Consider the following 230,543-nt stretch of genomic DNA (forward strand, 5'->3'; position numbering starts at 1 on the left):
TGGCTAATGATGGCCTAATATGAATAGGTCAAAACTAGTACCATGGTTACAAGAAATTGAAGTACTATTTTTATATTGTATTGATTAGGTGGATTACCTCATCTGTCTACAATAATGAAAATTCATCTTGCCTCATCCCTGACCCCATATCAAGAAACAGAACTAAGGAGTAAACATGCATATACATACTTTACCGTATTATTATTATTATTATTATTATTATTATTATTATTATTATTATTATTATTATTATTATTATTATTATTATTATTATTATTATTATTATTATTATTATTATTATTATTATTATGCCTTTGCTGGCAAGATGTAGTGTTTACAGTGCACTATGTCTTCTGGTATGGGCTATATCAAATTTGTTACTTTCATTGACCTGTCTCAGTCTCATCCTTGGCTTTGACAATATGAAAGTGACTGAGGTACGAGTGATGCTAGTAATACCATTCCATATGCAGCCAGTCCCTGTTATGAATGGTGTGAAAATATCACTCATAGGGTTGGTTGGTGCATGCATTTCAGTGGGCTTGGCAGACTGATATGTAATAGCAACGGCTGGCTCGGTGAGGAAAGCAACGGGAAACTACCTCGCTCCTTATTTCCCTAGTACGCCTCTTCAGTGACGCCTAGGCTGTTTATGACAGCTGTTGGCGGAGCTACAGAGGATCAAACCAGCCTTTGGGCTGAATACCCAACATACACATACATATTATTATTATTATTGTTGTTTGTCCTTCCATATATCATCATTCATGCATGGCCAATGCTGTCATTTACTGATTTATTCATTCTTGAAAGGGTTGACCCTCTTCCTTTTTTTTCAGTGACTACTGATAAGAGAGGATAATTATCTCACTGTGTATCTCCTCAAAACAATAATCACAACCATCATCACCTTCAGAAAATAAATTTTCATTATCTAGAGTCAGTTGTTCTTAATGATTGAAGCAGGATTGACAAGGTAAGTCTTCCTGGTGTTCCACTGTGATTCCATTCAATGTTTGTATGCAGATAGATGACCTAGTGTAGATTCCAAAAATGAAAAATGTATGTGCCCAGATAAATATTTAATGCTGTTTTTAGTGATGAAAATGGTTAAGATGCATGTGGAGATGCGCCCTGTAGTTGCTTTTGGCTTTGGTAAGATTGAGAGAATGAGTCACAGTCATACACTTGACTGTCAGCTGATCATTTAGGAGTAGCATGGACAAAACAATGTAAACAAAAGCATCCACTCACACAGTAGGGTTACAGTGAAAATCAATTATTAATTGTTTTACATTTGGCAATTACCCCTATGGGTGGGGGAGGTAGAATAACACCCACAGTATCCCCTGCCTGTCATATGAGGTGACTAAAAGGGACCCCAGGGGCTCTCAACTTGGCAGCATGGGTTGGCGACCACAGGCCCTTAGCTGAGTCCTGGCATTGCTTCCACTTACTTGTGTCAGGCTTCTCACTTTCATCTATCCTATCAGACCTCCCTTGGTCAACTCTTGTTCTTTTCCGACTGCAGATATCGAGGCCTAGGGAGTCTTTCATTTTCACACCCTTCATGGCCCTTGTAATTTTTTGGCCGATAACTTCATTTTAGTAGTGTTAATAGAGGATGGTTGCTTAGTTGTGCTTAATCTTAAAAAAGTAATCACCACCACCTATATTTGACAACATTGCCTTTGCTGGTGAGATGTAGTGTTTACAGTGCACTATGTCTTCTGGTACAGGTTAGAGCAATTTTGTTACTTTCATTAACCTGTCTCTGTCTTATCCTTGGCTTTAACAATATGAAAGTGACTGAGGTATGAATAATACTAGTAATGCCATTTCTTATGCAGCCAGTCCCTGCTATGAACGGTGTGAAAATGTTGCTCATAGGGTCAGTTGAGGCAAGCATTTCAGTGGGTTTGGCAGACTGATATGTAATAGCAACTTCTGGCTCAGCGAGGAAAGCAACGGGAAACTACCTCACTATTAATTTCCCTGGTACAGCTCTTCACTAATGCCTAGGCCATCTATGACAGCTAATGTAGAGCTCTTGAGGATCCAACCAGCCTTCAAGCTGAGGATTGAACATACATACATACATACATACATACATACATACATACATACATACATACATACATACATACATACATACATACATACATACATACATACATACATACATACATACATGCATACATGCATATATTTGGCAACACAGCACATGTGGTTACCTTTGCAGATGTGATGTCCTCGACTACGACTAGCAGTTAGGACGTGAAACCTACACATTTGGCAATATATTTTCAATCTTTGTTTGGTTAATAAGACATTGTATGATGTTGCTTGTGTTATTCATAACATTGAAGTGCCCATATGCTACAGGTGCAAGTGGAAGATACTCAACAGTTGACACTGCCACAAGTCAAACCCTACTGTATATATGAGTGGATGTATTTTGTCTTCATTGTGTCTTCCATGCTACTCCTAAACTATCAGCCCATCATGGTCAGCCCACTGTATGACTGTTACTTATCCCACTGAACATTACCTCTCCCTGTGGTTGGGGCTGATATCCACTGTCTGTCATAAAAGGTGACTGAGAGAATGACCAGAGGTCTCAACTTGGGAATGTGAATGACAATCGCTGTTCCCCTAGTTGAGTTTGTCATTGCTTCCTCCTACTTGTGTCATGCTCCTCTTTTTCATCTTTCCTCTCAGATCTCCCTTGGTAACTCTTGTTATCTTCTGACCTCAACTATATTAGGTTGCAAGGACTGGGGAGTATTTCATTTGCATGCCCTTCTTGGCCCTCCCCTTTCTTATGCTGATACCTTCATTCTTCGGAGGGTCAGACCTCCACAATTTTCTCCTCTCGTTAGTGTTACGAAGGTCGATCAAATATAAATGGGATTCTTGTTCCTGAACATCAACATCTGGTAGGACTGGCCCTGCGCATCTGCTATGCTTAGGCGGGACTGTTAGGAATTGGGAGAGCATGCTATTATATATTTCCCGCTGTTTCATCAGTAACGCTCATGATGTTGGAGCAACAGATGCAACCCTCCACTGAGCAATGCTTAATAATAAAATTTCTTGCTTGTTAAGGAGTTACAGCAACAAAAATTTGCCAGAGATTGACTGCACAGTTTGGTGATCAAACATTGTCAAGGACGCCTGTGTTTGCCTGGCATAAAAAGTTCAAGGAAGGACAAGAACGTGTGAAAAATCAGCAACACAATCGCCGTCCTCGGACCAGCATTACAGATGAAAACATTTGTGCGGTTAAAGTCATTATTGACAACAATCGATGAGTGAGAGTATCAGAAATTGCAGAACAAGTCGTAATTAGTTATGGGACCTATCAAGCAATCATCACAAATGACCTACAGTTCCATAAAGTGTGTTCCAGATGGGACCCTCACCTTTTGACCAAAAATCTGAAGTTGAGACGATTGGAGGTCTGCCAGAGGCACTGGACTACACTGGATCATCTTCCTTACAGCCCGGACTTATCGCCCTGCAATTTCCATTTGTTTAGCCTACTTAAAGAAGCTCTAGGAGGACAACAATTTGAAGATGATGAGTGTGTGGAAGACCGTCCGCAACTGGCTGGTAACACAACCCTGTTCTTTTTACGATGAGGGCATCAAAAAGCTACGCTGAGATAAATGCATTTCCAAAGCAGGAAACTATGTGGAAAAATAAATTGTAATTGCCTTGTATTTTTCAATAAATTAAATAAAAAATAAAATCCTGTTTATATTTGACCCCCTCTTAAAAGGAGAGGGTTGCCCACCATCACCACTCTCAACCTTACCTCAAACGTGAGTTACTGGACGGTACACCTCTGTGCATATTTTCACAACTTTCATCATTAAAAAACACCAATATATATTATTAATCTGGGCATGGAATGTATGCTGGCTCATCTACCACTATGCAATACTGAATGAAATTGGAGTGTAACACCTGCAAACTTCCCTTGTGAGTATCTAAAAGTGAATAAATTTGAACCTACTGACAAAAGAGAAGATTGAGGAACACTTAGACCAATCTACCTTGGACAATTTGTTTAATGTTTCAGAAAATACTCAGTAATAATCTAACGTCTACTTTTACTTGTAGCTGTGGTGGGTTTGGAGAAGCTTTAGTGTGCCCTGTATTTAAACATGATTGAAGAGACTTGGGTATGTGGTATGGGTTGTAAAGCTGTAACCATACATTCGGCAAATGGTGGGTTCCCAATTTCACCGCTGACAACCCTGAAGATATTTCTCTGTAGTTTCCTGTTTTCAAGCTGGACAAATTCTGAGGCTGTATCATTAAGGACATGGTTGTTACTTTCCCAGTCCTAGTCCTTTCCCATTCCACCATTGCCAAAATCATGAAAATGTTGGTGCAACATTAACAGAAATGAAATTGTTTTCTTTATGCTAGCTGTGCTGTAAATGAAGTAGCATTATATCATCATACCGGTGTTTATGCTTCCCTGTATTTAAATATCAGCATTAATTGGTAAATGTTTCAGGAAATTATTGATGCTGGTCCAGGGCTTGTTACTCTTGCTGCTAGGGATGGCAGTTGCTGAGTTGAAGAAACCCTTCTCCTTAGAAAACTCCTCCAGTCTGGTGGCAGATCTTCGACGGCAGTTAACAGCATCCTCCATCAACCTTTTGTATGATCCAATGGAAAATTTAACTGGCAGTAAGTAATGTGAAGTTTAGCACACTTTGTGATACAGATTACTTTTTTTTTTAACTGAGTCGACAGGAAAAGAGATAGCTTCAGATAAAAATAGAAAAGGTTCCATCACCATAAGACCTATCTGTGTCGGTGCGACGTAAAGCCACTTGTAAAAATAAAACAAGGGCCCATCGCCATATGACCTTTCAGTGTCGGTGCGACGTAAAGCCTCTTATAAAAAAAAAAAATAACAAAAAATACAGATGTACATCAATTATAACATTAAAAATATTTTAAATCATCCTAAACTACTGTAAGTTTGCATCATTTCTGTTATATCATTCAATGTCAGCATGTGAAGGCATGAGAATTGAATGCATTTGGTATGCTGATGATGTGACAATAATAACTGAGAACACTAAAGCCCTCGACACCGGGGGAGTTCGCCATGCAGTTATGGGTGATCAGCTGTGAGCTTGCATCCGGGAGATAGTGGGTTCGAACTCCACTGTCGGCAGCCCTGAAGATGGTTTTCCATGGCTTCCCATTTTCACACCAGGCAAATGCTGCGGCTGTACCTTAATTAAGGCTGCAGACGCTTCCTTCCCACTCCTTGGCCTTTCCTATCCCATTGTCACCATAAGACCTATCTATGTTGGTGCAACGTAAAACAGATTGTAACAACAACAAAAAGAAGCCTTTGACAAAGTGCATAGAGAACTAAACAAGTGCAAGGAGTATGGAATGAGCCTAAACAAAAAGAAAACAAAATTCATGAAACTCAGAGGCAAACGAGAACAAAGGACAATCAAGATAGAGAGAGACTATCAAACAGATGAATAAGTTAAATACCTTGGAAAAGTTACAACTGAAGACCTCGACTCCAACAGATGTAAAAGCCTGAATTGCCATAGCTAAGAAAAGCTTCGACAAGAAGAGAAACCTGTTTTGTGACCGGCTAGAGAAAGATCTAAGGCAGAGACTAGTGTGGTTGTTATGTGAGGAGTATAGCTCTATACCAGAGCCTCTCACATGCATGCGTTGGTGCATTGCGTACATTGAACAATGCAAGGTGCATAAGACAACTTCGCTAGGTTGACCAGAGTGCAGATCCCCCACCCCCCCACTCCTTGAGTTTGAGCAATAGTGCTGTCTCTTTCCTTCCCTATATCTGTCTCGCTTGCTCCGCCTGTTTTCCCCTTCCTCACTCGCCCTGCAGGGCTCACCATCCGAGCTGGGTTGAGCCGAGCTTAGGTGAGTCACCCCGAGACAGAATGCTGGTCCGAACATACCCGAGGAGGATCAATGCACAGTGCACAAAACCTCTGCATCTCGTTTTGCACGCATTTGATTTTGGACGTTTGAGAGGCCCTGCTCTATACAGTGCAGAAGCATGGACGGTGAGGAAGGAAGAAGAAAGAACAGAGAAGATTAGAGGCTTGTTAGAGGAGAATTGGAGTAAGCTGGAAGGATAGAATAATTAACACGGAAGTGCTGAAGAGAGTGGGAGAAGAGAGAAGCATGCTAGCTGTGGTTCGAAAAAGAAAGCAACATTGGATAAACCATAATCTACAACATGACTCCTTCAACCCATCAATCAGTCACTACTGATCTGCATTTAGAGCAGTCGCCCACGTGGCATATTCCCTATCTGTTGTTTTTCTAGCCTTTTATTAAATGATTTAAAAAATTGGAAATTTATTTTATGATCATTATAAACTATCAAAGCCATCTTAGTAAACAGTGCTGATGACAGTATTTATTATTGTTCACAAACCATCATATCAGCACACTATTTTAATCCATAACTGGTTTTTGGAATCTAAGGTCCATTAGGTCATATTTACAACATTTAAATTATTTAAAATTTTTTTTTTTGACCACACACTCATGTGGACTTAAATGTTGTAAATATTTTAACACGATTGAGGCACTGGCTTTCTGACCCCAACTTGGCAGATTCGATCCAGGCTCAGTCCTGTGGTATTTGAAGGTGCTCAAATAGGTCAGCCTCATTTAATGGCGTATAAAAGAACTCCTGCGGGACTAATTCCAGCACATCGGCATCTCCAAAAGCCATAAAATTAAGTGGGACTTAAAGCCAAAAATATTATTATTATTATTATTATTATTATTATTATTATTATTATTATTATTATTATTATTATTATTATTATTATTATTATTATATCTGCATATATTAGCATACACCAGGCATGTCCAACATGTCAATCATGTATGCTGGATAGAGTTAGGAATCAACACTTTTTTATGAGTGTGTATTTTCTCTTTAACTCAACAAGAAAAATTGTATTCAATATGTCCTTGGAACTTCTACTCCAGTTGTGTGATGAGTATGTGGTTACGTATTGTCAAGGAATGTTATATTTTTTTTGTATTTTGCTTATTGTCCTGAGCAAAAAGTAATTTGAATCAAAAATCATAAAAACAATACGTTAAGTGCTTTAGCATGGCTCTGTTTGCGTTACTTGAGGCTACAGATTTTAGTGTGCTATAGTGCATGTTTTCAAAATTAATTATAAAAATAATTTTTAAGTTGTTTTCAATTTTTTAGTCATTTAGTTCATGTTGCATCAACACAGAGAGGTCTTACAACGATGACGGGATACGAAAGGGCTATGAGTGGGCAGGAATCAACCATGGCCTTCATTAAGGTACAGCCCCAGCATTAACCTGGTGTGAAAATGGGAAACTGTGGAAAACCATCTTCAGGGGTTCAAACCCACTATCTCCCGAATGCAAGCTGATAGGTGCCTGACCCAAACTGCACAGCCACTCGGTCAGTTTTTTTACAATTTGCTTTACATCGCAGTGAGACAGATAAGTCTTATAGTGATGATGGGATAGGAAAGGGCTAGGAGTGAGAAAGAAGGGACTGTAGTCTTAATTAAAGTACAGCCCCAGCATTTGCCTGGTGTGAAAATGAGAATCCATGAAAAACCATCTTCAGGGCTGCCAAGAGTGGGATTTGAACCCACTATCTCCCTAATGGAAGCTCAGAGCCGCACTCCACTAACCGGACAGCTAACTCACTCGGGCGCTCAGTTTTAATTGTTTTAATACAGTGAATATAAGTGCAAAACAAAAGATCAAAACTCATCATTTTCACAACAGATTGGAAGGTGAGTTTTTCTCTGACAAAGACAAATGTTAAACTTGTAGTGCTTCGGTACACTTGTCGAAAACAAAAAAGGTAATTTGGAACATCATTATAGCACTCTTCATCGTAGTAGTAGTAGTAATAATAATCATCATCATCACTCAACCATCTCCAGTTTACAGGGTGTGGTGTAAGAGTGCTCTTCATTTCTGTCTGCACTGGTAAATTCCTTCCTCTTCAACTCTACACCATTCTAAACCTCTTCCTTGCAGATCTTCTTTTATCTTGTCCTTGACCTGCCTCTAGGTCACTTGCCCTCCAAGTCCCTTTCAAACCACTCCCATGCTACTTTCTTTGGATCCATTCTCTTCAAGTGACCAAAGCATTTCAATCTTGATATTGCTAGAGTTGCTCAAAGTGGTTCTATTTGGACATCTTTTTCGATCATTTCATTTCTAATCTTATCTTACCGAGCTCGATAGCTGCAGTCGCTTTAAGTGCGGCCAGTATCCAGTAATCGGAGATAGTGGGTTCGAGCCCCACTGTCGGCAGCCCTGAAGATGGTTTTCCATGGTTTCCCATTTTCACACTAGGCAAATGCCAGGGCTGTATCTTAATTCAGGCCATGGCTGCTTCCTTCCAATTCCTAGGCCTTTCCTGTCCCATCATCGCCATAAGACATATCTGTGTCGGTGCGACGTAAAGCAAATAGCAATCTTATCTTGTCTTGTTTCCTGAAGCATTGACCTCAGGAATTTCATCAGTCAGTCAATCAATCAATCAATCAATCAATCAATCAATCAATCAGTCAGTCAGTCAATCAATGATCTACATTTAGTGCTGTCGCCCAGGAGGAAGATTCCCTTTCAATATTTTACCTCATATTTACCTAGTTTTTCTTAAATATTTTCAACAAACTTGGAAATTTCTTCAGCCTGGTGTCTGCTATTATCCCTTCTGTTGATTGTGCAAGTTTCCAGTCCCTATGTTGTTATGGGTACGAAGTAGGCCTGATACAGAGTCTTCTTAGGTATCAAAGGTACTTGATTATCGCAAAGGAGATTCCTGATTTGGTGATAAAATTGGGCTTTGGTCGTCTTGATTTACAATGCTGCTAAGGTATTGGAAATGATCGACTTCTTCTAATTTCTTCCCATCCAGCGTAATGTTTATATGTCCTTTGTGCCTGCTCACTTTCATTGCTACTGTTCTTGTAGGACTGATTTTTAGGTAAAACTCCTCAAACTGGTAGTTCCGGGTGGTTAATTTCTGCTGAACTACATTGTCTTCAAAAGCAAATGCCTGAAAATCATTTCTGGATTTCTGTTGTTTCACTTTCTTTATGATTTCATCCATTACATTGATGAATAATAATGGGGAAAATGTACTGCCCTGTTGCACTACCTTAGTTGTGACAAACCAAGCTGCATATCCACTCCCTATTTGGACACAGATCTGACAATGGTTATAGAGTATGTTCACTTTACTGATAAGAGATTCTGGTAATAATATGATGTTGAATTTCCACCCAGAAGTGATATTCATAAACTCTGTTTATATTAGCAACTTAGCAACACACGCTGTGTAAAACAAAGCTGTCATTCTAACAATGCGACAATTTCATCAAAGCAAGTAATCTTTATTTCATAGTTAAAAAATGTAAGTTGCTCATTGAAGGGGAGTTTGTTAAAGAGTGCTTTCTTGAACTAACTGATAAGCTTTTTGAAGGATATAAAAATAAAAGAGAAATCAAGGCCACTATCCAATATCTTCAACTATCCAGAAATGTGGTTGTGCAACAAATGCAAAAATGTGAGTAAAAATATAATTGAACAGTTTTTTAAAAATGTGTTCAGTTACATTGCTTTCTAACTCCAGTTGGATGAATCGACTGATATTGATTGATATCCCTGGGCTGGCAGTGTATTGAACCCGGGGCCTCTGGGTAAGTGGGAGGTATGCTACCCCTTCACCATGGGGTCAGTTTGTAAGCAGAACTACTTCCCTCAATGTGAAAAATACAGTAGATATCTGTTGGGAATGCTGCTTTGACCGCCCATCAAATTTACCATGTCATTACATACACTGTAGGTGACTGATTCAGGCTTGATTGAAAACCTGGAAGTTGTAGAAAGAATAATACTCAGAAAGATCCTGAGTCTTGTAACTTTTCAACCAGAGCCAATAAAAGTTCTTAAATATCTAAATGATATGCTCAGAACATTGGTCCTTTTGGAATCAGGTACTTTTACTTCTCTTAACACATTGTGTATAAAGCAATGTGATGCCCTTTATATGCTCATTCCCTTAATACAAATTATCTATGGCAGTGTTTATTTTCTCAGATTTCAGCACTATATCCTTTTTGGTCAAGATGGAGAAGCTTCTAATGGAGTCCTATGCACTAGTCATCTCTATGAAGTATCCCGAGAATAATCTGAGTAATTACCAAAACAATTCTGTACAAGTGTTCCTTACCAGTGATTCAGTGGCTCAAAATGCATTGAGGAAGGTAAGTTGATACTTAATTTTCTCCTCCATTATTTCAGCTGTTCCCTTTGTTGTTTCCTTTCTGGTATTTACTCACTTTGAATATTGCTAAATTTGTCAAGTACTTCCATTTTCCAAATACTTTTTACAATTTGCTTAATGTCGCACCAGTACAGTTAGGTCTTATGGCGATGATGGGATAGAAAAGAGCTAGGAGTGGGAAGGAAGCGACCATGACCTTATTTAAGCTACAGCCCTGGCATTTGCTTGCTGTGAAAATGGGAAACCACAGAATTTCCAGATACTCTCGAGTGTTGTAAATTATGAAAAATATCTAAGTGCACTTCAGAAATTGAGAACACAAATGAAAAGATAGGGTCATCATTTTATTTGAGCCTGTGTGTGTGTGCGCGTGCGTGTGTGTGTGTGCGCGCGCGCGCGCGCGCGCTAAATAATGTTACTGAGACAGCCTTGTCCATCACTGGACACTTGCATGCTTCATGAATGGCTCACTGGACTCAGGGTACAACCCTGTCAGCACAGCTCAAACCATCCTGCAGCAGATCTGAGAGAACCAAATTTGGGACTTTCTTTTTAAATCTTGTTATGCTGTAATTTTCAACTCAAGCTCCAAAAACTGCTGAATCCAATGTTTAAGTGTAAGGGGACTTAACATCTAAACTATTTCCAACAAAAGAATAAAGTAGACATAAACAAACATTTTGTATCACTCGGCAAGTTCCTCATGGCTCATTGCTTGCTCTTTACGTCAATATGAACATAAATTAAAATTGACGGATGTAGACATATTAACATATTTGAGATACGGTAACAAAAATACATCATAGCAAAGCAAAGCAAAGCAAAGTCTTCTCCGTACAGGCCATGAAGGCCCTTGGATGGGTGGAAGGTAAAGGCTTCCACTATCCGTAACCTCGGCACTTGATGGGGTAGAGTGGTTAGCTCTACGCCCGGCCACCTTTGCCCCCAGGAATTAACCTGGTACTCATTTTTGGTGTAGGCTGAGTGAACCTCGGGGCCATATGCACCTCCGGAAGTGAAAATCTCGTTTCTTAAATGTTACGACTTCCTGACGAGGATTTGAACCCACGTCCTTTCGGGCAAACTGAGCACGCCTTTACCGCCTCAGTCAGGCAGCCCCTAAAAATACATCATCACTGCTATAAAATATATTTGCCATGAAAATTAATAAGTATGCTTACTTATGTGACATTTCATTAATTTGAACTTAGGTGAATAATTATTTTGGGGAGGGGGGAATGCTTCTCTGCCCACCCAAGATTACTGGGGGGCTAGGGGCAGAAAACGCCGTGCCCACACAAAGTCAGCATCACTGTATCATACAGTGGTCATAAGTCCTGGAAAGTATGATACTCATAGTAAATGGACACAGCATGAGGTGGTAGTGCGTTGGACAGGTATGACACACAAGACAATGGAACTGCAGTAGTGAGTCAGGCTCTCTGCAGAATGGATGTGACGAGCCAAGAACAGATTGCGTACATCAAACTGGCTGGTTAATACAACAAACGCCTGAAAAGCCTTACATCTGATATGTTTTTGACATGGGGTTGCAATGCCAAAGAATGTTATAGAGAGCTTGTGGAAGCTGTGGGGAATCATGCTGTTCTATACCAAACCGTTATGAGATGGGGAGCAGTATCTTTTCAGCATGGACGTGAAACAAGCAGCGACATCCAATGATCCGGAAGACCTGTTAGTGTCCTGACTGGTGTGTCATGTGCAGTAATTATCCAGTACATGAACATGGATGGAAGATGGAGACTACTTGAGTTACAAGTTGAAACAGGCTTGGAAAAATGAATCATCTGCAGAAATGTACAGGAAGATCTTCATTTGCCTAAAATTGCATCATGGTGCGTGCCATGTGCACTCACATGCAAAAGTGGATGTGGTATGAATATGTTCTGAACTTCTGGTACAGTGCTAGCAGGAAAGGTGAGCAAATTCTGGACAGAATAATGATGACCGATGAATTTTGGGCCAGGGCATATGAATCAAGAGCTGAAATGCCAGTCTGCAGAATGGCAACATGCAGAATCAACATGAAGACAGCAGTTCCAAGAAAACCCTGCCCCTGGGAAGCTGATAGCCATTGTGACATACAATGTCAGAGGTGTGATAGCGTGTCACTTCATTTCACATGCCACAATAGTGGCAGCAGCAACGTACTATAGAACCTTCCTGCATAGACAGTTATGTCATACCATTAGAGACAAACACTTGGATCTTGGCAACACATGTAGCAGAGAGTGTATGGTGGCAACCTCAGTGCTGGGGGTGGGAAGTACTCGAAATCTTGCCATACTGATCTGACCTGTCTTCGGGCAATTTTGACCTCATCCCCAGATTGAAAGAACCGTTTATGGGAGACTGTTTGGGATGTGAGGGGACATTGCCAGCACTGTGAAACATGAGGCTGTAAAAGTCACACATGTTGACTGGCAGTGCTTTTTTTCTAAAGAATTTTTTAAGGGTACTCTCAGTTGTACTAGACAAAACATACTCATTACACCTATTTTCAAGTTCCAAGATATTATACTGCAGGCTTTCAGCACAACCTGCCATTAAGACCAAGTCATCAGCATATAGCCAGACTGCCAAATACAGTAGAGACAATACGCAACACTGAGCGAGATATCGAGGGACAGCTATTGGAGCTCACCCTAGCGGATAGACCTGAACGGTACTGATTCTGTCATAAGAGCACGTGTATTTTTGTGTGAAGTTTTTGGTGTTATTTATGCGTTTTCAGTGAGTTGGCATAATTAAATAGTAGCGTGTGTCATTCCTTGATATCTCCTCTCAACATGAGGGGAAAGGTATGTGCTGTGTTTGCCTGCAGTAATTACGAAGTAGAAAAAAATGCGCGGTCGTTCTTCAGGTTCCCTTGTGACAAGAACATGTAAGTAATATTGTGTTTGCATATATATTCTTCCAGTGACAGAGATGTTTATAGTACATCATAATCTTCTGACCTGCTCGACCGATGTTTTAACGGGCTTAAAATATAATACGCATATTTTATTGTATAGTGCAGCAGTTAACCTTCAATACCGATGTGTTGTTGTAGGTGTGATCTGTGGGTTTTGAAATGTCACAGAAGGGATTTGGATAAAGTGTACAAGAAAGAAGGGACGTTACGCTTATATAAGAATTATAAGATCTGTTCAGATCATTTCCAGACCAGCGACTTTAAAAATCCTCGACTATACAGCCAAGGGTATGTTACATTTTTACTCTAATTGTATGTAAATATTTCTCAAAGCATCACTATCGACAACATTTTCAAACTTTTCTTTCTTTTATCCCTCTTCTCAGATTAAAGCTGGGATTTTATAGATTTTCTTTCTGTTAGTAGGCTTCATGTTAAGAGGAAAATTGTCCAGCTTTTAAATGTTAATTCATTGCATCATATGTGTAAGGAATGTACCAATATTTTTATTGACAAATGTCTTAATGTGATGATACAATGTTTTTAAATGAGGAAAAAAGACAAATCCAACCGTAAGATTTCAGGCAGGTATACTAAAGCTAAAAAAGTAATGCATAAATGAAAGATCAAGCCATTTCACAACAGCCCATTTCATATCTTGTTTCTGTGTCTAATTTCAGTCTTTGAATAATAATGATTCTTCATTCATTTATCCAGAATTGCTTTAGCAACTTCGAAGTTAATATCTCAATACCACTTTCTTTCTAGACGTAATTTATTTATCCTTTTCCGTATATACATTTCCATTGATATTTGAATTTAGCGCGATTTGTTCAGGTCAAGTCACTAGAAGCGCCACCGTCGAATTGTCTTCCATTTTAGCAAGGCAAAATCCGTAAGTGTCGTGTATTGTCTCTACTGTATTTCAGACTGCTTATTATATTTCCACTTAACTGAATCCCTCCCTGCCATTTTATACCTTTCAGCAGTTTTTGGCAATTATGCACAGTATACTACAATTTGTTTATTGACAACCACCTATTCAATACCATACAATCCTTATGATTAGGATATAATTTGTTTTACATTAATTATTGTGGGGCATGTTTCACTTGTGTTACAAGCATCACCAGCCACTTAACTTACCAAGCTAGATCAGGATCCTGAATTGGTTGTTATATATATATGAGATTATCCCATCAAAGTCTATTACTTACATATATTTTGTATGAATATCACAGTTTTTATACTTAAACAATTCAGAAACAGTGGATGTTAATATAAGTTAAAACATTTTTTAAAGCATTTTGCTAACCAGAACTTCTATATAATGTTCTTAATATGTTAACCTCTTTAAGAGATAAAAGTTGTAAACTTCGCATCATGAAAACATAGCTGTAATATAATTGTTAAAAATCATATTACTTAAAAGCTTAATAATACATACAATTGTTCTGTGCAATTATTACTTAGTTATTGTTTATATATTCCACATTTAGATTGTGATGTGTGGATTAATTGAAAACACTTTTAGTGCTAAAAATAACTTCTTAATATCACTTAGACTGTAAGATATAAAACAATATAAATCAGTATGTCAAAAAACTACTATTACCACACTTAAGTTGGTAGACTGTCAACCTTTATCAAAATTCACTCAGAGAAAATCAAAACCCTATATATCTCTTTTATCCGTCAGACCTGGATATTTTTTGTTGCATATCTAATTTTGTGTCCCCTCTCCCCCACTTCCAATCTGGCCAGGAATCGAACCTACTTCTGTGTAAGAGGCAAGCTCATTACCCGTAGACTGCAAGACTGATTGCTTTATCAACATAACTGATAGATTAAAGAATTCTGAGTATTTTATATCTTCCTGCAACACCAGGTGACACATATCTTGAAATATTTTAACTGATACATGTTCACTGGTGATCTAATGAAGAAAATTTGTTAGTCTTCGGTTATAAATTTTTGAGTCATCCAGCAAACATCTGTCATAGATCTACAAGAAAACTGTGTAAATCCATTACCAAAGTGTTCTACTAGCTACATCAAATCATTTGATTTATATTTCTAAGAAAACATGGTTGAAAATAGAGTCTGGTACAACCAGATGAGAACAGTGATGGTAGAGTATTAGCAATGAAGAAGTAAAGGCTATATTTGGAATGAATATATTGTATGAAGTTGTGTATCGGTAGCAAGGTCATGTTAGGCAAATGAAAGAGGTTAGGTTAGGTCTCTAGAAAGCTAATTGTCAATGTAACGTAAGGTAAAATTAATAAGCGGAAACCTAGGAGATGATGGTTAGACTAGAGTTTTAATTATTTCAAGTTAAGAGGCCTACAAGCAAGTACAGCCAGTAAAATGCAATATTACAGAAACTATTAAATCATAAAGGTTTCTGGATTTAAGGCTGAAATACCACTCACTATTGAAAACACATGTAGAAAGGTATGTAAATTTAAAAATAAATAACTAAGCAAGTAGGCTGTGTGATTTGGGTCATGTAGCTGTGAGTTGGCATTTGTGAGATGGTGGATTTGAATCCCACAGTCGGCAGCCTTGAAAATGGTTTTGCATGGTCTCTTATTTTCACACGATGAGTAAGGGCACATTCATTGCCTTTCTAGTCCTACTCCTGTCCTATCCCACCATTGTCAGAACAGTTTCAGAATCGGTGCAACATAAAGCCAACACCAAATATTAATTCATTACAATACAGTATGTAAGAAACTACAGATCTATAGACAGAAACTAGACATAATTGTCATCATTACTCTTTACTTTTTTTTCTTGTTGCACAGCTCTCCATGTCGAATGAGCTGCTGTCCAAGTTCATCTGGCTGCTGTTCTTGCCATTAACCTCTCTGGAGGACTTCTTCAGTGAGACTTACATTCCTCTCAACTGCAGATTTGTGGTGGTCCAGCCCTCAGGAGATGACATGACCCTATCCTATGTTCACCATATTGCCAGAAAGTCTCCCCTGAAAGTGCAGAATCTAGGCAACTGGACTAACATCAATTGGACGACCAGTTCTTTATATGGCGGCAGAGATAACCTTGAAGGACATACTATGACAGTCACAACCTTGGACGTGAGTTGCCATGAGCTAATCTTCTTAATTTAAATTCTTCTTTTTCTTATTCTTCTGGCTTTTTCCCAATTACTGTACTTGGAGTCAGCACTTTGTATGGATTTAGCTCAGTTTTACAGGTGGATGCCTTTTTTGACATGAACCCTTTATGGCGGGATATATTCACTGTTGTATGCTTCTGTGGTAGTTTGTAGTGTAATGTATCGTATGTATATGAAGATCTGTATTAAGGCAAATAGAAACATCCAGTTACCGTGCTGGAGGAATTGACCAGATGTGGTTAAAATCCCTGGCCTGGTTAGAAATCAAACATGGGGCCCTCAGAACTGAAGGCCGCTATGCAGACTGTTCGACCAAGAAGCTAGACTTAAAAATCATTATTACAAAAATTATTCTCTGTTCGATACTTCCACCACATAATTGTCGCACTTTGTATACCAAAATTTTTTAAAAATGTAGGGTGCGACCATTATACAAATAATTTTTTTATATCAGTATTTGTATTACTCAAAAAATTGAACTGTCCATAATTTTTCAGTATTACTGTATTCATAAATAAAATATTTCTACAAACACGGATTTAGAATGTTAAACTAGTAGTATTTCTTGTAATATTTTCTTTCCATGGAATTGCTTGTTGTACTCTTGTTGTTGTAGTTGTTGGGTAATTATATTTTAACTTTACTTTATTATCACACTACTCTAAGTGACCATTGCCATCAGGATATTTCCCAATTGCAACGTATATAATAATAATAATAATAATAATAATAATAACAAAAAATATTAAAAAAATAAAAAACTTAAAATTAACATGCTCACATGTCTACAGTGATCACGTCACTCACAAACAAACACATGCATCTGTACATTCCAGAGCAGTCGATACCTCTGCAAGAGTATGCAATAAACACGAAACAGGAAAAACTTACATACCCCCAGGACATTGAAAGGCCCACTTGAGGTGAAGTACAAGGGTTGCATGCAGGGGTGTTCCTACTCATAAATTTCCCAATACTGGAATGTTCAATTATATACTATAGCAGACAACAATAATTTGGTCTCTGGTCACAGGTGGCTGATTACATGACAATATTGTGAAGAAAAGAACACATTCTTTTCAATGTTTTTTGTTCTTAAGGATCAATATTAATGTTTTTTCTTGAATTAGATTCCCAGTGACTCATTTTGTCACCATTAGCCTGTGCATTCTGATACCAGTGCACCCCTGGTTGCAAGGCTTTAAAATCCATACTAGAAAGTAAGTGTGTGCAGTGCTGGTATTTCTCGGCAGCATTGCCAACAAGCAATAACTTACAGCCTTGTGTATTTCAAATGAGATCGGTCGGTCGGTCATTCAAACGCTGTGCAACATCTTGCAAGCATGAGTGTGTTGCTGAACTGCCCATAAGACATATATTTATTTAAATTGCACATTCATATGCAATTTACATTGCTGTTCCATTTACATTTTAAGCAGCATGATGAATAATATTTGAACATGCAATGATTATGCAATGAAATTTTGAAATCCAATTTTTGTACTGAAAATAAAGGATGTGACGATTATGCACTGGTGATGATTATGCGGTGAAACATGGTACTCTTGGTGTGTCAGAAGTCGGCAAATTAAATATTGAAAATGGCATTGGATGTGGTAGAAGGAACAAATCTTGTCATGGTACTTCGTATTGGTACCATATTGTTATCCAGTAGCCGTCGTCAAAGTTGGGAATGATGTATCACAAAGATATATTTTGAGAATTGAAGAGGATGTCAAAATGATCACAACTGACTTGTAAACATTACTCATACTGATGAAACAATGACTATCCATCAGACACCCTCATAGATACTAGGGATAGCACATACCAAGTCCACAAGCCCTCATCATTACTTACACTAATATCATACAGTTTAAACACATCTTAAAAAACTCCAGTTGTTGTTATTTATTAGTCAGCAGGTAAGTGATATTCCAAATGACATATATTTTAAATCAAAGTACAAACACAAGTACCCATTATACTCAAACTGACACACCATAAAGATATTTATGCTTAAAATATTGGAACACAATGCCTTTTAGAGCTACACTGATCAAACTCTGTGCTCGTCTGTGTGTTCCCTTTTTGCTCTGATTACTGCTTGACAAATATGTGACTTTCTTCTGGTTAGTTTTTCCAATATCTCTGTGGTTGTAGTTTCCCTTGACTGCAAAAGGCATTGCCAGAGACTTCCACAACTGTCGACAGGAGGTTGTTTTGCCTTACAGTCAAGTTCATTCCACAACAACTTGATGGTGATAAATCAAGTAACTGAGGGGGCCAGGGCATTACTTTAGAACTCCTGATGATTCTTTGTTTATTACATGCTTCTTGCAAAGCTTTGGCATGTATTTTTGGTCGCTGTCCTGCTGTAGAACAAATTCTCTTCCAATAAGTTGAGTTCCAGATGATACAGCATTGCTCAATAGAATACGATAGTACTGCCCCTTACTCCAGATACTGTAACTTCCAGTCTCACCAAGTAACAATAAGTAACCATAACGTTTTTCACAGTTGGTGGTAGGCAGCCTTCTAGCATTCTTTCTCCTGAACAACTGTGGATATACTGACGATGATTTGACCCAAACTTCTCAAATTTTGATTCATCAGACTATAGCACATCTTTTCACCAGTCCTTGTGTTGTCTGGCCCACTGAATTCTCAGATTTATTTCCATAATATGTTAAAAGAGGCTTTTTATCAGATACACATCCACACAACCCAACATAACATCACGTAAATTATATTTCACTGACGCTGGTTGCTCGCTAGTTCTGTTGATTTCAGTGCAGATGTCCACAGCCATGAATCTGTTCTTAAGAGAAAATTCATTAAGAAAAAGCTTTTACTGTACATACTTATACTGCATTCTGTTACCATAATGATATTTGAATCCAGTTGCTATTATGGATATTTAAATTAGCTCTAACTAACTTAATACCTGTCCTTATTATAGGATACTGATACTTCACCGTCTGATGTGCCATTTAAAAAGTTGCTCTAATTATTGCTCATTCTTGTATGTTAGTAGTGATGGTGAATTAGTGAAGCCATGTTTGTTAGCAGTGATGGATGATTTTTTGCCTGAGTATGACTCAGACAGTAATCTTTCTCGATATACAATCACATGGCACATTGAATATCTTGCAGGCAATTTCGCAGAGCTACTAGAAAGTGTCGTGAAAAGGTTTATAACATTTTCATTTACCCTCAATAAGAGCAATGATATCTCAGATTTTGTATAATGTGCAATTTTTATTTCATACTATATAAGTTTAGGGGCTGACTGGCAGGGGAGGTAAAGGCATGCTCGGTCTGCTCAGAAAGACATGGGTTTGAATTTCTGTCAGGAAGTTGTAAAATTTAAGAAACGAAATTTCCACTTCCGGAGGCGCACATGGCCCTGAGGTTCACTCAACCTACACCAAAAATGAGTACCAGGTTAATTGCTGGGGGAAAAGGCAGCCGGGCATAGAGCTAACCACTCTACCCAACCAAGTGCCGAGGTTACGGGTAGTGGAAGCCTTTACCTTCCACCCCTCCAAGGGCCTTCATGGCCTGTATGGAGATGACTTTGCTCTGCTTTATTATATAAGTTTCATATTGTCCATACTGATAATTCCTTAATTCAGTCTATAATTCAAGGGAGGGGATGTTCCACCTGATCAATACTAAATACTAGTACTAGTTTTAAACCTTTAATTCGGTCATCTTCTGCTAGATACATAAATTCTTATACATTAAAGATAGCACTTGTTGATGTAAAAATTGTTAAAGAATTATCTTTAAAATATATCACAGTTGGTGTCCATAAAATATTTGCTATAGTTGTTAAAAGTATCTCATGTGCACCATCTGTTGCGAACTATCCTTCACAAATAGTATGAACATTTGTGCTTAAACTGTGTAGAAATATAGTATATACAGTGCTGTGGAACTTATCTTAATGCAGGTATAGTTTGTTACATTATAGTATGAACATGACCTGAGAGAACATCCTAGGTTGCTATGAAGATAGTGGTAGAATTGAGAACTGTTGCCGGTTAAGGAATCGTCAATATGTGTATCTATTGCAAGTATGGATTGGTTCTCTGCAAACACAGCCTCTGGAAACAGGCTCACATGGAACTGAAGGAACATCTACCCATTCACTCCAATCTGGAGTAGAATCCAGATCAGGCTGAGTGGCTCAGGTTATAAAGGACTGGTTTTCTGAGTCCAAGATTGTGGATTCAATCCCAACTCAGTCCTGTGGTATTTGAAGGTGCTGAAATCCACCAACCTAATGTCAGTAAATTTATCAGCATGTAAAAGAACTCTTGTTGGGCTAAATTCCTCCATCATGTTTCTAAAAATTTTAAATATAGTTAGTGGGATATAAATAATTGTACTTTGTATGTATCAAGGTTAACCAATGAAGATTAAAATCTCTGAACGCCATGAAGAGTATATCATGTAGTAGTCAAAGTATGTGTTCGAGAATTATCCTGCTGAAACCGTGCATTGCCTTCGTGTTGTAGGAATGGCACACAAATTATAGACAAAAGTGTCTCTCATTAAGCTCAGTAGCCACATACGGGGCCGCAGTGATGACCGCCATGAATGCTGGATTTCTAGGATGCTTTAAACTAAACTGGCAGCTTAATTGTTTAATATGATAGATTGCATGTTGGATCAACAAAATCTTTGTGCAAACATTGTGCAGTTGGATGAAGTAATGAAGGTTGTAACTGTTACCGTGGTTTGGTGGATTAGCAGAGGTGAAAGAAGGTGCAGGGGTGAACAGGTCTCAGAATACGAAATTAAAATTAAGATAAAATTTAACAAGGTTATATTTTCTTTTCAAGATTAAGAAATAACAAATAGAACAGGTACCCAGTAGCCGAAACACAAATCGATAATGTACAATTACAGTGATTATAGGATTTGGGCTCCGAGAGCCAGACACACACTTCTTGAGCTATAAGCCCAACTTTACGATATACACAATTCAACAAAGGGGCAGAAGACCCCAATCATGCCCAGGAGCACTTGCTCCCAATTACACCGTAAAGCCTCCTCGAGGCACGCAGAAAACAAAATTTAAGAAAGAGCGACCTGCTCTTAAGTTCGAGCCTATCAAAGGCCACACCAAACTCCACTTTCAAGTTGTCCTCCAAGGACATGAAAACAGGGGTAAAAATACCCAACCTACTGAGGCCTATTAAGTAAAGAAACAGGTCAATTACATGGCCTCTAAAATACCAACTTGAGAGGAGGCGTTCTTGCACTCCTAATACACTTTATATAAAACCTACTTGGCACTAGGCCGTTACTGCAAGGGGTAATCCCATACTAGAGAGGTGACTGTTAGAAGAAGACAATTTACATTACATTAAGGAAGAAACGGTTGAGAAAATAAGTTCACCTCAACGCAATATGAGTGGGAGCTCGAGAGGGTTAAGCACTCTCTATTCCAATATGTAGTTTAAAAGATAGAATTGATACTAGGTGTCTTTACATTTTAGGGGAAAAGTTACATGGTAGAAAGGCTTCGGACCTGCCCCGAGAGTTAAACTGCTGAGCTAGCAAGAAAAGAAGTTATTAAACGGCCATTACCTGGTGGCTGAACTGCTGCCCGAAGAAAGAGGTGCTTCCCGCCCCCTGCTACGTACTTTACACATTGATAGATGTTACTGAAGTGGCGCGGAGACCCGAAAATCAGCAGTTTATATACCCTCGTGGAAAGTTCGAGGCGTTTCAGGAATGAGAACACCCTCCCACAAGAATTTTATTGGCTAACAACGAAAACCCCTACACTAGATGAAGAAGAAACACATTATTGGTGGAAAATTAATTACAGAAATTACTCATTGGTCGAATTCAAAGCTGGCGGAAAGAAAGGGTTAATATTGCCAACTTAAACAATAACTGAAAGAAATTCAACAAAGAACGAACTCATGAATTCCAAATTTCTCCAAAAAACACAGTTCTTTCACTTCGCACTAGGGTGCATAATTGTAGTTCTTCAGTAGTGCCATCTGGAAGAGAATGTCCACACTTCTTACTACAGGCAAAACAAAAATACATCGAAAACGACCCAGTTCAGAAACTTCAAAATTTACCAGTAGGGACATCTTCTGAGAAACTTGAGAATTAACACAGTAGATAAAGTTCAGACTTCCTCCAGTAGAGAAGTTTCAACTGGCGCAAAGTTTGAATTAGCGGTGTGGAGGTGTACCACCCGGTACAGTAACAAAGACTGTTAACTTAATTAAGAATCACGCTCTGAACCACAGGCAGTTAACAACTTTTCTCAGTGATCTGGCTTGTGAATATGGTGACATTCCATATTTCATGGGATTTGATTGGCATGTTTCTGCTGTTAATAATAATTTTATTTGGACTACTTTTACACTTTTCGGAGTGTTTTTATTGTGGATGCTAGTATGGTGTGTTGTGTTGCATGCGAATGAAGGGTTGTGTATTCGGACAAAGACAAAGACCCAGTCTCTGAGGCTGATGGATTAACCAGTAGTGGCTAAAATCCCCAACCTGGCTGGGAATTACGAGGCCACCAAGCTGATCATTCAGTCAAGGAGCTGCACATGCTAAACCTTTGCATGAGATAACCAATTAAAAAATTTAATATTAATACTGTAGTTTATGTACCATTTTTCATTCCTTGTCTCCCCTCTTACCATGGTTGAGCTAGTTGCTTTATATTTAAAAAGAGTAACATTATTGTTATTGTTATTATTTTCATATTTTAATTGTTTTGAAAATTATTTAGGGGTTGTTTAATGAGCATTTAATGAGCTGGCTAGTTTATCAGTAACTTTTTGTTACATTGTACTCATTAAACAACCCCTAAATAATTTCCAAAACAATTAAAATAAAATTTTGATGGTGATGATGATGATGATGATGATAGTAATAATACAAGCGGGGATCAAATATAAATGGGATTTTATTTTTTATTTAATTTCATTTATTGAAAAAACACAAGGATATTACAATTTATTTCCCCACATAGTTTCCTGCTTTGGAAATGCATTTGTCCCAGCATATGGGCAGCATTTTGATGCCCTCATCGTAAAAAGAACAGGGTCGTGCCACCAGCCAGTGGTGCACGAAGACTTTCACACTCTCGTCATTTTCAAATCATTGCCCTCCTTGAGCTTCTTTAAGCGGTCCGAATAAATGGAAATTGCAGGGCGATAAGTCCAGGCTGTAAGGAGGATGATCAAGTGTAGCCCAGTGCATTTCCTGTAGCTTGGAGACAGTTAGAGCTGCAGTATGGGGCCGCACATTGTTGTGGAGGAGGATGACCTGTCAAATCTGTTGGTCTCATCTTTTACGGTGATATGCAACCCTCGCCTTGTTCAACAGCTTGCAGTAGTAAGCAGCATTGATTGTACATCACTCATGCAAAAAATCCATCAGAAAAATTCCTCACCGATCGAAAGAAACGGTTGCAAGAACCCTGCCAGCTGACAGTCGAGTCTTGGCATTCACTGGTGCTGCCTCCCCTTTCCTCCGCCACTCCTTACTGGCTTATTTGGATTCAGGGGCGTAGTGGTGGACACATGTTTTGTCACAGGTGATGATCCGACTCAAAAATGCATCACCTTCTTCCACAAACTTTGCTGTAAGCCTCTGACAGACCTCCAAACGTCTCAACTTCCGATTTTCGGTCAAAAGGCGAGGGACCCACCTGGAACATACTTTATGGAACTGTAGGTCATTTGTGATGATTGCTTGATAGCTCCCATAACTGATTCTGACTTGTTCTGCAATTTCTGATACTGTCATTCGTCAATGGTCATCAATAATATCTTTAACTACACAAATGTTTTCGTCTGTAATGCTGGTCCGAGGACGGCAATTGTGTTGCTGGTTTTCCACACGCTCTCATCCTTACTTGAACTTTTTATGCCAGGCAAACACACACATCCTTGACCGTGTTTGATCACTAAACTGTACGGTCAATCTTCAGCGAATTTCCGCCGCTGTAACTCCTTCACGAGCAAGAAATTTATAATTATGCGTTGCACCTGTTGCTCTGACATCATGAGTGTTACTGACGAAACGGCAGGAAATATCTAACAGGCATGCTCTCCCCACTCCTAACGGTCCCGCCTAAGCATAGCAGAAGCATGGGGCCAGTCCTACCAACTGTTGATGTTCAGGAACAAAAATCCTATTTATATTTGATCGACCTTAATAATAATAATAATAATAATAATAATAATAATAATAATAATAATAATAATTTTTTTTTTTTTTTTTTTGCGAGGGAGTGTGGAAAATCTTTCATAAGACGCTTGTGAGGGTCCGCACTCAACAAGTGTGTGGAGATTCTTACCCACTAAAAACCACACTCCCTTTTCCCACGACGTTTATCTCCGCCCCGGAACCGCTCTCGCATTACTTCAGGGCGGATGTCGTGCTTAATGCATCTTGTGCTTCATCTTCCTTCTTCTGCTTTACTATCTGTCGTAATCGTCCAGGTCCTTCTTCTTCTGACGCAGAATATTTTCTACGATAATAATAATAATAATAATAATAATAATAATAATAATAATAATAATAATAATAATAATAATAATAATAATAATAATAATAATAATAATAATAATAATAATAATAATAATAATAATAATAATAATAATAATAATAATAATAATAATAATAATAATAATAATAATAATAATAATAATAATAATAATAATAATAATAATAATAATAATAATAATAATAATAATAATAATAATAATAATAATAATAATAATAATAATAATAATAATAATAATAATAATAATAATAATAATAATAATAATAATAATAATAATAATAATAATAATAAAGCATCAAGTACGGTTCCACATAAGCCGTTAATGACACCAGAGCATGACGTAACAGAAAGTTACAGACAAACCAACCAGCAGGCCTCACGCCAATGATGGAGTATCGTACCACCTTGCTCTCTTTGATGGTCTAGTAAAGACAGAGGAGGCACTGCTAGAGCACTTCATTATGATAAGTTCTAACTTTCAAGTATTAAAGGATATAAACAGAATTTAAACAATTTTTTTTTTTTTTTAAATTTCTCAATAATACTCATCAATTTATAATATTTTCTTCAATGAAATAAATAATAAAATTGTGATCTAATAGAATCTGATGATGTTCTTTCAAGTATGAAACATGTCATTCTCTCTTTAATTAATGGTATCTTCTTCAAGTGTAATCTAATTAATGTTTTCTTTTTTAGGTATTTTCTAAATTTATGTTATACTGAATTAGTTTTGAGAGTGAAGAACCTCACAGTTATAAATTAACTACAGTAAGTTGAAACTGAAGAAAAATAGCTTCTCTTACAACAACAACAACAACAAAAAATGCTCTTTTACAAGTGTAATGGGTAGATAAGGGTTGGGTTAATCTTATGATTCAGTCCTTGTCAGTTAACCTAAAAGATATATTAACTAGAGTACCTCTAAAAAATTCTGACTGTATGAGATTATTAAGAGCTGACATTTCGTTCCAGTACTCTCCAATGCTGATATTCAATGAGTCAACTAATCCAACCACAGTCGATGGTTTCTTTGGTCAAGTATGGAAGAATCTAGAGACAAGAATGAACTTCAAGTGAGTAGTTACACATAAGAATTGAATGAAAATTGTAGAAAGGTTATATGATAGAAGAAAAAATATTTGAAAGACAACAAATAGGCTACAGCAGAAGTCACCAAGTGGGCAGTGAAAGTGACCTGCTCTTGGACAAAGGTATGAGGAATGACCTAGCTGCTGCCAACCCCGGAAGCCCGGGTTCGATTTCTGGCTTTTCCATGAAATTTGAAAAGTAGTACGAGGGCTGGAACGGGGTCCACTCAGCCTCGTGAGGTCAACTGTGGGTTCGATTCCCACCACAGCCATCCTCAAAGTGGTTTTCCGTAGTTTCCCACTTCTTCCCCAGGAAAATGCCAGGATGGTACCTAACTTAAGGCCACGGCCACTTCCTTCCCTCTTCTTTGTCTATCCCTTCCAGTCTTCCCATACTCCCACAATGCCCCTGTTCAGCATAGCAGGTGAGACTGGCTGGGTGAGGTATTGGTCTTCCTCTCCAGTTTGAGACGATAGAGATGTGATCCCTCGCTGAGTCCGAGGGAGAAAACCAACGCTGGATGGTAAGTAGATTAAGAAAGAAATTATTATCATCATCATCATCATTAGTATTCTTCTTTGTTTGTATCAGCCTACTAAGGACCACGTTCTTCTCTGGGCTTTGGTCTTTGCCCAGTGCTCCTTTATTCGTTGCTGGTGTTGCTCTTTTCTTTCCTCCGTCCATGTCTTTCTCATCTTCAACTTTGGCCTTTCTTGAAAAGCCTGCTGGTCTTTTAGTTTCCTCCTGAGTGGGTTGCGTTCTTGCATATCTTCATAAGTGATCCCCATCTCCTGTAGGTCCCTTTCCACCTCCTGAGTGAAATTTCTGCCACCTAGTTTCCACATTTTGGTTATACTGTCTTTACCTGGAACTTCAATGTTTTTTAACTCATGTGTTACTTGTTCAACTTCTTCTATTGTTGGAGGTTCTGAATCTGAATTTGGTTCTGATGTTTCAAAAGTGAGTTGGTCAGTAAGAGGTTTGTAATTTACAAGGTCTTTGAAATGATCTGCCAAAAGTTTACATTTTTCTTCATTATTTGGGTCGTTTAAAACAGAGAGTGGGTGCCCTATAACTCGTCAATTTTTCTTTAAAAGTTCTGTAAAAGCTGCTAGTATTGTTTCTCTTGTACTCTTGCTCAATTTCTACCAGTCTAATCTGACTATGGTGATGTTTTTGGAATCTTATAATCGATGCCTCCTTCTGGATTTTAATGAAGGCATGCCCCTTCTCTGTGGTTTTCTGGAAATTCCGGCCTTACCATGCTTTCATGTGGAGTTTTAATGCCTTATCACAGGTATTGTCCCACCACTTATGCTTAAGTTACCTCGGTGGCATGTTAGTGCACTTGGCTGCTTTTACAAGTTCATCTTTTAGTTCTGACTAAGTACCGTATTCAAATCAGCAACAAATGTGTTGAAATATTTTACTTACTTACCTGTATCTTATAGGGGCTGTCTTTTGTGCTAACCTGTGAGTGAGAAATGTGTTTTTGTCAGCATATGAAGGAACAGTAACAACACTCTACCACTTTCATATCTTTGTGTACATGTCAGAAGAATGAAACTAATGTAAATCCTGCATAGTCCAGCGTAACCCTCAAGTTTGAAACCTCTAAGTTAAAGTTTCATAAATAATGTTGTGTGGTTTAGACAAGGTCATATTTTTGACTGTACAAAATACATCTCCTACAACAACTCATGAGATGATGACTTGTGTATTAGCTAAGAGACAGTGAAGACACTGCGAGACAACCATCAACAGGTAGTTAATTGCTGACATATTTCTGTGCTTAAACTCACAGTTGTTTTTTTGTCTTACAGGAGTGTGTACATTAAGCCTTTGGATATGGCATGGGGATCGTACAAGAATGGAGCTTGGAATGGTATGGTAAGCTTACTTCTCAATGGCTCTGCTGAAGTAGCTGTGAATGCATTCACCGTCACTAGTGTACGCCTCTCGGCAATTGATTTCAGTAACACCGTCATCGATACCAGGTAACTAAACAACTGAGACAATAGTCACCTTGTAGACAATTATAAAATCCTGAATATGATATATCTGTGATCATTTAGAAATGAAAATCAACAGCCTATTTCCAGTCATTCGACTGGGTCAGGAATGGAATGAGGATAGGAATTGTGCCAGCTTCCAAAGCCTGTCGCACTTCTCTGGAACAATGACAGATGAAATGAAATGATATTGGAGAGTGTTGCTGGAATGAAATATGACAGAGAAAACTGGAGTACCCGGAGAAAAACCTGTCCTGCCTCCACTTTGTCCAGCATAAATCTCACATGGAGTGACCAGGATTTGAACCACGGTACCCACAGTACCCAATGGTGAGAGGGCGGCGTGCTGCATGGCTAGTGTATACCGTGGAGGCTACTAATACTAAAATGTTTTCATTCCTCCCCTGAAGAGGGTGGCGGGTCTCTTAGATGGTGACGCCATCTCTCAGGCCGGAAGTTTTGTTGCGGTGAAGGAGATGCTCCGAGAAGGTGAGGTGGTTGGTGGCCGTGGCCTATGTTAGGAACAGTCCCAGGATTCGCCTTAGTGCAGGAGAAAGGAAAACCATAGAAAACCATCCTCAGGATAGCCGACGGTTGGGGCCAGCCGTGAGGTCCAACCCTCTCCTGTCTCCCGAATGCAGAGGCTTAGAGCCATGGCCACCTCTCCTCCGCTTGGTTGGCCAGTCAGAGTGCAGAGCTATCGGACCAAGGACCAGCTATGGCCACCTATGGGCTGAGACCCACTCTGCATCTACCAACCTTCCCGTGGAGGCCACTGTGAAGGCTACTTGGAGCCACTGGCAGTGCCAATGCAATATGAGAGACTTTATCCCATTTTCAAAAACTGATGCCTGCCTGACCCTCAGATGATACAGATGTTGATTTTCTTTGGAAATCAACATCTGTATCATTGTGAAAAATAAAATTTAGAAAATAATGACTGAACATAGAACAAAATTGATATCAGATATCAAAATTGCATTGGATGAATGCCATATCAGCAACAAGATCTCTCGAGTGAAAGAATTCAAATATTTAGGTGAACGGATAACAGCGAATTATTATGAAAAGAAATCTATTGAACCAAGAATTCAGAAAATAGAGACTGCTTTTCAGTTAACAAAAAATATTTACAACATAAAAGTCTCTCCTGGAATGGCAAAATCTGACACTATACACGGGTAATTAAACCTGGAGCTCTCTACGCATCCGAAACACTTACCTTCCAACATAAAACACTAATGCCCGGTTTCTGGAATGTGTGATATCGAACCTATAGAGGTATCGAATGGTTAACTTGTGTTTTGGTGTTGCACGAAGGTAAGATACATCCATCAGTTCAATAAATCACTTGCTAACTTAGAGGGCCCTGAGCATGAGATATCTATTTGTTAACTTGGTGGGCGCGTGTGCAGTACTTCAGTATCAGCAGCTAACATTGTGTTTGTTAAAATTTTCTACGGCTTTCTCATCTTCTTCCAACAAAGAAATTGTAGAAATGGTCAACCATCTAGAATGACCATGATTATATCGTCAGCCCAATGTTCTAATAAAGTATAGTGAAATTTAATTCAAAGAGAGATTGAGGCTAAACAAATATACTGTCATAGGTTTGGTAAAGTTTACAGACGACTATTTGCGTCCTGTGACAAATAATTTTCCATTGCCCCTGTTGATGAAATATTAATTATGATACCCTTTAAGACTCAGTACTACCGAGTCTTATCATATTTGTATCTCTGACTGCATTCGTGTCCATGAAAGCACTAGTTCCAGTAACTGAGTATAACACATTTATCGTAGTATGCCTGCTACAGGCCTACTTGCATTGGCATTGAGCATATACTTTTATCATGGGATTGTTTTTAATTAACAATATTACATTACAAGGAACTAACATGTTATATCATTATGTTAATTACCTGATATATATCATTATACTGTGGTCAAACAATATTCATATTTTGGAATAACAGGATAGAGATACGGTATACTTACAAGGCTCAGTGCAAACTGGATCGCTACTGGTGTGCATATTTCATTAGAAATCCCCAAACAATGTCAAATTCTTCTGACAGTCCTTTAACACTACAAAAGTGACATCCACGGCTGCAAGGACTAGTCGAATACCAATTTCTTACTGCATGGCACAGAGGAGATAATAGGAGCTGCACAGAAAGCTCAAATGCGATTCATTACTTGTGTGCGTACACCTGACAATCTAGGAAACACATCTAATGCACAAAAACAATGCAGTACAAGGGGTAGCATCTAGTGTCTATTTATGAAACTTGATCAACGAGCCAGTAGCTGACAGTTCGATAAGTTAGCTGCTATTCCACTGTGCAACACAGCAAAGATTTTTCAAGTCGACAGCTGTAACAGAGCTATAGCTATCGGAAAGATATCTCACCATTCCTGAAACCGGGCATAAAAGGGAAAATAAAATTGAAGGAATATAAAATAATAAGAAAAATCCTAGGACCAAGGACAAAAGATGGAGTATGTTATCCAAAGGCTAATGTGGAATATATATAAACATTTCCAAAATCACGCACACAGTGCTTATGCAAGGAATCAAATTCATTCAATGGACTCAGACTAACTCACAAAATCCACACATTTTTTACAAACAAGACTACCTGGCTGACTTGGTATAAACAGACAGGAAAAGTATCGCCAAATTTACATCACCAAAATGAACTCAGAATGATCACTCACATGCGAGGTTTTGAAGAAGAAGAGAAGAAGACATTCACTCGTTGCATACGTAGGAATATTGGGCTAAAAGAAAGGCTAGAAAAGGTTGATTCCATGTGGTCCTATGTTACCCATTCGTGAAGAAGAAAAAGAAGGTAGAAATTAATGAAGGTGCTTGTGTACGCACGCAAGAATGCCATTATAAGGACCCTAACACCTTAAGTGCCACGTATGCAGTAAAAAAAATTCCATCCAGGCCATTCTTTCTTTTTTTACTATAGAGTATAAAATGGTGTACCTTATGACAGAAATGTACCTTTTAGTCACCTTGGGCCAAAATTGTAGTCATAATATTGTGTTGAAATTGTGGTGACACATTGGTCTCACGCGGACACTGACACTACCTTCCAGCTGTATAGGCCGCGTGAGACCAATGTGTCACCACGTATCCTAGCACAGTTCTCACCTTCCTGACACACTGGTATACGTCTGTCTCATTAGCTCATGAATTACTAAAGAATAAAACTCTTATCTTTCGAACACTCAAATCTAATCGGAAGTATAATCCAACCGATGTTACTAAAAGGAAGTTAGCAAGAGGAAAGACAAGAGCCCGGGAAAGTAACACTGATGTGGTTGTTCAGAAATGGCACGATAAAAGAGACGTCTTAATTTTGACAACTAAACACACTGGTGAGTTGGTCACTATTCACAGGAGGGATGGTGAAGAGCAAAAACCACGGAGTGTTATAGAGTATAACAAATACAAATCGTACATTGATTTATCAGATCATAAAAAGAGCTATAGTACTCCCCCGAGACGGAGTAAAATGGTACAAAAAATAGGTATAGAGATATTGATCGACACAAGTATAGTAAATGCCATCTATATTTCCAGTCAACTTGGGAATGAGAGTATATCTGTTACCCAGTTCAAAGAGGACATTGTTGAACAGTTAACAGGTACCGGTATCAACAATTTTCACATTCCCCCACAAGCACCAAAGCAACAGGTATTACCCCACCGACTGGAGGATGTAGGCCAGCAGGGAAGACAGAGATGCAGTAAATATTATGAAGAGATCCATCAGGAATCAAGAAGGCCATATGCCATGAGGAAGACTCTACAGTCTAAGTTCAAACGACCAACCTGTGAAAATTTCTTCTGTTTGGACTGTTTCTTCAAAGTTCACAGATTTGTAGTGTGATTGTGATTGTAAAACTCAGTTTGAATCATATTTCTTCAGAAAGTCTCATTTCTTATACTTTGAATTCATATGCAAAAAGTGTACCAATTTTGTGATGTGATTGCGAATGAGACAAAGTTACAAATATTTTCTCTAGAAAGTTCATGTATTTTTTTGTCCTATGTTTTCAATTTGTCTATAGGCCTAGACCCTGATATGAGATAATGAACAATGAGTACACTATACAGTACAATATTTTGTTATTTGTACACATGACACGATCAGAAAACAATAAATAATGTCATAATTTATTTATTGTGGGTGATATATTACAGTGACGTACAGGCTACGTGGTGCCACATCGGACTCGCAAATGGATAGGCCAAGAATAGATTCATGACGTACTGGTCACCTATTTTCATTTAACATACGTTTACATGTCAAATGTGATGACAGTATGGCACCACGGGGCCTGAAACTTTGAGGGTGCGCGTGAGTCCACAGCGGACTCATGCGGCCCGAATGGCATTAAGCTCTGTGAGTCAATGTTGGTCTCACGTGGCACTCAAGGTGCTAATAAAGGAGAATGTTGTTGATATTCATGTAATGTACAAATTGGTACACACTACACAATTTTACATTAAAATGTAGATCAAGATACAGGCTGAAAGGTGACAACATGGCTCAACACCAATCAGTCAGTACACCGATGATGCAGACCATACCGATTTCCCATATTGCAACAGTTATAGACTCATTGACAAACGGAATTATCTAATTTAAGAGATGTTTATTTAGTTTATTGTTAATATCAGTTTCGGTTTCTTTTCTTTTATAAAATAACTGAGGGGAGAGGAGGGGTATGATCCCCCAGTAAACCACCCTGGCTATACTTACGGTGTGTACTAACAAAAAGAGGTAGACTGAATCGGGACACGGCCATTTTTTTTTATTTTTTGCTTTACGTTGCATAGGAGTGGGTAGGAAGTGGCCGTGGCCTTAATTAAGGTACATCCCCAGCGTTTTGTCTGGTGTGAAAATGGGAAACCACGGAAAACCATCTTAAACCATCTTCAGGGCTGCTGATAGTGGAGTGCAAACCCACTATCTCCCGGATGCAAGTTCACAGCTGCGTGCTCCTAACCGCACAGCCAACTCGCCCGTTGCCATTTTCTTTAACACATTGTGTAAATAGGGTAGAAGTTCAATTTTTTTTTTTTTTTGCTTTACGTCGCACCGACACAGATAGGTCTTATGGCGACGATGGGATAGGAAAGGCCTAGGAATGGAAAGGAAGTGGCTGTGGCCTTAATTAAGGTACAGCCCTGCCTGGTGTGAAAATGAGAAACCACAGAAAGTCATTATCAGGACTGCCGACAGTGGGGTTCGAACCCACTATCTTCCGATTACTGGATACTGGCCGCACTTAAGCGACTGCAGCTATCGAGCTTGTTAGAAGTTCAAATAAAGACAGTAGTTTCAATCAACTGTGTATAATTTCACTATCATAGTATTTATTCCAGGTTATTTTTAAATTTTTTTTGCTAGGGGCTTTACATTGCACCGACACAGATAGGTCTTATGACGACAATGGGATAGGAAAGGCCTAGGAGTTGGAAGGAAGCGGCCGTGGCCTTAATTAAGGTACAGCCCCAGCATTTGCCTGGTGTGAACATGGGAAACCACGGAAAACCATCTTCAGGGCTGCCGATAGTGGGACTCAACCTACTATCTCCCGTATGCAAGCTCACAGCCACACGCCTCTACGCGCACGGCCATATTCCAGTTTTAATGCATATTTGTTACAATATATAAGAGAAATACCATAGTTTTATATCACATAGTACGTGGCTGATATGAGGCTGGCCAGCGTCCTTGCACTTACGCCTCTCCTCCTAGAGTCTTAGAATCTTGTTCCATTCAACACTGATAAGTGGCACCTTTTTTGGAATCACCACGAGCTGCTCTTTCTTCTAATTATAATTTCCTGAAATTCTGCTTGTATAAATTCACCACCTAAAAATTATCAAATATTTGCACAATCTTTTAAATTCTGACTCGCAGTTATTAAACAGTGTTAACACTGGCTCCGTGGCTAAATGGTTAGTGTGCTGGCCTTTGGTCTGAGGGATCCTGAGTTTGATTCTCAGTCGGGTGGGGATTTTAACTTTCATAAGTTAATTCCTATGGCTCGGAGGCTGCGTGTTTGTACCATTTTCAGCATTATAATTCATCATAAGTATGGCCCCATCCTCACAGATGCACAGGTCGCCTGTACGGCGTCCACAATTAAAATTAATAAAATTATTTAATGGTTCCACCTTTTCAATACATGTAAACTTAGTAATGTAAGGTTACATCACTAGCTGATCATAAATGGTACCGGTTTCGACCCCAAGTTCCGGGTCATCATCAGCCGATCACTTAAAAACAGAAAAAACAATGCACAGATAAATAACCAGTAATGTAGAAGATAAACCAGACGTTAGTTTGTGTGGAGCAGTATAACACTGTGTTTTTAAAGTTTTTATAATCTTGAATAGAAGAATAAATAGCTCGAGGATCAGTATTGTATGCTTGATGTATGAAGATGCAGTTGATTAGTCCTGTAATGCAGAACAGTCAACATTAAAAAACAAATGTGAAGAGAAATAAGTAAAAAAGTGCCATATTAGAACAACTGATAATCACAATTGACAAACAAAGTTTCTTGAAGATGAATGTTTAGGCAGTTCTTGAGGTGGTGAAGAGAATAAATTAGAACGTCATATTGATCTCAACCAAAAATGAATTTTTAATTCCCAGTTAAATGTGGGGGAAAAAAAGAAAAAAAGAAATTAACAGGTTAATAGAAGCTAACATAGGTGGGGTTGGGCTTTAAAAGGCACAGTCGCATGTGTTATACTGTTCCACATGAACTTACATCTGGTGAAGAAACTATACCTTCTACATTACTGGTTTTTTTATCTGTGTATTGTTTTTTTCTGTTTTTAAGTGATCGGTTGATGATGGCCCAGAACTTGGGGTCGAAACCGGTACCCTTTATGATCAACTAGTAATGTAACCGTACATTACTAAGTTTACATGTATTGAAAAGGTGAAACCATTAGATAATTTTATTAATTTTATTTGTGATCTCAGTTCAGTATGGACCATAATTAAATTCTTATCTTTCAATATATGGCGTCCAATCGAAAGACCTGCACCAGGCCTCTCCGGAGGCCACACACCATTAGCTCACTATGATCTGCACAAAATGACTTTTATTTCATTAAAATTGGTTCATGCATCCATTCACTATGGACTTTCAAAATAGACTAGATGCCCAGAACCGAACACTCGAGAAGTGCACTAATTCCATATCGTAACCTAAACATCCTTGTGAACCATTCATTTGACAAATTGACTCTCCTGTGTGTCGTTAATATTTTATAATGTTTTAAAATCTTCCCTCTTTTGGTCTTGCTTAACTTTTCAAACTGGCATCCCAATTTATAAGAATTTAAAATATATTTATATTTAAGAATATGAATCTATCTATCTATCTTATATATCAGAATGTCTGTGCATTCCTTTTACAAATCTATACCCTTTCACCAATCTGAGCTAATGTTAATATACTTACCTTTTAGCACCCTGCAGGTAACCCTTTCTACAAGAAATATCAACAGCCCTTTTCATTCTCTAAATTTAGGTCCTTTGGCACATTAGCATCAAATTTGTCATATAAGGATGAGACAAAGCTTGTTTTAATCCACACAACACAAAGAACAAAACTCAGGATATTAAAAACCACGTTTTAAGGCTCTAAGACTAACCGTTTTCGAGATATTGGCTGCAGGGATCGGATGAAGAAATAACCTGCTGTAACCATGACAACTTCAGCTGAAGCATTCTATATCAGAATACAGTCCTGGTGTTCAAAATAGGCACGTTTGTGTGAATAGGCAATACCAGATTCTGCTTAAACATTTTAAACTCATAGCTAGCATTAATCTGCTGAGATGCTGTTTCTGGAATCATATTTCCACATTCTTATCAGCATAATTGTTGTGAAGAACACCAAACTACTTTCACTATTTACAAGGCTGATTTTTAACTATCATTAATCTGTCGAGATACTTACAGTTACTGGATCCACATTTTCGTACTTTGATCATGATAATGATTGTGAATAGCACCAAAGTGTTGCTTTCAATATTTATAAGGCAAACAAATAGAAGGAATTAGTTATAACATATTAATGTATGAATAAGAATTCTAGTCTGTGTTGTCACAGTCTGATCTTCCTCTCTCTCTTGTTAGATCATTCCTACTTTAATTATTTCCATATGAACCTGTGACATAACGTTTGAAGTCTATACAGTATAATTTGACAAGATATGTGCTATGTTACAAGGCAAGGCACTTCAGAAAATTTGGAGCCTTCATAATCATTAGACCGGGCGAGTTGCCCATGTGGTCAGGGGCACGCGGCTGTGAGTTTGCATCCGGAAGATAGTGAGTTCAAATCCCACTGTCGGCAGCCCTGAAGATGGTTTTCAGTTGTTTCCCATTTTTTTTGCAAGTTGCTTTACATCGCACCGACACAGTTAGGTCTTATGACGATGATGGGACAGGAAAGGGCTAGGAGTTGGAAGTAAGCGGCCGTGGCCTTAATTAGGGAACAGTCCCAGCATTTTCCTGGTGTGAAAATGGGAAACCATCTTCAGGGTTGCCGACAGTGGGGTTCGAACCTACTATCTTCCGAATACTGGATAATGGCCGCACTTAAGCAACTGCAGCTATCGAGCTCGGTAGTTTCCCATTTTCACACCAGGCAAATGCTGGGGCTGTACCTTAATTAAGGCCGCTTCCTTCCAACTCCTAGGCCAGGGTCTCTCAAACACCCAAAATCTCACGCGTGCAAACAGCAGCGCAGAGTTCCTGTGCACAATGCATCAGTCCCGCTTGGCTTGGACCAACACTTCATCTCTGGGCTACTCAGCTAAGCTCAGCTCAACTCGGCTCAGATTTGGAGCGCTACGGAGCAAGTGAGGAAGAGGGAGACAGGGGGAGCAAGTAAGACAGGCGTGGGGAAAAAGAGAGACAGCAACCAAGCAAAGTCATCTTTTGCACCATCCACAGTGCATGCACCCTGAGAGACCCTGTCCTAGGCCTTTCCTATCCTGTCGTCACCATAAGACCTATCTCTGTGTTGGTGAAATGTAAAGCCCCTAGCGTAATCGTTATACCGAGCTAAGCCGGTTACGACACCTAGTAATTGATATATTTAAAAAGTTAACACCCTACAGATATTAAAGACGCTTCAGTTCTATTTACACCTGCAAGGGTGAATGTTAAAACAGCAGGAATACACAGAGGATGTGTGCTAGTGTCTATAAGCTCTTAGTTTCCTGCAGTTAGGAATTTCGCCCTTGCTCCCTTTAGAACAGTATTAACCATATTGACACTCATTGGTGCCAATTACAGAGGCAGAAAGTAATAATTATCAAATATTCGTAAAAACTTTATTCTCTTAAAGACTCTTGCTGCAAACTGTACCTATGTGGTTATTCATGATTGACTCATAAACTATTATAGAAACATGTTCTATTAATTTGCAATTTATGTTATAAATATCTCAGACAAAAATTTCCTTCCGTTTGTTGTCACAGTACAGGTGTGTATGTGGCTCTTCGTAAAGAAGATCGCGGCAGTTTAGACTGGAGTGATTACCTGAAGCCATTCAGCAATGGTCTCTGGATTGCTGTATTGGCATGCATTGTCTCCATTGCATGCTACATGTCTCTGCTGTATCACGTGGCTCTCCGAACAGTCGTTGCTGACCCTGAACCTCAATGTGCGAACCCCTTTGTATCTGTCTTTTATGTGTTTGGCATCTTCTGCCAACAAGGTAAGCAAAGTATAGATTATTTCTTTATTACTTTTACTAATATGTGTGTAAAAGAAGAATGAGAGTATGAAAAAGAAATTCCTGTCATTCAAGCACAATTTGAAAAGGAAAACACACAAATTGTGTTCAGCTGATTGGATTATTTTCACATTCATACTGTTACCATGTCAACACTGAAAATGACCTCTAATCAAACAGAACTAAAGGCAGACTAACACTGTAATGAATATACACAGTTTATATAATCAGCCTAGACTAGTTTTGGAAAAAGGAAATGGTGAGATATGGCATGCTCATAAAGAAGCTCATCTCAGAGAGCATGAAAACCTTATTTCAAACACAATCCCACCACCACATGTCCTTGAAATATTGGTATTTTATTGTTTTAAACTCACACGGTGATGGCTTACTCAGTGAAAATGAAAATCCACACCCTGTTTCCAGTCATTCGACTGGGTCAGGAATGGAATGAACGAAGCCCCCATCTAGTGGCGAGCATAGGAATTGTGCCAGCTGCCAAAGCATGTCACACTCCTCTGGGACAACGATTAATGAATGACTGATGAAATTAAATGATATTGGAGAGTGTTGCTAGAATGAAATATGACAGGAAAAACCGGAGTACCCGGAGAAAAACCGGTCCCACCTCCGCTTTGTGCAGCACAAATCTCACAAAGAGTGACCGGGATTTGTCATGCCCTGCTGTACTATGTTGTGTAAGTTGTGGTCCTGGTATGCTTGTGTGTTAGTTAGATAATACATTTTAAAAGTTAAGTGTTATCAGTGGTAATCTTAATTTATCTACCCCACCAACACATAACAGTATATTTCATTTCCCTTTCATATTCACTGTCTGATCAAACCATCATTTTCCAAACTACTTGGTATAGTTTCTACAACTATAACCACAGCAAGATGAGATGTTCTTTTCTTATTTCCAGGCCATGACATCACTCCTTCCTTGGTATCATGTCGTATCGTCTACTTCACTGCATATGTCACGGCTGTTATCCTACTCGCTGCCTACTCCGCAGGCCTTATCGCCTTTCTCACAGTGGTGGACATCAAATTACCATTCACTAACTTCAAGGAGATGTTGGACAGAGGAGACTATCGACTCGGAATGGCACCCACGTCAGGTGTTCTCAACGACTTTGATGTATGTAGGATACTGTACTAATTCTTATCCAGAATGTAATGTAATCAGAGAAATGTATTATTAGACAGTATAATATCGTTGCTTCACCGGTAAAACGTATTCCACAAAGCTCTTCTTATCGATTATTCTCCTTAAGACTGGTCACGCCTCCCAGCCACGTATGTACATGCAGTGCATCAGAACAGGTTTCGTTGAGTTCATTTTCCTATGCCCATGTGTAAGGGAAAATTAACCTTATTTTACCGTACTGTAGGAATGTAAGTTTGCACTACATGTTTACGCACTCCTAGTGTATAATGCATGTAAGGTTCATTTTCGTTTACTCATCAGCATAGGAAAACGAACACAATGAACATTGTTCTGATGGCCTGCGTATCCATATGTGGCTGGGAGGCATGACCAGTCTTAAGGAGAATAATGGATAGGAAGAGCTTTGTGGAATACAACATTTTACCGGTGGAACGACAATATGTTTCTCAGTTCAGATGTAAGGCTTTTCAGACGTTTGCTCTATTAATCAGCGTTTCGTCTTAGGTCTGACACTAGACTCATCAGAGTGGGATGTGTCAGACCCTACCCACTGATGCTGGGGTGCATGCAGGTGAATTTATTAGAAGCCCATATAAGCGGCACAGTCTGATAACTGCATACGGGAGATAAATCTCCACAATGGAATTATTGCCCGCCTAGCAATTCCATGTTACTCAGTTAGCACGGTTCAGGATAAAGAACTCAAACTCACTGACTAGTTACCATATAGTGAACTCAGAACTACAACTTTATTCTTTAAGTACACACTATCTCATGAATTTCCATATGAATTTGATGTTTAATAATCTTTAAAAAAATATTCTATTATTATTATTATTATTATTAGTATGGACCCCACTTTGCCGCAGGATCTGCTGTTTTGCATGCGAGTGAGTCCTCACTTCTGTCTATCAAGGGCATCATGAAAAGAGATGTTGGCGCATTGCATGTCTTCTTTTAGTCAATCAAGCCACTGCTTCTTAGGTCACCCACGGGGCCGATGTACATTTGGGTTGAAGCACAGGACGGTCTTGGCAACCGATAGCTCATCACAAGATATGACATGACTGTACCAACCTAAATGAGCATCTTGCATTTTTACCATTATGAGCACAACTTCCATCATGGATTGGGTATCACTGTTCTTGATATGATCAAGTCACATGAGTCTGAAAGCCCATCAAAACATGTGCATCTCCATGACTTGTAGGGCTTGTTCATGTTAAACCTTTCAAATGGTAATGCCGCATGGCTTCCTAGGTGGCCATGATGGAATATTCTGTCATCACATTGTAAATGTCTTTCAGCGATGGGTATGACAACTTATTCCGTCATAGGATCCAACATCGCTTTCCTTTGTGCATGTATGGTAGTTTTGAGCTTTGCCTGCAGCAGCACTCTCCTAAAACGACGTGACTGGGCGAAATACTTTTGTTCCGCGCCCAGCTGGCAGCCAGCCAGTACCGGCCGCGATACTGCTGAGAGAGGTAGATAGTACATTACAGCAGGTGCAAGTGGAGCTTGGAAATACCTGCGAGAAGAAGAACTGTTTGATCTATTACACTGTGACAATTCCGAGAGTGATGAACCATCTGATAGTGAGACTGATGTTGAAATGTCAGGAGATAACAAGTGCAATGGTGAAAGCGACTCAAGTGAACGTGACGGTAGCACTAGCAGTGATATTCAGCTCAGTGTATGGACAAAGATAGGATCTGAACGGCCAAGATTTATATTTGCAGCACAACCTGGACTAAATGACAAATTGAAGACATAAATAATCCGCTAGAATATTTTCAATTGTTTTTCACTCCTGAATTAGCGGAACTAATAAGTAGGGAAACCAACCGGCATGCTCAACAGTTTTTAGAAAGCACACCAACCCTGAAACTATATTCGAGAGTGAATCAGTGGACTGACACAAATAAGGATAAAATTATGACTTTACTTGCATTCTTTCTCTTGCAAGGCATTTATCAGCTACATGACAACAAGAGCTACTTTTCTCATAGACAGATATTAGAGGCCCCAGTATTTCTAGAGCTGTTCTCTGAAAGAAGATTTCATCTCCTTCTCAAATTCTTACACTTTGTCAATAATGAAGCATACGATGAAGCCACACGTGGTCCAAAGAAACTCTACAAATTGAAACCTATTCTAGACCACTTGAATAGCAGATTCTGAAGTGTGTACACACCCAAAAGTGATGTGTCTGTAGATGAGTCTCTTTATATTATTGTAGGTTTCCTGTTGCTTTCCTCACTGAGCCAGATTCTCTTTCCTTGCCCTTGACACCGTAATAATTTTAATAGCTTGAAAGCTAGACTTTGTTTTTTTAAATAGCTCTTGGTAAACTGTCAAAGTGTAGTAAATAAACAATTAAAATTCGGTACATTGATGGAATCTTATGAGACTGATGTGGTGATAGGAGTGGAATCGTGGTTGAAAGAAGGGCTGGGTAATAGAGAAGTATTTCCAGAAGGGTACACAGTCTATCGTAGAGACCGAGGAGATAAAAAGGGAGGGGGGTGTTTATTCTGGTGAAGGAAACTTACTGTTCACATGAATGGTTTACCGATGAAAGGGATGAAATATTAGGGATAAAATTAGTTTGTGATAATATGAAGGAGGTGGGAATTATAGGAACATACAGGCCTGGAAGAGAGGAAAGAGACATGGAAATCTTTGAGAAAATAATAGATTATACTCGTAAAAGCAATAATAATGATATGGTAATAATTGGGGGAGATCTGAATGTGCCTGAAGTTGAATGGAAAGGAGCTGCAAGTGAAGCCCATGAACAGAAACTGGCAAATAAGTTAATTTGGGAGGGAGGATTTACACAAGTAGTACAAGAACCGACTCGTCTCAATAACTTACTAGATGTATTCTTGGTTAAACCATGGGAAATTGTTGATAAAACTGAGGTAATTGAAGGAATAGGAGACCATAAGGCTGTAATAATGGATGTAGGACTCGTACCAAAAAGGCTTAATAAGAGGGTTACACAAGACAAGAAATTGTACAGAAAACATAAGTTGATGAATTTGGGACTTACCTTAAAACACAATTCAGTTGTTGGATAAGTGAAGGGAGTAATGTGGATACACTTTGGGCTAAATTTAAAGGAATCATTTGGGAAGGAGAGAAGAGATTTGTACCTGTTAAGAAGGGTAAAATGACCTCAGACCCTGTTTATTATACAAGGGAAATAAGAAAATTAAAAAGAAAATGTAGAATAGTAAACAGGAAAATCAAAGAGGGTAGGGAGAGTAGAGAAACTAGAAAACAGCTAATGAGGGAACTGAATAGAGTGAAAAAGGAAGCAAAAGAGAATTACAGTGAAACCTCGATTCTCCGTTTTTCGAGGGACCATGAAAATAAAACGTACAATACGGGAAAACGGAAAATCCGGGAATGAATGAAAACCATCAACAATTTGGCTAAACATCACAAAAATGAAATATGTATAATTATAATCTTACAAAACTCCTAAACCAAACCAAACTACAGCCCCAGTGGGACTTTGCTTGCCAAGCGACCGCTGCTCAGCCCGAAGGACTCCAGATTACGAGGTGCGCATGGTCAGTGCGACGAATCCTCTCGGCCGATATTCCTGGCTCTGTAGATCGGGGTCGCCATCTCACCATTAGATAGCTCCACAATTAAAGGTAATCACATAGGCTGAGTGGACCTGGAACCAGACTTATATCAAATACAGTAGAGACAATACACGACACTGAGCGAGATATCGAGGGACAGCTATTGGAGCTCACTCTAGCGGATAGACCTGAACGGTACTGATTCTGTCATAAGAACACGTGTATTTTTGTGTGAAGTTTTTGGTGTTATTTATGCGTTTTCAGTGAGTTGACATAATTAAATAATAGCGTGTGTCATTCCTTGATATCTCCTCTCAACCTGAGGGGAAAGGTATGTGCTGTGTTTGGCTGCAGTAATTACGAAGTAGAGAAAAATGCGCGCTCGTTCTTCAGGTTCCCTCGTGACAAGAACATGTATAAGTAAGTAATATTGTGTTTGCAAATATATTCTTCCAGTGACGGAGATTTTTATAGTACTTCATAATCTTCTGACCTGCTCGACCCATGTTTTAACGGGCTTAAAATATAATACGCATATTTTATTGTATAGTGCAGCAGTTAACCTTCAATACCGATGTGTTGTTGTAGGTGTGATCTGTGGGTTTTGAAATGTCACAGAAGCGATTTGGATAAAGTGTACAAGAAAGAAGGGACGTTACGCTTGTATAAGAATTATAAGACCTGTTCAGATCATTTGCAGCCCAGCGACTTTAAAAATCCTCGACTATACAGCCAAGGGTATGTTACATTTTTACCCTAATTGTACGTAAATATTCCTCAAAGCATCACTATCGACATTTTCAAACTTTTCTTTCTTTTATCCCTCTTCTCAGATTAAAGCCGGGATTTTATAGATTTTCTTTCTGTTAGTAGGCTTCATGTTAAGAGGTCCAGCTTTTAAATGTTAATTCATTGCATCATGTGTGTAAGGAATGTGCCGATATTTTTATTGATAAGTGTCTTAATGTGATGATCCGTTTTTAAATGAGAAAAAAGACAAATCTAACCGTAAAAGTTCAGGCAGGAATGCTAAAGCAAAAAAAGTAATGCATAAATGAAAGATCAAGCCATTTTACAGCAGTCCATTTCACACCTTGTTTATATGTCTAATTTCAGTCTTTGAATAATAACCTTTTAAATAATTCTTCATTCATTTATCCAGAATTGCTTTAGCAACTTCGAAGTTAATATCTCAATACCACTGTCTTTCTAGACGTAATTTATTTATCCATTTCCGTATATACATTTCCATTGATATTTGAATTTAGCGCGATTTGTTCAGGTCAAGTCACTAGGAGCGCCACCGTCGAATTGTCTCCAATTTTAGCAAGGCGAAATCCGTAAGTGTCGTGTATTGTCTCTACTGTATTTGCTTATATCCAGGTAAAATTGTCTGACCTGGTCGCAATCGAACCCGGGCCTCTGGATGAGAGGCGGGCATGTTAGACCACGAAACCGCATTAATTACCGGTACGCGAGTTCAAAATCTCGATACTTTATATTCAGTTTTACAGGGGAATCTTCGTCAGTTTCCCGTGAAAACTTCTTTCAGTTCAGCGACTTTGGTTAGGCTAGCCAAACTCTTCGAAAAATCTAATAACGCCAAGCCAAACGACAATCGACCACAAGTAGTTTTTAATTCTCTCATCTAATAAAATAAAGCACATTAGATACGAAAGCACCCAAAATGAATGCGAAATCCGTTCATTTCTTAATCTTTCATTGTAATTTGGTCTCCGGTATACTGTTTGTAGTCAGTTTCTGGAAATCTCGTACCGCGCAAATTAGGCCTACGTCGACTTTTAAAGGTTATGTTGAACTCGAAAATATGGTTTCGAATGTAAGTATCGATTCTTAAAAGTTCTCGAATGCATTATATTCAATTCTGCGCGTCACAAATCCAATCAAATTGGAAAGATAAAAGAAATATCAAAACTTCAGAAATTACGGTTATTCGTGACCTTGAGGTCATCTGGAAAGCGCGCTCGCTGCACATGTCAGTACGAGTTTGAAATTATACCAACCATTTAAAATGTAACGTGCGCAAATAAAACGACTGCGGTTTTTGGTATTTTAACACGAAAACGTAAAATTCCCAGTCTTACATTAGGACCTAAACAGTACCGGTAATAGGCAATTCCAAGACCTCCCATGGCTTTCTTTTTTTTAAAATTACATTTAGGTGCAACATGTGTTTTTGTCTCGCTAACATAATCATGTACGATAATATCAAAAATACTGAATTTGTGTTAAGAAGCAGTTTCGATTCCTGCCTGAAAGCCCAGTTACTCTGCAGTGCCCTGAGCAAAGTGCCAAAAACCTCTTCGGCAGTACGATCGAAAAATGTAAAAATATAAACATCTAACCCTGGACATAATGTGGACGTTTTATAAGTGCGAACATTTGACGAAACTCGTTCCGTCTTCAAGCAGAGCTGTCGAAATGCGCCGTGTCTCCTTGCAATTGTTGTCGCCACTCTCTGCTTTATGATTTTCCGAGATTCTCTAAACAATACCACCCGAATGCGATGCTAAGATGGTCCCTTATGCAAGTTCACCGCCGATCGCTTTTCCAGTACCGGTACAGTACTTGCTTTAATTATCGCAGTGACGGGGCGTTAACGCCAAGATCCATAAATATGCCATAGCCGTCCTTTTGTGAGATACAGTTTATTAAAAAACGATTGATCGAGGATTTAGCGTTGATGGGACTGGAATTTCTGGACGGTTGATCCGGGAAATCGTTTCTTCGAGGAACGGATAATGCGGGACTTTTACAACGTGATTTAATTACGATGCTCGCGGGACCACGTAATTTGAACGCATATTCCGGGAAAACGTATTTTCCGGGAACGGATAATTGAGGTTCCACTGTATATGAATGGCATACTTCAAGAGGGTAATGACCACAAAGGGAAATGGAAAAAGCTGTATTCATATATCAGGAATCAAAAAGGAAAAGGAATCCAAATTCCTACAATGGTGGGAGAAGGGGGTGAACACTATTTAACAGATACTGAGAAAGCAAACCTATTTAGTAGGGAATTTAGAGATTCAGTAGATGATTGTCAAGAGTTGGAAACCGAAACAGAAGATAGAGAGGGAGAGAGACAGAGGGAAACAAGAAGCTTCTCATTCACAAACGAAGATATTTTCAGAGAAATCCAACTGCTTCAGCAAGGAAAAGCAGCAGGAAGTGATCAAATTACTGGGGAAGTATTAAAGACAATGGGGTGGTACATAGTGCCTTATTTAAAATTTCTCTTTGACTATGTCATAAATAATAGTGTAATACCAAAGGAATGGAAGGAATCTACAATAATACCAATTTATAAAGGAAAGGGTGATAAAAGGAAACCAGAGAACTACAGACCAATCAGCCTGACCAGTATAGTTTGTAAAATACTGGAGAGTTTAATATCAAAGTACATCAGAGGGATATGTGATGATAAAAATTGGTTCATGAGGAGCCAGTATGGATTTAGAAAGAAATTTTCTTGTGAGGCACAACTGGTGGGATTTCAGCAGGACATATCAGATCAATTAGATTCAGGAGGCCAGTTAGATTGCATAGCCATAGATCTTTCCAAAGCCTTTGATAGAGTGGAACATGGAATATTATTAAAGAAATTGGAGGGAATAGGATTGGACGTAAGGGTTACACGTTGGATAAAAACATTTCTAAATTCAAGGGTTCAGAAAGTCAAAGTAGGAAATAATGTATCTCAGGAAGAGAAAGTTTGGAAGGGAATTGCACAGGGTAGTATAATCGGTCCGTTACTTTTCTTAATATACGCAAATGATTTAGGGAACAATATAACATCAAAAATAAGATTGTATACAGATGACATAATTGTTTATAGGGAAATAAACAACATTGAGGATTGTTCAGAATTACAAAGGGACCTTGAAAGTATCCAACAATGGGTTGAAGAAAATAATATGAAGGTTAATGGAGGCAAATCAACTGTTACAACTTTTACAAACAGGAGCTTTAAAACTGAATTTGAATATACTTTGGATGAGGTAGTTATCCCAAAAGATGGCAAGTGCAAATACTTAGGTGTGAGATTTGAAAGTAATTTGCACTGGAAGGGTCATATTGGTGACATTGTTGGAAAAGCATACAGATTGTTACATGCCGTAATGAGGCTACTTAAAGGATGCAACAAAGAATTAAAAGAAAAAAGTTACTTTAGTATGGTTCGTCCATTATTGGAATATGCAAACAGTGTTTGGGATCCTCACCAAGAATACCTAATAAAAGAAATAGATAGTGTGCAGAGGAAAGCAGCAACATTTGTAACAGGGGATTTCAGGAGAAAGAGTAGTGTATCAGAAATGTTAAAGGAACTTGGGTGGGAAACTTCAAGTAAGAAAAGGGAGAAAACTAGACTTATAGGATTATATAGAGCCTATACAGGAGAAGAAGCATGGGGAGATATCCGTGAGAGGCTTCAGTTGGAAAATAATTATATCGGCAGGACTGACCACAAATATAAAATTAGAAGGAATTTTAGCAGAAGCGATTGGGGTAAATTTTCATTCATTGGGAAGGGTGTGAAGGAGTGGAACAGTTTACCAGGGGTAGTGTTTGATCCTTTTCCAAAATCTGTACAGATATTCAAGAAGAGTATAAACAGCAACAGAGAAAATAAATGAAGTGTTAGAGGGCATTCGACCAGTGCAGGTAATTGTAAATTTAAAAAAAATGTGTGTGAATAAATTAATTCCATCCCCTGGTCTAAGGAGTTTGGACAGCCAAAGTAGGAGACTGCCTGGAAGGGTGAAGTACAGTGGGGACTTCGAGGGCCCTGGGACCGCTACGGTAGCTGTGAAGGCCCTTCAGGAACTCTGAAAAGTGGTGGCAAAAGGGGCTCTGGTTAAGACGCGGCAGGTCGTTATGCTACTTAGGATCCAGAATGGGTAAAAAAAAAAAAAAAAAAAAAAGTAAATAAATAGGGCCTAAATGCAATGTAAACATTAATCTTATACCAGTTGTATAGTATCATTTGAAGTAATTCCACATACTGTATATCAGTTGACTATATTTGTAAGTAGTACAGGAGATATTATAAGTAGAATTTTGTAAACATTATAAATTTATTAAGGATGAGCTGTGTGTTTAATAGAAAACATTGTTAGCGTAAATTGTATAATATTGTATTATAGGAAAATTTTCTTCTCTTGTTAATTTAATATTAGTGCTAGACAATAATGTATTTTAGTGCACCATTTGCCACCGAGGTAGACACCTCATTTGCAAATAAAGAGATTTTGATCTCACCGTAAGTTCCTGTTGCTTTCTGCAGCGGGCCAGATGCATTGCTCTTCGTACTATGATCATTTTTGACAGCTTGATACATATTCTGTACTTTTGAACCTGATAAAAATACTATACTACACAAGAGTAACACTATATGTTACTTCCCAGTACCTAATGGAAAATTTTCCACTATGTTAGTAGCTATTAGTGAAGTACAAGGGTGGTTTTTTTTCAACCTCCGGAGGGTCATAAATGAAAGAAAAGTGTACGCATCCAAATGAATTTATTACCAAATGTTACGTACAAATGTGGTTACTTTTCAATATAATCACCATGAAGGTTGAGACATTTGTCACACCTGTAGACAAACTTTTCGATCCCCTCTGCACAGTATGTTGCCGCCAGTGAGTTCAGATAGGCTCGAACATTGGTTTGAAGATCTTTGTCCTCCTGGAACTTCTGCCCTCCCAGCCACTTTTTCAGTCTCGGGAAGAGGTGGAAGTCACTCGGCGCTAAATCGGGACTTTGCGGTGGGTGGTCAAAAACGTCCCACCGAAATTCCTCCTGCAGAAGTTGTTGGGTGACACGAGCACTGTGAGGGCGTGCGTTGTTATGAATGAAGAGGATTCCAGATGTTAGCATGCGTTGTCGTTTGTTCTGTATGGCCCTCCACAGTCGTCGTAAAGTCTGGCAATAAACAGCTGCATTGATCGTAGACCCCCATTCCATGAACTCAACAAGCAACACACCTTTTTGGTCCCAAAAGACTGTAGCCATCATCTTCCTTTCGTTGAAGGTTTGCTTAAACTTCTTCAGTTTGTTTGGTGAGTGCGTGTGCATCCATTGAGGTGATTGTTGTTTTGCTTTAATGGTGACGTACGAAACCCAAGTCTCATCGCCAATCACAATTTTCTTCAACAAATCGCCACCTGCAGCCTCATAACGGGTAAGAAACGTCAACGCTGCCGCCATCTGGCGACTTTTGTGGTCATCAGACAACATCTTCGGAATCCATCGGGCGCACAATTTCCCATAGCGCAGATGTTCTGTTAGGATCTTGTAAACAGATGACCTTGAAACTGCAGAAAATTTCTCACACATCTCGTTTATGGTAAACCTTCGGTTCTTACGAACCTCTTGGTCAATTTTGTGAACAATGTCATCTGTAGCGACAGACTTGCGTCCTTGCCCCCCTTCATCATGAACATCGGTGCGGCCTTCTTTGAACTTCCTGCACCATTCACGCACAACATTATCACTCATAACTCATTCGTCGATGAATGTCAGCTGCACTATTCCCTTCTGCTTGAAGGAAATGTATCACACTACGCACCTCATATTTGGCGGAAGCGTCAATGGTAGCGGCCATGTTTCGGTGCCAATACCTCGGCTCACACTGGTGTGAGGAAGTTGGCTGTGACCACAGGTAGAGGGGAGGACTTGCGCAGTCACCTTCCATACGCGAACAGTTCCCACAGCTTGTGTGGTTCTTTACCTGCACGATTGGAGGTTGAAAAAAAAAACCTGCCTTCGTATATGTCATACAAAGAAATAATAAGGGGTTTTAGAGAAAGAATTATAAATTACAGTTTATACACTAAAAACCATTTAGTAATCAGTGAAGGACCTGATAGAGAATGCTTATTTTATGTTATGACAGCAAGCTAAGGATCCACTACTAAAGCAGATCTACTGGAAGTTAATCTACCCTGGAGTGAACAACCTGCCGTCTACCAAGACTGAAGTTGTTCGACGTCTGTGCTCTTCCAAGTATGCATATATGCGCTCTCTCATCCTGGGCGTTGGAGCACCTACGCCCGAGGGATGTAACATAATGTCTCTTCCCCGGGCATCCTTTCCTGAGTCGCTCAGCATCATGTTCCCCAAGCACAGTCCATATCGGGAGATTATTAACAGACAGTAAGTAGACTCTAGTTTGAAATTATATTCTCCATCTGAATCAAGTTAGATCTTTCTTTTTCAGGCATGATCGACATTTACCTGGCATTAGGATTTGACTCCTGTACTTATCTGCAATATTATACACTGTCTTCTCATTTCTATTACTAACCTTACCTGTCCATTCCATGGCTTTGGAGAGCTTAGTAATTCAGAATACAGATAACACACTTATCAATCAGTCACTACTGATCTGCATTTAGGGCAATCGCCCAGGTGGCAGATTCCCTATCTGTTGTTTTCCCTAGCCTTTTCTTAAAAGATTGCAAAGAAATTGGAAATTTATTGAACATCTCCCTTGGTTAGTTATTTCAATCCCTAACTCCCCTTCTCTAAACGAATATTTTCCCCAATTTGCCCTCTTGAATTCCAACTTTATCTTCATATTGTGATCTTTTCTACTTTTAAAAACACCACTCAAACTTATTCGTCTACTAATGTCATCCCACACCATCTCTCCACTGACAGCTCTTAACATACCACTTAGTCAAGCAGCCCGTCTCCTCTCTCCTAAGTCTTCCCAGCACAAACTTTGCAACATTTTTGTAACGCTACTCTTTTGTCAGAGATCACCCAGAACAAATCAATCTGCTTTTCTTTGGATATTTTCCCAGTTCTTGAATCAAGTAATCCTGGTGAGACTTATATGCCCTCTCCTTTACATCCTTACTACAACCTCTAAATATCCTCATAATCATGTGCAGAGATCTGTACCCTTTACTTACAATCCCATTTATGTGATTACCGCAATGAAGATCTTTCCTTATACTGTATTAACACTAGATACTTACAATGATCCCCAAAAGGAACTTTTTCCCCATCAATGTAGTAATTAAAACTGAGAGGACTTTTCCTATTTGTAAAACTCACAACCTGACTTTTAACACCGTTTATCATCATATCATTGCCTGCTATCCATCTCACAACGTTATCGAGGTCATTTTGCAGTTGCTCACAATCTTTATTACTCTATACATAATAACATCATCCGCAAAAAGCCTTATCTGTGATTCCACTTCCTTACTTAACCACATGTACAGTAAAACATCTGATATCTAGATTAATTTGGGTAGTCAGAATAACGCAAAATCTGGATATCAAGGGTATCATGAAAATACATCCGAATTCACACAAAGACTCTATAAAGTTTTATTTGTAAGTAATTAGACCTATAACAACTTCACACACTATTAAATTCAAACATAGTACTGTGTTTAAATACAGTCTAAAACATGAGTAAAATGTAAAAATCACAAAAAGTTCAAACTTAAGTTTAAGTTTCTTTTACTCATTTTCCTTTTTAAGATGGTTGTTATCATAGCCTGTTTAACTCATTGCAGTCTTTTTTCCTTCTTCTGGCCATGCTTTGATTGTAATACTAATTAAAATGACACAAACTCTGTACCTTATCTTTAGCTATAAAATCACCACAACAGTAAAAATTAATATTGTACTGTAACACTCATGACTAACACAAACCAAGGCAGTACAGTAGATGCATGATATTGCTGAGTGCGTGAGTCTACAATCTCCCCATCCCTCACAATCCCAGTGTGCACTTCCTTGTTGCATTCCTTCTTATAAGCTACAGTAGAACTCAGTAATGTAGTTCACTACATCCTGGCCCAAAAATATTAACATGTTATATGCATTTAAAGAAGTAATCTCCAGAAACCAGGCCGGATATCAGAGAGTTTAGTTATCAGAGGGCCAGATAGGGGAGGTTGTACTGTACTTATATGGAATGGTCTTTATTTTTATTAGGACTTCTATTATTCGTTTGGTCAGTCATTACTGCTAACGAGTGAGCATACTGGCATTTATGAACATCTGTAGCACAGCTGCAGGAGGAGCTGCTTGGGAAGGCAGAAAGCTAGCATACACTCACTCAGCAATTCTATACACTCACTTCAAAGCACTGCTAGTGACTGTTAGCAGCTGGGAATGCAAAATACAGATCACATGCTGTTATGTTGCTGTTACAAATATTACAATCTTTAACATATGGACATACATGCTATAGTACTCAATCATTGTACAGTATCTGAAGCATCAAAATCTTCATCTGCTGCATTGGCTGACTCGTCGTTTGTGTCTGTTGAGCTATTGTCAAATTCACTTACACACACACTCTCTCTCTCTCACACACACACACACGTGCGCACACACACACACACACACACACAATGTTTGTTTTCTCATTACTTCAATGAGTATTTTCCAAACCATCTTCTAACCCAATCCTTTCAAGTTCTTATTACATTACACTATCAAAGGGAACGTCTTTCTATTTGATAATACATCAGGAAAGTGAGATGTACAACATTTTTATAAAAATTACCCACTTCTATCTTCTTCAGATGTGGTTGGTATTTACCTGAAGTTAGGATTTGACTCCCATCCATATCTGCTTTTTTCCATACCTCCTAGCAATATTATGCACTGTCTTCTCACTTCTACTTACAGTTATCAGTCCTTTTCACACCTTTGTTGTAATTTCCTCTTTTCTTCTTTATAGAATTTTAAAAATTGGTATACAATCATTCTGCTCTGAGAATGGATCACTTTCCATGATTTCTTTCTAGGCATTTCTTTTCCATAAATGGCTATAGTTATGGTAACTAACACAGAAGTAATCCAAGAAACAAACTGATATCTGATAGCAATTCACTCCTAATGAACAACAGCAAAACTATTGCTAAGACAGTTCTGCAAAAACATGACTTTGCTGCTAGCACTGTGGTAACAGCTAATGTCACTCTGTCACTGTTCACACTAAGTACTTCCCTCTCACTGGTAATTTCTCATCAGACATCTTATATGAGGTAAAGTCTAGCCGCAATCCTCTTCCCCATTTTTGAGCTAGTTTGATGTGTTACATCAGCGACAAGTTCATTTAGATCCAGTAACACCAGACAATCGAATACTTTTACTACAACCAGAAACTATTTAGTGTGAAAGACCCAGTGAAAAGCAAAACACCTTGCAATTTTCCATGTGGTGCAAAAGTTCATCATGGATTTTCTTTTAAGTACTAACCGTAGTTTCTACAGTTGTTTGCAGAACCCCACTCATAGGTTTCCCATGCCAAGTGCATGCTTATGTTGTATTGCTGTGCAGGAATGAGAATGCAGACTGTTTGGGCTTTATTCTATGTTGACCTTCACGCTGCCCAAGTCCTGCAACTCTCAAACTACTCAATCAATCAATAGATAGTATAACTGAGGCTATCAACATGTATTGTCCGGCTCCATGGCTAAGTGGTTAGCATACTGGCCCTTGGTTCAAGGTGTCATGGGTTTGATTCCCGATCAGGCCGGTGATTTTAACTTTCACTGGTTAATTACTCCAGCTTAGGAGCTGGGTGTTTGTGCTGTCTTTGCCATTAGAATGTGCTTCTTAGATAGGGCCTTGTCCTCACAGACACGCAGGGCAGGTCACCTATAGGGTATCAACTCGAAAGACCTGCACCAGGCCTCTCCTGAGGCCACATGCCATTATTATTGTTGTTCCTGGGATATACCGTGGAACACAGAGGTGAAAGAAGTTGCGGGCATGAATGGGTGGATATGTAAAAGTCGGAAGATTAATTTAAAACTTTAAAATTGATTTTCTTCCTTATATTTTTTGTTCCTTTTGACATTTTAAACAGGGTTAGATAATAACAATTAAACAGGTACAAGAGTTTAGCTCGTAAGCTTGAGTAACAATTTTAGAGAGGTCTAGAATAATCAGATAACAATAATTTAACAATATGAGCTTGAAGCTCCCTAATTACCAATTTGGATTTGGAAAAAGCTTATGATACAGTTAAGAGAAAACATGTAAGGGAATGCCCACTGAAAAGGAATGTACCAAAATCATTAATTAATAAGATAAAAATATTGTGTCATGAGTGTAAAAGCAGTGTACAAGTGCGGAGTGGTGACTGAAACATTTTATACAAAAAAAAATCTCAAGCAAGGAAGTGCACTGTCACCATTATTGTTTATTATATTGATGGATGAAATCATAAAACATGTAAAACAGAGTATCAGTAGTGATGAAGTGAATGCTTCGGTATTTGCAGATGATATGGTGATTTGGAGAAAGGGAGAAAAGGGAGTACAAAGAAGACTGGACATTTGGAATGAAAATCTGAAAGAGTTTGGAATGATAATTCGTAAAAAGAAAACTGTAGTCATACACTGTGGAAAAGAGAAAAAGAGAAGCCAAGTGAACATGACGGAGAACGGTTAGAGAATGTAGAACAGTTTATATATCTGGGCAGCAGTATTAATGGAAGTAATGAAATCAATCCTGAAATTAATAACAGACTAAATAAAGGAAAAACATTTTATCATCAAGTCAGAGAGCTTTTATGGGATGACAAAGTACCGAAGAGAACAAAATTAACATTATATAAACAGTATTTCATAACAATTGTAACATACGGACTAGAAACACTGGTAACTAATAAGAGACAAGATAGTAAGATCCAAGCAGTAGAAATGACATTTTTAAGAATGTCAGTTAAAAAGACAAGAAGAGATAAAATTCAAAATATTAAAATCAGAGAAGAGCTAAATATAGAACCGTTAGTACAGAAGATACAGACAGCAAGACTGAGATGGTTCAGACATGTAAAAAGAATGGGAAAGGAATGGGTAGCAAGAAGGGAATTGGAAAGAGAAGTTAAGGGAAAAAGACTAGTTAGAAGACTGAGAAGAAGGTGGATGGATCAGATTTGGAAGGACATTAGAGAAGTTGGATTGGATGTGGCAGAAGTAATGAAGCAGGAAAAATGGAAGGGCGGAAAGGAGTGGAGGAGGCTTGTTAACCACACCCGGGCAACTGGAGTGGGACACTGATGATGAGGATGATGACAAATTTTCTCATTGGTTAACATATTAAGTTGGCAGGAAGAGATAGAAGTGTTGATAACTTTAGAACACCAAAAACAATCAATACACAATTCAGTTTAGGAAACCTTGACACACAAAATTACTTTGAAAATTAATAGTTCATCTTCACCCCAGAGGGCACAACATAAGTTGATACTGTGTAGAGATGAGAAGAATGCAAGAATGAGGAATGTGGCCTGCAAGCACAAACTTCCTGTTCTGTCCAGGCAGATCGGCTCTTATCTGCTACACGAAAACATTGACTCACACTTTACAGTTTGCTGGATTACAACTGACAAGAGCGAAGAGCTGCCAGTAGAAGATAATATAAAATCGCCTGGGTAGTAGCGGAGTTGCTATGGTAACCATTGCGTCACTGGCTCTGCTGGTGAAACCCCCTTCGCCCCGTGCCTCACCGGGCATGTGCATTCTTCTGATCTCCCAACAATAGTAGTGACATCTGTCAAGAAATGTTCAAACTATTTCTGAAATGAATTTCAGATTTCCTGTTCTAGATGGCCTTCTACAATAATAATAATAATAATAATAATAATAATAATAATAATAATAATAATAATAGTCATACACTGTGGAAAAGGAAAAAAGAGAAGCCAAGTGAACATACACAGAGAACGGTTAGAGAATGTAGAACAGTTTACATATCTGGGCAGCATTATTAATGGAAGTAATGAAATCGATCCTGAAATTAATAACAGATTTTTATCATCAAATCAGAGAGCTTTTATGGGATGACAAAGTACCGAAGAGAACGAAATTAACATTATACCATATAAACAGCTCAAATGCAAATGCACAGAGCTTTCAGGTGTGCAGCATGATCTTTCAAATAATGTAGGATATGCATTGTTTAATGTGAAATTGTTTGATATGTAATACAGTTGATTATATACTGTTATATATTTTATACAGTTAATATTGTTCAATATTGCTTCAATATTATTTGTAATGGGAGTGGTGGGGAGAGAGCCAGTGAGCAAGTAATGGGGATGCCAAGAAATACCACTGCCTTGCGTGCAGCTCTATTTAGTAATAATGCACAATCATTGCCTGCTTTGTTCAACCAGTTAGGAATATTATCGAGCCAACTGTGGTGATTTTAATATTTTGTCAGTGTGTTTATAAGTATTTTGGTGTACATTTTCAGTACCATAAATGTATAATTGTCTCCTCATGAATCCTCTACTCTTGACAGGGCATGGTGGCATTCATGTTTTTACAGTCATGATCTTCTGTCTCCAAGTCTTGCGATTTGCCACTATAAGCGTTGCCTCATGGAGAGATTTCCCCACAAGAGGATGCAGCTGGTCCACCCACTTGATTGAATGTCTTCCTTGTGATCTCTTGCCATTAATCTTTCCCTCCACCACAAGCTTCTCCATAGTGTCTGTTCTTCTGGCGATGTATCCGAAGTACCAGAGGTAAGCCTGGTTGATTCGTTCGAGAAGCCTAATCTGGATGCCTAGTTCTTCCAGCATGGAGGCGTTAGTTCAATGTTCAGTCCCAGAAATTTGAAGAATGCGTTAGTAAACCCACATCTTGAAGCTCTCCGTTTTCCTCTTATCATCTGCCTGTTTGATTGACCAGATCTCAGCTGCATAGGGGGCAATGGAGAATATAAGGAAGTGTGCTAGTTGCAGTTTTGTGTTCTTTGTAACAGTACGGTCCTTCCACATCCTGCTCAGCTTTGCGGTGACTGCCCCAGGCAATGGCCATTCTTCTCTTGATTTCATCAGAACATCCTCCTGTATTAGAAATCATGGAGCACAAGAAGACAAATTTCTGGATGATCTCAAAACCAGATATTTGTACCAACATCGATTACACTGCCTAGCATGATTTTTGCGGCAAAACATCTGATGAGTGATTTTAACTAAATGGATTTCTGCCATTTTCATTTTCAACTTTAGGAGAAGGCTCAAATGCAAATGTATACAGCCTTAAGGTGTGATGCATGCAGCACGCTCCTTCAAATAATGTAGGAAATGCATTGTTTAATGTGAAATTGTTTTCTACTCACCACAGTAGATTATACTGATTTTACATTGTTATTTATTTTATACAATTATTAATATTATGAACCACAGTATCCATCGGTGAGAGACCGGCGTGGTGCCACCTGAGTCACGGTCACTCCATGTAAGATTTGCGCTGGACAAAGTGGAGGCAGGACAGGGTTTTCTTTGGGTACTCTGGTTTTCCCTGTCGTCTTCCATTCCAGCAGCCAGCACATTTCCTATCCTCGCCACTAGATGGGGGCTTCATTCATTCCATTCCTGACCTGGTTGAATGACTGGAAACAGGCTGTGGATTTTTTATTTTTTTCATTAATATTAATATTATAAATAAAATATAATTTTAACAAATTGGTTGTGTTTCTTCACTGGGCCAGAAAGTGCTGTTGCAGCACAACTGACCCTATGAGCCTTCTAAAGGCCCCTAGCAGCACATCTCATTATCAGGATTAGGGTACACCACTGCTCAAATGGTAAACCATTATGAAGAGTCTCAATGTTTCTTCTCTCTCGAACCCTTGCCAATTCCATCCTCATTTCTACGGTATTCAACACAAAATTTTTCAAAATTAAGTACAGTTAAATAAATAAATAAATAAATAAATAAATAAATAAATAAATAAATTTCAGCTTTTATTGAGTTCTCGCCAAAAAAAGGAATTACAGGTAGGCTCAATATAAACAGCAATTACATATCTGTTTATACAATGCATAATTTGGTCTAGTTATAAGTTATTTATCCATTTTGTGCTATTCAGTAACAAAATTCAAGGTTCCTACATTTCAATTTGTGCTATTCAGTAACAAAATTCAAGGTTCCTACATTCACTTTAACTTAGTGAACAACCGAGCTTAAGTGCAGCCAGTATCCAGCATTCGTGAAATAGTGGGTTCGAACCCCACTGTCAGCAGCCCTGAAGATGGCTTTCCATGGTTTCCCATTTTCACACCAGACAAATGCTGGGTCTGTACCTTAATTAAGGCCATGGCCGCTTCCTCCCCATTCCTAGCCCTCTCCTGTCCAATCGTCACCATAAGACCTATCTGTGTCAGTGTGACGTAAAGCAACTTGCAAAAAAAAGAAAACTTAGTGAACAGGCAGAATTTAGAGGAAGCCTTAAACAGTCTTTTGCATGTGTGTTTTGAAGAATAGTCTCTGCTCAAAAAATAAGAAAAACTTGTTGCAGAAACCATTCAAATATTCTGTTACCGGTATTAGAATATTTTTTTTATCGAGGTGATGATCTTTCATGATGCAGTTTATATTTTCCTTACATCATTATTAATATTTATTTTCCCAACGTCTTTTTTGTGTGTGTTTAATTTCCAACAACTATACCTTGAAAACAGCAGTCTTTTTTATAGTAGTTCTTTAACTGTTGTATTTGAAAGGGTAACTACAAATATTTCAAATGTTCTCTAATATTTTTCAGCCTTCAAGATATGAAGGAACTAGGAGTTCTCCAGAGGATTGCTCTTACCATTTGGCCTAAAGAAGTGAATTTGGAGAATGAGGAGTTTACTAATGTGGGTTTGGAGAATGTGATCCCTCTTCTTTTCATGCTTGCGCTTGGCATAGTTGCCTCCATTGTTCTCCTTTGCATGGAACGATTTGGTTGTAAGGCTGTGAAGAATGTTAGACGTCGATGCCTGGGCGAAATGCTTCACGAAACTACAGAGCCAGAGGCACCTCAACCATTTCTTGATGATGAGGAGCAAGCTTCGACTGTCATCTTGGGAGCTTCAATGGACTCTAGAACTTTGAGGAGATTATCTGAAGCTCCTGAAGACTTATTAGAAAGAGGTTCAGCAAGCAAAGTTGCTTCAGATCTGTATGCTGCAAGGGGCTTTGGTCAAACAAGGTACCTGACCGATGAGGAAGTAGGACTTAAAAGAACATCTCCTGTTGTGGAAGAGACAAATTTTTCTGCTCCACAAAATTATCATCCATAAATCCTTCACAGGAGCAGCCATAACAAGTGTCTTGTGACTTTCAAATACCCTACTGTTACATGAGATCTGTAGCTTATGGCACAAAACCATATCTAGGTTTTTTTAATTTTGAAATTTAACTCTTTCACTAGACAAGCATTCCAGTATTATGCTTCCTGTGTAGTGCATTGGGTAACTCTATCAGCACGTATGAACTATCAAACTCAAACAACAAATATACTCATTCAGTTTATGATGATAAGGCAACAAATTGCCAACAATGCGATCAGATCTTCAAGTTTCAGATTATAACATACACTGATCTTCATAAATATCCCAGCATTAAGAGGCAGTTGTGCAGCTGCCGGGTATTTCTCAGAATATGTTTATTATGCAACACTGAAGAAATTATTAACATTTGACTATCATATTTACAAGCTGTGTCAGTAAGTGCTGTTTGAAAAATAGTAAGCCTACCTGGGAAGGAATAGTTGAAATGTATTATAAAGTTTTCCAGTATTTTGCAGTGCAACTCTTGAAATATTTCTCACCAATTACAGCAGCGTAGCCTCGATGGCACAGGCGGTAGCAAGATACCTCACACCACTGGGTTCTGTGGTTCAAATCCCGATCACTCCATGTGAGATTTGTGCTGGATAAAGTGGAAGTAGGGCAGGTTTTTCTCTGGGCACTCTGTTTTTCCCTGTCATCTTTCATTCCAGCAACACTCTCCAATATAATTTCATTTCATATGTCAGCAATTAATCATTGCCCCAGAGGAGTGCGACAGGCTTCGGCAGCTGGCACAATTCCTATCCTCGCCGCTAGGTGGGGGCTTCATTCATTTCATTCCTGACCTGGTTCAATGACTGGAAACAGGCTGTGGATTTTCATTATTTTCACTTAAGGTGACACTCCAGGGATAAAAATATATTTTTTACCTAATGCATGGATTTTCACGAAACTTTATGGGAATGTCACCTACATAAAAGTAGAGATATCATGAACATCATTTCTTTCATATACAATGAAAAGTTTTTCCAAAAAAAATTTCAATTTTATTTTGAAATTTTTAATTCCATTTTTTCATGAAATTTAATTAACATGTTAATGTAAATTTGTAATTAGGTACATAATACTTCTTTTAAAAATACTACATATCAATTTTTCTGTACATAATTTATATAAGGAGATATATCGTACTAAAGTTTGTGTAATTTTTACATTCTAAAATTTTGGACTTAAAAATTCCTACTACTTGAAAAAATTCTGTAATCAAAAATTCCATACCCAGGTTTCTTAATATAGCTGTGATACATATACCATACAAATTTTGTTACATTTGGCAAAATATTATGGGAGAAAATGGGATTTAAACATAAAATTACAATTGGCAGGAAAATTAAAGCAAAGTTCTAGTGACATTTTCTTTCTGATCCATTACCTCAAAGTCACCAGAACTGCATGTTTTCCCTTCCTTATCTTTCTTGGCAGATTTTGCATGAATATTAGGAACTCTGGATTTTTATCTCCGAAGTGTCGCCTTAAAGCAGCATAATTTGTTCTGGATGAATTCTGACAAAAGAGTAGTGTTACCAAAGATGTTGCAAACTTTGGGCTGGGAAGATTTGAGAGTAAGGAGACGAGCTGCCAGCTAAGCAGCATATTATGAGCTGTCAGTGGAGAGATGATGTGGATTGACTTTAGTAGACAAACAAGCTTGAGTGGAGATTTTAGAAGTAGAGAAGACCATAATATGAAGATAAAGTTGAAGTTCAAGAGGACAAATTCGGGCAAAGATTCATTTATAGAATGAGTTATAAGGGACTGGAATAGTTTATCAAGGGAATTGTTTGATAAATTTCCAAGTTCTTTGGAAACACTTCAGAAAAGTCTAGATATACACAGTATAATTGATAGGGAATGCCACCTGGACGACAGCCCTAAATGCAGATCTTCGGTCGGTCGGTCGGTCGGTCGGTCGGTCGGTCAGAATAAGGAAGATCCACACAAAAGAGAACCACACGAGTGATCATGCAATAATTTGTGATCTGATCTGTTTTTGAAGAGCATATCAGCAAAGGGTCCACCTCCATAGTGTAATGGTTAAAGCTTTTAGCTGCTGTCCTCAGAAGCCCAGATTTGACTTTAATCAGCAATGTCCTTTATTTCCATAAAATGTCCCATATTTCCAATTACATATCCCTTATTTAAACTCTGCCAGAACTGCAGGGTATGTTATACTTCTTTAAAAAGCACTGTATATCAATTTTTCTATACATAATGTATGTAAGAAGATATATCGTACTAAAGTTTGTGTAATTTTTACGTTCTAAAATTTTGGATTTAAAAATCCGTACTATTTGAAAAAATTCTGCAATCAAAACTTTCATACGCAGGTTTCTTTCTAGCTGTGATACATATACCACACAAATTTTGTTACATTTGGCAGAACATCATGGGAGAAAAAAAGGATTTAATTGTAAAATTACAATTGGCAAACAAAGCATTATTACAGTGATAAATTGTTTGAATTCAGCGGAACAACTTCGTGACAAGAAAAAAGAAACTCAGTCCTTTCAATTTCAATCATTTAAAAAAAATTCACCAAAATCACCAAAATATCGATTCTTACCTCCAGAGTGTTGCCTTAAGGTTTGATGTCCACTAAATCAACTATTGAAAAGGGATAACCTATGTCTAGTTGTAACCCACATCTTGATCCCAGCATATGCCACTGATGTATTATTGAAAGAAAAAAAAGTTTACTTATAATGCACTAAGTATTTGTATATCACTCATACTTCTCAGAGACAAGAACAGAAGAAAAGAACTTGGTTTGATCTCGAGTAAACTTATGAAACTCACTACAACTTACATGTTTCATGTTATATTGTACTAACAGCATTGCATTTAGAAATGGTAGTGATAACCTACTCCTTTCTTCTGGCTATTGGACAGACATAAGAGAAAACATCCTTGGAACATTTGCATTATGCCCAGGAACAGAGAAATAATACCCTGCAATTATGAGCAGTTCAGAATACTGTTTTCCAGAAACAGACATGGAGAAAGAGCTAGGTACCCATTTCAACCTTTGTGTCTGACAAAAATAAATTTTACAAGACTTTTATCGAATTTGCAAGTTACATTATTGTGCATTTGTTGCTGTTTTGTTTTTTATTTTGTTTTTGATGAAGATGCATTTTTTAACAATATCCCATCAATGTCGGGCAGCAGATTTAAATTACCCAAAGTTGACTTTCAGTATTTCTACCAGCTAGAGGAAATCGACATAATGGTTCTGATGATTGGAGCGAGGGGAACAATTCCCATTTTTGCTGCCAATTTTTGGAAGCAGATGTCTCTGCCAATCACAACGTTAGTGGAGATTGCCATCATAGCCTTAAGGGGTTCATTGATAATTCTAAGAAACCATTGTTACATTAGGTTACCATAAAAATTTCTCAAGAATATATTTTTATCTTCTAAAAATGTATATAAAATAATACTTTATCACAAGGCAGCCTCTGCATGAGAGGAAGTATTTTATAAAATAAAATAAAAAATAAAATAACTACAATATTATATTGCAAACATGTCTTTACAGCCCAAATGTTCTTCTTACTCTATAAAATCGTGGATTGACCATGAAATCCGTGGCATAAGATATGGCTTTCATGTAGGAAAGCTATAAGTAAAAATTCAGTTGTGACTTTCAATTGCAAGATCATGAAATATAGTTTATATAAAATTATATATTATTATACAAAATGTCATGGAAAAAACAGCTAGAATGACCAATTGGACACCCCTATGTTAGTTCAGTGTGGCAAGTTGGGTATTTGGTTGTTTGTATGCTATGTGATCCAAACATCAGCTCAGGCCAGCAGGTAACCATTGGAAAATAGGTATTGTTCAGAAATCAATCCTTGGTTGCATAAGCAAAGGGAACTGAACTATCAAAATGTTATTTATTATATGAAAATAATTTTTTAAAATTAAGTCTATTCTGCTCATATCTCATTTAAAAATTAGATGGTACTGAGCTATCCAGAATCCCATAGACTGTATAATACCATTCTCATTTTCATAAAAACACTGCCCATTTGTAATAAAATTGCAGAATACATCAATTGATACAGAAGTGGAATCAAGCCTAGGAACATAAAACAATATATTACAGTATGTGAAATATATCTTAATTTATAGATATTAATTTATAGATTAATCTTTCAACTAGACAATAATAATAATTATAAGTAATATGCCAAACAAATTATTGTATTTATAAGGTAACAGACCCTGTTTTATCTTTGAAATATACTGTTAAAATATCATCAGTATCTTTCATTTGGCAGCATTCAAGTACCAGTCCCTCCCCTGGCTAATTACATGTCTTCATTCTACGAGTGTGTCTAACTTAATTATGCTCTGTGTAGTAATGGTACTGATCATGAGAAGCTCTAGCAAGACAATCCTTTCATTGTGCCCACAAATCTGTGATACTCCAAGAATATTGTCTAGGGGTTAATAACATCACGTTCCAAGTATACTTTAATGCTTAGAGGTCAGAATTTAATATATTAAATCCCATAATGGGTTGTCTGCGTGCGGAATTTAATATATTAAATGTTCAGAGATCCAGCATCACTGGCAGACATAGTAATAAAAAAATCAACAGATGGCAGTAAACGACACTTATAGGTCTGGCTGAAAGGAGAATCCTCAAAGAGAGTTGTGTTATCTCCCTGCTAGCTTTTCACAAGTTGTGAGAAGCTATCGTCTTCAGTCAAGCGAGCATCATGAGTTTTGAGACCAGCTTTTTGTAATTTATATAGCTGTTTTGTAAGAAGACAGTCAGTGAGAAATAGATTGCTTCAATTTTGGACTCTACGGATGTAGATGAAAGTGATTTTTCATTTGAAGAGTCCGAGATGGAAATTCAAGTAGTGAGAGTTCTCAGTGCATGAGCGAATCAAGTGCCCCAGAGAACAAAACAGCTGAAGAAAGGATTGACATGAGTAACTTGGACCCAGAAACTTCAAGTACCATTCCAATAAATAATATTAATTGAAGACCAATTTTACATTCCTATTCCTATTCTGACATGGCGACTGAGCGTACAGAGTACTTTTCACTTTTTTTGGTACCGAAATTTTTATATAATTTTATATAACCATAATTCAGGGAAACAAATGGAAACAACAGACAACATCTACATCTAGAATATGTAGAATCAAAGACTGGTCATGTCCAACACTATCTGATATAAGGGCTTTGATTGGCATAATAACTTATTTATGGAATGACTCTTATGCCCTTTTTTTGTGCGCTAACATGCTGCTGCAAAAAAATATATATATATATATATAATATCCTATTGACCTCTGCGTTGGAGTATATCCAATATTCTAGTATGATTAATTAATACTAGCGGACCTGTGCTGCACCGCAGCATTCCTTATATATAGGTCAGATAACTCGTCTTTATATGCCTGCCTCAGTCATATTGTTTTGCCTGGCCTTTCAATAGTTTAATGAACATTCAATACTGGTAAATAATAATTTACCTATTTATAATGTTTATTATTACACTTCTTTCCATACTATGTTCTCTGTGCTTCGACCATTCGGCCGTATCTGGATCTTAAAATTTTCAAAAGCCTTGCCCGAGATTGTGCAACATAAAATTGGTTGTGGCTGAATACTTGTTCGGGTAAGTAGACACCCACGTTTTCAAGCGTTTTTCCCTGCACTTTATTAATGGTCATGCAGAAGGCTAGTCAACTTGATAGCTTCCTGTCTGTGCATACAGCAGCATGTAAGTTATTAGGAACGTTCTGCCATCTGTTGAGTATATTCAGAAACTGGGAAAGGTTGAAGAATCAAAGAGTATCTAGCAGAGAATAGTATTCTTCCATCATCAGAGGAAGTGTTTACTCTCTGGCTTGACAGATGGTAATCAAACATGGCTGCTCGCAATGGCATTACTAAGGATGAAAATCACATACCGGTATAATCAGAATATTACGGTAATTAAAGTTACACAATATTAGAATCATTCCATATTGACTGTTTTCACTTTACAAAGGAAGAATTAAGTGTGTCCTCCTAATTCAATACATCATATAATTCCATCATTAGATGGAGTAATCAAATTCAAACATGTTTTGAGTCGTTTGAGCCATCTTCAGAGAAAAAGGGGTGGTTGAAATAATTTACATATTACAAGCAAAAAATGTGCCAAAATACATAATGAAGGAACAAATGAAAAAAATAAAAGGGAGACATGACGGAAATAAAAACAGCACAATATACAATATTTACATCATCACATGGAGCAATAAACAACTTGCTGTGATAAAATTCAGTGAAAACAAGGGTTAATACAAAACATAATTGAATCTAAAAACTGTGTTAACCTAAGAAGAAAAGAAATGAAAACAAATGATACAGATGAAAATGAACAATACGTGCATATAGTGAGGTTACAGACCTCTTAGTCTAAAAAATTTTGGTTTTATAACAATTCAAAACAGGATGAAATCACTGTGTCGAAAATTCAGGCCAAAAGTCTGCCTTTGTAGAAACACCATCACATCGAATGGCTAGGAGGGGAGCAGGAGTGAATTAAGTGTTAGTTGCTTAGCAACCTGCTAAGTACAGAATGTATTGCGGGTTAGGGTAAGCCTCCGCCTGCAATTATTGGAGTGATCATTTAGTGTGTTGATTTTATGATTACTCAAAGTTGGCTGAACTTAAGAGACCTATCAGAGTCGCATGATTCACCGGCTGGTAATTCCGGAGAGAATAAAACAAAAATTAAGTAAATCGATCCAGCAGGACAGACGGATGGATTTGCCAAAGCCGTGTTTAGTAAACTCTTTTAATATGTAGATTACGTACATATTTTTGGTCCACATACAGACATAAAATGCTTCCACCTGTGTAGGGTTAATGCAAGATTGTTCTATGAAATTACAAAGCAACACCTAAAAAGAGAAATACCTTTCTTTATACTGGTTGGATATTAGCTATACACAAACTGGCTTATGTAATACAGATGTTTTAGTGGGAATGGTAAATATTTCAGTTGGTAGTAGTACGGACTATTTAAAGCACAAAAGATCACATAAATACAGGGTGGTCGGAAACAATGTGAACCAAGTATATGGTAATGCTGATAAATAATTTGAAAGAAATAATTCAATATCTCTCACCGGTGTAATTTTATCAGCTGCTGAAGTTAGCCAATCAGATCACTTCGCAGGTGAATTGAAATGGGCTGAGTGCAGTACTGCTGCTAAATCTGCATATGACTTAACAACAGTTTGAGAACCTTGCTGAGAAGTCAGCGTCAAACACAAACGCACCGTTGGTTTAAACCCGTGTCACCACAGCGCACTTTTTCTGGTGCGATTCTGTCAGCTCAGAGCCCTGCATTCAAACCCCTCCCCTGGCAAAGTTTTACTCTCTGACTGGTGCTCTCATACCGGTCTTAAGTCACGTACAGGTATAAAAACACCGCCTCACAAAGCTCATTTGAATTTGTCTGCTAAGTGATCTGATTGGTTAACTTCAGCAGCTGATAAAATGAAAACGGTGGGAAATACTGAATTATTCCTTTCAAATTATTTATTGGCATGACCAACCCTCTAACACTAATATACCTGGTTCACATTGATTTTGACTGTGTGTGACAGTTGTTTGTATGGCAGCTGTATGCATAAGAGCAACCTTAAAATTATTAATGATCAGGTTTGGGAAATAATTAAAAGTAATCAAATTACTGATCACTATTTCTAGCCAGGTACAGCCCTTGTAAGGCATACCCTCCGATGAGGGTGGGCGGCATCTGCCATGTGTAGGTAACTGCGTGTTATTGTCGTGGAGGATAGTGTTATGTGTGGTGTGTGAGTTGCAAGGATGTTGGAGACAGCACAAACACCCAGCTCCCGAGCCATTGGAATTAACCAATGAAGGTTAAAATCCTTGACCCGGCCGGGAATCGAACCTGGGTCCCTCTGAACCTAAGGCCAGTACACTGACCATTCAGCCAATGAGTCAGACATGATGATGATGATGATGATGCTTGTTGTTTAAAGGGGCCTAACATCTAAGTCATCGGCCCCATTCAAATTACTTGTAACAATTACACTTTATTATTTGTATTTTTTTTTAATGTAATCATTCCTTTCTACAAAATATGATTTTTATTCATAATTTAATTCTTGAAACCAAATTGTAATCTTTACATTCCAGTAACTGATACACTGCATGGAAGCTGAAATGGGAGAACATTATGATGAAATTTTTTTTTACCATTACTACTAAAGCAGAACCAGTAGCTTTGCCAGTGCTAGATGAAGTACAGGGTTATTCTAAATTAGTTACCTAAAAATATCACTACTGATCAAATTTTATTCAGATGTTTGTCAAACCTCATGTCATACCATGAAATTTTAGGCCTAGCCGATGGACTTCACTCCATTCACTCTCCTCGCTCGTCTGGTGGGAAATGTGACGCAGTCACCATGGAGGTGTACAACAGTGTGAAGCAATGTTGTGTTCTCTCTGGGTTAATGAAACTAAATTACAAATTACCTTACAAAGAAATTTCAGACCAGAGTATCAGAAAGCTCTGCCACAGATAAAAACCATCAAGGCATAGTATGATCAGTTTGTGGAAACAGATTGTGTGGCACACTCAGAGAAAGGGCAGGGATGCCCTCACGTAGCAGACCATGTTTTAGAAGCCGTGAGAGGAATGTATGCATGAAGTTTACACCTAAAGCACGTTTGGTGCTGGCCATTGCACAAACTTACAGTACGGAGAATTTTACGATGACGACTGCAGTGTAAGGGATAGAATTTGAAACTGGATCAGTCATTGAGTGCTTGTAATAAGATGAAATGGTATGAGTTGTGTGTGGACATGAGGAACAGGATGGAAGACTGGCATCACATATCTAGATATGTTGCAAAACTACCTGATGCCACAGATGCAAGAGGATATGGGAGAAAATTGTATTTTTCAACAAGATAGGGTGTCCCCTCATTACCATCACTCCTGTTTGGATTGGACATGGTGTAAACATGGCTTGGCTTCCACATCTTCCGATTTAACGCTGCTGGATTTTCCTCTGTGGGTTTACGTTAAAAATAACTTCTATGGCAGCCCTTCCAGTCTGATGATGAGCAGCAGTCACTTTCTTTTGTACAGTCATTCAGAAAAAAGTGAGGACATGGTAATTTATCTTCCTTGCATTTAATATTCATCAGACTTCATTTTAATGATTATTAAAATATAATTTACCTCTCCGCCTATTGCCATTTCTTGATGGATACAGTACTTTTGTATCTGTCACGTGGCACAGGCCAGAGCAAAGTGTAGCTTCCATCCATGGCTGTGACAATATGGAAGCTGCTGAGGTATGGATGGTACTGAGTAATGACATACGGAGCACAACTAGTGTCTGAGTGTTATGAAAGGTGTTGCTCATAGGATCAGTCGTGCTGAAGTAGCACATTCTGGTCCCGTGAGGAAAGCAATGGCAAACTACCTCACTCCTCATCTTGCCTAGTATGCCTCATTTGGGCTCTGCCATTGGTTTTTGTGATTGCCCTATAACTGCATAGCCTTTGGTGGTGCTATCTGAGGATCCAACCAGCCTCTGGGCTGATGACCTAACAGACAGACAGACAGACAGACAGACAGACAGACAGACAGACAGACAGACAGACAGACAGACAGACAGACAGACAGACAGACAATTTACCTCTGATGTAGATACAAATCTTGTGAATACGCATAGCAAACAAATACATAGATTGAATAGTTTCTGACAAAAGTGTACCTGCGAGAAACTTACAGAATACCACGCGTTCATTCTTTCTTTGTGCAACAGTACAAGTGAGACTATACTTTGTACATTTGTTTCCAGAGAGGAAAGCTGAGGAACACAAAGTATTGTATCTAGCAAGTCCTCTTTTTCTACTACAGTTATTTTTCTTTTTTGTAAATTGAATCAATACTGAGTACAGATCGCTAAATCTACATTGTCCCTTCCACTAAAAAGAGAGCAAGTATCTTATTCAAATCAATAACATCAACCGAGCGAGTTGGCAGTGCGGTTAGAGCTGTATTGCTGTGAGCTTGCATTCGAGAGATAGTGGGTTTGAACCCCACTGTCGGCAATCCTGAAGATGTTCGTAGTTTCCCATTTTCACACCAGGCAGATGCTGTCAGTAATCTTAATGAACAAGGGGATGTGTGTACGCGAGGATCTTCAAAAGTATTACATGTAACTAATCTCATGAAATTTGTAACAACAATCCAAATATGACAAACCTTGAGGCAATTGTATAGGCTGATGATGCTTGTGAATAAAAGCGAAACATGTCCCGGTAAATTAGTGTTGTAACATTACAACTTAGCAACACAAACTGTAATTTGTATTGAAAAGGTGGATCAAAATAACCAAAAAATTGTTAGTATACCTTCAAAAGTATTCGGTCGCCAGTATGTAATGATTGTTTTATACAAGGATAATGTCCAGATAGAGGAGGTGATTAATACTAAAGAAGTACCGGTATTCAAATTTACCTATGACAACAATGACATTAACAGTAAGATACGAAAGTTGAAAACTAGAAAAGCAGCTGGAATTGATAAGATTTTGAGGATATACCGGTACTAAAGACAATGGGTTGGGATATAGTACCATATCTGAAGTACTTATTTGATTATTGTTTGCATGAAGGAGCTATACCAAATGAATGGAAAGTTGCTATAGTAGCCCCTATGTATAAAGGAAAGAGTAATAGACATAAAGCTGAAAATTACTGACCAGTCAGTTTGACATGCATTGCATGTAAGCTTTGAGAAAATTCTTTCTGATTATATAAGACATGTTTACAAAATTAATAACTGGTTCGATAGAACTAGGATTCCAGCAAGGTACAGCAGATATTCTGGATTCACGAGGTCAAATAGACTGAATCACGATTAACCTATCTAAGGGATTTGATAGGGTATATCATGGGAGACTACTGGCAAAAATGATTGCAATTGGACTAGACAAAATAGTTAGTGAATGGGTGGCTATATTTCTAGAAAATAGATCTCAGAGAATTAGAGTAGGCGAAGCTTTATCTGATCCTGTAATAATTAAGAGGGGAATTCCTCAAGGCCGTATTATTAGACCTTTATGTTTTCTTATATATATGAATGATTTATGAGTAAAGAAGTGGAATCAGAGATTTTTTTGCAGATGATGTTATTCTGTGCAGAGTAATAAATAAGTTACAAGAATGTGAGCAACTGCAAAATGACCTCAGTAATGTTGTGAGATGGACAGTAGGCAATGGTATGATGATAAACAGGGTTAAAAGTCAGGTTGTGAGTTTCACAAGTAGGAAAAGATCTCTCAGTTTTAATTACTGCATTGATGGGGTGAAACTTCCTTCAGGGGATCATTGTAAGTACCCAGGTACTAATATAAGAAAAGATCTTCATTGGGGTAATCACATAAATATGATTGCAAATAAAGGGTACAGATCTCTGCACATGGTTATGAGGGTATTTAGGGGTTGTAGTAAGGATGTAACTTATGTAACTTACGCAGCTGGATCGTGGACTACAACAAAAACAAGAGGAGAGTAGAATACAGGCAGCAGAGATGAAATTACTAAGGGGTAGCGAGGGCAAGATCAGAAAGTATAGAATTAGAAATGAAGAGATAAGGAAAAGGACAGGAATCTTGAAACTTCAAGACAAGATAGAAACAACAAAGCTAAAGTGGTATGGGCACATGATGAGAATGGGAGAAGAGAGATTGCCAAAAAAAGTTTTATGGAGAAGTTAACAGAAAAGAGACCACGAGAAAACCCCAAAAGAGATGGACAGATTCAGTGTGGAAGTGCATAGAGAAAGGGGTGGAAAACCAGAAGATGTACTTATAAAAGGAGAAGAGTGGTGGAGAACAGGCAGTGATGGAGGTCCTTGATTCACAACCCGACCCAGGAAGCTGGAAATGGGAAATGAAGATGATAATGAGTAAGGATGTAAAGGAGAGAGCATACAAGTCTCTGCTAAGACCCCAACTAGAGTATGGTTCCAGTGTATGGGACCCTTCCCACGATTACTTGATTCAAGAATTCGAAAAAATCCTAAGAGAGGCAGCTTGATTTGTTGTTCTGGGTGATTTCCAAAAAAAAAAAAAAAAAAAAAAAAAAGAGTAGCGTTACAAAGCTGTTACAAAGTTTGGGCTGGGAAGACTTGGGAGAAAGGAGACAAGCTGCTCGACTAAGTGGTATGTGTGATACAAGCGGTATGTTCCGAGCTGTCAGTGGAGAGATGGTGTGGAATGACATCAGTAGACGAATAAGTTTGAGTCGTGTATTTTTAAGAGTAGGAAAGATCACAATATGAAGTTAAAGTTGGAGTTTAAGAGGACAAATTGGGGTAAATATTCATTTTCAGGAAGGGGAGTTAGGGACTGGAATAACTTACCAAAGCAGATGTTCAATAAATTTCCAATTTCTTTGCAATCATGTAAGAAAAGGCTAGGAAAACAACAGATAGGGAATCTGCCACCTGGGCGACTGCCCTAAATTCAGACCAGTAGTGATTGATTGATTGATTGATTGATTGATTGATCGATTGATTGATTGATTGATTGACTGATTGATTGATTGATTGATTGATTGATTGATTGATTGATTGATTGATTGATTGATGCCACACCTGCTCCTTCTTACTCCTATCCCTTTCCTATTCCATCATCGCCATAAGATCTATCCGTGTTGGTGCAACATAGATGATGATGATGATGATGATGATGATGATGATGATGATGATGGTTGTTTAAAGGGGCCTAACATCGAAGGTCATCGGCCCCACACAACGTAAATCAAATGGTTATAACCTCCGCACATTAGACATGATCGTTCTCATTATACCATCACATTATCAATGAGATTATTTTTCTTCTAGCATTTTTCCCACACTGATAAGGTTGCTGTGTCACACATGAGGATTTGGCCTAGTTGTACGGCCGGATGCCCTTCCTGACGCCCTCTCCCATATAGGGATGTGATCACTACTGCGAGTTTCTTTGGTGATTAAAAGTGTGATTTGTTGTGTAAATATGGAGAGGAATGTGTTGGGACGAGCACAAACATCATAAATCTCCGCCCGTCCGGGAATCGAACACGAGGCCCTCTGAACCGAAGGCAAGTATGCTGACCATTCATTCAAGTAGTCGGACATTATCAAGGAGATTATTATCATTATATTATATTTTATGTTTTCTGACCGAATTGGCATAGTTTTGTAACTTATAAAGTTCTTTCAATATCTTATTTAAAAGACAAACCCGAGGAAGTAATTATTTCTGTGGTCTCTACATACCTGACAGGATTTCCTTGTTCTACCGCAATCAGCGTAGTCACCGATTACCTAACTGATAACAACCCTATCATCTTCCCACTCATCTTGTGGCCATGTGGGAGTTTCCCTCTCCGGTACAGGCCAACATTTGCCTGATTATGCACGGTACGAGAAAAGGAATACGACCGGGCGAGTTGGCCGTGCGCGTAGAGGCGCGCGGCTGTGAGCTTGCATCCGGGAGATAGTAGGTTCGAATCCCACTATTGGCAGCCATTGGTTTCCCATTTTCACACCAGGCAAATGCTGGGGCTGTACCTTAATTAAGGCCACGGCCGCTTCCTTCCAACTCCTAGGCCTTGCCTATCCCGTCGTCGCCATAAGACCTATCTGTGTCGGTGCGACGTAAAGCCCCTAGCAAAAAAAAAAAAGAGAGAGAGAGAATACGTGTGCTGAACATCTCAGTTGTCTGACAGCAAGTCACGTTTGCTGATGCCCAGCTCAATGGGTAAATGGTTAGCGTGCTGGCCTTCGGTCACAGAAGTCCCGGGTTCGATTCCCGGCAGGGTCGGAAATTTTAACCATAATTGGTTAATTCCGCTGGCATGTGGGCTGGGTGTATGTGTCGTCTTCATCATCATTTCATTTTCATCCTTATCATGACGCGCTGGTCGCCTACGGGCGTCAAATCAAAAGATCTGCATCTGATGTCCTCGGACACTCCCAGCACTAAAAAAGGCACATGCCATTTTCCCCTTTGCTAATTGTAAATCATCTCTGGTAGTTCCGCCTAGGCTGTTCTCACACCACCGTTTAATACAGAACAGCGTGCGCACAAATTTAATTTAATTAAATTTAATTGAAATTGACACGATATAAAAGTACATATACCGGTACTCATTATTTATTTATATATTTATTTCTACTTGAATCTTATGTCTTAGGAATGGTGGTGGTGGGGGTGATTATTGTTTTAAGAGGAAGTACAACTAGGCAACCATCCTCTATATATCACTAATCAGAGAGAATAAATGGAAGGGATCCGACACTTCGAAAAATGAAGGTATCGGCCAAAGGAAGACAAGGGCCACGAAGGGCGTGAAAATGAAACACTCCCTAGGCCTCCATACGTAGTACCGTCGGGGTCTGAAAAGATTAAGTGTTGACCAAGGGAGGTCGGATAGGATAGATGAAAGTGAGGAGCCTGGCACAAGTAAGTGGAAGTAATGCCAGGACTCAGCTAAGGTCCCCGTGGTCGCAAACGCACGCTCCAAAGTTCAGAGCCCTTGGGGCCCCTATTAGTCGCCTCTTACGGTGGGCAGGGGATGCCGTGGGTGTTATTCTACCGCCCCCACCCCCAGGGGAACTTAGGAATTTAAAACATGGTTGATTCCGGTATCCCCAACTCTGGCGACATTTCCGTATGGATTTGACAAGAGATTGTTCGATAGATGTTTCCACGTCAGCACAAACGAAATCGTGCCTCACATTTGTAATTGATCTGCCAATAATTTTACACTCTTGAATCCAGACAGCGGTTCAAACGTTCCTCAATCGTATAATCACTAATATCAGCCATTCGTCCAATATCTTGGCACCAACCGCTGTCAACAATCGAAATCGATAACAATGGCTATCTGACAATAGAAAAAATGAGTACCTGGAGGAATACCGACTTTGTGCGCACCCTGACTGAATTAGCATAGGCTAGTTTTGTAACTTCTAAAGTTCTTTCAATAACTTATTTAAAAGACAAACCCAGGGGAGTAATTATTTATTTGGTCTCAACTTATCTGACAGGATTTCCTTGTTCTACCGCAATCAGCGTAGTCAGCGATTACCTAACTGATAACGACCCATCTTCCCAATCATCTTGCGCTGTTTATGAAAGCAGCACCGACAAAGAAAATTGTTAGCGTGGGAAAAGGAAGCCTTTTTAACGGACAGTGTTCGCGACGCGCCTAGAATTGGAAGACCATCCACCAGACTTGAACTTTGTGCTGACGTGGAAAAATCTATCAAACAATCTCTGGTCAAATCCATACGGAAACGTCGTCAGAGTTGGGGATACCGGAATCAATCATGTTTTACATTCCTAAAATGTAAGATGTAAGTAGAAATAAATAAATAAATAAATAAATAAATAAATAAATAAATAAATAAATGAAAATCCACAGCCTGTTTCCAGTCATTCGACTGGGTCAGGAATGGAATAGATGAAGCCCCCATCTAGCGGCGAGGATAGGAATTGTGCCGGCTGCCGAAGACTGTCGCACTCCTCTGGGGCAATGATTAATGCCTGAAAGATGAAATGAAATGATATTGGAGAGTGTTGCTGGAATGAAAGATGGCAGGGAAACCCGGAGTACCCGGAGAAAAACCTGTCCCGCCTCCGCTTTGTCCAGCACAAATCTCACATGGAGTGATCGGGATTTGAACCACGGAACCCAGCGGTGAGAGGCCGGCGCGATGCCACCTGAGTCACGGAGGCTTAAATAAATAAATAAATAAATGAAGGTCTGACCTATTTTTGTGGCCGGATGCCCTTCTTGACGCCCCCTTCCTGTCTAGGGATGTAATCACTACTGCGTGTTTCTGTGGTGGTTAGTAGTGTGATTTGCTGTGTAAATATGGAGAGGAATGTGTTGGGACAAGCACAAATCGCATGGCTACGGGGTAAGAGGTGAGAGGGGTAAACATGGCTGCCGTGCATGCCCTTATCTCGAGTCTCAAGGCCTGACAATAAACATCTGTTCCGACTGCGGTTATTCTTGCGAAATAAGGTGCTATTCTGAAGCCTCAAAGTGGTAGTGTAATATTGCTTCACTTACACATTTACTGTAAGTAGTGCATATGAACAAGTTCACAGAGTTCGCACTGTCTGTCACGACAAATGTACTACACGCGAACTTTTTCTTGAGCCCGATTTTTACGGGGTGAGGAGTAAGGAGGGAGCGCTGCCGGTTGCGCAGGGAGATGCCCTGGAGCTTGGAGAATGAAGCCCAGTGACAGTGGTCTACATAGGGGGCGTGGTCGTGAATAGGCGCGAGAACGCATGTTATGTTTTAATAGTCAATCGATCACAGCTCATTGAAGTGAATACGGTGTACGCAAATTGTAATTGCGGGAATTTTCAGATGCAAACACTGTACGACACGCTAAAATGTAAAAGAGCTAATATTTAGTTGTAGCTCTTAGCCTACAATGTCGTGTTGTGCATACGGTTGCAAGAATCGGAAATCCAAAAATATTCCTGGAATAACATCTCACAGATAAGATTCTAAGTATGGCTTGTAATATGTAGTACAGTGCATTATATTACCTCCATTATATTTCGGAGTCTCAGAAGCACCGTCCACATTTTGTAAGAATTTTTAGGTTAGACTTGTTGTTTATCGTCAATTTTTCCTGAGGTTTCCTGTTCGTGAAGAAAGGAGAGCGGATTGGATTAAGGCCATTAGAAGGGAAAATCGGATACCTTCTCCTTACACCAGAATATGTTCAGCACATTTCAAACCGGAATTATTTGATCGGTCCATGAAAAAAGTTGTTCTGAAGGAGAACTCGTTACCTACTATTTTCTAAGCATTCCCTTCTTACCTACAGAATTAGAGCACTCGAGGCCTAGAGAGTTTTTCATTTTCACGCCCCTCGTGGCTCTTGTCTTCTTTGGCCGATACCTTCATTTTTCGAATTGTCGGATCTCTTCCATTTTTCCTCCTAATTAGTGTTAATAGAGGATGATTGCCCAGTTGTACTTCCTTTACGGTCGAATAAGACCCACGGTATCTCCTGCCTGTCGTAAAAATTCCTGGGGAGGTGGGTGTAGTAGGACAACACCCACGGTATCCCCTGCTTTTCGTAAGAGGCGACTTAAAGGGGCTTCAGGAGCTCTCAGTTTGTGAGCATGGGTTGGCAACCACGGGGCCCTTAACTGAGTCGTGGCATTCCTTCCTCTTACTTTTGCCAGGCTAATTTTAATCTATCAAGTCCAACTTCCGATGGTCAACTCTTGTTCTTTTCCGACCCTGAGGCTGTACGAGGATTCGAGGGTAGGGTGTCTTTCATTTTCTCGCCTTTCATGGCCCTTGTTTTTCTTTGGCCGATATCTTAATTTTTCTCTTATTAGTATTAATAGAGGATGGTTGCCTAGTTGTACACCCTCTTAAAACAATAATCACCACCACATGTCGTAAAAGGCGATTAAGAGCCTAAGGGGCTCTTAAATTCGGAGTGTGGGTTGGCGTCCAAGGGGCCCTTAGCTGAGTCCTGCATTGTTTCCACTTGTGTCAGAGGATGGTTCGCTTGATGGTTTTACTTCCTATTGAAGCAATAATCACCACCACTAGTCAAAAATATGTAGAAAGCAATGTTGCTAAGCCCAGTTTGGTGATTTATTCCCCTAAAGCATTCAGATTGCGGTATGCCATTATTAACAGCCTACTCCTTATCTTTACTGATATATGGTGAAGATTTGCATCTATTTTTTTAATATAATCGGTTTATAGTACCGATAGTCAACTGGCGAGAGGGTAGATTTAAGACTGCGGGTCATAAGAAACGCTTCCTTTGAGCTCTGTAAAAATGCATTAATAGGTCTGTTTGCCAGATAATTTTGTTACAGTTAATGGCCGTGTTATTTTGAAAACGATTGTACTTCATTGAGCGATTCGAAGTTTCCCTACTCCCGAGAAAATGTCTTAGTTTGTATATATCCACAACGTAAGAATTGCCATGTTTTGGTAACCATGGGGGGCGTGGCCGCTGGCTTCAAGCGATAGCCACAAAGAGTAGTGTAGCGGGCAGCTCCCTGTATTCTTTACTCCCTGCGGTTACGATTATACTGCCAACTGAATGGAAATGAAATCTGAATTGAATCGATAATATGATCGATCGATATGAATTTTCTAAACATTTATTATCTTACGTCAACAACTGTCTCACACATACATTATTTAACATTATATAACATTTCTGGATGCGAATCTTGTTACTAGCATGAATGATATAGTTTTTGCTTTGCTGTTTAAACAACAACAGTGCTAGTTCGTAAAGTGTACGCCAGATGTCGCACAGCGATGAATAAGCGATTCATAGTTTGTGTTTCAAAGGTTGTCAATATGGATGTCGAAGATAACCGAGGTCTACCGACTCAGCACTAGAAAGCTCAGGGCTCAAGAAAAGGTTCACGTGTTATAGCTTACCCGTGCCGTACCTACAAGCTGCCGCGACTTCCCGTGAGACGCAGATTAGTATTATTACCCGGCTCAATTCATTGCACCTTCAGATTTTTTCCGTATTTCCAGATAAAAACTTGAACTCTTTCTCTAATATCCGTACCTTCGTTTACTTTAATATCCTGAACTATTTTACTAGATGGCTCGCGCTCCATAATCTGCTACAGTTTCGGTTTCAATTTTACCTTCACACAAACATGATCTTCTTTCAACTGCTACTTGTATTTCATAATGCGCTCTTTATCGACTGCACTTTTTGAATTTCTAGTTCCACATTACGAATTTCCGCGCTTTTCACGACCTGTCCGGTCCTGACTATTTGTTTGTTTAGTGTTTACGGTAAACCTGATTGTTACTATTTTTGCTTTCAGTCAGGACTCCTTCTTAATTACTATTCTCTGTTTGGGCTGATTCGACATTTAACATTAACATAGCAATCACCTTGTTCATAAGGGCTGCATCCGACTAGAAATAGCCAGACGAAATTAAACTAAATTAAACCTTGTTCATCGTACTCTTAATCTTCTTGTTCGTCTGTTTTATCCGAATATTTCCGTCCTTTCAATGGTCCAACTCTTCCATTTACTTGGTTAATCCCCCCCCCCCCCTCCATGGCACTGCAGCCCTTGAAGGGCCTTGGCCTACCAAGCAACCGCTGTGCAGATTACGAGGTGTCGTGTAGTCAGTACGACGAATTCTCTCAGCCATTATTCTTGGTTTTCTAGACCGGGGCCGCTATCTCACCGTCAGATAGCTCCTCAATTCTAATCCCGTAGACTGAGTGGACCTCGAACTAGCCCTCACGTGCAGGTAAAAATCCCTGATCTGCTCGGGAATCGAACCCGGGGCCTCCGGCTAAGAGGCAGGCACGCTACCCCTACATCACGGGGCTGGCTACTTGGTTAATCATGGTTTAGTAAAGCAAAACAAAGTCACCTCCGTACAGGCCATGAAGGCCCTTGGAGGAGTGGAAGGTAAAGGCTTCCACCATTGTTAACCTCGGCACGTGATGGGGTAGAGTGGTTAGCTCTACGCCCGGCCGCCTTTGCCCCCAGGAATTAACCTGGTACTCATTTTTGGTGTAGGCTGAGTGAACCTCAGGGCCATATGCACCAATCACGGTTTAGTAATTCGTCATACAGTTAGCCTTCTCTAGTATGATTACATATCGAACGGTTGACAATGGTAATAGAATATTATTATCTTAAACTTAAGAAATCTATAACGTAAGTTAATACCACTAATACTAATAATGATTTACGTAGAAATCCGAGTATATAGCAGAATACCGTAGCGAAGCACGGGTACATTTGCTAGTAAGAAAATATATTTTTGTGTAGATCTGTGAGTTCTGTCTAAAATATTTGTACTGTCAATGGGTGAGAAAAGACAAAACTTACTTCTTTTTTTTTTTTTTTTTTACAATTCACTGCTTGAATCAATTTTTGCTGCATTTCTGCCTCCTATTAGAAAAAATAGAATATCATATAAGTAGTATTTCTGTACCTATTGGAACATCCTATAACACAACACAGAACTTCCCCTTCCTTTTCCTTTATGCATTTTTTACACCCTACATTTATGATTCCATTTAACTAATGAAGCGTCAAGTCCACATTTAACCGGGCAAGTTGGCCGTGCCGTTAGGGGCGCGCAGCTATGAGCTTGCATGCGGGAGATAGTACGTTCGAACCCCACTGTCAGCAGCCATGAAGATGGTTTTCCGTGGTTTCCCATTTTCACACCAGGCAAATACTGGGGCTGTACCTTACCTAATTAAGGCCACGGCCACTTTCTTTCCAATCCTATGCCTTTCCTATCTCATCGTCGCCATAAGACCTATCTGTGTCGGTGCGACGTAAAGCAAATTGTTGGTGTTATTCTTGTAGACCATTATGGTCAAGATTATTAATAATTCTTGTAGTCCCACGGCCGACTTGATGCGTCGCTCTAGCTAGCTCCTTACCGGCCTTGACAATCGGATCCACGCACTGTAATCGGAGTAGTTACACAGCTCGACACGTGGCGCTGGCAGCCGACCTATTTGCGGTAGAAATGCATACTTCTTTATGGAAAATATATTGGCTTTGGTTGCCGATTTATCGTAATTTAGAGTTATGGAGAATATTACATGGGTTAATACTGTTAAAATTATTAATCCTAAAGGTTACTTTCGTTGATATTTGCCAAAATAACGTCGTGAAATGAAACTGCGGGGAGATGACTTAGTCCAGCTGACTTTCAGATATTGACTCTGATTGCCGATGTATCTTAATTTAGGGAATACAATAGTATGTTACATTGACTAATAGTGTTAAAATGATTAGTCCTAAAGGCTACTTTCATTGATATGTGCCAAAATAACGTCGTGAAATGAAACTGCGGAGGATGGAGTAGTCCAACTGACGTTCCGTTCCTTAATTGTGAGGAATAATAGTAATCGTTTTTATTATCATGGCATTTAGATACATAGCAGAACTTACCACAATACTTTTGTCTTCTGATGTTAATATTGAGATTAAGAGTCATTGTCCAATTAGAGTTTTAAAATTCTTCAAGCGCAGCTCTCAGGAAGGAGGCTGGACAAAACATAAAAGTCTTACTTTTTCCATATTATTTGTATGCATAACGTAAGTATTTTGACTCAAACGTGTTTAAATTTTAATTTCAAAATATATAGTTTCAGATTACCGGTACATTTCATACACACCTTTCACTAGAATATTAAACACCTGGCAAGTTGGCCGTGCTAAATTCAGACAATAAATTTTACTTGAAATGCAGTAGGGTGGAACAAGTTGGCCGCGCGGCGTGCAGCTGTGAGCTGTAAGCTTGCATCCGGGAGATAGTGGGTTCGAACCCCACTTCCGGCAGCCCTGGAGATAGTTTTCCGTGGTTTCCCATTTTCACATCAGGCTGTACCTTAATAAATGCCACGGCCGGTTCCTTCCCACTGCTAGCCCTTTCCTATTCCACCGGCATCATAAGACCAATCTGTGTCGGTGCGACGTAAAACAAATAGCGAAAAAAGAAGAAGAAGAATTTAAATAAAAAATTCCGTGAGAGAAAAGTATTTTGAGTAAATAAATTGTAAATTGTTCTCTGCTCGATGATGATGCTTGTTGTCTAAAGGGGCCTAACATCTAGGTCATCGGCCCCATTGTTCAGGTAACAACACTTCATACGTTGGCCTTACCGTCATAGCAGTAGTGATTCTTACTTGTCAATGTCTAATGTTAAAGTTCAGATTATCTTGGATAAAAATGTGTTGTGTTGCTGTAATATGGCAAATACGACACCGCCTAAAGGATTATTCTATGAAAGAAAATTCATGGGTAAAAATACCTTATTAGCGTGATTAGCTGCCACTCCCGGAGGCCCGGGTTCGATTCCTGGCCCTGGCACGAAATTTCAAAAGTGGTACGAAGGCTGGAACAGGGTCCACTCAGCCTTGGGAGGTCAACTGTATAGAGGGGGGTATCGATTCCCACCTCAGACATCCTCGAAGTGATTTCCCATAGTTTCTCACTCTCCTCCAAGCAAAGTGCCGGGATGTTAACTATCTTAAGGCCACGGCTGCTTCCTTCCCTCTTCCTTGTCTATGCCTTCCAATCTTCCCATCCCCAACACAAGGCCCCTGTTCAGCATAGAAGTTGCGGCTGCCTGGGCGAGGTACTGGTCATCCTTCCCAGTTGTATCCCCGACCCACAGTCTCACGCTCCAGGACACTACCCTTGAGGTGGTAGAGGTGAGATCTCTCACTGAGTCCGAGAGAAAAGCCAACCCTGGAGGGGTAAACAGAGTAGGAAAGAAAGAAAGAAAGAAAGAAAGAAAGAACGAAGGTAAATACCCGAAATATAAACGGAAAGCTAAGAGTGAGAGTGCTACCTGCTTTTAGCCACTCCGTAGTTTTGTCCTGGTCTACAGAGAATTCATGAAATGATAGTGTCCCTTTGCTCTTTTTTTTCTGTTCGGAATACAAAACAGGCACACAGCAATATATATTCGATTATTTCCTAACACAGTTAAAGAAAAGCAAATCACCACACCATTAAAAAACGAATTAGCGCATAAATTAAAATCCTTGTTCAGGACGAAGTTACAGCGAGAAATCACTTTGTTCTTGTTTCCATAAAATTTCTGCTCGAAGTACGAAAAGGTGCACAAGAATATCACAAATACCAAGATTTGTAAACACAATTTAAAAAATATTATCACCACACTATACAATAAAAAACTAACTCACTAGCGCATAACTATCAGATCCCAATATCAAGCCAACAAGCACCTCATTGCGAACACATTGCCAACATTTACGACAGCAAAACCATACAAATAAAACTGGAAATGCGGCAAATTGCGGTATACAGCTTCCTCTCAATGGGTAGTAGGCCAGCGCTCCAGCGGCATTACGGTGAAACTTTCCAATTACAGCTTTATGCTGGGCTTCACAAGCGATTGTCAAGGCCGGTATAAGGAGCGCAGCGAGGGATCCAGTCTGCCGTGTGTAGTCCATATTTAATTCATCTGGTGGTCGCTAGAGTGGCACGCATGCAGCGTTCCTGTGAGAATTTTGGGAATACAGCGCTGCCTACAGGCTGCCACATAATTGAGTATACTGCACACATGCCTGTTATAATGCGATTCAGCGAAAATCGTAGCACTAAAATCGTCTTGATAGCACTGCGGGATTGCGTATATTCTTTGGTCTTGCTGTGTGAAGCACAGGCAGACAATTAGACAATTCGTTAGCTATCATTCGCGGCCAGCGATAACATGATTACTTGGCTGACGTCAGGAGTCGCTTTTCAGGAAATGACGAACCGTACCGTACTTCCGAGAGTTGGGTGGTGCTTCAAGTACTTACTAGTGTGTGTTTGTGTGTGTACAGTGTCAGTCAATTCGAGTGCAGAGGTTAGGAGTGAAGAAGGAAATATGTGCCAAGCGAGATGTTGAATACTGTAAGTAGTTTAGACACAATTCTAATTATTTAGTCGTTTCATTTCAGCTGTCTTATCTAAGTGCGTTTAGTCATACTCGTGGTGATTGTTTTAAGAGGAAGTACAACTAGGCAAACATCAGAGGGAAAAAATGGAAGAGGGCCGAAAGTTCGAAAAATGAAGGTATCAGCCAAAGGAAGACAAGATCCACGAAGGACTTGAAAATGAAAGACTCCCTAGGCCTCCATATGTAATACCGTTGGGGTCGAAAAAGAACCAGAATTGACCAAGGATGGTGGGATAGGATAGGATAGGATAGGATAGGATAGGATAGGATAGGATAGGATAGGATAGGATAGGATAGATAAAAGTGAAGAGCCTGACACAAGTAACTGGAAGCAATCCAGGACTCAGCTAAGGGCCGCTTGGTTTTTCTACCGCCCCCACCCACACGGTGATTAGTCATAATGTACAGTAAGGCTAGTAATAAAGTTACTCATTTTACACCCCACTATCTACTTTGACTATTTTCGGAGACGCCGAGTTGCCAAAGATATTGTTTTACAATGAAATGAAATGGCGTATGGCTTTTAGTGTTAAACTGTAGAAGTATTGCAAAGAAAGGAATAAAATTAAGTAACGTAATAGATATACGCTGACTGAGCAAATCTCATGGGATAGCGGAGCACTGATGCGCAGGTGTGTTGTCTGCGCACCACACGCCCCCTGTGCCAGCGGCAGTTGTATAGGAAACCTTGTGAGCAGTGGCTGTGCATGTGACAGGTGTAACATGGAACGTCGTCGTGAGCTGACACCGTTCGAACGGGGTGTGGTGGTCGGTGCCCAACGGATGGGAAGTGCGATTTCGGAAGTGGTGCGGGAATTCGGCTTCACACGGTCAACCGTGTCCAGGGTGTATCGTGAGTGGTTGAATGCGGGTGTCACCGTCCACAACAGACGAACGACCGGCCGTCCAGCCACCCTCGATGACCGTGACCAGCGACATCTGAGACGGATTGTCAATAGTGACAGACGAGTAACCGTGCAACAAATCACGGCTCAATTCAACACAGGCCGTGCTAGACACGTCTCCCAGTGGACAATCCGTAGGAACATGGGTTCTATGGGGTACGGGAACCGGCGCCGCACATAGGTGCCACTGTTAACCCAACGTCATCGGGCACAACGACGCGCATTTGTCGCCAGTCACCAGGGATTGACACTGGAACAATGGCGTAATGTGATATGGTCGGACGAATCACGATTTCAACTGCACCATGCCGATGGGAGGCACCGTGTATGGCGCAGACCACATGAAGCGATGGATCCCGCCTGCCTCCAAGGTGTAGTCGAGGGTGCTGGTGTCTGTTATGGTCTGGGGTGCATTTTCCTGGTATGGAATGGGCCCCCTAGTTGTTCTGGAAGAGACTTTGAATGGTACACGGTATGTTGAGCTGCTCGGAGACCATCTCCACCCATTTTTGGCCTTCCAGCGCCCAGACGGTTCTGCGGTGTTTCAAGATGATAACGCGCCGCCACATCGCTCCCACGTCGCCCGGGAATGGTTCCAGGAACATGCAGCGGAGGTCCAACGACTGCCATGGCCACCCAGGAGCCCCGATATGAACCCTATCGAGCATATCTGGGATGTCCTGGAACGCAGGCTCCGTGCCATGGATCCTGCACCCACGAACAGACCAGCATTGGCGGCCGCTCTGCAAACGATTTGGTGTAAGCTGCGTCCAGAGGACTACCAGGGACTTGTCGACTCACTTCCACGGCGTCTCACTGCAGTTCGCAGGGCCAGCGGAGGCTCCACACGCTATTAGATGACTATCCCATGATATTTGCTAAGTCTGTGTATATTAGATTTGAGGGGCCTAGAGGCTGTTCAGTTTGTTATACTTCCCCTTAAAACAATAATCTCCATCATCACTGGATTCGATCTACCTTTTCTGAACTGTATTTCCTAGTTCTCTCTGTCGGGCTGAGTGGCTCAGACGGTGGAGCGTTGATTTTCTGAGCCTAAGTTAACGGGTTCGACCCTGGCTCAGCCCAGTTGTGATCCAAGCTCACGACAACAGATGAACCGGTATGTAAAAGAATCACTGTAAAACAATGTCAGGCTCCATGGCTAAATAGTTAGCGTGCTGGCCTTTGGTTCAAGGGGCCCCGGGTTCGATTCCCGGCCGGGTCGGGGATGTCCGGTTAATTTCTCCGGCTCGGGGGCTGGGTGTTTGTGTTCGTCTTAAATGTGTAAGTTCATTTCATCAAGTCAATTCATAATTAATAAGAAACATACACAATTGTAGCTGGCTAAATGATCGATCGGTCCGACAGCCAACTTTCATTTTTAAAAGCCCTTCGATGTGTTAGTGCGACGTTAAACAAGTAACAAAAAATGAGTTTATTTTTGTTTTTCAGGCGAATGAATTTTGGTAATATTTTTTTTGTTTTTATTTGTTTCTTTCAGGAGACGACAGATGGCAGACATACTTCGCGCTGAGGCAGTCAGGCATTCACGTGGAATCATCTCCATAGTTTCAAGAATTGTGAAATATGGGGAATGTATTATTATCTGCTGCATACTTACTCATTATCTTATCCTGTGTTAGGGTTAGCTGTAAGGAAGGCGTGGATTGTGAAAATGTTCTCAACATGCAACCTGAAGACTTAGTTGAAACGCGAGTTAAGGGAAATAAAACTGACGAGGGCCTAACTTTAGAGCTGACAGGATATAGCGGGATATACGTGAGGTCTGTTAGGTTTATATTCTACACAACACTTATAAGTACATACAAGAACTTATCTTACATTTGCCTCCACATTCAGGCATCAGAAATTAGAATGCTGTTGAACGAAACGCTCCAAACATCAATAAGTTTGGGGACAAACAGAAATGTGCCAATAGGAGTGTTCTTGTTAAATACGACGTGCTATTACGGAGGGTAAGTAACATACTTACTGTATATTTAAATGCATGAAGAATGCCATTTTTCATACAGTTTTAATTAACTGTTCTTTATGAGGTCCTCACACTTTTCTTCCGCTCTACAGCTGAATATTTTCATTTATCTGTTTTTCCTTGCTATGTCTTTGTGGACCGAGTTGTGCTGTTGTTATTGTTGCTGTTGTTTCATGTTCGAGATTGGGACGTCCTTGTCTCGCGTTATGTGTTTGTTAGGCACCATTCCGGCATTAGCCAAGAGTTGGAAACTACGGAAAAGCCACTTCTAATATTGCCGAGTTTAATAGCTGGGTATGCGGTCAGATGTTCACTATAGTTATCTCCCGAACCGGCAAGTAAACTGTATTTCAGATGGGTCCCGGGTCGAAAGTGGAGCAGTACTGGTTGGGTACGATACACATAATATATTGTGTGTACTGCAATCTATATCAGGGCCTCTCAGGGTGCATGCGCCTGGTGCATGCACTGTGCACTGTGCAAAAGACGACTTCGCTTGGCTGCCCAAAGTGGAGACCCCCACTCCTCGATTTGGAGAAATAGCGCTGTCTCTCTCTTTCCCCAAGCCTGTCTCGCTCGCTACCCCTGTCTCCGTCTTCCTCAGTTGCTCTGTAGCGCTCCAAATTCGAGCCGAGTTGAGCCGAGCTTAGCCGAGTAGCCCAGAGACGAAGCGTTGGTCCGAGCCGAGCCGAGTGGAACCGATGCACAGTGCACGGAGTTCTTTCGCCTCGATTTGCACGCGTGAGATTTTGGGCGTTTGAGAGGCCCTGATCTACATTATACCAGGCGGTCCGCCAGCGTCGCACTTTCTACTTCTAAGAGTCCCGCATTTACTAATGATGAATGGGATGCCTAATAACTGATTTTCAAGGGGTATTACTGCCTAAAGGTTATTTACGACAGAATATGAAGAGTTAACAACCGGACGGCCGCTCGCTGCATGTTCCTCAGCACTACCCGTCAAATGCGCCTCCTTGCGTTAGTAAGCTTCGTTTTTGAACCCGCAGTAGTAAACTAGTATTTGGTACAGTAGCACTACGATGGCTGGTGTGGCAACGACGAATACACAGATATAATTTTAATACGTGGAGAATCTGGTCAGCCGAAGCTCACAATAGACATGCGCAGGAGTTTCCGAATAGCCACATGCCTTCTAAACACGTTTTTCGGCGAACAAAGTTGCAGTCAAGATCTTATGAATCGTTCAAGGCACAAACCACATACGAGCAACTTTTTTGGTAGAGTGGAATGTCTGTACGTGTATAAATTAATGAGTTATTAAACTTTATTTTCTGCATCTTTGGCGTGTTTACAAGTGCAGAAATAATTCAGCGTACATCTTCGCATCTGTGCGAGAATTCTGTGATACTTCGCTGTAAAAATCGTAACCAAATATTCCCTCCATGTGAACTATGCCATAGTTCAGCGGCATGTGTTCACTAGCTGCACACTAGTAGTGTCATTACTTCACAGATCGCTTCTCCCCTCCCAATGAGGCTGCCGATCTTGTCCGTTACTCGCTTCTTCGGGCTGCGGTGCCACATGTTCTTTGTTACCATTCAAGTCATAACTTCTTAATTCTTTACCGCTAAACGCATCGAGATACAGGACAAACTAATAAGAGTTTTTTTCTGATTCCTATGTGTTCGTACACTCCATCCCCTTGCGTTTCCAGCTATTAACCTTTTGCATAACTGATTTCTGGTGATATTGTAAAGTAACGGTGCAAGCTACAAACCTGAAACTTGCGACATTGTGATTCTCTCCCGAAGATCTATTACTCGTGTTAATTTGGTGCATGAGTTACCTTCCATCCTGTATACTGATACGTTTCATAGCTCGTCATGATGATCTCTGTGAAACACCGGTTTATCGTCCAAGTTATCGTAGGGATTTTGTAGGCGTACGCTCTAATTTGTCTGCGATTTCGTTTACTTTCTCCTCATTAAGCAAACATTTTCTTACCTTTCACTTCCTTATAAGTAAAGGACCCGTTCCTCACAATTTGTTTACGAGTTTCCACACAGTATAATCTCTAACATTGGATGGTTACAATGAAATTGCATCTGTAACTCCTGCAGAGACAATCCGCTACCTCGGAGTAAACCATCACAATGCTACCATATTTGATGCTAAATTAACGATGGAGAAACTTAAGAGTAAACTAGATGCATTAGCATCAACTCCACTATTGCAACCACACCAGAAATTTAATGTGCTATCAACCTACATATGCCCATCTTTGATCTACAAATTCCACACTACACCTTTACATCGTATACCTGCGAGTTTCCTAATTGATACTGACAAACTTATCAAAAGCACTTTGAAAGAAATTCTTCAACTTCCAATAGATACACCAGACAGCATGTTATACTCCGACAAAAGGTATAAAGGACTCGGTCTTTTCAAGTGTGGTTGGGAGGCTTATCTACAGCACATAAATGCATGCCAAGTTCTCCATCGATCCAACAATATACACATCAATCATACCAGAGGCCTCCATACAGAAACAAAGAAGTGCTTCGAAAAACTTGGGCTACTCCTGAATGCTGAACGCGAATCAGTCGAAGTCTCGCTCCTGCGACAACAATTCCGTGAGAAAGAATTCGGTGCCTGGTGTGTCTTACCACAAAAAGGTAAGAGTGTTATACTGTATAAAGAATACACTCCAGCCAATCAGTGGGTAAGAAAGCCCGAAGGTTTAACCATCAGCGACTGGAGAAATACCATAAAACTGACAGCAAATGTAGTTCCAGTTCGTGCATTACCTGGCAGGTCCCAAGACAATAACCACTGTCGGCGTTGCCACAGTGAGACTGAAACACTTGGTCACGTCTTGGGTTCCTGACCATTTAGGGACGCCCTGCGGAATTCACGACATCATCGAATAAGATCTATGATTGCTGAAGCCCTGAGAGAAAAGCACTATACAGTCTACGAGGAGGTACATGGATTGTCTCAGACAGGGTCAAACCGGCGGATTGACATGATAGCTATATTACATAAAATCAGCTTCATGGTCCGTATCGCACTTCAATAGATTCACAATGAAGTATTTATTTATTTTCCACCTAGTCGATACAATGATTGCCTAAGGCAATTTTTATTGGTCAAAAGTGGTACATGTTTCGTATATTATCAACATCTTCAGCCACATAACACAGTTTAGATGAAAAATATAAAATTGACAAAGTAATGCTTTAGAGGAAGTGTCCTTGAAATTAACATAAGATTGACAATCTTATGTTATCTTATCTTATGTTAATTTCAAGGACACTTCCTCTAAAGCATTACTTTGTCAATTTTATATTTTTCATCTAAACTGTGTTATGTGGCTGAAGATGTTGATAATATACGAAACATGTACCACTTTTGACCAATAAAAATTGCCTTAGGCAATCATTGTATCGACTAGGTGGAAAATAAATAAATACTTCATTGTGAATGATAGCTATATCACCGGGCTCAAGTAAAGGGTTCATAATAAACCCCACAATTAGAACCGAAGCATCATCCACTCAACCAGGGCCGGAACTTGGAGATTTTTCAGGGGGGCAAAGATCAGTTTGCCGCCCCCATCCCCCAATTCACCTCCCTCCCTCTCCCCCTACCACTAAAATATAATACCTCCGTAAGCTATTTTTTTAGATGCGGCAGTTGAAATTACACAAGCCAAGAATAACGACCGAGAGGATCCGTCGTGGTGACCACACGACACCTCGTAATCTGCAGGCATTCGGGCTGAGCAGCGGTCGCTTGGTAGGCCAAGGCCCTTCAAGGGCTGTAGTGCCACGGGGTTTGGTTTGGTTTTAGTTGAAATTACACATCATATGTATATTATTAAGAAGTTTTATTTATGAAAAACACTTGTTTTAATACACCTATACATGACTAATACAAATAATTTGTTTGTAGTGTAACTTAATTGTAACTATGCAAAAATTTGTTGCGTATTGTACCTCAAAATTGAATTCTTCGAGCCTTCTTAGCTTCAAATGTACTGATTATATCGTCAAAGTTGATAAGGGGTGCTCGTTTCTGTTCAATTGATATTATACTTAGATTAGAGAGTCTCTCCTGTCCCATTGTACGTCTCATGTAGTTTTTGATGATTTTGAATTTGCTAAAACTTCGTTCTCCAGATGTCACTGTAACTGTCAACGTGAGAAACATTCTCAGTGCAGTAGTAATGTTAGGGTAGCCTTCATCTAGTTTATTTTTGTAAATAAGATGCGGCTTCCTTTACATTTTCGTCAACTGATAAAGCCTGGTGCTTGAAACTTTCTATTTCAAATTTAAATTCTTCAATGTTGAGATCAGCAGTGTAGATATTTGTCAATTATTCTGCTTCCATTTTTAAATCCTTTGTTTGCATTTCTTTAATTCGAACTCCATTCAAAAATCCAAACTTGCTGTTTATGATGTCCAAAGCCTTCAACCTATTACTGTGTTCCTTAATCATCTGGTCAATAACCTCTAACATAGCTACTTGGTACACATTCTCAGTACTTGTCGGAGCTTCATCGCTACACAGCTCATCAGACATTTTTCTTTTTTTCTTTGTCTTTTTTCTGAGAACTTAGATGGTAGATCACTCATGCTTGCTAAGAATTTACCCTCAGTAATGGCCTCAGATGGAGCAAACTCTCTACAAGACTTCAAGAGTGTTGAAAGTCCTTGAAGGTTCCGGGCAGCCAAATCTACTGTAACATATTTTCTTTGCAAAAACTCATTGACATGATCGATCTTTTTGAACAAAGCGTGCCAAAAACATGTGAACACTATGAATTCAAGTTTCCCAATATTTTTCAAAAGGGATCTGGCCTCACTCTTAGTTTGAGGTGTTGAGAGATCATGGTTTTTAAGATCCTCTCGAGTCTGCACAACTTTACCGCAACGTTTATACACAGCTTCGACCGCATCTAATCTTGCAGACCATCTTGCATTACTTACAGGTTTCAATGTCAGTGGCACATATTTTCGGAGAACTTCCCAGCGTGAAGTTGAAACCGCAAAGAAAGAATGCGTACTGTTCAAAGTTCCGAAAAAATTCTGAGCCTCTATAGTAGCACTGGCCGCGTTAGCACCAACTAAATTGAGGGAGTGAGCAGCGCATGGGACGAACTATGCTAGATCGTTCTCCTGAAGTAGTTTGGACTGAACTCTTTTATACTTCCCGGCCATATTTGCCCCATTGTCGTAGGATTGGCCTCTACAGTCCATCTTTGTCTTTGTCTAATTTGTCTACTTTTTTAGAATTTCTTGGCTGAGACCTTCACCTGATTTGTCACTAACTGGGAAAAAATCAATAAAACTTTCTTCTACCTCCGATGTATTTGTTTTGACGTAACGAACTACAGTACTTGAGTCATTTGCTCACTGTGGCTGATATCCGAAGTGCAGTCAAATATGAAGGAATAATATTCCGCATCCAAAATGTCTTGTATTATCTTCTGCCTTATGTTATTAGCAATAATTTCAAGGAACTCATCTTATACTTTATGTGAGAAATACGAGATTTGCCCTTTCTTATGCCGCTCAATATGTTGTAGAAGAGAGACATCGTAATGCGATATAAGTTGTACTGTGTTGAAGAACTTTCCTTTGGATGGGTCGCTGAAATCACAGTCTTCTTTAGTTCCTCGGAATGAACTCCCTTCCTTTGCTAGGAATAGAATAGCATCGACAATGCAGCGCAATACCGCCTTCCAGTGAGACTCTTCTTGATGGATCTGGTTTTGGAGTTCTGCATCAATACCTCCATTTCCTAAACAAGATTCTAAAGCTTTCCACGAACAAAAGCAAAGTTTGTGGTTGGATGAATTTTCATGTTCAGGCAATTTTTCACTGAGTTTTCTCCAATTAGTAAGTCCTTTTTCTTTAGCTAAGGAAGGCACTTGATGCGATGCTAAGTGTGAAAACAGCCTGCACGGAACACAATATAGAGCTTTCTTACTTTCACCATATCCTAACCATGATCTCTTTACTTTTTCTCAATTTTTGAGAACTTTATAAAACCAATCTTTGGTTAAGTTACGTCCTTCTCTGCTGCTATTAATTAAATTTGGCTCAATCATATTTTCAAAGGTCATTTTTGTTATGTAACACCTTCCAGAATCTGAAAAACTCTGTGGCCATAAACGAGGATCTCTAAAATCAAAGGAAAACTTTGACGTTTCTTGAAGACCAGTTGTAGGGTCTGGACGAGATAATAATTCATCTTCATTCGCTTCACCAGTAGAACTGAGTTTCTTGCAAAGTTCGACATGTTGCGTGCCTTTCTCTCCAGCTTCAACGCCATCTAAAATATTAAAAGCCGGGATTAAAATTCAATCAGTAATATAATATATTACAAAATGAAGTATTAAAATAATGTCGTAAAATCCGATATGGCACAATTAATTCATCTCTTCCCTCATGTGCGATAATTTAATTATTGAAATAAAAATTAATATTTATTTACCTGATTTTTTCTTTTGAGCCTTCATCTTCATTAACATTAGGTTTTTAAGAAAATGCTTATAATTTTGGTGTTTTTGACAGCACATCGCTTTCTTTCTTCCTTTTTTTCTCTGGCAAGTTTTCTATACTCAGCTCCACTGAGTCGTTTTCTGCATCCATAATTTGGAAACTGATAAAAACGCAGCTTAAAGTGTACTAAACAATTCCATTTTCCAAACGCTGAGAAACGGCAGTACGAATAACTAACCAACAGTCCTAACACTAATAACTAAATATTAAATGCAATTAAATAAAACAAATGTCGGTTCGTATCAACACACGCAGACAACAGTGTACGCAGGCTGCACGTGTAGACGTCGATAACGACAACGATGACTGCAGGTGTCTGTTTAGCATGGGGAGAAAGGGGGTGAGGCAGACGAGATGCTCGCGCATCGCGTCAAGGTCAGACTGTTTTCGAGCCCGACCCCGCTGCCGAGGGCTCAGGGTACTAATTACTCATATCAGTAGTGGGCATAACAGTCTGACTCACTCCAGATCCTTGAATTACGTTAATTCTTGTGTTGTGTCTTATAATGAAGAAAATAACTTGGTATACAGTGAAATTAAACAATATTAATTGTGGTAACGTATTATTATTTTGAAAAAAAAATGTTTTTAATAAACTTTTCAAATTTTGCCGCCCGGGGCACGTGCTCCCCCTGCCCCGCCCTAGTTCCGGGAATGCACTCAACCACATGATGTACACAAGGAGAAATATGATATATATGAACCTGCAATTCCATACTATGCCGAGAAATATCATCTGGACTCCATAGATGTGTTAGGATTGATGATAGGAGCAAGAGGCACCATCACTCACACATTCCACAGCTTTTGTAAGAAATCTGATTTGCATTACCAATTCATTAAGGACATTGGGTTAGCAGCCCTGAAAGGATCGTTAACAATAGTAAAACATCATTTATACTCATAGCTATATCTTTGTCCTATGAGGAATTTCTCGTGGATTTCATAACTATTGACTGATACAATTTGTTATTATTTAGGCTTTACTGTAGTATACCTATTTATAGACACATTTACCGGGCGAGTTGGCCGTGCGCGTAGAGGCGCGCGGCTGTGAGCTTGCATCCGGGAGATAGTAGGTTCGAATCCCACTATCGGCAGCCCTGAAGATGGTTTTCCGTGGTTTCCCATTTTCACACCAGGCAAATGCTGGGGCTGTACCTTAATTAAGGCCACGGCCGCTTCCTTCCAAATCCTAGGCCTTTCCTATCCCATCGTCGCCATAAGACCTATCTGTGTCGGTGCGACTTAAAGCCCCTAGCAAAAAAAAAATTAAAAAAAATAGACACATTTTAAACGGCCCTTGCAATTACTAATCAAAAATTTTATGTAAGCTTTGTCTTTTTGGCAGCCTCCAAATGGGGGAAGCAGAAATAAATGCATTTTTTTGTGTGTATGCGGAGCAAGTACACCTGGAAATTTGTGTTATAAATCGTCTAACGACTTCTCTGCAAGACTCTTGCGTATCGTACATAAATAATAGACCCCACAATTAGAACCGAAGCATCATCCACTCAACCACATGATGTACACAAGGAGAAACGAGAGATCGACACTTGTTCAACGTTCTAAGCACGGAGCACAACTGAGAAAGCGAGGGAACACAACTGAGAAAGCGAGGGAATTGGCGTGCTTGTTGCTATGTCGCGGAGAGGAGAGTGATGAGTCAACGACAGGCAAGCAGGCCCCGTGCGCCCGCCGGCCGACCGATTAGAGAAACTCACTGTCTTAGTCACATCAGAAAAAGAAAACAAAGGTCTACAAACAATATTTAAAATTTAATTTCATATGATAATATCCGTATAGAGTTTTTTCGTTATTCTAACGGTTTGCCAGATAATTACCGTTTTAAGCGTCAAAAGAGCATTTCGAGCATACGACCAGAATGGCTCACACGTTGAGCGTGGTACAGATGGGTGGATTAGGCTGGTTATCCTTATTGGTATCCCTTACTGGTGCAATTTTAACAATTTCGCTCTGTGAGAGAAATTTACTTAAGGCGGGAGACAGTGAAGAAAAATGTGTAGCAAACCAAAGAAACTGCACGCCAGGGACCCTTTGAAGAGAATACACTACTTAATCTGTTAAAAGTATTGTACAGGTAATGTTCCCTCGCTACGGGATTTGACATGCTTATGCTGATGTAGAGGCTGAGGAGGGGGATAAACTGTGACCTAAATGTTAATCATATATAAGTTATTAGTAGAATTTTCACTATTGCTAACAGCAGTGTTCCAATCCGATGACTGATTCTGACTCAATGCAGGTGGATCCACTGGTACGGCTAGTTTTGCACAATGCTACAGCAACATGAACGACGTGCAAGGCAGCTTCGAAAGTAGAATAACAAGCGCTCGTACGGAGAAACTTGATTTTACGGAGAAAATTTTTCTGTGAATAGCTACCTACAAACGCTCATGTGTGTCACAATAAGTGGCAGCATTCGCTGTCTCTGCCTTGGTGACGAAATTAACCATCTGGACCATCCTCCCCACTGCCCTGACCTGGCACCCATTGACATCCATCTCTTCGGATCGTTGAAGAAGCATCTGGTTTGTAAGTGATCCAATGACGATACGGTCGTTCAGCATGCCGTCATGGCATGGCTTGAGGGACTGAACGCAAATTTCTTCCATACCGCCATCATGACATGGTGTACCGTTGGAACAAGTACTTGGACAAGAGTGATTACTGTGTTTAAACATCTCCTGACACATAAAACAAAATGCTTGAAAATAACCTAATAACCTTCAGATAGGAATGAATAAATTTTCTATGTACAAATACATACAATTGAATCATGACTTGTTAAAAGGGTTTAAGTCCAGTTTTTAACAATTTTGAGTTAAGTATCAATACAAGATCTACAGACCTCAATACAAAATGTTATGTTAAAATAACTTTAGTCCTGGAATCCTGCAGCATAATACTGAAGATGCTTTTCTGAGATTAAGTGTTAATAAGATTTAAGAAAATAACAATATCACTGGAAACCATGAAACGTTATGTCCCACATTCTAAGCTTCAAACCTGCAGAGTACATACTTTGCAGATGTGAAAGATTGTGTAGTTACTTCTCCATACATCAGCAGTCCTGTTTGTCATACTTTCAGACTTGCACAGCCAGGAGTACAGGCAAAGACTTTAGCATACCCACAGGGTAGTGTTTCGATAAACACAAAAAACTAGCTGATATTCACCAGGTGCTACCGTACATATCTTGTGGTACAGAAGAAGACACATTTTACCTGGAGATTCTGTGGTGAAACAATGAAGACAGAAGAGGTGATGTCAGTGATGAAGACTAGTGAAATAACATTGTCACTCTCATGACTTCTCAAGTAGTTAGCCTTTGATGTCTTAATACCTTGCAGATGTCAACATATTATACGAACCTAATAAGCATTTTTTTTCCATTTGTCACATGTCTGTAAAAAGTGTGTCTGCCAGTTCAGTGGTATTAATATTAAAAAACAGGGGTAATGAAACTATTTACATGTGTATGGTTTCAAACTATGTCATATACTAACAATATTCAAGAATGAATTGTTAAAAGGACTTAAGTCCATGTACTTTAAACACATTAATCTGTATGTAAAATTGCATTAAAGTTAAAGAACTTATATCCTACATGTTATACATTACAGGATGAGAACAGTGCAATTTACAAGAACAAAACTAACCGGTTGATAAATAATGTTTTATTATGTATCTTAAAACTAGGTTCAATTGTAGGGAAAATAAGCAAAATAGAACAGTGATTCGAACTGGAATCATTGGGGAATATGAATTACATTAAAACTCCCAGAAAACATGAAGGTTTGCGATTCCAATCGGAATCATTGGGCTGGAGAGGGTTAATAGTAATGCGTATCATTGCCCTCCTATTGTGTAGCCTTATATCTTTATTATTATTATTATTATTATTATTATTATTATTATTATTATTATTATTATTATTATTATTATTATTTAATATCCAAAAACAATACAGGAACCCTATTTTACCAGAGGTTTACAAAAATTTTGTTAATGAATGTGAGAAACTGCACATAACAACATTGTCTCTTGAGTACATGATACAATGGTTTAGAAAATTCCAGGTTACGACCATTCAGGTGGCACTGTAAAAGATATCTTCTCATTTCAAACACTGGTCACTCAAATATCAAATGATGCACTGTCTGAACTGTTCGACAAAAGCAAACTAGCCGTCTGTAACATTAGGTTTAAAGCGTTCTAAATAAGATTTAAATTTTCCATGACCAGTTAAAAATTGAGTTAAAACAAAGTTCGGCAATAATGATTTACACAATATTCGATTTTGTACTTTCGGAAAAAATATTTCTCACGTAACAGATCCTTTCAAACCGCACGTCCAAAAATATTCCAGTGATGTAAAATATATTGCCTGATTTGTCTTTGAACATAACACAACATAAATTAAAGTTTCTCCGTGCAAGCTCTTGTTACCTTATTAATATGGGTGTGGTTTTGGGCTGCGGATTTATCTGGAAATAGCATTATTATTTAGCGTACACAACTTTGCGTGGACAGAAAACTGAGACTGCGGTAACCAATGTTCGTCTTCTATCTATACTAAGTCTTCGTCATTTTCTTCCTCGCGTTATTACCGTGTGCCAGAATTCTGCCTTCGATATACAGTAGGTGCAAATGGCGCCGTGTTTTCAACGAGTTTCCACTGTCCTTGACTGGCGTTTCATCTAGGTGTTGCCTACGTAATATACAAGGCCTGGAAATGCAGGCCAGGTGCGCGGCGAATTTCAAAATACGCCGCTAGATGTCATCTTTATCAGCTGGCCTACACAATGCTCTTAAATGGGAAAGAACACATGCATATTGATATTCACCTGATAAACTCATACAAATGCTATAAGGCAAGGAAAAATTTACCAAAAATAAATCGGTTTAAATCACGCAATACTTATTTCGCACCTGTCGGTCTACAATATTTTGGAGGATCATTTAAATTTTCAAGTTGTTCCAGTCTCTTCATTAGTGTATCCAAGGTAAATTTTAATGTATTCCTGTGTGAGAGTTTTAAGCACCATCTTATTAAAATGTAACCATTAGGTGCTTTTCCATCCCACAAAACGTTTTTTTTTTTAAGTAGTCTCACCAAATTTGACTTTTTCTTGCCGCACAGGTCTAGCTGATCAACTTTCTCTTGTATTTTGTTGTCTTCGCCTTCTTCTCAGATTTAAATTATTTCGATTTTATCGAAGCTTATAAATGACTTTCTTATATCTATCAATTGACTTCCTCAGCAAGATAGATTTCGTTCTGCTCCTACTGTATTTAGCTCGTCGGGGTGCTTTTGGAGTTGAGGTGGATAGCAGAATTGCTACTTTTGAAGCTGCCATTGATTGAATTCTGTCTGGTTTAGATGAATCTAATCTGGGTTAGAATCACTTCTGCATTTGGCACATCTTTTTATATGAGTGGAGTAACCACTAAATATGGATTATATTTTATTTGGAGGAAGACTCTTCTTTGTGAGGCAAACACTAAAATCAGATTGAAGAAAATGCTTGCTATACAGTACACTTTCGACGGTTTTGTTGGTAACCATAAAAACCTAATTCTTTGCCTCACCTCGAAACAGCAATTTTCCACTTCTCTTGTAAGAATGGATCAGTAAGAATCAATCAATCAATCAATCAATACTGATCTGCATTTAGGGCAGTCGCCCAGGTGGCAGATTCCCTATTTGTTGTCTTCCTAGCCTTTTCCTAAATGATTTCAAAGAAATTGGAAATTTATTGAACATCTCTCTTGGTAAGTTATTCCAATCCCTAACTCCCCTTCCTATAAATGAATATTTGCCCCAGTTTGTCCTCTTGAATTCCAACTTTATCTTCATATTGTGATCTTTCCTACTTTTATAAACGCCATTCAAACTTATTCGTCTACTAATGTCATTCCACGCCATCTCTCCGCTGACAGCTCGGAACATACCACTTAGTCGAGCAGCTCTTCTTCTTTCTCTCAATTCTTCCCAACCCAAACTTTGCAACATTTTTGTAACGCTACTCTTTTGTCGGAAATCGCCCAGAACAAATCGAGCTGCTTTTCTTTGGATTTTTTCCAGTTCTTGAATCAGGTAATCCTGGTGAGGGTCCCATACACTGGAACCATACTCTAGTTGGGGTCTTACCAGAGACTTATATGCCCTCTCCTTTACATCCTTACTACAACCCCTAAACACCCTCATAACCATGTGCAGAGATCTGTACCCTTTATTAACAATCCCATTTATGTGATTACCCCAATGAAGATCTTTCCTTATATTAACACCTAGATACTTACAATGATCCCCAAAAGGAACTTTCACCGCATCAACGCAGTAATTAAAAATGAGAGGACTTTTCCTACTTGTAAAACTCACAACCTGACTTTTAACCCCGTTTATCAACATACCATTGCCTGCTGTCCATCTCACAACATTTTCGAGGTCACGTTGCAGTTGCTCACAATCTTGTAACTTATTTATCACTCTATAGAGAATAACATCATCCGCAAAAAGCCTTACCTCCGATTCCACTCCCTTACTCATATCATTTATATATATAAGAAAACATAAAGGTCCGATAATACTGCCTTGAGGAATTCCCCTCTTAATTATTACAGGGTCAGATAAAGCTTCACCTACTCTAATTTTCTGAGATCTATTTTCTAGAAATATAGCAACCCATTCAGTCACTCTTTTGTCTAGTCCAATTGCACTCATTTTTGCCAGTAGTCTCCCATGATCCACCCTATCAAATGCTTTAGACAGGTCAATCGCGATACAGTCCATTTGACCTCCTGAATCCAAGATATCTGCTATATCTTGCTGGAATCCTACAAGTTGAGCTTAAGTGGAATAACCTTTCCTAAAACCGAATTGCCTTCTATCGAACCAGTTATTAATTTCACAAACATGTCTAATATAATCAGAAAGAATGCCTTCCCAAAGCTTACATACAATGCATGTCAAACTTACTGGCCTGTAATTTTCAGCTTTATGTCTATCACCCTTTCCTTTATACACAGGGGCTACTATAGCAACTCTCCATTCTTCTGGTATAGCTCCTCCGACCAAACAATAATCAAATAAGTACTTCAGATATGGTACTATATCCCAACCCATTGTCTTTAGTATATCCCCAGAAATCTGATCAATTCCAGTCGCTTTTCTAGTTTTTAACTTTTGTATCTTATTGTAAATGTCATTGTTATCATATGTAAATTTTATTACTTCTTTGGCCTTAGTCTCCTCCTCTATCTCGACATTATCCTTGTAACCAACACTCTTTACATACTGCTGACTGAATACTTCTGCCTTTTGAAGATCCTCACATACACACTCCCCTTGTTCATTAATTATTCCTGGAATGTCCTTCTTGGAACCTGTTTCTGCCTTAAAATACGTATACATACCCTTCCATTTTTCACTAAAATTCGTATGACTGCCAATTATGCTTGCCATCATTTTATCCTTAGCTGCCTTCTTTGCTAGATTCAATTTTCTAGTAAGTTCCTTCAATTTCTCCTTACTTCCACAGCCATTTCTAACTCTATTTCTTTCCAGTCTGCACCTCCTTCTTAGTCTCTTTATTTCTCTATTATAATAAGGTGGGTCTTTACGATTCCTTACCACCCTTAATGGTACAAACCTGTTTTCGCATTCCTCAACAATTTCTTTAAACCCATCCCAGAGTCCGTTTACATTTATATTTACCGTTTTCCACCGATCATAGCTACTTTTTAGAAACTGCCTCATGCCTGCTTTATCAGCCATGTGGTACTGCCTAACAGTCCTACTTTTAAGACCTTCCTTTCTATCACATTTATTTTTAACTACCACAAAAACAGCTTCATGATCACTAATGCCATCTATTACTTCAGTTTCCCTATAGAGCTCATCTGGTTTTATCAGCACCACATCCAGGATATTTTTCCCTCTGGTTGGTTCCATCACTTTCTGAATCAGCTGTCCTTCCCATATTAACTTATTTGCCATTTGTTGGTCATGCTTTCTGTCGTTCGCATTTCCTTCCCAATTGACATCTGGCAAATTCAGATCTCCCGCTACAATCACATTTCTTTCCATGTCGTTTCCCACATAGCTGACTATTCTATCAAATAATTCTGAATCCGCGTCAGTGCTACCCTTTCCCGATCTGTACACTCCAAATATATCAAGTTGCCTATTATCTTTAGAAATGAGCCTTACACCTAGAATTTCATGTGTCTCATCTTTAACTTTTTCGTAGCTTACAAATTCTTCTTTCACCAGAATGAACACTCCGCCTCCCACCCTTCCTATCCTATCTCTACGATACACACTCCAGTGCCGTGAGAAAATTTCTGCATCCATTATATCATTTCTCAGCCATGATTCAACTCCTATTACAATATCTGGTGAATATATATCTATTAAATTACTTAATTCTATTCCTTTCCTTACAATACTTCTACAGTTCAACACTAACAATTTTATGTCATCCCTACTTGATTTCCAGTTCCCTGTTCCCTTATCACCGCTCCCTAGGCCATCCCGTTTCCCTGAATGTACCTCCCTATTACCCTTCCAAACAAATTTCCTAACTTATACGTACCACTGCGGTTTAAATGAAGGCCATCTGAGCGCAGATCCCTATCTCCTACCCACCCATTTGGATCTAGAAATTTCACTCCCAGTTTCCCACATACCCACTCCATAGTCTCATTTAAATCCCCAATCACCCTCCAGTCAGTATCCCTTCTACACAGTATTCCACTAATAACAATCTCCGCTTTCTTAAACTTCACCCGTGCTGCATTTACCAGATCCCACACATCTCCAACTATGTTGGTACTTATATCAGCTTGCCTTACGTTGTTGGTACCAACGTAAAACACTACCACCTTCTCCTTCCCCTCCTCCCTCTCTTCTACTTTCCTCAACATCTGCCTCAACCTAATTCCTGGATAACACTCTACCCTGGTACCCTTTCCTCCACACACTTTCCCCACGTGTCTAACGATGGAATCTCCCATGACCAGAGCCTCAACCCTACCCACCTCGTTTGATCCCCTCCCCTCCTGGTCAGCCCTATCTTTCCTGATAACTGCAGAAGCTACTTCCTCCTCCCTTTTCTCCTTCCCATGACCCTGTTCCACCTGTCTTTTCCTATCATCTACTCTACATTTTCCTTTCCTACCTTTTCCCTTCCTCCTACTCCCACACATCTCAGCAACAGTTCCCTGTCCCTCATCTTCCCTCTGTTGTTCTACCTGGAGTGACTCGTACCGATTTTGCACAGACACCTGTCCTGAATTCTGATCCTGAATAGAGCTCTTAGCCTGCAATCTCCTTCCCCTTAGAACATTAGACCACCTGTCTTCTACAACTCCTCCCTTTCCTTCCCCTCCCTCTTGTACACCTACTGTAACCTGTACGTTGTTTGAGGGAGTCCTATCTTCCTTCCTGTCTTCTGTGAGAATCCTAATTATCTCCCTCAAACTTTCCAACTCCTCCCTCATACCTCTCAATGCCTCGCCACACCCACAGAAACTACACTCGCGCTCCTTAGCCATTCTTTACGGGGGGGGAAAATGAAATTAAAAACAAAATAACTTATTTGCAAAAAATAAATGAACGGAGGGATATATTGTCTGGGATAGTACACAACAATAAGGTAATTAATATACGACTACACTACAATACTACTTAGTCGTGCTCTATTTTTTTATCCTACAACCCCTGACAGGATAAAAACTGCTGTTAATTACTGAATATCGAAAGTAATAGCCTACACAAGAACTACACAATTCCAAACTGCAATTAAGCCTATTCTAATTACAACAACAACAACAGTATTTAGTACGAGTTTCTACGGATACCTCTACTACACCAGTACTACACAAATATTTTACAATAATAAAATAATCACACTAAATTCTAATAGGATATTACTCGTATACTACTGTACAGTACACTACAGTAATGTTAAACTACTTTCAGACGTATCCTAATTACGGAACCGTACCGTATGTCACTAAACTAAGCACAACAGAAATGAAATTTGCAAGAACTACTGTACTCAAAGATTACCAACGAAGCTAAATGCTTAGACAAATTATTATTAGTATTACGGTCTAATAGATACACACGAAAAATAACACACGAATATAGCAGGCAAGATACGGCACTATCTAAATGTACTGTAGGCCTATCTATACTACAATGTATCTACACTACACTACCCTGCGTTTGGTTAAATGCTTAAGTATCGAAAAGATTGCCGTACACGAAGAAAAACACGAATATAACTGGCAAGATGCTATCTAATATATTATACCTTATCTTCACTACAATTCTACTGAAATGTGGTTATGTGATTATTACAGCTGGTGGATTACTATTATTTTCCCTACTCCACAGGACGGAGAATAAAAGTGTCCTTAATTAGGCCTACTGAAAAATACGAGGTTGTCTACAGTAATTTCTCAAATATTTCTATCAAAACTACTACTACTACTATTACTACTACTACTCCAGGGACTTGAACTGCAATTACTGGGATATATGAACTTTATTATTATTAGCTAACCGCTCATAAATACTGAAAGATCGAGGGAGCGAAATATAAATTACGGATACTTTAATTACCTACTTAGAAGTTACCAATGAATGGAATACAAGATCAGCTGATTTTTATTTATATTTACTTGACTACACTACACCCTTTGTTCACAACTTAGCCAACAATGCAATATTTGAATATGAGGAGCGACAATAATCAATAACAATACAACGACTGTTAACTATTACCGTGTAATCTCTTTAACTTCTTTTTAAATGGAGGTTTACAGGCGTATCGTGTTTTTTTTTTTTTTATGTAGTAAATTATTACCTTCGCGATAGTTTGAACGGATATCTATACGAAATACCGGAGAAGTTGCTGCAGAAGTTACGGTACTATTCCTTATGGTAACCTACCTTTGTAAGTATAAGCAACGAACCTACAGATATTTACAAATATTTTTAAAGTTAATATTATTACCTAAAGTATTTCCTAAACCTAAAATCGAAACAAGGTACACCTAGCTAGCCTACTTAACCTAGAAAACGTAATTTACTGAAGACCAACTGAATTACTTGTTACAAAATTTAAATAAATGTCACTACTCCCAATTTCTACCAACAAGCTCTAAACACCACTATATAAACAGCACTAAATGAATCAGATATACACAAAATTTAGCTATTTCAATAGGTTTTCACTACTTTATCACTACAATAAAGCAAGAGCTCTCTCAACAGCCAACCGTTCTCAAGCGCATCCAACAATGCAACAGTTGGAATGTCACATTCTTTATTTCATTGCACTGTTTGAAGTACGTCTTGAAACAAAGCAGTGCACCATTTTTAATACTTGACTCACATTCCCATATTGTGCTTGAAATGTACATTACATGACTTGGTCCTGCAATTATTATCACAATATTGGCACTATCCGTGGCTGTCATAAAAAGACTAAAGGTATTATTAGTACAGAAGTAGACGAAGAAACAACCTATACATTTTTACTACCATTAAACGTTTTCTTATTGTGCCCTGATGGAGTAAGGCGGGCCTCCTAGAGGACTACGCACTTTCTCAGGTCAAGGAAATTTGAAGCCGTGATTTTAGGTGCGGACACAGTGATGGGGTGGAGCCCGTGTGCTATAAAGAGATATGTCCCAAAATTTGCCCTACTGCACGAGAATGGAAAACCACGGAAAACCATTCTCAGGTTACAAGGCTATCTAAACTAGCCGCTGAAGGCCACTCGGCTCAGTCTATATAAACTATATGAATAAATTACAAATAAATAGGAGCCGATGACCTTGAAACACAATCATCATCATCATCATCATCAAACTACAAAAGAACCAAGCGGATCGAAACCAACTTATAGACCAACGGGACTCGAACCAGCTAACCACAGTGTCAGACGCCTTAACGATCATGGCAACCAGGCGGGCTTGTTGGACGTAGATCTTGATGCTACGTATTTCTGTCGATTTATCGGAAAACTATCTCCCCTGTGGTAAAGAAATTTGAAAGTTGCGGGAGGAGCCTGGAAGAACGATGTGGGCTTGTCAGGAAAAGAAAGAGTGGAGGTGGGTGTATGGTCTGTCCGGCAGAGCCCTCAGTAAGTCCCAAGAATTAACAGGTATATATATAGTCGCGGTTCGCGCATGAAGGCCTCTTGGGCCCCGCCCGGCCGCCTTTTCAAAAACATTTAACGTTATTTCACTCTGTAATTGATTACATAAAGAGATGTACAAATGTAGCGAAGTCGAACTTATGTGGTGTGATATTCAGTTATACAATGTTATCTTTATTATTTCGGCTGTAAACATTTTGCTTTTCTATTCTCAAGAAAATGGCAAAGACTTTCAGACTGTGGCTGCTGTCCGGCAACCACGATGTTTTCTCTTTAGTCGTGAGGCGCTCGGACTGTGGCAGCAGAGCCCTGAGTAGGTCACAGACTTTGCAAGTGTGCGAGGTGTGGGAGGAGCCTGAAAGAACGATGTGGGCTTGTAAGGAGAAGGAAGAGTGCAGGCGGGTGTATGGTCTGTCCGGCAGAGCTCTCAGTTGGTCCCAAGAATTAACAAGTGTGCGGGGTGCGGGAGGGGCCTAGAAAGACAGGACTAAAGAGTGTAGGCGGGTGTAAGCGCTGAACGGCGGAGCCTTGAGCAACATCGTCAGCCGCTTTACAATGTACCTAGGCTTCCCTCAACCCCCCAACCTCTAATATTAATTGTTGTTAGAGATTCCACTATACTGACTATTTAAAATATTCAGTTCTATAACACGAAATTTTCATTTTCAACATTCCGTCGGGAGCAACCGATCTAATAGGCACAGGTCACACATTTCATCCCCTCTCTCGCTTTCTATTGGGTATCGCTACTGGCACTGTTGTGAGGAAAGCAACGGGAAACTACCTCACCCCTCATTTCCCTAGTACGCCACTTCAGTGATGCCTAGGTCATCTATGACAGCTGATGGCAGAGCTGTTGAGGATCCCACCAGCGGCATCGCTGACGGACTGAACATACATGCATACATACATACATACATACATACATACATACATACATACATACATACATACATACATACATTCATACATACATACATACATACATACATACATACATACATACTGGCACTGTTGAGTAGCTGCGTCTTGTTTATCGTTGTTTTAAAGCGTAACGGCTGGTTTACCCGCATCCTTCTCTAGTGTATGATGTGACCATAGTGATCTCCCAGGCACATTGCGCCCGATTTCGCAATATTATGTAAGGTACGTTTTTTCCAGGATTCATTGATTAAAATAGGTCATCTTACTCATTTTATAATTAAGCAATGTTAGAATATATCAATAATTATAAAAACAAGTACGTTTTGTAAGCTGGCCTAGCAAGCACATTGCGCCCGATCATGAAATTAATGCTACTGTTTTCAATTTGTTCCCAGGTTTTATGTGAACATGTCCAAGAAAGTTTACTATTTGAACAATTCTGTGGATCTTTCCGAAATAACGGGTTATTTAGAAAATAATGACGATGAAGACTTCTTGAATGAGGAATTTGGAGAAGAAAGTGACACCGCTTCAGAGGATGAAGTAGAAGAGCGCTTTGGTGGTTCTGAAACAGAGCAGGAGTGTGAGGAGACTGATGATGAAGATGTGCATGGGGTTACCAATTACTTTCTGGGAAAAGATCGAATTACCAAGTGGAGTGATAATCTACCAGTGAGAAGTGTATGAACATTCATAACATTCCTACTCACCTCTCTGGGGTTACTGGAAACCCTAAGTTGGCGAAAACTGTTGTAGATTGTTGGAAAAATGTTATTTCCGGTGAAAGTTTAGAAAATATGGTGAAATACGCAAATCAGTATATAGAAAGCATCAAAGATCGTTTTTTCCAGATTAAGGACATAAAAACCACGGATGTTATAAAAATTAAGGCTTTCATCGGATTACTGTACCTAGCAGGGTCCTACAGAGGAAAAAGACAGTCTCTCTTAAGAACTCTGGGGGAGTAATGGTGATGTAATCGACAAATTCGGCCTTGTGATGAGTATTCAAATCTTTAAGACTCTGATGCGTTGCTGTGTTTTAATGATCGTGATACTAGAGCAGCAAGAAAAGTAGAAGATCGGCTTGCTCCAGTACGTGATATTTTCACCACTGTTGTGCGCAACTGTCAGAACTCTTATATTCTAGTGAAAAACACAACAATTGACGAAATGCTTCCCGGTTTTCGTGGTAGATGCCCTTTTCGACAGTTCATACCGTCGAAACCAAACAAATATGGAATAAAAATTTACGCTCTCGTTGATTCAGGAATGTTTTATTCCTACAATTTGAAAATTTACTGTGGGGAAACAATCTCAAGGGGCTTTCCTGTTTGGTAACAAGCCAGCTGAAGTACTTGAACGACTGACTGAACCTTTACTTGGTTCGGGTCGTAACATATCTGCGGACAATTGGTTCAGTGACCTGGATCTTTTCGAGGTACTAAAACAGAAAAATTGTTGGTACTCTGAAAAAATAAAAGACAGCTACCACCACAGTTTGTTGCTACGAAAAGTAGACAACAGTATACTAGCATGTTTGGCTTCAATAAAGGAACTAAGTGACATACATCCCAAGACAACATACGAATGTCATTATTGTGTCCACACTTCATGATGATCCATCAATCGATCCTGATTCTGGAGAGAAAAAGAAGCCAAACATAATTACATTCTATAAATCAACAATTGGGGGGAGTAGATATTGTAGACGAAATGTCTGCTACATTCGATGTAGCTCGAAACATCAAGCGATGGCCAATGGTCACATTTTTTTACAATGTTGAACATAAGCGGTATCAATGCCCAGGTTTTCTACCTCGGTAATGAATTACAAACAATGCAGAGAAGACTGTTCCTAAAACAACTGTCCCATGAACTGATGATTGAAGAAATTATCTGAAGAAGTACGAAAACTGTTGCAATGCCCACAGACCTCCAGAAGAGGCTGAAAAGATTCGTCCTTGCACAGAAGAAGAAAAGCTGATGAGTCAACATTAGGGCCATCCAAAATACGCCGATGCACAAAACGCGCCAGTTGCAGACTGGGCTCAGACGACTGTCAAAATATGAATGCAAGAAATGTAAGCCGTGGCGTGCGGTGAACATATTCGTTACCCAAGCTGGAAAAATGTTTTCTTTTAATATAAGCAATCGTAGCCCACTACACTCTCTGAAGCCAACATTTTATGAACTCACTTGATAATTAAGTGGAAATACAACAAGAAAACAGACCAAACAATAAATATATTTTAGGTATTAAATAACTTTTGAAATGATAACTCACATGAATGATTTTTGGAGGTGAACTCAGCTGCGTACTTGCCCAGTAGCTGGTACTCTGCAGTCGGGAAGGGGGATTCAAATCCAGTCGAAATTTTTAATGTGAAAGAGTGTTTGGAGCACCTTCAAGAATTCCTCCGAGGTGATATTTTGCTTGTTTTTACTTGTTTCGTTAAGCCTGGTAAATCTGGAGTTGGACTACCTTATTTTATAAGCCTTCATTTTTCGTGGAAAGAATATTTTCCACTACACACTCGCACATATTTCCAAATTGATATTCACGGCAGTGACGACATCGTCATACCTTAATCTACAGTGTCACGACGCATAGCACACGTTATATTCATGAATAATGGCACAGAACTCACGAAAACTTATCCTGTAATCCAAGAGGAACACTAGAAAAATTCACTATATCCCACCATTACAGACAACCAAATTCAACATTCGCTTAGCTCTGTGTTCATGCTGGGCAACCTAAATATTTTTCTACGACTATCGGAAAACATACTGTACACATGCCATCAATGAATTGCTCGAAAAAACTTTATACATGCCGAAATCCAAAAATAAAATATGTTCTTTTATATTACAATTGATTTCATAAACAGGCTCTATTTTTATTAGCAAGACGATGTGTAAGTGGCTATACTGTTAACTTGTTGATATTTTAATTGTAGTCTCCAGTGTGTAGCGCTGAACACTTCGATTGTCAAGTATTAAAACTAACAGCCCCTACCTAAGGTAGCTGGCCTGTCACCGTAAATTGCTGTCGGGGGAGGGGTGACAGCCATGCTCCCCACCCAAGACAAGAAAGCTTCAAGTGCATGTGTCATTCCTCAAGCGTCAAGCGACTAAAATTTCGCTTGGGTAGTCTCTCTTTCGCGCCGGCGCCTAGGAAGCCCAGCTCGTTGGACAAACTGAATTGCGGTAGTGCGAGCGGATTGTCGAGACAGCTGCACTTGGCTTAGATATTAGCAGTTTTTAAACTTTATAAAAAGCGTTCTAGGTAATAATATGAAAATATAAATACAAAGTTATTTACCCAAGCAGCGCTGAGGTAGATTGGGTTCAGTGCACGCCACTGAATGTAAGAATGTAAATTTTGTGTGTAATTTGTGCTATAGCGATCCTTCCTAGTGCTATTGAGAAGGAGAATCAAATCAAGTGGCGTTTGATTGTTTCTACTCCAGCATCCCTGTATAACACCTATTCTCTTTCCATAACCTCAGCCTGCATTCTATCTATTGTGGAACTTTCCTCTAATCATATCCGTGTACTTCTGTCTAATGTTTTATCAATTATTTTACAGTTAATTTACAGTTAATTTGAATACTTTTTAGGCAGACTATAAATTTTAGTATTATTATTAGCTGTTGTGTATATAAATTACGCCTAAGTTTCAGAAATATTATTTTGCAAATAAAATGTGATTATTTTCAATAAAATATAACCGAGCTCGATAGCTGCAGTCGCTTAAGTGCGGCCAGTATCCAGTAATCGGGAGATAGTGGGTTCGAGCCCCACTGTTGGCAGCCCTGAAGATGGTTTTCCGTGGTTTCCCATTTTCACACCAGGCAAATGCCGGGGCTGTACCTTAATTAAGGCCACGGCCGCTTCCTTCCACTTCCTAGGCCTTTCCTATCCCATCGTCGCAATAAGACCTATCTGTGTCGGTGCGACGTACAGCAAATAGCAATATATATAATACGGTAAAATATATATTTTATTTTTGAAACGTCTAAAAATATTGTTTCTTGGTTAGAAGAATGATTTAAATAAACTTACATATCTTAGCTCTACAAGTACCTATTGGGCTCATTGCGCCCATTGATGTGACCCAGCATTGGGCCCGATGGAAGGATAAAGAAATTAAAATAAAGATTCAAAATGTAACCATAACGTTACGGCACTACGAGGATCGAGTAATAAGTCATGGCAACTATTATTTTTCTCTCGAACAGGAGACAACACGGAAAATCTAAGATATGCATTTGGAAATATAGGGCATGTACCTATGCACAGCGCCTGAAGACAAATTCTGACTTCATGAGATTATCGTAGGAAAGTGACAGAGCACAGGCCATTGATAAACATTGTTTTATTATGGTACAAGGAGCAAATACACAAGACTACGTACAAAGGACAGGTCTCCACTGGTCACAGACCTGCGAAATAATCACCCAAGGTTTCCACTGTGCGTTGCCAGCGGTGAGGCAGGCACTGAATACCATTAGCAGCATGTGTATCGCTAACGTGTGACACCTCTCTCCGAAATGCTGTTACGATGTCCTCTTTGTTAGCAAACCATTGTCCACGTAATGGCTTCTTGACTTTGGGGATTATATCATAGTCACACGCCTAATGCTTCCCGCAGCTCTGCATGGCATTGACGTGCATTTCTGCCGCATACTTGCAAAGTCTGGGAACGTACTCCGAGCGCCTCGCGACTAAAGAGAAATGGGGTTATCAAATCGTTAAATACGTTGTCAAGCTTTGCAATTTGAGCAAGGAGAGAGAAATTGGGGAGTGCTATATATATATTTTTTCATGAGTGTTGTCATTATCACGTGCGATTGTGATCAGTGAAACAGTGCAGTGCCATAGTAGTCGGGATTGCATTAGCTGTTAGCTTGTTAATGTGTGCATAAATGCCATTGTAGTGTGATTAATTAATGTTGTAGTGCAAGCAGATTTCTATTCAGCCAGTGTCATCGGATTATTATTATTATTATTATTATTATTATTATTATTATTATTATTATTATTATTATTATTATATTCTTCTTCTTATTATTATTATTATTTATTTTATTTATTCCTGGCTTACATTTGTGGCGAAGTTGGGGCTCACGGCCCCCTCTTACGCTTAACCACTATAAACAATAACATTTAAAAATGTAAACATGAAAGTAAGACATAGAAATTCTAAAAGGACATAATACTACGGACAGATAATTCTAAGACTAAGTTAGGCCTACATATCAGTACGGCAATTAGTGTGACAATAATAATAATAATAATAATAATAATAATAATAATAATAATAATAATAATAATAAAAAGAAAACCCATTCACACAACAAACACACATAATTCACACAACACAGTTTTATGTTCCCAGGAAAAACTTTCGGCAGGCAGATTTGAATTTATGAGAGGAAGTAAGGAGCCGAATGTCCGTTGGGTGTGTATTCCAGAGTTTCGATGCAGTAGCTAAAAAGGAATGATTGTAGGAATTCGTTCGACTTAGTGGAATTTCAAGTAGGGAACCAGAACGGGTAGTTATTATTATTATTATTATTATTATTATTATTATTATTATTATTATTATTATTATTATTATTATTATTATTATTATTATTATTCATCTAGAAGTATCGTGGCGCTAGTCAGTGAAAACTGAGGGGAGGGGAGGGGAGGGGAAAGGAAAGAAATGGCGGCATAGCCCTGACAGAGTAAAATGTCACTAACCGCCACTTATATATTTATATTTATATATACAATTATTTCAAGCGCCTTTGTGTTCTCTGTAAGATGATGATAAAGACAGGTCACCAACGGAAATGTTGACTGCTCTAAAAAAACTATATGTATGACTGTAATTTGAAAGGGACTCATAAAGTAACCTGTGCTATTATAACTGTTTGTTCTTTCAGAAAAGGAATGGTCGATTGTGGACATTTCATGTTTTTGAAAGACATGATATTTTCGCCGCTATTTATGTCTTTCCCGCTACAAGAAGAATTCTGGCTTTACTTGAATGATGAAAGTATTTTCCGACAAGACTGGATCCGGGAACTAGTTGTTTGGAGTAACATGGTCTCCATTCCTTCATCTTGGATATCTCACCTGAGATTATCAAACTTGGAGGAGCTTGCTCTAGTTGGAAACACTTGGGAACATCCAGAGAATTTGTTGGGATGCCTGCCAAGGCTTAGAAAGTTATATCTGCTGAGTAATGGCATAGTAACGCTCCCAAACGGTAAGATAATTTACTTTAATATTTTGAGGTACAGTAAGAGCATTCGCGGCCCAGACTGCCCAATCACATAAATGGGATTATAAATAAAGGATACAGATCTCTGCACATGGTTATGAGGGTGTTTAGCGATTGTAGTAAGGATGTGAAGGAGAGGGCTTATAAGTCTCTGGTAAGACCCCAAATAGAGTATGGTTCCAGTGTATGGGACCCTCACCAGGATTACTTGATCCAAAAACTGGAAAAAAAATCCAAAGAAAAGCAGCTCGATTTGTTCTGGGTGATTTCCGACAAAAAGTAGCTTTACAAAAATGTTGCAAAAATTGGGCTCAGAAGACTTGGGAGAAAGGAGACGAGCTGCTCGACTAAGTGGTATGTTCCGAGCTGTTGAGTTGAGAGATAGCGTCAAATGACATTACTAGACGAATAAGTTTGAGTGGTGTTTTTAAAAGTAGGAAAGATAACAATCTATATATATAAAATAAGAGTTTTGTCTGTACATTGCTCAAAATTTGATAAGAATGGTATTTCTGTATTGGTCATGTCCACAGTAACAAGAAAATGCATTTTTTACTTTTCCGTAATGTCTGTCTGTCTGTCTGTCTGTACACGCATCACGAGAAAACAGCTGAAGAGATTTTAATGAAAATCGGAATGTAAAGTCGGGTGATGAACCGCTACAATCTAGGCTATAAATTATTTTAATCACGCTGAGTGAAATGGTAGTTTAGGGAAAGGCCTGAAATTTAATTCTCAAATATTTATGTTATTAGTGGTCGTGTCCTAATGAAAATCGCTAGACAAAGATGGGAAGTAACTCGCTACAATATAGGCTATACACCCTGAGAAAAATGGTAGTTTAGGGGAAGGCCTAAAATTTAATTGTCAAATATTTATTTTATTAGTGGTCGTATCTTCACGAAAATTTGTATGCAAAGTCGGAGAATAGGTCGCTATAATCTAGGCTATCAATAATGTTATTCACACTGCGTGAAATGGTAGTTTAGGGGAAGGCCTGAAATGTAATCTATGTATAAAATAAGTGTTTTGCCCGAGCATTGCTCAGAATTTGAAATGAATGATATTTCTGTATCTGTCATGTCCACAGTAACAAGGAAATGCATTTTTTACTTTTCCGTAATGTCTGTCTGTCTGTCTGTCTGTCTGTCTGTCTGTCTGTCTGTCTGTCTGTCTGTCTGTCTGTCTGTCTGTCTGTCTGTCTGTCTGTCTGTCTGTCTGTCTGTCTGTCTGTCTGTCTGTCTGTCTGTCTGTCTGTCTGTCTGTCTGTGCACGCATCAATAGAAAACGGCTGAAGAGAATTTAATGAAAATCGGTATGTAATGTCGGGTGATGAACCACAAAAATCTAGGCTACAAATAATTTTATTCACGTTGAGTGAAATGATAGTTTAGGGGATGGCCTGAAATGTAATTCTAAAATAAGTTACTTATGTTATTAGTGGTCGTATCGATAAATACTACATAACTAACATAACTTTAGTTATGTCGTAAGTTAGTAGTAGTTATGTAAGAAGTTATTAAATTTCCGATCACTTAGGTCTTATACATTTTTACCGTACCACATATAATCAGAGATATTCATGAATTTGGATTTTTCTTACTAAGTCCATATCAGCGCCGAGTCACGAGAAAATGGGTAAACAGAATTTAGTGAAAATCGGTATGTAAAGTCTGAGAATAAGGAACTACAGTCTACGATATAAATAATTTTGTAAGACACCCTAATATCACAGAGTCGAAAGAAAACTAATGTGAAGGCCTGCAATATAGAAAGCTCATAAACTTTAACAACAATAACATTACATTGACCATTGTTTGTTGTGATGCGCTTTTTGTCTTCTGTTTCCTCTCATCCCCGATAGATAGGATTACTGCAGCGTACCGAGGTTTTTTAAATTTGCTTGACGTCGCACCGACACAGGTAGGTCTTATGGCGACGATGGGATAGGAAATGAATAGTGGTGTGAAGGAAGCGGCCTTGGCTTTAAGATACAGCCTGGAGTGACTGGTGTGAAAATGGGAAACCACGGAATACCATCTTCAGGGTTGCCGGCAGTGGGGTTCGAATCCGCTATCTCCCGGATGCAAGCTCACAGCTGCGCGCCCCTAACCACACGGTCAACTCGCCTGGTCGTACCGACTGGAACAGCCTGCCTGTATATTGGCGGGAAGTAGCTGGGGAGTAAGATAACTTTCTTCTTTAGCATGCCATTCCTCTGGTTTATACATTTTTTGATATATCTGGTACGTAACACACTGGTTCATCATAGTATTCGAGCTATTCAATCCCTACTCTGAGGCACTGATTGGAATGAGTAGTGTGCATATTTAAGAGACAGAGGAGTGTTCATGGCAGTCTGGTTATTCCAGCTCTGGAACTTTGGGGTCTTAGATCGGCACCGTAGTAATGTTCATTGAAAGTGAGAAAGTGTGCGGTTTTTCATTTGATCGAGTATTTTATATGATAACATTGCTTTCAATCGCTACATTCCTACTGACGTTTTTATAATGACCTATGTTGAATTCAGTTAGGAAAACCACCAAGTCAGTCTTTCTGAGAATCCCGTAGCGAAGCACGGGTACATCAGCTAGTATGAAGATAAAGTTGGAATTCAAGAGGTCAAATTGTGGCAAATATTCGCTTGTAGGAAGGGGATTGATTGATTGATTGATTGATTGATTGATTGATTGATTGATTGATTGATTGATTGATTGATTGATTGATTGATTGATTGTAGCACGCCGGCCTCTCACCGCTGGGTTTCGTGGTTCAAATCCCGTTCACTCCATGTGAGATTTGTGCTGGACAAAGCGGAGGCGGGACAGGTTTTTCTGCGGGTACTCCGGTTTTCGTTGTCACCTTTCATTCCAACAACATTCTCCAATATAATAGAATAGGGGTAGGATAGAATAAAACAGAATATTGCCATCCCCCAGGTTCGGATCATCTGAAACTGAGGAGGAAGTAATGATTATTGTAATCTAAAATGAGTTCTGATACCTGCATTCTTTTCCTTATTACTTTTTATCTATTACTACATTAAACATTACAATTAAACGTATTAACTATTTCAACCCAATTGCTAAATTGTTGTTTCTTAAGTTTATTTATTTATTTATTTATTTATTTATTTATTTATTTATTTATTTATTTATTTATTTATTTATTTATTTATTTATTTATTTATTTATTAGTTCCGTTTGGGCCTGCTATGGACCACGTGGTTCTTATCTCTAGCAGCTTTCTTCTTTGACCAGTACTCCTTCATCCTTGCACTGTGAAAGTCTTTTCGCTCCTGGGTCCATTTCACACCTCCTCCCGGACGTACTGTTTTTCTGTTAGTGACTGGAGAGAGTTTGATGTTCTGATCAACGTTCTGTACGTATTCCTGTCATAAAATTTCACCGGGAGCAATGTCCAATTCTTGAAGGTCTTTTCTGACGAGTCTCGTCCACTTGGCATTAGTCGCTTTCCCTCTAGAGATGGTGTGGAAGATTCTCGAGGTGAGCCTCTGATTGTCCATTCTCATGACATGACCATAGAAGGTCAATCTCCTCTTCCTCATAGATATTGTAATGCTCCCCAATTGTTGGTACAGTTCGTTGTAGTGCCTGATTATGTAGTTGCCTTCTTCTTTAATAGGGCCCATGATTTTCCTCAAGATCTTCCGTTCCTTTATTTATTTATTTATTTATTTATTTATTTATTTATTTATTTATTTATTGTCCTACCGTCTTACTAATAAACGGTGTATAACTTTTATACAAGGTTTATACACCGTTTACGCGAAATTCGTTACTAATAAACCGTGTATAAGCCTCCTGTGTATACATCTGTTATAGTTATTCACTGAATTGCTTATACAGTCCAGGACCCTAGTATAAGCGTTGTATAGCAGCGTGTAGCGGAAAAAAAGAAACGAGCGAGCAGTTTATTTTCGTGGTATTTATTGTCGACAGTAATATGATCGTTGTAAAATATTCGACTTATCCATTTAACATTGAACACACGTTGAAAGAATGACGATAACGTTGATGATCTTCACGATATTTTAAACATAGAAGACATACGGTACCGTACACGATTCAGAGGTTATGGAAGCTAGACATCTTCGTAAAGTAAAACACTTTAAAGAGACGGAATGACAATGAATAACTATAAAATAAATGATGGTTGGGCGTATTTTTGTGTAAAAATATGTTACAGCTTAATAGACCTTTGATATTGCGAGTTTATTATACACTATCGGCCCCTACAAAGATCTTTCTTAATTGAGTAGCCTACCTACCGTATACAAGGGGACGTATTCCTCGAGATAAAAAGTGGCATAACTTGAAAACCATACGTAATATGATTTCCATACTTTGTAGTTGAATACGTAGAAATGTGATGTATAAATGCCTAATAGAAACTTTTTTGATCTAACCTTTCGTTTAGCTACAAAACAGGTTTGCCTTTCTTCTGAAAAGTAAGGATTTTGGAATGTGTACCCTTTTCAACTCGCCGATTCAATTGCAATTGCTTACGTTTTCCGAACTACCCCAGTTAGGAGCTTTTGATATTTTCTTAAGCTTTTCCATTTCTTTTTTTAGCGTCCATTACACAAGCAAGCTGAAGAAATGTTGATATCAATATAAGTCAATTTCCAGCTGTCTCACGGAATGACAATGAATAACTATAAAAGAAATTATGGTTGGGCGTATGTTTGTGTAATAAGGTGTTACTGCTTAATAGACTTTAAATTGCGAGTTTATTATACATTATCTGCCTCTACAAAGATCTTAGATCTTTCTCAAATTTGAGTATAAAAAAGGGACATATTCCTTGACATAAAAAATGGTATAACTTGAAAACCGTACGTAATATGATTTCCATACTTTGTAGTTGAATACGTAGAAATGTGATGTATAAATGCCTAATAGAAACTTTTTTGATCTAACCTTTCGTTTAGCTACAAAACAGGTTTTCCTTTCTCCTGAAAAGTAAGGATTTTGGAATGTGTACCCTTTTCAACTCGCCGATTCAATTGCAATTGCTTACGTTTTCCGAACTACCCCAGTTAGGAGCTTTTGATATTTTCTTAAGCTTTTCCATTTCTTTTTTTAGCGTCCATTACACAAGCAAGCTGAAGAAATGTTGATATCAATATAAGTCAATTTCCAGCTGTCTCACGGAATGACAATGAATAACTATAAAAGAAATTATGGTTGGGCGTATGTTTGTGTAATAAGGTGTTACTGCTTAATAGACTTTAAATTGCGAGTTTATTATACATTATCTGCCTCTACAAAGATCTTAGATCTTTCTCAAATTTGAGTATAAAAAAGGGACATATTCCTTGACATAAAAAATGGTATAACTTGAAAACCGTACGTAATATGATTTCCATACTTTGTAGTTGAATACGTAGAAATGTGCTGTATAAATGCCTAATAGAAACTTTTTTGATCTAACCTTTCATTTAGCTACAAAACAGGTTTTCCTTTCCCCTGAAAAGTAAGGATTTTGGAATGTGTAGCCTACCCTTTTCAACCCGCCGATTGAATTACAATTGCTTACGTTTTCCGTACTATCCCAGTTAAGAGCTATTGATTTTTTCTTAAGCCATTCCATTTCTTTTTTTGGCGATCATTACACAAGCAAGCTGAAGAAATGTTGATATCAATATAAGCGAATTTCCAGCTGTCTCACTTAGTGTTGCCACTGCCTTTTCGATATGCCGTGCTACTGTGCGACTTTCCGGAAAGTTTTGCTCGTAGATAACCAGCAGAAGCGATCATAAAGGCGGTGAACGTGCGAAATACGTCAGTGAACTACAGGAAGAGATTCCTACTCCTTGGAACGAGTGTATACGTGCTGTGTAGTAATACAATGCGTATACCTCGTTTATTAGTAAGAAAAATGTAAAACGCTTATACAGGGTTTATTCACTGTATAACTAAACAAGAGTTAAACAACGGTATAAGGACTTTTTATTAGTAAGACCCCTAGACGTTAACAGAGTTATAAAGTTGACGACAAACATGTATCTTACCCTTCCTAAGTTGTATTAGTGCTTACTTTCGTGTCAGAAGCCTTTATAGACTTATCCTACAATTACAACATAAATTTTGAATGAATTGAATGAATGAATGAGTAAATGAATTGTGAATGAATGATTTCATAATTGACTGTGTTCGTGCATAAATGAATGAATATACACTCTTCTCAACCAGTCACGGATAGCCACCAACTGCGGACAGAGCATTCATTAATGATTGATTGATTGATTGATTGATTGATTGATTGATTGATTGATTGATTGATTGATTGATTGATTGATTGATTGATTGATTGATTGAATTAAGTAATTAATGAATGAAATGACCTTAATACATGCTCTCAGCCTACTGCTGCGGAACCCGGCCATTAAGGAGAGCAGATTCCATTTTGTATGACTGACTGACTGACTGACTGACTGACTGACTGACTGAATGAGTGGATGAATGAATGGACTGAGTCCCTGTAAAAAAAAAAAAAAAAAAATACTTGGGAGAGAGTTTCATGAGCGAATGAACAGGTTGATGAATGAATTCAATGAAACACTGCATGGACTGTATAAAAAAGAAGTCTTCTCTCCAAGTCACGGATAATCACCAATATCATTTTATTTCATCTGTCAGTCATTAAATCATTGTCCCAGAGGAGTGCGGCAGGCTTTGACAACCGGCGCAGTTCCTATCCCCACCGCTATTCCTGACCCGGTCGAATGACTGGAAACAGGCTGTGGAATATTTCAATTTTTTTTACATTTTGAGATATAATATGTCTATAATTTTGGAACTGTGCTTGGGCCTGTGAGTGTTACAAAAACATGACATCTTAAAAATCGAAATTCTAGATAGCATGTGCGACAACAGTGTTCATATATCACTGTAAAGAGGAAGGGCCAATGTACAGCTCGTCCGGCGAGTGGTGAAGCTTCAAGATCACGCTGGCCAGATCTGGCCAGGCAGGTTCCCAACCACGTTTCAATGGTAGGGCAACGGCCCTCGCAGTGGATTACCGTTCGCCATGCTCTCGACATCGCTTATAATAGCTTTGATGTCCGGCTCCATGGCTAAATGGTTAGCGTGCTGGCCTTTGGTCACAGTGTCCTGTGCTCGATTCCCGGCAGGGTCGGAAAATTTAACCATAATTTGTTAATTTTTCTGGCACGGGGGCTGGCTGTATGTGTCGTCATCGTCATCATTTTATCCTCATCAAGACGCGCAGGTCGCCTACGGGAGACAAATCAAAAGACCTCCATGTGGCGATCCGAACTTGTCCTCGGACACTCCCGCAACTAAAAGCCATACGCCATTTCATTTTCATAGTTTTGACATTTTCGAGGGGTGTGGGGGGACCCCAAAGATCCTCCCTACATCAGCTCCGACGGGCTGTTATTTCTAAGAGAAAGGGACAGCAGGGGGGATTGGAAAAAAGTGATACGGTACTATGGAAGTATCGGTCTGTGATCATGCCAAACATGCTTCCAGGCAGATCAGATATAAGGTTTCGTGGTAGTGGAGTTTGGTAATAAGGAACAGGAAAAACCCATAGTCAAAAATAGAAAGATGCCTACAGGTAAAACCTAGTAAGTTCTACATAGCACATGCAAAGGATGTGGGCTGAAAAAAGTCCAAGTAATGTTAGTTGCGAACATGTTTCATGCGCAAAACATTAGCCAGTCCCATGCCAGTGCAGTTATTCGGGGGTTCAGTCCTGCTAGGCACTGTTGTGGTTAGCGAAGGCCTTGCCGGTTACCAAGCCATGCGGCGAGAAATCCTAGCACCTGCCACACAGCCTGGCTCCAATGGGGATCCTGGTGCATAGTCCCCAATCCCGAGAACGCGGCCATGCCCGCCGAGGCGGAGACCTGCTGGATGATGGTGGCACATGGCACCGGGCCTTCTTCCTGTCCGCTCGGGCCATGGCCCTGTATACCGGGCAACTGCAATGGGAGACCGGTTGCCCTCCCTCGCCCCCCGGGTAGTTGGCGCATACCGGCGCCTGTCTAGACACGGAGCAGGTTGTCTGCTGCGATTGCAGCGCACCTGGAGCCCGCAGCTAACCTGACAGTGTACCCATCTCATACAGCGGAAACACTGCAAGAACTGCTGAGGGAGCCGTTCTGATCTCGACTGATTACTGCTCTCTGCTGGTGGCATCTCGTGGTTGCGCATCGCAGCACTCGAAACAGCCACGTGAGGAGTCGTTCCTCCAGCGCTACAGCGCCCCGCTGCTGATACTGATGAGAAGAAAGGGTCGTGACGGAAGGTGGAAATAAAATACTCAACGAGCTCGATAGCTGCAGTCGCTTAACTGCGGCTAATATCCAGTATTCGGGAAACAGTGGGTTCGAGCCCCACTGTCGGTAAACCTGAAGATGGTTTTCCGTGGTTTCCTAGCTTAATTAAGGCCACGGTCAATTCCTTCCCACTCTTAGCCCTTTCCTATCCCATGGTCGCCATAAGACTATCTGTGTCGGTGCGACATAAAGAAACTGGTAAGAAAAATACTCCCTTCACTTCAGAGGCCTTAATATCGCTGAGGTGGAGGAATACTTAAGTGCGGTGGACTACAATGTCCTAAGCTCATAAAACTGACCACCGTTGTTGTTTGGGATGTGTTCTCTCTCTTCGGCTACCACTCACCTCCACTAGACAGGATTTCCGTTACAACTGCACCAAGACGTCAACGATGGGTTCGCCAGCTATTTTATTATAAGAATAGATCGGGTTTTAATGTGTTCCACATGCCAACGACAGTATCCTTTCCTTGTCAGTAACGACTTCCGGGACAGGACACTTGAGGTCGTGTGGTTTTGTGGTTAGAGAGATTGTGTAATATGTGTTTCTGATATTGTTCTAAATCTAAAGTGTTACTTACGTCTTTGTCACTGTGTATGTGACCAACCCTATTTTCCCGTTTCCATATCTGTTAAATGCATGATCTTCCTTTTCTGAAACAACCTTGATATTCACCAAGTTGGTGATCTATTTGTTCCGCTAGTCTGGTCTGAAGGGCTTTTGAGAGTACCTTATATACAATAGGTAAACTAGAGATGCCACGATAATAATATTGTTGACATCTGCTTTTTTAAAACTTGTTTTTGTAATGGGTGAATCAGTGCCTCTTTCCATTCATCAGGAATCTTTTCAGTCTCCCAAATCTTTACCAATCCATGGACTAATGCCTGGATAGTTATTTCTCCACCTCTTTTCAGTATCTCCGCTGTGACTGAATCATCCCCTGCAGCTTTGTTGTTCTCCAGTTCAATGACTATCTTCCGAATTTCATCTTTGCTTGGTGGGACTGAATATTTGTTTCTTTGTTCTGGAAGAAGTTTTAGCCATTTATCCCTGGGTTCACCACAGTTCAAGAGTTCATCAAATAGCTTGCTAGGATCTCACAGTTTTCTTTATTGCTTACAGCCAATTCCCCATCCTTTCTCCGAAAGTTTAAGCTTTGTGCATGATAAACTGTCTTTGAAGGTCTTATAAAAGTATTTTTTTGCTATTTGCTTTACGTCGCACCGACACAGATATGTCTTGCGGCGACGATGGGATAGGAAAGGCCTAGGAATTGGAAGGAAGCGGCCGTGGCCTTAATTAAGGTACAGCCCCGGCATTTGCCTGGTGTGAAAATGGGAAACCACGGAAAACCATCTTCAGGGCTGCCGACAGTGGGGCTCGAACCCACTATCTCCCGATTACTGGATACTGGCCGCACTTAAGCGACTGCAGCTATCGAGCTCGGTATATAAAAGTTCTGACTGTTGTTTTTCCTAAATTCCGGTTCAATGTATGGTATTTCCTTCATTAATTTTGGCTTGTCGGAGGGTTTTAACCGTCCGTTTCCGCACTTCTCTGCAAGTATCAAATTTATCCTTTGTTTTATCAGCATAGCATCCTTTGAAGGCCACTGCTCTTTGATATATTGTCTTAGCACAACCTTCATTCCACCATCTGTGTTTGCGTGTTCGTCGTAAAGGTGGTATTTCCTTTGCAGCATTAACCACATTCTCCCGGATTTCCTCCCAGGTTCCCATTTTTCTTTCTTGTAAAGTTTCTTGAAAACCACGTTCATTTTGTAACAGCTTTTCATGGTCACTCATTTTTAACGGAAAGAGGCCTAATCTTTATGCGAATTAAGAAGTGGTCTGAGTTAAGGTTGGCTCCTTTCCGTACTACTACATTCATAATTTCTCTAATATTTCTTGGTTGACTCTGTGGATCAGTGGTAGTGTGTCGGCCTACGGATCCCAAGATAGCGGGTTCAAACCCAGCAGAGGTAGTCGGATTTTTGAAGGGCGGAAAAAAGTCCATATCGGCATGTAAAAGATCTCTGGTGACACATTTAGTGTTTACCCGACAAAATTCATTAGGCCGATTGCAGAAACGATGACTAGATTTAAGCTTTAGACAACGTCTATCTAAACAACATCTAAATCAAGCACGATCTTCCATTGCATAAACAAAGTTCAGCCGGTGTTTAGCTAGATGTTTAAAGTTTCAATATTGGTTCGAAAATGGAAGAAGTATCTTCCACGTGACTCTTTGCTTGTCGAAACCAATGAAATTCGTCAGTGCGTGCGCCAAATGTTAGTCAGCTGTCACCTTCCTACACATTACTCAAATATGGCTGAGCATGAGCATGACTTTCCCACAGATAAGAACATCGCTTTTGATGGAAATAAAATCTGAATATTTCACTAAACGACACGCCACCGTACTAGTAAGTGTAGCTTTGATTCAGGCCATAACATTATTATTATTATTATTATTATTATTATTATTATTATTATTATTATTATTATTATTATTATTATTATTATTATTATTATTATTATTGTCACTCTGTATTACCTTCTGTCGGTTCAGTCGTCTCCGATTTAACGGAAGAGGTCTAAATTGTAATCGAATTAAGAAGTGGTCCGAGTCAAGGTTAGCTCCTTTCCGTACTACTACATCCATAATTTCTCTAACATTGCTCTGTGAGACTGCAACATGATCTAGTTGAAATTCACGGAGGTTATCCGAGGAGAGCGCCATGTTTTCTTTTTATTGGGAAGTCTTTTGAAGGATGTAGACATAAGTTTAAGATCAAAGGTTCTGCACAATTCGACAAGTCTTTTACCATTTGTGTTTGTTATGTTCTGGGCAGGATGACGCAGGTGTAATAGACTGATATAACTTGAAAACAATACCCTTTAACCCATGGGTAAATAATGCATGTATCGAACACGAATTATTATTATTATTATTATTATTATTATTATTATTATTATTATTATTATTATTATTATTATTATTATTATTATTATCATTATTATTATTATTATTATTATTATTATTATTATTATTATTATTATTATTATTATTATTATTATTATTATTATTATTATTATTATTATTATTATGACTTGTGAAGTACATCCATTTATTTAGTACTAGCAAGATACCCGTGCTTCGCTACGGTATTACACTGAAATTTATAATTGAATGCGTATTGTTTTAGATATATAATCCGCCGGCATTCGCGATCTGACTCGTTTTCTGCGAGAATCCGCCAAAATTCGCGATCTGACTCGTTTGCTAATAGATTACGGCAAGTTTCCTCCCATTTTTCAATCTTTCTTTCCAGCAATCGATTTCGTACTTCCCGGCCTAGGTCCATGTATTCCACCCGGTCACTTGGGTCCCTAAATCTTTGCCATCTTTTCCTATAAACATTTTTAATATGTATCAAATCCTTCGGGAGATCCGGCGTGGTGTCGTCTTGGTTGCCTTGGCGGTACTGAACCCGCGGCCGGACAGCATTCTTAGTCATTACCCGTCCAGGACCCGTTTCCAGCGCGGTCCGCACAATTTGACGACGGTCCAGAACATTATTATTATTATTATTATTATTATTATTATTATTATTATTATTATTTATTATTATTATTATTATTATTATTATTATTATTATTATTATTATTATTATTATTATTATTATTATTATTAGATGTTCTGGACCTCACCGCAAGATGCAAGACCGCTACTTGGCGGTAAATTACATCTGCTGCCATTGTCATTGTTGACAATGTGACCAGCACTATTGTCGCGGGTGGGCAATTGTGCGGGATTTCTGACGATACGAATGACTGACTTACGTGCATTATTGACCTTATTATAGAGGTGTACAATTGCACGGTCAATCTCATTCCTATCGTTTATTTCAAATTTGTTTAAATTTTTATTTATATGCCAGGAGAATCTACTGTAATCTAAGAACGTTCTCCGGAGGAAAAGATGGCTGTTGAAAACGAACCCAGGAAATATTAAAAATGATCGATTTATGATCAGAATAAGTACATCGAAAATCTACAGCCTGTTTCCAGTCATTCGACAGGGTCAGGAATGGAATGAATAAAGCCCCATCTAGCGGCGACAACAGGAACTGTGCCGGCTGCCGAAGCAATCCTCTGGGGCAATGATCGATGAATGACAAATGAAATGAAATATCGGACAGTATTGCTGGAATGAATGATGACAGGGAAAATCGGAGTAAACGGAGAAAAACCTGTCCCGCCTCCGTTTTTTCCAGCACGAATGTCACATGGAGTGACCGGGATTTGAACCACGGAAACCAGCTGTGAGAGGCCGGCGCGCTGCCGCCTGAGCAACGGAGACTCCTTATAAGTACATTATGAACAGTAAAATCAATTGGTCTCACCTCTTTTTACACCCCACCACCGTTAAGTTTATTAACACACACACACCCCCCCCCCACCACCACCACCACCACCAAAAAATTAAAGGAAAGCGTGTTTCTTTATGTTTAAAGGAGATTCCAAACACCAATGTTCACGTCTATTACCTTCAGTTTTGAGATATAAGTATCCCCATAAAAATAATTCACTTTCTTTCACTTCCTTTCACACTCCTCCCCCCCCCCCCTCCAAGTGAATTATCCGGCAAAAAATACTTGTTCCTTTAATAGTAAAGGATATTCTAAATACCAATTATCACGACTCTAACTTCTTCAGTTTTTTATTTATGTGTCCTCGTGAAATCAATTCAACTCCTTTTCACTCCCGCCCCCCCCCCCCCCCCCAAGATGGGTTCCCACCAAAACGCGTTTTTCTTTGTTTTTAAAAAGGAGATCAAAAATAACAATTTTCACATCTGTAACAACTTCAGTATTAATTAGATGTATGTATTCTCATACAATTAAGTCAATTAATTTTTCAATTCTTTCACCCCCCACCCCCCTTCATTGGTATTTTCCGAGAATACGTGTTTCTTTACATTTAAGGCAGATTCCAAATATCAAATTTCACGTCTGTAACATCTTCATTTTTGAGATATCAATAGTATAATTAAAACAATTCAACGCCATTTTCAGTCACTTTTAACCTCCCCCTCCCCACTCTAACCCAAGTGTTATTTCCGAAAACTAAAAATACAAGTTTCTTTATTTTTAATAGAGATTTAAAAATACCATTTTTACTTCTGTAACGCGTTGAGTTTTTTGAGATACTGTAGAAATTCTCATTTTAAAATTTCACCCCTTTTTAGTTCCCCTTAAATGGAGTTTCCAAAAACAAATCATCTATGTTTCTTTACATTTACAGGAGATTCCAAATACACACTTTTTACGTCTGTAACATTTTACGTTTCTCAGATATTCTGTATATATAGTCTTTCAAAAAATTCACCCCAATTTGTCACTCCTGTTTAACCGCCATTAATTGGATTCCAAAAACAAAAAAATACGTGTTTCTTTATTTTTAAAGGAGATCCCATATACAAATTTTCAGTTCTGTAATATCCTCCGTTTCTGAGATATATGTATCCTCATTAAAGGCATTCAACCCATTATTCACACTTTTACACCCCTCCTATTGGGATTTAGGGAAAACAAAAAAAAAATGCGTGTTCCTTTATTTTTAAAGTAGATTCTAAATACCAATTTTTTTACATCTATAAACTTGTAAAATTTTAAGATGTAGACACACTCATTTTAAAAATTCACACCCCTTTTCACCCCCCATTATTTGGATTTTCCAAAACGAAAAAATACTTGTTTCTTTGTTTTTAAAGCAGATCCCAAATACCAATTTTCTGGTCTGTAATATCTTCAGGTTCTGAAATATAAGTAGCCTCATTAAAATTATTCAACCCATTTTTCACCCTTTTCCACCCTTCCTATTGGGATTTCCTGAAAACAAAAAAAAATACGTGTTGCTTTCTTTTTAAAGGAGATTCTAAATACCAATTTTTACATCTATAATCTTTATAAGTTTTGAGATATAGATACACACATTTTAAAATTTCATCCCCTTTTCACCCCCCCCCCCATTAATTGGATTTTCCGAAAACAAAAAATATGTGTTTCTTTATTTTTAAAGGAGATCTAAAACACCTATTTTCAGGTCTGTAATATCTTCAGTTTCTGATATATAAGTATCCTCATTAAAGTCATTCAACCCTTTTTTCACCCCTTTTCACCCCTCCTATTGGGATTTTCCGAAAACAAAAAATACGTGTTTCTTAATTTTTATTGAAGATTCAAGATACCAATTTTTACATCTGTAAACTTTAAAAGTTTTGAGATATAGATGCACTCATTTTAAAATTTCACCCCCCTTTTCACCCTCCCATTAATTGGTTTTCCAAAAACAAAAAAATACGTGTTTTTTTTTAAAGAGATCAAAAGTACCAATTTTCAGGTCTGTAATATCTTCAGTTTCTGAGATAAAAGAACCAGAATCCTGATTAAAGGCATTCAACCAATTTTTCACCTTTTCACCCCTCCTGTTGGGATTTTCTGAAAACAAAAAAATACGTGTTTCCTTATTTTTAAAGATGATTCTAAATACCAATTTTTACATCTGTAAACTTTTAAAGTTTTGAGATATAGATACACTCATTTTAAAATTTCACCCCCTTTTTCACCCCCTTAGCGACGGAATATCCAAAAAACCCTCTCTTAGCGAGCACCTGCACCTTAATATGAATATATCCTCAAAACTTCATTTCTTTATGTCCAGTAGTTTTGGCTTGGTGATGATGAACCAGTCAGTCAGTCAGTCAGGACAAGCTATTTTATATATATATATAGCTTAGTATTATTATTTACGTAGTCGGATGATCGCATTGTTTGTGAGGTTATGTCATGAAACATGTGCCGTACATAGACATTTATATGAGTTCTTTACATAAGAATTGGAGACATCAGAGGGAAATTCCAGGCTAAGATTGGAATGATAAAAGATAAAAATGGAAAAGATCTTACTGAAGCAGAGGAGATTAAAGAAAGGTGGAGGGAATATGTAGGCAATTTGTATAGGAAAGATGGGAATACTCCTGATGATGAAGTTACTCTGTTGTCAGAGCCAGAACCAGATATCTTAGAAAGTGAGGTCAAGTGGGCCCTAGAGAGTATTGCAAACAATAAGGCAAGTGGTTATGATGGAATCCCTGCAGAACTGTTCAAAATCCTAGGAGAGGATGCTGTGAAAGTGCTACATTCAATATGTCAGCAAATATGGAAAACCCAGCAGTGGCCAAAAGATTGGAAAAACTCAGTGTTCATCCCAATTCCAAAGAAGGGCAGCGCTAAAGAATGTTCAAACTACCGAACAATCGCACTTATATCGCATGCTAGTAAGGTTATGCTCAAGATCCTGCAAAATAGGCTTCGGCAGTATGTAGATCGAGAACTACCTGAAGAACAAGCCGGTTTTCGCAAAGGCAGAGGAACCAGAGATCAAATTGCTAATATTCGCTGGATTATGGAGAAAGCAAGAGAATTCCAGAAAGACCTATACTTATGCTTTATTGACTATGCTAAAGCCTTTGACTGTGTCGACCACAATAAATTGTGGCAAGTACTCAAGACTATGGGAGTACCAGATCATCTTATTTGCCTTATGAGAAATCTCTACTCTGATCAGGAAGCTACGGTGAGAACCCTATATGGAACAACTGAATGGGTCAAGATTGAGAAAGGTGTACGTCAAGGCTGCATATTGTCACCTTACTTATTCAACTTATATGCAGAGTATGTGATGAGGAATGCCAAATTAGATGAAACAGAAACTGGAGCTAAAATTGGTGGGATACATATAAATAACCTTAGATATGCTGATGACACCACCCTGTTGGCAGAAAGTGAAGAACAACTTAAGTATCTACTAATGAAGGTGAAAGAAGAAAGTGCAAAAGCTGGACTAAGGTTGAATGTCAAGAAAACAAAGATCATGGCAACTAAACCTATCACCTCCTGGCATATAAATGGTGAAACAATGGAGGTTGTTCCTAGTTTCATCTACTTGGGCTCCAAAATAACTGCTGATGGCGATTGCAGCCATGAAATTAAGAGACGCTTGCTCCTTGGGAGGAAGGCAATGGCCAACCTTGATAACGTTTTCAAGAGTAGAGACGTAACTTTAAGAACGAAGATTCGTATAGTGAAGGCTATGGTCTTCCCAGTAGCAATGTACGGAAGCGAAACCTGGACAGTAAGAAAGGCTGAGCGCCGAAGAATAGATGCATTTGAACTATGGTGTTGGAGAAAACTCCTTAGAGTTCCGTGGACTGCGAAGAGATCTAATAAGTCCATATTACAGGAAATCAACCCAGGCTGTTCACTGGAAGGTCAAATACTCAGGCAAAAACTAAAGTACTTCGGCAATATCATGAGAAAACATGATTCACTGGAAAAGACCTTAATGCTGGGGAAGACTGATGGTAACAGGAGAAGAGGGCGACAACGGATGAGGTGGATTGATGACATCAAGGAAGCCACGGCTCTCAATTTAGAAAGACTTCGGAAAATTGTATACGACAGGAAGAAATGGCGCACTTTGGTCTATGGGGTCACGGAGAGTCGAAAGCGACTAAACGACTAACAACAACAACAACAACAATGTAAGAGCCTGTAGTTAATAGTATATAATTTATTATTACCAGTATATATGGTTTGTAATCCACTACAGTATTGTGAAACACACTGTAACATCCAGAATGACGTATCTTTGACACTAGATGATGGTAGAATATTCTGTACATTATATCTATGTATTAAGCACTCTAGAATTTGCGAGAAGGTATTTGGTGGCATATCCTTCTAGGAGCCTGGCCAGGTAACTTATATAAAGAGACAGTCTCAATGGTGAGAGGAGTTTTCATTAGTTGGAATTATGGTTTAACAGGAGTATACTTGTGACCTCGTGTTGTGTTTAGGCAGACATGTTTGTTGGCAGTCAGCAGTCAACTGTTTCAAGGTTGCAGTCTCCATGTGCTTAGTGATAGGCAGTTGTTAAGAATGGTGGTTTGTTGATATGGTGTTTTTTGTGACGGCAGTTAATTAGCTTATGTATGATTAATGTGAAAATCAGTTCTAAATAAATAAGTGTAGCAACTGACAGCTTATTGTGTGCGTCTTTGTGGATGCATGAAGGATAATAGCCCACTATCTTCCGAAACTGTCGTCCCTTTCCGACTTGAGGATGATTACCTCGTTGTACTTCCTCTTAAAACAAAAATCACCACCAGCACCAATCTTTCCGACTTGAGCCTTGAAATCACCCATTAAAAGTTTGTCATTGTTATATGGGGTTTTATGCAATTCGTTCTCAAATTGGGCCCAAAACAATTCTACCTTTTCAGGATGTTTTCGGTTGTCTTCACTTATGGGAGCAAGTGCATTGAATAGTGTGTATCGTTTGTTAGCTCACTTCAGAGTTAGTGTGGATATCTGTCAGAGGGGGAGCTGAAATCTGTTGTCGAGTCAATTATTCGCTTCTTCACACAGAAAGCTGTACCGAGCTGTTGCAGATTTCTATAATTCCCTGAATCAAAAGTATCTGAGTCTTTTAATCGTGTCCCTTGTAGTGCAGTATCAAAACGTTCTGCTTCTCCATTTCATCTAACGTTTGTTTTCGTTTCCCTCTCTGGAGCAATAGTATTGTTATTGCACCAGGGATCCACCTTCCCCGACTATTTAAACCGTGCACCTGCTCCACTATGGCCATCTCTGATAGTGATTAAAAACTCTTAAGACATTGTAAAACTTGTTTCTCCGATGGTTAGATGTCTCTGGCATCTATTTTCTAGCGATCTCTGGTGGGCTAAGCACCAGTTAATCTACGGAGAAATTTAATTTTTTGTAGTGGTAAACCTTTTTACTTGTTTTCTTTAATGTGCCGAAGTTGTCAGCTCTAATCCTGGTTCCTCCTCTAATGTAATCTGCCTATCACATGCCAGTAATGAAGTTATCTAACCAATCAGAACTCAAGTTAGTAAATGGGAATTTAGCCTAACGGCGCCCTGACTTATAATATAGTCTAGCACTTTCCCCTGGGTATCTATTTAAGCTGAGCGCATTATGACCGTCTTGCCTGATATTACTCCGGTGATTGCGTGGCATGGGGCGGCCGGCTTGAAGAAGATCCAGAGCTAACAGGTAATAGCAGAATAAACCTAAATATATGTGTACCGGAGGTACACCCGCCCCACGCATTTAAATTAAACACCTTGGAGAATGCCACCTGAAATATAAACCTTGCAACAACTAGTGCAAGTAGTTTGAACATTTCTCAACAGATGTCGCTACTATAAAACTTTGTTGTGCCCTCTGGGGTGAAGATGAACCATTAAAGTTCAAGATAAATTTTGTATCTTAAGGTTTCCTGAACTGAATTCTTTATGCTTTGTTTTCAGTGTGCTTAAGTTTACAACACTTATATTTCTTCCCGCCAACTTAAAATGTTGGTAAATGAAAATTTTTGTACATTCATATTTCTGCCAATCAAAACTTTGTGGCAATTATTTGATTGTCCAATGAGAATTGGGGGTGTGTCAGGGCCTTAGCCCAGAGTTTTCTGGAACTTTCCTCTCCGCTATAAAAGCCGAGAGTTGGTAGGCCATGATGTCTTTGTGATCGCTTCAGTCTACAGTCTAGTGTGTGTTTGTAACGGAGGTAAGGGCCGACTCATCCATCTTCGGGAGGTCCACCAGCTCAAGGTAATGACAGATCCAGTTTAAAATCTGATAGTCTTTCAAAGCTCGAGAGGAATGTTTCAAATCTTTAGTAATGTAACTTTATTTTCTAAAATGTAAATTTCGAACTCTAAATGTAAACCTCAAACAAGTCGAAAGAACTTAACCAAAATCAGGGAATAGAGAGTGGGGTACCCTCCCATATTCCCTCTCAACTTCATATTGAAGTGTCTATGGTTTTGTAACCTTTGAAAACTATCTAGTAAATTCTGTAACCTCCGTAGTATAGGTTTAGCCTCTGTAACGTCGGGCCAAAATAGTGTTGTGTTTTATGCATTTAATGTAAATTTCTAGGAGTGCAAGAGTTCGCCTCCTTACCATGTTTATTTTCGACCAGTAACTTTTAACCTTTTATTTTCACCAAGGGCCATTGTAGTATGGGTACTTGTTACAGCTGTTAAACTCTGTTTCATTCATTTCATGTTTAAGATATCAGACTGCTGAGTGTATAAGACAGTGAACAATGTTTCATTTTGTTAAATGTAGGTTGTGCCCTTGATAGGCCTGGAAAGTGTGAATTTTTTAAAATAGATTCTTAAGTGTAAATTCATAGAGCAAAGGCTCTCTTCCTATTAATGTAAAGGTTGAATAGTACCCTTGGAAGGCTGGAATGGTATAATGTTTGGAGAGTAATCCCCTAGATAAATTGTGTGGACCAAAGGTGCTCTTGTAAGATAGCACATTTTTCAGTCTCCTAGTGCCGTAAAAGAAATTGGGAGATCTGTCTCCTTCACTATTGATTTAAAGGAGCAGTAGTGCTCAGGTAAAAATTGTAATTGGGAGTTTCAAGTTCAGCCTGGAAAATTGTTATCTGATTATCTTAGACTTCTCTAAAAGTGTTTTTCTACTTTACGAGCTAACTTTTGTAATTACTTGGCAAAGCATTAAGGTTTGAAAAGAAAAAATGGGAAAGGTTAAGAAAAGAAATGAAACTGCCAATTCTAAAGTTTTAAATCAATCTTTCAATTTTCTTATATCCACCCATTCATACCCGCAACTTCTTTCAACTCTGCCTTCCCCAGAATCCCCGCAACAATGTGATTGTGCCGGCGTGTGTTCTGAGAGGAAGATTTCAGCGTTTTTCTTTAAAATACAATATGTAAGCTTTTCACTTTTTGCTGTAATATAGGTCCTTTTGCGCAGTCTTCGAACTCAATTTATATTCCCTACTGGCAAAATTATTTAATGTAATGGAGCACGAGTGGTTACACTCGGAACTCTCCCCTTCCAGTTTTGAGCTAGGTGACCAACATTTTTCAGCCTCTAAATTTGGAAATTAATCTTGGCCTTTAATGTTCCCCTTTCTAGTCAACCTTTTAGAATGGGATTAGCCTCTGTTTCATTGGGCGTTTCTCTTACGGAGTGCTGGTTTTTCGCCTCCTTGCCTTTTGTTAACGACTTGTACTTGTTGTAACCGTTTTCTAACACTATGGAATGGTGTCACCAAAATTGTTACCAGTATAATTTAAAAAGTAGCAAGCGACATATCGCTTTATTTAGGCTAACCTCAATGTAATTAGAGTTCAGATTGTATAATGCTGTACCGGTTGGGAGGAATTATGCTCTTCGATATGTAGTTTAATAACCGGGAGTTTCTTCCCATTAAACTTGTACCTGATTAAGGACTTCTGAGTCCCCTGTGTTGTGGGAGCTTATGAGCTCTGTGTTGTCAAGGAATTTTTAACTCATATGTGTTTCTGATTTTTGTTAAATTGTTCATTTACTCTATATGGGTATTAAGAGATGAAATACATACAATTTCCATTTTTTTTGTTAGAGGAATTTTTACTCGTAAGTTGTACATTGTCCTGCCATTTACCCCAGGCTCTTCCTTACCTCTGCGGTCCACGATAAAGACCCCTGTATCAATTATTATTATTATTACTAATATTAATTCAAATATTGTGCATCAGAGTGTCAATCATTAAATTTACAACTTTGGCTGTTGCCTCCTGAGATGGTGAAGTTACGGAGTTCACTGATCTGATTTATATTCACATGTGTTCTTTTGTGTAGTCTACTGTAGTCTTTTGATGTAAGTAGTCGATGATAGTGGTGGATATTGTTCTTTTAAGGAGGGAATCGTGATTATAACCTCTTGAGCAGGGCCATTTCTACCATTAGGTGGCCACCTGGGGGGGAGCAGTATTTTAGGGAATTCAAAACATGTTTTAACATGTACAGGAAAGTGAAACAACAACAACAACGGTAGAGGGGTCGTCCTTAACAAGAATGGTGATATCTTACTGAGCACAGAAGAAATATGGAAAGAATGAAAAGAATGTGTACAAAATGTTTTCATGGATTGCAGAAATGCGGACCATGGTGCTTGGGCAAATGACGGTATGGATATCACACGTGCAAAAGTGGAGAACCGGTATGCCAAGAGAACAGCGAAGAAGTCGCCAGACCCTGATGAGATAGATGTATACTGAAATACTGAAACTGATGAGAAAGAAAAATCCCTTTCATTATCGGATGACTTATTCAATACTATTCATTGAAATGGAACCATTCCTCGCGACTGGCTCGAAACAAATTTCGTAACGTTGTCTAAGAAAGAAAATGCAAAACTCTGCAATGAACATAGAACAGTTTATTAGTTTGATAAGTCATGTTCTGAAAATATTCCTAAACGGTCTGCATTCGAGAATGTATTATAAATGTGAGGAGAATATCGGAACCTCGCAGTTCGGCTTCAGAAATAGCTTTGCTCCTAGAAAAGCATTATTTAGTTTGCAGGTGTAAATCCAACGGTGCCGGAATATCAGTGTCGATGTTTTTGCTTGTTTCATAGACTACGAAAAAGCTTTCGATACGGTCCGCCATGACGAACCCATGAACATTCTTCGAGAATTAGGGCGTGATGGGCGGGACATCCGTATTATTGTAAATCTCTATTGGAACCGGAGTGCTGACATAAGAGTTGATGGTCATGTCTCGGAAGAAGTGTCAATAATGAAAGGAGTTCGCCAAGGCTGTATTATTACACCAAAGCTTTTCAACATCTATGAGGGCGAATCAAAAAGTTACACTAGCTCGCCGCGAAAGCACGACAATCAACTCGGCTTCGTATTGTGAACCGTTGAACCGGTTGCGTAAGGCAATTAAAGAAAAGCGGCGTGGAAAATTGAGCACCGGTGTGATTTCGTTGCACGATAACGCAACACCTCACACGGACCACCAAACGTCCGAAATGCTGCAGCGATTCAAGTGGGAGGTATGGCAACATCATCCATACAGTTCAGACCTAGCGCCATGCGATTATCATGTATTCGGTAAGCTGAAAAAGGATCTCGGTGGACGACGATTCCGAAATAATGAGGAGGTGAAAGCAGCTGTCTCCATGTGGTTACAATGCGGATCACGCTACAGTAACTGCTGACACTTCCTATAGAAAGTTTGGTGTTGTGTGCTGTGCAGAGCGAGCTGGGCTGAATGGCGCGTCAACTGGATGATCACTCCAAATTGAAGGTGCGTGCAACGATCAGATTTCTATGGTCTAAACAGCTCAATTGCATGGACATTCATCGTGAAATCAGTGTTGTATATGGCGAGCGTGCAATTTCTCGCCCAGGTATTGTAAAGTCTTATAAGCAATTTGACGCCAGACGCACGGATCTCACGGACGAATATCGCAAAAGCAGGTCCGCAACGTCCAGTGCCGTTACAGATGTTGACCGTGTGGATGGAATCATTAGAGAGAATCGGCGCATAACACTGCAGGAAATTGCCAGCATGCTGAACATTTCGCATGGCAGTATGTTCTCCATTGTACACCAGCACCTTGGATTTCGTAACTGTGTCAAAGATGGGTCCCACTTCTGCTCAGCGATGTTCACAAGGGACAACGTTTCCAATCGTCACTGGCATTTTTGCAATGGTATTATGTGGAGGGCAACGAGTTTCTGCGGCGGATCATCACAGCGGATGAAACGTGTGTCCACCACTTCACCCCCGAAACAAAGAGTACATCAATGGAATGTGTGCACACTACACCACCGCCACGAAAGAACGCCAAGGTATAAACTTCAGCAGAAAAGGTAATGGGGACAGTATTCTTTGACATGGAGGGTGTGGTACACGTGGAATTTATGCCGAAAGGTACACCAAAGTCCTAAATGCTGCAGTGCTTCAAGTGGGAGGTATGGCAACATCATCCACACAGTCCAGACTTAGCACCATGCGTTTATCATGTGTTCGGTAAGTGATTACATAGCGCAGGAGGTTATTTCTACATATCCGGAATCGAAAAGTTGGTTGACCGTTCCGAGAAATGCTTACAGTCTCTTGGGGACTATGTTTAAATGTGAACTTTAATTGTATGTTGTCATATCCGTGTTGCCCATGTGTAGGTGGTTTCATGAATGGCCATTACTTTGAAGTGTAACTTACTTTTTGATTCTCCCTCCTATTCATAAAAGAGTTTTCGGGAAGTTCAAGGAGTTGTGGTTAACGAAGTCATCATAAATAATATCAGGCATACCGGTACCACTGTGCTACTTGTAACCAATCTCCAGGATCCACAGGAACTACCGATACTTAATGTTATCATTGAAGCCAGCAACGCCATGAGCTTGAGGATGAATGTACACAAGACCAAGTGGATGGCTGTGAGTAGGAAAGAAGACGGTATTCTGGATAGTCCCAAAGCAGGAAAGAACCGGATCGCGAGGGTGGCATCATTTAAATACCTGGAATGTCACATTAATTATGACTGCGGCCTTGCTCCTGAGATCTGTTGCAGAATTCAATCAATCAATACTGATCTGCATTTAGGGCAGTCGCCCAGGTGGCAGATTCCCTATCTGTTGCTTTCCCAGCCTTTTCCGAAATGATTTCAAAGAAATTGGAAATTTATTGAACATCTCCCTTGGTAAGTTATTCCAATCCCTAACTCCCCTTCCTATAAATGAATATTTGCCCCAGTTTGTCCTCTTGAATTCCAACTTTATCTTCATATTGTGATCTTTCCTACTTTTATAAACGCCTTTCAAACTTATTCGTCTACTAATGTCATTCCACGCCATCTCTCCGCTGACAGCTCGGAACATACCACTTAGTCGAGCAGCTCTTCTTCTTTCTCTCAATTCTTCCCAACCCAAACATTGCAACATTTTCGTAACGCTACTCTTTTGTCGGAAATCATTCAGAACAAATCGAGCTGCTTTTCTTTGGATTTTTTCCAGTTCTTGAATCAGGTAATCCTGGTGAGGGTCCCATACACTGGAACCATACTCTAGTTGGGGTCTTACCAGAGACTTATATGCCCTCTCCTTTACATCCTTACTACAACCCCTAAACACCCTCATAACCATGTGCAGAGATCGGTACCCTTTATTTACAATCCCATTTATGTGATTACCCCAATGAAGATCTTTCCTTATGTTAACACCTAGATACAATGATCCCCAAAAGGAACTTTCACCCCATCAACGCAGTAATTAAAACTGAGAGGACTTTTCCTATTTGTGAAACTCACAACCTAGAACGGGCCAGAACTTCTTTTCAGAAACTTAGAAAACTTTTGACAAGCCGTGACCTTCCAGTTATACTACGAACATGACTACTCCGGTGTTTCGTTTTCAGCACCCTACTATACGGCGTTCAAGTATGGACAATGAGACCATGTGCAAGAGAATGCAAGCGTTTGAAATTTGAACGTACCGAAGAATGCTGCAGATACCTTGGACAGCTAAAGTGACCAATATACAGTAGAAGTTTTGCACCGTACGAACAAACAACGAATAAACACTATCAACAATGTTCGACTTATGACGATATTCGCATATTATTATTATTATTATTATTATTATTATTATTATTATTATTATTATTATTATTATTATTATTATTATTATTATTATTATTAGGCCTATTTCTTTCTTTCTTTCTTTCTTTCTTTCTTTCTTTCTTTCTTAATCTGTTTACTCTCCAGGGTTGGTTTTTCCCTCGGACTCAACGAGGGATCCCATCTCTACCACCTCAAGGGCAGTGTCCTGGAGCGTAAAACTTTGAGTCGGGGGATACAACTGGGGAGGAGGATCAGAATCTCGCCCAGGCTGCCTCATCTGCTATGCTGAACGTTGTGGAGGATGGGAGGATTGGAAGTGAATGACAAGGAAGAGGGAAGGAAGCGGCCGTGGTCTTAAGTTAGGTATCATCCCGACTTTTGCCTGGAAGAGAAGTGGGAAACCGCGAAAAACCACTTCTAGGATGGCTGATGTAGGAATCGAACTCGCCTCGACTCAGTTGACCCCCCGAGTCTGAGTGGACCACGTTCCAGCCCTCGTACCACTTTTCAAAATTCGTGACAGAGCCGGAAATCGAACCCGGGCGGCCTCCGGGGGTGGCAGCTAATCATGCTAACCACTACACCACAGAGGCTGACTGATTATTATTATTATTATTATTATCATTATTATTATTATTATTATTATTATTATTATTATTATTATTATTATTATTATTATTATTATTATTATTATTATTATTATTATTATTATTATTATTATTGAATTCCTAATATGTTTTCATGTGATAAGATATAAATTTCTATTGTATTGCTATCACTTTTATTCAATTAATGTACCAGCCGAGTTGGCCGTGTGGTTAGGGGCACGCAGCTGTGAGCTTGCATGCGGGAGATAGTGGGTTCGAGTTCCACTGACGGCAGCCCTGAAGATAGTTTTCCGTGGTTTCCTATTTTCACTCCAGGTAAATGCTGGGGGCTGTACCTAATTTAAGGTCACGGGCTCTTCCTTCCCACTCCTAGGCCTTACCTCTCCCATCGTTGCCATAAGATCTATCTGTATTGGTGCGATGTAAAACAAATTATAAGCAAAAAATATTAATCTAAGTAAATGCAACATAACAGAATCTCTGCAAATGATGTTATGGCAATAATGCATTGCAAAAATCATGTTGAAGACAATCACATTAATATTTTCCCCGTGTAAATGATGGTTTATTGCCCGTTTCTATCTCTCACTCTCTCTTTTTTTTTTTTTAATATAGCCCACTGCTAGTCGAAGATTAACTGCTGTTTGTCTTTCCTCCATGTTAAGAAAATGTTATCAAACCTTGTCAAATCTTTTCAAATCTTCAGCAATGTTAAACAATCTTTGACAAGATCTGATAATTTTCTTGTGAAGCACTAAATTGAAAGAAAATTTGAGGTGTACAACAGGTATTACGGAAATTTTAATCTTCCTTCATGGAGAATAAATTATAGACGCCTTCAGTTCTTTGTCATTTTCACACTGCTCCCCTCCTTCATACACAATACCACAAAGGATTCCCCTCAAGTTTTCCATAGGGTTAAGGTCTGGAAAATGGCAAAGCATTCCATTACATATGATGACTGCAGTGACTGTAGTGTGTAATGATTGATGTAAAGGCGCTAAATCATTTTAATTTTCTCTTTCAGATCTATTCAAGAACATCCCATCTATTAAAGTCGTCAATTTAATGAAGAACAAATTGGAGAGTCTACCTCATGGAATGTCGAATGTGAAAAAGCTCGACCTGTCATATCAGTCTTCCGTGTTATCAATATCTGATGAAGTAGTATCATCCTTGCAGAACATCACGAGCTTAGTCATCAATACACACATTAAGGCGAATATTACAAATATTTTCAGGCTGCCACATTTACACTCACTCTCTTGTCGGGGATGCTGGATACATGAGCTTGAGATACCGAACAGTCACCCTTGGAACAACGATCAATTGCTTGTGCTTGATTTAGGTTCTAATAATCTGTCATCCTTACCAAGACTTGTGTTTGAAAAATTGACTACTCTATCCACGCTTTCATTGGATAATAATCTATTTGTGGACTGCCCCTGTAGTCTCCTCAATTCAATCAATAGTCTCCAACATCTTAATTTCTCCAAAAATTCCTTGAGCGAAATTCAACCGTATTGTTTTTCAGGACTCAGAAACTTAACTACCCTAGATTTATCATGGAATAAGCTAGACGTGCTGAAGAATTCAACGTTTGAAAATGTTAAGAACCTGCAATACCTCAATTTATCACACAATTTTCTATCATCCATCCAAGAGTACGCTCTATCAAGTATGAATAAATTGATGTTTCTCGATCTATCGTACAATAAATTGATAGAAGCACCGTGCATTAAAATAAATCGTTTGGACAAATTAGATTTGTCAAATAACATTCTCAAGAAGGCCAACAATTTAGTATCAATAAAATATATTTCCTATCTCGATCTTAGCCGAAATAACATAACGGAGCTTAAACTGGGAAGAATCAAAGTTCTGAATTTAACGTACAATGCCATGGAATTCATTCCCGACGACATGTGGAAACACCTAGAAAGTGTGAAGGTATTAGATTTAGGTATGAACCACTTTCTGTGCTGCCATGACAATTTTACGGTTCTTCAACATAGACTTAACACTTCACTGGAGATCGTTCGTAATCTGAATACGACTGGACCACTTGATTGTTTCCCAGATACTCAGTCTGCAAGAGTTCTACTGCCAACCTTCAAAGATCGGGACACTCTATGTTTCATTGAGATAATCAGTGTAACTTTACTCGTCGCAGCGCCCCTTGGAGCATTGTCCTTCATCATAATCTTCTTCACTGCCTACATTTATTATTACAGGTTCGAGTTCAATTACATAAGGTTTCTGCTAAATAAAAAGGAGAGCGAACAGATAAAAGATGACGTCGAGGCCATCGGCTGTGTTTATGACGCCTTTGTTTGTTTCAGGTAAGTTGGATTAACACTGGTATCAATCCTTCTTCTTCTTCTTCTTCTTCTTCTTCTTCTTCTTCTCATACTAACGTGGTCTTAAGCCAAGTGCAAATTCAGCAACACCGGCTCGTAAAGCCGATTTGAATTCACCCGCGAGCAACTGATAAAATGAAAACGCCGCAAGATTTCGAATTATGTTTTTTTTTAATTATGTATTAGTATGACCAACCCTCTAACGCCAAAGGAGTAACGTTAGAGCCTGCAGGGCCTGCAATGCAGGTTGGCTCGGGCCTTTAAGTGGCGCCGCACACATTCATTCTTCATTCATTCATATCCTAAAGGCAAGGCCTTGTCGCTGCAACCACATGTCTCTCCTCTGCTGAGCGTTTCAGGTTAACATATTTCTATCAAATTCAATCTGTCCATCACGGAATCCAGATACTTCTTCCTCGGCCTTCCTCTTTCCTTCTTACCCAGAAGTTTTCCTTCCAGCATAGTTGTGAGGAATGTGTTACGTCGAAGTGTGTGGTCAAGGAATTTGGTTTTCCTCTTTTCTACAGTATTGATCAATTCCCTTGTTTCATCTATTTCCTTAAGGACCCTATTGTTTGACTTTTTCTGTCCGACTTATTTTCAGCACCCTCCTCCATATCCACATTTCCATTGCTTCCAGGCGTTTTATATCCTGATTTTCTAAGCCACATGTTTCGACCCGTACAACAAAACACTCCACACATAATTTTTGGCAAATGATTTCCTAATTTTAATGTTCCTACTTGTCAGAAGCTGTTTCTTGTTACTGAAGGCTTGTCTAGCTAGAGCAATCCTCCTCCTGATTTCTATGGTGCACTTGTTGTCCTGAGTGATAATCCTTCCCAAGTAGTAAAATTGACTTGTTGCACAGTTTGATCACAGTTGATTTCTTGACAACTAATACTACATTACCCGGAAATAAATAAAAATAATATATATCTAGCCTAATATCACCCTGCACAGAAATGATCAGGGTGGTTATGTAGAATCAGTCGAATTTAAAATTAAAAAATTGTACGTAGAGGAATTGTCACTTGATTGCATCTACCAGCAGTTTATTGTGTCGAGTGTAACACAATACAGCTATAAACAATGCTTGCCCTCGCAATACTGCGACAAGTTCCTCAGAAAAGTCCCGCACCAAATTATTGAAAAATGATTACAGCAATAAAAATCGATACCAAAATATCCTTCAGAAGAAATGTAGGAACACGTGAAGCAATCCTGACTTTACGTCTGATCTTAAAGAATCGAATCAAGAAGGGCAAGCCCACGTACATGGCATTCGTAGATCTAGAAAAGGCATTCGATAATTTTGATTGGACCAAGCTATTTAATATTCTGAAGGTGATTGGGATCAGATACCGTAAACGAAGAATTATCTACAATCTGTATAAAAATCAGTCTGCAGTGATAAGAATCGAGGGCTTTGAAAAAGAAGCAGCAATCCAGAAAGGAGTGAGGCAAGGCTGCAGTTTGTCCCCCTCCTTTTCAATGTTTACATAGAACAGGCAATAAAGGAAATCAAAGAGGAATTTGGAAAGGAAATCACAATCCAAGGAGAGGAAATCAAAACCTTCAGATTTGCCGATGATATTGTTATTTTATCTAAGACTGCAGAAGATCTCGAGAAGCTGCTGAATGGTATGGACGAAGTCTTAAGTAAGGAGTACAAGATGAAAATAAATAAGTCCAAAACAAAAGTAATGGACTGCAGTCGAACGAAGGCAGGTGATGCAGGAAATATTAAATTGGGAAATGAAGTCTTAAAGGAAGTAGAAAAGGTAGTAGAATAACTAACGATGGCAGAAGTAAGGAGGACATAAAATGCAGATTAGCACAAGCTAGGAAGAGCTTTCTTAAGAAAAGAAATTTGCTCACTTCAAACATTGATATAGGAATTCGAAAGATGTTTTTGAAGAATTTCGTATGGAGCGTGGCATTGTATGGAAGTGAAACATGGACGATAACTAGCTGAGATAGAAGCTTTTGAAATGTAGTGTTACAGAAGAATGCTGAAGGTGAGATGGATAGATCGAATCACAAATGAAGAGATACGGAATCGAATTGGCGAGAGGAGATCGATTTGGCTAAATTTGACGAGAAGAAGGGATAGAATGATAGGACACACCTTAAGACACCCAGGACCTGTTCAGTTGACTTTTTTTTTTTTTTTTTTTTTTTTGCTAGGGGCTTTACGTCGCACCGACACAGAAAGGTCTTATGGCGACGATGGGATAGGAAAGGCCTAGGATTTGGAAGGAAGCGGCCGTGGCCTTAATTAAGGTACAGCCCCAACATTTGCCTGGTGTGAAAATGGGAAACCACGGAAAACCATCTTCAGGGTTGCCGATAGTGGGATTCGAACCTACTATCTCCCGGATGCAAGCTCACAGCCGCGCGCCTCTACGCGCACGGCCAACTCGCCCGGTCAGTTGGCTTTTGAAGGAAGTGTAGGTGGTAAGAACGGTAGGGGTAGACCAAGGTATGAATATGACAAGCAGATTAGAGCAGATGTAGGATGCAATAGTTACGTAGGAATGAAAACGTTAGCACAAGATAGGGTGGCATGGAGAGGAGTTGCATCAAACCAGTCTATGGACTGATGACTTAAACAACAACAAACAACAACAACAACCAAAATATCATATTTCAGTTAGAAAATGATACTTTGATGATGTGTAGTGCACCTGAGATCGTATTATGCACAAATTTTGCTTAACATTTAACCTTTGACCCACATTTATTGGACAACAATGTGTAACGCCAACAAGAAACTGGTGTAGTAGTAGCAATCAACTAACTGAGTTTCGAACGAGCTGAACGAAGTTAATAATAAATTAGGGGCTTATCTGCTGTGCTGTTCGATATTTTTCAAACTTCATTTGAACGGGTTTTGATTTAATTTCGTTCTTTTTTTTTTTTTTTTTTTTTTTTTTTTTTGTAATAGAATAAATTATAACCGAGACTTCGGTATCAGTTGCAGAGTTACTGAAAAATGGAACCAATTAAAATTAAGTTCGAGCATCTAAGTGGTGCCTGGTTGGCATTTCTGTAGCTCACCTGTTAAACTACGGAAGTAGCCAAATAAAACCTATTAAATATTGCTACGTGCCAGCCCCGTGGTAGCTCCCTACGGTACTTCCAGGGAGGGGCTGATGGCTCAAACGACCTGAGATCTTCCAGCCGGCCTTTCCGTGTATTATTCTCGTCGGCCGGCTTACCTTTGAGTTTCTTGGAGATTCAGCGGGAATGTTCTGCCCACCGCCGTCTCAATCTCTATATACTGCCTGCTCTGCGTTGCGAGAATTGCGTTCACAGCTACATTACAGATGTAGCACCCAGCACCCAGTACATATGTTAAATGAATGAGAGTTCGTCCGTAAGATCAATATAAAATGAGAAATAATCCTCAACATGCAAGTAATTGAGAAGATAATACAAATACTGAAGCTAAAATTTCACTTTTGAGTCTGATTTAAGATGTAGAAACGTAAAAATTATGAAAAATCTTACTAGTTACAGTAGGTGTATAAGCATCACCCCACTGGAAGTAAACAGCAGGAATAGTGAACTTTTTTTTGGAAGTCCCTTTACAACAAAACACAACTGTTTATTCGCGACAGCAGGAGATTTTCCAATATCTACGCCGTATACACCCTCAACATTGACCACGCCTACGAATTTGTTACTGGTCCGGTCGTAGAGGAGCCGTTCTTTAACAGTAATATCATCGGCAAACACTGTTACAATCCTCTCTGTTGGTTGGAAAGTTCAGATTTTTACAACCAGATTTTAGTCTTTCCTTCACTAATTGGGAAATCTCGACATCACACTGAACATTTCCCATGTACCTGTCCAGAGTACTTTGCGATGGAGCTGACACTAGACTGGAAGTCCTCCCATATTTGTAAGCTTTTGTGGATACTATTCTCCACACCACACAGAACCTTATGGTTTGTTCTGACCACGCGGGTATTGGCTTGCGAAAATTGATTATCATTCTGGGTTGTCTTCGAATTTCTTCTGCAGTCTTTTAAGTTCATTGTCCTTCTTCATTACCTTTTCTAGCAACCTCAGAATTCTCGATCGGAGCCTCTTATGATCTTCTGATGACTGCTATCATTATTACTCGTTGGGATATCGACTAGGATTGAGACATCATTTTTCACATGGATTTCGTGCTCGATACACTGCTCAATGTATTTCTTGTGGTTGAAAAGCTTGTTCCCTCAAGGATTTGTTCTGAAGAAATCGCTCTCTGGTCTTTCGTGGAGTTATTTTTCTGGTTTGGAGGTAAAGGGAATAATTCGAAAACTGGCTATGTACAACATCTGGCTTCAGTACCTTCCTCTTACAGTTTTCTCGGTAATCCCCATCACTAAAATGCAGGCTAAAAACACGAGAAAAATCGGGTAGAATACATTCAATACCCTTGTTTGATCCTTGCCTTGATATAGCGTTAAGCCAAGCCATTTTCTCTGAAGTTCTTTTTTTTTTTTTTTGCTTTACGTCGCACCGACACAGATAGGTCTTATGGTGACGATGGGATAGGAAAGGCCTAGGAGTTGGAAGGAAGCGGCCATAGCCCCAGCATTTGCCTGGCGTGAAAATGGGAAACCACGGAAAACCATCTTCAGGGCTGCCGACAGTGGGATTCGAACCCACTATCTCCCGGATGCAGGCTCACAGCCGCCTGCCCCCTACCGCACTGCCAACTTGCCCGGTATCGAAGTTCTTTACTTGAGGAGACTTCATGAAAGCTCACACCTGAAGAATTTGGATTCCCTTGGTTTTATTTACGGAGAGGAACACAACAATTCACCATTTTACAGCCAGAAGCACATACATAAATATTCCAAGTACACGCGCGGGAACCCAATAACGTTTGTACGGAGATAAGCTGGGTATGTTAGCTGGCGCCCCTAGCGGAGGTTTGCGATACTGAGCGCTCACGCTAAGGTGCATGTTAACCGCATAGCATAGAGCAGGCAGTATATAGAGAATGAGACGGCGGTGGTTCTGCCTCTAGTGACACGTGATATGAGCCAGAAATTTCTGGCTCATATCACGCGAGCTATAAAAAGGGAGGCTAGCCACCGACAGTCAGTCAGTACTGGACCCATAGTGACAGTTGGGCACCGGGGTGGAGTCAGTGGGTTGGAGTTCAGTGGCTGTGCTGAGGGCGAGAGAGGTGTTGGCTGTCGCTAGTGACCCACCGAGGTCCTAACGAACAATCTGTTGTCCTGGTGTCGGAGAGACCAGTGAGTGCGTGAATTGGAGACGACAGAACGGAAGACTGTACTGTATGTTCGTGTATTTCTGTGGACTGAGCCAGAGCGAGGGAAGCCAATATCACGAGTGTGAAGGTAAATGGACCTGTGTTAATGTTCGCTGTTGTGAGTATCGTCCTGCTGTTGAATACTGTTGAACTGTTTAGTTGTTCATTGCAAGTGACTGTGTGAATTACTGGACTGTCTGTGGAAGCGAAGCAACGAACAGTCATTGTGTGTTGTGTAGCCAGTGGCACTGTGTTCAAATCCAGCTGTCTACGCACAGCGTTTGTAGGAGGTGACTGGACTTGGGAAAAGTGAAAGTAAGGCTTAAGTGTCCGCAGGTAGGACCTGCTACTGCGCCATAAGGATTAGCAATTGATGAATAGACTTGTAATTAGTAAGTGTGGCCATTCATAACTGGTTAGAATTTTCTGTGTTTAAATATGTGTGTGTGTGCATTTATTAGGTCATCGTTAAATAAATTAGAGTAATGAAACATATGGAATTTTATTCGTAACAATATTATCCTTTTAATATTCTTAAGATAACGAATAATCCCTTTGTTTATATAACTTCACAATATATTGCGTTACTTCTACCTGCTGTAATTAAATTTATATTAGTTATTTATAGGTTTTTACATTTTTTAGGGGGGCACGAGTTTTTTTTTTTTTGTTTTTGGCAGGAAGGTCCGTATCGCATTCGTTACACGCCTGTTTAACGTTCATATACCCGGTTCACTTGTTTCGGACCACTCTGTATACAGTTTGAGAAGTATGAGTAAAGAACTGGTATCACAGATCAAACTCTCTCCACCGGGCGAGTTGGCCGTGCGGTTAGAGGCGCGCGACTGTAATTTTGCATCCGGGAGATAGTGGGTTTGAATCCCACTGTCGGCAGCCCTGAAGATGGTTTTCCGTGGTTTTCCATTTTCACATCAGGCAAATGCTGGGGATGTACCTTGATTAAGGCCATGGCCGCTTCCTTCCAACCCCTAGACTTTCCATTAGAGATATCTGTCGGCGCGATGTAAAGCCACTAGCAGAAAAAAAATACTTTATCCAGACGATGTTATACAGTACAGAGTATCAAATAAGTTACAAGATTGTGAGTAACTAGAAAAAGACGTCGATAACTTAGTGAGATGGAAAGACAGGGTGAAAAGTCAGATTGTACGGTTCATCAGGAGGACAAGTCCTCTTGGTTTTAGTTACTGTGTAGATGAGGTGATAGTACGTCATGGAGATCACAGAGTACAAGAACAATGTAACTGGGCTGAATTACAGTTACCTGACAAATATTTTAATTGCAATTACAGTTACTTCATTGAAGTAAGAATAATTGAGGAGCTATCTGACTGTGAGACAGCAGCTCCGGTCTAGAAAGCCAAGCATAACGGCCGAGAGGACTCGTCGTGCTAACCACACGACACCTCGGACTAAGCAGCGGTCGCTTGATAGGCCATGGCCCTTCGGGACTGTTGCGCAATGGGGTTTGGTTTGGTTTTTGAAAGACCTGGTGCGTATTTTCAATCAATTCCGATCTCTTTTAGTAATAATAAATAATAATGATAATAACAGACTAACAAAGAGAATCTTTGAATTCTTCAGAGAGAGGAAGAAAGGGCTGAAATGGTTTCGAGAAGTGAGATTGGACTTGACGAAGATGGGGGTTCCGGAATATGATATCAGGGACAGAAATCAATTTAGACAGCTCATGAAAACGTTCCGTGGTTTCCAGGAGACTGGGGAAACGTTAGTGAGAAAAGGGAGGTCTTATAGATAAGAGCAGAAGAAGGAAGTAGGAAAAAGGATGAACAGATACCAGCAGAGAGCGAAGACAGAGAAGGCTAAAAATACTGCAGAGCTTGTCAAACATGGACCATAGATGGCCGAAACGAAAATTTAAAAAGAATAACAATTCTCTTTTTGAATAAACTGAGCAAATTGGCTGTGTAGTTCAAGTCAAGTAGCTGTGAGCTTCAGTGGCGTATGCTGGTATCAAGATGGGGGCTACCACTACAGTAGACTTAAGTTACCCCTTTCGATAGTTGAGCTGCAGCCAATAACCACCGGAGAAGCCTGCTGTGTTGTCAAGGCTCCTTCGCAAGCTACTGCCCAAGCCTACGCAACTGCCAGCACTCAACAACTGATCAGTGGAGATGGTAGCCTAAGGTTTAGCAAATTAAAGTCCGGCTTTCTGGCTAAATGGTCTGATAAGCCCGGTTCAATTTTCAGAATCAACCCCTTTACACTGTTAATTCCCCTGGCTTGGGGATTGGGTGTTTATGATGTCTTCACCATTCATTCTAGCCTCATTAGGTCACCCCAAGCCTATACAGATGCCATACATTATTATTATTATTATTATTATTATTATTATTATTATTATTATTATTATTATTATTATTATTATTATTATTATTATTATTATTATTATTATTATTGTTACGGAGATTTCCGTGGTAGTTAGAGGTGAAAGAAGGTGCGGGGGTGAACAGGTCTCAGGCTACGAAATTAAAGTTAATTTAAAATTTAACAAGGTTATATTTTCTTTGTAAAATCAAGAAATAACAAGCATGGCAGGTACAGAGTAGCAAAGCCACTATTCGAGAATGTACAATTACAGAGTTACAGGATGGGCTCCGAGAGCCAAACCCACAATACTTGAACAATTAGCCCAATCTTACGATATACAGAAATTCAACAAAGGGGCAGAAGACCCCAATCATGCCCAGGAGCACTTGCTCCCAATTACACAGTAAAGCCTCCTCGAACCATACAACACTCAATTTTCGAGAAAGAGCCACTCGCTCTCAACTTTAAGCCTATCAAAGGCCACACCAAACTCCACCTTCAAGTTGTCCTCTAAGGACATAGACACAGGGGTAAAATACCCAACCTACTGAGGCCTATTAGGTGAGAAAAAGGTTAATTACATGAACTCTAAAATAACCATTTGAGAGGAGGCGATCTGCACTCCTAATACACTTGTTTAAAAACCTAATCTGGCACTAGGCCGCTAATGCAAGGGCTAATCCCATACTATAGAGGTGACTTAAGAAAGAAACAATTTACATTACTGTTACGGAAGAATCGGTTGAGAAAAATAAGTTCACCTCAAAACAAAATGAGTGGGAGCTCGAGAGGGTTAAGCACTCTCTATCCCAATATGTAGTTTAAAAGATAGAATAAATACAAAGTGTCTTTACATTTTAGGGAAAGTTACATGGTGGAAACGCTTCGGACCCGCCCCGAGAGTTAAACTGCTGAGCTAGCAAGAAAAGAAGTTATTAAACGGCCATTACCTTGTTGTTGAACTGCTGCCCGAAGAAAGAGGCGCTTCCCGCCCCCTGCTACGTACTTTACACACCAAAAGCTGTTACTGGAGTGGCCCGGAGACCCGAAAATCAGCAGTTTATATACTCTCGCGGAAAGTTCGAGGCGTTTTTGGAATGAGAACACCCGCCCACAAAAACTTTATTGGCTAGGGTTAAGCAAGATATTCAAGTTGGGGAAGACACATCAGATTTGTCAGAAATTAATTAAAGAAATTCGGGATTGGCTAAATACAAAACAAGGGGAAAGAAAGGGGTATACAGCCAACTTAAACAATAACAGAAAGAAATTTAACAAGAAACAAACTTTTGAAATAAAAATTTCTCCAAAAAACAGTTCTTTCACTTCGCACTAGGGTGCACCATTGTAGTTTTTCAGTAGTGTCCTCTAGAAGAGAAAGTTCACACTTCTTACTACAGGTAAAACAAAAATACATCAAAAATGACCCAGTTCAAAAACTCCAAAATTTCCAAGTAGTGACATCTTCTGAGAAACTTGAAAATTAATCCAGTAGATAAAGTTCAGACTTCCTCCAGCAGAGGAGTTTCAACTGGCGCAAATTTTAAATTAGCGGTGTGGAGGTGTACCGCCCGGTACAATTATTATTATTATTATTATTATTCGTTTCGGCCGGCTGTGGACCACGTTAATTCAACCGTTTGCATCCCTGAGCTTTAATTCTTTGCCAGTATTCCCGCAGTCGCTATCTGTGAGCCCCCTTTCTTTCATCAGTCCACTTCTTGCCTGTCTTCAACTTCGGCTTTTCCCGGAAGCGCTGGTACGCTCGAACCTTCTTCCGGAGAGGAACACGCTCCTGGATGTCTTCATGTGTGATTCCTATATCTTGAAGGTCTTTTTCAACTTCGATGAATCAGGGTCCCTTGGTTTTCTTGTTTACAAAGTAGGATAAGATCTGGTTGGTCAATCTCTGCGAGCTCACCAAGTATTATTATTATTATTATTATTATTATTATTATTATTATTATTATTATTATTATTATTATTATTATTATTATTATTATTATATTAAATAAAAATGTTGAATGTTACAGCGGTCGTACCCATCGTTCACTGGTTAATTAGCTTCCTGGAGATCAGTGGTGGTGTCCGACCTATGATAACGTGTTCGCTTGCAACCAACAAAAGAGAACACTAAACCTGAAAGACTGCATTTCATTTTAGCAGATCTACCTATAAAAATAAAACTATATTGCCCCTCTTACAACAGCCCTGTAGTGTCTTCCTACAAGGATGTAGAAGTAAACGGGAGTGAAATACCAGCGCTCTGTTATCTATATAACTAGCAAGATATCCGTGCTTCGCTACGGTAACTAGCAAGATATCCGTGCTTCGCTACGGTATTATACTGAAATTTATAATTGAATGCTTAACGTTTTATATACACTGACTGACAGAGCAAATGCAACACCAAGAAGGAGTGGTTCGAAAGGGATGAAAGTTGGGGGAAAAACAGAGACGGCACGGACGAATAATTGATGTTTATTTCAAACCGATATGCAGGTTACACAATGCGCACGGCATCGACTCAGTAGGATGTAGGACCACCGCGAGCGGCGTTGCACGCAGAAACACGTCGAGGTACAGAGTCAATAAGAGTGCGGATGGTGTCCTGAGGAATGGTTCTCCATTCTCTGTCAACCATTTGCCACAGTTGGTCGTCCGTACGAGGCTGGGGCAGAGTTTGCAAACGGCGTCCAATGAGATCCCACACGTGTTCGATTGGTGAGAGATCCGGAGATTACGCTGGCCACGGAAGCATCTGTACACCTCGTAGAGCCTGTTGGGAGATGCGAGCAGTGTGTGGGCGGGCATTATCCTGCTGAAACAGAGCACTGGGCAGCCGCTGAAGGTACGGGTGTGCCACCGGCCGCAGCACATGCTGCACGTAGCGGCGGGCATTTAACGTGCCTTGAATACGCACTAGAGGTGACGTGGAATCATACGCAATAGCGCCCCAAACCATGATGCCGCGTTGTCTAGCGGTAGGGCGCTCCACAGTTACTGCCGGATTTGACCTTTCTCCACGCCGACGCCACACTCGTCTGCGGTGACTATCACTGACAGAACAGAAGCGTGACTCATCGGAGAACACGACGTTCCGCCACTCCCTCATCCAAGTCGCTCTAGCCCGGCACCATGCCAGGTGTGCACGTCTATGCTGTGGAGTCAATGGTAGTCTTCTGAGCGGACGCCTGGAGTGCAGGCCTCCTTCAACCAATCGACGGGAAATTGTTCTGGTCGATATTGGAACAGCCAGGGTGTCTTGCACATGCTGAAGAATGGCGGTTGACGTGGCGTGCGGGGCTGCCACCGCTTGGCGGCGGATGCCCCGATCCTCGCTTGCTGACGTCACTCGGGCTGCGCCTGGACCCCTCGCACGTGCCACATGTCCCTGCGCCAACCATCTTCGCCACAGGCGCTGCACCGTGGACACATCCCTATGGGTATCGGCTGCGATTTGACGAAGCGACCAACCTGCCCTTCTCAGCCCGATCACCATACCCCTCGTAAAGTCGTCTGTCTGCTGGAAATGCCTCCGTTGACGGCGGCCTGGCATTCTTAGCTATACACGTGTCCTGTGGCACACGACAACACGTTCTACAATGACTGTCGGCTGAGAAATCACGGTACGAAGTGGGCCATTCGGCAACGCCGTGTCCCATTTATCGTTCGCTACGTGCGCAGCACAGCGGCGCATTTCACATCATGAGCATACCTCAGTGACGTCAGTCTACCCTGCAATTGGCATAAAGTTCTGACCACTCCTTCTTGGTGTTGCATTTGCTCTGTCAGTCAGTGTATAATCCACCGAAATTTGCGATCTGACTCGTTTTCTGAGAGATTACGGCAAAGTTCCTCCCATTTTTCAATCTTTCTTTCCAGCAATCGATTTCGTACTTCCCGGGCTAAGTCCGGGTATTCTGCCCGGTTAGTTGGGTCCCTAAATCTTTGCCATTTTTCCTATAAGTATTTTTAATATGGATCAAATCCTTGAGGAAATTCGGCGTGGTGTCGTCTTGGGTGCCTTGACGGTACTGAACCCGCGTAATTTAGACATTTAAAAGTCCCCCCCCCCCCTCCCGTCGGGAAGAAAGGTTTGGTTACGGTTGCTGGTACCGGTGCAATTTAATGCTCCTCACCCAGCCGTTTAGTGGAATTTTGTATTTAGTTGGAAAAAGTATAATAGTATAGTGAGTTATTAGAGATTGGTTGTATAATTATTAATGAATTTGCAAAATTGTGATCAGTAAAAGTGCGGATGTTGGCCGCCCATCCAATGAGTGATCGGACTGCATTCGTAGTCATTATCCGGCCAGGATCCGTCGATTGCATTATTATTATTATTATTATTATTATTATTATTATTATTATTATTATTATTATTATTATTATTATTATTAGGGTGGAGTGAATTTTCCGAAAAAATACTTGTTTATTTATTAGTAACGGAATCAGTAACTATCGTGACTGTAACATCTTCAGTTTTTGAGATATGTGCCATAAAAGTAATTCAACTCATTTACACCCCCACCCCCAACATGATTTCCCCCAAAAATGCGTTTTTCTTTGTTTGTAAAGGAGATCCAAATACCAATTTTCACGACTGCAACATCTTTCGTTTTTGAGATAATAGTATCTTCATACAATTAATTCAACTAATTTTTCGGTTCTTCCCCCCCCCCCCCCCCCTAAGTGGATTTCTGAAAGCAAAAAATGCATTTTTTTAAGGAGATTTCAAATCCTAATGTTCACGTCTGTAACGTCTTCAGTTTTTGAGATATCAGTATCCTAATGAAAAGAATTCAACTTCATTTTCAGCCATTTTTACCCCACCTGAGTGATTTTTCCAAAAACAAAAAGTACATGTTTCTTTATTTTAATAGAGATTAAAAATACCACTTTTTACTTCTGTAACATGTTAAATTTTTGAGATATACTGTAGACATGCTCATTTTAAAATTTCACCCCCTTTTCAGTTTCCCTTAAGTGGAGCTTCCGAAAATAAATCACCTGTGTTTCTTTACTTTTACAGGAGATTCCAAATACCAATTGTTACGTCTGTAACATTTTACGTTTCTGAGATATACTGTAGATATAGTCTTTCTTAAAATTCACCTCATTTTTCACTCCTGTTTAACCCCCATTAATTGGATTTTCCAAACAAAATATGTGTTTCTTTATTTTATAAGGAGTTTCTAAATACTAATTTTCAGGTCTGTAATGATCTTCAGTTTCTGAGATATAAGTATCCTCATTAAAGGCATTCAACCCCATTTTCACCCCTCTTAGTGGGGTTTTCCAAAAACAATACAATATGTGTTTCTTTATTTTAAAAAGAGATTCTAAATACTTTTACATCTGTAAACTTTTAAAGGATTGGGATATAGATCCACTCGTTTTAAAAATTCACCCCCTTCTTTTCACCCACATTATTTGGATTTACCAAAAATATACGTGTTTCTTTATTTTTAAAGGAGATCCCAAATACGAAATTTCAGGTCTGTGATATCTTCAGTTTCTGAGATATAAGTATCCTCATTAAAGGCATTCAACCCCTTTTTCACCTATTTTCACCCCTCCTATTGGGATTTTCCGAAAACAAAAGAATACGTGTTTCTTTATTTTTAAAGTAGATTCTAAATACCAATTTTTACATCTGTAAACTTTTAAAGTTTGGAGATATAGATACACTCATTTTAAAAATTCACCCCCTTTTCACCCTCTTAGCGATGGAATATCCAAAAATCCTCCCTTGACGAGCACCTACATTGTAATATAAATGCATCCTCAAAATTTCATTTCTTTATGTCCAGTAGTTTTGGCTCGGCGATGATGAATCAGTCAGTCAGTCATCAGGACATGTTCTTTTATATAACTGTATAGATGTCACAAGTATGAGATGAGGAAGTATGTACGATGAGTAACGCATGGTTGATAGCAGTGGCGATCTGACGGAACGAAGCGTAGCACAGCTATCAGCGCGGTCTCAGCACTTAAGGGACATACGTCAGCAAGCCGCACAAGATGGGTCGAGGGGAGAGGGGCAAGAGTCTGGGCTTCAATATCAGTCTCGGATGCCTTGCTCTCAGAAATACGTGCGACGTTTTTTCTCATTGCTTTCAAGTTTTGTAAATGGAACAATGTGGCAGATGCTTACATTATAATGTTTCAGGTTTGGGCTTCATCGATAGTCTTGGTAGCGCTCAGTATACGCCACTGGTGAGCTTGCATTTGGAGATAAAGGGTTAGAATCCGAATGCTAGCAGCCCTGAAGAGGTTTTCCATGGTTTCGCTTTTTTTTTTTTTTTTTTTTTTTTTTTTTTTTACACCAGGTTAATGCTTGGGCTGTACCTTAATGAAGGGCATGGTCAGTTTTCCCTCGCCTATCCCTGTCCTATCCCGTCACTGTCATGAGTCTGTGCGACGTAACAAAAAAGTAGGATAAAATTGTATTTTTCAATACAGACATACAAATATCTTAAATAATTTCTAATTATTTCTGTTTCAAGTCAGAATAACTACGCTTGGGTTGCTGGCCAACTTCTTCCTAATTTAGAGAAGGAACCTTATAGATATCGACTATGTCTACATACTCGAGACTTTACACTTGGGGCTGCAATCGATAAAAATGTGACGGAAGCCCTGAAAAAAAGTCGGAAATTCATCTGCGTCCTGACGAAGCCCTTTCTTAAAAGTAAGGTGAGTTCACAGAAATTATTTATTTACTTATTTATGTATGTATTTATTTATTTATTTAAACACAATAATGTTATTGGCTTTATGTCCCGCTAACGACTTTTACGGTTTTCGGAGAGGTCGAGGTGCCGTAATTTAGTCCCGCAGTAGTTCTTTTATGTGCCAGTAAATCTAACGACACGAAGCTGGCGTATTTGAGCACCTTCAAATACCACCGGACTGAACCAGGATCGAACCTGCCAAGTTGGGGTCAGAAGGCAAGCGTCTCAAACGTCTAAGCCACTCAGCCCGGCTATTTATTTATTTATTTATTTATTTATTTATTTATTTATTTATTTATTTATTTATTTATTTATTTATTTATTTATTTATTTATTTATTTATTTATTTATTCCACCGACAGAGTGTAACCCCAATTATAGGTAGCTTAAATAAGATACAGTTTACAAGCACTTTATGAAATGAAATTTAAATAATATATAGAAAAAAATAGAAGAGTAAATGTAACTTTAAATTCTCCAGTCTGTGGAACACTGAATACAGTAACTACAACCCTATAATATACCCCTTAATATTTGAAAGTTTCTATCTTTGTCAAGTGCCAAGTAGTACATCCTTTCTAGCTGCTGTTTTAACAAGGAGTGCCTTATTGCTTTGAGTTTTTGGCTTCGTAATTTGCCATGATTTAATAATAAAGACTAAAAAATGTCCAGTCTGAGCAGAGTGGCTGCGCGTGCTAACACCCCACGGCTATGGAACCAAGCTCTGCATTCGGGATACGCTTGGGTTCGAACCCCACCGTCGGATGTCTTGAGAATGTTCTCTGGTTTCCCATTTTCACTTCCAGGCAAATGTCGGGACAGTTCCTATTCATAGGCCACAGCCGATTACTTCTACTATTTCCTTTCACAATCATTCCATGTGTCTTCATTAGCTCAATTGAGGTTGGTGTCAGGAAGGGCATCCGGCCGTGAAAACTTGCCATATAAATTCATCTCACCTCATCCCTAACCCTGTATCAGGGCCTCTTAAACGCCCAAAATCTCACGCGTGCAAATTGAGGCGCGGAGTTCCTGTGCACAGTGCATCGGTCCCATTCGGCTCGGCTCGACTCGGCTCGGCTCGGACGAACGCTTCGTCTCTGGTCTACTCGGCTCAACTCGGCTCGGATTTGGAGCGCTACGGAGCAAGTGAGGAAGAGGAAGACAGGCGGAGCGAGCGAGACAGGCGTGGGGAAAGAGAGAGACAGCCCTATTGCTCCAAATCGAGGAGTAGGGGTCTGCACTCTGGTCAACCAAGCGAAGTCGTATTTTGCACCGTGCACTCTGAGAGGCCCTGGTATAAATGAAGAAACGGTACTAAGGGGTGGACAAACATATTCAAAAATGTCCAAGTATCTGCGAAACAAATAAAGTCTGTCCCCGTTTCAAATCGGGCGAGTTGGCCGTGCGGTTAGGGGCGCGCAGCTTTGAGCTCTCATCCGGGAGATAGTGAGTTCAGCCCTGAAGATGGTTTTCCGTGGTTTTCCATTTTCACACCAGGCAAATACTGGGCCTGTACCTTAATTAAGGCCACGGCCGCTTCCTTCCCATTCCTAGCCCTTTCCTGTCCCATCGTCGCCGTAAGACCTATCTGTATCGGTGCGTCGTAAAGCAAGTAGCAAAAAAATCGGGAAAAATTATTAAAACTTTATATTAAGCCTACTTGTGGACCAATAGCTCGCCTGGCGACCATGAGATCATAAGTCTACATTGTCTGATACCATAATATTCAGGAACAAAATAAAATAAGTATAACTTTAAATTCTTCAGTCTATGGAACACTTACAGTAACTACAACCCTATAATATTCTTCTTCTTCTTTCTTAATCTGTTTACCCTCCAGGGTTGGCTTTTCCCTCGGACTCAGTGAGGGATCCCACCTCTACCACCTCAAGGACAGTGTCCTGGAGTGTGAGACTCTGAGTCTGGGAATACAACTGGGGAGAAAGACCAGTACCTCGCCCAGGCTGCCTCACCTGCTTTGTTGAACAGGGGCCTTGGTGGGGGATAGGAAGATTGGAACGGATAGACAAGGAAGAGGAAGGAAGTTAGGTACCATCCCGGCATTTGCCTGGAGGAGAAGTGGTAAACCACGGAAAACCACTTCCAGGATGGCTGAAGTGGGAATCGAACCCACCTCTATTCAGTTGACCTCCCGAGCCTGAGTGGAGCCCGTTCCAGCCCTCATACCACTTTTCAAATTTCGTGGCAGAGCCAGGAATCGAACCCGGGCCTCCGGGGATGGCAGCCAATCACACTAACCACTACACCACAGAGGCGGTCAACCCTATAATATACCCGTTAAAGTTGTCGGTAGTACTGTACGTCTGATACCATGGTTAGTTGGTTCGAGCTCCGTTGGTTGGAAATGTTTTCACCAGCAGGTTAGGGAAGGTGGTGATAGATATACAATTTCTAATCAGACTGCGTGCCAAAAGTCTAGATTCAATTCCGAACCTCTCTGCAATGATCGTATGGAGTGAGGACATTTGACGCTGTCTTCCGTTGGATGGAGAAGTTAAGCCTTGAGCAGACCCCTTGGTTCTATTTGAATGGAGTAGGCTATGTGCTGGAATATGGTTTCATCCTCTCCCTTCCTACTATCATACATCACGCCATTCATTTCATCTCATTATCTCCTCTAAGTAGTTTGAGGTCAGGAAAGGCATCCGATTGTAAAAACTCGCTACGAAGATTCGTTCTCGCTTGATAACCGACCCCATAGATAAACGGGACAACATGGGTTGAACACATACACTTATAAACTAATCCATATATTTAAAAAAATTATGGAAACTAAAGTCAGTCAGTTCGGCCTTTCTATCCGGTCGATTTCCTTAATTCTTTTTTTCTTTTTTAACTGAAAGGTATTCATGCACAGATTTGTCATCAGGTACTATAAATTACTTAACTTCCGCCTTCCTCAAATTATTTGATTTTTTCAATTTTTTGTCTCTGAAGCAATCATATCTTTGGTTCTAATTGAGGCACGGAGTTCGTTTTAGCCTAAGAACACTCAGTGGATCAAGCTCTTTCATTTCAGCTCTTAACTATTCGAATTGGTTGATTCTGATGAAAGTTATGGGTGCACATTTAATTTGACGTCTCATTTCTTCTACATTTTTTCTCATTGAAGCAATCATATCTTTCGTTCTAATTGAGGTACGCAGTTCGTTTTGGTCTAAAAAACACTCAGTGGATCAAGAGCTTTCTTTTGAGGTGATAACAACTTAAATTCGTAGATTCTGAGGAAAATTATGAGTACATTTGTCTCCATGACGAAGATCTTTGAAGGACTTTTTAACAGTTCGGCGCGTAGTGTTGTTCCAAGGAACGTTTAATTCAATTTCTTTGTGTGATGCATTTTCAAGTGTTTTGTTGACATAATATTACATTCTATTACCGCAGCAGATAATGCGCTTTATTTCATTAACTCGAAACTTTGCAAATACATCCGTGAGGATAGTAACGAACAACACCATACTCTGTACATTGCGGGCGGAGCCAGCGGGAAACTGCTAGTAATGTTATTAATTTTTACGTCCCACTAACGACTTTTACGGTTTTCGGAGACGCCGAAGTGTCGAAATTTAGTCCCGCAGGAGTTCTTTTACGCGCCAGTAAATCTACCAACATGAGGCTGACGTATTTGGGCACCTTCAAATACCACCGGACTAAGCCAAGATAGAACCTGCCATGTTGGGTTCAGAAGGCCAGTGTCCCAACCGTCTGAGCCACTCAGCCAGGCCCCAATAATTAGTTTCAGATATTATAGATGAATTTATCTTAAAGCTTTTGAAAATTTTTGTTTAAAATTTGGGACTGTCCCGCGAGTGTCAAACAACAGTCCTTATGACTTTCCAGCATTTTAATTGATATTTTTGTTTGAGATGTTTGAAGAAACAGTAGAACACACAATGTTAGGAATGTGTGTATTTGTCCAAACTTCTACAGTTTTCTTTCTGAATCAGAATTGACTTTGCATAGGATAGTTCCTCTAATCAGTAGATAATGATCCAAAAAGGTCATTTTTATAAATAAAATCAGAATTGTGCCTGTTCTTCGGTCAGAACTTAAAAAGGCAGTATTTATGTGTCAACCACATCCAGAATAAGAAAATGCATTTTTTTAAATTTCCATTATGTATGTATGTATGTATGTACGCCCATCACAAGAAAATGGTAGGTACGTGTGCTAGTATTCCATTAAAATAAACATGTTCCACGTATCAAAGACACTTTGGATCGTTACTGGGAAGATAAGATGTAGAATAGCCATCGTTCGTGCGAAGTAACTCGAGGTAGTGTGCACAGAAATGTCCAAATTTTCCCGCAAATAGAAGTACGATAGACAGTCGAAAAATTAGATTTCCTAGTCTTCCATCTGTAGGAAATGTTATTGATGAGACAAAAAATTATGTGGGCAGAAATGGGCGTTAGAAGTTCGTATTTCTATTTGCCCCACTGTTTCACGAGTTTGATGAATCCCTAGTAGTAAAAGCACAGTCTAATATTAGACTGTGGTAAAAGTCCATGTTCTGGGTATGGATGAATGTCACTGTCGTCATTAGTGGTAAAGAGGCATCCTTCTAGCGATCCCTTCAATGTAGAGAAAAAGTGAAGTTGCTGGGTAGCAGACTGGGACTATAAAGGACGTGGTACAGGCACTCCACAGTATAGTTTTCAGTTGTTGGTGTCGTATGGGGTTCTCGCGTTGTCGTGCAAAAGGATGGCTCGTGCTGTGAGGATGAGAGATCTCTTCCATTGAATGGAACTCGTCCATTCTCCATTGTGTGTGTCTATGATGGGAATAAATTAATAGTTACCAATATATAAGTTTCATTTGAAAGACATATACCGGTATATGATAATTTGATTTACCCAAAGGGAAGTTTCACACCATTTTCTTTAAAAATAATTTATATTTGAAGTGTCGGAGAAAAAAACAACAGGTAAGTCTACTTCTGAATGAACTCGGAAAAATTGAAATTTTAATTTCAAACCGTTACCAGTTAAACAAATAAGGTATAACTCCCGAGAAGGCTCGCCAGGATAAATAACATAGTAATCATAACTGACGGTGGGCAAATAGACTCTGCCATTAGTTGAAGATTACGCCAATGAAATGTCGTTCCCGTAATTCAAGACAGCGAGAAGTTATGACCAACTTACGGGGGATAAAAAGACCGAAGAGAATGAGGCAATGTGAAAGAATAAGCATATGAAATAATTAAAAAAAACAATATCTCGCTGTCTTGAATTATGGGAGTGACTTATATATGAACACCAAAGAGAAATACGAACATGTTGAAACAGTTCAGACGTAGCGATGCAGTAATTACGTAATTCTGAACACTGGAAAGCATAGATTGCGCCACTTATGCTTTAATATGAATAGAAAATAGAGGCCTAAAGCCGCGCGACTTATGATTGAATATTAATAAGAAATAGAAGCCTAAAGTCGCCAGCGGCTTCTAATGTTTGCTTGTTCACAGACCAATGGTTTTGTCACTAGTCGGACCTAACGAATCCAGCCCAGATTTTGTCAGTAGCCGGACCTAACCTACTCAGACCAATCGCTTTGTCACTAGGCATGCAATAATTACGGATCTGAACACTGTAAAGCTTAGGTTACGACACTTATGATTTAATATTAATAAGAAATAGAGGCCTAAAGCCGTTTCGCGGCTTCTAACGTTTGCTTGTTCAGAGACCAATCGCTTTGAATAATGACATGTTTAAATGGTTCAGAGGTAGAGGTGCACACTGGTCCAGGGAAAAGAAATGCTGAAAAATGATTTCATACACACACATAAAGAAGAATACAGAAAACAGGAACATTTATGCCGACACTGAACGTACCTTAATGGAGATCAGCAGCTGCCAGAAAGAGATTGTGGTATAACTTGCACTAACAGCGACATCCATTTTGAACAATAACTTGTTGTTTACCATAGCAACGAAAAGAATAATTAAACATCGCGTGCAATCAGTGTCCTCCCCTTCATCGCCCAAGTTAGTACCTGGAGGAACTAATTTTAGTTGTTGGTACGTCATACTAGAAACTAATTAAAGTTGGTACCGGTACCAGGAAGTAATTGAACTGACTTACATCCTAAATGACAAATGAACATTAAACAGCGGTTCTGCGCTGGTCAGCCTTTATGGGAGTTGTACCACAAATAAAAATGTACAGAATCATATGCTTTGAATGTGGTAAACTGAATTAAGCTTAGTCCAGTGCCCAGTATATCACCGTTAATCTATTATGACAAAAAGCTGAGTTAGGTTACCCGTTTTTTTTCTTTCTTTTTTTTCTGGCCCTTCATTTTACCTCCAATGTTACTCACAGTCAGCTCCATCATTCAATGAAATTGTTATTTATTTCACGTCATGGAAGGAGGAACATGGAGGAAATCTTCACCCCTTCGGGAAGTGTTCGCCTCCTAACGAAACCTCTATTTCTTTCAGTGGTGTCAGTGGGAGCTAAGCAAGGCCATATACAAGATGTTCACAGAAGGGCGAGATTACATCATACTGATTGAGCTGGAGCAATTCGAGCGTACCAATCTGCCCACGGACTTGGAGTATCTAATGGACTCAAGAACTTACTTGAAGTGGCCTCTAGACACCAAGAATCAGCGTGGAATTGAGAGGTGTTGGCAGCGTCTTAGACATGCCTTAGGAGATAGCCTGGTGAAGCGGACAGGAAAGGAGGGTCCTGAGGGATCAGTTCTGGACCTGTGAAATACACAATCTTCTTTTGTATTCAAAGCAAACAGTAAGTGAATAGTGAATATTGAATTTTCACAACCGCATTGCAATCGAAATCGACTTTCAACCTATTACATCGTGTTACATGGGTTCGGATCCCACTGGTGTCCGGTTGGCCATTTTTGTTCTGTACTTAACATCTCTTCAACACGTACTACATGTTTGTAACACGACCTAATAGGTTGAAAGTTGATTTTGAGTAAATGAATAACTTACAAAAGAATCTGAGGTTCCAGCTAACCTAAAAATGTAATATGGCTTATAGAGTAGGTAACTCTGTTCTAAGAGTTCATGAAAGCATTATGCGACCCCAGCTTGTGATGGGGAAAAAGTTAAATTTCGCCCGCGTTCAGGGTGTTCGTGTATGATGTCATTTAAGTGGAATTTCTGATATTTATCGGAATATAAAAGGTAGTTGAATAGCAATAACTCATTCCTTCCATAACTGACTGACATAATAGACACAGTAGCCTACAAAGAGCAATCGAGTTGTTTTAGCCCGGTTATTAGAAAAAACAATGTGGGGCTCATGTGAAAACCAGCTAGCATATTGCAACTAATAAGATTCACTTTCTCAATCACCCTCTCGCTATTTACAAATGATAATAACTTGACAACAAACACAACAACACAATGAATATAAATCACATCAGTGAATCCAGTCCCCTTTATCAATTCTTTCACCCTCCACCTCCAATACAATAACATTATTAAATGTGGAAGCTTGTGTACAGATTAAGTGTAGCCACAGAAAAGAAACAGGATCCTTGAAAAGTTATTCAACTCTCACTGTATAACGCGTGGTTCACCAGCCCCTTGCGATCCAGTTTCATGCATACCTTCACATTTACTGCAATTCTGAAAGACATTCGTCCCTCTCCCTTAACCGGGGTAATATAACGATATGTGTGTTTGTTTATTTATTTATTTATTTATTGATGTCTTTATTTGTGGCGAAGTTAGGGCTCTTGGCCCTCTCTTACACTTAACCACATTATGCGGTTTAATACTGAATACAAACTTAATATTCAAACTTAACACAGTGTATATATAATATAATATAACTTAATATAGACTAAAACTAAAATATTACATCCTAAGTCTAAAATTAGAAAAATAAATTCAATATTAACTACTCTAGATGGAATTCATATAATATAACAGTAATTTATGTAAACTTTTGGGAACTATTTACTCCAGACATTCACTCACACATTCACACATAACTACATGATATAGCCTACGTATTCAAGAGGAAATCTTTAGACTGTCTTTTGAAGGTAATTAATGAGGAACAATTTCTAATTTCAGGGGCAAAGCATTCCATATTCTAGCGCCCGACACAAGGAAAGAATTACTGAAGGCAGATGTATGATGTGGAGGTATTGCAATTGTTGACCCAGATCGCGTGTCACGGTCATGAAGGAGGATAGAAAACGGAAATTACTGGAGAGATATTCAGGTATATTTTCAGTCAAGAGTCGATAGATAAGGGTTGATACATGGTGATTTCTCTGCTGCTCTACTTTTAACCAAGAAAGTTGTGCATAAAAAGGGGATACATGCGAGGCAAAATTCAATGAAAAAAATAAATCTAATGCAGGAGTTTAAAGCTCTCTGCAATTTCTTATTTTGTTCACTAGTAGCATCTAGCAACACAAAATCACAATAGTTAAAAATTGGAAGTATCGATGTTTGAACCAGTTTTATTTTTAAGTTGAGAGGTAATACGGTCTGGTGAATCTTGAGGGGATGAAGTGATGAATGAACTTTCCTGCATACGTTAGTGACATGCTCATCCCAGTTTAAAGTTTCATTTATAGTGACTCCAAGGCTTTTTACTGATTTACAGAATGGGATAGCAACGCCATTTAGTTGAATGACTGGAGTTTGTAGACTGTGTAAATGGGCAAGCAGTTCTCTCTGCCCTAGTATGATAGCTTGTGTTTTCGTTGGGTTGATGGAGAGAGAATTCTCAGCTGCATAACAGCTGATCTGCTCTAAGTTTCGGTTCATATTTTCAATAGCTGCATTTATGTCATTCACTTTAGTGTGGCAGTAAATTTGATGGTCGTCGGCATAGAGATGGTAGTTGCAGTTTTTCAACTTAGAAGAGATGTCCTTCAAATATAAAATAAATAACAGGGGGCCGAGTATAGAACCTTGTGGCACACCACTAACTTTGTACTTCCACTCCGTTCTCTTATCATTCATGACAACACACTGTCGTCGGTTATGGAGGTAGGAAGCGAACAATTTGAGAGCAGCGTGGCTAAGATGGAAGGAATGCAATTTCGCTATTAATATGTCCGTTACCGAGCTCGATAGCTGCAGTCGCTTAAGTGCGGCCAGTATCCAGTATTCGGGAGATAGTAGGTTCGAACCCCACTGTCGGCAGCCCTGAAGATGGTTTTCCGTGGTTTCCCATTTTCACACTAGGCAAATGCTGGGGCTGTACCTTAATTAAGGCCACGGCTGCTTCCTTCCCACTCCTAGCCCTTCCCTGTCCCATCGTCGCCATAAGACCTATCTGTGTCGGTGCGACGTAAAGCAAATAGGAAAAAAAATATGTCCGTACTGATAGTGTCAAAAGCACTGCTGAAGTCTAGGAGAATGAGTACGGTCACTTTACGTTCGTCCATAGCTTTTCTTACGTCATCCGTAATTTTTAGAAGAGCAGTAGATGGACTATGTCCTTTTTAAAATCCAGATTGCAAGTGATCAAGTAACGAATGGTGCATCAAATATTGGAGCAGTTGTTCATGCATGAGTTTTTCTAAGACTTTCGAAAGTGAAGAAAGTATACAGACAGGTCGATAGTCAGATGGAGAATTTGCTAGAGATTTTTTTGTTACTGGGAAAATTAAAGCATCCTTCCAAACAGTTGGGAAGTAGCCTTCCGAAAGACATGAGTTACATATGTGGGTTAAAATTGGCAGTACTACATCTATCAAGGTAACGACGAAGGATATCGGGATGTCGTCCACTCCGATTGCTTGCGATTTGATTGATGTTAGTTTTCTTCTTACATCGTTTTCATTTACTTTACGAAATTTGAACAAAGGCCGTTGTGGTAACGGAGTAGATTGAAGAGAATTTATTGTTGTTTGTATAATATGAGGGTGGGTATTAACTATTTCTCTAGTATAGTGGGCATTTAATTCATCTGGATTTATGTCATGCGTATTGGAGTTTGTAGTTTGCCTCCCAATACCTACGGATCTGAGTTGTTTCCAGGTATTTTTTGTGTTCGAATTACTGGCTAATTGTTGGAAGAACTCATATTTTTTTGTTTCTGATTATTTGTTTAACTTTATTTCTAAGCACACGGTACTTTTCAAAATCTTCAGTTGATAATGAAGTGTAGTGCACCTCGTTCAGCCATTTCGGACTTAATGTCATTTGATAACCATGGAGCAGCTTTGCTAGTCACCCTAGGTATGTTTAGGTACGTGTTTATTATACAATCCCAACAATAATGTGTTAAACCTCTTTACTTTTTCGTCATTGTCAGTCACGTGCAGTATTTCGTCCCACGGGCAGAGATTAGCATCTTGTATTAATTATTGAGGATTTAACTTTTTCATGTCTCTATAGGTTATCCACTTCGGCTTTGTTTTGGAAACTTTCAAAGAATAAGCTAAATATATGAGATCGTGGTATGATATACCAGGTACAGAAGTTTGTCCGTGTTTTAGTATTTTCTGAGGATTGTTTGTGATAAGTAAATCTATTAGAGTGTGTGAGGATCCGTTAGCCGTGTGCACGTGGTGAGTGGGGTTAAGTGGCAATACTGACATGTTACAAGAGGTAAATATGTTCTGTAAACGATTTGCTTCAACGTAGTCTATTAACAGGTTTGTGTGAAAGTCACCAAATATGAGTACATGTTCATAGGTAGGTACAAGTCTTAGTAAATTTTCTTCGAAGTCGGTGAAATTTCCTGCTTTTGGTGGTTTGTAAACAACTCCAATCAGTACTTTAGTCTTATCAACAGATTGTTCTACAAACATATATTCAGTTAAGGTGTCAGTAGATAATGTCGAAGTTTGTATAATCTTCCCCGTTAAATTGTTTTTGTAGTATAGAGCTACTCCTCCTCCACGGCGCTTCGGTCTATTGTGATAAACTGCATTAAATCCTTCTATATTTACCGAGTTCAGAGGGACCGAGTCCTTCATCCAACTCTCACTAATTGCTACAACATTTACCATGCTTCCTTCAAAAATAGCTTTCAGCTCAGTGTGGTGGGCAATTATAGACTGAGCATTGACATGGGCACACAGTAATGAGCGGGGAAAGGACGAGAATTCTCTCTCCAGGTGACTGCGGGCGGGGTGAGAAGGGGTCAGGGAAAGAGAAGGGTGGGAGGGTTCAGTATCAAGGTGAAGGTTGTTTACCCTGCCCAGGAAGAAAGCTACGTTATTACCTGTGTTAGCCATGATCAAAAATAAACAGAGGGCAACTTACCATGGTTTCCTCAAATACAGTAGAGACAATACACGACACTGAGCGAGATATCGAGGGACAGCTATTGGAGCACAATCTAGCGGATAGACCTGAACGGTACTGATTCTGTCATAAGAGCACGTGTATTTTTGTGTGAAGTTTTTGGTGTTACTTATGCGTTTTCAGTGAGTTGACATAATTAAATAGTAGCGTGTGTCATTCCTTGATATCTCCTCTCAACATGAAGGGAAAGGTATGTGCTGTGTTTAGCTGCAGTAATTACGAAGTAGAGAAAAATGCGCGCTCGTTCTTCAGGTTCCCTCGTGACAAGAACATGTAAGTAATATTGTGTTTGCATATATATTCTTCCAGTGACAGAGATTTTTATAGTACTTCATAATCTTCTGACCTGCTCGACCCATGTTTTAACGGGCTTAAAATATAATACGCATATTTTATTGTATAGTGCAGCAGTTAACCTTCAATACCGATGTGTTGTTGTAGGTGTGATCTGTGGGTTTTGAAATGTCACAGAAGTGATTTGGATAAAGTGTACAAGAAAGAAGGGACGTTACGCTTGTATAAGAATTATAAGATCTGTTCAGATCATTTCCAGGCCAGCGACTTTAAAAATCCTCGACTATACAGCCAAGGGTATGTTACATTTTTACTCTAATTGTACGTAAATATTCCTCAAAGCATCACTATCGACAACATTTTCAAACTTTTCTTTCTTTTATCCCTCTTCTCAGATTAAAGCCGGGATTTTATAGATTTTCTTTCTGTTAGTAGGCTTCATGTTAAGAGGAAAATTGTCCAGCTATTAAATGTTAATTCATTGCACCATATGTGTAAGGAATGTGCCGATATTTTTATTGACAAATGTCTTAATGTGATGATACATTGTTTTTAAATGAGGAAGAAACACAAATCCAACGATAAGATTTCAGGCAGGTATGCTAAAGCTAAAAAAGTAATGCATAAATGAAAGATCAAGCCATTTCACAGCAGTCCATTTCACACCTTGTTTATATGTCTAATTTCAGTCTTTGAATAATAACCTTTTAAATAATTCTTCATTCATTTATCCAGAATTGCTTTAGCAACTTCGAAGTTAATATCTCAATACCACTTTCTTTCTAGACGTAATTTATTTATCCATTTCCGTATATACATTTCCATTGATATTTGAATTTAGCGCGATTTGTTCAGGTCAAGTCACTAGGAGCGCCACCGTCGAATTGTCTCCCATTTTAGCAAGGCGAAATCCGTAAGTGTCGTGTATTGTCTCTACTGTATTTGGTTTCCTCTTGCCTACGTAAGCTACTTGAATCATTTAAACATTCACTCACACTAAACTTATAATAAAACCACTTATAATTAAAATGTAAATCCATGAGTCATGTACTCTGCTAATCACCTAGCCCTGAAATAACAGCATTTAGTTCCGCTTTAGTGGTCACAGTGAATTTGTTTTTGTTTTTGCCTAGAACTATGATTCTTCCTTCCTGGGTCAGAGCGTTACGCACTCCGAGCTGGTCTCGGGCTCGATTTAACAGACCTGTTTTAGAAGCAGTCAATGACTCTGTAACCAATAGTTTGGTGCCTTTGAAGAGCTTCTTAGCGCGCCAGACACGATCGCCAACATGAAACCGGACGAATTTAACTATAATCGGCCTGTTTCGCGAGGTCATGACTTCCACAGCTGATCTGCGTAGATGTCTCAATCGATGACAGCGATCGATGTCATCCATCGATAATTCCACTTGTAGGTAAGATTTTACTGTCTCTATCACTTTGGCATAGACATTCTCAGCCGGTTCTTCTTTCACCCCGTGTATGAGTAGACAGTTCCGTCTACTGTATTGTTCGGCTTCGTCAGCCCTGGCTTCGTGCTGGTCAAGACGCTGTTGAATAACTAGTAACTCCTCCTTTACACAAGAAATTTCCGCCGAGATATACTGGCGAAAGTCTTTGAACTCAGAACAGAGGGAAGACAGATTTTCATCGGCGCGGTCGTTTGTGTTGGCAGCCCTGCTGGCACTGGCTGATGTCAACTGTTCCAAGCGAGCTTGGAACTCATCCATCCGTTTAACAAACTTTGTTTCAAAGTCCAACACACGCTTATTTACACTTTTTACGGACATGTTTTTACTAGAAGTAGATGTCAGTTGTCTGGTGTAATTGCTGACACACACTCGCCGGACCTGTTTGCTAATTATCTTGCTAATTCGGGCTGGTAACACAGAGCTCTCCTACTCAACACACACAGCACGCGCCATTTTTTACGGGCTAGAAGACAGCAGGAATCTTGATTGCCATTATTAATTAATTATGGGTACCCCAAATGAATCCATAAAACGTCTACAGATATGCAGAACACCTACTTTAAAACAGGAGGTGGACGGACAGACCGTGAGCACGGTACTGTATATCAATCAATCAGTCAATCAATCAATCAATCAATCAATCAATCAATCAATCAATCACTACTGATCTGCATTTAGGCCATTCGCCCAAGTGGCAAATTCCCTATCTGTTGTTTTCCTAGCCTTTTCTTAAATTATTTCACAGAAATTGGAAATTTATTGAACATCTCCCTTGCTAAGTTGTTCCAATCCCTAACTAACTCCCCTTCTTATAGACGAATATTTGCCCCAGTTTGTCCTCTTGAATTCCAACTTTATCTCCATATTGTGATCTTACCTACTTTTAAAGACACAGCTAAAACGTATTCGTCTACTGATGTCCTCCCACAGGATTGTAAATAAAGGTTACAGACCTCTGAACATGGTTATGAGGGTATTTAGGGGTTTAGTAAGAATGTAAAGGAGAGGGCATATAAATCTCTGGTAAGACCCCAACTAGAGTATGGTTCCAGTGTATGGGACCCTCACCAGGATAACTTGATTCAAGAACTGGAAAAACAAATCCGAAGAAAAACAGCTCGATTTGTTCTGGGTGATTTCCGACAAAAGAGTAGCGTTATAAAAATGTTGCAAAGTTTGGGTTGGGAGGAATTGGGAGAAAGGAGACGAGCTGCTCGACTAAGTGGTATGTTCCGAGCTGTCAGTAGAGGGATGGCGTGGGAGGACATCAGTAGACGAATAAGTTTGAGTGGTGTGTTTAAAAGTACGAAAGATCACAATATGAAGATAAAGTTGGAATTCAAGAGGACAAATTGGGGCAAATATTCGTTTATAGGAAGGGGAGTTAGGGATTGGAATAACTTACCAAGGGAGATGTTCAATAAATTTCTAATTTCTTTGAAATCATTTAAGAAATGGCTAGGGAAACAACAGATAGGGATCTGCCACCTGGGCGACTGCCCTAAATGCAGATCAGTAGTGACTGACATTGATTGAGTGACTGACATCCCTCCGCTGACAGCTCAGAACATACCACTTAATCGAGCAGCTCATCTTCTTTCTCCCAAGTCTTCCCAACCCAAACTTTGCAAAATTTTTGTAACGCTACTCTTCTGTCAGCAATCACCCAGTACAAATCGAGCTGCTTTTCTTTGGATTTTTTCCAGTTCTTGAATCAAGTAATCCTAATGAGGGTACCATACACTGGAAATGTACTCTAGTTGGGATCTTACCAGAGACTTATATGCCCTCTCCTTTACATCCTTACTACAACCCCTAAACACCCTCATAACCATGTGCAGAGATCTGCACCCCTTATTTATAATCCTATTTATATGATTACCCCCAATGAAGAACTTTCCTCACATTAACACCTACAGTAGGTACTTACAAGGAACTTCCGCCCCATCAACGCAGTAATTAAAACTGAGAGTATCTTTCCTCACAACCTGACTTTTAACACCGTTTATCGTCATACCAGTGCCTACTGTCCATCTCACAACATTATCGAGGTCATTTTGCAGTTGCTTACAATCTTGTAACTTATGTACACTGACTGACAGAGCAAATGCAACACCAAGAAGGAGTGGTTCGAAAGGGATGAAAGTTGGGAAAAAAAACAGAGACGGCACGGACGAATAATTGATGTTTATTGCAAACCGATATGCAGGTTACACAATGCGCACGGCATCGACTCAGTAGGATGTAGGACCACCGCGAGCGGCGATGCACGCAGAAACACGTCGAGGTACAGAGTCAATAAGAGTGCGGATGGTGTCCTGAGGGATGGTTCTCCATTCTCTGTCAACCATTTGCCACAGTTGGTCGTCCGTACGAGGCTGGGGCAGAGTTTGCAAACGGCGTCCGATGAGATCCCACACGTGTTCGATTGGTGAGAGATCCGGAGAGTACGCTGCCCACGGAAGCATCTGTACACCTCGTAGAGCCTGTTGGGAGATGCGAGCAGTGTGTAGGCGGGCATTATCCTGCTGAAACAGAGCACTGGGCAGCCCCTGAAGGTACGGGAGTGCCACCGGCCGCAGCACATGCTGCACGTAGCGGTGGGCATTTAACATGCCTTGAATACGCACTAGAGGTGACGTGGAATCATACGCAATAGCGCCCCAAACCATGATGCCGCGTTGTCTAGCGGTAGGGCGCTCCACAGTTACTGCCGGATTTGACCTTTCTCCACGCCGACGCCACACTCGTCTGCGGTGACTATCACTGACAGAACAGAAGCGTGACTCATCGGAGAACACGACGTTCCGCCATTCCCTCATCCAAGTCGCTCTAGCCCGGCACCATGCCAGGCGTGCACGTCTATGCTGTGGAGTCAATGGTAGTCTTCTGAGCGGACGCCGGGAGTGCAGGCCTCCTTCAACCAATCGACGGGAAATTGTTCTGGTCGATATTGGAACAGCCAGGGTGTCTTGCACATGCTGAAGAATGGCGGTTGACGTGGCGTGCGGGGCTGCCACCGCTTGGCGGCGGATGCGCCGATCCTCGCGTGCTGACGTCACTCGGGCTGCGCCTGGACCCCTCGCACGTGCCACATGTCCCTGCGCCAACCATCTTCGCCACAGATGCTGCACCGTGGACACATCCCTATGGGTATCGGCTGCGATTTGACGAAGCGACCAACCTGCCCTTCTCAGCCCGATCACCATACCCCTCGTAAAGTCGTCTGTCTGCTGGAAATGCCTCCGTTGACGGCGGCCTGGCATTCTTAGCTATACACGTGTCCTGTGGCACACGACAACACGTTCTACAATGACTGTCGGCTGAGAAATCACGGTACGAAGTGGGCCATTCGCCAACGCCGTGTCCCATTTATCGTTCGCTACGTGCGCAGCACAGCGGCGCATTTCACATCATGAGCATACCTCAGTGACGTCGGTCTACCCTGCAATTGGCATAAAGTTCTGACCACTCCTTCTTGGTGTTGCATTTGCTCTGTCAGTCAGTGTATTACTCTATACAGAATAACAACAGCTGCAGAAAGCCTTATCTCTGACTCCACTTCTTTACTCATATAATTTGTATTGAACCCATGACCTTTGTGCCCTAAGAATATTATGCATAAATTGTCAAATTTAATAAGAAGTTCGATTCTTGATAGCATGGAATTGACACGTGGCAAGGGGGTGATTACCTTCGGTCCCACGCTCTGGGATACGTGACGTCAGTCGCACGTGTCAACGGCGGAAGAATCTTAAGTCATTTTTGTGAACTATTTCAAAGCGCGTGTATATGGCGTGCCCAAGCCAAGTCGAAAATATAGTGCCTATCAAATTTGGTCATTTATCCAACTAATTGAACATGTATAAAATTTAAATATCCATGAACACTACCGCCAGAAATGTAGCGAGTATGTAGTCACCTTCAGAACTCTTGTAATTACCGTTTAGTTAAGTCAGAAAATTTATAGAAATTTTCTTGGCGGCAAAGGGAGATGCCCGAAGAGAGGGGGTAACTGCTATAAATATGAAGGGACGCCATGACGAAGTCTCCTTCTCCTGCATTTTGTGTTACGAAGCGGACGATAAAGTGTTGAGCTGCTCTGTGAATTCAAACAACAAAAGTAGACTAGGTTCAACCGCAGATTTTAGCCATTGTGGCTGGGGTCTTGACTCCATGTGGAGATAGTTTTCTTGAGTGGAAATAATTGTACCACATAGGACGGTCAAAGTACCGAATAAAATTTGGAGTGGATGAAGAATTTAAGTCGTGTGCGGAAACAATTACAGTCTACCGTGTGCGCCCAACAAAAACAAGTGAAGGGTATTTTCTTTCTTTTATGCTTTATTTCCAGGAAACCTGAAGAAATATAATTATCTGTAAAGCCAGAAATGTAAAAATGGCTAAATAAAAATGCCAGGGTCGCTGGTGAGCCCAATGATGACCGATGGCGTAACATAAGGTATGTGACTTACCTTCTTACTACCTATTATATCTTGTTTCATGATCTCTGAAATGTGTATTTGAATGGGGTATATACGACGCAGATTGGTCACCCCTATGTGGTTTTTTTGTAAATGTTAGAATACGACTAAAAAGAGTCATTTGTTTTATTTTCCACTTGGATAAATTTTTGAAGTCTTGCGAGTGCCGTATGATGTTGTAAAAAGTTATTAAATAGGGTTTCGAAGTGATACCACGTCCAATGTAGATCGTCATTTCCATGTGTTGTTGCCTATATTTTGTGATGTCAAATTAAGATGTTCATACGACGTAAACTTTTTCTGTTGTAATTTTGACGTAAATAATATAAGAAATCCATGGTTACTCATTTTCAATCGAGTGGAAGCGCGCTGTCGGGTGAGAGTATAGTGTGATGAATTTGGTCACGGAGTGAAACGTTTTTCTAGGCTCATTTAAACTGTGTCTGACTAACAATAAAAAGATCTAGTAGCATTTTTCAGTCATTTTGTGAAAATCCAGTTATTAAAATACGATATCATTTTATGCGAAGTTATTAATTATTAAAGCACTGTGCGTATTAGACGTCGTGAATTCTAGTAAGGATTTCATTCCAGTTCCTTTGTCGGTGATAGTCGTGAGTTGGGAAACAGAGGTTAGTTTTGTCATGTGAGTCGAGATGAGATTTGTGAATCAGGTTAGAGACCTGTCAGTGAAGCTGGGACTTGTGGAAGCCCGAGGGAGATTTTATAATGTTGGGAATGGAAAGCAATAGACAAGGAATCCGCGCTGGTATTAATTTGCGACGTGAATAATTATTGTGGGCATCTTGAAGTATAATGTGTGCATTTTGTTGGTTAGAATATCGTATTTGTTTAATTATGTCGGCAGAGTTTAAAAGGGAGCATTTTGAGAAGCCAGTCAGGTAGAACGAACCGGGTATTTTACATCACTGCCAAGCGAACTTGGGGGCGAGAGGCCGTCAGCGGATAGGGGTTCACCGCAAGATAACGGGACACGCGTGGAATTGAGATTGTATTTCTCGGCCGGGGAGAACGTTAAATGTTGGATTTAGTTGAAATTTTCATCCGGTGATAACCTGAGTGTTATTAAATACTGTAAAATTTGTTTAATTAGGGACGTAACATGCATTTGATACGACGGACTTGGAGTATAATGAACAAGACAAGCCAAATTCAGGGTTGTCCAAAATATAGAGCGATGGTAGTGATGATTGTTTGTCTGTGAGGGGTGCGCAAACTTTATAAAATGTTATGACGAGATATGACATCGTAATTATATGGCGAGTTGCTTTTGGTTTGTACGTAGATTATTAGGGTATCCAAGTGTTAATAATGGCTAGCGTTAGATTAGATTTAAAGTGTGAGGTCATGAAACAAGATATATAAACTGGACATGTATGATGTAATAATTCTTTTCCAGCAAATAGGAATAAACAGATAAACATCAAAGGATTTTAAATTGTGAGAACACAATTGCGTAGGAATTTGTGAAGAAACCAGAGTCCGCAGAGATAGCATTTGTTGTCCTTTAAGATTTCATTAAATCATTTAAATTTATTTAATTATTAAATTCAGTGAAACCGCATTTTGAAATAACTTTAAATCAAGCGAATAACTTGGAGATGCATTCTGGAAATCTTAGTTTGTTTTCTGGGGGAAGTGTAAATATTAACGTAACGATTAAGGGGACATGTCCGAAGGTAATGGATTTTACTGCCACAAAGTATTGTGAGCATTGCTATTGTTGTATTATTTAACTTTGATTGATTGAGCAGTGAATGTGCTGGGGATGGTAAAGTGGAAACTTTGGTCATCAACCGATGTAACTTAATTGTGTTTAGCCTTCAGCTTAGAAACTTGGATGGTCAGGGGGTCATCAACCTCAGTGACTTAGATTAGGGCCATATGCCACTGTAGCATCATTTTCCTTGCGGTCATCATCCACAATGACTTTAAAGTAACTTAGAAGTTTAGATGTCGGTCCATGACATAGACGCAGGTCACATCGATTCAATTAAGGGTCCATGCCGTAGAACCACTGTGTGGCACACACCGATTGGACTGCCTTAATTATACCCAAAGTCCAGAGTTCGTGTTACGAGGGCTGGACCATAACGAATCACTATGATGGTACATGTAGTCTCACATGGAAGCCGAATTTAAGGATTTCCAGACTTTCCTTTCTTTAATAAAAAATTAGACAACGATTTCTAGTAAGAATGCCCATCAGGCAGACACGTCAAATGCTCACCAGTGTTCTAACCTTCTATGTAATAAAATAACTGTGGTGTCCAGTGAACACGATTAATTTCAATGATACCGTTGACAAATTAGAATGCTTCAGAATTTCATGAATAAATAGGAACCTTTTAAACAGACCTTTCATTTAAGTAGGTAGATTAGAATTACTGAACCCTGCCTTTATCTCAGCAAGTGACGAAGAACCCGATACGACCCAAGAGACAGATCTCATGAACTTTGCTGATAGGTAGGAAAGGTAGGTATCCCTCGATACGACTAAAAAGGGTTCAGTATGTATAAGAAAATACAAAGGTCCAATAATACTGCCTTGATAAATACCTCTCTTAATTATTACAGGATCAGATAAAGCTTCGCCTGGTCTATTTCTTTGAGATCTATCTTCCAGAAATTTAGCAACCTATTCAGTCACTCTTTTGTCTAGTCCAGTTGCACTCATTTTTGCCAGTAGTCTCCCATGATCCACCCTATCAAATGCTTTAGACAGGTCAATCGCGATACAATACATTTGACTTCCTGAATCCAAGATATCTGCTATATCTTTCTGGAATCCTACAAGTTGAGCTTCAGTGGAATAACCTTTCCTAAACCCGAACTGCCTTCTATCGAACCAGTTATTAATTTCGCAAACATGTCTAATATAATCAGAAAGGTCGGGAAGTGGACACCGTAGATCAAGTGTCGCAGTAGCTCACTTGGCAAGCAGGTGGGGATATATGTGATAGTGGACAGTGCTCGAGGTAGGATGCTCGAATCCCACACATAAGATTTTTTGACAGCCAGTTTCCTGGGATGTAGTAAGGTTGAATACTTGATAGTTTGCAAGGACTGATTTGTTTATTTGACTATGTAAAAGACCGTATGTATCATTGCATTGGTTATGGTGTTGGGTTGGACGAAGATGAGGAGATGATGGTCTGTGGCCAGTTATCTACGTTGTACATGTTCCAAGCTTTGTAGACCACAGGTAGGGTAAAGTATGCCCCATTTGAACGATAACAACATGCGATGGCAGGTAAGTATGTAGCTGTGCGAACTACCCTCCTTCGAAGCAAATAACACAAAGTTTATTCACTGCCTCGAGAGGTATTCCAGCGAGGAGTATCTGGATATGTTACTTATCTATGTAGAAGCTAGACAGAATGCATACCAGGCACAACGCCTCTACGGAAAAAGCTATCCGAATAGACGACAACCGACGGCCATGACATTTCAGAGTGTGGAAAGACGCATGAGAAGGACACGACCTGTTCGAGATCATCCCGTGACGCTATCCGGCGTAACCCTCATACTAGCACGCGGGCCATTGCACAGGAGATAAGAGGTTGTTTGTTGTTTGTCTGCCTGTTTTTTGTTAGTTGGTTAGATTGTTGTTTGTTTTGGCTGCTGACGTAGAGCTGGAAGAGGGTGAGATAAGCCTGACCTATCTCGAGCTGAAGTGTTGATTCAGTACGTCTGCATGTGTAGAGTAGAGTAAGGTATAATAATAATAATAATGTTATTTGCTTTACGTCCCACTAACTACTCTTTTACGGTTTTCGGAGACGCCGAGGTGCCGGAATTTAGTCCCGCAGGAGTTCTTTTACGTGCCAGTAAATCTACCGACACGAGGCTGTCGTATTTGAGCACCTTCAAATACCACCGGACTGAGCCAGGATCGAGCCTGCCAAGTTGGGGTTAGAAGGCCAGCGCCTTAACCGTCTGAGCCACTCAGCCCGGCAGAGTAAGGTATTGAATAGTGTTAGATGGAGGAAGTAAATTGTCAATGAGACAGCGAAAGATGAGCCGAGTTATGGAATCCGTCTTGGCAGAAGAATACAAGCGTGTCAGCCTACATGTAGAGCTGGGCAATCCGCACACATGTGGGCTGTTACATGAAGGCGTGGTGAGGAAATTGACACCTTAAGGGGTCTATGAGGTATCGGTTTCCGAGCCTCATGAGACATGTTTGGTCGTGACATCCCAGGGAAGGGTGGTAGCAGTTCCTCACCAGGGGTGATGTCGCGGCCAGACAGATTTAGGATGGAATTCATATAGATTTAATGTAGTTAAGTAGTTAGTTTAGTTAGATGTAGAGGTGGCGTGTTGCATGTGGAGCTGGCAATCCGCCCATGTGCAAGATGCTGCATATCTAGCTATCTATCTATCTATATATCTATCTATCTATAAATGTTTTCATTCCCCACCCTGAAGGGGTGGGGTGGGCCACCTAGAGGGTAACGCCCTCTCTCTGGCCAAGAGATGCGGGCAGGTTGGGGAGATGTGATGGAAGAAGGAGGTGGGTGAAGGACGTGAAGAAGTAGGAGATGGGAGAGGAATTGTGCATATGCCTACGAATTTAACAATTGTTTTATTTAATTCTGAAGTACGTGTGAGACAATAAGTGATTTAGGGAAGGGTGTGAGGGGAAAAGGTGGAATGCAAGTGGGGGAGATGAAGTTCAGAAGGAAGTGCCGGGGTAAAGGTGCAAGGTAAGGAGATGGAGGGTAGCTGTCATATGATTGAGAGAAGCGATGAGAAGACGAAGGAGGTCAAACGTTGGGAGGGGTGAGGGGATGAAACCAGTTGGAGGATAAACTGGTGGATATGGGTAAACAGGAGAAGGGGCTGGCCGGGGGCGACGAGACGTATGATCAGAGATTTGGCGACCGGGTAAGCGTGGGGAATGAGAGGGTTCCACTCGATAATGTTGACCGTGGACACTGGCACCGGTGGTGATGAGCTGGTGAACGGGATCAGATGTAGGTAGCTAGAGCCGCACCATAAATGTAGGGCCATGGGCGTTCCGAATCCGAATAGCACGTCGGACGGGAACGCCCGCTGAACGAAGTTCTTGTAGAACGTCCCTGTCGGATATTTAAGGTGGGATTCCACGTAGCACACAGCTATACACAGCTGGAAGGGATGGTGAAGATGACTGGGTCGATGATGTCTTGGCGGCGGCTGCTGCGGTGTTGGCTGGCGAAGATATCGTTGGCGAAGCGGCGACTGTTGAGTCCGGCGTGCTTGCAGGGAGTTGCTGAAGGGCAGTGGGCGAAGACATTGGGAGAGATGACTACATAACAGGCGATGGGTGACAAGAGGTAACCGTTGTGACAGTAAGAGAAAAAGGATTCTAGCGGATGTCGTGGTGGTGGCAATGGTGGTCGTTTTTGGAAAGGAGGGTGTTGATGGCTTAAGCGTCGGCCGGGATGTGGGCTCGTGGACAACTGGGACAAAGGTCGGAGTTTCAGAGAGCTGGGCTTGAATGTACGGAGGGGTTGGCACCACTGCGTAGTTCTTACAATGGATCGTCGCGCCGGAAGCGAAGAGGCGGCGGAGGGCGTCCTCTCTGCTGAGATGCACTAGAATCTGCGTAGAGGGTGTAGAGGTGTGGCCATCCGTCATTCTGTAGACATTATGCACCAGGAAGTCAGCGACGAGAAGGTCATCGATGATGTCTTCTTCAGAGATAGCTGTATCCACTCCGGGGATGATAAAATATGCCATGGTTGTGGGGAACTCTACAGCCAGCGAGGCGTCAACCTATATGCTGATTGAAGTCGGCTAGGTAGCAGGTAGAGATGAAGGCCACCCGGCCGAGCAAAAATTGGAAGTTGCGACGGCGGAGAGTATGTCCACTTAGCGAGGTGTGCTCCTTGTTGTTGTTGTTGTTGTTATTTTAATTCCCCGCGGGGCGGGGCGGGCCCCTAGAGCGTTACGTGCTCTCTCTGGCCGGGAGAGGTGGAGAGAACAGTGAGATGTGTGGAATGAAGGAGGTGGGAAAGGCTGAGATAAGTTGATATAGGAGAAAGGGTGGAAATGTTGGGGGATGTGTGTGAGGAGTGAAGGTTTAATTGAGAGTGCTAGGATGGAGTTGAAGGGTTAGAAGGTGGAGGGTTGCTGTGATATTGCATAATGAGGTGGTGAGGAGTCTGAGGAGTTCAAACTGCGGAGGAGGTTGATAGAAGAAATTAGTTGGGGGTAGGGGTGGACGGACGGATTGATTAGCTTGAAATGGAGGAGGGGCTGGCCGGGTGCGACGTCGTGTGTTGGGAGGATGGCGAGGAAAAGGTTGGGGTGGGGAGAGGGTTCTACCTTATGGAGGTGGCGGTAGATGTAGGCACCATTGCTGATGAGTCGCTGCACATCTTCGTCGGTGGGCAGATGGAGTCGGACCATATAGGTGGGACCAGATACGTTCATGATTCGGAAGGCTCGGCGAGCTGGAACACCTTCTTCCTTTAGTTCGTGTAGTATGTCCCCGTCGGAGAGGTTAGGATCGACTCCGCGGATTACGCAGCTATACATGGCTTGAGAAGATGGTGATGTCAACGGTGGTGGTGCGGAGCCAGCTGAATTGGTGACAGGCGTGGCAGGTCCTTCGTCTGTGGCGAGAGAAGATGGCGGTGGCTGTGATGATATCTGCGGTGGGGCGGTTGCTCCGATGGCGGAAGCTGCGTCGAGTTGGTGAAGACTAGGTTGAGCAGGGGTTTGAAGGTTAGGGAGAGTGGAAAAAATTTGCTGGTGACGGGCGTTGAAAGTAATTGGGAGGGTCAGGGTATGGAGGCAAAGGACATGAAGTCGTAAGAAGAGGCGAAGGATGGGAATACGTTAGAGTCGTGATGGGAGGGTAGGTTAAGTGGAAGATGGAAGTCGTCGTCGTAGTGGTGGTGGTGGTGGTGGTGGTCATAATGGATAGAGAGGCAGGTAAGTTGGCGAGGTTGACTTCCAAGTTTTGGTGTCGGTCGTTTTGCTTTTTTGTAGCCCCCTGGGAGCTGAAGTATAGATGTCGAGCCACCCAGCCGGGCAAAAAAATATCAGGAGAATTGTCTGCGAAGAGCTGAGATATCCAAGTCCTGTTATGAAGCGGTGTGTGTCCTCGAGAAGCGATGCGTGGTGCTCCTTGAAACAGTGTGTGTTGTAATGTCTGCGCAGCATAATAGAGGTAGTTAAGTAGTAAGTAGTTAGTGCTTAGCTAATAAATAGTCTGTTAGTGTTTATTTTTGAATTGCATATTTGGAACAAAGTAAATGGGCGAAAACCTTTTAAGTTCAATAAATCAATACAAATTCATACGCTCCTCATCGCCAGATGTTTCATTCCAGGCTTGTGCCAATGTCATATGTTTCGTACACATGTTATGCGACTCTCTTAGACTTATTCTGATGGTTCCGTCAGCATCCGCTTCGAACGCTAGCGCTGAACGTACCATTTTCACTTCTATTATAACGTCTACCTTCAAAAGCTCATTGTTTAAGAAGCCTTTTTCGTGGACGGTCGAGATTTTCTTCTGATGACGCAGAGCACAATTCTCTGCAAAACGTAAAGAATTTCATCTTATTTTCTTGACACGGCATAAGCCCAAAAGCCTATATCATGTCTAAATTTATGTTTGTTTTCAATACATATTTCAACTTTTTTTTTTTTTGCTTTACGTTCATTTTCAGGGCTGTCGACAGTGGGGGTCGAACCTACTATCTCCCGAATACTGGATACTGACCCCACTTAAGCGACTACAGCTATCGAGCTCGGTTTTCAACATTTTAGCCAGAGTTGGGAAGTAACTGAGTTAATTACTTAACGATTAAATTTTTAGTATTGTTTTTACTAGTAATATTCTTGAAACAAAATTGTAATTGTTACTTTCTAGTAATTGATATACATCGCACAGAAGCAATAATACCGGGCGAGTTGGCCGTGCGGATAGGAGCGCACGGCTGTGAGCTTGCATCCGGGAGTTAGTGGGTTCGAATGCCACTGTCGGTAACCCTGAAGATGGTTTTCCGTGATTTCCCATTTTCACACCAGGCAATGCTGGGGCTGTGCCTTAATTAAGGCCACAGCCGCTTCCTCCCAACTCCTAGCCTATTCCTATTCCTGAGATTCTTGTAGCCTAAAATATTAAAATCGAATGATATGCTTTATTACTTCTTATATGATTTATGTTTTAATTTTATTGGAATTGGTATCTGTATTTTAATTTTTAAGTTTAATGTTTAATTTAATATTTTAATATTATAAAATGTAGTTAGTATATTCATAAACTTGTATTGTGTTATAAGTAGACGCTACATAAAGGGGCTTTTCAGCCTCAGTGGCATGTATATCATCATTATCAATAAATTCAAATTCAAATTCAGTCCGGTGGTATTTGAAGATGCTAAAATACGCCAGCCTAGTGTCGGTACATTCATTGGCAGGTTAAGAACTCCTGCGGGACAAATTTACGGCACCTCGGCGTCTCCGAAAACCATACAAGTAGTTAGTGGGACGGGAAGCCATAACATTGTGAAATGGAAAATCATTTCAAACGCTAAAAGTCATCATCATCATCATCATCTGTTTACCCTCCAGGTTCGGTTTTTCCTTCGGACTTAGCGAGGGATCCCACCTCTACCGCCTCAAGGGCAGTGTCCTGGAGCTTCAGACTCTTGGTCGGGGGATACAACTGGGGAGTATGACCATTACCTCTATGCTATGCTGAACAGGGGCCTTGTGGATTGATGGGAAGATTGGAAGGGATAAGCAAGGAAGAGGGAAGGAAGCGGCCGTGGCCTTAAGTTAGGTACCATCCCGGCATTCGCCTGAAGGAGAAGTGGGAAACCACGGAAAACCACTTCCAGGATGGCTGAGGTGGGAATCGAACCCACCTCTACTCAGTTGACCTCCCGAGGCTGAGTGGACCCCGTTCCAGCCCTCGTACCACTTTTCAAATTTCGTGGCAGAGCCGGGAATCGAACCCGGGCCTCCGGGGGTGGCAGCCAATCACGCTAACCACTACACCACAGAGGCGGACAACGCTAAAAGTAATTAACTAAATTAAAATTATGGGAAAAGATCATTTAAAAATATTCAAGGTGTCATGTTTAGTGTCGCTAGTGATGATAATGCCTCTAGGCTAAAAAAAAACACACATAATGAAGTAATAAATTCCTTTTCCTTGTAAAAGTTTGTATTAGCCAGCCCCAAGCGAAAAGAAATCTGCGATTTCAAGACTAACGTTCTATAAAGTAATTTTAATTTTACTCATTACCATAAAAAAAGTAATTTGTAATCGTAACTGAGTAAAATATTTCTCAAGTAACTGTAATCGAGCCCATTTACTTTTTTCTTGTACTCCTCCCATCACTGATTTTAGTGCATATTTCGATACTCTTTAGTGCATATTTTGGCATGTTTAAGTGCGCACAAGTGAAAGCAATGCCAGGACTCAGCTAAGGGCCCCGTGGTCTCAAACCCACTCTCCCAAGTTCGGAGCCCCTGGGACCCCTTTTAGTCTCCTCTTAAGAGAGGTTGGAGATACCGTGGGTATTATTCTACCGCCTCCACCCACAGGGTGATTAAATGGGGATTGCAGGTCAACCGCCCGAAAAACGACCATGCCTGCAGTATTAACAAGAGAGAGAGAAGAGGAAATTAACATCTGTTAAGTATTAGGCCTACAGTCCTTTCATTTTTATTCCTATTTTGTTGTGTTTTCATTTAATTATATTTTTACTATTTGTTTTACGTCGCGCCGGCACGGGCAGGTCTTCTGACGACGATGGGATAGGACTGGAAAGGACCAGTCACAGCATTTTCTTGGTGTGAAAACCATTTTCAGCACTGATGACAGTGGGGTTAGAACCTACTATCTCTTAAATGCACTGGCAGACAAGTGACGCAAGTAGAGATGGCAAACGAATATCGATATATATATATTTGGAGAGGGAAATATCGATATATCGACATCGATATTTTGAGGTCCGATGTGTTGTCGATATCGATATTTTGTGCCTAATATATCGATATTTCTGTCTAATGTAATTCTTTTGACTGCTATTTGATTCTCTTTCAGGCCCTTTCAATATCTGCATGCTACAGTTACGGGATTTCAATGTTTGTTTCTCAATTCACTTCGGTAATAATACAATGATAATATCACAACTCATTCATCGTGCATACTTTGTAATTCAATAAAGCCACCAGCCAACACAGGACACCCACAGCAAGCCCAGTGGTTAACTATATTGTCATTGTTGTCAGTGAGTCAGGTACGGGAAAGTTGTGGCATATTCTTGGCGGCTAGTGCTGTTCATACTTCATAGTGTTGCTTTAAGTGATTCATACGTTTACGTATTTCAGCGATATATAGTTTTCAATAGCGCTGTTAACGGAGCGGAGGCTCCGGGCGCTTTCAATCGGTGCCTCCGGAGAACCTCCGATTGAATTACAATCGCTTAGTTTAAACTTGGTACGGGAGAAATGAACTAGCATTTTCTCAGGAACTTACAACTTGTCGCTACTATTGTGCGAAACTAGGCCCCTCAGTTAATACCTTAATTATTTGGCGATATTACAGATAGCATTCTTACGTACAAACGTAATTACCTCCGATTGAATATCAAGCGCGTAGTGTGAACTTCATACGGGAGGAATGAACGAGCATTTTCACAGGAATTTATGTCTTGTCGCTGTTTTTGCGCGAAACTACACTCCTTCTTTAACTTGTTTAAATACTATTTGTTCGGAGCGTCGACCTATGAAGATCTTTTGCCCCTACTTGCACCATATGTGAGGAAACCTGCGTGTATTATGTAAATGGCGGTAGGGTAAAGTGTTGAATGTGAGGAAAGGAACGTTAAGGATGACACAAACACCCAGTCCCCAGATCAGGGATATTAATAATTTACAATTTAGAAAACCTGTCCCGGCCGGGAATCGAACCCGGGGCCGCCGGGTGACAGGCGGACGCGTTCCCACCTACACCGCGGGGCCGGAGTTACGAGTCATTTGTGCCATGTTTTACAGCGCAGCACTTATAGACTTGAACCGCTTGAACTCCTCCGTCCGCTCGTAAATAATCATCCCATACTTCTACACGTCTTTTGCGTTTTTTTAGATATGTCCAGAAATTAAAAGCGAATTCAAATTTGAAACTACTGTATTCTAGCGCCAATATAATGGGAATATTTTCATAATAATAATAATAATGAACGAAGTATACTGTGTAAGTTCTGCACAGGTAGGGCCTGCACTTTTCTGAGAAACAACTGAACCTATTTAGATATATTGTTTGTTGTATCTACAGGGTTTATACCTACAGGTATATGGGATATGTATTATATGTCGATATAATTATATTTTCTTGATAACAAATGAGAGGATGCATTAATTTCGTGTGGCTATTTCTAGCCGAGTGCAGCCCTTGTAAGGCAGACCCTCCGATGAGGGTGGGCGGCATCTGCCATTTGTAGGTAACTGCGTGTTATTGTGGTGGAGGATAGTGTTATGTGTGCTGTGTGAGTTGCAGGGATGTTGGGGACAGCACAAAAACCCAGCCCCCGGGCCATTGGAATTAGCCAATTAAGGTTAAAATCCCCGACCCGGCCGGGAACCGAACCCGGGACCCTCTGAACCGAAGCCCAGTAAGTTCTGCACAGGTAGGGCCTGCACTTTTCTGAGAAACAACTGAACCTATTTAGATATATTGTTTGTTGTATCTACAGGGTTTATACCTACAGGTATATGGGATATGTATTATATGTCGATATAATTATATTTTCTGTCCGACTCGTTGACTGAACGGTCAGCGTACTGGCCTTCGGGTCAGAGGGTCCCGGGTTCGATTCCCGGCCGGGTCGGGGATTTTAACCTTAATTGGTTAATTCCGATGGCACGGGGGCTGGGTGTATGTGTTGTCTTCATCATCATTTCATCCTCATCATGACGCGCAGGTCGCCTACGGGAGTCAAATGGAAAGACCTGCACCTGGCGAGCCGAACCCGTTCTGGGATATACCGGCACTAAAAGCCATATGACATTTCATTTCATTATATTTTCTTGATAACAAATGAGAGGATGCATTAAATTATTCTGAATGACTACACGTTCTTTTTTTTAAGGAGTATTGTATGGAATATCGGTGATATAGATGAATTTTTGTGTATGTAGGTAACGATTTTTATAGGGCGCCTACATTCATGGACGTAAGTTTGAAATTGCAGCCCACTACATCCTTACACTCGGAGCTACCGTTGCGAATAGGAGGTGGCCCTCCGGTTAACCTCGGGAGCTCCGTAACTGCTTTGCCTCCGTCGGTAGTACCAGAGATCACCGGAGGAGCGCTGTAATCGTATTATCAGATTCAATCAACAGGAGGTCCGCCTCCTCTTCACAGCGCTAGTTTTCAACAAGTAGTTTCATAAATGGCTCCAAATAAAAGTGATGTGTGGAGATACTTCACGAAAATCAATAAAACTGAAGTGAAGTGTAATACGTGTGCCAAAATTCTGAAAAGTTCCGGCAATACCACAACTATGAAGGCTCATTTGAAAATACATACATTAAAACAATACTATATTCGTCGCCTGTTAAGGGAACTTCGAGCACGAAAGGAATGCTTAATTCAGTGACTGGGAACAGTAAATCGCTCTTTAAATCTGGTGAGGTTGAAGCCCCTCCTGCAACATCCTTAGCAGCGTCTGCGTCTGTATCATCAGCGGGAACTGCTACCGGTACTGGGAAGTTTACTACATCCGCTACATCGCTGACCACCTTGAGCTGTCGTCAACGAGTACGTCTACAGCTGTCCAGCCATCTATCCGGCAATCGTTAGGAGATATTAAGAAATTTTCAGGTTAGTTTTACTAAACATTTTGACCCTTTATTGTAGCTACGCAGCCGTTATTTCATTTTTAACCATTTACGAGATTACTGTGTTTCATAAATAATGAATGTACAGTATTTTTTAGACCTATTAAGCAGAAAGTAGGTCTGTTTCTTTAAAGAGCCGATACGCCCTATTTTAAATCCACCCTTCTGTTCTCTGTAGCAATACTTTTCTGGTTTTGTTACAGCGGGTGGTTCGCGGCACTGTAACATCACTGAAGGACTTTATTTGCAAAGATGGTATGCCCTTGTCGGTGGTTGAAGGAGAAGGATTCCAGCGTCTTATGAAGGAAGCAACTCCTCTCTATAAAGTGCTCACCAGAAACACTGTGAAGAGCCTGATTAACAAAAAATATGATTTGCTAAGCTCTAATTTTAAGAAAATGACCAAACACGTGGAATACTGTACAATCACGACGGATGTTTGGTCTGAGATGATGACAACCACCAGCTTTCTTGGCTTAACCGTTCATTTCATTGTAGAGTCGTCAGTCGAATCAATCGCACTCGGCGTGCTTCAGTTACAGCAATCCCATACTGCTGTTTACTTGAGCAGCCAAATTTTGTCTGCATTATTTTGCTAGTTGCTTTTTACGTCGCACCGACACAGATAGGTCTTATGGCGACGATCGGACAGGGAAGGGCTAGGAGTGGGAAGGAAGCGGCCGTGGCCTCAATTAAGGAACAGCCCCAGCATTTGCCTGGTGTGAAAATAGGAAACCACGGAAAACCATTTTCAGGGCTGCCGACAGTGGGGTTCGAACCTACTATCTCCCGAATACTGGATACTGGCCGCACTTAAAGCGACTGCAGCTATCGAGCTCGGTTGTCTGCATTAAATGAGTGGGATATCACCATAGATAAGGTGTTGTGTGTTGTTACAGACAATGAATCAGCAATGGTGAAGGCACTGGGTGATCTATTGGGGGGGGGGGGGGAATGAAATGGCGTATGGCTTTTAGTGCCGGGAGTGTCCGAGGACATGTTCGGCTCGCCAGGTGCGGGTCTTTTGAATTGACTCCCGTAGGCAACTTGCGCGTCGTGATGAGGATGAAATGATGATGAAGACAACACATACACCCAGCCCCCTTGCCAGCGAAATTAACCAATGATGGTTAAAATTCCCGACCCTGCCAGGAATCGAACCCGGGACCCCTGTGGCCAAAGGCCAGCACGCTAACCATTTTTTTTGCTAGGGTGTTTTACGTCGCACCGACACAGATAGGTCTTATGGCGACGATGGGATAGGAAAGGCCTAGGAGTTGGAAGGAAGCGGCCGTGGCCTTAATTAAGGTACAGCCCCAGCATTTGCCTGGTGTGAAAATGGGAAACCACGGAAAACCATCTTCAGGGCTGCCGATAGTGGGATTCGAACCTACTATCTCCCGGATGCAAGCTCACAGCCGCGCGCCTCTACGCGCACGGCCAACTCGCCCGGTCGCTAACCATTTAGCCATGGAGCCGGACGTATTTGGGAAAAATAAGCACATGAGATGTTTGGCTGATTCCATAAATTTATTAGCGAAATCTACTATCCAGAACACTGAGGGGCTACATGATATAATACAAAAGATAAGAGAAATCGTTAAATACATCAAGCGGTCAGTGAATGTTAGCGATCAATTCCGAGAAGAGCACAAAATGAGAGGAATATCTGAAGGAGAAGTGCTTAAATTACTTCTTGACATTAGGACACGCTGGAATTCTACATACTACATCAGGGTACGACATCAGAAAAAAATTGTTGGGGGGGGGGGAGGGGAGAAGGAGCATAGGGCTTATTTCAGGCAGTGGGGTATAAATTTCCAGTGTAATTTAATTACCCCCTCCCCTAGACAAATGTGAATTGTAGATCTTTTTGTTTGAATTTTCTTCTTATAAAGGGAATGATAAACATTAGAACGCTATTCCAATCAGCTGAGAAGTTTATGAGAGACTGTCGCTTTCTTAAGAAAGGCCAGACGAGGCGCGGTTTGTCCTGATTTATTGCTTTATTAGTGGAACCTTTCTCTGTCAGGGCTAAGTTTTGACGGAACAAATTTGTCGGTTTGTTCACTGCTTCAGTGAATATTGTCCTATTGGCTACCTATCGGAAAACACACCCTCTCCAAGAAGTACAGGAGTGGTGTAAGCTCGAGCTACTTAGAGCAATGACAAGGGAGGAGAGCTTCAAGTAATTTATATTTTAGCCCGGGTTTCAGATGGACTTGCCAGAGTGAAACATGAACAATAGGCTGCAGGTCTGGATTACCACTGCTGCGTTGTTTTATTGCTCGAGGTCCGGCAGCCATTTGAATTATTGCTGATGATTTATTGTTTTTTGTGAAAATATGTACAGTAAAAATAATTAAATAATTAATTTCAGTAATAAATTATATGTGTTCTACATTTTCCTCATTATTTTATAATGAGAGCCGCCTCTGTGGTGTAGTGGTTAGCGTGATTAGCTGCCACCCCCGGAGGTCCGGGTTCGATTCCCGGCTCTGCCACGAAATTTGAAAAGTAGTATGAGGGCTGGAACGGGGTCCACTCAGCCTCCGGAGGTCAACTGAGTAGAGGTGGGTTCAATTCCCACCTCAGACATCCTCGAAGTGGTTTTCCGTGGTTTCCCACTTCACCTCCAGGCGAATGCCGGGATGGTACCTAACTTAAGGCCACGGCCGCTTCCTTCCCTCATCCTTGCCTATCCCTTCCAATCTTCCCATCCCCCTACAAGGCCCCTGTTCACCATAGCAGGTGAGGCCGCCTGGGCGAGGTACTGGTCATACTCCCCAGTTGTATCCCCCGACCAAGAGTCTGAAGCTCCAGGACACTGCCCTTGAGGCGGTAGAGGTGGGATCCCTCGCTGAGTCCGAGGGAAAAGCCGAACCTGGAGGGTAAACAGATGATGATGATGATGATGATTTTATAATGAAAGAATCCTCCTCGGGCAATTTTAGTGGGGGGGGGGGAACCTTTGAGATAAATTCGTCGGTGGGGGAAAATCACTCCCTTCCCCCCCCCCCCCTCCCCGACGCGATTTCGCACCCTGTGAACGATTTCTACTTCTGTCCAACATTGTAAGCAGCGTTCTAGTAAGTCGACCAGATTCTCCACCAATGATGTCTGCAGTAGAATTAGAAAATGCCAGAGAAGTAAAAATCATGTTGTCTTACTTGGAACGTTTAACAAGGGAAATTTCAGGAGAGGCCTATGTGACAGCCACTGTTGAATTGCTTGTTCCAGTCAATCTCCTCTTCATCACCGAAACAGCTCATTGGAAACACCTTGAAAACTAGCATTCTCAATGAATTTGATGCTAGGTTTAAAGATCGAGAGCAGGCGCATTTACTAGCCCTACCTATGTATTTGGACCCTAGATTTTAAAATATCCACTTCGTGGACCCAATGGCAGCCTCAAGAGCCCTAAATCACATTAAGCTTTCTTGGCTTAACCGTTCATTTCATTGTAGAGTCGTCAGTCGAATCAATCGCACTCGGCGTGCTTCAGTTACAGCAATCCCAGACTGCTGATTACTTGAGCAGCCAAATTTTGTCTGCATTAAATGAGTGGGATATCCCCATAGATAAGGTGTTGTGTGTTGTTACAGACAATGAATCAGCAATGGCGAAGGCAGTGGGTGATCTCTTTGGGAAAAGTAAGCACATGAGATGTTTGGCTCATTCCATACATTTATTAGCAGAATCTACTATCCAGAACTCTGAGGGGCTACATGATATAATACAAAAGATAAGAGAAATCGTTAAATACATCAAGTGGTCAGTGAATGTTAGCGATCAATTCCGAGAAGAGCAAAAAGTGAGAGGAATATCTGAAGGAGAAGTGCTTAAATTACTTCTTGACATTAGGACACGCTGGAATTCTACATACTACATCAGGGTACGACATCAGAAAGAAATTGTTGGGGGGGGGGGGGGTTGGGGAGAGAAGGAACATAGGGCTTATTTCAGGCAGTGGGGTATAAATTTCCCCTGTAATTTAATTACCCACCCCCTAGACAAATGTAAATTGTAGATCTTTTTGTTTGAATTTTGTTCTTATAACGGGAATGATAAACATTAGAACGCTATTCCAATCAGCTGAGAAGTTTATGAGAGACTGTCGCTTTCTTAACCCTCTACTGCATACTAAATAACTATTCACCTGTGTGAATGGATAAATATTATAGACAGAGGTAGTTTTACGGCACACCTTCAACTGTACAGTCAATTAAACATATATCCCAGTGATGCCCTTTTTTTACATAACATAAGACAAAACAGCCCTACAGCCAAAGGTACTCCTTCCACCCCGTCAACATCCACGCGAACCAACCACCGTTTATTTTACGTGGGTCCTCCCCATCATATTACCACAGGCTTCAGGAGTACGTCTGGCTCAACCTCAAAGACATTACCGACCTACGGTCGTGCAAGTATACTTGCGCCCTGCAATACGTACCCATGGCCAGTAGGCAATAATGTTCGGTCTTTGAATGTTAAAAGCTCAGCGTAAAATCGTGAATGAATGATGAATGAAAACAAGTTATTTCACTCCCTCTTCTCAAACGAGGAGGGGTGGGCCATCAGCTCAACTAAGGAGCTCTTCGGCCGGGTAAAGGGAAGAATTTACAGAAAAGAGAAAATGTAGGGGGCGTGTGTTGTACACACCAGAAGGGGAAAAGAGTGAATGAATCTGGCGTAAGGGCACCGTCACAACAAGCCGGAACCCGGGGCGAGACCCGCAAAGCATCCCGCGCAGGCGAACCCCTACGAACAGCAGGGGAAGAGGGACAATTGACTTTATTGAAAACCGATGTACCTCGGGCGCCCATTACAGAGAGTGAGATGTATTTACAGACATGTACAAAAGTGTATTACATATACGGTGTGGGTAGAAAGTGGGTGTAGTATTGTGAGAGAAGGTATGAAAGGGAGGCGGTAATGTTGGTAAGGGAAGTGGCAAGAAGACGGAGGAGGTCTAGGGTCGGGAGGGGCGGTAGGAAGAAGGTAGGTTGTGGAGCTGGTAAGGGGACCGCTTGCGGTGGGGGCGTGGGTGGCGGGGCGGACGGCGGACTATGAGAAGAGGTAAGAGGAGGGAAACGAGCGGGGCGGGGTGGGGAGCGAGAGGGCTCCATTCGATATGTTCGCCCGCGAAATCGGACGCCGGTGGTGAGGAGATGTTCGACGTCGGCTGCAGAGGAGGCTTAGAGACGAACCATGAAGGTCGGGCCGCTGGAGTTAAAGATGCGGAGCGCTCGACGGGCGGGGACGCCGGCGGAGGTCAGTTCAGCCAGGATGTCTTGCTCGGTGAAGGCAGGGTCCAGGCCACGGACGACACAGCTCGCTGACGAAGGCCGGTTGTGAGCTGGGACCGAGGAGTCTGCAGTGTTGGGGGAGAGTGGCGGAGCTGCGACGGTGGCATCTGTGAAGTGGGCAGGAGGCGGCTGTGAATGAGCAGGAAGGGAGACAACTGGTGCTGACATGATAGAAGAGGGGTGACTGGAGGTAACAGTGCAGGTGGAAGTAGACGGAGCAGAATGTACAGAAGTGGTGATGGTGGTGGTGGTAGTAGTAGCAAACGTGGGGGTTGAGGGAGTAACGATGGGAGGGATGGTAGGAGATATGGGGAAGTCAGGAAAGGAAATCATTTGCTGTAGTAGATGCTCCGGAGTAGGGACTGCAGCGTAGTCAGCATCAAAAAGTCGTATACCATTTTCAATGATGCCAAACGGTGGGCCTGGAAAGCGGAAGAAGGCGACGACGTCTGGAGAAGGTTGTCCTGAGAGGCCATCCTGGAGACGAAGAACCGTTTCGACAAAGGTGCGGTTGCGGCGAATTTCATCTCGGATGGAGGTCGGAGAATAAGACGTGTCCACGCCCTTGATTAGGCACGAGTACATAGTGGAGGGGGGAGGCGACAGCCAACTAGGCGTCTGCCCGTTTGATTTTCCTTGGGCCGACTGCGTAACAGCAGAGATGAGCGCCACCCAGCCGAAAAAAAAGCGTGGACATGCGACGTTCGAAGAGTGTATGCAAAACCGTGAAAAATCGATTATATATTCCAATATGGCAATCCACATCGCATAGGAGTGTTAAGCTATTAGGCCCAGGTAAGAATTGCTGGTATATCCAAAACACTAAGCGTATGTTGAACATTAAAGCTTGAAATTTTCTTCACCAAACGGAAACGAAAAATAATTCATGCAGTAGAGGGTTAAGAAAGGCCAGACGAGGCGCGGTTTGTCCTGATTTATTGCTTTATTAGTGGAACCTTTCTCTGTCAGGGCTAAGTTTTGACGGAACAAATTTGTCGGTTTGTTCACTGCTTCAGTGAATATTGTCCTATTGGCTACCTATCGGAAAACACACCCTCTCCAAGAAGTACAGGAGTGGTGTAAGCTCGAGCTACTTAGAGCAATGACAAGGGAGGAGAGCTTCAAGTAATTTATATTTTAGCCCGGGTTTCAGATGGACTTGCCAGAGTGAAACATGAACAATAGGCTGCAGGTCTGGATTACCACTGCTGCGTTGTTTTATTGCTCGAGGTCCGGCAGCCATTTGAATTATTGCTGATGATTTATTGTTTTTATGAAAATATGTACAGTAAAAATAATTTCAGTAATAAATTATATGTGTTCTACATTTTCCTCATTATTTTATAATGAAAGAATCCTCCTCGGGCAATTTTAGTGGGGGGGGGAACCTTTGAGATAAATTCGTCGGTGGGGGAAAATCACTCTCCCCCCCCCCCCCCGACGCGATTTCGCACCCTGTGAACGATTTCTACTTCTGTCCAACATTGTAAGCAGCGTTCTAGTAAGTCGACCAGATTCTCCACCAATGATGTCTGCAGTAGAATTAGAAAATGCCAGAGAAGTAAAAATCATGTTGTCTTACTTGGAACGTTTAACAAGGGAAATTTCAGGAGAGGCCTATGTGACAGCCACTGTTGAATTGCTTGTTCCAGTCAATCTCCTCTTCATCACCGAAACAACTCATTGGAAACACCTTGAAAACTAGCATTCTCAAAGAATTTGATGCTAGTTTTAAAGATCGAGAGCAGGCGCATTTACTAGCCCTACCTATGTATTTGGACCCTAGATTTTAGAATATCCACTTCGTGGACCCAATGGCAGCCTCAAGAGCCCTAAATCACATTAAGCTTTCTTGGCTTAACCGTTCATTTCATTGTAGAGTCTTCAGTCGAATCAATCGCACTCGGCGTGCTTCAGTTACAGCAATCCCAGACTGCTGATTACTTGAGCAGCCAAATTTTGTCTGCATTAAATGAGTGGGATATCCCCATAGATAAGGTGTTGTGTGTTGTTACAGACAATGAATCAGCAACGGTGAAGGCAGTGGGTGATTTATTTGGGAAAAGTAAGCACATGAGATGTTTGGCTCATTCCATAAATTTATTAGCAGAATCTACTATCCAGAACTCTGAGGGGCTACATGATATAATACAAAAGATAAGAGAAATCGTTAAATACATCAAGTGGTCAGTGAATGTTAGCGATCAATTCCGAGAAGAGCAAAAAGTGAGAGGAATATCTGAAGGAGAAGTGCTTAAATTACTTCTTGACATTAGGACACGCTGGAATTCTACATACTACATCAGGGTACGACATCAGAAAGAAATTGTTGGGGGGGGGGGGGGGTTGGGGAGAGAAGGAGCATAGAGCTTATTTCAGGCAGTGGGGTATATATTTCCCCTGTAATTTAATTACCCACCCCCTAGACAAATGTAAATTGTAGATCTTTTTGTTTGAATTTTGTTCTTATAACGGGAATGATAAACATTAGAACGCTATTCCAATCAGCTGAGAAGTTTATGAGAGACTGTCGCTTTCTTAACCCTCTACTGCATACTAAATAACTTTTCACCTGTGTGAATGGATAAATATTATAGACAGAGGTAGTTTTACGGCACACCTTCAACTGTACAGTCAATTAAACATATATCCCAGTGATGCCCTTTTTTTTACATAACATAAGACAAAACAGCCCTACAGCCAAAGGTACTCCTTCCACCCCGTCAACATCCACGCGAACCAACCACCGTTTATTTTACGTGGGTCCTCCCCATCATATTACCACAGGCTTCAGGAGTACGTCTGGCTCAACCTCAAAGACATTACCGACCTACGGTCGTGCAAGTATACTTGCGCCCTGCAATACGTACCCATGGCCAGTAGGCAATAATGTTCGGTCTTTGAATGTTAAAAGCTCAGCGTAAAATCGTGAATGAATGATGAATGAAAACAAGTTATTTCACTCCCTCTTCTCAAACGAGGAGGGGTGGGCCATCAGCTCAACTAAGGAGCTCTTCGGCCGGGTAAAGGGAAGAATTTACAGAAAAGAGAAAATGTAGGGGGCGTGTGTTGTACACACCAGAAGGGGAAAAGAGTGAATGAATCTGGCGTAAGGGCACCGTCACAACAAGCCGGAACCCGGGGCGAGACCCGCAAAGCATCCCGCGCAGGCGAACCCCTACGAACAGCAGGGGAAGAGGGACAATTGACTTTATTGAAAACCGATGTACCTCGGGCGCCCATTACAGAGAGTGAGATGTATTTACAGACATGTACAAAAGTGTATTACATATACGGTGTGGGTAGAGAGTGGGTGTAGTATTGTGAGAGAAGGTATGAAAGGGAGGCGGTAATGTTGGTAAGGGAAGTGGCAAGAAGACGGAGGAGGTCTAGGGTCGGGAGGGGCGGTAGGAAGAAGGTAGGTTGTGGAGCTGGTAAGGGGACCGCTTGCGGTGGGGGCGTGGGTGGCGGGGCGGACGGCGGACTATGAGAAGAGGTAAGAGGAGGGAAACGAGCGGGGCGGGGTGGGGAGCGAGAGGGCTCCATTCGATATGTTCGCCCGCGAAATCGGACGCCGGTGGTGAGGAGATGTTCGACGTCGGCTGCAGAGGAGGCTTAGAGACGAACCATGAAGGTCGGGCCGCTGGAGTTAAAGATGCGGAGCGCTCGACGGGCGGGGACGCCGGCGGAGGTCAGTTCAGCCAGGATGTCTTGCTCGGTGAAGGCAGGGTCCAGGCCACGGACGACACAGCTCGCTGACGAAGGCCGGTTGTGAGCTGGGACCGAGGAGTCTGCAGTGTTGGGGGAGAGTGGCGGAGCTGCGACGGTGGCATCTGTGAAGTGGGCAGGAGGCGGCTGTGAATGAGCAGGAAGGGAGACAACTGGTGCTGACATGATAGAAGAGGGGTGACTGGAGGTAACAGTGCAGGTGGAAGTAGACGGAGCAGAATGTACAGAAGTGGTGATGGTGGTGGTGGTAGTAGTAGCAAACGTGGGGGTTGAGGGAGTAACGATGGGAGGGATGGTAGGAGATATGGGGAAGTCAGGAAAGGAAATCATTTGCTGTAGTAGATGCTCCGGAGTAGGGACTGCAGCGTAGTCAGCATCAAAAAGTCGTATACCATTTTCAATGATGCCAAACGGTGGGCCTGGAAAGCGGAAGAAGGCGACGACGTCTGGAGAAGGTTGTCCTGAGAGGCCATCCTGGAGACGAAGAACCGTTTCGACAAAGGTGCGGTTGCGGCGAATTTCATCTCGGATGGAGGTCGGAGAATAAGACGTGTCCACGCCCTTGATTAGGCACGAGTACATAGTGGAGGGGGGAGGCGACAGCCAACTAGGCGTCTGCCCGTTTGATTTTCCTTGGGCCGACTGCGTAACAGCAGAGATGAGCGCCACCCAGCCGAAAAAAAAGCGTGGACATGCGACGTTCGAAGAGTGTATGCAAAATCGTGAAAAATCGTATATATATTCCAATATGGCAATCCATATCACATACGAGTGTTAAGCTATTAGGCCCAGGTAAGAATTGCTGGTATATCCAAAACACTAAGCGTATGTTGAACATTAAAGCTTGAAATTTTCTTCACCAAACGGAAACGAAAAATAATTCATGCAGTAGAGGGTTAAGAAAGGCCAGACGAGGCGCGGTTTGTCCTGATTTATTGCTTTATTAGTGGAACCTTTCTCTGTCAGGGCTAAGTTTTGACGGAACAAATTTGTCGGTTTGTTCACTGCTTCAGTGAATATTGTCCTATTGGCTACCTATCGGAAAACACACCCTCTCCAAGAAGTACAGGAGTGGTGTAAGCTCGAGCTACTTAGAGCAATGACAAGGGAGGAGAGCTTCAAGTAATTTATATTTTAGCCCGGGTTTCAGATGGACTTGCCAGAGTGAAACATGAACAATAGGCTGCAGGTCTGGATTACCACTGCTGCGTTGTTTTATTGCTCGAGGTCCGGCAGCCATTTGAATTATTGCTGATGATTTATTGTTTTTATGAAAATATGTACAGTAAAAATAATTTCAGTAATAAATTATATGTGTTCTACATTTTCCTCATTATTTTATAATGAAAGAATCCTCCTCGGGCAATTTTAGTGGGGGGGGGACCTTTGAGATAAATTCGTCGGTGGGGGAAAATCACTCCCCCCCCCCCCGACGCGATTTCGCACCCTGTGAACGATTTCTACTTCTGTCCAACATTGTAAGCAGCGTTCTAGTAAGTCGACCAGATTCTCCACCAATGATGTCTGCAGTAGAATTAGAAAATGCCAGAGAAGTAAAATTCCTGTTGTCTTACTTGGAACGTTTAACAAGGGAAATTTCAGGAGAGACCTATGTGACAGCCACTGTTGAATTGCTTGTTCCAGTCAATCTCCTCTTCATCACCGAAACAGCTCATTGGAAACACCTTGAAAACTAGCATTCTCAAAGAATTTGATACTATGTTTAAAGATCGAGAGCAGGCGCATTTACTAGCCCTATATGTGTTTGGACCCTAGATTTAAAAATATCCACCTCATGGACCCAATGGCAGCCTCAAGAGCCCTAAATCACATTAAGGAACGTTTCCCTATTTTGTCAGAAGACCATCATCTTCAGAATCCGAGGCTGAGATGGAATCAGATGTAGATGTGATAGATATATGGTTTCACCACAAATCTTTAGCACTTGGCAACACTGGAATCCTCACTGGAGTTACAGTCGGAGATAAGTTTGTACTTGTCAACGCCTGTGGCAGTAAATCACAGGGCGAATCCGCTCGAGTTGTGGGAAGACCTGAAACCAGTTTATCCTAAGCTTTACACGTTAGCTAGGCAATACTTGAGCATTGTGGCGACCTCTGTCCAAGCAGAGAGACTGTTTTCAAAGGCCGGTAACACCATCACGGAAAAGAGAAACCGATTAAGTGGCTAACTATTATCCAACCTGCTTTTTCTAAATGGCTTACCTAAGAGGTATTGGAAATAAACCTAAGATCATCATCATGGGTTTTTTTTCACGAACAAATGGAATTGCAGTGTTGAGAAAGAAGTTGGAAGAAAGTGTTGTATTATTTTATAGAGCTCTGATTATTAATAGGTGTATTTCGTACACAAATTAATACGTTTGTAGATTTTGCATATGGTTTTACGGTGTAAGTTATTAGCTCGTTTCCAGACACCTTGCATATACTGTTTTTCTATTTATCACAACATCTATCGGTTGTAAATGTTTTTATAATGTGTCATTGTAGTGACCAATCATGTTACTTGGTCATTGTTTTAAGCTTGTTTTCTGATCTGAGTCAAGATTATTTATTAAACCTAATAATGAATCCTTTAAGCATCGTGTTGAATGTAAAACTAGACGTACAATAACGGGATAATAGCACCAATATCAAATACAGTAGAGACAATACGCGGCACTTACGGATTTAGCCTTGTTACAATGGGAGACCAAGGTCTGTCTAGGGAGGTCTGGTCACGCTACCACAATCCTTTGCGGTGGCGGCCATATTGGGTCTCATATATCGTTGTTATGTGGGCTTGCCCGATGTAATGATGTGAGTTATTACTTGTATTTTGAAGGAAAACGGGATACTGCGCCGCACCAAATTGTCAAAATAAGACGACTGACGGAATTTGAGTGTTTCGCTTCCCGAGAGATAAGCAAAGGAGAGCTCAGTGGGTACAAAACTGTAGGCGTGACAAATGGCAACCTACAGATAATTGCTTCTTGTACGAGGTTAGTGAAGTTATACATTCGTATTATTCCTGAATAATAGTATGTTTATATGAACGATGTTTATATTTATAGGTCTTATTATGTATTTTCTTCTAGCATCATTTTGAAGAATCGCAATTTGAACTAAAGAGGGCAGATGGACGGAAACTACTCACGTGGAATTCCATCCCAACAATTTTCAACGCCCCTTTTCCACCTAAGTCTTTGACATATAATAGGAAATCTCCCAAAGAAAGAGAATTGTCTTTCAAAACAAGCAAGAAAATTAACAGGAAATGTGTAATAGTAGTACCTTTGTTTATGAAAATTTCCTTTTCATGGCTAAATGGTTAGTGTGCTGGCCTTTGGTCACAGGGGTCCCAGGTTCGATTCCCGGCAGGTTCAGGAATTTTAACCATAATTGGACCATTTCGCTGGCACGGGGGCTGGGTGTATGTGTCGTCTTCATCTTCATTTCATCCTCATCACGACGCGCAGGTCGCCTACAGGAGTCAGATCAAAAGACCTGTACCTGGCGAGCCGAACTTGTCCTCAGACGCTCCTGGCACTAAAAGCCAAACGCCATTTCATTCCATTCCTTTTCATATAAACTACAGACAGTATCATTCTAACCCTACATGCAACGTAGAAATATTTCACAGATATTTGAAATGCTTGTTCCTGTTCATTTACCAATTATAATCACAACAAACAATAGACCTCTCACTTCAAACCAACAATTTATGTCCAGATGGCCATCATTACAACAATTTCATTGATAATAGCAGTCTTATACTGTACTGTAGTTATTATTTACAGCTAAATTTCAGTCATCTTATGTGCTCTACAGAGTACATTATATGGCTGGACAAATACTTAGAGATCACAAAACTCGCTTCACTCGCACTAACCAACTACTGTAATTTAATGTACCGTAGCCTAACATAATATCCTAATGTAATCCCTAAAATAGCCTAACCTAGGTTAACTCAACTTAATAATGAATGAATTCCTATTTCTTATGGAATCGTGTCTACCAATGGCTTTAATTTTCTTAACCATTATTATTATTATTATTATTATTATTATTATTATTATTTGCATGAATATTAGGAGTCAGCTAAGAGCCCCGTGGTCACCAACCCACGCTCCGTAGTTAGGAGCACCTGATGCCCCTTTCAGTCGCCTCTTATGAAGGCAGGGAATACCGTGGGTGTTGTTCTATTGCCCCCACCCATGGGGGGAAATCTATTTTGGGTTGTGACTACGAGGCCCTTAGCTGAATCTTGACATTGCTGTCAGTATTCTAGCCTATCCGACCTCCCCTGGTCAACACTTGTTCATTTCCAACCGCGACGGCATTAGCGCATTCGAGGCCTAGGAAGTTTTTCATTTCCACGCACTTTGTGGCTTTCATCTTTCTTTTGTCGATACCTTCATTTTTCGAATTGTTGGTCCTCTTCCATTTGTTTTCTTCTGATTAGTGTTTATAGAGGATGGTTGTCCAGTTGTACTTCCTCTTAAAACAATAATCACCACCACCACTTTGTACTGTATAGCTGCATGGGTTATCAATAAACTAGTTAAGAGTAGCTAAGAACATCACTCTTGTTGCATATGTGCAGAATATTTTTGCCTTAGAACCCAAAGAAATACCACATGAATGGATAACAACAGTTACCATACATAATTTAATGCACTCAACTCGAGAGGCATTCAGTGTTTGTCAACCTTTTAGAAACGCAGTATCGGAAAATACTTTTTTTTATAAAGAAAACGCTGAAGGTAATTTATTACAACCGTCGTTTAGTTCTTTAAGTACAGTACTTCAAGTTCAGTATTTCATGTACCGGTAATCATAATATGACACAGGTATTGTACAAATTTCTATGTTTCTGTCAATAAGATTACGTATTTGACAGATGATATTAATAAGAAACACAGTAAGACCAAGTTGTAAGGAAGTAAAAGAGAAGAACATGAACTTTTCTGTTGATTCTTGTTGCTCAAGAAAATAAAAAAAAAGAATTTCAGGTTCTGTTAATTATCTTCCTATTCAAATAGCTGTGGATGTATTCATATCATTTAAGTGTTATACAGTTATATATACATGACCAGTAGATGCCGAATTAAATTCATTATGAAAAATAGTTGGTATTTTGTTTTTATTTCAATGTACGGTAGCGAAATCCTCTAAATTCGAATACACATGCCTTTGGTTACGCTCGCTTAAAGACCCAATATGGCGGCTCCATAAGTAGCATTCGTGACTTGACCTCCCTAGACAGACCTTGTGGGAGACAATTCGACGGTGGCGCTCCTATTGACTTGACCTAAAAAGACGCGCTAAATTCAAATATCAATGGAAATGCATATACGAAAATGGATAAATAAATTACGTCTAGAAAGAAAGTGTTATTGAGATATTAACTTCGAAGTTGCTAAAGCAATTCCGGATAAATGAATGAAGAATTATTTAAAAGGTTATTATTTAAAGACTGAAATTAGACATATAAACAAGATGTGAAATGGACTACTGTTAAATGGCTTGATCTTTCATTTATGCATTACTTTTTCTTGCTATAGCATTCCTACCTGAACTTTTATGGTTAGATTTGTCTTTTTTTTCATTTAAGAACATTTTATCATCACATTAAGACACTTGTCAATAAAAACATCGGCACATTCCTTACACACATGATGCAATGAATTAACATTTAAAAGCAGGACAATAATTTTCCTCGTAATTCTTATATAAGCGTAACGTCCCTTCTTTCTTGTACACCTTATCCAAATCACTTCTGTGACATTTCAAAACCCACAGATCACACCTATCTCCTACCCACCCATTAGAATCTAGAAATTTCACTCCCAGTTTCCCTCATACCCTCTCCATAGTCTCATTTAAATCCCCCATCACCCTCCAGTCAGTATCCCTTCTACACAGTATTCCACTAATAACAATCTCCGCTTTCTTAAACTTCACCCGTGCTGCATTTACCAGATCCCACACATCTCCAACTATGTTGGTACTTATATCAGCTTGCCTTACGTTGTTGGTACCAACGTGAAACACTACCACCTTCTCCTTCCCCTCCTCCCTCTCTTCTACTTTCCTCAACATCTGCCTCAACCTAATTCCTGGATAACACTCTACCCTGGTACCCTTTCCTCCACACACTTTCCCCACGTGTCTAACGATGGAATCCCCCATGACCAGAGCCTCAACCCTACCCACCTCGTTTGATCCCCTCCCCTCCTGGTCAGCCCTATCTTTCCTGATAACTGCAGAAGCTACTTCCTCCTCCCTTTTCTCCTTCCCATGACCCTGTTCCACCTGTCTTTTCCTATCCTCTACTCTACATTTTCCTTTCCTACCTTTTCCCTTCCTCCTACTTCCACACATCTCAGCAACAGTTCCCTGTCCCTCATCTTCCCTCTGTTGTTCTACCTGGAGTGACTCGTACCGATTTCGCACAGACACCTGTCCTGAATTCTGATCCTGAATAGAGCTCTTAGCCTGCAATCTCCTTCCCCTTAGAACGTTAGACCACCTGTCTTCTACAACTCCTCCCTCTCCTTCCCCTCCCTCTTGTACACCTACTGTAACCTGTACGTTGTTTGAGGGAGTCTTATGTTCCTTCCTGTCTTCTGTGAGAATCCTAATTATCTCCCTCAAACTTTCCAACTCCTCCCTCATACCCCTCAATGCCTCGCTACACCCACAGTAACTACACTCGCGCTCCTTAGCCATTCTTTACGGGGGGAAAAATGAAATTAAAAATAAAATAACTTATTTGCAAAAAATAAATGAACGGAGGGATATATTGTCTGGGATAGTACACAACAATAAGGTAATTAATATACGACTACACTACAATACTACTTAGTCGTGCTCTATTTTTTTATCCTACAACCCCTGACAGGATAAAAACTGCTGTTAATGACTGAATATCGAAAGTAATAGCCTACACAAGAACTACACAATTCCAAACTGCAATTAAGCCTATTCTAATTACAACAACAGTATTTTAGTAAGAGTTTCTACGGATACCTCTACTACACCAGTACTACACAAATTTTTTACAATAATAAAATAATCACACTAAATTCTAATAGGATATTACTCGTATACTACTGTACAGTACACTACAGTAATTTTAAACTACTTTCAGACGTAACTTATCCTAATTACGATACCGGTACCGTACCGTATGTCACTAAACTAAGCACAACAGAAATGAAATTTGCAAGAACTACTGTACTCAAAGATTACCAACGAAGCTAAATGCTTAGACAAATTATTATTAGTATTACGGTCTAATAGATACACACGAAAAATAACACACGAATATAGCAGGCAAGATACGGCACTATCTAAATGTACTGTATCTATACTACAATGTATCTGCACTACACTGCGTTTGGTTAAATGCTTAAATATCGAAAGGATTGCCGAACACGAAGGGAAACACGAATATAACTGGCAAGATACTATCTAATATATTATACCTTATCTTCACTACAATGCTACAATTCTACTGAAATGTGGTTAACTTATGTGATTATTGCAGCTGGTGGATTACTATTATTTTCCCTACTCCACGGGACGGAGAATAAAAGTGTCCTTAAATAGGCCTACTGAAAAATACGAGGTTGTCTACAGTAATTTCTCAAATATTTCTATCTAAACTACTACTACTACTCCAGGGACTTGAACTGCAATTACTGGGATATATGAACTTTATTATTATTAGCTAACCTCTCATAAATACTGGAAGATCGAGGGAGCGAAATATAAATTACGGATACTTTAACTACCTACTTAGAAGTACAAATGAATGGAATACAAGGTCAGCTGATTTTTATTTAAGTTATATTTACTTGACTACTCTACACCCTTTGTTCACGACTGTAGCCAACAATGCAATATTTGAATATGAGGAGCGACAATAATCAATAACAATACAACGACTGTTAATTATTACCGTGTAATCTCTTTAACTTCTTTTTAAATGGAAGTTTTCAGGCGTATCGTGTTTTTTTTATGTAGTAAATTACTACCTTTGCGATAGTTTGAACGGATATCTATACGAAATACCGGAGAAGTTGCTGCAGAAGTTACGGTACTATTCCTTATGATAATCTGCCTTTGTGAGTATAACCAACGAACCTACAGATATTTACAAATATTTTTAAAGTTAATATTATTACCTAAAGTATTTCCTAAACCTAAAATCGAAACAAGGTACACCTAGCTAGCCTACTTAACCTAGAAAACGTAATTTACTGAAGACCAACTGAATTACTTGTTACAAAATTTAAATAAATATCACTACTCCCAATTTCTACCAACAAGCACTAAACACCACTATATAAACAGCGCTAAATGAATCAGATATACACAAAATTTAGCTATTTCAATAGGTTTTCACTACTTTATCACTACAATAATGCAAGAGCTCTCTCAACAGTCAACCGTAATTGGTAATAAAGATTCAAGTCAGAGGAACAAAATTATAGGTCGTCCTCTGCCTTTCTTTTTCCCTTTTTTCCCTTTTTTCCCTTCCAGCAGACTGGTAAGAAAGATTCATGTCAGAGGAACAAAATTATATAAAAAAGATCTGCAATGAATTTATTGATATGAGTGATAAGGGTGTGTCATTATTTAGTGATGTTTCAGTTGAGTATTTACCTTGTGAATCTACAAGTGAAAATAAATGAGAAGTAGGAAGTAACACCAGTAGTTACAAACCCGACAGTATAAACAGGATGTACTGATGCTAAGGACTGTTCAAGGTAGTGAAGAAAAGGAAGTTCAAACTATAGCAGGACCAAGAAGAAACCGGTAATAGTAATCGACTATGACCAATCAAAATCATTCATAGAAGTCTCTGATCAGATGAAATCATACTCCCATTCCCTAAGACGTGGCATGAAATATACTAATGCCCACGACAGTTGGAATCCAACGCTTAGGCCTAGCGCCACCGGCGAGAAAAGGTCGACTAAAGCTGCTCGAAAAGGGTCTATTGTTATGGCAACGATAACAGCGATGCCACATTTAAAGAAGCTATCGCCCCGTGGGTTGGCTTGCCCTCAGTCTCTTTTGTAACATTATTCGGAGTGGTACTATATGAGCTGTTGCTGCTTTATGTATTTACATGTTTGTTTTATGAATATTATTTTAGTTGTTGGTTCATTTTTTGTTTTAGTTGTTAATTTTATTGTAAGTTAATCAGTGACCAGTTGTACAGTTTTTTTCTCTATTTAATATGTGCACTTGTTAAGGTTATTGTCAGAAACTTATTATTCTGTTAGTGATCACAAAATCTATTTATCAGCACTGAGCTATTAGCCAGAAAAAACTGTAAACTCTGAGAAGAGTAACTGGCGACAGTACTATGCTCGACTTACGCGCACCTTCTTCTAATTAACTATATGTACAAATAACAATAAAAAATAAAAATTATCAACATGAACTCAAAATTAGCTGTTCTTAACTTTTAAAAAATGTAAATATTATGCACCACAACTTAAAAGCTCATAGTCAACTTCGCAAGCTAACTGCTTCTATATTGACCTCTACAAAAACTTACCCAACATTTCCATTAACAAAAAACTGTTTTAATTCAAAACACCACCATTTAAAAGTAAGCATTAAAAGTAGAACACTATACTATACACATATGACCGACCATCCACAGCCTACAGACTCAAAAGTAGACTGATTACAAATGAGATCCAAACACAGCGCAAGACTCCCAGTTCCCCTATGGGAATCAACATCTATTATCAGACTACTAGTTGTTAAACCACAAAAAAGTCCTTTGGTACACTAGCCTATAATACAAAGAAAATAATACTGATAAGCAAAAAGTAAACTGAAGCACTGAAAATATTTTAAAGGTATGCTCTACAATAATATAAATAATGACATAATGAAGTACGGTAGGCTAACTGTACTGTACTGCGTATAAGGCACATTGTAACTTGTTTTACATGTCTCCACATTAGGAAATATTTTATTACATTTTATCATCTGATTAGATGATGAAACACAATTTGTTCAAATATATTTTTAAGAACTCGTGAAAAATTAATATTGATAATGGTTCCAAATTTCTTTCAAAGGAAAATTAAATATTTGGAGACAATTTTTGGTTACTGGCATTATGTCATATTGTGATTCTTCAATGTTGAATACATTATATAGTGATAATTATAACAAATAATACTGCCTTGACAACTGTCTTAAGAATACATGAATTACCTCATTGGTCTAATTTAGTGGTTCCCAAACTTTTGCAGTTGTTCAACCCCCTCCATGAATAACCTTCAAGTAGCAATCAAGAGAGGATTTAGCAGAGCTGGTTACCACAAACTTACAACAAATACAACGTTGGGATATTTTCTCCACTCAAAGGGTCAGTATCATGAATATTTTGGACATGTGACGCGAGATTTCTCTTTGCCGAAAATGTTTTATCACAATACTCACTCACTTTCGCATTCATAATCAATGTTTTCAGCAGCCATTGTTCATTCCATACAAAATTCCTCTCAATTAATATTCCGCCCTAGCTTCGAACATGCAACACAAAGAAATTATTACGAATCAGCTACACAAGGCATCGTCAATCGAGAGTGAAATGCCTTTGGAGCCAGTTTGCTCCCTGCTCTCGAGGAACGAGAGCAGCTTAGTGAGCAAGTAAGGGAATAAGTAGGGGAAGTGTGTGACGTAGTACGTACTGCAGGCCAATGGCGCAAAAGGTATAGCACATTTTTCTGAACAGGTTAGACTGCGAAACGATACACATGAACTCATGAGAGGTGACACTAGTGTGTTTCCGTCTTTATCCTCACACCACACGACGTTCAAATCTAGTTGGTTAATGTTGTATTTACTATGGAAGAGATTTCAGCACAGCGTAGGCCATCGATGCCAACAAGTTTCAAACCTTCTTGGGAAAAGGAGTATTTGATAATTCAAGAAAATGTGGAATATGTAATCAAATATGGAATCATTAAAAAACATTAGAAGAATATAAAGAGGTTTTAATGTCACTATGAGAATAGGTTTCATGACATTCAGGCATTAGAACAGCATCTGCAGGTGTTCACTACGCCCTTCTCAGTGGATGTGCAAACTGTTAGACCAGAACTGCAGCTAGAACTGATTGACTTACAGTGCGATACTCTAATGAAACATGCACATACAAACACAAATAGTTTGACTGAATTTTATGTTAGTTTTCCACGGGAGAGATTTCATAGAGTGCTCACATTTAATGCTCATATTGTAAGTATATTTGGATCAACTTATTTATGTGAACATAAGTTTTCATTAATGAAGATCTGTAAATCTAGACACAGAATTAGGCTCACCGATGAAAACTTGAAATGTGTTTTGCGACTTATCAGTACGCAAGCGATAGTACCAAACATTGATACAATACTATCTAAACGAGCCAAAAGGTCCCATGAAGGAGGAATACACCAGTTTGTGTGTTTCATTTGTTGTCATAGTCATAAATGCCATACAAATACTGAAATGTATGTTAATGAGAATACAAAGAATATGTACAAATCACATAAACTGTATTTTCTTTCGATAAATGTACGTGTCCAAAAGTTTCAATTTATCGTGAAAATGTATTTTTTCAGGAAATATTGCACACTGCTCTATATTTCCTTTGTCAGTGAATAATTTTCTTGTCCTGTTATACTCCATAATCTGTGTCCTGTTCTTCTCATATGACCCATGCTGCAAATTATTATTATTATAAAAGCTGTTGTTCATATGGTAACATTTCCGAACGGCAAGTACAGTGTGACCACGGTATGCAACCCGCCTGTCCACTGCTCTCTTGTCACATGACCAACACCTGTCCCAAGCGGAGCAAGTAACACCAGCTCCCTAGAGCAACTATGTGATGATGTCTGAGCTACACCAAGCCACGCTAAACTAACAACACAGCACGCAGTCAGTCAAAGCGTAAAATAATAATCAATTTAAAGTGAATCCACTCAAGACCTCCTTTCCGCCTTCAACCCCAACACCCCTTCCTCCCCACCACCAATAACCAAACCTTGCCGAACAGTACCTCCTCTCCTCAAGAATGTGAAGCCAACCAAGTGCTGGTCTGCATTGATTCAATTGTATGTATAAGAACATTGAGATGGAACAGATATTGTTTTACAAAATAATTGAAATCTAATTCATTCTTTACTGGAAGAAAAAAAAGGATTGCATCAAGTAAGACATCAGAGAAGAAAGAAGACGGAATCTGTAGTTGTTACGGAATGAAAGAGTAATTTAAATAGAAGATTGAAGTAAAAATTGTGAGCTATATAGCAGAGAACATCAATCGAGATACAAAATTAAATACCAGCGAAAAGTGATATTGAGACCGGTGCAGAGAACAGGTGAGAAGTCAGGACTCCGTACTTCAGGCAGTATAGTACACTGAAGTGTGATTAAATTGGCAATTGGAATCCATAATTAGCCTGAGAAGAATAACAAGAAACCTATCTACATAATAATAGAGATGCAATTTTACTTAGAAACAATAATATATTAAGAGGCTAAATGAATATGACATCATGGAATCCGCTTAAGCTGAGGGAGAAGATTACCTAGGATGCCATAACGAAACAGAGCAGCAGCAATGCATTGGGACCAGAGATGACATCTGGAGAGGCAGTAACTGGCCACATGGAGCACGTGTAACATCCAAGGAGAAGACGGCAGTTCCCAGAGAAGTGACGAGATATGAGACAAGTTTCTTGTTTGAAGGTATTTATATCATTAAATAGCAATAATGTCCTTCAATGAAATATTTAGTTCAGATTTATTCTATGTGCCAAATTCTAACCATCAGCGACAGATCTTAGTCATAGAAACCATGAATATTATTTTAATTGAAATGTATACCTACATATGAAGTGATATGGTTACGTTGCTGTTTTTAGTGAGTATCGATAAATCATACCAATCTGCTTGTAAAAGCTATTTAGTTATGATTCTGGAAACATTGGGAAGAATGTATGTCTTATAAGACACAGATGAGCTGTAAGAGGCAATTATATTGACTAACATGACCACACCTATACGAATTAAAGGAAGAGATGGATCTTACTTGAATTATATTGCAGAAGTAATATCGTCGAGGAAGAATATTATCATTATAAATGAGATGTTATAAGGAGGAATAATAAAATGGGAAGAATGATGGCTAAGAAGATATAGATTTGAATTGTAGTAGTAGGGATGTTGAGATTTAAATGTTTATGTTTTATTTATTTTATTAAGTGCACAAACATTTTGCATTACAAACTTGAATATTCACAGATACTTTTTGATCGTAATTTACAACTTAGAATGTGGTAGCATTCACAGTGTTCATTACAAAGTTCACACACACAATCACTGCTGGGGATGTGATACTTCTTATTTATGCACAATTTGGTATGAAACCCGTGCACCGCCATCCTAGTCACCACATGTCATAATTTCTGGTTTGATTGTCTCCATTTGGTAGTAAGCACTGCTTCTGTTGTATAGAAGTCTTCCCATATTTGATCTTCCTTGTCTGTTCTGCAGAGCAGTCTTCACTGCAGGTGTCTTTGGAAACAAGTGGCTTAAAGTTAGATCTTCCAACAAAAATGTTTATTTTGCCATAACATAAACTAGTCGAGACAGCATGTATTTTGATAAGCCCATAGTTCTTTTCAAGAATCTGGCTTTTAGAGCCTCTATATCTTCCAGTTATTTTGCAGTTCAGTGTTCCCAGATGATCTCTATTCCGTATGTTAAGAAGTTTTCCCGCTTAAGAAGTGTGATATTCTTGATCCCTTGATCAGTTGCATTAAGATATATGTATATTTTTCCCATTTAAAGTGTTCTGCTGTAAATATATTTCCCAGTTAAACAGTTCAGATTTTAGAGCCCCTTGAGATAGAAAACGTCTCCTCAAAGCAGCCCATGGTTAGAACCCTCCATCTCCGCGCAAGTTGCATCCTGTGTTAGACCGTTCGCGCACTCATGGTGTGTCTCTGGTGTCACGGAACCTGTGCGGGCTTGCCAAGGCCACATACGTCGTCACGCTATGACAACACGGACACAAGATGCTCACTCTCAACTTGTGGAATTGAATCGAACCCATCAGTCGAAATTTCCACTCCACCGTTCCATCTAGCGGAATAGAATCGAATGGGATTCTACGTGGGAAACATAAAGCACGCAATGGATGGTTTGATAAAACTTTAATGCAGTAATTTGCGGGCCGTGACAGGGTGAAGTCATTAATCGAGGTGGCCTAAACATTAATTAAAAACCGTGAAGTGTATTTCTCCACAACGTTACTGTTAATCTACCACAAAATTGAATATTCTAACCTGTTTGATTTTTCATTCCCTTGCTTATTTCCTTCCAGGCATTCTCTCTTACGTTGTTGTTGCAATAATACTTATGGGTCTTGCCGTAGAGGAAATTACATTTTTGAACTAAACTGATAAGATTTTCCGTGTCCATTTTTAGTGAGGTGAACAAAAACAACTTTCCCAACTCTATGCAGGAAACAGCCAACTTGCCAGCAGCCAGCTGATACACATGCCGCCAAACAGCTGGCCGAAAGATCCCGATCATTTACGAAGTTGAACGAATGTTGATAGCCAACTGGGTGTTGGTGGGAGGCACACAGAAGCATTGCAATACCACGTGTTGGCATAAAATTGAAAGTTATTTTTAATTTTACCTTTATACAGGCTCAACATTGTATTATCGTGTCACTCGTAATTATTACATCGCATTATGAGAACATAGCAGAAGGATGAGGAGACATGAAATAAAATTCTCGCGGGGAAAGAAACTGTTTACGTTTAGATGTGCTAGAGTTGCTACTGTGCCTTTATCACTCCCACGTAATACCCCAGATACTTTTCCATGCACTCATTTCTGCAACTTCGAACCTGTGTTTCTTTTCTTCATTACCTATAGCATGAAGAGGATTGAAGCGGGAAAATAAACTCAATACTAGCTTGGCCATGCGGTACTTGTGAAACAGCCAGAAACTACGCCTGTTGCCGTGACAACCAGTAGGAATGCAGGGGCGATTTAGGCCTAGTTAAAGATGAGACACATGAAATTCTAGGTGTAAGGCTCATTTCTAAAGATAATAGGCAACTTGATATAATTGGAGTGTACAGATCGGGAAAGGGTAGCACTGATGCGGATTCGGAATTATTTGATAGGATAGTCAGCTATGTGGGAAACGACATGGAAAGAAATGTGATTGTAGCAGGAGATCTGAATTTGCCAGATGTCAATTGGGAAGGAAATGCAAACGACAGGAAGCATGACCAACAAATGGCAAATAAGTTAATATGGGAAGGACAGCTGATTCAGAAAGTGATGGAACCAACCAGAGGGAAAAATATTTTGGATGTGGTGCTGATAAAACCAGATGAGCTCTATAGGGAAACTGAAGTAATAGATGGTATTAGTGATCATGAAGCTGTTTTTGTGGTAGTTAAAAATAAATGTGATAGAAAGGAAGGTCTTAAAAGTAGGACTGTTAGGCAGTACCATATGGCTGATAAAGCAGGTATGAGGCAGTTTCTAAAAAGTAACTATGATTGGTGGAAAACGGTAAATAAAAATGTAAACAGACTCTGGGATGGGTTTAAAGAAATTGTTGAGGAATGCGAAAACAGGTTTGTACCTTTAAGGGTGGTAAGGAATGGTAAAGACCCACCTTATTATAATAGAGAAATAAAGAGACTAAGAAGGAGGTGCAGACTGGAAAGAAATAGAGTTAGAAATGGCTGTGGAAGTAAGGAGAAATTGAAGGAACTTACTAGAAAATTGAATCTAGCAAAGAAGGCAGCTAAGGATAACATGATGGCAAGCATAATTGGCAGTCATACAAATTTTAGTGAAAAATGGAAGGGTATGTATAGGTATTTTAAGGCAGAAACAGGTTCCAAGAAGGACATTCCAGGAATAATTAATGAACAAGGGGAGTGTGTATGTCAGGATCTTCAAAAGGCAGAAGTATTCAGTCAGCAGTATGTAAAGATTGTTGGTTACAAGGATAATGTTGAGATAGAGGAAGAGACTAAGGCCAAAGAAGTAATAAAATTTACATATGATAACAATGACATTTACAATAAGATACAAAAGTTGAAAACTAGAAAAGCGGCTGGAATTGATCAGATTTCTGGGGATATACTAAAGACAATGGGTTGGGATATAGTACCATATCTGAAGTACTTATTTGATTATTGTTTGGCCGAAGGAGCTATACCAGATGAATGGAGAGTTGCTATAGTAGCCCCTGTGTATAAAGGAAAGGGTGATAGACATAAAGCTGAAAATTACAGGCCAGTAAGTTTGACATGCATTGTATGTAAGCTTTGGGAAGGCATTCTTTCTGATTATATTAGACATGTTTGTGAAATTAATAACTGGTTCGATAGAAGGCAATTCGGTTTTAGGAAAGGTTATTCCACTGAAGCTCAACTTGTAGGATTCCAGCAAGATATAGCAGATATCTTGGATTCTGGAGGTCAAATGGACTGTATCGCGATTGACATGTCTAAAGCATTTGATAGGGTGGATCATGGGAGACTACTGGCAAAAATGAGTGCAATTGGACTAGACAAAAGAGTGACTGAATGGGTTGCTATATTTCTAGAAAATAGATCTCAGAGAGTTAGAGTAGGTGAAGCTTTGTCTGACCCTGTAATAGTTGAGAGGGGAGTTCCTCAGGGCAGTGTTATCGGACCTTTATGTTTTCTTATATATATAAATGATATGAGTAAAGGAGTGGAATCGGATGTAAGGCTTTTTGCGGATGATGTTATTCTCTATAGAGTGATAAATAAGTTACAAGATTGTGAGCAACTGCAACGTGACCTCGAAAATATTGTGAGATGGACAGCAGACAATGGTATGTTGATAAACGGGGCTAAAAGTCAGGTTGTGAGTATTACAAATAGGAAAAGTCCTCTCAGTTTTAATTACTGCGTTGATGGGGTGAAAGTTCCTTTCGGGGATCATTGTAAGTATCTAGGTGTTAATATAAGGAAAGATCTTCACTGGGGTAATCACATAAATGGGATTGTAAATAAAGGGTACCGATCTCTGCACATGGTTATGAGGGTGTTTAGGGGTTGTAGTAAGGATGTAAAGGAGAGTGCATATAAGTCTCTGGTAAGACCCCAACTAGAGTATGGTTCCAGTGTATGGGACCCTCACCAGGATTACCTGATTCAAGAACTGGAAAAAATCCAAAGAAAAGCAGCTCGATTTGTTCTGGGTGATTTCCGACAAAAGAGTAGCGTTACAAAAATGTTGCAATGTTTGGGTTGGGAAGAATTGAGAGAAAGAAGACGAGCTGCTCGACTAAGTGGTATGTTCCGAGCTGTCAGCGGAGAGATGGCGTGGAATGACATTAGTAGACGAATAGGTTTGAATGGCGTCTATAAAAGTAGGAAAGATCACAATATGAAGATAAAGTTGGAATTCAAGAGGACAAACTGGGGCAAATATTCATTTATAGGAAGGGGAGTTAGGGATTGGAATAACTTACCAAGGGAGATGTTCAATAAATTTCCAATTTCTTTGAAATCATTTAGGAAAAGGCTAGGAAAGCAACAGATAGGGAATCTGCCACCTGGGCGACTGCCCTAAATGCAGATCAGTATTGATTGTATATTGTATTGTAAGAATCTCCAAGAATAAGTTGCCAGATTTCCCATTTGCTGCCGTTATCCTTGAAGCAGGTGTCGGGGGTGTGAGGAATATAGAAAGCACATGCTAACAAACTGTAGTACACGTCTTGTCTTTGCATCTTTTAACCCTAAGCTACAGATTGCCAAGCATAGTGTAGTGTCGTAATTAGTATGAATAGGAGTCGGTGAAGTTGGTTGTACTTGTAATATCAACGTACAAACGTTTTAAGTGTAAATGAGCGGAACTCAGAGGAAAGAGATCAAACGAAAAGCACTAACAATAAAAGACAAAGTGGAGATTATAAGGAAAGTGGAGTCATCTACACTTTCCTGTGTTGCTTTGGCAAAGGAGCTGAGGATGGTGCCGTCTACTTTGAACGGCATTATAGCGAAGAAAGAAGAGATCTTTGCTTCTGCAGGGAATACTTCAGCAAATTGTAAGGAAGTTAAATCTGAAAAGTACGATGAAAGAGAACAAGCTCTGCTAATATGGTTTAAACAGCAGCGAAGTTTAAACATACATTTCAGTGGGACTGTTGTGCAGGAGAGAGCCGCATGCAAATTAAGGGTACCTTTTACTGCGTCGAACGGGTGGCTGGACCGCTTTAAAAATCAAGCCGGCATTGTTTACAAAACAATTTGTGGCGAAGGAGAGAGTGTAAGTGCCAAGGAAAGGGAAGCGTGGAAAGAAATGGTTCCGCCTGCTAAAATAAGCAAACCTTGCAACATTTTTATATAATATGTTCCCTTCTCTTATCAAATATATTTATAATACAGTATGTTCAATTATTTTACTTTATCTCTAAAAATATTGTCATAATAATCGAATTTTTATATTGTGGCTTTCTGTTAGCAGCTCTTACATATTGGCCTATTTCGGTATTGTTCACAAACAAGGAAATCTGTTGGCTGTGTGTTTCACATGTATTTCAAAGTACAGAATAAGTTTTTGGGCATTACCCCTTTTAAAAAGTTTCCTGTTTAAGAAGGGTTTTTTTTGCAGTCTCTTGAAAAACTTCTTAAGAGTTTCACTGTATTTTAGTATCGAACAACTTCAAGGCAGTTTCCAGGGAGCGAAGCTGTAGATTTTTAATTTCATTAATTGCTTTAACTGACACTACCAGTCTTTCACTGAGGTGTACTGAGAAAGATTTTGCAGTCATCTGTATTGTGATTCCTAAATATCTGTACATGTTCTTTTTAAGCGGTAAACCTTTGCAGAAGATTTCATGTTCGAGGCTAGTCTTCCTGCTTTCCTGAAAATTACTAGCTCCGTTTTGTCTTGATTCATCTGTAGTTCGTCCATTTCTCGAGTGGTTATATGTGAAAAGAAGATGTTACGAAGTTGTATGATACATATTGAAAGAGGATCGTATTGAATGGATATTATAGGGTTAGGTTCATGTTGAGAAGAGTGTATTAGCAAAAGACCAGCTGATTTTATGCCAAATGAAGACACATAGTGACATACCGTACTATGAATAGTTAGCCTCTGCATGCATAATGGTGAAGATATAAGGACATATGACAAGAGAAATTGACATATTTAGGATCTTTCTTTCCCAAGCAAACTGCAGATTGAGATATTGAGCTAATTCAAATGATTGGCACAGTGGAATAAGAAATGAAGTTAGACAATGATTGATGGCAGAATAATATGTGAATGTGTGGCACATCCTTTTGTGTACTATACTAGTAGATGATTAATGAAAGGTATATTTAGCTTATGTATGTTTGCTAATATTACAGATGAGTTTTAACATAGCAGAAATAGATTAATACTTCATTTCTAACAATATTTTTGAAGGTATGGCAACAATCTTTAGCCATATTAAGGAAATTTATCAAATATCTCACATCTCACAAATAAATCAAAGTCATAAGAAACCAATTATGAAATTTCCCAAATAATAAAGAGAATAAGGATGAAGGTCTTGTATAGGGACGTCAAGAATATTAAATATGAATGAAGTTAGATGAAAACCAACTAATTTACATGAATTATATTTTGAGTAGAGCACGTTATTTCACTTCATTAGACTTAATTTTTTTTGACAGAAGAGTTGAATTGTGATTTAGATGTTACAAGGTGGTGTTAAATAATCCAATATTATAAGGTTCAGTATGGAATGGATGAGTTAATATCCAAATGGAAATCCTATTTCAATTATGATTCATTGCCAGACAGAAATGTAAAATATGTTTGATTTTATATAGAAGCACATTGTTCTTTTCTCATGCTAACAGAATTTATTTTTATTCTTCTTCAGATTAGCATGGTAATAAATTAGTATAATGATAAGTTGGATTTATTATTTTTGAAAAATAGGATAAGATATGTAGAGTTAAGGTCACATATTCATTTGCGTTAAGAATTATTCATACTGAATGTCGAATGGAGACATCCACCAACATAATTGGTTTATTGAGCGATGCTTAGAAGACGTGAAGGTGAACTTTCTCGGTACCTACGGTGACTGAGTAGAATAGTGATGAAATAAATGTTTCCCTGAGATGCTACCGGGATTATCTACACTTTGACTTGGACGCAGGTGGGGTAGACTACATAACCATTGATGGTGCTATTTGAGGATCAAACCAGCCTCTGGGCTGATGACCTAACAGACATCATCATCATCATCATCATCATCATTTGAAAGACAATGTCACCTACTTCTTACCAAGGCACATTTTACTGCGAATGGCTCAGACTGTAGAGTTCCAAGATGGCGGTGGAACTGATTCCGGCCGAGTCTTTTCTTTTTCAAATTGCTTTACGTCGCACCAACACAGACAGGTCTTATGGCGATGATGGGACAGGAATGAGCTAGGAGTGGGAAGGAAGCAGCCGTGGCCTTAATTAGGTACAGCCCCAGCATTTGCCTGGTGTGAAAATGGGAAACCACGGAAAACCATCTTTAGGGCTGCCAACAGTGGGGTTCGAACCCACTATCTCCCAAATACTGGATACTGGCCGCAATTAAGCGACTGCAGCTATCGAGCTTAGTCCGGCTGAGTCTAATAGTACTTGAAGGTGCTAAGCGTTGGTAGATTTTCTAAGCATTGGAAAGTGTTGGTAGAATTACCAGCATGTAAAGAACTCCTGTGGGACAAAATTCCAGCACCTCAATTTTCCTGAAAACTGTAAAAGTAGTTAGTAGTACATAAAACCAATAACATTATTACAGTATGTATGTGTGTACATATGAACGCCCATGCCCTAGTCCTGTTTCTTGATATGGTGTGGGGGATGACGTGAGATGAAATTGTATATGGCAGGTTTGTATGGCTGGAAGCCCTTTCATTGCCAACCTTGGTTGAGGAGCTAATGAAGATGAAATGAATAATAGTGAATGAAATTGGGGAAAGAGGTAGAAGGAATCAGCCGTTGCCTATTCATGGGAACTGTCCCAACATTTGTTTGGAAGTAAAAAATGAGACACCGTAGAAAAGTATTCTTAGGACAGTCGACGGTGGGTTTCGAGCCCACACATCTCTCGAATGTAGAGCCTGGATCCATAGCCAAAACACGTTAAGGCAATACTCTGGAGATAAAAATTGATATTTGGTCATTTTGGTGACATTTTTTTAATGACTGAAATTGAAAGGATTGAGTTATTTTCTTTTCACGAAGTTATTCCACTGAATTCAAACAATTTATCACTGTAATAATGCTTTGTTTGCCAATTGTATTTTACCTTTAAATCCCATTTTTCTCCCATAATATTCTGCCAAATGTAACAAAATTTGTATGGTATATTGTACCCGTAACTATAGTAAGTCTAGCCAGTGAACAAGAGACACCCCAGAGGTGCTCAGTTCAGCAAGATCACTGACTGAATAATTACAAGTGGCAGGATTTAACATGAGGGTCAGAATAAGAATATTTGATGTTCAATCAATATTATACATAATTTATTCAAAATAAAATAAACTTTGCCGTCCTGATATCTATGATTATGGGAAATGATCGCTACGTTATGTTAAATTACTGCTGATTCTTAACGTGACATATTAATAATTCTAACAAATGGGGTGGTACACGTGACTTATTTTTGAGCTACAATTCTAACAGTTATTTTCAGAATTTTACATATTTCATTAGTTACTCATATAATTTAATAATTTGAAAATTTTGGAATCTTGAAAATTGAGGGTGGTGTATCAAATTCCTCGAACAATCTGGAAAACACATTAAATTTTGCATTTTAAAAAATTCAAAATTTACAAGTTCACTTCTTCTCATATCAAAATGTTAGTGAAACTATGTTCGTTAAATATTTATTAACATTAAATGTATCTTGAATGTGCTTTATGTTACGTACAAATTAATTTGAGACGTCAAGTATATCTGCTCAAAGTCTTTCCCACTTATCTCCTCGTGAGAACTAAAATCTAACATTACTATTACGTGGTTATCCTTAAGAAACTGAAATTATTACTCCTCAAAAAATCATTAAATCAAAATAATTCATCGACGTAGGAATGCAATCAAACATTTTAAATTAAATGCCACTAAAGTGTCACACATCACATCTGAAATGCACAAGAAATATCTTATCACTAGAAAATCTTACTAATTCTACAAACTAACTAAAGGAAAATTTCTAAAGAAGAAATACATTCGAACCTGCTTTATACGTAACTCTATTCTGCGTAATTTGTACTTGTACGTAATTTCCTTTAGGTCCCAGGAAAATGTAATTTAAAGGCTGTTATTTAAACCTTATTTATACGTAATCCGTTTATACGTAATTCACTGTTATACTTATTAAGTGTCAGTGAAATATATCTGAGTTTTGCGTAATTGTAATGAGCACGTGCTTTTTTTTTTAAAACTACTGTATTTACGAAGTTTCCACTTTGTCGGCGAAGAGCGGTCCCGTTTCGGTGTTGAAACAGATCACAAAGAGTTTTGCCGAGTGACATGATTGACACTTACTTATTGGCGGCTTAACAAAGGCCAACCGATCGAGTCCTCTTCGCTCTCTGTCTCGCTCCTCCTCTACCTTCGTCATTTTTGACAATCACAATGCCTCCAAAGATTAAGTTATATTACAAGGAAAGTGAGCGGTTTTGGTGCAGAAACAAAAGAAAATACAGTAAATTTGTTTGAATATGAGAATTTCTTTCGTGGGAACAACAACAGAGAAGTAAAATGTCAACGGTGCCGGTAGGTGGTGTTTACTGTTGAACAGTAGTTTTGTCACTCAGTTGCTTTTGATTAGCCATGGAGAACAGAAAAAGGAAACGTTATACCCTAGATGAAAAAGTAAAATTTATACGAGAAGTGGACGCTAATCCACACAAAACACAAAGTGAAATTGCTTCAGACTGAGGGATTGCTTATACAATGCTATGTACAGTCATCAGTAAAAGAAACGCTATTTTGGATGAGTTCTTAAAACTGGGTTCAAAATCAGCAAAGCACAGTCGTCAGCAAGAAGGAAGGTATGTAGATTTGGAGAAAGCACTTTTCACATGGTTCCAGCAAAAGCGGGCTGCAGCTCTACCAATTAGTGGCGACATGCTGAAGGCAAAGGCGATAGATTTAGCTAAAAAGATGAGTATCACTGCTGATTTCAAGGCTTCATCAGGATGATTGCAAGGATTTAAAGATCGTCATGGAATCACAGGGAGAACAATTTGCGGTGACTCAAAAGCTGTGGACGACATAGCGGTGCAACACTGGAAAGAAGAGGTTCTGCCAGGTATCGTAAGCGATTATCAGCCTCCAAACATCTACAATTGTGATGAGACCGGCCTATTCTACAATCTCCTTCCCAGTAAAACAGCGGAAAAAGATGACTCCATGCCATGGAGGGAAGAAAAGTAAAATTCGTGTAACAGTACTTCTTGCCACCAATGCACATGGATCTGATAAAATTCCTCCACTTGTGATAGGAAAATCGAAGAATCCGAGGTGTTTTAAGGGTGCGAAAACAAAACCTACGGAATATGAATCCAACAGAAATTCTTGGATGACTATGCTTCTAATGGAACAGTGGTTGAAAAAACTGGACATTAAAATGAAAAAGAAACAGAAGAAGATCCTTCTTCTTATGGATCGATGTGCAGCACATCCACCTCAAATCATTCTGGAGAATGTCCGAGTGGAATTTTTCCCTCCTAACTGTACCAGTGTTCTACAACCGCTTGATTTGGGCATCATTGCAAATTTCAAAGTGCATTATAGAAAAATGCTGGTTCAACATTTGATAACACTGAGTGATGCAGGAAATGAACCTCTCTCCATTAATTTGCTACAAGCTATGGACTTAATTTCGGCTGCCTGGAAGCAGGTGTCATCCTCCACAATCAGCAACTGTTTCCGCAAAGCTGGTGTCTTGGCCTCCAATGATGATTATGGGGATGAAGTTTTGTCTGGCAATGAGCTAACGCTACCGGAGGGTGTAGAATTCGATACTTTTGTGCATTTCGATGATAATCTGGCTGTGTGGAGAACTACCGGATGAAGACATTATTACTGATCTATGCCAACAACGCGGTGGTGATCGACCAGCTACAAGCGATAGAGACAGTGATGGAGATGGAGATAACGACTTGAATCTTGAAACACCTCAAATGAGTGAAGTGTTAAATGCAATCGATGTGTGTAGGCGTTACATCAGTGCGAAAAGTTGTAGTGAAAATGCTTTGAATTTCTTACTAAGTTTGCAAAAGGAGGTTTATACTCTTAATGCAATAAAAGTGAAACAAGCCAAACTATCTGATTTCTTTAAGGCTGGACCAAGTTCAAAATAATATTTTCTGTCTTAATGTATTTATTATTTGCAAGGATTTACCCATGCAGGTCTATTCCATTGGTTTTTCAGTAAATGTATTTATTATTTGCAAGAATTTACACATGTAGGTCTATTTCATTGGTTTTTCAGTAAATATGTGGTGTATTGTGTAAGTCTGATTTCTAAGTAAATCTCAGTTACAAGTGGATGTTTCTCTTCCCTTTGATATACGTATAAGTCAGGTTCAACTGTATTTACAATATCTACATGTCGCGTTCATGTACAAATTAACATCGTCACTCTCCATTAGGTCCATTTAGAAGTGTCATTGAAAATGTGAAGCAGCCCTGAAGATGGTTTTCTGTGGTTTCCCATTTTCACACCAGGCAAATGCTGGGGTTGTACCTTAATTAAGGCCATGGCCGCTTTCTTCCAAACCCTAGGCCTTCCCTATCCCATTGTCGCCATAAGACCTATCTGTGTCGGTGCGACGTAAAGCAAAAAAAAAAAAAAAAAGTGAAGTCTTCATGTGAGTACGAATTCTGGTGATAAAAAGTGAGCTTGCCTGGTATTGAGCTATAATCTTATCAGAATATTTCTTTGAGAATTTATTTTCCGAGTTTAATGCCCTTCAATAAGATTCACACATACATTAGAAACTTTAAATTAATGACTTCCATGAGTTATATCAGAATAAGCTTATTCCTAAATATTAAGACAGAATTCTGGAGTACATCAATCGACATATACTTATTATTATCATCACTGGAAGACTTTATCAAAGTGACTACACCTCGTATAATCATTATCTATTTCCTACCATGATCAACATTATGTATAAAAATATTGTCGCGCTAACACGTGACAATTCGCTAGCATAAGACTCGTATCACATGTACTAATTCCACATAAATTCCACGTACAATAACAACATTATAATGATGACTAATATTTATCACAACCACATATCGCACAATGTGTAGTCAGAAAATTATCTAAGAACATGTTATCATCCAGAAACAAGTCTTACTCCCATTAAATTCGTCTCGATGACTAAATAACCATTAAGAATCATATATCACTTCTCATGTACTCCTAATAAATCCATAATCTCAATCCAGAATTGATATCCTGATGACATACTACAATTACCACAAAGCACGAATGCAAGTCCAAAAATCACGGAAATATTGAAAAATATTGGGAAAATATTACCTCAATAAATTCCTATGACACAGACTAACTCTCTAATACAATGAAATTCATAAAATCAGAAAGGATGGTTATGATAACACATGGATAACTTCAACAGATCTATCATTTCAGAACCCGATAACACATGGTCAGGAATCTGAACAAGTATACGATTTAAACTCCAAGTCCTATCTCGCATATTAGGAAATAATCAATAAAATATCATGCAAAAGAAATCAATTACAGACTACCAGACCACACCAAAAGAATAAGAGTAGAAATAAAGTGCTACAAAGAACAGATCTATAAATAAGACGTAGTCGACTTAACTTATACTATAGTCTTCACGTTGAGCTCCTGGCATCCTCAACTGAACATTCTTGGGTTGAAATCCTTGCATTTCTCCGCTGTTGGCGCTGATCCGTTGACTTAGAAATTCATGATGGAATGTGTGTAGTATCAGGCACGAAATTCTGAACAAAATCCTGCAAGTTGTTATAGAAAAACACGTACTTTAATTATTTATCTCTATCTTTTCGACATCTGTTGGTTGAACACTAATTGTAGTCGTAGGCTTGCACAATTGAAGTATGAGCTGAATGCTGGAAATGCGTCCACTATCCCTGGCAATGGCTGTATCTCCACTGACGTTCTGCGACGAAATAAGCTGAAGTGAGCAGCAGTTAGAAGTGAGAATGTGCATGCGTATGACTCGCTTTAAGTAACATGGTACTCCACTCATCGTAGGAAGTACGAGTTGGTTCAAGTACCGAATTCTTATCAGTTTCTTTAACTAAATTCACATTACTTTCTGCCAGTATACCATTCAAATTAATATAAATTCAGTTACTAATTATTACAATTCACACGTGACATCATTAACAATGTCCAGTCAGTTCACTTTTATACACCTTCATAATTACACACATCATGCTGTCGATGCTATTAAAAATATTTCCTTTACTTTTAACCAGTACAACTGCACGTGAACATATTCTAGCTATTTTCTTCTCTCTTCGACTTTTATTTCTGTTTTTATTTTCCGAACCAGCCAGAGCTCCCCTTTCAGGTTGGAAACAGCTCGCCGACTTGCTCAAGGACAAGCGCGTGCGAGGTTGACAAAGAACTAGACTCATGACTCATGACATACTGCCCCATATTCAACCAGCTGACACACAGCATACGGTCACAATATGTATCACAGCTATATTAAGAAACCTGCATATGGAATTTTTGATAGCAGAATTTTTTCAAGTAGTAAGGATTTTTAAGTCCAAAATATTAGAATATCAAAATTACACGAACTTTAGTAGGTACGATATATCTCCTTATGTAAATTATGTACAGAAAAATTGATACATAGTGCTTTTAAAAGAAGTATTATCTACCCAATTACAAATTTACATTAACATGTTAATTAAATTTCATGAAAAAATGGAGTTAAAAATTTCAAAAATAATTGGAAAAACTATTAATTTTATATATCTCTACTTTTATGTAGGTGACATTTCCACAAAGTTTCATGAAAATCCATGCATTAGATAAAAATATCCTCCCGGTAATAACATTATTACAGTAATTACCTTAATCAAGGCATCTAAGCAATGTAACTAGAGCAGCATCTGAAGTATCTGAGTTTGTATGCAGTAGAGATACAAAAATTGTGACTTTGAAGACAAGAGTTGCTAGTATTATTTTAATAAAGGTAAGTCCATGATATTCCTAGCAGTAGATATACTGTATCACAAATTTAGGTGAGAGTTTTCATTTAGATGGCTTAAAAGCTGTAACTTCAGTTTCCATATAAGGATTTTTTTTTTTTTTAGTTCTCAAAAATTATTGATTGGTTGAATGCTTAACTTGGTTAAAATCTCAACTGAATTATTCAGCTTCACTAGAACTGGACCCATGTATAGACAGTGTATTATTTATTTATATTTTACTGTGTTTACTTATGTATTATATCTGTATTTATCTTACTGTGACTAGCTATAAGTTCTTCTCTTCATTTTACTTTCAATCTTTAATTTTCCTTGTTGTTTCTTTTGCCTTTATGTTTTGTTGTTAACTGTTGTGTGTCTAGAGTTATTTTGTTAGTTTTTAATTTTTTCCTTTATTTTTATCATCAGATGATTTTTCCTCATTGTTCTTCCACTTATTTTTTTTTTTTTATGTTTGCATTTTTCATTGCGGAACTCTGTAATTCGGCTTCTTGCTGTCTTGGTTTTCCAAATAAATAAATAAATAAATAAATAAATGAATGAATGAATGAATGAATGAATGAATGAATGAATGAATAAATAAATAAATAAATAAATACATAAATACATAAATAAATAAATAAATAAATACATACATAAATAAATAAATAAATAAATAGATTAATTAATTAATTCCTGAGCATTTATAATAAGCTTAACCAAATGTTATTGGGGTGGGGAAATTAACTTTTGAGTAAATAGTAAAGGAGTAATCCTTCCTCTCTTCTAGGTTATCACCTGGTACAAGAGATGATGTTACTCGACTTCTCCTACTCTTGGTAATGGTGAAGGACTACACTTGTGTCTCCAGAAAGCAGCTCTAGGTGTGTGACAGTTTGTTCATCCTGAATAATAATACCTAATGCAACAGAAGAAAAGTAAACATTAGTGGAGTAAATGTTCAAATGTTTTGTATTTACAAACATAAAAATAAATATTCATAGCTTTTTGAACGGAATATATTTTGGAATGCAAAAATGTAAGTTTGAAAATGAAACTCAAAATTATTTATCATCAGTATCAGTACTGAATCTATTGTTTCTATTTATCAGCCTTTCTGTTGACCCAGGCCTTTTTGCTTGAAAATGTTAACATTACTTTCTAGTTGTAACTGAGACTTGTAATAAAATAATGAGAATGATATACAAAAACATGTGACATTTTATTGAGCAACAATAAACATGATATGGTACATAAACAATGAAACTCATTTTAAAATGACTCCTCATCTCTCTGTATGTTTTTACAACTGCTTTTAAAACACCAATCTCATTTGCTTCTCAATTTTGTACACATATTCCTTCACACACAGATGACCCATATATTTTTGGCAGCAGCATAGCCAGGATCAGCCGATGGCGGAGGGGTTATACAAAATTATGCTAGAACACAATGAAGGTGCGTGGCTATCTCTGGATCAAAATGATATACAGTATAACCAACAAATCAAACAACCCAAAAGTTTATTCCTAGCAGTAGATATATCACTTCATAAATTTCCACAAACAACAGTAAAATCAATCATTTGAGCTTGGTAAAAATTGCTGCAATTAATGATCTATCTGCAGTTAACCACATGGAATTTTTCATTGGTAAAATTTATTCGCTTTATCACCAGTCACCTAAAATCTGCATAGAATATGAAAATATAGCTGCAGCAGTTTGTATCAATCAATGCACACATTCGTGGCCTGTCATTATAAGAACACTGATACACGTCTCTTATGTTGATATTCAGATTGCAGTACACCTCAAAATCTTATATTAAAATACAGAACAAGAACAATACAATCAAGGTCGAAAGTTTCACAGCAAATGGTATGTTCAGTTTACAATCTAAAACCCAACTTTCAAGGCTTCTTAGAAAAATGGATTCAACACATCTCTTGGTTCTACAATTATGTCTCTGAATGTTTATTTAGTTTATTGTTTATTGCCAGTTTGTTAATTTTCTTTTTTTTTCTTCTTTTTTTTTTTTGTGTAAAATGTCCGTGTGGGATTTCTAACCCCCAGAACACACACACCCCCCCCCAACCAGGCTACGCCCCTGATTTTTGGTGACCATTAATCCAGGAAGTCGGACAGTAGCCTATAATTTAAGGACCTACTGTTCTTATATAAAATAAGTTTAGTATTGAATATGACATTGTTTCAATGGCTACATTAATAGACTGTCTAATAATAGCTTCTTTGATTTGCAGTAGCCAGACATCTGCACGAATAATGATACTTTACAGTCATCTTTCCAAACAGTGTATTGAGCTTGTATTTTATGCAAGATCAGAGCCGGACCCAGGATTCTCTAAAGGGAGGATCTAACTTAAATAAATGAATACCACACCACAAAACAAAAACGAGTAATTGGGACATTTTACATCCGTAGTGATCAAATTTCCCAAGTTCCTATTTTAAGAAAATTGTTACAGTATAGTAAATGCTAATTAAGGTAATTTATTGATATTTATTTCACCACAAAATTCCATTAAATCATTTTTAAAGTACAGTTACGTATTAGCAGTTCACATAAATAAACATTTGACCAGTCAGCAATATGCAGCCTTTGTTTTTTTTTATTTAAGAGATCATCAACATCTATTGTCCTTTCCTTATGTATGTTTTCTAATTCAAGGTCATTAAGCCAGTTCTCTCCCATTGTAATTGTAAGTTTTTAGCTTACATAGGGCTGAGAAACTTCTCTCTGCAGAGGCTGTCATGATGGGTTGGGTGGCAAATATTTATAGCAATAGTCTATTATTGGGAAAGAAGTCTTCATCACATAGAGCTCATTATATTCAATCCTCCTATTATGTTGCCAATTCAAGACAATGCAGCTGTTTCCAAACCAGTGATAAATTCACTTCTTCTCAAAGCCACTCCTAAGGCAACAGCTTTACTTAACGTCTCACTTTCTCGATCTTCATCTATTTGTTCAAGATGCCTTACATGTAATATTAGTTACTGAAACGCAATGAAGCTATTATGTCTTTCTGCTCAATGAGCAGGACAAAATGCTGTTTATTTGGTCTTTTTTGACCCACTGATATCAGGTTCTTTTTGCAGAAACAGAGAAAACATTGCCATTGATGACATAAACCCCAAGCCCAAAAATCTTGAAAGTTCAATTAAAATGTTAGCTTTTAAATGTAATTAGAGGAGGGGGCACCAAAGGCTCCCTTAGCCCCTCTCTGGATCTGCCTCTGTGCAAGATGATGACAGTTAAGTATACCTTGAACCCACTTTTTTCTCTTTCTTTACCTTGTGATAGGTCTAATTGTTATTTTTTATTTTATTTTTTCCAAACCACATGGTGTAACTGAAAATAAGGAAGACTTGATGGTAACAAGTTATTGGTGATACCTTGCAACAGTACAATCACAATGAGAGATCAAGCACTGTTTTCACACATGTACATACATGGCTGGTACATTAGAAGCAGCATGTGAATAATAATAATGATATTGGCTTTGCGTCCCACTAACTACTTTTACAGTTTTCAGAGGTTGCAAGTAATAAATATCAGTGTGGTTCCGTAATGAAGATACTATACTTTAATTTTAAAACAGGTGCCTGATTTAACCTTGAGGAGATACAATGACTGATAATGCCTTCTATGAAGGGCAAAACATGTCTCACATTCATAAGGCAACAATGATCAATTCCTAATTGTATAAGAGTTTTATTGTATTGAATAGGTGGTTAAATAATAAATTAATTAGCATCCTACAAGTTTTCAGAGGTGTTGAGGTGCCAGAATTTAGTCCCACAGGAGTTCTTTCACATGCCAATAAATCTACCAACACAAGGCACCTTCAAATACCAGGATTGAATCTGCCAAGTTGAAGGCAGAAGCAGCATGTTAATATCTCTGAACCACAGAGTGTATGTATAATCTTTAATTTTTTCAGTCTGTTGAACACAAAATACAAATTTATGAAAACAAACATACTTTATGTGGAAAAGGAAACAGTTTATTAACTTAGACAATAATAATGTTACAATATGGTGACATTGCAGAGATAAAATTACTGTACTCTGAGGTGGACAGACGTAAACTGGATCACAAGCTTGTAATCTAATAGCATGGAGCTTGCAAAGAAATGCAACAAATAACAGAGTATCTTACATACCGTACATTGTGATGGGAAGACACAACCCAAACAACTTGTCAACATAAAATGGAAGGCATGTCAGAAAAAGCTTAGAGCTATTGTAAGTATGGAACATCACAATAAGGAAAGTAAGTAGGCCAAAGAAACAATGATAGTGTCCAAAATGCTTGTGGTTTAATATCGCACTAACTCAGATAGGTTTTCGGCAATGATGGGATAGGAAAGGGATACGACTAAGAAGTAAGCAGCCAAGGCCTTAGTTAACGCTACAGCCCCATTTTGTATAAACAAACAACATCAAAGAAGAGATGTTAACTCAACAACATTTTAAATATCATACTATATAATTTTTTTTATAAACTGAAATACCATTCAAAAGGATCTGCTCCCAAAAAGTGCTTCATGACCCAAATGAAATTTGTGCGTGCGGAACTTGCTATGTAACCACGTGCCCAAACCGAACCAGGTCAATAGTGGAATATACCAAGGAGTGCCATGACTGCTCAATACTATGTAAATTAAATGTGCTGTATTACTATATAGGTCAAATTCTAAATGGAATATGTCTTATATGTACCATTATGGTCATTCAGCTGCAATAAATTCTTGAAGCCATTTATTTTCTCTCAATTTATAACTGAAGTTCTTCAGTTAGTCAAAACTGAATAAGTACATTTAGAAACTACCTGAATAAAGGAAACATGAAAACAGAAGCATATCTGAAAATACTATCAATATTAAGCGTGATTTACCCATTATCATAATCATTTATGGAAATAAATACATATATTGCACCTTCAATCTCCACAATACCTAACTATGATGTAGAGGAGCATCACACAAATTAAAATAAAGAAGGAGAAAAAAGATAATGCAGAATTAAAAGTAGGTAGGTATATAATTTCACTACCGGTACCATAAGATTTCCTTCATAAATGGGGTTATTATTAATATTATTGACATGTGCACAAACTGTGCAAGCACATTATTACAGTTTTAATCTTTGATCAATTGGATAACTGGTATCTTTTTTGACATTTGAAAATGTGGTATCTCCAACACAGAAAGGCTGCCAGAGAGTTTACAAAGTATCTGAGCTCTTGATTCATGCCTGTCCAAGATAGGTTCATCATGACCTCTGTTCAATAAGATTCCAGTCAAATATACTAACATTTTTCCTCTCTTTCTTGTAGTAGTCGCGCCCAGTAAAATGTAACTGGCAGGTCAAATTTCAATTGTGAATCTTCAGTTAAGAATGTTTTCACAAAAAATAGGGTTGCCGCATTGGATATTTTTATTTTGTTGGCAGCGTTGAAGATGATACATATGAAATTACTGTAAATTTTTGAGTTGCTGATAGTAACATTTACTTTGTCTTTCCTTCTTTCTTTCTTTCTTTCTTAATCTGTTTACCCTTCACGGTTGGGTTTTCCCTCAGACTCAGTGAGGGATCCCACCTATACCGCCTTAACGGCAGTGTCCTGGAGCATAATATTTTGGGTCGGGGAATACACCTGGGAAGGAGGACCAGTATCTCACCCAGGCGGTCTTACCTGCCATGCTGAACGGGGGCCTTGTGGAGGGATGGGAAGTTTGGAAGGGATAGACAAGGAAGAGGGAAGGAAGCAGCCGAGGCCTTAAGTTAGGTACCACCGAGCTGAGTGGCTCAGACGGTTAAGGCACTGGCCTTCTAACCCCAACTTGGCAGGTTCGATCCTGGCTCAGTCCGGTGGTATTTGAAGGTGCTCAAATACGACAGCCTCGTGTCAGTAGATTTACTGGCACATAAAAGAACTCCTGCGGGACTAAATTCCGGCACATTGGCGTCTCCGAAGACCGTAAAAGTAGTTAGTGGAACGTAAAGCAAATAACATTATTATTATTATTATTAAGTTAGGTACCATCCCGGCATTTGCCTGGAGGAGAAGTGGGAAACCACGGAAAACCACTTTGACCTCCCAAGGCTGAGTGGACCCCATTCCAGCCCTCATACCACTTCAAATTTTGTGGCAGAGCCGGGAATCAAACCCAGGCCCCTGGGGGTGGCAGCTAATCATGCTATTACTTTGTCTTACAGAAAATAAACATGCACCTGAGGCAGAAAAAACACAAATTGTTTGAAAGGATTTATTTTTGAGTTTGTTCCAGAATCATCTTATAAAGCCACATGATCGGATTTACCCTAAAAAATTGCAATATTATAATTAGATGTGGTGGTGGTGATTATTGTTTTAATAGGAAGTAGGCTACAACTCAGCAACCATCCTCTATATAACACTAATCAGAGAGAAAAAATGGAAGGGATACGACACTTCGCAAAATGAAGGTATCGGCCAAAGAAAGACAAGGGTCACGAAGGGCATGAAAATGAAAGACCCCTTAGGCCTCAAGTGGTCTAATACCTTCGGGGACGGAAAAAAACAAGAGTTGACCAAGGGAGGTTGGATAGGATAGATGAGAGTGAGGAGCCTAGCACAAGTGAAAGCAATGTCAGGACTCTACTAAGGGCCCCTTGGGCGCCAACCCACGCTCCCAAGCGGACAGCCCCTGGCGCCCCTTTTAGTCGCCTCTTACGACAGGCAGGAGATACCGTGGGTGTTATTCTACCACCCCCACCCACAGAGGAATATTATAATTAGATATGGATAGTGTCAAAATTAAAACCCGTGGTGCAACAGCCCCGAACGGCGATGGCCTACCAGCCCGAAGGCCTGCAGATTACGTGATGTCGTGTGGTCAGCACGACGAATGCTCTCGACCGTTATCCTTAGCTTTCTAGACCGAGGCCGCCATCTCACCATCAATAGCTCCTCAATTGTAATCATGCAGGCTGAGTGGACCTCGAATCAGCCCTCACGTCCAGGTAAAATTCCCTGGCTTGGCCTGAAATTAAGATGTTTGGATGAAAGTAAAAATATCATAATCTAACAATTGTGCAACTGAGGTACGTACTTGTTGGCAACCAAAGTTACCTGACTGGTGTCTTTACTACACAACTGCAGCACACATGAGAAACATTTGCTGACAATGGCGATTGTTGGTACTGAGCACTACAACTTAGCACTATTGTAGACCAGTTCATCTAGAACTCAAACCAATGATTAGCTACGGGACTGTTGTTCCGGTACCATACCAAGATTTCCTAGGCAAATGATTGGAATCACTGCACCTGATCACCCCCTTTTAAGGTACGCAGAAGTCCAGACATTATACTGTTCCTTAACGTTTCCACATCATTTTTGAAATTAAGTATGCTAATGGATCCAAATATGTATAACATCGGTGATTCAATAATACTGTCATTTTGAAGTACAAAAATAGCCATACTGCGCGGCTATTAGTTCGTTTAGCTTCGGACAATAATATCATCGTATGCCCTCAGCTACCGTGCGCAAGCATTTTAATTTGTTGTTGCCATCTGGCTGCTTGCTCGTCAATTTCAATGTTCCGTTTTACTCTGGACCTATTGAATGACAGAGTAAACCGAATCTCTCTTTCTTGTCGAATAAACAGCGAATGTGTTACAACTTTTACATGCCTACGTCGTACGAACATGGAGTATTGAATGGATTTTTTTTTCTGCCCTTTAAAAATCCGACCACCTCTGCCGGGTTTGAACCCGCTGTCTTGGGATACGGAGGTCGACTCTCTACCACTGACCCAGAGAGGGAGCTTTATTATAATAATAATAATAATAATAATAATAATAATAATAATAATACCGGGTGAGTTGGTCGTGCGCGTAGAGGCGTGCGGCTGTGAGCTTGCATCCGAGAGATCGTGGGTTCGAATCCCACTATCGGCAACCCTGAAGATGGTTTTCCGTGGTTTCCCATTTTCACACCAGGCAAATGCTGGGGCTGTGCCTTAATTAAGGCCACGGCCGCTTCCTTCTAACTCCTAGGCCTTTCCTATCCCATCGTCGCCATAAGACCTATCTGTGTCGGTGCGACGTAAAGACCGTAGCAATAATAATAATAATAATAATAATAATAATAATAATATCGGGCGAGTTGGCCGTGCGGTTAGAGTCGCGCAACTATGAGCTTGCATCTGGGAGATAGTGGGTTCAAACCCCACTGTCGGCAGCCCTTAAGATAGTTTTCCGTGCTTTCCTATTTTCATACCGGTGCGACGTAAAACCAATTGTAAATAATAATAATAATAATAATAATAATAATAATAATAATAATAATGCCTTTACGTCTCACTAACTACTTTTACGGTTTTCAGAGACGCCGAGGTGACGGAATTTTGTCCTGCAGGAGTTCTTTTACGTGCCAGTAAATCTAATGACACGAGGTGACGTATTTGAGCACCTTCAATACCGCCGGACTGAGCCAGGATCGAACCTGCCAAGTTGGAGTCAGAAGGCCACTCAGCCCGGCGACTGAGCTTCCAGCGTGGCTTTTTTTTTTTTTTTTTTTTTTTTTTTTTTTTTTTTTTTTTTTTTTTTAAGTGGTTTCTACAGCAGCGTAAAACCGGTAAAGAAATTTGAGAAAACTGCATACCTGCAGTATTTGTAATCATCTGGTGCGAAGAAGTACGAAAAATTGCTTTCTTTCGTAAAATGTCAATCTTCACAATTCCAAAACGTCTAAAATCACCGATTTCGAGCGTTACAAGGCTTATCAAGAGTGTCTCAAATTGAAGGCTGCTAATCGTCGTCAGCCGAGTGGATCTACTGCCTCTGTAGAGGAAAAGAAAAAAAATACTCATGGTCTTGAAGGTTACATTGTATTGTCAACAATAAAGTTTCGAACCCATACAGACTAGGCAGCCCCGTTGAAATTATTATTATTATTATTATTATTATTATTATTATTATTATTATTATTATTATTATTATTATTATTATTATTATTTCTTAATATCTTTACTGTCCAGGGTTGGTTCTTCCCTCGGACTCAGCGAGGGATCCCACCTCTACCGCCTCAAGTGCAGTGTCCTGGAGCGCGAGACTTTTGGTCGGGAACACAACTGGGAAAAGGGCAGAGGCAGCTTCACCTGCTAAGTTGAACAGGGTCCTTGTGGGGGAGATGGGAAGATAAATATGGATAGACAAGGAAGAGGGAAGGAAGGAAGCGGCCGTGGCCATAAATTAGGTACTACCCCGTATTTGCCTGGAGGAAAAGTGGGAAACCACGAAAACCCCTTCGAGGAAGGCTGACGTGGGAATCGAAACCCTCTGCTAGTTGAACTCCTGAAGCTGAGTGGACCCCGTTCCAGTCCTTGTACCACTTGTCAAATTTCGTGGCAGAGCCGGGAATCGAACCCGGGCCTCCGGGAGTGGCTGCTTATCACACTAACCACTATACCACAGAGGCGGACGCGAGACATTATTATTATTATTATTATTATTATTATTATTATTATTATTATTATTATTATTATTATTATTATTATTATTATTATTACTCTAACGAATGCGTGTGTGTTCCCTTACGTTAATATTCAGATGTAGTTTTGTTCAATGCTGTTTTGAAGAATCAATAAAATATTTAGATTCCATGTCTCATGTCGGCCATTATTTTTAAAATGTAAACGTGGTTTTATTCACTAGTTTAACAAATCCTTAAATTATGTACTATCCGCACACTTTATCTTGGTGCATTTACATCCTAGTGCTGAATCGGTCGACCTCGGCGATCTTCGAGATTCATACTGGCAACCTTTGAAACACAAACTATGAATCGCTTAAGCATCGTTGTGCGACATCTGGCGTAAACTTTAGGTACTGGTACTGTTGTTGTTTACACATCAAAGTATAGAATTCATGCTAGGAACAAGATTCGCATCGAGAGATATGTTTTATAATGTTATATAATGTGTATGTGACATAGTTGTTGGCTTAAGATGATAACGGTTTAGAAATTTCATATCGATCGATCATATTCTCGATTCAATTCAGATTTCATTTTCATTCAGTTGGCAGCACCAGGCAGCACTATCGATACCGGGACAGTTCCTTCCTTACTCCTCACCCCGTACACAAATGCATCAAGATAAAGTGTGCGGACAGTAGAGAGTCTCTAGGGATGCAATATATAAATGAAGGAGCACAGAATATGAGGGAAATATTTCGATTCAAATTTTAGTCTTCAAACGGTTTTGTGACATTTGTCAGTAATTTCAAAAACTG

General features: G+C 39.7%; 3 protein-coding genes across 5 annotated transcripts; all 3 read left to right on the forward strand.

Moving 5' to 3' along the window:
• Window positions 1-953: 953 nt before the first annotated feature.
• LOC136874377 (probable glutamate receptor) lies at window positions 954-58,750 on the forward strand. The gene is made up of 10 exons (XM_067148012.2): window positions 954-976; window positions 4,532-4,707; window positions 10,153-10,319; window positions 16,085-16,375; window positions 25,955-26,055; window positions 27,895-28,068; window positions 37,628-37,866; window positions 38,808-39,025; window positions 49,583-49,842; window positions 58,231-58,750. The coding sequence occupies exons 1-10, from the start codon at window positions 954-956 to the stop codon at window positions 58,748-58,750; spliced, it is 2,169 nt and encodes a 722-aa protein (XP_067004113.2).
• A 23,463-nt stretch (window positions 58,751-82,213) lies between these two features.
• LOC136874378 (leucine-rich repeat-containing protein 15) lies at window positions 82,214-138,466 on the forward strand. The gene is made up of 5 exons (XM_067148013.2): window positions 82,214-82,320; window positions 84,773-85,247; window positions 110,867-111,192; window positions 137,716-138,352; window positions 138,454-138,466. Exons 2-5 carry the CDS (start codon window positions 84,859-84,861, stop codon window positions 138,464-138,466), a joined length of 1,365 nt encoding a protein of 454 aa, XP_067004114.2. The 5' UTR covers window positions 82,214-82,320; window positions 84,773-84,858.
• Window positions 138,467-138,475: 9 nt separating this feature from the next.
• On the forward strand, window positions 138,476-221,459 carry LOC136874653 (toll-like receptor 6). Of its 3 annotated transcripts, XR_011018298.1 has the most exons (5): window positions 138,476-139,030; window positions 153,194-153,383; window positions 159,892-160,201; window positions 203,165-203,280; window positions 221,023-221,459. XR_011018298.1 is itself a non-coding variant. In XM_068227735.1 (4 exons), exons 1-3 carry the CDS (start codon window positions 138,591-138,593, stop codon window positions 160,165-160,167), a joined length of 906 nt encoding a protein of 301 aa, XP_068083836.1. In that variant the 5' UTR covers window positions 138,476-138,590; the 3' UTR covers window positions 160,168-160,201; window positions 221,023-221,459. The 3 variants fall into 3 exon arrangements, 1 of the variants encoding a protein (XP_068083836.1); XM_068227735.1 differs by lacking the exon at window positions 203,165-203,280; XR_011018299.1 differs by lacking the exons at window positions 153,194-153,383; window positions 203,165-203,280.
• Window positions 221,460-230,543: the final 9,084 nt, after the last annotated feature.

This window comes from Anabrus simplex, chromosome 5 (genome assembly GCF_040414725.1).
Source record: "Anabrus simplex isolate iqAnaSimp1 chromosome 5, ASM4041472v1, whole genome shotgun sequence".
NCBI classification, from domain to species: Eukaryota; Metazoa; Arthropoda; class Insecta; order Orthoptera; family Tettigoniidae; genus Anabrus; species Anabrus simplex.

Excerpts from the sequence above, each read along its gene's own strand:
- LOC136874377 (XM_067148012.2), top strand. The coding sequence starts at position 954 with ATGATTGAAGCAGGATTGACAAG. Across the intron at positions 16,376-25,954 it reads TGACAGTCACAACCTTGGAC|TACTCTCCAATGCTGATATT; the intron begins GTGAGTTGCCAT and ends ATTTCGTTCCAG. Across the intron at positions 37,867-38,807 it reads TGGCATCTTCTGCCAACAAG|GCCATGACATCACTCCTTCC; the intron begins GTAAGCAAAGTA and ends TCTTATTTCCAG.
- LOC136874378 (XM_067148013.2), top strand. The coding sequence starts at position 84,859 with ATGGGGAATGTATTATTATCTGCTGCATACTTACTCATTATCTTATCC. Across the intron at positions 85,248-110,866 it reads ACGACGTGCTATTACGGAGG|AAAAGGAATGGTCGATTGTG; the intron begins GTAAGTAACATA and ends TTGTTCTTTCAG. Across the intron at positions 111,193-137,715 it reads CATAGTAACGCTCCCAAACG|ATCTATTCAAGAACATCCCA; the intron begins GTAAGATAATTT and ends TTTCTCTTTCAG.
- LOC136874653 (XM_068227735.1), top strand. The coding sequence starts at position 138,591 with ATGGAATTCATTCCCGACGACATGTGGAAACACCTAGAAAGTGTGAAG. Across the intron at positions 139,031-153,193 it reads GACGCCTTTGTTTGTTTCAG|TCAGAATAACTACGCTTGGG; the intron begins GTAAGTTGGATT and ends TTCTGTTTCAAG. Across the intron at positions 153,384-159,891 it reads AGCCCTTTCTTAAAAGTAAG|TGGTGTCAGTGGGAGCTAAG; the intron begins GTGAGTTCACAG and ends TATTTCTTTCAG.